Source organism: Pseudorasbora parva, chromosome 10 (genome assembly GCF_024679245.1).
Source record: "Pseudorasbora parva isolate DD20220531a chromosome 10, ASM2467924v1, whole genome shotgun sequence".
Classification (NCBI taxonomy): domain Eukaryota; kingdom Metazoa; phylum Chordata; class Actinopteri; order Cypriniformes; family Gobionidae; genus Pseudorasbora; species Pseudorasbora parva.
In genome coordinates this window covers 36,117,388-36,405,745 of record NC_090181.1, presented here as the reverse complement: position 1 = coordinate 36,405,745, position 288,358 = coordinate 36,117,388, and the positions used below count along the sequence as shown (strand labels likewise).

At 40.0% G+C, this 288,358-nt stretch overlaps 1 protein-coding gene across 3 annotated transcripts; it reads right to left on the bottom strand.

Moving 5' to 3' along the window:
• Window positions 1-115,206: 115,206 nt before the first annotated feature.
• On the bottom strand, window positions 115,207-283,654 carry zmp:0000001267 (b(0,+)-type amino acid transporter 1). Of its 3 annotated transcripts, none has more exons than XM_067456014.1 (6): window positions 283,451-283,654; window positions 238,366-238,499; window positions 238,058-238,187; window positions 179,445-179,569; window positions 147,061-147,148; window positions 115,207-115,902 (listed from the first exon to the last, which is right to left on the bottom strand). In XM_067456014.1, the coding sequence occupies exons 1-6, from the start codon at window positions 283,496-283,498 to the stop codon at window positions 115,672-115,674; spliced, it is 756 nt and encodes a 251-aa protein (XP_067312115.1). In that variant the 5' UTR covers window positions 283,499-283,654; the 3' UTR covers window positions 115,207-115,671. The 3 variants fall into 3 exon arrangements, with proteins under 3 accessions (XP_067312115.1, XP_067312113.1, XP_067312114.1); XM_067456012.1 differs by lacking the exon at window positions 283,451-283,654 and adding an exon at window positions 281,791-282,656; XM_067456013.1 differs by lacking the exon at window positions 283,451-283,654 and adding an exon at window positions 238,691-239,449.
• Between the last annotated feature and the right edge of the window lie 4,704 nt (window positions 283,655-288,358).

The following is a 288,358-nucleotide window of genomic DNA, read 5'->3' as shown; positions in this document are numbered from 1 at the left end:
AGATTCCTTCTGATGCAGTGGTTCTAGGATGACCCTTTGAACTTATTTTTGGCCAAAGAGTCTTTGAACTTGAACCTTCTTGACAGACTTATGGCTTTCTGTTGTTTCTTCAGTAGATCAAGGATGAGATTTTTATGACAAAAAAAACAAAACATTCTGACCCTGGATCCCATGAACTTGAACTTTCTATGCATATAAATAGATTCCTTCTGATGCAGTGGTTCAAGGATGACCTTTTTAACTTATTTGTGGCCAAATAGTCTTTGAACTTGAACCTTCTTTACAGACTTATGACTTTCTGTTGTTTCTTCAGTAGATCAATGATGAGATTTTTTTGACAAAAAAATAAAAAATCTGACCCTGGATCCCATGACCTTCAACTTTCTATGCATATAGATAGATTCCTTCTGATGCAGTGGTTCAGAAATGACCTATTGAACTTATTTGTGGCCAAATAGTCTTTAACCTTGAACATTCCACGCAGACTTTATGAATACCTGTTGTTTCATCAGTAGGTCCAGGAAGACATTTTTTGGCAAAAAATAAATAAATAAAAAAAATCTGACGCTAGAATCCATGAACTTGAACTTTCTATACATATAAAAAGATTCCTTCTGATGTTTTATAAGCTCTTTAAGGATGACCCTTTGAACTAATTTTTGGCCAAAGAGTCTTTGAACTTGAACCTTCATTACAGACTTATGACTTCTTGTTGTTTCTTCAGTAGATCAAGGATGACATTTTTTTGAAAAAAAAAAAAAAAAAAATTCTGACCCTGGATCTCATGAACTTGAACTTTCTAAGCATATAAATAGATTCCTTCTGATGCAGTGGTTCAAGAATGACCCTTTGATCTTATTTTGGCCAAAAGAGTCTTTGATCTTAAATCTTCTTTACAGACTTATTACTTTCTGTGGTTTCTTCAGTATATCAAGGATGAGATTTTTTTGACAAAAAAATAAAATAAAAATCTGACCCTGGATCCCATGAACTTGAACTTTCTATGCAAATAAATAGATTCCTTCTGATGCAGTGGTTCAGGTATGACCTATTGAACCTATTTGTGGCCAAATAGTCTTTAACCTTGAACATTCCACGCAGACTTTATGAATACCTGTTGTTTCATCAGTAGGTCCAGGAAGACATTTTTTGGCAAAAAAAAATAAAAAAATTCTGACGCTAGATTCCATGAACTTGAACTTTTCATACATATAAAAAGATTCCTTCTGATGTTTTATAAGCTCTTTAAGGATGACCCTTTGAACTAATTTTTGGCCAAAGAGTCTTTGAACTTGAACCTTCATTACAGACTTATGACTTCCTGTTGTTTCTTCAGTAGATCAAGGATGACATTTTTTTGACAAAAAAAAAAAAAGATTCTGACCCTGGATCTCATGAACTTGAACTTTCTAAGCATATAAATAGATTCCTTCTGATGCAGTGGTTCAAGAATGACCCTTTGAACTTATTTTTGGCCAAAAGAGTCTTTGATCTTCAACCTTCTTTTCAGACTTATTACTTTCTGTGGTTTCTTCAGAATATCAAGGATGAGATTTTTTTGACAAAAAAATAAAATAAAATTCTGACCCTGGATCCCATGAACTTGAACTTTCTATGCATATAAATAGATTCCTTCTGATGCAGTGGTTCAGGTATGACCTATTGAACCTATTTGTGGCCAAATAGTCTTTAACCTTGAACATTCCACGCAGACTTTATGAATACCTGTTGTTTCATCAGTAGGTCCAGGAAGACATTTTTTGGCAAAAAAAAAAAAAAAAAAAAAATCTGACGCTAGATTCCATGAACTTGAACTTTATATACATATAAAAAGATTCCTTCTGATGTTTTATAAGCTCTTTAAGGATGACCCTTTGAACTAATTTTTGGCCAAAGAGTCGTTGAACTTGAACCTTCATTACAGACTTATGACTTCCTGTTGTTTCTTCAGTAGATCAAGGATGACATTTTTTTGACAAAAAAAATAAAAAAATCTGACCCTGGATCTCATGAACTTGATATTTCTATGCATATAAATAGATTCCTTCTGATGCAGTGGTTCAAGGATGACCCTTTGAACTTATTTTTGGCCAAAGAGTCTTTGAACTTGAACCTTCTTTACAGACTTATGACTTTCTGTTGCTTCTTCAGTAGATCAAGGATGAGATTTTTTTGACAAAAAAAAAAAAAGATTTTGACCCTGGATCCCATGAACTTGAACTTTCTATATATACCTTCTGATGTTTCATCCCAAGTTCAAATATGACTTTTGTAAAAATGTTCTGCCCCTGGATCCCATGAACTTGAACTTTCTATGCATACATATAGATTCCTTCTTCTGTTTCATCTTTTGTTCAAGTATGGCTTTTTGAATATATTTTTCGACAAAGAGTCTTTGAACTTTACATTTAAATTCACACGAATAGGCTTTCAGATGTTTTATCAGAAGTTCAAATATGACTTTTGAAAAAAAAATTCTGCTCATGGATTCCATGAACTTGAACTTTCTATGCATACATAAAGGCCTTCTCTTGTTTCATCTTTAGTTCAAGAATGGCTTTTTGTATATATTTTTGGACCAAGAGTCTTTGAACTTTACATTTTGTTTTATCAGAAGTTCAAATATGACTTTTGAAAAAAAATTCTGCTCATGGATTTCATGAAATTGAATTTTGTATACATATAAATAGATTCCTTCTGATGCTTTATCAGTGCTTTAAGGATGACCTTTTGATCTTATTCTTGGCCAAATAGTCTTTGAACTTGAACTTTCTATAGATATAAATAGATTCCTTCTAATGCCTCATCAGTGCTTTAAGGATGACCTTTTTAACTTATTTGTGGCCAAATAGTCTTTGAACTTGAATCTTCTATACAGACTTATGACTTTCAGTTGTTTCATCAGTAGAGCAAGGATGACATTTTTGACAAAAAAATTAATTTCTGACTCTGGATCCCATGAACATTAACTTTCTATGCATACGTATAGGTTCCTCCTTCTGCTTCATCTTTAGTTCAAGAATGGCTTTTTGAATATATTTTTGGACAATGAGTCTTTTAACTTTACATTTAAATTCACACGTATAGGCTTTCGGATGTATTATAAGAAGTTCAAATATGACTTTTGAAAAAAAAATCTGCTCATGGATTCCATGAACTTGAACTTTCTATACATTTAAATATATTCCTTCTGATGTTTCATCTTTTGTTCAAGTATGTCTTTTTGAATATATTTTTCGACAAAGAGTCTTTGAACTTTACATTTAAATTCACACGTAATTGACATAATTCACACGTAATTAAATTCACACGTTCTGATGTTTTATCAGAAGTTCAAATTTGACTTTTGAAAAAAGAATTCTACTCATGGATTCCATGAACTTGAACTTTCTATACATTTAAATAGATTCCTTCTGATGCTTCATCAGTGCTTTAAGGATGACCTTTTTAACTTATTTGTGGCCAAATAGTCTTTGAACTTGAATCTTCAATACAGACTTATGACTTTTAGTTGTTTCATCAGTAGAGCAAGGATGACATTATTGACAAAAAAAATAATTTCTGACTCTGGATCCCATGAACTTGAACTTTCCATGCATACGTATAGGTTCCTTCTTCTGCTTCATCTTTAGTTCAAGAATGGCTTTTTGACAAAGAGTCTTTGAACTTTACTTTTAAATTCACACGTAATTGACATAATTCACACGTAATTAAATTCACACGTTCTGATGTTTTATCAGAAGTTCAAATTTGACTTTTGAAAAAAGAATTCTACTCATGGATTCCATGAACTTGAACTTTCTATACATTTAAATAGATTCCTTCTGATGTTTTATTAGTCTTTAAGGATGACTTTTTGAATTTATTTGTGGCCAAAGAGTCTTTGAACTTGAATCTTCTATACAGACTTATGACTTTCAGTTGTTTCATCAGTAGATCAAGGATGACATTTTTTGACAAAAAATAAAAAAAAATTCTGATGCTAGATTCCATGAACTTGAACTTTCTATACATATAAAAAGATTCCTTCTGATGTTTTATTAGCTCTTCAAGGATGACCCTTTGAACTTATTTTTGGCCAAAGAGTCTTTGAACTAGAACCTTCTTTACAGACTTATGACTTTCTGTTGTTTCTTCAGTAGATCATGGATGAGATTTTTTTGACAAAAAAAAAAAAAGATTTTGACCCTGGATCCCATGAACTTGAACTTTCTATGCATATAAATTAGATTCCTTCTGATGCAGTGGTTCAGGGATGACCTATTGAATGAATTTGTGGCCAAATAGTCTTTGAACTTGAACATTCCACACAGACTTTATGACTACCTTTTGTTTCATCAGTAGGTCAAGGAAGACATTTTTTGGCAAGAAAAAAAAAATCTGACTCTAGATTCCATGAACTTGAACTCTCTTTATATATATAAATAGATTCCTTCTGATGTTTTATTCGCTCTTTAACGATGACACTTTGAACTTATTTTTGGCCAAAGAGTCTTTGAACTTCAACCTTCTTTACAGACTTATGACTTTCTGTTGTTTCTTCAGTAGATCAAGGATGAGATTTTTTTTGACAAAAAAATAAAATAAAAATCTGACCTTGGATCCCATGAACTTGAACTTGAACTTTCTATATATATATATAAATAGATTCCTTCTGATGTTTTATTCGCTCTTTAAAGATGACCCTTTGAACTTATTTTTGGCCAAAGAGTCTTTGAAATTGAACCTTCTTTACAGACTTATGACTTTCTGTTGTATTTTCAGTAGATCAAGGATGAGATTTTTTTGACAAAAAAAAGAAAAGATTTTGACCCTGGATCCCATGAACTTGAACTTTCTATGCATATAAATAGATTCCTTCTAATGCAGTGGTTCAAGGATGACCCTTTGAACTTATTTTTGGCCAAAAGAGTCTTTGAACTTCAACCTTCTTTACAGACTTATGACTTTTTGTTGTTTCTTCAGTAGATCAAGGATGAGATTTTTATGACAAAAAAAAAAAAACATTCTGACCCTGGATCCCATGAACTTGAACTTTCTATGCATATAAATAGATTCCTTCTGATGCAGTGGTTCAAGGATGACCTTTTTAACTTATCTGTGGCCAAATAGTCTTTGAACTTGAACCTTCTTTACAGACATATGACTTTCTGTTGTTTCTTCAGTAGATCAATGATGAGATTTTTTTGACAAAAAAATAAAAAATCTGACCCTGGATCCCATGAACTTCAACTTTCTATGCATATAGATAGATTCCTTCTGATGCAGTGGTTCAGAAATGACCTATTGAACTTATTTGTGGCCAAATAGTCTTTAACCTTGAACATTCCACGCAGACTTTATGAATACCTGTTGTTTCATCAGTAGGTCCAGGAAGACATTTTTTGGCTAAAAAAAATAAAAAAAATAAAAATCTGACGCTAGAATCCATGAACTTGAACTTTCTATACATATAAAAAGATTCCTTCTGATGTTTTATAAGCTCTTTAAGGATGACCCTTTGAACAAATTTTTGGCCAAAGAGTCTTTGAACTTGAACCTTCATTACAGACTTATGACTTCCTGTTGTTTTTTCAGTAGATCAAGGATGACATTTTTTTGACAAAAAAAAAAAAAAATCTAACCCTGGATCTCATGAACTTGAACTTTCTATGCATATAAATAGATTCCTTCTGATGCAGTGGTTCAAGGATGACCCTTTGAACTTATTTTTGGCCAAAAGAGTCTTTGATCTTCAACCTTCTTTACAGACTTATTACTTTCTGTGGTTTCTTCAATATATCAAGGATGAGATTTTATTGACAAAAAAATAAAATAAAAATCTGACCCTGGATCCCATGAACTTGAACTTTCTATGCATATAAATAGATTCCTTCTGATGCAGTGGTTCAGATATGACCTATTGAACCTATTTGTGGCCAAATAGTCTTTGAACTTGAACATTCTACACAGACTTTATGACTACCTGTTGTTTCATCAGTAGGTCAAGGAAGACATTTTTTGGCAAAAAAAAAAAAAAATTCTGACGCTAGATTTCATGAACTTGAACATTCTATACATATAAATAGATTCCTTCTGATGTTTTATTCGCTGTTTAAGGATGACCCTTTGAACTTATTTTTGGCCAAAGAGTCTTTGAACTTGAACCTTATTTACAGACTTATGACTTTCTGTTGTTTCTTCAGTAGATCAAGGATGAGATTTTTTTTGACCAAAAAATAAAATAAAAATCTGACCGTGGATCCCATGAACTTGAACTTTCTAATTATATAAAAAGATTCCTTCTGATGCAGTGGTTCAAGGATGCCCTTTTGAACTTATTTGTGACCAAATAGTCTTTGAACTTGAACATTCCACACAGACTTTATGACTACCTGTTGTTTCATCAGTAGGTCAAGGAAGACATTTTTTGGCAAGAAAAAAAAAATCTGACTCTAGATTCCATGAACTTTCTATATATATATAAATAGATTCCTTCTGATGTTTTATTCGCTCTTTAAGGATGACCCTTTGAACTTATTTTTGGCCAAAGAGTCTTTGAACTTGAACCTTCTTTACAGACTTATTACTTACTGTTGTTTCTTCAGTAGATCAAGGATGAGATTTTTTTGACAAAAAAAAGAAAAGATTTTGACCCTGGATCCCATGAACTTGAAATTTCTATGCATATAAATAGATTCCTTCTGATGCAGTGGTTCAAGGATGACCCTTTGAACTTATTTTTGGCCAAAGAGTATTTGAACTTGAACCTTCTTTACAGACTTATGACTTTCTGTTGTTTCTTCAGTAGATCAAGGATGAGATTTTTTTTTGAAAAAAAAAAAAAAAAAGATTTTGTCCCTGGATCCCATGAACTTGAACTTTCTATGCATATAAATAGATTCCTTCTGATGCAGTGGTTCAAGGATGACCCTTTGAACTTATTTTTGGCCAAAAGAGTCTTTGAACTTCAACCTTCTTTACAGACTTATTACTTTCTGTTGTTTCTTCAGTAGATCAAGGAAGAGATTTTTTTGACAAAAAAAAGATTCTGACCCTGGATCCCATGAACTTGAACTTTCTATGCATATAAATAGATTCCTTCTGATGCAGGGGTTCAGGCATGACCTATTGAACCTATTTGTGGCCAAATAGTCTTTGAATTTGAACATTCTACACAGACTTTATGACTACCTGTTTTTTCATCAGTAGGTCAAGGTAGACATTTTTTGGCAAAAAAAAAAAAAAAAATTCTGACGCTAGATATCATGAACTTGAACATTCTATACATATAAATAGATTCCTTCTGATGTTTTATTCGCTGTTTAAGGATGACCCTTTGAACTTATTTTTGGCCAAAGAGTCTTTGAACTTGAACCTTCTTTACAGACTTGTGACTTTCTGTTGTTTCTTCAGTAGATCAAGGATGAAATTTTTTTTGACAAAAAAATAAAATAAAAATCTGACCTTGGATCCCATGAACTTGAACTTTCTATGCATATAAAAAGATTCCTTCTGATGCAGTGGTTCAGGGATGACCTATTGAACCTATTTGTGGCCAAATAGTCTTTGAACTTGAACATTCTATACAGACTTTATGACTACCTGTTGCTTCATCAGTAGCACAAGGAAGACATTTTTTGACAAAAAAAATAATAATAATAATCTGACGCTAGATTCCATGATCTTGAACTTTATATACATATAAATAGATTCCTTCTGATGTTTTATTAGCTCTTTAAGGATGACCCTTTGAACTTATTTTTTGCCAAAGAGTCATTGAACTCGAATCTTCTATACAGACTTATGACTTTTTGTTGTTTCTTCAGTAGATCAAGGATGAGATTTTTATGACAAAAAAAAAAAACATTCTGACCCTGGATCCCATGAACTTGAACTTTCTATGCATATAAATAGATTCCTTCTGATGCAGTGGTTCAAGGATGATCTTTTTAACTTATTTGTGGCCAAATAGTCTTTGAACTTGAACCTTCTTTACAGACTTATGACTTTCTGTTGTTTCTTCAGTAGATCAATGATGAGATTTTTTTGACAAAAAAATAAAAAATCTGACCCTGGATCCCATGAACTTCAACTTTCTATGCATATAGATAGATTCCTTCTGATGCAGTGGTTCAGAAATGACCTATTGAACTTATTTGTGGCCAAATAGTCTTTAACCTTGAACATTCCACGCAGACTTTATGAATACCTGTTGTTTCATCAGTAGGTCCAGGAAGACATTTTTTGGCTAAAAAAAATTTAAAAAATAAAAATCTGACGCTAGAATCCATGAACTTGAACTTTCTATACATATAAAAAGATTCCTTCTGATGTTTTATAAGCTCTTTAAGGATGACCCTTTGAACAAATTTTTGGCCAAAGAGTCTTTGAACTTGAACCTTCATTACAGACTTATGACTTCCTGTTGTTTCTTCAGTAGATCAAGGATGACATTTTTTTGACAAAAAAAAAAAAAAAAATCTGACCCTGGATCTCATGAACTTGAACTTTCTATGCATATAAATAGATTCCTTCTGATGCAGTGGTTCAAGGATGACCCTTTGAACTTATTTTTGGCCAAAAGAGTCTTTGATCTTGAACCTTCTTTACAGACTTATGACTTTCTGTTGCTTCTTCAGTAGATCAAGGATGAGATTTTTTTGACAAAAAAAAAAAAAGATTTTGACCCTGGATCCCATGAACTTGAACTTTCTATATATACCTTCTGATGTTTCATCCCAAGTTCAAATATGACTTTTGTAAAAATGTTCTGCCCCTGGATCCCATGAACTTGAACTTTCTATGCATACATATAGATTCCTTCTTCTGTTTCATCTTTTGTTCAAGTATGGCTTTTTGAATATATTTTTCGACAAAGAGTCTTTGAACTTTACATTTAAATTCACACGAATAGGCTTTCAGATGTTTTATCAGAAGTTCAAATATGACTTTTGAAAAAAAAATTCTGCTCATGGATTCCATGAACTTGAACTTTCTATGCATACATAAAGGCCTTCTCTTGTTTCATCTTTAGTTCAAGAATGGCTTTTTGGATATATTTTTGGACCAAGAGTCTTTGAACTTTACATTTTGTTTTATCAGAAGTTCAAATATGACTTTTGAAAAAAAATTCTGCTCATGGATTTCATGAAATTGAATTTTGTATACATATAAATAGATTCCTTCTGATGCTTTATCAGTGCTTTAAGGATGACCTTTTGATCTTATTCTTGGCCAAATAGTCTTTGAACTTGAACTTTCTATAGATATAAATAGATTCCTTCTAATGCCTCATCAGTGCTTTAAGGATGACCTTTTTAACTTATTTGTGGCCAAATAGTCTTTGAACTTGAATCTTCTATACAGACTTATGACTTTCAGTTGTTTCATCAGTAGAGCAAGGATGACATTTTTGACAAAAAAATTAATTTCTGACTCTGGATCCCATGAACATTAACTTTCTATGCATACGTATAGGTTCCTCCTTCTGCTTCATCTTTAGTTCAAGAATGGCTTTTTGAATATATTTTTGGACAATGAGTCTTTTAACTTTACATTTAAATTCACACGTATAGGCTTTCGGATGTATTATAAGAAGTTCAAATATGACTTTTGAAAAAAAAATCTGCTCATGGATTCCATGAACTTGAACTTTCTATACATTTAAATATATTCCTTCTGATGTTTCATCTTTTGTTCAAGTATGTCTTTTTGAATATATTTTTCGACAAAGAGTCTTTGAACTTTACATTTAAATTCACACGTAATTGACATAATTCACACGTAATTAAATTCACACGTTCTGATGTTTTATCAGAAGTTCAAATTTGACTTTTGAAAAAAGAATTCTACTCATGGATTCCATGAACTTGAACTTTCTATACATTTAAATAGATTCCTTCTGATGCTTCATCAGTGCTTTAAGGATGACCTTTTTAACTTATTTGTGGCCAAATAGTCTTTGAACTTGAATCTTCAATACAGACTTATGACTTTTAGTTGTTTCATCAGTAGAGCAAGGATGACATTATTGACAAAAAAAATAATTTCTGACTCTGGATCCCATGAACTTGAACTTTCTATGCATACGTATAGGTTCCTTCTTCTGCTTCATCTTTAGTTCAAGAATGGCTTTTTGACAAAGAGTCTTTGAACTTTACATTTAAATTCACACGTAATTGACATAATTCACACGTAATTAAATTCACACGTTCTGATGTTTTATCAGAAGTTCAAATTTGACTTTTGAAAAAAGAATTCTACTCATGGATTCCATGAACTTGAACTTTCTATACATTTAAATAGATTCCTTCTGATGTTTTATTAGTCTTTAAGGATGACTTTTTGAATTTATTTGTGGCCAAAGAGTCTTTGAACTTGAATCTTCTATACAGACTTATGACTTTCAGTTGTTTCATCAGTAGATCAAGGATGACATTTTTTGACAAAAAATAAAAAAAAATTCTGATGCTAGATTCCATGAACTTGAACTTTCTATACATATAAAAAGATTCCTTCTGATGTTTTATTAGCTCTTCAAGGATGACCCTTTGAACTTATTTTTGGCCAAAGAGTCTTTGAACTAGAACCTTCTTTACAGACTTATGACTTTCTGTTGTTTCTTCAGTAGATCATGGATGAGATTTTTTTGACAAAAAAAAGAAAAAGATTTTGACCCTGGATCCCATGAACTTGAACTTTCTATGCATATAAATTAGATTCCTTCTGATGCAGTGGTTCAGGGATGACCTATTGAATGAATTTGTGGCCAAATAGTCTTTGAACTCTAACATTCCACACAGACTTTATGACTACCTTTTGTTTCATCAGTAGGTCAAGGAAGACATTTTTTGGCAAGAAAAAAAAAATCTGACTCTAGATTCCATGAACTTGAACTCTCTTTATATATATAAATAGATTCCTTCTGATGTTTTATTCGCTCTTTAACGATGACACTTTGAACTTATTTTTGGCCAAAGAGTCTTTGAACTTCAACCTTCTTTACAGACTTATGACTTTCTGTTGTTTCTTCAGTAGATCAAGGATGAGATTTTTTTTGACAAAAAAATAAAATAAAAATCTGACCTTGGATCCCATGAACTTGAACTTGAACTTATTCTGTATATATATATAAATAGATTCCTTCTGATGTTTTATTCGCTCTTTAAAGATGACCCTTTGAACTTATTTTTGGCCAAAGAGTCTTTGAAATTGAACCTTCTTTACAGACTTATGACTTTCTGTTGTATTTTCAGTAGATCAAGGATGAGATTTTTTTGACAAAAAAAAGAAAAGATTTTGACCCTGGATCCCATGAACTTGAACTTTCTATGCATATAAATAGATTCCTTCTAATGCAGTGGTTCAAGGATGACCCTTTGAACTTATTTTTGGCCAAAAGAGTCTTTGAACTTCAACCTTCTTTACAGACTTATGACTTTCTGTTGTTTCTTCAGTAGATTAAGGATGAGATTTTTTTGACAAAAAAAAGATTCTGACCCTGGATCCCATGAACTTGAACTTTCTATGCATATAAATAGATTCCTTCTGATGCAGTGGTTAAGGCATGACTTATTGAACCTATTTGTGGCCAAATAGTCTTTGAACTTGAACATTCTACACAGACTTTATGACTACCTGTTGTTTCATCAGTAGGTCAAGGAAGACAATTTTTGGCAAGAAAAAAAAAATCTGACTCTAGATTCCATGAACTTGAACTTTCTATATATATATAAATAGATTCCTTCTGATGTTTTATTCGCTCTTTAAAGATGACCCTTTGAACTTATTTTTGGCCAAAGAGTCTTTGAACTTGAACCTTCTTTACAGACTTATTACTTTCTGTGGTTTCTTCAGTATATCAAGGATGAGATTTTTTGGCAAAAAAAAAAAAGGATTCTGAGCCTGGATCCCATGATCTTGAACTTTATATACATATAAATAGATTCCTTCTGCTGCAGTGGTTCAAGGATGCCCTTTTGAACTTATTTGTGACAAAATAGTCTTTGAGCTTGAACCTTCTTTACAGACATATGACTTTCTGTTGTTTCTTCAGTATATCAAGGATGAGATTTTTTTGACAAAAAAAAAAGATTCTGACCCTGGATCCCATGAACTTGAACTTTCTATGCATATAAATAGATTCCTTCTGATGTTTTATTAGCTGTTCAAGGATGACCCTTTGAACTTATTTTTGGCCAAAGAGTCTTTGAACTTGAACCTTCATTACAGACTTATGACTTTCTGTTGTTTCTTCAGTAGATCAAGGATGAGATTTTTTTGACAAAAACAAAAAAAAAATCTGACCCTGGATCTCATGAACTTGAACTTTCTATGCATATAAATAGATTCCTTCTGATGCAGTGGTTCAAGGATGACCTGTTGAACTTATTTGTGGCCAAATAGTCTTTGAAATTGAACATTCTATACAGACTTTATTACTACATGTTGTATCATCAGTAGGTCAACTAAGACATTTTTTGACAAAAAAATATTCTGACCCTGGATCCCATGAACTTGAACTTTCTATGCATATAAATAGATTAATTCTGATGCAGTGGTTCAAGGATGACCTTTTGAACCTATTTGTGGCCAAATAGTCTTTGAACTTGAACATTCTATACAGCCTTTATGACTACATGTTGCTTCATCAGTAGCTCAAGGAAGACATTTTTTGGCAAAAAAATAAATAATAATAATCTGACGCAAGATTCCATGATCTTGAACTTTATATACATATAAATATTTCCTTCTCATGTTTTATTAGCTCTTTAAGGATGACCCTTTGAACTTATTTTTGGCCAAAGAGTCATTGATCTTGAACCTTCTATACAGACTTATGACTTTTTGTTGTTTCTTCAGTAGATCAAGGATGAGATTTTTATGACAAAAAATAAATAATATTCTGACCCTGGATCCCATGAACTTGAACTTTCTATGCATATAAATAGATTCCTTCTGATGCAGTGGGTCAAGGATGACCTTTTTAACTTATTTGTGGCCAAATAGTCTTTGAACTTGAACCTTCTTTACAGACTTATGACTTTCTGTTGTTTCTTTAGTAGATCAAGGAAGACATTTTTTGGCAAGAAAAAAAAAATATGACTCTAGATTCCATGAACTTGAACTTTCTATATATATATATATATATATATATATATATATATATATATATATATATATATATATATATATATATATATATATATATATATATATATATATATATAAATAGATTCCTTCTGATGTTTTATTCGCTCTTTAAAGATGACCCTTTGAACTTATTTTTGGCCAAAGAGTCTTTGAACTTGAACCTTCTTTACAGACTTTTGAGTTTCTGTTGTTTTTTCAGTAGATCAAGGATGAGATTTTTTTGACAAAAAAAAAAGAAAAGATTTTGACCCTGGATCCCATGAACTTGAACTTTCTATGCATATAAATAGATTCCTTCTAATGCAGTGGTTTTAAGGATGACCCTTTGAACTTATTTTTGGCCAAAGAGTCTTTGAACTTGAACCTTCTTTACAGACTTATGACTTTCTGTTGTTTTTTCAGTAGATCAAGGATGAGATTTTTTTGACAAAAAAGATCCCATGAACTTGAACTTTCTATGCATATAAAAAGATTCCTTCTGATGTTTTATTAGCTCTTCAAGGATGACCCTTTGAACTTATTTTTGGCCAAAGAGTCTTTGAACTTGAACCTTCTTTACAGACTTATGACTTTCTGTTGTTTCTTCAGTAGATCAAGGATGAGATTTTTTTGACAAAAAAAAAAAAAAAGATTTTGACCCTGGATCCCATGAACTTGAACTTTCTATGCATATAAATAGATTCCTTCTGATGCAGTGGTTCAGGGATGACCTATTGAATGAATTTGTGGCCAAATAGTCTTTGAACTTGAACATTCTACACAGACTTTATGACTACCTTTTGTTTCATCAGTAGGTCAAGGAAGACATTTTTTGGCAAGAAAAAAAAAATCTGACGCTAGATTCCATGAACTTGAACTTTCTTTATACATATAAATAGATTCCTTCTGATGTTTTATTCGCTGTTTAAGGATGACCCTTTGAACTTATTTTTGGCCAAAGAGTCTTTGAACTTGAACCTTCTTTACAGACTTGTGACTTTCTGTTGTTTCTTCAGTAGATCAAGGATGAGATTTTTTTTGACAAAAAAATAAAATAAAAATCTGACCTTGGATCCCATGAACTTGAACTTTCTATGCATATAAAAAGATTCCTTCTGATGCAGTGGTTCAGGGATGACCTATTGAACCTATTTGTGGCCAAATAGTCTTTGAACTTGAACATTCTATACAGACTTTATGACTACCTGTTGCTTCATCAGTAGCACAAGGAAGACATTTTTTGACAAAAAAAATAATAATAATAATCTGACGCTAGATTCCATGATCTTGAACTTTATATACATATAAATAGATTCCTTCTGATGTTTTATTAGCTCTTTAAGGATGACCCTTTGAACTTATTTTTTGCCAAAGAGTCATTGAACTCGAATCTTCTATACAGACTTATGACTTTTTGTTGTTTCTTCAGTAGATCAAGGATGAGATTTTTATGACAAAAAAAAAAAAAAACATTCTGACCCTGGATCCCATGAACTTGAACTTTCTATGCATATAAATAGATTCCTTCTGATGCAGTGGTTCAAGGATGATCTTTTTAACTTATTTGTGGCCAAATAGTCTTTGAACTTGAACCTTCTTTACAGACTTATGACTTTCTGTTGTTTCTTCAGTAGATCAATGATGAGATTTTTTTGACAAAAAAATAAAAAATCTGACCCTGGATCCCATGAACTTCAACTTTCTATGCATATAGATAGATTCCTTCTGATGCAGTGGTTCAGAAATGACCTATTGAACTTATTTGTGGCCAAATAGTCTTTAACCTTGAACATTCCACGCAGACTTTATGAATACCTGTTGTTTCATCAGTAGGTCCAGGAAGACATTTTTTGGCTAAAAAAAATAAAAAAAATAAAAATCTGACGCTAGAATCCATGAACTTGAACTTTCTATACATATAAAAAGATTCCTTCTGATGTTTTATAAGCTCTTTAAGGATGACCCTTTGAACAAATTTTTGGCCAAAGAGTCTTTGAACTTGAACCTTCATTACAGACTTATGACTTCCTGTTGTTTCTTCAGTAGATCAAGGATGAGATTTTTATGACAAAAATAAATAATATTCTGACCCTGGATCCCATGAACTTGAAATTTCTATGCATATAAATATATTCCTTCTGATGCAGTGGTTCAAGGATGACCCTTTGAACTTATTTTTGGCCAAAAGAGTCTTTGATCTTGAACCTTCTTTACAGACTTATGACTTTCTGTTGCTTCTTCAGTAGATCAAGGATGAGATTTTTATGACTAAAAAAAAAAAAAAAAAAAAGATTTTGACCCTGGATCCCATGAACTTGAACTTTCTATATATACCTTCTGATGTTTCATCCCAAGTTCAAATATGACTTTTGTAAAAATGTTCTGCCCCTGGATCCCATGAACTTGAACTTTCTATGCATACATATAGATTCCTTCTTCTGTTTCATCTTTTGTTCAAGTATGGCTTTTTGAATATATTTTTCGACAAAGAGTCTTTGAACTTTACATTTAAATTCACACGAATAGGCTTTCAGATGTTTTATCAGAAGTTCAAATATGACTTTTGAAAAAAAAATTCTGCTCATGGATTCCATGAACTTGAACTTTCTATGCATACATAAAGGCCTTCTCTTGTTTCATCTTTAGTTCAAGAATGGCTTTTTGGATATATTTTTGGACCAAGAGTCTTTGAACTTTACATTTTGTTTTATCAGAAGTTCAAATATGACTTTTGAAAAAAAATTCTGCTCATGGATTTCATGAAATTGAATTTTGTATACATATAAATAGATTCCTTCTGATGCTTTATCAGTGCTTTAAGGATGACCTTTTGATCTTATTCTTGGCCAAATAGTCTTTGAACTTGAACTTTCTATAGATATAAATAGATTCCTTCTAATGCCTCATCAGTGCTTTAAGGATGACCTTTTTAACTTATTTGTGGCCAAATAGTCTTTGAACTTGAATCTTCTATACAGACTTATGACTTTCAGTTGTTTCATCAGTAGAGCAAGGATGACATTTTTGACAAAAAAATTAATTTCTGACTCTGGATCCCATGAACATTAACTTTCTATGCATACGTATAGGTTCCTCCTTCTGCTTCATCTTTAGTTCAAGAATGGCTTTTTGAATATATTTTTGGACAATGAGTCTTTTAACTTTACATTTAAATTCACACGTATAGGCTTTCGGATGTATTATAAGAAGTTCAAATATGACTTTTGAAAAAAAAATCTGCTCATGGATTCCATGAACTTGAACTTTCTATACATTTAAATATATTCCTTCTGATGTTTCATCTTTTGTTCAAGTATGTCTTTTTGAATATATTTTTCGACAAAGAGTCTTTGAACTTTACATTTAAATTCACACGTAATTGACATAATTCACACGTAATTAAATTCACACGTTCTGATGTTTTATCAGAAGTTCAAATTTGACTTTTGAAAAAAGAATTCTACTCATGGATTCCATGAACTTGAACTTTCTATACATTTAAATAGATTCCTTCTGATGCTTCATCAGTGCTTTAAGGATGACCTTTTTAACTTATTTGTGGCCAAATAGTCTTTGAACTTGAATCTTCAATACAGACTTATGACTTTTAGTTGTTTCATCAGTAGAGCAAGGATGACATTATTGACAAAAAAAATAATTTCTGACTCTGGATCCCATGAACTTGAACTTTCTATGCATACGTATAGGTTCCTTCTTCTGCTTCATCTTTAGTTCAAGAATGGCTTTTTGACAAAGAGTCTTTGAACTTTACATTTAAATTCACACGTAATTGACATAATTCACACGTAATTAAATTCACACGTTCTGATGTTTTATCAGAAGTTCAAATTTGACTTTTGAAAAAAGAATTCTACTCATGGATTCCATGAACTTGAACTTTCTATACATTTAAATAGATTCCTTCTGATGTTTTATTAGTCTTTAAGGATGACTTTTTGAATTTATTTGTGGCCAAAGAGTCTTTGAACTTGAATCTTCTATACAGACTTATGACTTTCAGTTGTTTCATCAGTAGATCAAGGATGACATTTTTTGACAAAAAATAAAAAAAAATTCTGATGCTAGATTCCATGAACTTGAACTTTCTATACATATAAAAAGATTCCTTCTGATGTTTTATTAGCTCTTCAAGGATGACCCTTTGAACTTATTTTTGGCCAAAGAGTCTTTGAACTAGAACCTTCTTTACAGACTTATGACTTTCTGTTGTTTCTTCAGTAGATCATGGATGAGATTTTTTTGACAAAAAAAAAAAAAGATTTTGACCCTGGATCCCATGAACTTGAACTTTCTATGCATATAAATTAGATTCCTTCTGATGCAGTGGTTCAGGGATGACCTATTGAATGAATTTGTGGCCAAATAGTCTTTGAACTTGAACATTCCACACAGACTTTATGACTACCTTTTGTTTCATCAGTAGGTCAAGGAAGACATTTTTTGGCAAGAAAAAAAAAATCTGACTCTAGATTCCATGAACTTGAACTCTCTTTATATATATAAATAGATTCCTTCTGATGTTTTATTCGCTCTTTAACGATGACACTTTGAACTTATTTTTGGCCAAAGAGTCTTTGAACTTCAACCTTCTTTACAGACTTATGACTTTCTGTTGTTTCTTCAGTAGATCAAGGATGAGATTTTTTTTGACAAAAAAATAAAATAAAAATCTGACCTTGGATCCCATGAACTTGAACTTGAACTTTCTATATATATATATATATATATAAATAGATTCCTTCTGATGTTTTATTCGCTCTTTAAAGATGACCCTTTGAACTTATTTTTGGCCAAAGAGTCTTTGAAATTGAACCTTCTTTACAGACTTATGACTTTCTGTTGTATTTTCAGTAGATCAAGGATGAGATTTTTTTGACAAAAAAAAGAAAAGATTTTGACCCTGGATCCCATGAACTTGATTTTTCTATGCATATAAATAGATTCCTTCTAATGCAGTGGTTCAAGGATGACCCTTTGAACTTATTTTTGGCCAAAAGAGTCTTTGAACTTCAACCTTCTTTACAGACTTATGACTTTCTGTTGTTTCTTCAGTAGATTAAGGATGAGATTTTTTTGACAAAAAAAAGATTCTGACCCTGGATCCCATGAACTTGAACTTTCTATGCATATAAATAGATTCCTTCTGATGCAGTGGTTAAGGCATGACTTATTGAACCTATTTGTGGCCAAATAGTCTTTGAACTTGAACATTCTACACAGACTTTATGACTACCTGTTGTTTCATCAGTAGGTCAAGGAAGACAATTTTTGGCAAGAAAAAAAAAATCTGACTCTAGATTCCATGAACTTGAACTTTCTATATATATATAAATAGATTCCTTCTGATGTTTTATTCGCTCTTTAAAGATGACCCTTTGAACTTATTTTTGGCCAAAGAGTCTTTGAACTTGAACCTTCTTTACAGACTTATTACTTTCTGTGGTTTCTTCAGTATATCAAGGATGAGATTTTTTGGCAAAAAAAAAAAGGATTCTGAGCCTGGATCCCATGATCTTGAACTTTATATACATATAAATAGATTCCTTCTGCTGCAGTGGTTCAAGGATGCCCTTTTGAACTTATTTGTGACAAAATAGTCTTTGAGCTTGAACCTTCTTTACAGACATATGACTTTCTGTTGTTTCTTCAGTATATCAAGGATGAGATTTTTTTGACAAAAAAAAAAGATTCTGACCCTGGATCCCATGAACTTGAACTTTCTATGCATATAAATAGATTCCTTCTGATGTTTTATTAGCTGTTCAAGGATGACCCTTTGAACTTATTTTTGGCCAAAGAGTCTTTGAACTTGAACCTTCATTACAGACTTATGACTTTCTGTTGTTTCTTCAGTAGATCAAGGATGAGATTTTTTTGACAAAAAAAAAAAAAAAAAATCTGACCCTGGATCTCATGAACTTGAACTTTCTATGCATATAAATAGATTCCTTCTGATGCAGTGGTTCAAGGATGACCTTTTGAACTTATTTTTGGCCAAATAGTCTTTGAGCTTGAACCTTCTTTACTGACGTATGACTTTCTGTTGTTTCTTCAGTATATCAGGGATGAGATTTCTTGGCAAAAAAAAAGAAAAGATTCTGACCCTGGATCCCATGAACTTGAACTTTCTATGCATATAAATAGAGTCCTTCTGATGCAGGGGTTTAAGCATGACCTATTGAACCTATTTGTGGCCAAATAGTCTTTAAACTTGAACATTCTACACAGACTTTATGACTACCTGTTGTTTCATCAGTAATTCAAAGTAGACATTTTTTGGCAAGAAAAAAAAATCTGACTCTAGATTCCATGAACTTGAACTTTCTATGCACATAAATAGATTCCTTCTGATGCAGTGGTTCAAGGATGACATTTTGAACTTATTTGTGGCCAAATAGTCTTTGAGCTTGAACCTTCTTTACAGACGTATGACTTTCTGTTGTTTCTTCAGTATATCAAGGATGAGATTTTTTGACAAAAAAAAAAAAAGATTCTGACCCTGGATCCCATGAACTTGAACTTTCTATGCATATAAATAGATTCCTTCTTCCTTCTAGATTCGCTCTTTAAAGATGACCCTTTGAACTTATTTTTGGCCAAAGAGTCTTTGAACTTGAACCTTCTTTACAGACTTATGAGTTTCTGTTGTTTTTTCAGTAGATCAAGGATGAGATTTTTTTGACAAAAAAAAAGAAAAGATTTTGACCCTGGATCCCATGAACTTGAACTTTCTATGCATATAAATAGATTCCTTCTAATGCAGTGGTTCAAGGATGACCCTTTGAACTTATTTTTGGCCAAAGAGTCTTTGAACTTGAACCTTCTTTACAGACTTATGACATTCTGTTGTTTTTTCAGTAGATCAAGGATGAGATTTTTTTTGACAAAAAAATAAAATAAAAATCTGACCCTGGATCCCATGAACTTGAACTTTCTATGCATATAAAAAGATTCCTTCTGATGCAGTGGTTCAGGGATGACCTATTGAACCTATTTGTGGCCAAATAGTCTTTGAACTTGAACATTCTATACAGACTTTATGACTACCTGTTGCTTCATCAGTAGCTCAAGGAAGACATTTTTTGGCAAAAAAAATAAAAAAAATAATAATCTGACGCAAGATTCCATGATCTTGAACTTTATATACATATAAATATTTCCTTCTGATGTTTTATTAGCTCTTTAAGGATGAACCTTTGAACTTATTTTTGGCCAAAGAGTCATTGATCTTGAACCTTCTATACAGACTTATGACTTTTTGTTGTTTCTTCAGTAGATCAAGGATGAGATTTGTATGACAAAAAATAAATAATATTCTGACCCTGGATCCCATGAACTTGAACTTTCTATGCATATAAATAGATTCCTTCTGATGCAGTGGGTCAAGGATGACCTTTTTAACTTATTTGTGGCCAAATAGTCTTTGAACTTGAACCTTCTTTACAGACTTATGACTTTCTGTTGTTTCTTCAGTAGATCAATGATGAGATTTTTTGACAAAAAAATAAAAAATCTGACCCTGCATCCCATGAACTTCAACTTTCTATGCATATAGATAGATTCCTTCTGATGCAGTGGTTCAGAAATGACCTATTGAACTTATTTGTGGCCAAGTAGTCTTTAACCTTGAACATTCCACGCAGACTTTATGAATACCTGTTGTTTCATCAGTAGGTCCAGGAAGACATTTTTTGGCAAAAAAAAAATTAAAAAAAATCTGACGCTAGATTCCATGAACTTGAACTTTCTATACATATAAAAAGATTCCTTCTGATGTTTTATTAGCTCTTCAAGGATGACCCTTTGAACTTATTTTTGGCCAAAGAGTCTTTGAACTTGAACCTTCATTACAGACTTGAACCTTCTTTACAGACTTATGACTTTCTGTTGTTTTTTCAGTAAATCAAGGATGAGATTTTTTTTGACAAAAAAATAAAATAAAAATCTGACCCTGGATCCCATGAACTCGAACTTTCTATGCATATAAAAAGATTCCTTCTGATGCAGTGGTTCAGGGATGACCTATTGAACCTATTTGTGGCCAAATAGTCTTTGAACTTGAACATTCTATACAGACTTTATGACTACCTGTTGCTTCATCAGTAGCTCAAGGAAGACATTTTTTGGCAAAAAAAAATAATAATAATAATCTGACGCAAGATTCCATGATCTTGAACTTTATATACATATAAATATTTCCTTCTGATGTTTTATTAGCTCTTTAAGGATGACCCTTTGAACTTATTTTTGGCCAAAGAGTCATTGATCTTGAACCTTCTATACAGACTTATGACTTTTTGTTGTTTCTTCAGTAGATCAAGGATGAGATTTTTATGACAAAAATAAATAATATTCTTACCCTGGATCCCATGAACTTGAACTTTCTATGCATATAAATAGATTCCTTCTGATGCAGTGGGTCAAGGATGACCTTTTTAACTTATTTGTGGCCAAATAGTCTTTGAACTTGAACCTTCTTTTCAGACTTATGACTTTCTGTTGTTTCTTCAGTAGATCAATGATGAGATTTTTTGACAAAAAAATAAAAAATCTGACCCTGCATCCCATGAACTTCAACTTTCTATGCATATAGATAGATTCCTTCTGATGCAGTGGTTCAGAAATGACCTATTGAACTTATTTGTGGCCAAGTAGTCTTTAACCTTGAACATTCCACGCAGACTTTATGAATACCTGTTGTTTCATCAGTAGGTCCAGGAAGACATTTTTTGGCAAAAAAAAAAAAAAAAGAAAAAAAAAAATATGACTCTAGATTCCATGAACTTGAACTTTCTATATATATATATATATATATAAATAGATTCCTTCTGATGTTTTATTCGCTCTTTAAAGATGACCCTTTGAACTTATTTTTGGCCAAAGAGTCTTTGAACTTGAACCTTCTTTACAGACTTATGAGTTTCTGTTGTTTTTTCAGTAGATCAAGGATGAGATTTTTTTGACAAAAAAAAAAGAAAAGATTTTGACCCTGGATCCCATGAACTTGAACTTTCTATGCATATAAATAAATTCCTTCTAATGCAGTGGTTCAAGGATGACCCTTTGAACTTATTTTTGGCCAAAGAGTCTTTGAACTTGAACCTTCTTTACAGACTTATGACTTTCTGTTGTTTTTTCAGTAGATCAAGGATGAGATTTTTTTTGACAAAAAAATAAAATAAAAATCTGACCCTGGATCCCATGAACTCGAACTTTCTATGCATATAAAAAGATTCCTTCTGATGCAGTGGTTCAGGGATGACCTATTGAACCTATTTGTGGCCAAATAGTCTTTGAACTTGAACATTCCATACAGACTTTATGACTACCTGTTGCTTCATCAGTAGCTCAAGGAAGACATTTTTTGGCAAAAAAAAATAAAATAATAATCTGACGCAAGATTCCATGATCTTGAACTTTATATACATATAAATATTTCCTTCTCATGTTTTATTAGCTCTTTAAGGATGACCCTTTGAACTTATTTTTGGCCAAAGAGTCATTGATCTTGAACCTTCTATACAGACTTATGACTTTTTGTTGTTTCTTCAGTAGATCAAGGATGAGATTTTTATGACAAAAAATAAATAATATTCTGACCCTGGATCCCATGAACTTGAACTTTCTATGCATATAAATAGATTCCTTCTGATGCAGTGGGTCAAGGATGACCTTTTTAACTTATTTGTGGCCAAATAGTCTTTGAACTTGAACCTTCTTTACAGACTTATGACTTTCTGTTGTTTCTTCAGTAGATCAATGATGAGATTTTTTGACAAAAAAATAAAAAATCTGACCCTGCATCCCATGAACTTCAACTTTCTATGCATATAGATAGATTCCTTCTGATGCAGTGGTTCAGAAATGACCTATTGAACTTATTTGTGGCCAAGTAGTCTTTAACCTTGAACATTCCACGCAGACTTTATGAATACCTGTTGTTTCATCAGTAGGTCCAGGAAGACATTTTTTGGCAAAAAAAAAAAAAAAAAAAAAAAAAAAAAAAATCTGACGCTAGATTCCATGAACTTGAACTTTCTATACATATAAAAAGATTCCTTCTGATGTTTTATTAGCTCTTCAAGGATGACCCTTTGAACTTATTTTTGGCCAAAGAGTCTTTGAACTTGAACCATCATTACAGACTTATGACTTTCTGTTGTTTCTTCAGTAGATCAAGGATGAGATTTTTTTGACAAAAAAAAAAAAATCTGACCCTGGATCTCATGAACTTGAACTTTCTATGCATATAAATAGATTCCTTCTTATGCAGTGGTTCAAGGATGACCTGTTGAACTTATTTGTGGCCAAATAGTCTTTGAAATTGAACATTCTGTACAGACTTTATTACTACATGTTGTATCATCAGTAGGTCAAGGAAGACATTTTTTGACAAAAAAATATTCTGACCCTGGATCCCATGAACTTGAACTTTCTATGCATATAAATAGATTAATTCTGATGCAGTGGTTCAAGGATGACCTTTTGAACCTATTTGTGGCCAAATAGTCTTTGAACTTGAACATTCTATACAGCCTTTATGACTACATGTTGTATCATCATTAGGTCAAGGAAGACATTTCTTGACAAAAAAAAATTCTGACCCTAGATTCCATGAACTTGAACTTTCTATATATATCTATAAATAGATTCCTTTTGATGTTTTATTAGTTCTTTAAGGATGACCCTTTGAACTCATTTTTGTCCAAAGAGTCTTTTATGTTGTTTCTTCAGTATATCAAGGACGAGATTTTTTAGACAAAAAAAAAGATTCTGACCCTGGATCGCATGAACTTGAACTTTCTATGCATATAAATAGATTCCTTCTGATGCAGTGGTTCAAGGATAACATTTTGAACTTATTTGTGGCCAAATAGTCTTTGAGCTTGAACCTTCTTTACAGACGTATGACTTTCTGTTGTTTCATCAGTAGGTCAAGGAAGACATTTTTTGGCAAGAAAAAAAAAATCTGACTCTAGATTCCATGAACTTGAACTTTCTATATATATATATATATATATATATATATATATATATATATATATATATATATATATATATATATATATAAATAGATTCCTTCTGATGTTTTATTCGCTCTTTAAAGATGACCCTTTGAACTTATTTTTGGCCAAAGAGTCTTTGAACTTGAACCTTCTTTACAGACTTATGAGTTTCTGTTGTTTTTTCAGTAGATCAAGGATGAGATTTTTTTGACAAAAAAAAAAGAAAAGATTTTGACCCTGGATCCCATGAACTTGAACTTTCTATGCATATAAATAGATTCCTTCTAATGCAGTGGTTCAAGGATGACCCTTTGAACTTATTTTTGGCCAAAGAGTCTTTGAACTTGAACCTTCTTTACAGACTTATGACTTTCTGTTGTTTTTTCAGTAGATCAAGGATGAGATTTTTTTTGACAAAAAAATTAAATAAAAATCTGACCCTGGATCCCATGAACTTGAACTTTCTATGCATATAAATAGATTCCTTCTGATGCAATGGTTCAAGGATGACCTTTTTAACTTATTTTTGGCCAAAGAGTCTTTGAACTTGAACCATCATTACAGACTTATGACTTTCTGTTATTTCTTCAGTAGATCAAGGATGAGATTTTTTTGACAAAAAAAAAAAAAAATCTGACCCTTGATCTCATGAACTTGAACTTTCTATGCATATAAATAGATTCCTTCTGATGCAGTGGTTCAAGGATGACCTGTTGAACTTATTTGTGGCCAAATAGTCTTTGAAATTGAACATTCTATACAGACTTTATTACTACATGTTGTATCATCAGTAGGTCAAGGAAGACATTTTTTGACAAAAAAATATTCTGACCCTGGATCCCATGAACTTGAACTTTCTATGCATATAAATAGATTAATTCTGATGCAGTGGTTCAAGGATGACCTTTTGAACCTATTTGTGGCCAAATAGTCTTTGAACTTGAACATTCTATACAGCCTTTATGACTACATGTTGTATCATCATTAGGTCAAGGAAGACATTTCTTGACAAAAAAAATTCTGACCCTAGATTCCATGAACTTGAACTTTCTATATATATCTATAAATAGATTCCTTTTGATGTTTTATTAGTTCTTTAAGGATGACCCTTTGAACTCATTTTTGTCCAAAGAGTCTTTTATGTTGTTTCTTCAGTATATCAAGGACGAGATTTTTTAGACAAAAAAAAAAAGATTCTGACCCTGGATCGCATGAACTTGAACTTTCTATGCATATAAATAGATTCCTTCTGATGCAGTGGTTCAAGGATAACATTTTGAACTTATTTGTGGCCAAATAGTCTTTGAGCTTGAACCTTCTTTACAGACGTATGACTTTCTGTTGTTTCATCAGTAGGTCAAGGAAGACATTTTTTGGCAAGAAAAAAAAAATCTGACTCTAGATTCCATGAACTTGAACTTTCTATATATATATATATATATATATATATATATATATATATATATATATATATATATATATATATATATATATATATATAAATAGATTCCTTCTGATGTTTTATTCGCTCTTTAAAGATGACCCTTTGAACTTATTTTTGGCCAAAGAGTCTTTGAACTTGAACCTTCTTTACAGACTTATGAGTTTCTGTTGTTTTTTCAGTAGATCAAGGATGAGATTTTTTTGACAAAAAAAAAAGAAAAAATTTTGACCCTAGATCCCATGAACTTGAACTTTCTATGCATATAAATAGATTCCTTCTAATGCAGTGGTTCAAGGATGACCCTTTGAACTTATTTGTGGCCAAATAGTCTTAGAACTTGAACATTCTATACAGACTTATGACTTTCTGTTGTTTCTTCAGTAGATCAAGGATGAGATTTTTTTTGACAAAAAAATAAAATAAAAATCTGACCCTGGATCCCATGAACTTGAACTTTCTATGCATATAAAAAGATTCCTTCTGATGCAGTGGTTCAGGGATGACCTATTGAACCTATTTGTGGGCAAATAGTCTTGAACTTGAACATTCTATACAAACTTTATGACTACCTGTTGCTTCATCAGTAGCTCAAGGAAGACATTTTTTGTCAAAAAAAATAAAATAATAATCTGACGCAAGATTCCATGATCTTGAACTTTAATTACAAATAAATATTTCCTTCTGATGTTTTTTTTAGCTCTTTAAGGATGACCCTTTGAACTTATTTTTGGCCAAAGAGTCATTGATCTTGAACCTTCTATACAGACTTATGACTTTTTGTTGTTTCTTCAGTAGATCAAGGACGAGATTTTTTAGACAAAAAAAAAAAAGATTCTGACCCTGGATCGCATGAACTTGAACTTTCTATGCATATAAATAGATTCCTTCTCATGCAGTGATTCAAGGATGAACTTTTGAACTTATTTGTGGCCAAATAGTCTTAGAACTTGAACATTCTATACAGACTTATGACTTTCTGTTGTTTCTTCAGTAGATCAAGGATGAGATTTTTTTGACAAAAAAATAAAATAAAAATCTGACCCTGGATCCCATGAACTTGAACTTTCTATGCATATAAAAAGATTCCTTCTGATGCAGTGGTTCAGGGATGACCTATTGAACCTATTTGTGGGCAAATAGTCTTGAACTTGAACATTCTATACAGACTTTATGACTACCTGTTGCTTCATCAGTAGCTCAAGGAAGACATTTTTTGGCAAAAAAAATAAAATAATAATCTGACGCAAGATTCCATGATCTTGAACTTTAATTACATATAAATATTTCCTTCTGATGTTTTTTTAGCTCTTTAAGGATGACCCTTTGAACTTATTTTTGGCCAAAGAGTCATTGATCTTGAACCTTCTATACAGACTTATGACTTTTTGTTGTTTCTTCAGTAGATCAAGGACGAGATTTTTTAGACAAAAAAAAAAAAGATTCTGACCCTGGATCGCATGAACTTGAACTTTCTATGCATATAAATAGATTCCTTCTAATGCAGTGGTTCAAGGATGACCCTTTGAACTTATTTTTGGCCAAAGAGTCTTTGAACTTGAACCTTCTTTACAGACTTATGACTTTCTGTTGTTTTTTCAGTAGATCAAGGATGAGATTTTTTTTGACAAAAAAATAAAATAAAAATCTGACCCTGGATCCCATGAACTTGAACTTTCTATGCATATAAAAAGATTCCTTCTGATGCAGTGGTTCAGGGATGACCTATTGAACCTATTTGTGGGCAAATAGTCTTGAACTTGAACATTCTATACAGACTTTATGACTACCTGTTGCTTCATCAGTAGCTCAAGGAAGACATTTTTTGGCAAAAAAAATAAAATAATAATCTGACGCAAGATTCCATGATCTTGAACTTTAATTACATATAAATATTTCCTTCTGATGTTTTTTTAGCTCTTTAAGGATGACCCTTTGAACTTATTTTTGGCCAAAGAGTCATTGATCTTGAACCTTCTATACAGACTTATGACTTTTTGTTGTTTCTTCAGTAGATCAAGGACGAGATTTTTTAGACAAAAAAAAAAAAGATTCTGACCCTGGATCGCATGAACTTGAACTTTCTATGCATATAAATAGATTCCTTCTAATGCAGTGGTTCAAGGATGACCCTTTGAACTTATTTTTGGCCAAAGAGTCTTTGAACTTGAACCTTCTTTACAGACTTATGACTTTCTGTTGTTTTTTCAGTAGATCAAGGATGAGATTTTTTTTGACAAAAAAATAAAATAAAAATCTGACCCTGGATCCCATGAACTTGAACTTTCTATGCATATAAAAAGATTCCTTCTGATGCAGTGGTTCAGGGATGACCTATTGAACCTATTTGTGGCCAAATAGTCTTTGAACTTGAACATTCTATGCAGACTTTATGACTACCTGTTGCTTTATCAGTAGCTCAAGGAAGACATTTTTTGGCAAAAAAAATAAAATAATAATCTGACGCAAGATTCCATGATCTTGAACTTTATATACATATAAATATTTCCTTCTGATGTTTTATTAGCTCTTTAAGGATGACCCTTTGAACTTATTTTTGGCCAAAGAGTCATTGATCTTGAACCTTCTATACAGACTTATGACTTTTTGTTGTTTCTTCAGTAGATCAAGGATGAGATTTTTATGACAAAAAATAAATAATATTCTGACCCTGGATCCCATGAACTTGAACTTTCTATGCATATAAATAGATTCCTTCTGATGCAGTGGGTCAAGGATGACCTTTTTAACTTATTTGTGGCCAAATAGTCTTTGAACTGTAACCTTCTTTACAGACTTATGACTTTCTGTTGTTTCTTCAGTAGATCAATGATGAGATTTTTTGACAAAAAAATAAAAAATCTGACCCTGCATCCCATGAACTTCAACTTTCTATGCATATAGATAGATTCCTTCTGATGCAGTGGTTCAGAAATGACCTATTGAACTTATTTGTGGCCAAGTAGTCTTTAACCTTGAACATTCCACGCAGACTTTATGAATACCTGTTGTTTCATCAGTAGGTCCAGGAAGACATTTTTTGGCAAAAAAAAAAAAAAAAAAAAAAAAAAAAAAAAATCTGACGCTAGATTCCATGAACTTGAACTTTCTATACATATAAAAAGATTCCTTCTGATGTTTTATTAGCTCTTCAAGGATGACCCTTTGAACTTATTTTTGGCCAAAGAGTCTTTGAACTTGAACCTTCATTACAGACTTATGACTTTCTGTTGTTTCTTCAGTAGATCAAGGATGAGATTTTTTTGACAAAAAAAAAAAAAAAAAATCTGACCCTGGATCTCATGAACTTGAACTTTCTATGCATATAAATAGATTCCTTCTGATGCAGTGGTTCAAGGATGACCTTTTGAACTTATTTTTGGCCAAATATTCTTTGAACTTGAACCTTCTTTACTGACGTATGACTTTCTGTTGTTTCTTCAGTATATCAAGGATGAGATTTCTTGGCAAAAAAAAAAAAAAAGATTCTGACCCTGGATCCCATGAACTTGAACTTTCTATGCATATAAATAGATTAATTCTGATGCAGTGGTTCAAGGATGACCTGTTGAACTAATTTGTGGCCAAATAGTCTTTGAAATTGAACATTCTATACAGACTTTATTACTACATGTTGTATCATCAGTAGGTCAAGGAAGACATTTTTTGACAAAAAAATATTCTGACCCTGGATCCCATGAACTTGAACTTTCTATGCATATAAATAGATTAATTCTGATGCAGTGGTTCAAGGATGACCTTTTGAACCTATTTGTGGCCAAATAGTCTTTGAACTTGAACATTCTATACAGCCTTTATGACTACATGTTGTATCATCATTAGGTCAAGGAAGACATTTCTTGACAAAAAAAAATTCTGACCCTAGATTCCATGAACTTGAACTTTCTATATATATCTATAAATAGATTCCTTTTGATGTTTTATTAGTTCTTTAAGGATGACCCTTTGAACTCATTTTTGTCCAAAGAGTCTTTTATGTTGTTTCTTCAGTATATCAAGGACGAGATTTTTTAGACAAAAAAAAAAAGATTCTGACCCTGGATCGCATGAACTTGAACTTTCTATGCATATAAATAGATTCCTTCTGATGCAGTGGTTCAAGGATAACATTTTGAACTTATTTGTGGCCAAATAGTCTTTGAGCTTGAACCTTCTTTACAGACGTATGACTTTCTGTTGTTTCATCAGTAGGTCAAGGAAGACATTTTTTGGCAAGAAAAAAAAAATCTGACTCTAGATTCCATGAACTTGAACTTTCTATATATATATATATATATATATATATATATATATATATATATATATATATATATATATATATATATATATATATATATATATATATATATATATATATATATATATATATATATATATATATATATATATATATATATATATATATATATATATATATATATATATATATATATATATATTCCTTCTGATGTTTTATTCGCTCTTTAAAGATGACCCTTTGAACTTATTTTTGGCCAAAGAGTCTTTGAACTTGAACCTTCTTTACAGACTTATGAGTTTCTGTTGTTTTTTCAGTAGATCAAGGATGAGATTTTTTTGACAAAAAAAAAAAGAAAAGATTTTGACCCTGGATCCCATGAACTTGAACTTTCTATGCATATAAATAGATTCCTTCTAATGCAGTGGTTCAAGGATGACCCTTTGAACTTATTTGTGGCCAAATAGTCTTAGAACTTGAACATTCTATACAGACTTATGACTTTCTGTTGTTTCTTCAGTAGATCAAGGATGAGATTTTTTTTGACAAAAAAATAAAATAAAAATCTGACCCTGGATCCCATGAACTTGAACTTTCTATGCATATAAAAAGATTCCTTCTGATGCAGTGGTTCAGGGATGACCTATTGAACCTATTTGTGGGCAAATAGTCTTGAACTTGAACATTCTATACAGACTTTATGACTACCTGTTGCTTCATCAGTAGCTCAAGGAAGACATTTTTTGGCAAAAAAAATAAAATAATAATCTGACGCAAGATTCCATGATCTTGAACTTTAATTACATATAAATATTTCCTTCTGATGTTTTTTTTAGCTCTTTAAGGATGACCCTTTGAACTTATTTTTGGCCAAAGAGTCATTGATCTTGAACCTTCTATACAGACTTATGACTTTTTGTTGTTTCTTCAGTAGATCAAGGACGAGATTTTTTAGACAAAAAAAAAAAAAGATTCTGACCCTGGATCGCATGAACTTGAACTTTCTATGCATATAAATAGATTCCTTCTCATGCAGTGATTCAAGGATGACCTTTTGAACTTATTTGTGGCCAAATAGTCTTAGAACTTGAACATTCTATACAGACTTATGACTTTCTGTTGTTTCTTCAGTAGATCAAGGATGAGATTTTTTTTGACAAAAAAATAAAATAAAAATCTGACCCTGGATCCCATGAACTTGAACTTTCTATGCATATAAAAAGATTCCTTCTGATGCAGTGGTTCAGGGATGACCTATTGAACCTCTTTGTGGGCAAATAGTCTTGAACTTGAACATTCTATACAGACTTTATGACTACCTGTTGCTTCATCAGTAGCTCAAGGAAGACATTTTTTGGCAAAAAAAATAAAATAATAATCTGACGCAAGATTCCATGATCTTGAACTTTAATTACATATAAATATTTCCTTCTGATGTTTTTTTAGCTCTTTAAGGATGACCATTTGAACTTATTTTTGGCCAAAGAGTCATTGATCTTGAACCTTCTATAAAGACTTATGACTTTTTGTTGTTTCTTCAGTAGATCAAGGATGAGATTTTTATGACAAAAAAAAAAAAAAAATCTGACCCTGGATCCCATGAACTTGAACTTTCTATGCATATAAATAGATTCCTTCTGATGCAGTGGTTCAGAAATGACCTATTGAACTTATTTGTGGCCAAATAGTCTTTGAACTTGAACATTCTATACAGACTTTATGACTACCTGTTGCTTCATCAGTAGCTCAAGGAAGACATTTTTTGGCAAAAATAAAATAAAATAATAATCTGACGCAAGATTCCATGAACTTGAACTTTCTATCTATATAAAAAGATTCCTTCTGATGCAGTGGTTCAGGGATGACCTATTGAACCTATTTGTGGCCAAATAGTCTTTGAACTTGAACATTCTATACAGACTTTATGACTACCTGTTGCTTCATCAGTAGCTCAAGGAAGACATTTTTTGGCAAAAATAAAATAAAATAATAATCTGACGCAAGATTCCATGATCTTGAACTTTATATACATATAAATATTTCCTTCTGATGTTTTATTAGCTCTTTAAGTATGACCCTTTGAACTTATTTTTGGCCAAAGAGACATTGATCTTGAACCTTCTGTACAGACTTATTACTTTTTGTTGTTTCTTCAGTAGATCAAGGCTGAGATTTTTAAGACAAAAAAAAAAAAAAAATATTCTGACCCTGGATCCCATGAACTTGAACTTTCTATGCATATAAATAGATTCATTCTGATGCAGTGGTTCAAGGATGACCTTTTGAACTTATTTGTGGCCAAATAGTCTTTGAACTTGAACATTCTATACAGATTTTATGACTACATGTTGTATCCATCAGTAGGTCAAGGAAGACATTTTTTGACAAAAAAAAATTTCTGACCCTGGATCCCATGAACTTGAACTTTCTATGCATATAAATAGATTCATTTTGATGCAGTGGTTCAAGGATGACCTTTTGAACTTATTTGTGGCCAAATAGTCTTTGAACTTGAACATTCTATACAGACTTTATGACTACATGTTGTATCATCATTAGGTCAAGGAAGACATTTCTTGACAAAAAAAAATTCTGACCCTAGATTCCATGAACTTGAACTTTCTATATATATCTATAAATAGATTCCTTTTGATGTTTTATTAGTTCTTTAAGGATGACCCTTTGAACTCATTTTTGGCCAAAGAGTCTTTGAACTTGAACCTTCTTTACAGACGTATGACTTTATGTTGTTTCTTCAGTTTCTCAAGGATGAGATTATTTTTGACAAAAAATATATATATATATTCTGACCCTGGTTCCCATGAACTTGAACTTTCTATGCATATAAATAGATTCTACTGAAGAAACAACAGAAGTTGTTTAGAAGTCTTTAAAGAAGGTTCAAGTTCAAAGACTCTTTGGCCAAAAATAAGTTTAAAAGGTCCTTCTTGAACCACTGCATCAGAAGGAATCTATTTATATGTATAGAAAGTTCAAGTTCATGGAACTTAGGGTCATAATTTTTTCCTTTACCTACTGATTAAACAACAGAAAGACAAAAGTTTGTAAAGAAGGTTCAATTTCAAAGACTATTTGGCCACGTTTCATTACACCCTGAATTCTCATATGCAATACAATGCAAAAGCACTATCGATGCACAGCAAGTTTTTGCATGCCATGCAATGCAAAAGCATTAATCTCCTCAGTGCACAAGTTTTTTCGTATGCAATGCAATGTAAAAGCGCATATCTTCAATGCATGACGAGTTCAATGCAATGCAAAAGCACTAATTTCTTCATTGCACAAGTTTTTTCGAATGCAATGCAAACGAACTAATCTCTTTAACGCACGTCAGATCGTATATGCAATGTAATGCAATGTAAAGTTTTTTGTATTGCATGCATGCAAAGAAATCAAGCCGCAAGTTTTTTCTTATGCAATGAACTGCTGCTGAAATATCAGAAGAAGTCTGTGAGACAATACATTAGCTAGAAAATGTTCCATATTTAACTATTGGATATATTTATTGAACCTTCTGTGGAATAGGAATTAGTCAGAATCCACATCAATGCATTTCAAATCCTGTAGGTCAAATGTGGGTTCTGTTAAAGTCAATGCATATAATTAACGCGTTGTACATTGAAGAGATTAGGGCTTTTGCATTTCATCGCTTTGCATCGCATACGAAAAAAATGTGTGCACTGAAGAATTTTGCATGCATTGTATAATAAACCCTTTGTGCATTGAAGAAATCAGAGCATTTGCATTGCACTGAAATAAGAACTCGTTGGGCATTGAAGAAATAAGTACTTTTTCATTGTGTGGCATGAAATAACTCGTTGTGCACTGAATATATTTTGCATTGCAGTGCACAAAGAACTCGTTGCACAATGAATATATTAGCGCTTTTGCATTGATTTGCATCGCATAGGAAAAATTTCGTGCAATGACGCGATTAGTGCTTTTGCATTGCATACGAAAACACTTGTGCAATGAAGAGATTAGTGTTTTGCATTGCATACAAAAACACTTGTGCAATGAAGAGATTAGTGTTTTGCATGGCATTGCTTACAAAAACTTGCTGTGCATCGATGAGATAGTGTTTTGCATTGCATTGCATAAAATAACTCGTTGCGCATTGAAGATATTAGCGCTTTTGCATTGCATACGAAAAAACTCGTGCATTGAAGGGTTGGATGCATGAATACAAAAACCCTTTGTGCATTGACAAAATGAGTGCTTTTGCATTGCAAGAAATAACTCGTGCATTGAAGATAGCTTTTGTTACATTGCATTGCATACGAAAAAACTTGCGGCTTGAAGTCTTTTGCATGCATGCAATACAAAACACTTTACATTGCATTACATTGCATATAAGATCCACTGTGCATTAAAGAGATTAGTTCGTTTGCATTGCATACGAAAAAACTTGTTGCAATGAAAAAATGAGTGCTTTTGAATTGCATTGCATGCGAAAAAACTTGTGCTCTGGGGAGTTTAGTGCTTTTGCATTGCATTGAACTCGTCATAAATTGAAGATATTAGCACTTTTGCATTGCACTGCATACGAAAATACTTGTGCACTGGGGAGATTAGTGCTTTTGCATTGCATTAAACTCGTCACGCAATGAAGATATGCGCTTTTGAATTGCATTGCATGCGAAAAAACTTGTGCACTGGGGAGATAAGTGCATTGCTAGAACACGTTATGCATTGAAGATATAAGTGCTTTTGCATTGCATACGAAAAAACTTGTGCAATAAGGAGATTAGCGTTTTGCATTGCATTGCTTACAACAACTTGCTGTGCATCGATGAGATAGTGTTTTGCATTGCATTGCATAAAATAACTCGTTGCGCATTGAAGATATTAGCGCTTTTGCATTGCATACGAAAAAACTCGTGCATTGAAGGGTTGGATGCATGAATACAAAAACCCTTTGTGCATTGACAAAATGAGTGCTTTTGCATTGCAAGAAATAACTCGTGCATTGAAGATAGCTTTTGTTACATTGCATTGCATACGAAAAAACTTGCGGCTTGAAGTCTTTTGCATGCATGCAATACAAAACACTTTACATTGCATTACATTGCATATAAGATCCACTGTGCATTAAAGAGATTAGTTCGTTTGCATTGCATACGCAAAAACTTGTTGCAATGAAAAAATGAGTGCTTTTGAATTGCATTGCATGCGAAAAAACTTGTGCTCTGGGGAGTTTAGTGCTTTTGCATTGCATTGAACTCGTCATAAATTGAAGATATTAGCACTTTTGCATTGCACTGCATACGAAAATACTTGTGCACTGGGGAGATTAGTGCTTTTGCATTGCATTAAACTCGTCACGCAATGAAGATATGCGCTTTTGAATTGCATTGCATGCGAAAAAACTTGTGCACTGGGGAGATAAGTGCATTGCTAGAACACGTTATGCATTGAAGATATAAGTGCTTTTGCATTGCATACGAAAAAACTTGTGCAATAAGGAGATTAGCGTTTTGCATTGCATTGCTTACAACAACTTGCTGTGCATCGATGAGATAGTGCTTTTGCATTGCATTGCATAAAATAACTCGTTGCGCATTGAAGATATTTGCGCTTTTGCACTGCATACGAAAAAACTCGTCCATTGAAGACTTGGATGCATGACTACAAAAACCCTTTGTGCATTGACAAAATGAGTGCATTTGCATTGCATTGCATCCAAAAACTTGCTGTGCATCGAAGAGATAGTACTTTTGCATTGCATTACGTTGCATAAAATAACTCGTTGTGCATTTGAAGATAGCTTTTGCATTGCATTGCATTGAACTCGTCGTGCATTGAAGATAGCTTTTGCATTGCATTGCATTGCATAAGACAAAAACTTGCGGCTTGATTTCTTTGCATGCATGCAATACAAAAAACTTTACATTGCATTGCATTGCATATAAGATCTGACGTGCGTTAAAGAGATTAGTTCGTTTGCATTGCATTCGAAAAAACTTGTGCAATGAAGAAATTAGTGCTTTTGCATTGCATTGAACTCGTCATGCATTGAAGATATGCGCTTTTGCATTGCATTGCATAAGAAAAAACTTGTGCACTGAGGAGATTAATGCTTTTGCATTGCATGGCATGCAAAAACTTGCTGTGCATCGGATAGATAGTGCTTTTGCATTGTATTGCATATGAGAATTCAGGGTGTAATGAAAAGATTAGTGCTTTTGCATTGCATTGCATTTAACTCGTCGTGCATTGAAGATAGCTTTTGCATTGCATTGCATACGAAAAAACTTGCGGCTTGAAGTCTTTTGCATGCATGCAATACAAAAAACTGTACATTGCATTACATTGCATAAAGATCTGACGTGCATTAAAGAGATTAGTTCATTTGCATTGCATTCGAAAAAACTTGTGCAATGAGAAATTAGTGCTTTTGCAATTGCATTGAACTCGTCATGCATTGACGATATGCGCGTTTGCATTGCATACGAAAATACTTGTGCAATGGGGAGTTTAGTGCTTTTGCATTGCATTGAACTCTTCATGCATTGAAGATATTAGCACTTTTGCGATGCATTGCATACAAAAACCCTTTGTGCATTGAAAAATTAGTGCTTTTGCATTGCTGGCAAAAAAATTGTGCACTGGGGAGATTAGTTATTTTGTATTGCATTGAACTCGTTATGCATTGAAGATATTAGCGCTTTTGCATTGCATTGCATGCGAAAAAAACTTGTGCACTGGGGAATTGCGTTGAACTCATCATGCATTGGATATTAGCGCTTTTGCATTGCATACGAAAAATCTTGTGACTAGAGAGAGTAGTGCTTTTGCGTTGCATACGAAAAAACTTGTGTACTGAGGAGATTGATGCTTTTGCATTATATTGCATGCGAAAAAACTTGTGCACTGGGGAGATTAGTGCTTTTGCATTGCATTTAACTTGTCATGCATTGAAGATAGCGCTTTTGCATTGCATTGCATACGAAAAAACTTGTGCACTGAGGAGATTAACTACATTGCATGCAAAAACTTGCTGTGCATCGAAGAGATAGTGCTTTTGCATTGCATTGCAAATAAGAATTTGCTGTGCAATGAAACGATTAGTGCATTTTCATTGCTTTGCAATGCAAATCTCGTGCAATGACGCGGTTAATGTTTTAACATTGCATTGCATACGTAAAAACTTGTGCAATGAGAATAAAGCTTTTGCATTGCATTGAACTCGTCATGCATTGAAGATATTAGCGCTTTTGCATTGCATTGCATTGCATTGCATATAAGATCTTACTGTGCATTAAAGAGATTTTTTTTTGCATTGGATTGCGCATAAGAAATCGTTGCGCAATGAAAATATTAGCGCTTTAGATGCAGAATTTGTGCATTGAAGATGGTTATAGCGCTTTTTTCATATCATAATTATCTGTGCAATGACGAGTTTAGTGCTTTTGCATTGCATTGCATTTTAAGACTCTTTTACATTGAAGATGTCTTCAGTGGGTTTTCAAAAGTAGGTTTTACAAGAACTCGTGCTGCATTAAATTAGATAAGGGAACTCAGATGATTTAGATAACTTAAATGATAAATGGAGTTTTCCCATCCCTGAGACCCTGCTGACCGTCCAAGATCAAACAAGAATGGGTGTGCCCAGAGAGAATTGCCATAAGAATTCTTTTAAATTTTACAAACAGATTTTGATCTGTTTGTAATGTATTTTTAAAAATGAATGTAGTCAATATTTGACCTATTAAACACATTTCTGGAAAAATGAATCCTATAAATATTAAACTTTTTATATATACAGTACAAAGTTCAAATATGACTTTTTGAACAAAGAAAAAAAAAAATCTTACCATGGAATCAATGAGTTTGACCAATCTATACAAATTAAAAGAATCATATACTGATCAGTACTTCAAGGAAGACCTGTGGAACTTATTTTTGGCCAACGAGTGTTTGAACTTTATATGTAAATACAGACTTAAAGACTTTTTTCAAACTTTGAAGTGGAACTTTCTTATGCATACGATAGATTCCTTCTATTAGCTGTTTCATCTTTACTTCAAGTATGAATTTTTGAATATATTTTTGGGCAAAGATTTTTTGGATAATACATTTAAATTCAAATTCACATGTATAAAATTTCAGAAGTTCAAATATAACTTTTTGAACATTTTATTCTGTCCCTAGATTCCATGAACTTGAACTTTCTATACATATAAATAGATTCCTCTGATGTATTATTAGTGCTTCACGGATAAACTTGTGATTTTATTCTTGGCCAAATAGTCTTTGAACTTGAACTTTCTATATATACTAATATATTCCTTTTGATGATTCATCCCAAGTTCAAAAATGGCTTTTGGAAAAAAATTCTGTCCCTGGATTCCATGAAATTGAATTTTCTATACATATAAATAGATTCCTTCTGATGCTTTATCGGTGCTTTAAGGAGGACCTTTTGATCTTATTCCTGGCAAAATAGTCTTTGAACTTGAACTTTCTATATATACCTTCTGATGTTTCATCCCAAGTTCAAATATGAATGTTCTGCCCCTGGATCCCATGAACTTGAACTTTCTATGCATACATATAGATTCCTTCTTCTGTTTCATCTTGCAGGAAAGGCATGGAAAGGGTTCAGGCATGACCTATTGAACCTATTTGAGGCCAAATAGTCTTTGAACTTGAACATTCTACACAGACTTTATAACTACCTGTTGTTTCATCAGTAGGTCAAGGCAGACCTTTTTTGGCAAAAAAAAAAAAAAAAAAAATTCTGATGCTAGATTTCATGAACTTGAACTTTCTATACATATAAATAGATTCCTTCTAATGTTTTATTAGCTCTTCAAGGATGACCCTTTGAACTTATTTTTGGCCAAAGAGTCTTTGAACTTGAACCTTCTTTACAGATTTATGACTTTCTGTTGTTTCTTCAGTAGATCAAGGATGAGATTTTTTTGACAAAAAAAAGAAAAGATTTTGACCTTGGATCCCATAAACTTGAACTTTCTATGCACATAAATAGATTCCTTCTGATGCAGTGGTTCAAGAAGGACCTTTTGAACTTATTTGTGGTCAAATAGTCGTTGAGCTTGAACCTTCTTTACAGACTTATGACTTTCTGTTGTTTCTTCAGTATATCAAGGATGAGATTTTTTGACAAAAAAAAAGATCTGACCCTGGATCTCATGAACCTGAACTTTCTATGCATATAAATAGATTCCTTCTGATGCAGTGTTTCAAGCATGACCTTTTGAACTTATTTGTGGCCAAATAGTCTTTGAGCTTGAATCTTCTTTACAAGACGTATGACTTTCTGTTGTTTCTTCAGTATATCAAGGATGAGATTTTTTTGACAAAAAAAAAAAAAAAGATTTTGACCCTGGATCCCATAAACTTGAACTTTCTATGCACATAAATAGATTCCTTCTGATGCAGTGGTTCAAGAATGACCTTTTGAACTTATTTGTGGTCAAATAGTCGTTGAGCTTGAACCTTCTTTACAGACTTATGACTTTCTGTTGTTTCTTCAGTATATCAAGGATGAGATTTTTTGACAAAAAAAAAGATCTGACCCTGGATCTCATGAACCTGAACTTTCTATGCATATAAATAGATTCCTTCTGATGCAGTGTTTCAAGCATGACCTTTTGAACTTATTTGTGGCCAAATAGTCTTTGAGCTTGAATCTTCTTTACAAGACGTATGACTTTCTGTTGTTTCTTCAGTATATCAAGGATGAGATTTTTTTGACAAAAAAAAAAAAAAAGATTTTGACCCTGGATCCCATGAACTTGAACTTTCTATGCATATAAATAGATTCCTTCTGATGCAGTGGTTCAAGGATGACCTATTGAATGAATTTCTGGCCAAATAGTTTTTAAACTTGAACATTCCACACGGTCTTTATGACTACCTGTTGTTTCATCAGTAGGTCAAGGAAGACATTTTTTGGCAAGAAAAAAAAAATCTGACTCTAGATTCCATGAACTTGAACTTTCTATAAATATATAAATAGATTCCTTCTTATGTTTTATTAGCTCTTAAAGGATGACCCTTTGAACTTATTTTTGGCCAAAGAGTCTTTGAACTTTAACCTTCTTTACAGACTTATAACTTTCTGTTGTTTCTTCAGTAGATCAAGGATGAGATTTTTTTGACAAAAAAAAAAGAAAAGATTTTGACCCTGGATCCCATGAACTTGAACTTTCTATGCATATAAATAGATTCCTTCTGATGCAGTTATTCAGGCATGACCTATTGAACCTATTTGTGGCCAAATAGTCTTTGAACTTGAACTTTCTATATATATAGATAAATAAAAAAATGTTTTATTAGCTCTTCAAGGATGACCCTTTGAACTTATTTTTGGCCAAAGAGTCTTTGAACTTCAACCGTCTTTACAGACTTATGACTTAAAAAAAAAAAGATTCTGAGCCTGGATCCCATGATCTTGAATTTTGTATACATATAAATAGATTCCTTCTGATGCAGTGGCTCAAGGATGCCCTTTTGAACTTATTTGTGACCAAATAGTCTTTGAACTTGAACATTCCACACAGACTTTATGACTACCTGTTGTTTCATCAGTAGGTCAAGGAAGACATTTTTTGGCAAGAAAAAAAAAATCTGACTCTAGATTCCATGAACTTGAACTTTCTATATATATAAATAGATTCCTTCTGATGTTTTATTTGCTCTTTAAGGATGACCCTTTGAACTTATTTTTGGCCAAAGAGTCTTTGAACTTGAAAATTCTTTACAGACTTATGACTTTCTGTTGTTTCTTCAGTAGATCAAGGATGAGATTTTTTTTGACAAAAAAAAAAGATATTGACCCTGGATCCCATGAACTTGAACTTTCTATGCATATAAATAGATTCCTTCTGATGCAGGGGTTCAAAGATGACCCTTTGAACTTATTTGTGGCCAAATAGTCTTTGAGCTTGAACCTTCTTTACAAGACGTATGACTTTCTCTGGTTTCTTCAGTATATCAAGGATGAGATTTTTTGGCAAAAAAAAAAAAAAAAAAAAAGATTCTGAGCCTGGATCCCATGATCTTGAATTTTATATACATATAAACAGATTCCTTCTGATGCAGTGGCTCAAGGATGCCCTTTTGAACTTATTTGTGACCAAATAGTCTTTGAACTTGAACATTCCACACAGACTTTATGACTACCTGTTGTTTCATCAGTAGGTCAAGGAAGACATTTTTTGGCAAGAAAAAAAAAATCTGACTCTAGATTCCATGAACTTGAACTTTCTATATATATATATATATATATATATATATATATATATATATATATATATATATATATATATATATATATATATATATATATATATATATATATATATATATATATATATATATATATAGATTCCTTCTGATGTTTTATTCGCTCTTTACGGATGACCCTTTGAACTTATTTTTGGCCAAAGAGTCTTTGAACTTGAACCTTCTTTACAGACTTATGACTTTCTGTTGTTTCTTCAGTAGATCAAGGATGAGATTTTTTTGACAAAAAAAAGAGAAAAGATTTTGACCCTGGATCCCATGAACTTGAACTTTCTAAGCATATATATAGATTCCTTCTGATGCAGTGGTTCAAGGATGACCCTTTGAACTTATTTTTGGCCAAAAGAGTCTTTGAACTTCAACCTTCTTTACAGACTTATGACTTTCTGTTGTTTCTTCAGTAGATCAAGGATGAGTTTTTTTAACAAAAAAATAAATAAAGATTTTGACCCTGGATCCCATGAACTTGAACTTTCTATGCATATAAATAGATTCCTTCTAATGCAGTGGTTCAAGGATGACCCTTTGAACTTATTTTTGGCCAAAAGAGTCTTTGAACTTCAACCTTCTTTACAGACTTATGACTTTCTGTTGTTTCTTCAGTAGATCAAGGATGAGATTTTTTTGACAAAAAAAAAGATTCTGACCCTGGATCCCATGAACTTGAACTTTCTATGCATATAAATAGATTCCTTCTGATACAGTGGTTCAAAGATGACCCTTTGAACTTATTTGTGGCCAAATAGTCTTTGAGCTTGAACCTTCTTTACAAGACGTATGACTTTCTCTGGTTTCTTCAGTATATCAAGGATGAGATTTTTTGGCAAAAAAAAAAAAAAAAAGATTCTGAGCCTGGATCCCATGATCTTGAATTTTATATATATATAAATAGATTCCTTCTGATGCAGTGGCTCAAGGATGCCCTTTTGAACTTATTTGTGACCAAATAGTCTTTGAACTTGAACATTCCACACAGACTTTATGACTACCTGTTGTTTCATCAGTAGGTCAAGGAAGACATTTTTTGGCAAGAAAAAAAAATCTGACTCTAGATTCCATGAACTTGAACTTTCTATATATATATAAATAGATTCCTTCTGATGTTTTATTCGCTCTTTACGGATGACCCTTTGAACTTATTTTTGGCCAAAGAGTCTTTGAACTTGAACCTTCTTTACAGACTTATGACTTTCTGTTGTTTCTTCAGTAGATCAAGGATGAGATTTTTTTGACAAAAAAAAAGAAAAGAAAAGATTTTGACCCTGGATCCCATGAACTTGAACTTTCTATGCATATAAATAGATTCCTTCTAATGCAGTGGTTCAAGGATGACCCTTTGAACTTATTTTTGGCCAAAAGAGTCTTTGAACTTCAACCTTCTTTACAGACTTAGGACTTTCTGTTGTTTCTTCAGTAGATCAAGGATGAGATTTTTTTTGACAAAAAAAAGATTCTGACCCTGGATCACATGAACTTGAACTTTCTATGCATATAAATAGATTCCTTCTAATGCAGTGGTTCAGGAATGACCTATTGAACCTATTTGTGGCCAAATAGTCTTTGAACTTGAACATTCAACACAGACTTTATGACTACCTGTTGTTTCATCAGTAGGTCAAGGTAGACATTTTTTGGCAAAAAAACCAAAAGCAATTCTGACTCTAGATTCCATGAACTTGAACTTTCTATATATAAAAAGATTCTTTCTGATGTTTTATTAGCTCTTCAAGGATGACCCTTTGAACTTATTTTTGGCCAAAGAGTCTTTGAACTTCAACCGTCTTTACAGACTTATGACTTAAAAAAAAAAAGATTCTGAGCCTGGATCCCATGATCTTGAATTTTGTATACATATAAATAGATTCCTTCTGATGCAGTGGCTCAAGGATGCCCTTTTGAACTTATTTGTGACCAAATAGTCTTTGAACTTGAACATTCCACACAGACTTTATGACTACCTGTTGTTTCATCAGTAGGTCAAGGAAGACATTTTTTGGCAAGAAAAAAAAAATCTGACTCTAGATTCCATGAACTTGAACTTTCTATATATATAAATAGATTCCTTCTGATGTTTTATTTGCTCTTTAAGGATGACCCTTTGAACTTATTTTTGGCCAAAGAGTCTTTGAACTTGAAAATTCTTTACAGACTTATGACTTTCTGTTGTTTCTTCAGTAGATCAAGGATGAGATTTTTTTTGACAAAAAAAAAAGATATTGACCCTGGATCCCATGAACTTGAACTTTCTATGCATATAAATAGATTCCTTCTGATGCAGGGGTTCAAAGATGACCCTTTGAACTTATTTGTGGCCAAATAGTCTTTGAGCTTGAACCTTCTTTACAAGACGTATGACTTTCTCTGGTTTCTTCAGTATATCAAGGATGAGATTTTTTGGCAAAAAAAAAAAAAAAAAAAAGATTCTGAGCCTGGATCCCATGATCTTGAATTTTATATACATATAAACAGATTCCTTCTGATGCAGTGGCTCAAGGATGCCCTTTTGAACTTATTTGTGACCAAATAGTCTTTGAACTTGAACATTCCACACAGACTTTATGACTACCTGTTGTTTCATCAGTAGGTCAAGGAAGACATTTTTTGGCAAGAAAAAAAAAATCTGACTCTAGATTCCATGAACTTGAACTTTCTATACATATATATAGATTCCTTCTGATGTTTTATTCGCTCTTTACGGATGACCCTTTGAACTTATTTTTGGCCAAAGAGTCTTTGAACTTGAACCTTCTTTACAGACTTATGACTTTCTGTTGTTTCTTCAGTAGATCAAGGATGAGATTTTTTTGACAAAAAAAAGAGAAAAGATTTTGACCCTGGATCCCATGAACTTGAACTTTCTAAGCATATATATAGATTCCTTCTGATGCAGTGGTTCAAGGATGACCCTTTGAACTTATTTTTGGCCAAAAGAGTCTTTGAACTTCAACCTTCTTTACAGACTTATGACTTTCTGTTGTTTCTTCAGTAGATCAAGGATGAGTTTTTTTAACAAAAAAATAAATAAAGATTTTGACCCTGGATCCCATGAACTTGAACTTTCTATGCATATAAATAGATTCCTTCTAATGCAGTGGTTCAAGGATGACCCTTTGAACTTATTTTTGGCCAAAAGAGTCTTTGAACTTCAACCTTCTTTACAGACTTATGACTTTCTGTTGTTTCTTCAGTAGATCAAGGATGAGATTTTTTTGACAAAAAAAAAGATTCTGACCCTGGATCCCATGAACTTGAACTTTCTATGCATATAAATAGATTCCTTCTGATACAGTGGTTCAAAGATGACCCTTTGAACTTATTTGTGGCCAAATAGTCTTTGAGCTTGAACCTTCTTTACAAGACGTATGACTTTCTCTGGTTTCTTCAGTATATCAAGGATGAGATTTTTTGGCAAAAAAAAAAAAAAAAAGATTCTGAGCCTGGATCCCATGATCTTGAATTTTATATATATATAAATAGATTCCTTCTGATGCAGTGGCTCAAGGATGCCCTTTTGAACTTATTTGTGACCAAATAGTCTTTGAACTTGAACATTCCACACAGACTTTATGACTACCTGTTGTTTCATCAGTAGGTCAAGGAAGACATTTTTTGGCAAGAAAAAAAAATCTGACTCTAGATTCCATGAACTTGAACTTTCTATATATATATAAATAGATTCCTTCTGATGTTTTATTCGCTCTTTACGGATGACCCTTTGAACTTATTTTTGGCCAAAGAGTCTTTGAACTTGAACCTTCTTTACAGACTTATGACTTTCTGTTGTTTCTTCAGTAGATCAAGGATGAGATTTTTTTGACAAAAAAAAAGAAAAGAAAAGATTTTGACCCTGGATCCCATGAACTTGAACTTTCTATGCATATAAATAGATTCCTTCTAATGCAGTGGTTCAAGGATGACCCTTTGAACTTATTTTTGGCCAAAAGAGTCTTTGAACTTCAACCTTCTTTACAGACTTAGGACTTTCTGTTGTTTCTTCAGTAGATCAAGGATGAGATTTTTTTTGACAAAAAAAAGATTCTGACCCTGGATCACATGAACTTGAACTTTCTATGCATATAAATAGATTCCTTCTAATGCAGTGGTTCAGGAATGACCTATTGAACCTATTTGTGGCCAAATAGTCTTTGAACTTGAACATTCAACACAGACTTTATGACTACCTGTTGTTTCATCAGTAGGTCAAGGTAGACATTTTTTGGCAAAAAAACCAAAAGCAATTCTGACTCTAGATTCCATGAACTTGAACTTTCTATATATAAATAGATTCTTTCTGATGTTTTATTAGCTCTTCAAGGATGACCCTTTGAACTTATTTTTGGCCAAAGAGTCTTTGAACTTCAACCGTCTTTACAGACTTATGACTTAAAAAAAAAAAGATTCTGAGCCTGGATCCCATGATCTTGAATTTTGTATACATATAAATAGATTCCTTCTGATGCAGTGGCTCAAGGATGCCCTTTTGAACTTATTTGTGACCAAATAGTCTTTGAACTTGAACATTCCACACAGACTTTATGACTACCTGTTGTTTCATCAGTAGGTCAAGGAAGACATTTTTTGGCAAGAAAAAAAAAATCTGACTCTAGATTCCATGAACTTGAACTTTCTATATATATAAATAGATTCCTTCTGATGTTTTATTTGCTCTTTAAGGATGACCCTTTGAACTTATTTTTGGCCAAAGAGTCTTTGAACTTGAAAATTCTTTACAGACTTATGACTTTCTGTTGTTTCTTCAGTAGATCAAGGATGAGATTTTTTTTGACAAAAAAAAAAGATATTGACCCTGGATCCCATGAACTTGAACTTTCTATGCATATAAATAGATTCCTTCTGATGCAGGGGTTCAAAGATGACCCTTTGAACTTATTTGTGGCCAAATAGTCTTTGAGCTTGAACCTTCTTTACAAGACGTATGACTTTCTCTGGTTTCTTCAGTATATCAAGGATGAGATTTTTTGGCAAAAAAAAAAAAAAAAAAAAGATTCTGAGCCTGGATCCCATGATCTTGAATTTTATATACATATAAACAGATTCCTTCTGATGCAGTGGCTCAAGGATGCCCTTTTGAACTTATTTGTGACCAAATAGTCTTTGAACTTGAACATTCCACACAGACTTTATGACTACCTGTTGTTTCATCAGTAGGTCAAGGAAGACATTTTTTGGCAAGAAAAAAAAAATCTGACTCTAGATTCCATGAACTTGAACTTTCTATACATATATATAGATTCCTTCTGATGTTTTATTCGCTCTTTACGGATGACCCTTTGAACTTATTTTTGGCCAAAGAGTCTTTGAACTTGAACCTTCTTTACAGACTTATGACTTTCTGTTGTTTCTTCAGTAGATCAAGGATGAGATTTTTTTGACAAAAAAAAGAGAAAAGATTTTGACCCTGGATCCCATGAACTTGAACTTTCTAAGCATATATATAGATTCCTTCTGATGCAGTGGTTCAAGGATGACCCTTTGAACGTATTTTTGGCCAAAAGTGTCTTTGAACTTCAACCTTCTTTACAGACTTATGACTTTCTGTTGTTTCTTCAGTAGATCAAGGATGAGTTTTTTTAACAAAAAAATAAATAAAGATTTTGACCCTGGATCCCATGAACTTGAACTTTCTATGCATATAAATAGATTCCTTCTAATGCAGTGGTTCAAGGATGACCCTTTGAACTTATTTTTGGCCAAAAGAGTCTTTGAACTTCAACCTTCTTTACAGACTTATGACTTTCTGTTGTTTCTTCAGTAGATCAAGGATGAGATTTTTTTGACAAAAAAAAAGATTCTGACCCTGGATCCCATGAACTTGAACTTTCTATGCATATAAATAGATTCCTTCTGATACAGTGGTTCAAAGATGACCCTTTGAACTTATTTGTGGCCAAATAGTCTTTGAGCTTGAACCTTCTTTACAAGACGTATGACTTTCTCTGGTTTCTTCAGTATATCAAGGATGAGATTTTTTGGCAAAAAAAAAAAAAAAAAGATTCTGAGCCTGGATCCCATGATCTTGAATTTTATATATATATAAATAGATTCCTTCTGATGCAGTGGCTCAAGGATGCCCTTTTGAACTTATTTGTGACCAAATAGTCTTTGAACTTGAACATTCCACACAGACTTTATGACTACCTGTTGTTTCATCAGTAGGTCAAGGAAGACATTTTTTGGCAAGAAAAAAAAATCTGACTCTAGATTCCATGAACTTGAACTTTCTATATATATATAAATAGATTCCTTCTGATGTTTTATTCGCTCTTTACGGATGACCCTTTGAACTTATTTTTGGCCAAAGAGTCTTTGAACTTGAACCTTCTTTACAGACTTATGACTTTCTGTTGTTTCTTCAGTAGATCAAGGATGAGATTTTTTTGACAAAAAAAAAGAAAAGAAAAGATTTTGACCCTGGATCCCATGAACTTGAACTTTCTATGCATATAAATAGATTCCTTCTAATGCAGTGGTTCAAGGATGACCCTTTGAACTTATTTTTGGCCAAAAGAGTCTTTGAACTTCAACCTTCTTTACAGACTTAGGACTTTCTGTTGTTTCTTCAGTAGATCAAGGATGAGATTTTTTTTGACAAAAAAAAGATTCTGACCCTGGATCACATGAACTTGAACTTTCTATGCATATAAATAGATTCCTTCTAATGCAGTGGTTCAGGAATGACCTATTGAACCTATTTGTGGCCAAATAGTCTTTGAACTTGAACATTCAACACAGACTTTATGACTACCTGTTGTTTCATCAGTAGGTCAAGGTAGACATTTTTTGGCAAAAAAACCAAAAGCAATTCTGACTCTAGATTCCATGAACTTGAACTTTCTATATATAAATAGATTCTTTCTGATGTTTTATTAGCTCTTCAAGGATGACCCTTTGAACTTATTTTTGGCCAAAGAGTCTTTAAACTTGAACCTTCTTTACAGACTTATGACTTTCTGTTGTTTCTTCAGTAGATCAAGGATGAGATTTTTTTGACAAAAAAAAGAAAAGATTTTGACCCTGGATCCCATGAACTTGAACTTTCTATGCAAATAAATAGATTCCTTCTGATGCAGTTATTTAGGCATGACCTATTGAACCTATTTGTGGCCAAATAGTCTTTGAACTTGAACATTCTACACAGACTTTATGACTACCTGTTGTTTCATCAGTAGGTCAAGGTAGACATTTTTTGGCAAAAACAAAACAAAAAAATTCTGATGCTAGATTTCATGAACTTGAACTTTCTATACATATAAATAGATTCCTTCTGATGCAGTGATTCAAGGATGACCTTTTGAACTTATTTGTGGCCAAATAGTGAGCTTGAGCTTTAACCTTCTTTACAGACGTATGACTTTCTGTTGTATCTTCAGTATATCAAGGATGAGATTTTTTGACAAAAAAAAAAAAAGATTCTGACCCTGGATCCCATGAACTTGAACTTTCGATGCATATAAAAAGATTCCTTGTGATGCAGTGGTTCAGGGATGACCTATTGAATGAATTTCTGTCCAAATAGTCTTTGAACTTGAACATTCCACACAGTCTTTATGACTACCTGTTGTTTCATCAGTAGGTCAAGGAAGACATGTTTTGGCAAGAAAAAAAAATCTGACTCTAGATTCCATGAACTTGAACTTTCTATAAATATATAAATACATTCCTTCTTATGTTTTATTAGCTCTTAAAGGATCACGCTTTGAACTTATTTTTGGCCAAAGAGCCTTTGAACTTGAACCTTCTTTACAGACTTATGACTTTCTGTTGTTTCTTCAGTAGATCAAGGATGAGATTTTTTGACAAAAAAAAAGAAAAGATTTTGACCCTGGATCCCATGAACTTGAACTTTCTAAGCATATAAATAGATTCCTTCTGATGCAGTGGTTCAAGGATGACCCTTTGAACTTATTTTTGGCCAAAAGAGTCTTTGAACTTCAACCTTCTTTACAGACTTATGACTTTCTGTTGTTTCTTCAGTAGATCAAGGATGAGTTTTTTTAACAAAAAAAAAAAAAGATTTTGACCCTGGATCCCATGAACTTGAACTTTCTATGCATATAAATAGATTCCTTCTAATGCAGTGGTTCAAGGATGACCCTTTGAACTTATTTTTGGCCAAAAGAGTCTTTGAACTTCAACCTTCTTTACAGACTTAGGACTTTCTGTTGTTTCTTCAGTAGATCAAGGATGAGATTTTTTTGACAAAAAAAAGATTCTGACCCTGGATCACATGAACTTGAACTTTCTATGCATATAAATAGATTCCTTCTGATGCAGTGGTTCAGGAATGACCTTTTGAATCTATTTGTGGCCAAATAGTCTTTGAACCTGAACATTCTACACAGACTTTATGACTACCTGTTGTTTCATCAGTAGGTCAAGGTAGACATTTTTTGGCAACAAAAAAAAAAAAAAAAAAACATTTCTGACTCTAGATTCCATGAAATTGAACTTTCTATATATAAATAGATTCTTTCTGATGTTTTATTAGCTCTTCAAGGATGACCCTTTGAACTTATTTTTGGCCAAAGAGTCTTTGAACTTGAACCTTCTTTACAGACTTATGACTTTCTGTTGTTTCTTCAGTAGATCAAGGATGAGATTTTTTTGACAAAAAAAAGAAAAGTTTTTGACCCTGGATCCCATGAACTTGAACTTTCTATGCATATAAATAGATTCCTTCTGATGCAGTTATTCAGGCATGACCTATTGAACCTATTTGTTGCCAAATAGTCTTTGAACTTGAACATTCTACACAGACTTTATGACTACCTGTTGTTTCATCAGTAGGTCAAGGTAGACATTTTTTGGCAAAAACAAAACAAAAAAATTCTGATGCTAGATTTCATGAACTTGAACTTTCTATACATATAAATAGATTCCTTCTGATGCAGTGATTCAAGGATGACCTTTTGAACTTATTTGTGGCCAAATAGTGAGCTTGAGCTTGAACCTTCTTTACAGACGTATGACTTTCTGTTGTATCTTCAGTATATCAAGGATGAGATTTTTTGACAAAAAAAAAAAAAAGATTCTGACCCTGGATCCCATGAACTTGAACTTTCGATGCATGTAAAAAGATTCCTTCTGATGCAGTGGTTCAGGGATGACCTATTGAATGAATTTCTGTCCAAATAGTCTTTGAACTTGAACATTCCACACAGTCTTTATGACTACCTGTTGTTTCATCAGTAGGTCAAGGAAGACATTTTTTGGCAAGAAAAAAAACCTGACTCTAGATTCCATGAACTTGAACTTTCTATAAATATATAAATAGATTCCTTCTTATGTTTTATTAGCTCTTAAAGGATCACGCTTTGAACTTATTTTTGGCCAAAGAGCCTTTGAACTTGAACCTTCTTTACAGACTTATGACTTTCTGTTGTTTCTTCAGTAGATCAAGGATGAGATTTTTTTGACAAAAAAAAAAAGAAAAGATTTTGACCCTGGATCCCATGAACTTGAACTTTCGAAGCATATAAATAGATTCCTTCTGATGCAGTGGTTCAAGGATGACCCTTTGAACTTATTTGGCCAAAAGAGTCTTTGAACTTCAACCTTCTTTACAGACTTATGACTTTCTGTTGTTTCTTCAGTAGATCAAGGATGAGTTTTTTAAACAAAACAAAAAAAAAGATTTTGACCCTGGATCCCATGAACTTGAACTTTCTATGCATATAAATAGATTCCTTCTAATGCAGTGGTTCAAGGATGACCCTTTGAACTTATTTTTGGCCAAAAGAGTCTTTGAACTTCAACCTTCTTTACAGACTTATGACTTTCTGTTGTTTCTTCAGTAGATCAAGAATGAGATTTTTTTGACAAAAAAAAGATTCTGATCCTGGATCCCATGAATTTGAACTTTCTATGCATATGAATACATTCCTTCTGATGCAGTGGTTCAGGCATGACCTATTGAACCTATTTGTGGCCAAATAGTCTTTGAACTTGAACATTCTACACAGACTTTATGACTACCTGTTGTTTCATCAGTAGGTCAAGGTAGACATTTTTTGGCAAAAAAAAAAATTATGACTCTAGATTCCATGAACTTGAACTTTCTCTCTCTATATATAAATAGATTCCTTCTGATGTTTTATTAGCTCTTCAAGGATGACCCTTTGAACTTATTTTTGGCCAAAGAGTCTTTGAACTTGAACCTTCTTTACAGACTTATGACTTTCTGTTGTTTCTTCAGTAGATCAAGGATGAGATTTTTTTGACAAAAAAAAGAAAAGTTTTTGACCCTGGATCCCATGAACTTGAACTTTCTATGCATATAAATAGATTCCTTCTGATGCAGTTATTCAGGCATGACCTATTGAACCTATTTGTTGCCAAATAGTCTTTGAACTTGAACATTCTACACAGACTTTATGACTACCTGTTGTTTCATCAGTAGGTCAAGGTAGACATTTTTTGGCAAAAACAAACCAAAAAAATCTGATGCTAGATTTCATGAACTTGAACTTTCTATACATATAAATAGATTCCTTCTGATGCAGTGATTCAAGGATGACCTTTTGAACTTATTTGTGGCCAAATAGTGAGCTTGAGCTTGAACCTTCTTTACAGACGTATGACTTTCTGTTGTATCTTCAGTATATCAAGGATGAGATTTTTTGACAAAAAAAAAAAAAAGATTCTGACCCTGGATCCCATGAACTTGAACTTTCGATGCATGTAAAAAGATTCCTTCTGATGCAGTGGTTCAGGGATGACCTATTGAATGAATTTCTGTCCAAATAGTCTTTGAACTTGAACATTCCACACAGTCTTTATGACTACCTGTTGTTTCATCAGTAGGTCAAGGAAGACATTTTTTGGCAAGAAAAAAAACCTGACTCTAGATTCCATGAACTTGAACTTTCTATAAATATATAAATAGATTCCTTCTTATGTTTTATTAGCTCTTAAAGGATCACGCTTTGAACTTATTTTTGGCCAAAGAGCCTTTGAACTTGAACCTTCTTTACAGACTTATGACTTTCTGTTGTTTCTTCAGTAGATCAAGGATGAGATTTTTTTGACAAAAAAAAAAAGAAAAGATTTTGACCCTGGATCCCATGAACTTGAACTTTCGAAGCATATAAATAGATTCCTTCTGATGCAGTGGTTCAAGGATGACCCTTTGAACTTATTTGGCCAAAAGAGTCTTTGAACTTCAACCTTCTTTACAGACTTATGACTTTCTGTTGTTTCTTCAGTAGATCAAGGATGAGTTTTTTAAACAAAACAAAAAAAAAGATTTTGACCCTGGATCCCATGAACTTGAACTTTCTATGCATATAAATAGATTCCTTCTAATGCAGTGGTTCAAGGATGACCCTTTGAACTTATTTTTGGCCAAAAGAGTCTTTGAACTTCAACCTTCTTTACAGACTTATGACTTTCTGTTGTTTCTTCAGTAGATCAAGAATGAGATTTTTTTGACAAAAAAAAGATTCTGACCCTGGATCCCATGAACTTGAACTTTCTATGCATATGAATACATTCCTTCTGATGCAGTGGTTCAGGCATGACCTATTGAACCTATTTGTGGCCAAATAGTCTTTGAACTTGAACATTCTACACAGACTTTATGACTACCTGTTGTTTCATCAGTAGGTCAAGGTAGACATTTTTTGGCAAAAAAAAAAAATTATGACTCTAGATTCCATGAACTTGAACTTTCTCTCTCTATATATAAATAGATTCCTTCTGATGTTTTATTAGCTCTTCAAGGATGACCCTTTGAACTTATTTTTGGCCAAAGAGTATTTGAACTTGAACCTTCTTTACAGACTTATGATTTTCTGTTGTTTCTTCAGTAGATCAAGGATGAGAATTCTTTGACAAAAAAAAAAAAAAAAAGATTTTGACCCTGGATCCCATGAACTTGAACTTTCTATGCATATAAATAGATTCCTTCTGATGCAGGGGTTCAGGCATGACCTATTGATCCTATTTGTGGCCAAATAGTCTTTGAACTTGAACATTCTACACAGACTTTATGACAACCTGTTGTTTCATCAGTAGGTCAAGGGTGACATTTTTTGGCCAAAAAAAAAAAAATCTGACGCTAGATTTCATGAACTTGAACTTTCTATACATATAAATATATTCCTTCTGATGCAGTGGTTCAAGGATGACCTTTTGAACTTATTTGTGGCCAAATAGTCTTTGAGCTTGAACCTTCTTTACAGACGTATGACTCTCTCTTGTTTCTTCAGTATATCAAGGATGAGATTTTTTGACAAACCAAAAAAAGATTTTGACCCTTGATCCCATGAACTTGAACTTTCTATGCATATAAATAGATTCCTTCTGATGCAGTGGTTCAAGGATGACCCTTTGAACTTATTTTTGGCCAAAAGAGTCTTTGAACTTCAACCTTCTTTACAGACTTAAGACTTTCTGTTCTTTCTTCAGTAGATCAAGGATGAGTTTTTTAAACAAAAAAAAAAAAAAAGATTTTGACCCTGGATCCCATGAACTTGAACTTTCTATGCATATAAATAGATTCCTTCTAATGCAGTGGTTCAAGGATGACCCTTTGAACTTATTTTTGGCCAAAGAGTCTTTGAACGTCAACCTTCTTTACAGACTTATTACTTTCTGTTGTTTCTTCAGTGGATCAAGGATGAGATTTTTTTGACAAAAAAAAGATTCTGACCCTGGATCCCATGAACTGAACTTTCTATGCATATGAATACATTCCTTCTGATGCAGTGGTTCAGGCATGACCTATTGAACCTATTTGTGGCCAAATAGTCTTTGAACTTGAACATTCTACACAGACTTTATGACTACCTGTTGTTTCATCAGTAGGTCAAGGTAGACATTTTTTGGCAAAAAAAAAAAATTCTGACTCTAGATTCCATGAACTTGAACATTCTATATATATATAAATAAAAAAATGTTTTATTAGCTCTTCAAGGATGACCCTTTGAACTTATTTTTGGCCAAAGAGTCTTTGAACTTCAACCTTCTTTACAGACTTATGACTTTCTGTTGTTTCTTCAGTAGATCAAGGATGAGATTTTTTTTGACAAAAAAGAAAAGAAAAAGATTTTGACCCTGGATCCCATGAACTTGAACTTTCTATGCATATAAATAGATTCCTTCTGATGCAGTGGTTCAAGGATGCCCTTTTGAACTTATTTGTGGCCAAATAGTCTTTGAACTTGAACATTCTACACAGACTTTATGACAACCTGTTGTTTCATCAGTAGGTCAAGGTAGACATTTTTTGGCCAAAAAAAAAAAAAAAATCTGACGCTAGATTTCATGAACTTGAACTTTCTATACATATAAATATATTCCTTCTGATGCAGTGGTTCAAGGATGACCTTTTGAACTTATTTGTGGCCAAATAGTCTTTGAGCTTGAACCTTCTTTACAGACGTATGACTCTCTCTTGTTTCTTCAGTATATCAAGGATGAGATTTTTTGACAAACCAAAAAAATATTTTGACCCTTGATCCCATGAACTTGAACTTTCTATGCATATAAATAGATTCCTTCTGATGCAGTGGTTCAAGGATGACCCTTTGAACTTATTTTTGGCCAAAAGAGTCTTTGAACTTCAACCTTCTTTACAGACTTAAGACTTTCTGTTCTTTCTTCAGTAGATCAAGGATGAGATTTTTTTAACAAAAAAAAGATTTTGACCCTGGATCCCATGAACTTGAACTTTCTATGCATATAAATAGATTCCTTCTAATGCAGTGGTTCAAGGATGACCCTTTGAACTTATTTTTGGCCAAAGAGTCTTTGAACTTCAACCTTCTTTACAGACTTATTACTTTCTGTTGTTTCTTCAGTAGATCAAGGATGAGATTTTTTTGACAAAAAAAAAGATTCTGACCCTGGATCCCATGAAATTGAACTTTCTATGCATATAAATAGATTCCTTCTGATGCAGTGGTTCAGGCATGACCTATTGAACCTATTTGTGGCCAAATAGTCTGAACTTGAACATTCTACACAGACTTTATGACTACCTGTTGTTTCATCAGTAGGTCAAGGTAGACATTTTTTGGCAAAAAAAAAAAAATTCTGACTCTAGATTCCATGAACTTGAACATTCTATATATATATAAATAAAAAAATGTTTTATTAGCTCTTCAAGGATGACCCTTTGAACTTATTTTTGGCCAAAGAGTCTTTGAACTTCAACCTTCTTTACAGACTTATGACTTTCTGTTGTTTCTTCAGTAGATCAAGGATGAGATTTTTTTTGACAAAAAAGAAAAGAAAAAGATTTTGACCCTGGATCCCATGAACTTGAACTTTCTATGCATATAAATAGATTCCTTCCGATGCAGGGGTTCAGGCATGACCTATTGAACCTATTTGTGGCCAAATAGTCTTTGAGCTTGAACGTTCTTTACAGACGTATGACTTTCTGTTGTTTCTTCAGTATATCAAGGATGAGATTTTTTGACAAAAAAAAAAAAAAAAATTCTGACCCTGGATCCCATGAACTTGAACTTTCTATGCATATAAATAGATTCCTTCTGATGCAGTGGTTCAAGGATGCCCTTTTGAACTTATTTGTGACCAAATAGTCTTTGAACTTGAACATTCCACACAAACTTTATGACTACCTGTTGTTTCATCAGTAGGTCAAGGAAGACATTTTTTGGCAAGAAAAAAAAAATCTGACTCTAGATTCCATGAACTTGAACTTTCTATATATATATAAATAGATTCCTTCTGATGTTTTATTCGCTCTTTAAAGGATGACCCTTTGAACTTATTTTTGGCCAAAGAATCTTTGAACTTGAACCTTCTTTACAGACTTATGACTACCTGTTGTTTCTTCAGTAGATCAAGGATGAGATTTTTTTGACAAAAAAAAAGAAAAGATTTTGACCCTGGATCCCATGAACTTGAACTTTCTATGCATATAAATAGATTCCTTCTAATGCAGTGGTTCAAGGATGACCCTTTGAACTTATTTTTGGCCAAAAGAGTCTTTGAACTTCAACCTTCTTTACAGACTTAGGACTTTCTGTTGTTTCTTCAGTAGATCAAGGATGAGATTATTTTGACAAAAAAAAGATTCTGACCCTGGATCACATGAACTTGAACTTTCTATGCATATAAATAGATTCCTTCTGATGCAGTGGTTCAGGAATGACCTATTGAACCTATTTGTGGCCAAATAGTCTTTGAACTTGAACATTCTACACAGACTTTATGACTACATGTTGTTTCATCAGCAGGTCAAGGTAGACATTTTTTGGCAAAAAAAAAAAAAAAAACAATTCTGACTCTAGATTCCATGAACTTGAACTTTCTATATATAAATAGATTCTTTCTGATGTTTTATTAGCTCTTCAAGGATGACCCTTTGAACTTTTTTTTGGCCAAAGAGTCTTTGAACTTGAACCTTCTTTACAGACTTATGACTTTCTGTTGTTTCTTCAGTAGATCAAGGATGAGATTTTTTTGACAAAAAAAGAGAAAAGATTTTGACCCTGGATCCCATGAACTTGAACTTTCTATGCATATAAATAGATTCCTTCTGATGCAGTTATTCAGGCATGACCTATTGAACCTATTTGTGGCCAAATAGTCTTTGAACTTGAACATTCTACACAGACTTTATTACTACCTGTTGTTTCATCAGTAGGTCAAGGTGGACATTTTTTGGCAAAAACAAAACAAAAAAATTCTGATGCTAGATTTCATGAACTTGAACTTTCTATACATATAAATAGATTCCTTCTGATGCAGTGATTCAAGGATGACCTTTTGAACTTATTTGTGGCCAAATAGTGAGCTTGAGCTTGAACCTTCTTTACAGACGTATGACTTTCTGTTGTATCTTCAGTATATCAAGGATGAGATTTTTTGACAAAAAATAAAGAAAAAGATTCTGACCCTGGATCCCATGAACTTGAACTTTCAATGCATATAAAAAGATTCCTTCTGATGCAGTGGTTCAGGGATGACCTATTGAATGAATTTCTGTCCAAATAGTCTTTGAACTTGAACATTCCACACAGTCTTTATGACTACCTGTTGTTTCATCAGTAGGTCAAGGAAGACATTTTTTGGCAAGAAAAAAAAATCTGACTCTAGATTCCATGAACTTGAACTTTCTATAAATATATAAATAGATTCCTTCTTATGTTTTATTAGCTCTTAAAGGATCACGCTTTGAACTTATTTTTGGCCAAAGAGCCTTTGAACTTGAACCTTCTTTACAGACTTATGACTTTCTGTTGTTTCTTCAGTAGATCAAGGATGAGATTTTTTTGACAAAAAAAAAAGAAAAGATTTTGACCCTGGATCCCATGAACTTGAACTTTCTAAGCATATAAATAGATTCCTTCTGATGCAGTGGTTCAAGGATGACCCTTTGAACTTATTTTTGGCCAAAAGAGTCTTTGAACTTCAACCTTCTTTACAGACTTATGACTTTCTGTTGTTTCTTCAGTAGATCAAGGATGAGTTTTTTAAACAAAAAAAAAAAAAAAAGATTTTGACCCTGGATCCCATGAACTTGAACTTTCTATGCATATAAATAGATTCCTTCTAATGCAGTGGTTCAGGCATGACCTATTGAACCTATTTGTGGCCAAATAGTCTTTGAACTTGAACAATCTACACAGACTTTATGACAGCCTGTTGTTTCATCAGTAGGTCAAGGTAGACATTTTTTGGCCAAAAAAAAAAAAAAAAAATCTGACGCTAGATTTCATGAACTTGAACTTTCTATACATATAAATAGATTCATTCTGATGCAGTGGTTCAAGGATGACCTTTTGAACTTATTTGTGGCCAAATAGTCTTTGAGCTTGAACCTTCTTTACAGACGTATGACTCTCTCTTGTTTCTTCAGTATATCAAGGATGAGATTTTTTGACAAACCAAAAAAAGATTTTGACCCTTGATCCCATGAACTTGAACTTTCTATGCATATAAATAGATTCCTTCTGATGCAGTGGTTCAAGGATGACCCTTTGAACTTATTTTTGGCCAAAAGAGTCTTTGAACTTCAACCTTCTTTACAGACTTATGACTTTCTGTTCTTTCTTCAGTAGATCAAGGATGAGATTTTTTTGACAAAAAAAAGATTTTGACCCTGGATCCCATGAACTTGAACTTTCTACGCATATAAATAGATTCCATTTAATGCAGTGGTTCAAGGATGACCATTTGAACTTATTTTTGGCCAAAGAGTCTTTGAACTTCAACCTTCTTTGCAGACTTATGACTTTCTGTTGTTTCTTCAGTAGATCAAGGATTGGATTTTTTTGACAAAAAAAAAGAAAAGATTTTGACCCTGGATCCCATGAACTTGAACTTTCTATGCATATAAATAGATTCCTTCTGATGCAGTTATTCAGGCATGACCTATTGAACCTATTTGTGGCCAAATAGTCTTTGAACTTGAACATTCTACACAGACTTTATGACTACCTGTTGCTTCATCAGAAGGTCAAGGTAGACATTTTTTGACAAAAAAAAAAAAAAAAAGATTCTGACCCCGGATCCCATGAACTTGAACTTTCTATCCATATAAATAGATTCCTTCTGATGCAGTGGTTCAAGGATGACCCTTTGAACTTATTTGTGGCCAAATAGTCTTTGAGCTTGAACCTTCTTTACAAGACGTATGACTTTCTGTGGTTTCTTCAGTATATCAAGGATGAGATTTTTTGGCAAAAAAAAAAAAAAAAGATTCTGAGCCTGGATCCCATGATCTTGAATTTTATATACATATAAATAGATTCCTTCTGATGCAGTGGCTCAAGGATGCCCTTTTGAACTTATTTGTGACCAAATAGTCTTTAAACTTGAACATTCCACACAGACTTTATGACTGCCTATTGTTTCATCAGTAGGTCAAGGAAGACATTTTCTGGCAAGAAAAAAAAAATCTGACTCTAGATTCCATGAACTTGAACTTTCTATATATATAAATAGATTCCTTCTGATGTTTTATTTGCTCTTTAAGGATGACCCTTTGAACTTATTTTTGGCCAAAGAGTCTTTGAACTTGAACCTTCTTTACAGACTTATGACTTTCTGTTGTTTCTTCAGTAAATCAAGGATGAGATTTTTTTGACAAAAAGAAAAGAAAAGATTTTGACCCTGGATCCCATGAACTTGAACTTTCTATGCATATAAATAGATTCCTTCTGAAGCAGGGGTTCAGGCATGACCTATTGAACCTATTTGTGGCCAAATAGTCTTTGAACTTGAACATTCTACACAGACTTTATGACAACCTGTTGTTTCATCAGTAGGTCAAGGTAGACATTTTTTGGCCAAAAAAAAAAAAAAAAAAAAATCTGACGCTAGATTTCATGAACTTGAACTTTCTATGCATATAAATAGATTCCTTCTAATGCAGTGGTTCAAGGATGACCCTTTGAATTTATTTTTGGCCAAAGAGTCTTTGAAATTCAACCTTCTTTACAGACTTATTACTTTCTGTTGTTTCTTCAGTAGATCAAGGTTGAGATTTTTTTGACAAAAAAAAAAAAAGATTCTGACCCTGGATCCCATGAACTTGAACTTTCTATGCATATAAATAGATTCCTTCTGATGCAGTGGTTCAGGCATGACCTATTGAACCTATTTGTGGCCAAATAGTCTTTGAACTTGAACATTCTACACAGACTTTATGACTACCTGTTGTTTCATCAGTAGGTCAAGGTAGACATTTTTTGGCAAAAAAAAAAAAAAATTCTGACTCTAGATTCCATGAACTTGAACTTTCTATATATATATAAATAAAAAAATGTTTTATTAGCTCTTCAAGGATGACCCTTTGAACTTATTTTTGGCCAAAGAGTCTTTGAACTTCAACCTTCTTTACAGACTTATGACTTTCTGTTGTTTCTTCGGTAGATCAAGGATGAGATTTTTTTTGACAAAAAAAAGAAAGAAAAAGATTTTGACCCTGGATCCCATGAACTTGAACTTTCTATGCATATAAATAGATTCCTTCTGATGCAGGGGTTCAGGCATGACCTAATGTGGCCAAATAGTCTTTGAGCTTGAACGTTCTTTACAGACGTATGACTTTCTGTTGTTTCTTCAGTATATCAAGGATGAGATTTTTTGACAAAAAAAAAAAAAAGATTCTGACCCTGGATCCCATGAACTTGAACTTTCTATGCATATAAATAGATTCCTTCTGATGCAGTGGTTCAAGGATACCCTTTTGAACTTATTTGTGACCAAATAGTCTTTGAACTTGAACATTCCACGCAAACTTTATGACTATCTGTTGTTTCAACAGTAGGTCAAGGAAGACATTTTTTGGCAAGAAAAAAAAAAAATCTGACCCTAGATTCCATGAACTTGAACTTTCTATATATATATATATAAATAGATTCCTTATGATGTTTTATTCGCTCTTTAAGGATGACCCTTTGAACTTATTTTTAGCCAAAGAATCTTTGACCTTGAACCTTCTTTACAGACTTATGACTACCTGTTGTTTCTTCAGTAGATCAAGGATGAGATTTTTTTGACAAAAAAAAAGAAAAGATTTTGACCCTGGATCCCATGAACTTGAACTTTCTATGCATATAAATAGATTCCTTCTAATGCAGTGGTTCAAGGATGACCCTTTGAACTTATTTTTGGCCAAAGAGTCTTTGAACTTGAACCTTCTTTACAGACTTATGACTTTCTGTTGTTTCTTCAGTAGATCAAGGATTGGATTTTTTTGACAAAAAAAAGAAAAGATTTTGACCCTGGATCCCATGAACTTGAACTTTCTATGCATATAAATAGATTCCTTCTGATGCAGGGGTTCAGGCATGACCTATTGAACCTATTTGTGGCCAAATAGTCTTTGAACTTGAACATTCTACACAGACTTTATGACAACCTGTTGTTTCATCAGTAGGTCAAGGTAGACATTTTTTGGCCAAAAAAAAAAAATAAAAAAAAAATCTGACGCTATATTTCATGAACTTGAACTTTCTATGCATATACATAGATTCCTTCTGATGCAGTGGTTCAGGCATGACCTATTGAACCTATTTGTGGCCAAATAGTCTTTGAACTTGAACATTCAATACAGACTTTATGACTACCTGTTGTTTCATCAGTAGGTCAAGGTAGACATTTTTTGGCAAAAAAAAAAAAAAAAATTCTGACTCTAGATTCCATGAACTTGAACTTTCTATATATATATATATATATATATATATATATATATATATATATAAATAAAAAATGTTTTATTAGCTCTTCAAGGATGACCCTTTGAACTTATTTTTGGCCAAAGAGTCTTTGAACTTCAACCTTCTTTACAGACTTATGACTTTCTGTTGTTTCTTCAGTAGATCAAGGATGAGATTTTTTTTGACAAAAAAAAAAAAGAAAAAGATTTTGACCCTGGATCCCATGAACTTGAACTTTCTATGCATATAAATAGATTCCTTCTGATGCAGGGGTTCAGGCATGACCTATTGAACCTATTTGTGGCCAAATAGTCTTTGAGCTTGAACGTTCTTTACAGACGTATTACTTTCTGTTGTTTCTTCAGTATATCAAGGATGAGATTTTTTGACAAAAAAAAGAAAAAAGATTCTGACCCTGGATCCCATGAACTTGAACTTTCTATGCATATAAATAGATTCCTTCTGATGCAGTGGTTCAAGGATTCCCTTTTGAACTTATTTGTGACCAAATAGTCTTTGAACTTGAACATTCCACACAAACTTTATGACTACCTGTTGTTTCATCAGTAGGTCAAGGAAGACATTTTTTGGCAAGAAAAAAAAAATCTGACTCTAGATTCCATGAACTTGAACTTTCTATATATATATATATATATATATATATATATATATATATATATATATATATATATATATATATATATATATATATAAATAGATTCCTTCTGATGTTTTATTCGCTCTTTAAGGATGACCCTTTGAACTTATTTTTAGCCAAAGAATCATTGAACTTGAACCTTCTTTACAGACTTATGACTACCTGTTGTTTCTTCAGTAGATCACGGATGATATTTTTTTGACAAAAAAAAGAGAAAAGATTTTGACCCTGGATCACATGAACTTGAACTTTCTATGCATATAAATAGATTCCTTCTAATGCAGTGGTTCAAGGATGACCCTTTGAACTTATTTTTGGCCAAATAGTCTTTGAACTTGAACCTTCTTTACAGACTTATGACTTTCTGTTGTTTCTTCAGTAGATCAAGGATTGGATTTTTTGACAAAAAAAAAAAAAGATTTTGACCCTGGATCCCATGAACTTGAACTTTCTATGCATATAAATAGATTCCTTCTGATGCAGTTATTCAGGCATGACCTATTGAACCTATTTTTGGCCAAATAGTCTTTGAGCTTGAACCTTCTTTACAAGACGTATGACTTTCTGTGGTTTCTTCAGTATATCAAGGATGAGATTTTTTGGCAAAAAAAAAAGAAGATTCTGAGCCTGGATCCCATGATCTTGAATTTTATATACATATAAATAGATTCCTTCTGATGCAGTGGCTCAAGGATGCCCTTTTGAACTTATTTGTGACCAAATAGTCTTTGAACTTGAACATTCCACACAGACTTTATGACTACCTGTTGTTTCATCAGTAGGTCAAGGAAGACATTTTTTGGCAAGAAAAAAAAAATCTCTAGATTTTTGATTTAAGATTTTGACCCTGGATCCCATGAACTTGAACTTTCTATGCATATAAATAGATTCCTTCTGATGCAGTTATTCAGGCATGACCTATTGAACCTATTTGTGGCCAAATAGTCTTTGAACTTGAACATTCTATACAGACTTTATGACTACTTGTTGTTTCATCAGTAGGTCAAGGAAGACATTTTTTGACAAAATAAAAGATTCTGACCCTGGATCCCATGAACTTGAACTTTCTATGCATATAAATAGAATCTGATGCATTGTTTCAAGGATGACCTTTTGAACTAATTTGCGACTATATGACCCCCTGCGACAGACTATACGACCCCCTGTTGTTTCATCAGTAATTCAAGGAAATTATTTTTTTTGTCAAAAAAAGTCATCCTTGGTCTACTGATGAAACAACAGAATGTCATAAGTCTGTAGAGAAGATTCAAGTTCAAAGACTCTTTGGCCACAAATAAGCTCAAAAGGGCATCCTTAAAGAACTAATAAAACATCAGAAGGAATCTATTTATATGTATAGAAAGTTCAAGTTCATGGACTCTAGGGGCAGATATTTTTTTTCAAAAAGTCATATTTGAATTTCTGATAAAAATCGCAAAGCCTATACATGTAAATTTAAATTTAAAGTTCAAAGACTCTTTGTCAAAAAATATATTCAAAAAGCCATTCTTGAACTAAAGATGAAACAGAAGAAGGAATCTATATGTATAAATAGAAAGTTCAAGTTCATGGGATCCGGAGTCAGAAATTATTTTTTTTATCAAAAAATTTCATCCTTGCTCAACTGATGAAACAACTGAAAGTCATAAGATTGTACAGAAGATTCAAGTTCAAAGACTATTTGGCCACAATTAAGTTAAAAAGATCATCTTTAAAGCACTGATAAAGCATCAGAAGGAATCTGGTATAGAAAATTCAATTTCATGGAATCCAGGGACAGAATTTTTTTTCCAAAAGTCATATTTGAACTTGGGATGAAACATCAAAGGAATATATTAGTATATATATAAAGTTCAAGTTCAAAGATTATTTGGCCACAAATAAGTTCAAAAGCTCATCCTTGAAGAACTAATAAAACAGCAGAAGGAATATATTAATATGAATGGAACATTCAAGTTGATGGGATTCAGGGTAAGGATCTTTTTTATGGTCAAGAAATCTCATTCTTAATCTACTGAAGAAAACAACAGAAAGTCAAAAGTCTGTAAAGAAGGTTCAAGTTCAAAGACTGCTTTGGCCACAAATAAGTTCAAAAGGTCATCCTTGAAGAACTAATAAAACATCAGAAGGAATATATTAATATGAATGGAACGTTCAAGTTGATGGGATTCAGGGTAAGAATCTTTTTTATGGTCAAAAAATCTCATTCTTAATCTACTGAAGAAAACAACAGAAAGTCAAAAGTCTGTAAAGAATGTTCAAGTTCAAAGACTGCTTTGGCCACAAATGAGTTCAAAAGGTCATCCTTGAACCACTGATCAGAATCTGTTTATATGCATAGAAAGTTCAACTTCATGGGAGCCAGGATCAGAATCTTTTTTTTTTTTTTTTTTGTTAAAAAAACGCATTCTTTATCTACTGAAGAAACAACAGAAAGACATAAGTCTGTAAAGAAGGTTCAATTTCAAAGACTCTTTGGCCAGAATAAAGTTTTTGTTGGCCTTTATTTCAAAATTTAATTCTTGAACTGCTGCTGAAATATCAGAAGAAGTCTGTGAGTCCCAACTGTAACTGTCTAAACATTCATACATTCAGATAAATCATTAGCTAGAAAAAGTTCCATATTTAACTATTGGATTGAACCTTCTGTGGAATAGGAATTAGTCAGAATCCACATCAATGCACTTCAGATCCTGTAGGTTGAATGTGGAGTCCTGTTAAAGGCAATGCATATAATTAACGCGTTTTACATTGAAGAGATTAGGGCTTTTGCATTTCATCGCGTTGCATCGCATACGAAAAAAACTCGTGCACTGAAGAATTTTGCATGCATATAATAAACCCTTTGTGCATGGAAGACTCAGAGCATTTGCATTGCTCTGAAATAAGAACTCGTTGGGCATTGAAGAAATAAGTACTTTTTCCTTGTATGGCATGAAATAACTCGTTGTGCACGGAATATATTTTGCATTGCATTGCACAAAGAACTCGTTGCACAATGAATATATTAGCGCTTTTGCATTGATTTGCATCGCATCGGAAAAATTTCGTGCAATGACGCGATTAGTGCTTTTGCATTGCATACGAAAACACTTGTGCAATGAGGAGATTAGTGTTTTGCATGGTATTGCATCCAAAAACTTGTTGTGCATCGAAGAGATAGTTCTTTTGCATTGCGTTGCATGAAATAACTCGTTGTGCATTGAAGATAGCTTTTGCATTGCATTGCATTGCATACGAAAAAACTTGCGGCTTGAAGTCTTTTGCATGCATGCAATACAAAACACTTTACATTGCATTACATTGCATATAAGATCTCAATGTGCATTAAAGAGCATACGAAAAAAGTTGTTGCAATGAATAAATGAGTGTTTTTGAATTGCATTGCATGCGAAAAACTTGTGCACTGGGGAAATTAGTGCTTTTGCATTGCATTGAACTCATTATACATTGAAGATATTAGCACTTTTGCATTGCACTGCATACGAAAAAACTTGTGCACTGGAGAGATTAGTGCTTTCGCATTACATTAAACTCGTCATGCATTGAAGATATAAGCGCTTTTGCATTGCATTGCATACGAAAAAACTTGTGCAATGAGGAGATTAGCGTTTTGCATTGCATTGCTTACAACACCTTGCTGTGCATCGATGAGATATGCTTTTGCATTGCATTGCATAAAATAACTCGTTGCGCATTGAAGATATTAGCGCTTTTGCACTGCATACGAAAAAACTCGTGCATTGAAGACTTGGATGCATGAATACAAAAACCCTTTGTTCCAAAAACCAAAAACTTTCTGTGCATCGAAGAGATCGTTCTTTTGCATTGCATTGCATTGCATGAAATTACTCGTTGTGCATGAAGATAGCTTTTACATTGCATTGAACTCGTCGTGCATTGAAGATAGCTTTTGCATTGCATTGCATACGAAAAAAACTTGCGGCTTGAAGTCTTTTGCATGCATGCAATACACAAAACTTTAGATTCATGCGAAAAAAACTTGTGCACTGAGAAGATTAATGCTTTTACATTACATGGCATGCAAAAACTTGCTGTGCATCGAATAGATAGTGCTTTTGCATTGTATTGCATATGAGAATTCAGGGTGTAATGAAAAGATTAGTGTTTTTGCATTGCATACGAAAAAACTCGTGCATTGAAGACTTGCATTCATGCATACAAAAACCCTTTGTGCATTGAAAAATTAGTGCTTTTGCATTGCATTGCATCCTAAAACTGACTGTGCGTGGAAGAGCTAGTACTTTTGCATTGCGTTGCATATAAGAATTCGCTGTTCTATTAAATATTAGTTGCATAAACTTTACATTGCATTACAATTGCATATAATATCTTACGTGCATTAAAAACATTAGTTCGTTTGCATTGCATTCGAAAAAACTTGAGCAATGAAGAAATTAGTGCTTATGCTTTGCATTGAACTCGTCATGCATTGAGATATGTGCTTTTGCATTGCATACGAAAATACTTGTGCACTGGGAGATTAGTGCTTTTGCATTGCATTGAACTCGTCATGCATTGAAGATATTAGCGTTTTTGCGATGCATTGCATACGAAAAAACTTGTGCAGTGGGAGATTAGTGCTTTGAATTGCAATACTTGTGCACTGGGGAGTTAGTGCTTTTGCATTGCTAGAACTCGTTATGCATTGAAGATATAAGCCCTTTTTCATTGCATTACATACGAAAAAACTTGTGCAATAAGGAGATTAGCGTTTTGCATTGCATTGGTTACAACAACTTGCTGTGCATCGATGAGATAGTGCTTTTACATTGCGTTGCATGAAATAACTCGTTGTGCATGAAGCTTTTGCATTGCATTGAACTCGTCGTGCATTGAAGATAGCTTTTGCATTGCATTGCACTGCATACGAAAAAACTAGTGCATTGAAGACTTGGATGCATGAATACAAAAACACTTTGTGCATTGACAAAATGAGTGCTTTTGCATTGCATCCAAAAACTTGCTGTGCATCGAAGAGATAGTTCTTTTGCATTGCGTTGCATGAAATAACTCGTTGTGCATGAAGATAGCTTTTGCATTGCATTGCATTGCATACGAAAAAACTTGCGGCTTGAAGTATTTTGCATGCATGCAAAACAAAAAACTTTACATTGCATTACAATTGCATATAAGATCTTACGTGCAATAAATATGTTAGTTCGTTTGCATTGCATTCGAAAAAACTTGTGCAATGAAGAAATTAGTGCTTTTGCATTGCATTGAACTCGTCATGCATTGAAGATATGCGCTTTTGCATTGCATTGCATACGAAAATACTTGTGCACTGGGGAGATTAGTGCTTTTGCATTGCATTGAACTCATCATGCATTTAAGATATTAGCGCTTTTGCGATGCATTGCATACGAAAAAACTTGTGCAGTGGGAGATTAGTGCTTTGCATTGCATACGAAAAAACTTGTGCACTTGAGGAGATAATTACATGGCATGCAAAAACTTGCTGTGCATCGAATAGATAGTGCGTTTGCATTGCATTGCATATGAGAATTCAGGGTTTACTGAAAAGATTAGTGCTTTTGCGTTGTATTGCATAGAACTCGTCGTGCATTGAAGATAGCTTTTGCATTGCATTGCATTGCATACGAAAAAACTTGCGGCTTGAAAGTCTTTTGCATGCATGCAATACAAAAAGCTTTACTTTGCATTACAATTGCATATAAGATCTTACGTGCATTAAAGAGATTAGTTCGTTTGCATTGCATTCGAAAAAACTTGTGCAATGAAGAAATTAGTGCTTTTGCATTGCATTGAACTCGTCATGCATTGAAGATATGCGCTTTTGCATTGCATTGCATACGAAAATACTTGTGCACTGGGTACAGTGCTTTTGCATTGTATTGAACTCGTCATGCAGTTAAGATATTAGCGCTTTTGCGATGCATTGCATACGAAAAAACTTGTGCAGTGGTAGATTAGTGCTTTGCATTGCATACGAAAAAACTTTTGCACTGAGGAGATTTATTACATGGCATGCAAAAACTTGCTGTGCATCGAATAGATAGTGCTTTTGCATTGCATTGCATTGAATTCGTCGTGCATTGAAGATAGCTTTTTCGTATGCAATGCAATTGAATTGCATTGCATACGAAAAAACTTGTGGCTTGAAGTCTTTTGCATGCATGCAATACAAAAAACTTTACTTTACTTTTACATTGCATTACATTGCATATAAGATCGACTGTGCAGAGATTAGTTCGTTTGCATTGCATTCGAAAAAACTTGCGCAATGAAGAAATTAGTGCACTGGGGACAGTAGTTAATTAAAAAGACTCATATACTGATCAGTACTTCAAGGAAGACCTGTGGAACTTATTTTTGGCCAACGAGTGTTTGAAATTTATATGTAAATACAGACTTAAAGACTTTCTTCAAACTTTGAAGTGGAACTTTCCTAGAAGTGTCCTACTTACCCTAGAAGATTCCTTCTATTAGCTGTTTCATCTTTACTTCAAGTATGAATTTTTGAATATATTTTTGGGCAAAGATTTTTTGTATATTAAATTTAAATTCAAATTCACATGTATAGAATTTCAGAAGTTCAAATATAACTTTTTGAACATTTTATTCTGTCCCTAGATTCCATGAACTTGAACTTTCTATACATATAAATAGATTCCTTCTGATGCTTTATCAGTGCTTTAAAGATGACCTTTTGATCTTATTCTGGGCCAAATAGTCTTTGAACTTGAACTTTCTATATATACTAATATATTCCTTCTGATGTTTCATCCCAAGTTCAAATAAAACTTTTGTAAAAATGTTCTGCCCCTGGATCCCATGAACTTGAACTTTCTATGCATACATATAGATTCCTTCTTCTGTTTCATCTTTTTTTCAAGAATGGCTTTTTGAATATATTTTTGGACAAAGAGTCTTTGAACTTAAATTTAAATTCACACGTATAGGCTTTCAGATGTTTCATCCCAAGTTCAAATATGACTTTTGGAAAAAATATTCTGTCCCTGGATTCCATGAAATTGAATTTTCTATACATATAAATAGATTCCTTCTGATGCTTTATCAGTGTTTTAAGGAGGAGCTTTTAATCTTATTCTTGGCCAAATAGTCTTTGAACTTGAACTTTCTATATATACTAATACATTCCTTCTGATGTTTGATCCCAAGTTCAAATATGACTTTTGTAAAAATGTTCTGCCCCTGGATCCCATGAATTTGAACTTTCTATGCATACATATAGATTGCTTCTTCTGTTTCATCTTTTATTCAAGAATGGCTCTTTGAATATATTTTTGGACAAAGTGTCTTTGAACTTTACATTTAAATTCACACATATAGGCTTTCAGATGTTTTATGAGAAGTTCAAATTTGACTTTTGAAAAAAGAATTCTGCTCATGGATTCCATGAACTTGAACTTTCTATACATTTAAATAGATTCCTTTTGATGTTTTATTAGTCTTTAAGGATGACCTATTGAACTTATTTGTGGCTAAAGAGTCTTTGAACTTGAATCTTCTATACAGACTTATGACTTTCAGTTGTTTCATCAGTAGAGCAAGGATGACATTTTTTGACAAAAAAAATAATTTCTGTCTCCGGATACCATGAACTTGAACTTTCTATGCATGCAGAAAGATTCCTTCTTTTGTTTCATCTTTAGTTCAAGAATGGCTTTTTGAATATATTTTTGGACAAAGAGTCTTTGAACTTTACATTTAAATTCACACGTATAGGCTTTCAGATGTTTTATCAGAAGTTCAAATATAATTTGTTGAAAAAAAATTTCTGCCCCTAGATTCCATGAGCTTGAACTTTCTATACATATAAATAGATTCCTTCTGATGTTTTATTAGTTCTTCAAGGATGAACTTTTGATTTTATTCTTGGCCAAATAGTCTTTGAACTTAAACTTTCTATATATACTAATATATTCCTTTTGATGTTTCATCCCAAGTTCAAATATGACTTTTGGAAAAAAAATCTGTCCCTGGATCCCATGAAATTGAATTTTCTATACATATAAATAGATTCCTTCTGACGCTTTATCAGTGTTTTAAGGAGGACCTTTTAATCTTATTCTTGGCCAAATAATCTTTGAACTTGAACTTTCTATATATACTAATATATTCCTTCTGATGTTTCATCCCAAGTTCAAATATGACTTTTGTAAAAATGTTCTGCCCCTGGATCCGATGAACTTGAACTTTCTATGCATACATATAGATTCCTTCTTCTGTTTCATCTTTTGTTCAAGAGTGGCTTTTTGAATATATTTTTGGACAAAGAGTCTTTGAACTTTACATTTAAATTCACACGTATAGGCTTTCAGATGTTTTATGAGAAGTTCAAATTTGACTTTTGAAAAAAGAATTCTGCTCATGGATTCCATGAACTTGAACTTTCTATACATTTAAATAGATTCCTTCTGATGTTTTATTAGTCTTTAAGGATGACCTATTGAACTTATTTGTGGCTAAAGAGTCTTTGAACTTGAATCTTCTATACAGACTTATGACTTTCAGTTGTTTCATCAGTAGAGCAAGGATGACATTTTTTGACAAAAAAAAAAAAAAAATCTGTCTCCGGATACCATGAACTTGAACTTTCTATGCATACATAAAGATTCCTTCTTTTGTTTCATCTTTAGTTCAAGAATGGCTTTTTGAATATATTTTTGGACAAAGAGTCTTTGAACTTTACATTTAAATTCACAGGTATAGGCTTTCAGATGTTTTATCAGAAGTTCAAATATAATTTTTTGAAAAAAAAATTCTGCCCCTGATTCCATGAGCTTGAACTTTCTATACATATAAATAGATTCCTTCTGATGTTTTATTAGTTCTTCAAGGATGAACTTTTGATTTTATTCTTGGCCAAATAGTATTTGAACTTGAACTTTCTATATATACTAATATATTCATTTTGATGTTTCATGCCAAGTTCAAATATGACTTTTGGAAAAAAATTCTGTCCCTGGATTCCATGAAATTGAATTTTCTATACATATAAATAGATTCCTTCTGATGCTTTATCAGTGCTTTAAGGATTGACTTTTTGATCTTATTCTTGGCCAAATAGTCTTTGAACTTGAACTTTCTATATATACTAATATATCCCTTCTGATGTACATTTAAATAGATTCCTTCTGATGTTTTATTAGTCTTTAAGGATGACCTATTGAACTTATTTGTGGCCAAAGAGTCTTTGAACTTGAATCTTCTATACAGACTTATGACTTTTAGTGGTCTCATCAGTAGATCAAGGATGACATTTTTTGACAAAAAAAAAAAAATATTCTGACCCTGGATCCCATGAACTTGAACTTTCTATGGATATAAATAGATTCCTTCTGATGCAGTGGTTCAGGCATGACCTATTGAACCTATTTGTGGCCAAATAGTCTTTGAACTTGAACATTCTACACAGACTTTATGACTACCTGTTGTTTCATCAGAAGGTCAAGGTAGACATTTTTTGGCAAAAAACCCCCAAAAATTCTGACGCTAGATTTCATGACCTTGAACTTTCTATACATATAAATAGATTCTTCCTGATGTTTTATTAGCTCTTCAAGGATGACCCTTTTAACTTATTTTTGGCAAAAGAGTCTTTGAACTTGAACCCTTTCTACAGACTTTCTGTTGTTTCTTCAGTAGATCAAGGATGAGATTTTTTTGACAAAAAAAAAAAAAGATTCTGACCTTGGATCCCATGAACTTGAACTTTCTATGCACATAAATACATTCCTTCTGATGCAGTGGTTCAAGGATGACCTTTTGAACTTATTTGTGGCCAAATAGTCTTTGAGCTTGAACCTTCTTTACAGACATATGGCTTTCTGTTGTTTCTTCAGTATATCAAGGATGATTTTTTGACAAAAAAAAAAAAAAAAAGATTCTGACCCTGGATCCCATGAACTTGAACTTTCTATGCATATAAATAGATTCCTTCTGATGCAGTGGTTCAGGGATGACCTGTTGAATGAATTTGTGGCCAAATAGTCTTTGAACTTGAACATTCTATACAGATTTTATGAATACCTGTTGTTTCATTAGTAGGTCAAGAATGCCATTTTTTTTACGAAAAAAAAAAGATTCTGACCCTGAATCCCATGAACTTGAACGTTCTATGCATTTAAAAAGATTCCTTCTGATGCAGTGGTTCAAAGTTAACATTTTGAACTTATTTTTGGCCAAATAGTCTTTGAACTTGAACATTCTATACAGACTTAGACTACAGACTAAACTTGAACTTTCTATTCATATAAATAGATTCCTTCTGATGCAGTGGTTCAAGAAGGACCTTTAAAACTTATTTTTGGCCAATGAGTCTTTGAACTTGAACCTTCTTTACAGACTTATGACTTTCTGTTGTTTTCTTCACTAGATTAAGAATGAGATTTTTTGACCATAAAAAAGATTATTACCCTGAATCCCATGAACTTGAACGTTCCATTCATATAAATATATTCCTTCTGATGTTTTATTAGTTTTTCAAGGATGACCTTTTGAACTTATTTGTGGCCAAATAGTCTTTGAACTTGAACATTCTATACAGACTTTATGACTACCTTTTGTTTCATCATTAGTTCAAGGAAGACATTTTTTGACAAAAAATAAAAGAAATTCTGACCCTAAGTTCCATGAACTTGAATTATCTATACATATAAATAGATTTCTTCTGATGTTTTATTAGTACTTCAAGGATGACCCTTTGAACTTATTTTTGACCAAAGAGTCTTTGAACTTGAACCTTCTTTACAGACTTATGTCTTTCTGTTGTTTCTTCAGTAGATCAAGGATGAGATATTTTGCAAAAAAAAAAAAAAAAAAAAAGATTCTGACCCTGGATCCCATGAACTTGACCTTTCTATGCATATAAACAGATTCTGATGCAGTGGTTCAAGGATGACCTTTTGAACTCATTTGTGGCCAAAACAGTCTTTGAACTTGAACCTTCTTTACAGACTTATGACTTTCTGTTGTTTTCTTCAGTAGATCAAGAATGCGATTTTTTGACCAAAAAAAAGAGTCTGACCCTGAATCCCATGAACTTGAACGTTCTATGAATACAAATAGATTCCTTCTGATGCAGTGGTTCAAAGATTACCTTTTGAACTTAGTTGTGGCCAAATAGTCTTTAAAGTTGAACATTTTATATAGGCTTTATGACTACCTGTTGATTCATCATTAGATCAAGGAAGACATTTTTTGACAAAAAAATAAAAGATTCTGACCCTGGATTCCATGTACTTGAAATTTCTATACATATAAATAGATTCCTTCTGATGTTTTATTAGCTCTTCAAGGATGACCCTTTGAACTTATTTTTTGGCCAAAGAGTCTTTGAACTTGAACTTTCTTTACAGACTTATGACTTTCTGTTGTTTCTTCAGTAGATCAAGGATTAGATTTTTTTGATAAAAAAAAAAAAAATTCTGACCCTGGATCTCATGAACTTGAACTTTCTATGCATATAAATAGATTCCTTCTGATGCAGTGGTCCAAGGATGACCTTTTGAACTTATTTGTTGCCAAATAGTCTTTGAACTGGAACATTCTACACAGACTTTATGACTACCTGTTGTTTCATCAGTAGGTCAAGGAAGACATTTTTTGGCAAAAAAACAAAACAAAAATCTGACCCTAGATTCAATGATCTTGAACTTTGTATACCTATAAATAGATTCCTACTGATGTTTTATTAGTTCTTCAAGGATGACCCTTTGAACTTATTTTTGGCCAGAGTTTTTGATCTTGAACCTTCTTTAAAGACTTATGACTTTCTGTTGTTTCTTCAGTAGATCAAGGATGAGATTTTTTTGACAAAAAAAAAAAGACTTCTGATCCTGGATCCCATGAACTTGAACTTTCTATGCACATAAATAGATTCCTTCTGATGCAGTGGTTCAAGGATGACATTTTGAACTTATCTGTGGCCAAATAGTCTTTGAGCTTGAACCTTCTTTACAGACGTTTGACTTTCTGTTGTTTCTTCAGTATATCAGGGATGAGATTTTTTGACAAAAAAAGATTCTCACCCTGGATCCCATGAACTTGAACTTTCTATGCATATAAATAGATTCATTCTGATGCAGTGGTTCAGGAATGACCTTTTGAACATATTTGTGGCCAAATAGTCTTTGACCTTGATCATTCTATACACACTTTATGAATACCCGTTGTTTCATCAGTAGGACAAGTTTGTCCATTTTTTGACAAAAAAATAAAAAACTTCTAACCTTAGATTCCATGAACTTGAACTTTCTATACATATAAATAGATTCCTTCTGATGTTTATTAGTTCTTCAAGGATGACCCTTTGAACTTATTTTTGGCCAGAGTCTTTGGACTTGAACCTTCTTTACAGATTTATGACTTTCTGTTGTTTCTTTAGTAGATCAAGGATGAGATTTTTTTGACCAAAAAAAGATTCTGACCCTGGATCCCATGAACTTGAACTTTCTATACATATAAATAGATTCCTTCTGAGGGGGTGGTTCAAGGATGACCTTTTGAACTTATTTGTGGCCAAATACTCTTTGACCTTGAACATTCTTTACAGACTTTATGACTACCTATTGTTTCATGGGTAGGTCAAGGAAGACATTTTTTTGAAAAAAATAAAATAAAAATTATTACGCTAGATTCCATGAACTTGAACTTTCTATACATATAAATCGATTCCTTCTGATGTTTTATAGCTCTTCAAGGATGACCCTTTGAACTTATTTTTGGCCAACGAGTCTTTGAACTTGAACCTTCTTTACGACTTGAATCTTCTTTATGACTTTCTGTTGTTTCAGTAGATCAAGAATCAGATTTTTTTGACAAAAAAAAAATTCTGACCCTGGATCTCATGAACTTGAACTTTCTATGCATATAAATAGATTCCTTCTGATGCAGTGGTTCAAGGATGACCTTTTGAACTTTTTTGTGGCCAAATAGTCTTTGACCTCGAACCTTCTTTACAGATGTATGACTTTCTGTTGTTTCTTCAGTATATCAAGGATGAGATTTTTTTGACAAAAAAATAATAATAATCTGACGCTAGATTCCATGAACTTTAAGTTTCTATACATATAAATAGATTCCTTCTGATGTTTTATTAGCTCTTCAAGGATGACCCTTTGAACTTATTTTTGACCAAAGAGTCTTTGAACTTGAACCTTCTATACAGACTTATGACTTTCTGTTGTTTCTTCAGTAGATCAAGGATGGGATTTTTTTTTACAAAAAAAATAAAATAATGATTCTGACCCTGGATCCCATGAACTTTAACTTTCTATGCATATAAATAGATTCCTTCTGATGCAGTGGTTCAAGGATGGCCTTTTTAACTAATTTTTGTCCAAAGAGTCTTTGAACTTGAACTTTCTTTACAGACTTATGACTTTCTGTTGTTTCTTCAGTAGATCAAGGATTAGATTTTTTTTTCGAAAAAAAAAAAAAAAATCTGACCCTGGATCTCATGAACTTGAACTTTCTATGCATATAAATAGATTCCTTCTGATGCAGTGGTTCAAGGATGACCTTTTGAACTTTTTTGTGGCCAAATAGTCTTTGACCTTGAACCTTCTTTACAGATGTATGACTTTCTGTTGTTTCTTCAGTATATCAAGGATGAGATTTTTTTGACAAAAAAATAATAATAATCTGACGCTAGATTCCATGAACTTCAAGTTTCTATACATATAAATATATTCCTTCTGATGTTTTATTAGTTTTTCAAGGATGACCTTTTGAACTTATTTGTGGCCAAATAGTCTTTGAACTTGAACATTCTATACAGACTTTATGACTACCTTTTGTTTCATCATTAGTTCAAGGAAGACATTTTTTGACAAAAAATAAAAGAAATTCTGACCCTAAGTTCCATGAACTTGAATTATCTATACATATAAATAGATTTCTTCTGATGTTTTATTAGTACTTCAAGGATGACCCTTTGAACTTATTTTTGACCAAAGAGTCTTTGAACTTGAACCTTCTTTACAGACTTATGTCTTTCTGTTGTTTCTTCAGTAGATCAAGGATGAGATATTTTGCAAAAAAAAAAAAAAAAAAAAAGATTCTGACCCTGGATCCCATGAACTTGACCTTTCTATGCATATAAACAGATTCTGATGCAGTGGTTCAAGGATGACCTTTTGAACTCATTTGTGGCCAAAACAGTCTTTGAACTTGAACCTTCTTTACAGACTTATGACTTTCTGTTGTTTTCTTCAGTAGATCAAGAATGCGATTTTTTGACCAAAAAAAAGAGTCTGACCCTGAATCCCATGAACTTGAACGTTCTATGAATACAAATAGATTCCTTCTGATGCAGTGGTTCAAAGATTACCTTTTGAACTTAGTTGTGGCCAAATAGTCTTTAAAGTTGAACATTTTATATAGGCTTTATGACTACCTGTTGATTCATCATTAGATCAAGGAAGACATTTTTTGACAAAAAAATAAAAGATTCTGACCCTGGATTCCATGTACTTGAAATTTCTATACATATAAATAGATTCCTTCTGATGTTTTATTAGCTCTTCAAGGATGACCCTTTGAACTTATTTTTTGGCCAAAGAGTCTTTGAACTTGAACTTTCTTTACAGACTTATGACTTTCTGTTGTTTCTTCAGTAGATCAAGGATTAGATTTTTTTGATAAAAAAAAAAAAAATTCTGACCCTGGATCTCATGAACTTGAACTTTCTATGCATATAAATAGATTCCTTCTGATGCAGTGGTCCAAGGATGACCTTTTGAACTTATTTGTTGCCAAATAGTCTTTGAACTGGAACATTCTACACAGACTTTATGACTACCTGTTGTTTCATCAGTAGGTCAAGGAAGACATTTTTTGGCAAAAAAACAAAACAAAAATCTGACCCTAGATTCAATGATCTTGAACTTTGTATACCTATAAATAGATTCCTACTGATGTTTTATTAGTTCTTCAAGGATGACCCTTTGAACTTATTTTTGGCCAGAGTTTTTGATCTTGAACCTTCTTTAAAGACTTATGACTTTCTGTTGTTTCTTCAGTAGATCAAGGATGAGATTTTTTTGACAAAAAAAAAAAGACTTCTGATCCTGGATCCCATGAACTTGAACTTTCTATGCACATAAATAGATTCCTTCTGATGCAGTGGTTCAAGGATGACATTTTGAACTTATCTGTGGCCAAATAGTCTTTGAGCTTGAACCTTCTTTACAGACGTTTGACTTTCTGTTGTTTCTTCAGTATATCAGGGATGAGATTTTTTGACAAAAAAAGATTCTCACCCTGGATCCCATGAACTTGAACTTTCTATGCATATAAATAGATTCATTCTGATGCAGTGGTTCAGGAATGACCTTTTGAACATATTTGTGGCCAAATAGTCTTTGACCTTGATCATTCTATACACACTTTATGAATACCCGTTGTTTCATCAGTAGGACAAGTTTGTCCATTTTTTGACAAAAAAATAAAAAACTTCTAACCTTAGATTCCATGAACTTGAACTTTCTATACATATAAATAGATTCCTTCTGATGTTTATTAGTTCTTCAAGGATGACCCTTTGAACTTATTTTTGGCCAGAGTCTTTGGACTTGAACCTTCTTTACAGATTTATGACTTTCTGTTGTTTCTTTAGTAGATCAAGGATGAGATTTTTTTGACCAAAAAAAGATTCTGACCCTGGATCCCATGAACTTGAACTTTCTATACATATAAATAGATTCCTTCTGAGGGGGTGGTTCAAGGATGACCTTTTGAACTTATTTGTGGCCAAATACTCTTTGACCTTGAACATTCTTTACAGACTTTATGACTACCTATTGTTTCATGGGTAGGTCAAGGAAGACATTTTTTTGAAAAAAATAAAATAAAAATTCTTACGCTAGATTCCATGAACTTGAACTTTCTATACATATAAATCGATTCCTTCTGATGTTTTATAGCTCTTCAAGGATGACCCTTTGAACTTATTTTTGGCCAACGAGTCTTTGAACTTGAACCTTCTTTACGACTTGAATCTTCTTTATGACTTTCTGTTGTTTCAGTAGATCAAGAATCAGATTTTTTTGACAAAAAAAAAATTCTGACCCTGGATCTCATGAACTTGAACTTTCTATGCATATAAATAGATTCCTTCTGATGCAGTGGTTCAAGGATGACCTTTTGAACTTTTTTGTGGCCAAATAGTCTTTGACCTCGAACCTTCTTTACAGATGTATGACTTTCTGTTGTTTCTTCAGTATATCAAGGATGAGATTTTTTTGACAAAAAAATAATAATAATCTGACGCTAGATTCCATGAACTTTAAGTTTCTATACATATAAATAGATTCCTTCTGATGTTTTATTAGCTCTTCAAGGATGACCCTTTGAACTTATTTTTGACCAAAGAGTCTTTGAACTTGAACCTTCTATACAGACTTATGACTTTCTGTTGTTTCTTCAGTAGATCAAGGATGGGATTTTTTTTTACAAAAAAAATAAAATAATGATTCTGACCCTGGATCCCATGAACTTTAACTTTCTATGCATATAAATAGATTCCTTCTGATGCAGTGGTTCAAGGATGGCCTTTTTAACTAATTTTTGTCCAAAGAGTCTTTGAACTTGAACTTTCTTTACAGACTTATGACTTTCTGTTGTTTCTTCAGTAGATCAAGGATTAGATTTTTTTTTCGAAAAAAAAAAAAAAAATCTGACCCTGGATCTCATGAACTTGAACTTTCTATGCATATAAATAGATTCCTTCTGATGCAGTGGTTCAAGGATGACCTTTTGAACTTTTTTGTGGCCAAATAGTCTTTGACCTTGAACCTTCTTTACAGATGTATGACTTTCTGTTGTTTCTTCAGTATATCAAGGATGAGATTTTTTTGACAAAAAAATAATAATAATCTGACGCTAGATTCCATGAACTTCAAGTTTCTATACATATAAATAGATTCCTTCTGATGTTTTATTAGCTCTTCAAGGATGACCCTTTGAACTTATTTTTGACCAAAGAGTCTTTGAACTTGAACTTTCTATACAGACTTATGACTTTCTGTTGTTTCTTCAATAGATCAAGGATGGGATTTTTTTTACAAAAAAAATAAAATAATGATTCTGACCCTGGATCCCATGAACTTGAACTTTCTATGCATATAAATAGATTCCTTCTGATGCAGTGGTTCAAGGATGACCGTTTTAACTAATTTTTGTCCAAAGAGTCTTTGAACTTGAACTTTCTTTACAGACTTAAGACTTTCTGTTGTTTCTTCAGTAGATCAAGGATTAGATTTTTTTTCCGAAAAAAAACAAACAAAAAATCTGACCCTGGATCTCATGAACTTGAACTTTCTATGCATATAAATAGATTCCTTCTGATGCAGTGGTTCACGGATGACCTTTTGAATTTATTTGCTGCCAAATAGTCTTTGAACTTGAACATTCTACACAGACTTTATGACTACCTGTTGTTTCATCAATAGGTCAAGAAAGACATTTTTTGGCAAAAAACAAAACAAAAATCTGACCCTAGATTCAATGATCTTGAACTTTGTATACCTATAAATAGATTCCTTCTGATGTTTTATTAGTTCTTCAAGGATGACCATTTTAACTTATTTTTGGCCAGAGTCTTTGAACTTGAACAGTCTTTATAGAAATATGACTTTCTGTCGTTTCTTCAGTAGATCAAGGATGAGATTTTTATACAAAAACGTTTCTGACCCTGGATCCCATGAACTTGAACTTTCTATGCATATAAATAGATTGCTTCTGATGTTTTAGTAGTTCTTCAAGGATGACCCTTTGAACTTATTTGTGGCCAGAGACTCTTTGAACTTTAACCTTCTTTACAGACTTATGACTTTCTGTTTTTTCACCAGTAGATCAAGGATGATATGTTTTGTCCAAAGAATCTTTTTTTTTTTTTGGTCAAAAAATCTCATCCTTGATATACTGAAGAAACAACAGAATTTGAACTTTCTATGCATACCAACAGATTCCTTCTTCTGTTTCATCTTTAGTTCAAGTACGACTTTTTAAATATATTTTTGGACAAAGAGTCTATGATCTTTAAAATTAAATTCACGCTTATAGGCTTTCTGATTTTTTATCAGAAGTTCAAATATGACTTTTTGAACAATTTTTTCTGCCCCTGTATTCCATGAACTTGAACTTTCTACACATATAATAGATTCCTTCTGACACAGTGGTTCAAGCAGGAACATTTGAACTTATTTGTGGCCAAATATTGTTTGATCTTGAACCTTCTATACAGAGTTATGAGTTTCTATTTTTTTCATCAGCAGTTCAATGATGACATTTAAAAAAAAAAAAAAAAAAAAAAAAACTGACCCTGGATCCTAGGAACTGGAATTTTCTATGCATACTACTAGATTCCTTCCATTAGGTGTTTCATCTTTACTTAAAGAATGACTTTTTGAATATATTTTTGGGCAAATAGTCTTTGTATTTTAAATTTAAATTCAAATGTAGAGTCTTTCTGATGGTTTATCAACAGTTCAAATTTGAGTTTTTGAACATTTTGTTCTGCCCCTGCATTCCATGAACTTGAACTTTCTATACATATAAATAGATTCCCTCTGATATTTCATTAATAATTCAAGGATTACTTTTGATCTTATTCTTGGCCAAAGAGTATTCTGAACTTTCTATATATGCTACTATATTCCTTCTGATGTTTCATCACAAGTTCAAATATGACTTTTTGAAATAATGTTCTGCCCCTGGATTCCATGAACTTGAATATTCTATACATATAAATAGATTCTTTCTGATGCTTCATCAGTGGTTCAAGGATGACCCTTTGAACTTATTTGTGGCCAGAGACTCTTTGAACTTTAACCTTATTTACATACTTATGACTTTCTGTTTTTTCATCAGTAGATCAAGGATGACATTTTTTGACAAAAAAAGATTCTGACCCTGGATCCCAAGAACTTGAGCTTTCTATTCATATAAATAGTTTCCTTCTGATGCAGTGGTTCAAGGACCACATTTGAACTTATTTGTAGCCAAACAGTCTTTGAACTTGAACCTTCTATACAGACTTTCTCTTGTTTCATCAGTAGTTCAAGAATTACATTTTTCGAGAAAAGAAATTCTGACCCTAGATCCTATAACTGGAACCTTCTATAACGTTAGTGTGTTAGTTCATACTAACAGATTTCTTCTGCTGTTTCATCATTAGTTCAAGTATGACTTTTTGAATATATTTTTGGACAAAGAGTCTTTTAACTTTAATTTTAAATTCATACGTATAGGCTTTCAAAAGTTTTATCAGAAGTTCAAATATGACTTTTTGGAAGAAAAAAAATTCTGCTCCTGGATACCATGAACTTGAACTTTCTATACATAAAAATGTATTCCTTCTGATGTTTTATTAGTTCTTCAAGTTCTTCAACACTCCCTGTTGTTTCATCATTAGTTCAAGGATGACATTTTTTGACAAAAGAATTAAAATAAATTCCGAATGCATACTAATATATTTCTTCTGCTGTTTCATCTTTAGTTTAATCATGAATAATGTTGAAGAAATACTTTTTGGCCAAGAATTAGATCAAAAGGTCATCATTGAAGAACTAATAAAACATCAGAAATAATCTATTTTTGTATAGAAAGTTCAAGTTCATGGAATCTATGGGCAGAAAAAAATGTTCAAAAAGTCATATTTGAACTTCTGATAAAAAAAATGTATACGTTTAAATTTAAATTTAATGTTCAAATTTACGTTTAAATTTAAATTTAAAGCTCTTTGTCCAAAAATATATTCAAAAAGCCATACTTGAACTAAAGATGAAACAGACGATGGAATCTATATGATTGCATAGAAAGTTCAAGTTCATGGGATCCGGAGTCATAAATTATGAAGATTATAAATTATTTTTAAAAAAAAATTTGTCAAAAAATGTCATCCTTGCTCTACTGCTGAAACAACAGAGAGTCATAAGTCTGTATAGAAGATTCAAGTTCAAAGACTCTTTGGCCACAAATAAGTTCAAAAGGTCATCCTTAAAGAACTAATAAAACAACAGAAGGAATCTATTTAAATGTATTGAAAGTTCAAGTTTATGGAATCCATGTGCAGATTTTTTTTTTTCAAAAGTCATATTTGAACTTCTGATAAAACATCCGAAAGACTATACGTGTGAATTTTAATGTAAAGTTCAAAGACTCTTTCCAAAAATATATTCAAAAAGTCATACTTGAACTAAAGATGAAACCGCAGCAGAATTCTATTAGTAGCATAGATGTTCCAGTTATAGGATCCAGGGTCAGACATTTTTTTGGGTCAAATTTGTCATCCTTGAACTACTGACGAAACAACCGAAGACATAAGTCTTGTATTGAAGGTTTAAGTTCAAAGACTATTTGGCCACAAATAAGTTAAAAAGGTCATCCTTGAACCAGTGCATCAGAAGGAATCTATATATGTATAGAAAGTTCAAGTTATATGTATAGAAAGTTAAATTTCATGGAATCTAGGGGCGAACATTATTTCAAAAAGTCATATTTGCCTTCAGTGCACGAATTCTATGCAATGCTAAAGCGCAAATATATTCATTGCGCAACGAGTTCTTTTATGTGCAATTCAATGCAAAATATCTTCAATGCACAACTCTTTAACAATGCACTTATTTTTTTCAATGCGCAACGAGTTCTTTATGCAATGCAATGCAAAAGCACTAATCTCTTTCTGCACAACGCGTTCTTTATGCAAAGGAATGCAAAAAGCACAATTTATTCAAAGCACAAATAGTTTTTGTATGAATGAAAAACGAGTTTTTCGTTATGCAATGCAATACAACGCAATGAAAAAGCACAAATTTCTTCTTTGCACAGTGAATTCTTATATGCAATGCAATATAATGGAAAATCACTTATTTCTTCAATGCGTAGAGTTCTTATATGCAATCCAATGCAAAAGCACTAATCTTTTTAATGCACAACGAGTTCTTTATGCACAGTGAGATCTTATATGCAATGTAATGCAATGTAAAGTTTTTTGTATGCAATGTAATGCCAAAGCGCTAATATCTTCAATGCACGACGAGTTCTATGCAATGCAAAATCACTCTCTTCGATGCACAGTTAATTTGCAAAAGCACTAATTATTTAATTGCACAGCGAATTATTTTATGCAATGCAATGCAAAAGCACTATCTCTTCGATGCACAAGTTTTTTCATATGCAATGCAAAAGCGCTAATATCTTCAATACATCACGAGAAAAATGCAATGCAAAAGCACTAATCTCTGCAGTGCACACATTTTTTTCCTATGCAATGCAAACGAACTAATCTTTTTAAGGCACAGTGAGATCTTATATGCAATGTTATGCAATGTAAAGTTTTTTGTATGCATCCATTAAAAGACTTCAAGCCGCAAGTTTTTTCGTATTCAATGGAATGCAAAAGCGCTAAAATCTTCAATGCACGACGAGTTCTATGCAATGCAAAAGCACTCTCTTCGATGCAGTTTATTCGTATGCAATACAAAGCACTAATTATTTAATTGCACAGCGAATTATTTTATGCAATGCAATGCAAAAGCGCTATCTTCAATGCACATCGAGTTATTTTATGCAATGCAAAGCACTGTCTCTTCGATGCACAGCAAGTTTTTGTATGCAATGCAAAAGCCCCATCTCTTCGAAGCACAACAAGTTTTTGTATGCAATGTAATGCAGAAGCACTAATCTCCCCAGTGCACAAGTTTTTTCGTATGCAATGCAAAAGCGCTAATCTCTGAAGTGCACACATTTTATCGTATGCAATGCAATGCAAAAGCTCTATTATTTTCAATGCATGACGAGTTCATTGCAATGAAAAAGCACTAATCTCCCCAGTGCACAAGTTTTTTCGTATGCAATGCAATGCAAAAGCACTAATCTCCTCAGAGCACAAGTTTTTTTTCGTATGCAATGCAATGCAAAAGCACTAATCTCCCAATTGCACAAGTTTTTTTCGTATGCAATGCAATGCAAAAGCGCTAATATCTTCAATGCATGACGAGTTCAATGCAATGCAAAAGCACTAATCTATGCAATGCAAAGAAAAGCACTAATCTCCTCAGTGCACAAGTTTTTTTGTATGCAATGCAATGCAACGCACTAATCTCCCCAGTGCACGTTTTTTCGTATTCAATGCAAAAGCGCTAATATCTTCAATGCATGACGAGTTCAATGCAATGCAAAAGCACTAATGTGCACAATTTTTTTCGTATGCAATGCAATGCAAAAGCGCTAATATGTTCAATGCATGACGAGTTCAATGCAATGCAAAAGCACTAATCTCCCCAGTGCACAAGTTTTTTTCGTATGCAATGCAAATGCGCTAATATCTTTATGCATGAGGAGTTCAATGCAATGCAAAAGCACTAATGTTCCCAGTGCACAAGTTTTTTCGTATGCAAAAGCACTAATCTCCTCAGTGCACAAGTTTTTTTGTATGCAATGCAATGCAAAAAAACTAATCTCCCGAGTGCACGTTTTTTCGTATGCAATGCAAAAGCGCTAATATCTTCAATGCATGACGAGTTCAATGCAATGCAAAGCACTAATCTCTCCAGTGCACTTTTTTTTTTGTATGCAATGCAATGCAAAAGCGCTAATATCTGTAATGCATGACGAGTTCAATGCAATGCAAAAGCACTAATCTCCTCAGTGCACAAGTTTTTTTGTATGCAATGCAATGCAAAAGCACTAATCTCCCCAGTGCACGTTTTTTCGTGTGCAATGCAAAAGCTAATATCTTCAATGCATGACGAGTTCAATGCAATGCAATGCAAAAGCACTAATCTCTCCAGTGCACATTTTTTTTCGTATGCAATGCAATGCAAAGCGCTAATATCTTTAATGCATGACGAGTTCAATGCAATGCAAAAGCACTAATCTCCTCAGTGCACAAGTTTTTTTGTATGCAATGCAATGCAAAAGCACTAATCTCCCCAGTGCACGTTTTTTCGTGTGCAATGCAAAAGCTAATATCTTCAATGCATGACGAGTTCAATGCAATGCAATGCAAAAGCACTAATCTCCTCAGTGCACAAGTTTTTTGTATGCAATGCAATGCAAAAGCACTAATCTCCCTAGTGCACAAGTTTTTTCGTATGCAATGCAAAAGCGCTAATATCTTCAATGCATGACGAGTTCAATGCAATGCAAAAGCCCTAACTCTTCAATGTACAACGAGTTAAACATATGCATTGCCTTTAACAGGAGACCTACAGGATTGAAGTGCATTGAAGTGGATTCTGACTAAATCCTATTTCACAGAAGGTCCAAGAAATATATTCAGTAGTTAAATATGGAACATTTTCTAGCTAATGTATGATCTGAATGTATGAATGTTTAGACAGTTACAGTTGGGACTCACAAGACGTCTTCTGATATTTCAGCTCAAGTTCAGTTCAAGAATGAAATTTTGAAATTACAGGCCAACAAAAACTTTGAACATTAAATTTGTATACAGAATTTATTTCCATTTATGAACTTTGGATGTTTCATCAGTAGGTCAAGAAATAATTTTTGAATATGTTTATGCCAAATAGTTTTTGAACTTTAAATGTATAAACAGACTCATAGACTCCATAGAGTCTTTGAACTTTAACCTTCTTTAAAGACTTTATGACTAACTGTTGTTTCATCAGTAGATCAAGGATGAGATTTTTTAACAAAAAAAAAAAAAAAAAAAAAAAAGATTCTAACCCTGGATCCCATGAACTTTACATTTTCTATGCATATAAATTGATTCCATCTAATGCAGTGGTTCAAGGATGACCTTTTGAACTTATTTGTGGCCAAATAGTCTTTGAATTTGATAATTCTATACAGACTTTATGACTACCGGTTGTTTCATCAGTAGGTCAAGGAAGACATTTTTTGACAAAAAATAAAAAAATTCTGACCCTAGATTCCATGAACTTGAACTTTCTATACATATAAATAGATAGCTTCTGATGTTTTATTAGTTCTTCAAGGATGAACCTTTGAAGTTATTTTTGGCCAAAGAGTCTTTGAGCTTGATCCTTCATTACAGACGGATGACTACCTGTTGTTTTTTCAGTAGATCAAGGATAAGATTTTTTAACAAAAAAAAAAAAAAAAAAAATTCTGACGCTGGATCCCATGAACTTGAACTTTCTATGCATATAAATAGATTCCTCTGATGCAGTGGTTCAAGGATGGCATTTTGAAATTATTTGTGGCCAAATAGTCTTTGAATTTGATAATTCTATACAGACTTTATGACTACCGGTTGTTTCATCAGTAGGTCAAGGAAGACATTTTTTGACAAAAAAAAAAAAAAAAATTCTGACCCTAGATTCCATGAACTTGAACTTTCTATACATATAAATAGATTCCTTGTGATGTATTATTAGTTCTTCAAGGATGACCCTTTTGAACTTATTTTGGACCAAATAGTCTTTGAACTTGAGCATTCTATACAGACGTATGTCTTTCTGTTGTTTCTTCAGGAGATCAAGGATGAGATTTCTTGACAAAAAAAAGAAAAAAAAAGATTCTGACTCTGGATCCCATGAACTTGAACTTTCTACACATATAAATAGATTCCTTCTGATGTTTTATTAGTTCTTCATGGATGACCCTTTGAACGTATTTTTTGCGAGAGTCTTTGAACTTGAATCTACTTTACAGACTTATGACTTTCTGTTGTTTCTTCAGTAGATCAAGGATGAGATTTTTTGACAAAAAAAGATTCTGACCCTGGATCCCATGAACTTGAACTTTCTATACATATAAATAGATTCCTTCTGATGTTTTATTAGTTCTTTAAGGATGACCCTCTGAACTTATTTTTGGCCAAATAGTCCCTGAACTTGAACCTTTTATTTACAGACGTATGACTTTCTCTTGTTTTCAAGGATGAGATTTTTTGACAAAAAAAAAAAGAAGAAAAGATTCTGATCCTGGATCCCATGAACTTGAACTTGCTATGCTTATAAATAGATTCCTCTGATGCAGTGGTTCAAGGATGACCTTTTGAACTTATTTGTGGCCAAATAGTCTTTGAACTTAAACATTCTATACAGACTTTATGACTACCTTTTGTTTAATAAGTAGGTCAAGGAAGACATTTTTTGACAAAAAAATAAAACAATTCTTACCCAAGATTCCATGATCTTAAGCTTTCTATACATATAAATAGATTACTTCTGATGTTTTATTAGTTCTTCAAGGATGACCCTTTGAACTTAATTTTGGCGAGAGTCTTTGAACTTGAACCTACTTTACAGACTTATGACTTTCTGTTGTTTCTTCAGTAGATCAAGGATGAGATTTTTTGACAAAAAAAAGATTCTGACCCTGGATCCCATGAACTTGAACTTTCTATACATATAAATAGATTCTGCTGATGCGGTGGTTCAAGGATTACCTTTTGAAATTATTTGTGGCCAAATAGTCTTTGAACTTGAACATTCTATACAGACTTTATGACTACCTGTTGTTTCATCAGTAGGTCAAGGAAGACTTTCTTTGACAGAAAAAATTCTGACACTAGATTCCATGAACTTGAACTTTCTATACATATAAATAGATTCCTTCTGATGTTTTATTAGTTCTTCAAGGCTGACCCTTTGAATTTATTTTTGGCCAAAGAGTCTTTGAACTTGAACCTTCTTTACAGACGTATGACTTTCTGTTGCTTCTTCAGTAGATCAAGGATGAGATTTTTTGACCCCCCCAAAAAAAAGATTCTGACCCTGGATCCCATGAATTTGAACTTTCTATGCATATACATAGATTCCTCTTATGCAGTGGTTCAAGGATGCCATTTTGAAATTATTTGTCGCCAAATAGTCTTTGAACTTGAAAATTCTATACAGACTTTAATACTACCTGTTGTTTATCAGTAGGTCAAGGAAGACATTTTTTGATAAAAAAATAAACAAATTCTGAAACTAGATACGAGGCTCCAGCTCCTTATTCACCGAACTATCCGTTCCACCTTAAAATGTCTTTTAACCCCTCCCTCTCAGAGCTTTGGTCGTATTTTTAAAGGAATAGTTGTGCGGTTGTAATTTAGAAGGCAGTTAACATTAAACTAATGACATATAGCACTGTAAAAAAAAAAAAAAAAAGATTGTTTGTTTCATTGTATATAAATAAAGTTAATTCTCTAACGAAATCCTGCATTATACAGTTTTTTATGTGTTATTGTTGAAATGTCATACCCAGAACATGCCACGTTATGTGCCGACAAAGCATAATTGGAGGTGGCATTATTTTATTATTTCAAACGTTCTAAAAAAAACGAGCACTTTGAGGCATAGATAAGTTCATTCTCTATCGAAATCCTGCTTTACAATATTTTCTGATGTGTCATTGTTGAAATATCATACAGAACATGCCTTCTCATGCAACTGAATGTGCCGACAAAGCATTCTGGAGGTGGCATTATTTTATTATTTCAAAAGTTCTCAAAAAAACGAGCACGTAGACGGATAGATAAGTTCATTCTCTTACGAAATTCCTCATTACAACATTTTCTGATGTGTAGTTGTTGGTATATCACACCCAGAACATGCCTTCCCATGCAACTGTGTGTGCCGACAAAGCATTCTGGAGGTGGCATTATTTTATTATTTCAAATGTTCTCAAAAAAACGAGCACATAGAGGGATAGATAAGTTAATTCTCTAACGAAATCCCTCATTACAACATTTTCTGATGTGTAAGAATTGAATCAAATTCAAGCAGAAAGATGTTTCACCACTGACTGGATTATCCCGTTATTTGTAGGTAAGTAGAATATGATGATAAATTAGGCATATTCTATATTCTATGTATTCTATATGTTAGGCATCAACCCGCCATTAATGACAAGTCATTATAATTAGTGCCATAGATTCGTTGTCTGGATCCCTCTTCCGCTGGGAGAAATATCTTCGTAAATGATCAGGGCTGCATTTCCCGATAACGTTGTCTCTTAGCGCTCTACGAAGACTCTAAAGGTTTAACTTAACTGAAGGTATACCATTTCTAGGTGTGTTCCCCGAACTATACCTTAGGAGGTCGCTTAAGGTATACCTTCTTAAGTGCGACGTAAGCGGGTGCTGTTCGTGGCGGTGGTGCTGAATTGGCTTCTATCGATGGCTCAAGAATCGATTATTTACTCTATTCAGGGGCTGTTTCACTGCGTTATGCGAAACAAATTATGTTCTTTATAAAAGAAACACTTCAGAAATAGTTGAACTTTCATTTATCATACAAAATTGCACCTAAATTTTACATAATTCTGAAATGAGTGCACGAACAGCAATCTCATGCTCAACCGCACCATCAGCATCACGCGTCATTTAAATTATTACAATATATTTTCCACAGTGTCTTGATTTAATCCACAACCAGGGATGATTGACCATGCAGCAGCTGCATCACATTATTGTGTAAAAAACTAATTTATATTATTAGATGGCCAACTCAATAAAAACGCAACACGCAAAACATATAATCAGCTGCTATGGCGGAGAAAAAAGAAAGAAAGAGAGGAGCCGCCAGCAGCTGATTTTAGTAGCTGAGCTCCGTCCAGTTTGTCTCGACAAAGCTGGTCCAACAAGATCTAAAAGCTGCTTAATTTGCTGTCGTGGTAGGCGAATTTTTTTTTTATAGCAGCCTTCTGACATGGTAGCCAGGGACTAAAGTTTTCACGTATGAAATAGTGCACATACACTAAATGGCTCCGCGGATGGCGCCGTCTTTGATTTAGCACAATTCTATTCACTGCCTCGCTGCCAAAGTTTGACTAAACTCCCCTCCACAATCATTCCCTTTAAATAGGCTCCTAAGCTTTTCCTGTCTAATGGTTTGCCAGCTGATGTACCTTTGGATAATATCATTAAAAAGCTAACAACCATTGGTGTTTGTAATGAAATTTTATGACAAGGAAATTTATGAAATTTCTTATGACAATTTTAATCCTTGCATTAAAAAACAAAAAACAAAAAACAAAACAAAAAAAATATTCAACTAGCCTAATTGAACACTGGGTGTATATTACATCTTCGGAATTATATTCGGATAGACTGACATATAAAGAAGCTTTTTTCACAGTGGTGGCCACTAGTGGAATGAACTTTTAATAGTGATAAGGTATAGCTAAGAGTGGTCCAGACCAACCTTACGAAAGTATGACTTAAAGAAGGTATTCTTAACTAAGTTCGTTTCCAGGGCTGCATTTCCCGAAACCTTCTTAACACTACGTCATTCTTAAGTTATACCTTAAGGTATCCCTTAACGTTAATATGTGTTTCCCGAAACGAACTTAGTTAAGAATACCTTCTGTAAGTCATACTTTCGTAAGGTTGGTCTGGACCACTCTTAGCTATACCTTATCACTATTGACAGTTCATTCCACTAGTGGCCACCACTGTGTAAAAAGCTTCTTTATATGTCAGTCTATACGAAATATAATTCCGAAGTTGTAATATGAGCCCGATCTCACGAAAATGCGTATACATAGTACGAGTTTGCAATCTCGTGGAATGTATACGCCAAAATGAGTTTTGGCATGCATATGGTACACGGTTTTTCGTGTGCATATGATACGCACTTTATGGCGTATTATACATACGAACCCCCCACCCCACCACCCTAAACCTACCCAAGAGTGTGCATAAGCATGCCATAAAGTGTGTATCATATGCACGCAAAAAACTGCATAGCATTTGCACGCCAAAACTCATTTAGGCGTATGCATTCCATGAGATTTCACACTCTTACTATTTATACGCATGACCATGAGATCGTGTTGTGTAATATACACCCAGTGTTCAATTAGGCTAGTTGAATTGTGTTTTTGTTTTTTTATGCAAGGATTAAAATTGTCATTACAAACACTAATGGTTGTTAGCTTTTTAATGATATTCAAAGGTACATCAGCTGGCAAACCATTAGACAGGAAAAGCTTGCCTATTTAAAGGGAATGATTGTGGAGGGGAGTTTAGTCAAACTTTGGCAGCGAGGCAGCGAATAGAATTGTGCTAAATAAAAGATGTTTAGTATATGTTCACTATATTTCATACGTGAAAACTTTCGTCCCCTTGCTACCATGTCAGAAGCTGCTGTTAAAAATAAATGTTGCCTACCGCAACAGCAAATTCAGCAGCTTTTAGATCTTGTTGGACCAACTTTGTCGAAACTAACTGGACGGAGCTACCCCCTCAGCCCTGAAATCAGCTGCTGGCGGCACTCCTCTTTCTTTCTTTTTTCTAGTAGCAGCTGATTATATGTTTTGCGTGTTGTGTTTTTATTGACTAGGCCATCTAATTATATAAATTAGTTATTTACTCAATAATGTGATGCAGATGCTGCGTGGGCAATCATCCCTGGTTATGGAGTAAATCAAGACACTATGGAAAATATATTGTAATAATTTAAATGACGCGTGATGCTCATGATGCGGTTGAGCATGAGATTGCTGGTTCGTGCACTCATTTCAGAATTATGTCAAATTTAGGTGCAATTTTGTATGATAAATGAAAGTTCAACTATTTCTGAAGTGCTTCTTTTATAAAGAACATGATTTTTTCGCATAATGCAGTAAAACAGCCTCTGCATGGAGTAAATAATCGATTCTTGAGCTATCAATATAAGCCAATTCAGCACCGCCGCCACGGACAGCACCCGCTAATGTCGCACTTAAGAAGGTTTACCTTAAGCAACCTACTAAGGTATAGTTCGGGGAACACACCTAGAAATGGTATACCTTCAGTTAAGTTATACCTCAAGAGTCTTCGTAGCGCGCTAAGAGACAACGTTATCGGGAAATGCAGCCCAGGGCCGGGTTTCCCAATAACGATGTATCTTAGCTATAAAGAGCTCGGTCTACGAGCGAAGTTAAGATCACTCGCAGCAATTCCACGTGTGTTTCCCAAAAATGTACTTAACATGAACGCGTGAGAACGCGCTCTAAGTGCTACTTAAGAGTCGCTGTCCATTTGCGAAGTGCTGAAATATAACCTTATATGGAATCGATTCCTCTGAACGGTTCACCTAATAATTATAAGCAACTTTTATATATATTATAAAAAAGACGAAATCAATATCCTTCTAGAGGAGGTGGAGCGGGAAAATATGGCTGGTTTTATCTCTATTTTTCCCAGTTTTTGAAGTATATTTTCTACATTACTTATTTTATTATTTTTTCTTCTTTTCTGTCATTTAATTCAGATGTGTATTTGTATTTTTTGTTTTGTTTTTTAATAATAATAATAATAATAATAATAGATTTTATTTATAATGCACTTTTCATTCCGAAGAATCTCAAAGTGCAACAAAGGGGGGAAAAAATAACAACAAAAAATGAATAACAAGTAAAAATATAGAATACTACAAACAATCCACCAACACAGAAAACAGAACAGAAACAGAGCTGATGGTGAACAGAAACAGAGCTGATGGTGAACAGAAAACAGCTGATGGTGGAAGTCTCTGTTAGCTCCGCAGCACGCTGTGGTTCACTCCATGTTTCAGATTTCTCCCAGCGGCAGTGTCCCGATGACAACGCCGAGGAAGGACAGCTGAAGACCAGATGATGGGTCTTCATGACGATTCAAACGATGGGGATCGCCGCAGCACCATGCAGGAGGCAGAACATTTTTCCGGGCACTTCTGTGGACACACCGAGGGTCGGCGCAGAAGTCCAAGCCGCTCCACGGCCGCAATGCAGGACGGAACAGCGGCGCAGCCGAGAAGCGGAACATCCCAACATCATGCCAGACGCTGATGACGATGGCCCGGATGACGCTAACCCGGTGCAAACTTCAGCCACCATGCAGCTTAAGCCCAAGGGAGACCACCAGTGAGCAGCCGCGGCGAGAAACATCAAATGTCCTCCAAACCAGAACCAACCGCAGCAATTCAAACGTAAACATTAGAGAAGCGGTGGAAAACGGCGAAACGACGAACAACGTCCTCTCAGTGGCTGCCAGCAATCAGCAACAGTCCCAATTGTAGCTCTGACTGTTAGACTAGTCACAAACATAAGGAAATAAAATAAAATAAATTCTAAATCTAATAGTACATTAACATGATTTTACCTTCCTTCATAAAAAAAAAAGAAAAGAAAAGAAAAAAAAAATTATAGGCCTAGTATTATCATTGCACTTGAATAAAGTTAAAGGTGTAATCTGCCGGTTGTGCTGTAGGTGACCTCATAACTCTTTCTTTCTTTCTTCTTACGATACACTTAGAGCTTTACGATTACTCCAGAGCACTCGTAGATCTACGATCATTTTCAAGTGCTATTTAAGTTACGATGCTTTTGGGAAACGCAGCCCAGATGACTTCTGAACAACACATACAGTTGCATGGGAAGGCATGTTCTGGGTATGATATTTCAACAATTACACATCAGAAAATGTTGTAATGAGGGATTTCGTTAAAGAATGAACTTATCTATCCCTCTACGTGCTCGTTTTTTGAGAACTTTTGAAATAATAAAATAATGCCACCTAGGATGCTTTGTCGTCACATACAGTAGCATGGGAAGGCATGTTCTGGGTATGATATTTCAACAAAGACACATCAGAAAAAATTGTAAAGCAGGATTTCGTTAGAGAATTAACTTATCTATCCCTCTAAGTGTTCGTTTTTTTGAGAACCTTTGAAATAATAAAATAATGCCACCTCCAGTATGCTTTGTCGGCACATTCAGTTGCATGGGAAGGCATGTTCTGGGAATGATATTTCAACAATGACACATCAGAAAATGTTATAATTCAGGATTTAGTTAGAGAATGAACTTATCTATCCCTCTACGTGCTCGTTTTTTTGAGAACTTTTGAAATAACAAAATAATGCCACCTCCAGGATGCTTTGTCGTCACATTCAGTAGCATGGGAAGGCATGTTCTGGGTATGATATTTCAACAATGACACAAGAAAATATTGTAAAGCAGGATTTCGTTAGAGAATGAACTTATCGATCCCTCTACGTGCTCGTTTTATTTGAGAACTTGTGAAATAATAAAATAATAAAAAGCATCTAGGATGCTTTTTCGGCACATTGCCACCTCCAGGATGCTTTGTCGTCACATTCAGTAGCATGGAAGGCATGTTCTGGGTATGATATTTCAAAAATAACACAAGAAAATATTGTAAAGCAGGATTTCGTTAGAGAATGAACTTATCTATGCCTCTACGTGCTCGTTTTTTTTTTTTTTTTTTTTTTTTGAGAACTTGTGAAATAATAAAATAATGCCACCTCTAGGATGCTTTTTCGGCAGATACAGTTGCATGGGAAGGCATGTTCTGGGTATGATATTTGAACAATTACACATCAGAAAATGGTGTAGTGAGGGATTTGTTTAGAGAATGAACTTATCTATCCATCTACGTGCTCGTTTTTTTGAGAACCTTTGAAATAATAAAATAATGCCATCTCTAGAATACTTTGTCGGCACATACAGTTGCATGGGAAGGCGTGTTCTGGGTATGATATTTCAACAATTACACATCAGAAAATGTTGTAATGAGGGATTTCGTCAGAGAATGAACTTATCCATCGCTCAACGTGCTCGTTTTTTTGAGAACCTTTAAAATAATAAAATAATGCCACCTCCAGGATGCTTTGTCGGCACATTCAGTTGCATGGGAAGGCATGTTCTGGGAATATTTCAACAATGACAAATCAGAAAATGTTGTAATGCAGGATTTCATTAGAGAATGAACTTATATATCCCTCCACGTGCTCGTTTTTTTTTGAGAACTTTTGAAATAACAAAATAATGCCACCTCCAAAATGCTTTGTCGGCACATTCAGTTGCATGGGAAGGCATGTTCTGGGAATGATATTTCAGCAATGACAAATCAGAAATGTGTTAATGCAGGATTTCGTTAGAGAATGAACTTATCTATCCCTCTACGTGCTCGTTTTTTTTTTGAGAACTTTTGAAATACTAAAATAATGCCACCAGGATGCTTTGTCGGCACATATAGTTGCATGGGAAGGCGTGTTCTGGGTAAGATATTTCAACAATTACACATCAGAAAATGTTGTAATGAGGGATTTCGTATCGCTACGTGCTCGTTTTTTTGAGAACCTTTGAAATAATAAAATAATGCCACCTCCACGATGCTTTGTCGGCACATTCAGTTGCATGGGAAGGCATGTTCAGGGAATATTTCAACAATGACAAATCAGAAAATGTTGTAATGCAGGATTTCGTTAAAGAATGAACTTATCTATCCCTCTACGTGCTCGTTTTTTTGAGAACTTTTGAAATAATAAAATAATGCCACCTCCAGAATGCTTTGTCAGCACATACTGTTGCACGGGAAGGCGTGTTCTGGGTATGATATTTCAACAATTACACATCAGAAAATGTTGTAATGAGGGATTTCGTCAGAGAGTGAACTTATCTATCACTCTACGAGCTCGTTTTTTTGAGAACCTTTAAAATAATAAAATAATGCCACCTCCAGTACACTTTGTCGGCACATTCAGTTGCATGGGGAGGCATGTTCTGGGAATATTTCAACAATGACACATCAGAAAATGTTATAATTCAGGATTTAGTTAGAGAATGAACTTATCTATCCCTCTACGTGCTCGTTTTTTTTTTGAGAACTTTTGAAATAACAAAATAATGCCACCTCCAAAATGCTTTGTCGGCACATTCAGTCGCATGGGAAGGCATGTTCTGGGAATATTTCAGCAATGACAAATCAGAAATGTGTTAATGCAGGATTTCGTTAGAGAATGAACTTATCTATCCCTCTACGTGCTCGCTTTTTGAGAACCTTTGAAATAATAAAATAATGCCACCTTCAGGATGCTTTGTTCGCACATACGCATACAGATATGCATGGGAAGGCATGTATATATGACACGCGCTTGGGTAGGTTTAGGGTGGTGGGGTGGGGGGTTCATATGTAATGCCATAAAATGCGTATCATATGCACGCGAAAAACAGCGTGCCATAGACATGCCAAAATGAGTTTTGGCGTATACATTCCACGACATTGCACACTGTACTATTTATACGCATTTTTGTGAGAATACCCTGGATATTTCAACAAATACACATCAGAAAATGTTGTAATGAATTTCGTCAGAGAATGAACTTATCTATCCCTCTACGTGCTTGTTTTTTTGAGAACTTTTGAAATAATAAAATAATGCCACCTCCAGGTTGCTTTTTCGGCACATTGCCACCTCCAGGATGCTTCGTCGTCACATTCAGTAGCATGGGAAGGCATGTTCTGGGTATGATATCTCAACAATGACACAAGAAAATATTGTAAAGCAGGATTTCGTTAGAGAATGAACTTATCTATCCCTCTACGTGCTCGATTGTTTTCAGAACTTGTGAAATAATAAATTAATGCCACCTCTAAGATGCTTTTTCGGCACATACAGTTGCACGGGAAGGCATGTTCTGGGTATGATATTTGAACAATTACACATCAGAAAATGTTGTAGTGAGGGATTTGGACAGAGAATGAACTTATCTATCCCTCTACGTGCTCGTTTTTTTTGAGAACCTTTGAAATAATAAAAAAATTGCCACCTCTAGGATGCTTTTTCGGCACATACAGTTGCATGGGAAGACATGTTCTGGGAATGATATTTCAACAATGACACATCAGAAAATGTTGTAATGCAGGATTTCGTTAGAGAATGAACTTATCTATCCCTCTTAGTGCTCGTTTTTTTTTTTTTTTTTTTTGAGAACTTTTGAAATAATTAAATAATGCCACCTCCAGGATGCTTTGTCGCCACATACAGTTGCATGGGAAGCATGGGCGTAGTTTACGCGGGGGACGTGTCCCCCTCACTTTTAATAAAATGTATTTTCGTCCCCCGCACTTTTACTGGGTCTCAACAATCCTGGTCGACCCGCTCCGAGCGGGATTCGAACCGGCGTTACCCTGTGCGGGGGCGGACAAGTTAACAGGGACGCTAAAGACAGCCTTCTCTAATCTCGGTTGATAGCGCGTTTCTTGAGGTGCAAGTGTATTTACATAGAAACCAATGTGAATACATCAAGATTTAAATTCAGAGACAAAAAATAATCTATGCATGACCTGTCATTTTTTCCGAATCTCAATATGAGGAGGGCGCTCTCTCACAGAAAGTAGAAGTAATACCCTGTCACGCTGCAGCTGAGCTGAAGGAAAACAATCGTTATGAGTGATGAAACGTGACGACGACAATCAGACGATTGCGACAATATATGCTTTATGTGTTTTTCAAGTCATCTCAATGTAGGCTATTTATTGACAATAAAGTAGGCTATCATGAATAATGCAGCTTTTAATGTTTATTATCTTCTGCTCACCAAGGCTGCATTTATGTAATCAAAAATGGTTAAAACAGTAATATTTTGAAATATTATTACAAATTAAAACAGCTTTTTTCCTATGTGAATATATAGTAATTTATTCCTGTGATCAAAGCTGAATTTATCATCATTACTCCAGTCTTCAGTGTCACATAATCCTTTAGGGTAGACCGAGTACAGTTGGTACAGGGGTACATTTGAGACACCTCAAATAACTTGCGTGCGCAACAAGTCTGATCTGTCATATTTGCTTCGCACATGCGTATTAGCGTCCTCTTTGATCGTGGGAAATTTGAAGTCCGTGCGCTTCTCCAGTCCGAAGATATCTGTGAAAGTTTTTTTTCTAAGGTAAGTTTTTCATTTCACCACATCCCTTCCACATTGAATAGCTTCTCATCCTTACATGACTGTTAAAGTTAACTTACATTTTCGTAAATCTTAATCTGTGCTCTGAAAACTGGCATATTGCATGACTGTGTGTCATGCAAGGCCATCGTAAAATCAGGAGAAATGCGCGCGGTGGTCAGCGGGGTACAGTTGAGACGCAGCGTATCAATTGTACCCGCACTAGAATCCTATAATTTGCGGCACATGCAGTTTAGTTGCACGATGTAAGATCGCATTCATAATAGTCATATTTAGACAATGTACAAAGCAAATTAAAACAGATTTTGATGTTTGTGATATTTGAACTGTGTAGTCCTAATTGACATATTTTCTGACATGAAGGACATAAGGATATAAGGGCATGTTGTAAGATATGCAAGGTGGTAAATGGGTACAGTTGATACACTGCAAAAAAATGCTTTTCTTATTATTTTTGTCTTGTTTCAAGTCCAAACATAAAAAGATAAAAATAATATTAATAATTAAAGTAAGAAGTAAAAAGTAAAAATCATTGTCTTTTTTGTTATTTATTTATTTTATTAGTTTTTGCTTAAAATAAGCAAAATAATCTGCCAATTATCTTAATTATTTTTTTCCAAAAACAAGACAATTTGTACTTGTCTAGTAAATATTTCTTGATTTAAGAACTGCTATATTTTTGGACTAGAAACAAGACAAAATATATCTGTAGAGTTTTGTTTATGTGTGTGCTATGCCTGTTGCAGGATGCCCCGCTTCAGAGTTAGGAGTACGGATAGGGGAGTTGCTGCAGATCTTTTAGAGAGGGCCTCAAAAAGTGTCGAGGAAGGGAGGTCAATTAGGAGTGCAGCACAGGAGTTAAGCATTCCTGTTGCTTCCCTGGCCCGATATGTGAAGAAAAGAAGAGATCTTATTGAGCAGGGCTCAAGTTTGATGCCCTCAGTCGGGTTTAAGGGCTGCAATGCAGTTTTTACTGCTGATCAAGAAATCAAACTAGTTTCTTACGTGAGGAAAGCAGCAGCTTTATACTTTGGGCTCCCCCCAAAAGAGGTAGGAATACACTGGAGAGTAAAAGTTAAACCATCAATAGGAAAAGTTCAGGTTAAGCACAATGTTAATACTGAAATGAGCCAGCAAGACACATAACATACACATACAAAGACACAAAGAGAAATTATGCATTTAAATGCACTGTTAAATAAACTATTACTGTCTTAAACTTCTAGGTCAAATATGAAATTATTAAATCATAAAATGAAACTACTTTAATTATACTAGTGCAACTGCATTTTTCATTTATTTTTTATTGTTTCAGATACGCAAATTGGCTTTTGAATTAGCCAGTTTTTATGGGTTGTCCTTTCCAGCAATGTGGGCTAAAAATGGCATGGCAAGTGAGAGCTGGTTCTCAAATTTCATGAGAAGGCACCAACACCTTTCCATTAGGAGGCCTCAGGCCACAAGTTTAAGCAGGGCCACCAGTTTCAATCCCACAAATGTGGCAACATTCTTCGATAAGCTAGCCACAGTTCTGTCGAGGGATGGATTCACAGCCAAAGACATTTGGAATATGGATGAGACCGGCCTAACAACAGTCCAGAATCCTGCACGAATTGTTGCAACTAAGGGAGAGAGAAGAGTTGGGAGTGTAACATCTGCAGAGAGGGGGGTCCTTGTTACCATGGCCTTGGCAGGAAATGCCCTGGGTAACATAACCCCCCCCCATTTCGTATTTCCAAGGAAAAAGTATCTCCCACATTTCATCAGAGGTGGTCCAGAGGGCTCAATTGGCACAGCCAATGGTAGTGGCTGGATGCAGGAGCAGGACTTTGTTGTCTTCCTCCAGCATTTTGTTCAGTATACCAGGGCAACAGAAGACAACAAAGTTTTGCTCCTGTTGGACAACCACTCCTCTCACGTATCAATTGCAGCTGTCAATTTCTGTCGAGCAAATGGCGTGGTTCTATTGTCTTTCCCTCCACACTGCACCCACCAACTGCAACCACTGGATAGAACTGTTTATGGGCCACTAAAGAAACACCTAAACAGTGAGATGGACAAGTGGCACCGGAGGCATCCTGGAACAACAATCACCATCTATGACCTACCAGAGATGGTCGAAAAAATCTTGCTCCTGGCAGCATCACCTCAGAATGTCAAGAAAGGATTTCAGTGCACTGGGATCTGGCCATACAACAAGAACATCTTCAGTGAAGTCAACTTTCTCCCAGCATCAGTGACTGACAGACCCCCTCCGGTTCCATCTCTCCCTGGGCCATCCACTGCTGCACCTCCATCTCTCCCTGGGCCATCCACTGCTGCACCTCCATCTCTCCCTGGGCCATCCACTGCTGCACCTCCATCTCTCCCTGGGCCATCCACTGCTGCACCTCCATCTCTCCCTGGGCCATCCACTGCTGCACCTCCATCTCTCCCTGGGCCATCCACTGCTGCACCTCCATCTCTCCCTGGGCCATCCACTGCTGCACCTCCATCTCTCCCTGGGCCATCCACTGCTGCACCTCCATCTCTCCCTGGGCCATCCACTGCTGCACCTCCATCTCTCCCTGGGCCATCCACTGCTACACAGTATCCTGTCCCATCCCTGGATATTCCTATGCCAATAGTGACCCTTAACTCAGAGGGTTTAGAGGAATTTACTCTCACTTTAGTTTCTCTTTCTTTACAAGAGGAGGAAATCACCACTGAAGTAAGATAAATTAATTAATTTAACTTCTAGTTTATGCCAAACAAATTTAGAAAATAAAATATTCATACATGTATGTCTGTTTGATGTTCAGCAGGAGCAAGTTCCAGAATTCTTGCCTGAGACTGTAAGGCCATTCCCCAAAGCTGGTCCCCGAAAGGCCAGTGGCCAACGGCGGAGGACAAGGGCCAGTGACATACTCACTGACACACCCATAAAGAATCTCCTTGAAGAGGAAAAAAAAAAGTGTGCCCAAGCAGTCAAAAGAAAAATTGTATTGCAACAAAAAGAGGGTGGGAAAAAGCAAAAAAAGCAAAACACAGAGGACACTCAATGTCTTGTCTGTGGGGAATGGTTTTCCAAATCCCGGCCAGGGGAGCATTGGATATCTTGCTCCATCTGTGGCATGTGGTCGCATGTTGAATGCATTGATGACAGCCAACATTACATTTGCCCCCACTGTAAGTGACAGGTGACCATGAGTGATTGCATAGCCTAGGTGACTGAAATACCTTTGTTTTGGTTTTGGTTTTGGTTTATTGGGCTATCTTTATTATGTTTTATTTATTATGTTTATTGTTATTATGTTTAATATGTTATTGTTTGCATTTGATTGTTTGCAATTGTTCAATGTGTTTTACTGTCACTCAAACAAACTGTTAGCCTGCTATTAAATGCTAAACTGAAATTAAATATTGTTGAACACTATTGTTAAATACTGTTCAATGTTTTACTAATTAACTACTTTTAACTAAACAAATAATGAAATAAAATACTGAATGGAAATAAAAACTGTTGAATTCTCATTTTTAAAGGTATTTTACAAATTCAATGAATTGGTTAGGCAGTTTTACTGCATTACGGATGGGTGTCTCAACTGTACTCGGGTACTGTTTCAACTGTACCCGACATGGGTACAGTTGGAACGAAAAAGCTGCTTGTGTTTATGAGCTAATTGTGGGAAATATGACCTACTTATGGATATTAATAATTATTAATATTTAAGTAGACAATTAAAGGAATGTCATATGAAGAAATCACTTCTTTTCAGCCCTTAGTTTTGGTGTGGTAACTGAAAAAGCAAAAAGTGTACCAACTGTACTCGGTCTACTACTAATCACTCTCAGATGAGGATATCATAATCAAGAAACAATTTTGATTATTATCTGTGTTGAAAACAGTTGTGCTGCTTAAAAATGTTGTGGAAACCATAATAGCCTGCATGTTATTTTTCAGGATGCTTTAATGAACAGAAAGTTCAATGGACAGCATTTATTTGCATTTATTAAATAAATTATTATCTAATTTGTAATTTTAAAAAATATCACTTGTGATCAATTTAATGCATGTCTGATCAATAAAAGTATTAATTTCTCTCTCTTTTTTTAATTTGACCACAAATGTTTAGATGGTTTCCACAAAAATTAAGCATCACCATGAGCAGCACAACTGATAATAATCATAACTGTGTGGATCATCAAATCCTCATCTGAGAATGATTAGTGAAGGATCATGTAACATTGAAGACTTGAGTAATGAGGATAAATTCAGCTTTGATCACAGGAATAAATCACACTTTACTATATATTCACATAGAGAACAGCATAGTTTACATCAGAATACATATTTTTTTACATTGCATAAAATCTGTGGAGTCTTAATGCAGAAGTGTTTGTAGTATATAAACCAATCATAAAATTGGCATAAAAAATAGGAGAATAGGAGAATAATATTTTAGATATTAATTATTGGTTATTGTTCAGCAGTGTATTTGATATCTTGCCCAATTAAAAGCAAGAGATGCGATAAATTATATTGGTCCAAAAAAAATAATGGTATTACGACATTTCTGTCCCCCTCACTTCTGAAAAGATGGCTACGCCCCTGATGGGAAGGCATGTTCTGGGTATGATATTTCAACAATGACACATCAGAAAATGTTGTAGTCCAGGATTTCGTTAGAGAATGAACTTATCTATCCCTCTACGTGCTATTTTTTTGAGAACTTTTGAAATAATAAAATAATGCCACCTCCAGGATGCTTTGTCGGCACATTCAGTTGCATGGGAAGGCATGTTCTGGGAATGATATTTCAACAATGACACATCAGAAAATGTTATAATTCAGGATTTAGTTAGAGAATGAACTTATCTATCCCTCTACGTGCTCGTTTTTTTTTTTGAGAACTTTTGAAATAACAAAATAATGCCACCTCCAGAATGCTTTGTCGGCACATTCAGTTGCATGGGAAGGCATGTTCTGGGAATGATATTTCAACAATGACACATCAGAAAATGTTGTAATGCAGGATTTCGTTAGAGAATGAACTTATATATCCCTCTACGTGCTCGTTTTTTTGAGAACGTTTGAAATAATAAAATAATGCCACCTCCAATTATGCTTTGTCGGCACATAACGTGGCATGTTCTGGGTATGACATTTCAACAATAACACATAAACAAATGTATAATGCAGGATTTCGTTAGAGAATGAACTTTATTTATATACAATGAATTGTCAGAATGAAGTAATTAATATCTTCTAATAAAGAACAAAAATGACATAACATTGCCACACACAAAAAAGCTTGGAGAACTGAAACAAACAATCTTTTTTTTTTTTTTTACAGGACTATATGTCTTTAGTTTAATGTAAACTGCCTTCTGAATTACAACCGCACAACTATTCCTTTAAAAATGCGACCAAAAGCCCTGAGAGGGAGGGGTTAACAGACAGCCGATATTTTAAGGTGGAAAGGGTTCGGTGAATAAGGAGCTGGCGAAAAAGGAGCTGGAGTCAGCCTCGTGGAGACCCCAGAGGTAGTGGTATCCCTGGATGCGGAAAAGGCATTTGACAGAGTGGAGTGGATCTACATATTTACAGTATTGAAATGTTTTGGTTTTGGCCCAAAATTTATATCCTGGGTCAAATTGTTGTATTCTAATCCTAAAGTATCCGTTATAACAAACAAAATACGGTCACAATTTTTTCCAATATTGAGGGGCACAAGACAGGGTTGCCCATTAAGCCCTCTTCTTTTTGCATTAGCGATTGAACCACTTTCCATTATGCTTAAATCCTTGCAGTCTATACAGGGCATTGATCGAATGGGCATGGAACACAGGGTTTCTTTATATGCGGATGACCTGTTGTCATACATTTAAAATCCAGCTATCTGTGGCTACCAGCAGCTACCAGCAATTTGAAGCTATCTGAGTTTGGAAGTTTTTCGGGATACAATCTAAACGTTTCTAAAAGTGAATGTTTACCTATTAATGCTCGTGCTTTACAAATTAATGCAGCGTCCATCCCATTTCACATTTCTCAATCTGGTTTTAAGTATTTGGGAATCCATATTACCCGTACCTTCACAGGTTTATAAGCAAATAACTTTTTACCATTTATAAGCAAAATTAAGTCTGAGGTTCAAAGATGGGATGCATTACACCTATCTAGCAGGTACTGGGCCGCAAATTTTCAAAAAATTATTTTCTGGTACACCTCTCCAGAGGTTGATTGGTGTAAGGTGGAGGCAAATACCTGTATCTCTACATCACTTTCTGGTCTAATAACAATGAAGCTACCTCTTTCTAACACTAAATACTCTTCAAGCCCAGTTGTATGTTCAACGCTCAAAATATGGTCACAGTTTAGACAAAGACATAAACTCAACTTTTGTATGCTAAGTCCAATTTGTAATAATCACTTGTTTCTTGCTGGAAAAATAGATTTCACGTATGCAAATTGGCAGAGGATAGGTTTGGCCAAGTGTAGTGATTTTTATATAAATAACAATCTTTAAAAAAAGATTGTTTCAACAATCTCTCAGAGAAATTCCAACTGTCACAATCTAACCTATTTCGGTATTTCCAAGTCCGACATTTTATTCAATCTCAGAGCTCAGCTTTCCCTGACTTGCCACCTACCTCACTACTAGAGACAATCTTAGAATCTCCTATTGTTCTTAAAGGTCAAATTGCATTAATATATACGATAGTGATGTCCCCAAATAACGGTTTAATTTACAGAATTGGAGACGATTGGACATAGGAGGTGAAATACCTGACGAAATTCGGGATGAGGCTCTGATTAGAGTAAATAAGTAAACCTCTTGTGCACACCTCAGTCTTATACAATTCAAAGTCCTCCATCGTGCCTACTACACAAAACATAGACTTTCCATAATCTACCCCAATGTAGATGACTTATGTGATCGATGCAAAGGTGGCAAGGCAGATATTTTTCATACGTTTTGGGCTTGTCCAAAGCTGAATGAGTATTGGACATATATATCAAAACACTAAATGAGGCCTTTAACTTGGATATAAAACCTAGTGTTGAATTAGATATTTTTGGAGTACCAGAACATAGAGAAACATCAACAAATAAAGTTAAAAATGTTATTGCTTTTGCCACCTTACTAGCTAGGAGAATATTATTAGGCTGCATTTACACTACAGGTCTTGATGCACAATTCGGATTTTGTGACTATATCCGATTTTTTTGACGACCCGCTTACATCATCTTTTCAAAACCGACCCGTATCCGATATTTGCATTTACACTGTACACTGGCAAAACAGCCCAAGACGTTCTTAACCGGTGAAAGGAAGTAATACAGCGCAATATGCGATGGACGCAGACAAAATGATTGCACAATGTTTTGCTGTCTGCACTGTTCCACACGGTTCCACACATCTTTAAAGGTCGGCAAAACATTTCTCTCTTAAGGCGGAGAAAAAGAGGAGTGCCCTTAACGGAGTTGCCAGGTTTTCGTAACAAAACCCGCCCAATTGCAACTCAAAACTGTGTTAAAGTAGCCCAATTCCGCATGAAAACCGCAGACTGGGCAACACTGGCAGTTTGTGTCCATCTGAGTTGCCATCATTCACCTCCATCCCTTTTTCAATGACGTACGACTCGCATTTACTGGGGAATATCCGATTTGATCGCTTACATGGCAGACGCTATAATGCACGCATCCAAATCATATCGGATTTATTACCATATATGAGTGAGGCCTGAATCCGATCTGAGGATATCGGAATTCATGCGTTTTTTTTACTGCTTACAAGTTCACATGTCATATCCGATCTGTGCCACATGAGAGGGAAAAAATCGGAAATTGGGTCACTTGAACCATGCAGTGTAAATGGGGCCTTAGAGTGGAAGTCAACAAACCCACCTAAAGCCTCAATGTGGATATGTGACCTGATGTCATATTTAAAATGTCAACAATTAAAATTGTTGTGGATGGCAGTGGTTCATGTAGGTTGTCTACAAACCGTAAGGTTGGTGGTTCAATCCCCGGTTCCACCTGACCAAGTGTCGAGGTGTCCATGAGCAAGACACCTAACCCCAGTTGCTCCCGATGAGCTGGATGGCGCCTTGCATGGCAGACACCGCCGTCGGTGTATTAATGAGTATATGAATGGGTGAATGTGAGGCAATATGTAAAGTACTTTGGATGGCCATAGGGTCTGTTGAAAGCGCTATATAAATGCAGTCCATTTGCCAAAATTAGAGAAAATTAAATACCTAATGAAAGGATCGGTCCAAAACTTTTATAACATTTGGCAACCCATGATTACATATTTTGAGAAGATGAAAACTCTCCCACTTAATTGATTATTGTAGCTGATCTTGTGAAAACTGATTAGTTCAGACTTATTGTCTTTTTGTTTTATAATTATGTAAAGACCACAAATATGTCAGAGATTTTTATGTAATTGTAATTTTTTTATTTTTTTTATTTTTTTTTATTATTATATAATTTGTTTTAAATTATTATTATCATTCCTCTGATGTTTGCTAATTATAACTGAATACATAATTTTTCTTTTTTGTAATTGTTGTTTTAATATTTTGTTTATGTTAAGTACTTTGGCGGGAAGGGCTACTGTGGGGGAAAAGCAAAGAAAAATGTACAACTGTAAATGTACAATACATTCTATTAATGCTTTGAAAGATTTACAAATAAAATATAAAAAAAACATTATTTTAAATTATGTGGGGTTTCTCATCCGGGATGTCTCCTCTCGATGCGTCCTCGATAAAAGGGGCAGATCAAGGACACATCCAGGGATTTTAACTGTAGCCTGCTTGGCTAGATGTGAACTTTGAAATGGAACAGTACTTGGGCAGCAACTGATGACGTTTTACAAGTCCACGAGAACACAAGTACAGACAAGTACGCATATTGGCTGAGTCCAAAAACCTAGGCTGCTGACTCATCAGACAATGACTTGTAAAGCAGCGTTTTGTGCATGAAGGCAGCTCATGAAACTAATTTCAGGACAGACTTCTATGGCAGTGTAACAGTTTAATGAGGTACAGAAAAATAGAGAGAGCTTTGGTGAGAACAAACATATTTAATTACTCAGTAGTGATTTCTCTCTCTCTCTCTCTCTCTCTCTCTCTCTCTCTCTCTCTCTCTCTCTATATATATATATATATATATAGATCAGATGAAGGTATCTCAGGAGATAGGAAGTGAAGCAAACATTAGATTCGGACGCAGCTTGATGACTTCCTGCCTTCAAATGTGTCCTCCGAAGGTAGCATTTTCCAGGTTTCGGACGCAGCCATTGAGAAACGCCCATTGTCTGATGAGGCAGCGAGGCAACGAGTCAGCTGCCTAGGTTTTCAGACACAGCCCCTGAGTGAATGGATGAGGAGTGTTATATGCATAGATATCCATAATAAAGGCTAGATGTCTGGTGCGCGCTGTTGGCCAATGGAGGTCGCCGTCCGCAACTTGCGGACATCTTGTCACAGGCAGCTCGCAAGTTAGCCGTGATACACAAGCTGCACGATTAAGTCGTTTATCGAAACGAAAAGCTGCAATTTCAACGTGTTAAAGCATCCAGCATCCAGAAAAAAAGCATCCAGATTTGTAGCCATGTTAATAACGTTTGTAAGAAACCAAACCATTTGTAAATCCGTCAAGATTTCAGCGAGATAAGAGTATTTATGTTCGTACAAATCACTCATCTTACATCAGGTTCCACAGAGCCCAACAGAAACCTTGCCTGTGACAAGATGGCCGCCGGTGATGACGATGGTGACTCCGTCGTAAGATATCTAGTCCTTATTATGGATATATCTATGGTTATATGTGTTACTTGTGATTGTGCACAAGTGAATGGAATACCGGTGATTCGGGATGAGTGGGAGTGGCCAGAGTGTCTGTGTCAGAGGGTGATGGCTGTGCAGTTGTGACAGTCTGATCATTGTTTGGAATAAGCACTGCATATTAATTTCTGGGCACTGAAGATCAATTTTAATGAATAACCCTTGATATTCTGAAACACATAATGCTTTTTGAATGATAGTTTCAGTATTTACAATATTAGTACAAATTTAAAATGTAAGTTTATTCTAAAATAATATTTTTAAGACATCTGTGGTTGGTTGAAAAACCTGGTAATAATTTATTTAAGTCAGTTACATGAAACAGTAATTTAATTTCAATTGGAAAAGTAAGATTGATTGCCCTTTGGTTAACTACTACATAGTTGCATAGTAACTTAGGAACTTCTTTGACAAAGTTTATGCAGCTGAAACCAGAAGACAAAGCTTATACCTAAATGAGATATATAAGAGATAATAAGACCTTAGTATCCTGAGCTTAGGGAAATCTCTCAGAGCCATAGCTATGTGGACAGCACATCAACAATGAGGCACAGCAGCACCCCAGACTGCATGAGTTCAAGTCCCAACGTCTCGGTTACGTATGTAACCCTCGTTCCCTGAAGGAGGGAACGGAGACGTACGTCAGAACTGAACCGACGAATGGGATCTTACTTTAGAGACCAATCCTACTTCGAGCATCTAACAACGAGCCAATGAAATTTGGCATGCGATCACGCATTCCACGCTCCGCCCCGCAGCGCGGGTATAAATAGGAAGTGGAATGGTAGATCAGCGCTTTTCCTACTGAGGAGCCGAAAGGTGACCGGACTCCCAGCGGAAGCACAGCATCTGGCGACGGGACGTACGTCTCCGTTCCCTCCTTCAGGGAACGAGGGTTACATACGTAACCGAGACGTTCCCTTTCAGTCGGTCACGTTCGACGTACGTCAGAACTGAACCGACGAATGGGATCCCTATGGAAAACGCCAGGATGCTGGCCCTTCCAGCGTCCTGCTTGAGCGCACTGCACCGTCTAGTATGGTACGGAAGTCAGGGCTCCAAGCAGGGAGTACAGTCACTGCTGTTTCTGCAAGACCCACTCAGAATGACTATTGGATAACGCTGGGAAAGCGTGCCTACCTCGTACTTGAGAGAGAGGGTACGCTGCGGGGCCACGTCCTTCAGGGAAGGAGAGGTGGCAGAATACACATAAGGACTAACCTGGCAGGGTAGTGCAACATATGGCAGTCTCTGGGGTGGTTCCAGCCTGATTGAAGGGGGGAAAGAACACGCCCAGAGACGACAGAGCGGGCTCTGTCGAGGGAAAGACACGGGGCTAGCCCGAAGGGTAGCTGATACCGTGGAAGAATACACATATGGGGTTGCCGTGAGGGAACCGCTACATATGGAACCCAGCCTACAGCCACGTTCACAAGCATACGGGTGCAGGCCTGGCGTCAGACGGTCCGCAACGTCTGACACCGGAGGGGTGACGGAGGAGCTCGACAGGGTTAGCCGGTTTCCCGGGGAACACAACTGGAGACAATAGACGCACGTATCCGGCCCAGAGGGCGGGAGTGGCGTTTCGCAAGCCGACACTTAGAACGGGCACTTAGCGCTCCTGGCCACTGGGGGCGAGGATGCGGGAAGATACCGGCTCTACACGTAAGCTATAGAATCTAGCAAACGTGTTAGGTGTCGCCCAGCCCGCAGCTCTACATATGTCTGTCAGCGAGGCGCCTTGCGCCAGCGCCCAGGAAGAAGCAACACTCCGAGTGGAGTGAGCTCTTACACCGAACGGGCAAGGCACGTCTTGGGACTGGTAGGCCAAGACTATAGCATCCACTATCCAGTGGGCTAACCTCTGCTTGGAGACAGCCTTTCCCTTCTGCTGGCCTCCGTAACAGACGAAGAGTTGCTCTGAGGTCCGAAGGCTTTGGGTCCGGTCAACGTAAGCGCGAAGAGCGCGGACCGGACACAGCAAAGCCAGGGCTGGGTCTGCCTCCTCCGAAGGCAGCGCTTGCAGGTTCACCACCTGATCCCGGAAGGGAGTGGTAGGAACCTTGGGCACATATCCGGGCCGGGGTCTCAGGACGACGTGAGAGTTACCTGGCCCGAACTCTAGGCACGATTCGTTGACCGAAAGTGCATGCAGGTCCCCTACCCTCTTGATCGAGGCCAATGCCGTCAGGAGCACTGTCTTCATTGACAAGATCTTAAGCTCACAAGACGCCAAAGGCTCGAAGGGAGGGCTCTGAAGTGCTCTGAGCACTAGAGCTAAGTCCCAAGAGGGTATCGAGGATGGACGAGGAGGATTTAATCTCCTCGCACCTCTGAGGAACCTGACGATTAGGTCGTGCTTCCCCACGGACTTACCTTCTACTACATCATGGTACGCTGCTATTGCTGCAGCATATACCTTGAGGGTGGAGGGAGACAGCCTTCTCTCCAACCCATCTTGCAGGAAGGAAAGCACGACACTGATCGAACACCTTCGGGGGTCTTCCCGGCGGGAAGCGCACCACTCAACGAACAGGTTCCACTTCAGAGCATAGAGGCGCCTCGTAGAGGGGGCTCTAGCTGAAGCGATGGTATCTACGACAGCTTGTGGTAGTCCATCTAGAACCTCCGCGTCCCGTCCAGGGACCAGACATGAAGATTCCAGAGGTCTGGACGCGGGTGCCATAGCGTGCCCCGTCCCTGAGAAAGAAGGTCCTTCCTCAGGGGAATCGGCCAAGGAGGGGCTGTCGCGAGGAGTGTGAGTTCTGGGAACCAGGTCCGGTTGGGCCAATACGGCGCAACTAACAAGACCTGCTCCTCGTCCTCCCTGACCTTGCACAGAGTCTGTGCAAGAAGGCTCACTGGGGGAAACGCATACTTGCGTAGGTCCCGGGGCCAGCTGTGCGCCAGTGCATCTGTGCCGAGGGTACCCCCGGTCAGGGAATAGTACCACTGGCAATGGGTCGAGTCCGGAGAGGCAAACAGGTCGACCTGTGCGGCTCCGAACTGGTCCCATATCAGCTGGACCGCCTGGGGGTGGAGTCGCCACTCTCCCGGAGGTGTCGGCTGACGAGAGAGCTCGTCGGCTGTCTGGTTCAGCACACCAGGGACATGAATGGCCCGAAGCGACCTCAGCTGCTTCTGACTCCACAGGAGGAGGTGGCGGGCGAGTTGGAGCAGACGACGGGAGCGTAGACCACCCTGACGGTTGATGTACGCAACGGCCGTGGTGCTGTCCGTACGGACCAGTACATGCTTGCCACGCAGCGGCCCCTTGAGGCGGCGGAGTGCCAGATGTACTGCCAGTAACTCGAGGCAATTGATATGCCAATGCAATTGCGGCCCCGTCCACAGACCAGCAACTGCATGCCCGTTGTACGTGGCCCCCCAGCCCGTGGTGGAGGCATCCGTGAATAGCACAGCATGCCTGGACACTTGTTCTAGGGGCACCCCGGCCCGGAGAAACGAAGTGCTGGACCACGGGCTGAAGGTTTGGCGGCAGTAAGGAGTCACTGGGACCCGGTACTGACCGCTCTGCCACGCCCACCTCGGGACTCGGCCATTGAGCCAGCGTTGAAGCGGTCTCATATGAAGCAATCCGAGCGGCGTGACCGCGGCTGCAGATGCCATATGCCCCAGGAGCCTCTGAAAGAATTTCAGTGGGACCGCTGTCCTGCTCTTGAACATATTCAAGCAGTTCAACACCGACTGGACTCGCTCCTCGGTGAGGCGCGCCGTCCGGTTGACCGAGTCCAGCTCCATACCGAGATAAGAGATCCTCTGTGTGGGACAGAGTTTGCTCTTCTCTCGGTTGACCCGAAGGCCCAACTGGCTGAGGTGACTGAGCACCAGGTCCCTGTGTTCGCACAACTGGTCCTTCGACTGGGCTAGGATCAGCCAATCGTCGAGGTAGTTGAGAATCCGAACGCCGCGTTCTCTGAGTGGAACAATGGCTGCCTCCGCGACCTTCGTAAAGACGCGGGGCGACAGGGACAGCCCGAAGGGCAGGACCTTGTACTGATATGCTTTCCCCTCGAACGCAAAGCGTAGGAACGGTCTGTGTCGAGGGAGAATAGACACATGGAAGTACGCGTCCTTCAGGTCGATCGCTGCAAACCAATCCTGGGGACGGATGCATTGGAAAATGCGTTTCTGCGTCAACATCCTGAACGGGAGCTTGTGCAGGGCCCGATTCAGAACTCGCAGGTCCAGGATTGGCCGTAACCCACCCCCTTTCTTGGGCACAATGAAGTAGGGGCTGTAAAACCCCGTCTTCATATCGGCTGGAGGAACCGGCTCGATCGCGTCCTTCGCCAGTAGGACCTCGATCTCTGACCGCAAGACTTGAGCATCGCTGCTTCGCACGGAGGTGAAGAGGATGCCCTTGTACTTGGGTGGCCGGCGTGCGAACTGAATCGCGTAGCCGAGTCTGATAGTACGGATGAGCCAGCGAGACGGCCTGGGGAGACCTAGCCAGGCCCCCAGAGACCGTACAAGCGGGACCAACGGCACCACAGACGTGCCCGGGGTGGGGCAGCGAAGCGGAGTACTCTGGCCCGACTCGGGAGGCCCGGAGGCGGCCCGCAGTGTTGCCTGAGCACTCCTGGTTTGGACAGAGAGTGGGTGAGAAGGCCCGGGGGCGTCCTCGGAGCCCACTCTGCTGTCCACTGCCCGGAGGCAGGGAAGTGAAGCACTCAGCCCCGACCCGGAAGGCCCGTGGGCGGCCCGGAGTGTTGACTGAGTGCTCACAAGAGAGGCAGTGTGTGGGTGAGAAGGCCCGGGGGCGTCCTCGAGGCCCACACAGCTGCCCCCTGGCGACGGGAGGGTAGGAAAGGAGTGACAAGGCCCGTGGGCGTCGCACACTGCCAACCTGACCCTCTTGGGGCCCAGAGAGAGAGGAAACTGCTCTTTTTGTGAAAATGTGGGTACCGCTGGACTCCGGAGAGCCAGCGGCAGAGATGTTGTGACCAGTGAAGTCCCCCCGGTCCTCCTCCGGGGGGGTGGGAGGGATGCGGACATCATCTCCCTCAGAGCAGCTCCTCTTCTCCCTGGGCTGCCCGTCTCAGGGCCGCTTCCCCTTGCGCTTGCCGGCAGGCTTGGCGGGCCCTTGGACGGGTTGGGCGGCCCCCTTGCGTCCGGCGCCCTGCTTCGCGGGTGGAGGCTGCTGCTTGGGCTTAGCAGGGGCGGAGGCGGACGCTGGAGGACGCCCTCGGCGACGAGCAGACTGGGGGGCTGCCCCGGGCGGCTGGGTGGAGGCAGCAGCGGGCCGCCGGGGCAGGATGTTTTTGATGGCCTCCGTCTGCTTCTTGGCCACCGAGAACTGCTGGGCAAAGTCCTCGATGGCGTCGCCGAAGAGGCCGGCCTGACAGACAGGGGCGTTTAGAAACCGAACCTTGTCCGAGTCCCGCATGTCTGTCAGGTTCAGCCACAGGTGGCGTTCCTGGACCACCAAGGTGGACATCGCCCGACCCAGGGAGCGGGCCGTGACTTTCGTCGCCCGGAGGGCGAGGTCCGTCGCGGCTCGCAGTTCCTGCATAACTGCCTGGTCGGAACCACCCTCGTGCAGTTCCATGAGCGCTTTGGCCTGGTGGACCTGCAGGAGCGCCATGGCATGCAAAGCTGATGCAGCTTCTCCGCAGGCTGTGTAAGCCTTGCCCGTCAAGCCGGACGAGAACTTACACGCCCGGGAGGGGAGACGCGGGGCCTGCCTCCAGTCCGCAGCGGTCTTAGGACACAGGTGCATCGCAACCGACCGCTCGACTGGAGGGATCCCCTCGTAACCCTTAGCTGCACCACCATCGAGAGTGGTGAGGATGGAGGAGTCAGTCGATCGCTGGCGTACGCTATACGGCGCTACCCAGGACTTCGTGAGCTCCTGATGCACTTCCGGGAAGAAAGGCACCGGGGCGGGACGCTGAGAACCAGCGCGACCCGTCCCGAGAAACCAATCATCCAGCCGCGAAGGTTCGGGACGTGGTGGAGGGTTCCACTCAAGCCCGACACTTGCGGCGGCCCGGGCAAGCATAGCCGTAAGTTCCGGGTCAGACTCGGGCAACGCTGTCACACCCGAAGGGGGCAACGCAGCCGAGTCTTCATCCTCGGAACCCATTAGCTCATCCCCCGATGCAGCAACCGACATCTGGTCCTCCGCCGGAGCCCCAAAAGAGACGACTGGCGCTCCGCGTGGGAGGTCAGCGCGCCCTTCCGGAAGCTCCACCGGTACAGTGGAGGGGGGAGGGGCCCGAGGAGCCGTGAGACCCGTCGGGTTTACCCTGACCGACACCCTCAGGTCCCCACCAAGGTCATCAGCCAAAGTAGTAGCCCTCTGCTTTGCAGCTGGAGGACCACTAGATCGGGGGATGGACGATGGTGTTCCACCTCTTCTGAGGTACTGGAGACGGGACCGCAACACTGCAATGGACATATTCCCGCAATGGGAACATGTCTCATCCACGAACGCAGCCTCAGCGTGCTGTGCGCCCAGACACGAGAGACAACGAACGTGTCCGTCAAGCGGAGACAGAAATCGACCGCATCCAGAAACACACGGCTTGAATGACATCTTGAAAAAGACGCAGGGTCAAACCGTGTTGCTCTTTTGTGAAAAGGAAGTTGCTCTTTTAGTGCTGAAGCACTCAGGGAGATGACCGCGGCTCCACGCAGTTCGATAGTGCAAGCCTGCGTGAGCTCTCAGTGATGTGTATGTGTGAGCGCCCAGCGAACCAACTGTAATGTGTGTGTGTAAGGAAACGCTCAGCGAACCAACAGCTCTTTGCACACTCTATCACTGAAGTGACGGTCTCTCGCTGACGCGCCGTATCACCCGCACTGGCAAACTCTTTCACAGGAAGGTTTTGACTCGTAGTCAGAAAGCTCTTCGTAGAAACAGCAATGAAGACTGTTCGGCTCCGAAGTAGAAAGCGCTGATCTACCATTCCACTTCCTATTTATACCCGCGCTGCGGGGCGGAGCGTGGAATGCGTGATCGCATGCCAAATTTCATTGGCTCGTTGTTAGATGCTCGAAGTAGGATTGGTCTCTAAAGTAAGATCCCATTCGTCGGTTCAGTTCTGACGTACGTCGAACGTGACCGACTGAAAGGGAACTAAAGGTATACTTTCTTGCTCCTGTTCCCTTCTCTCCTCTCCCATTGTTTCCGGTCGCTTATCGTATGGTCCTGTCCATTAAAGGTGAAAAAAACCCAATGTCACAAAAAACAAAAAAACAAACAGCAAGACAATAAAAAGAACGCCCATGTTTCTCATTTTGCACTCCTTTTTCTCAGATATTTCTCATGTCTCAGTCGTGTCTACTCTTATTGCCCCCTAATAGATTTTAGAAGAAACATCTGAGACACAGCTGATACTACAACAAGAGCTAAATAAGAATCTCAATTAAGTTTCAGATATTTCTCATGTCTCAGTTGTGTCTACTCTTTTTTCTCTTATGGATTTTAGGAGAAACATGGGAAGACAAAGCTGACACCTAATTAAGACAACAAAGAGATTTTCCAAGCTTCTCTCATCACAATTTTAGTTTTGACTCTCTTAGACATATCTCATTTGTGTCTATATTTGTTTCTCCTAAGGAATTTTAGGAGAAACATCTGAAAAACAACTTAGACCTGAGCTAAGAAAAAGCAACCAATGAGCAAACAGTTTTTCCTCTGAGTTGGTGTTGTGTATGAGTAAAACAAAGACAGCCAACATCACAAGGGTACACAGAAATGTGTTAACAGTGAGTACAGCATTTATTTGAGTTTATTGGAAAGTTGTTAAGAATTATTAATGGGTTTACAAACAACATACCAAGTTATACAATTCCAACCAAGGAAGTACTACAAAAAACAACAACAACAACAAAAAAAACATTCATTATATGAATAGCAATGGAAATCATGAATGAAGGCTGTCACACTAATGAGCCTTTTAGTTTTTTTAATATTAAAATCTGTGTAAATGTTCAATTGATAACGTAAGAAAAAAGCACTGATATTCCGCTATATTTATGTCTACTTTATGCCATTATTAGCAGGTAAGCAGGTGGTTAAATGTGGATAACTTCAATGCTGATTAAATGAGTCCCTTTGTTTACACAAATGCGACTGGTGACACTTTTCAATAAGGTCCTATTTGTTTTTACATTTCAAATTGTGAGAGCCTATAACATATGAATTTGACAGTCCTGTTCCTTTAGCATTACAGGTTTTTTGCAGTTGGTGCCACCTCTAGGAAAAGTTGAAGGAAGATTGTGAGTTTATTTAACAATCCTGGGAACAGCTTGAAGTGAATGAAAGGGATATAAATCACAGAGCTGCTCAGTATAAAGAGGATCACATAGAGGTACTCGATCTGTGGGTCATCAAGGATAGGAGCCAGCACCAGGAACACTGCGACCAGCAACACCAGAATGGGAATAATTATGGGAACCTTGGAAGGGTATACATAAAAGACATTTGTTGAGTGTTAACTTGTTTTTCTTTCAAGGTTCAGATTGCCCACTTGATTTTTTTTTTTAGTTCTGTCATGACAACTGTCATAAAGATAATTGATCTTGGTAAGTAATATGCGAGTGTTAATGTATTTGGCATGGTAATTGATATGACAATGTTAATGTATTTGGTCTTGGTGGAATAGATCTGCTACTCTGCTGGTGAAATGCTGCTGCTGTTGATTATTTATGTTGTTGTAGACTGCTACTGCTGCTGCTGATCTGGACCACATGTTGCATGTAATGACGGCTCACTTCATGGGTGGCTAGATCTGGGCCACAAGCATGCCATAACAATGCCACATGTCACCCTAGAGCAAAGAATCTGAGCCACACAATCTGTGTAATTAAATATTAAGAATAACTGAAGGAAAGAAGAGAAAAAAAAGAGATGAGCTGAAGGACAATTACAACTGACTTAAAAAGAAGACATTAAATCTCTGAAGATCTCAGCAGATTAGGATTAAATGTCTACACAGTGACATTTCAGTGTGTAGACATTAAATGTCTACAGCCTGAAAACCCTAATAAGTTTATTTAATTTAATCTATTTGAGAAAACTTGTTCCCTCAATTCAATTGAGTAATGGAGTCTTCCAAAACTTGTATATTTAAGTTCACTTAACTTGGTGCTCACGTTCACTGTACTTAAATTGTTAAGTTCACCAAACTGGGTACACCTAAAGTTCAGTTCACCATGCTGGGTACAACCAATCAAAACTTCCCCATTAATCCCAACATGCTGTCAGGCCTGGTAACAATCGTAACATTGACTTCAAACAGGACGGGTACAGAGACAGGTGAACTGACGACGACGGACAAAGACAGTGAGAACTAAATACACAGAATGTTGAGAACATAACGAGGGGGACAGGTGATACAGATGAACTAATTAACATAACAGGGCTAAACAAAACTAATGAGGGATGACGGTGGCAGCAGACAGACAGACAGACAGACATGTGGACAGTACACCCCCTCCGAAAAGGCACGTCCTCGCACCGTAACGGGAAACTCTGAGGAGGGAGGGTGGAGGCTCCGGAGGAGGGCACAGACACAGGACCTGTGAACAGACAGACATGTGACAGAATACAACAAAGAAACAGAGTCCAGGGAGAAGTGGGAGGTGGGAGGAGCCATGGGATGGCCTCGAGCAGAGACATCACGATGAGGATCCAGGTCCCAGCCAGGAGGATGCTCCAAGGCAGCGTTGCAGGAGGGAGGAGCCAAGGTGGAGTGACGTCCGACATCACCTTGGGGACGACTGAGGGCAATGACGACGAGGATGAAGCCCACCGCGTAGACGGAAGGCCGATGGGGTAGAGCGAGACTAAAGACCTCGGCAGCCACGACGGAGTCTCCATGACGACCCCCTGAGGTGGAAGCAGGGATCCGGAGGCCAGAGGTGGAGCGGGAGCGACCAAGGGCGGAGGTGATGGCTGAGAGAAGGCGGAGCTTGCAGAGGCTGAAGGGGTGGAGTGCCGGAGAGCAGCGAACGGCTCGCAAGTCCGTGGGGGAGGCATGGCGACGTCTGACCCAGGTGGAGCCGACGTACCGAGGGAGCCCTGCAATGCCGAATGGCCGATGGTCCTTGCTGGAGCCGAAGGAGGAAGGAGTGAGGACATAGGAGCTGGCATGATGAGTCGAGGTGGAGCGGAACCCCCAGAGGCTGGAGGCGGAGCCACGGGCTTCAACCTTCCAGGGATCGGTGACTACCAGCAGATCCGAGGGTTGACCGCGCCACTAAGAGGAGGCAGAGGTGAAGGTGAGGGACTGATGGGAGGAGATGATGGCTGGTCTGTAGGAGTGGTAGAAGACTGAGGAGGAGATTGAAGATAACAGATGGTGGTCAAAGGACTATGGCAGTAGCTGGCAGTTTGGAGAGGTGGTGGGAGAGAGAGGATGGGTGGGGATAAAAAGACTGATGAAGAAGGTTTGGCTGTGATGAGAGGGCATGGGAAATTGTTCTCTCCACATTACAGTAAACTGTCCAAGCTGATCCAGCGGTACTCACTCAGTGGCGGGAGGGTGGGTGGGGCTTGTCTCCATTCCATCGAACTCCACGAGGACTCCCTCAGCGATGGAAGGGTCAGTAGGCTCGCACACCTGGTCAGACGCGTTCCCCTCAGGCATCGCTTCCGAGGTCTTCTCTCCGTCTGCGGTGGGCACGTCCTGCCATTCCTCATCGCGAGGTGGTACTGGGCTGGGTCCTGGATCAGGAGTGGGGATGGCGGCATCCACGATGGTGACCGGTGAGTTGCAGGATGCCAGCACCCACTCCACATACGATGAGAAGCTCCCTCAAGGACCCTCCCCGGACAGCTGTGATCGTGTGGCGGTGTTGAGTCCCACTAACAGGAACGCGCACAGGTAGTAGTCCGGGAAGGTGGTCGGATGGGCGAGATCCATGAAGAGTTCCAAATGTCTCTCGAGGGAGCTTTCTCCCTGCTCAAGGCACATTAGCTCAACCGCAGGAAGGGTCATGGTGCACACAGGGAAAAAAATGGAAAATAAATCACTGAACACGAAAAAGATAAATAAACTCCTACAAATGTATAACTTGGTTTACTTTAGTTGGTTTGTTTGGTCCGTCATTCTGTCAGGCCCCAGTGGTGATGATGCATGAAGAAGAAGAAGATGAATAATGACAAGGAAGATGACTTTAGCAAATAACACTTTAATGGAACTTCACCACTGGTAACATTGACTTCAAACAGGACGGTTACAGAAGCAGGTGTACTGACGACGGCGGACAAAGACAGAGTGAAAACAGAGGAACTAAATACACAGACTGATGAGAATATAACGAGGGGGACAGGTGATACGGATGAACAAATTAACATAACAGGGCTAAACTAATGAGTGACTACGGTGGCAGTAGACAAACAAACATGTGACATGCATTGCTGCACGAATAAATTATGCATCTAAATTAAGACTAATTTTCTTTGATTCTTACTATTTGCTTTTACTTTTGCTGTTTTGTTCTGATGTTTTTGTAGCTTGTTTTGTGTTCAGAGTTGATCTGTTTATCTGAATATTTTTTTTTATTGTCACCATTGTAGAGATTCACAATGGGGATTCTTGATGTCTGTGTGTCTAATTAATGCCGTCGATTTAAACATTTTGTGCGCATAAAAAATAAATTGGCTTTTAATATTTCAAAACTATTAATAAGCGCTTCAACAACCAGAGCAATGCACTCTACATGAGATCAGGGATTCTGCCAATACATGATGATGTTATCATCATCAATGAATAGTAAACAACATCACTTGATTATATTTTCTCTTATGGCGACGGTGTGGGGTGTGTTGATCGTTAGTGAAGGCCCTGACTGAAACCCCAGGGTACGCTACTAATACTTAAGGTATTAATATGTTATTTATATGCTCTCTTAAAGTACTGATATGTACTTTTTAAGAAGGCGAGTAAGGTACAAAGATGTACCTTTTCACTTTTGTACCTTTGGGTACCACCCCAGTGACAGCACTGTACCTTTTTTTCTGAGAGTGTACCAGGCATTTTGTGTTTCACGGAAGAGAAAAAGTCATAGTAGCTACAGGTTTGGAATGTATGGAAGCCCATTTCTGCCACTAAATAAAAACAAAAAAAAAAGTAATTGAGACTTTTTATCTCAGAATTCTGACTTTTTTTCTCACAATTGCGAGATATAAAGTCACAATTCTGACTTTTTTTCTCACGATTGCGAGTTATAAAGTCAGAATTCTGAGATATAAAGTCGCAATTGCGTGACATAGTCAGAATTCTGAGATATAAAGTCGCAATTGCGAGTTATAAAGTCAGAATTCTGAGATATAAAGACGCGATTGCGAGTTATAAAGTAATTGATCTGCCGCGTCCCGACATGAGTTGTGTCGTGAACACATTATAATAAGTATTTTAACTGTAGTTTTAGCTGATAATGATGGAATGATTGTCTTATTACCTGAAGCCTAGTTCACACTGCCCGATTTTTGCCCCGATTTTGAGTTGCCGACAGGTTTTGTGAAATCGCAGACAAATGCCCGAGATCACAGGCAAATCGGCGCTCGTGCACGCGAGTGACAATCACGCAGTGTGAATAATCAAAGACGCAATCAGAGAGAATCGCCGACGAGTCGCCGACGCCGGTGAGATATTTGGCATGCTAAATATCTGGACCTGTCGGCGATTCAATCTCCTGCTGTGTGAACAGCGTTCTGACTGAAAATTATATCGGCGTTGACCGACAGCCAATGAAAGAGTGAGATACAGGGCAGCAGGACGTTCAGAGAGGAGTTATAGAGCAGAATATCAGTATTTTAATAGATATATTTACAATTCTATCAAACAGAAACAAAGCCCAAACATTTGCACATCCAGCCACAGCAGTAGCACATTACAAAATTGTTTATTTACCTCAAACTGTCTTTGCAGAACACAATCCTTGCCTTCTTGCTCTTGCTGTGCATCAGTTTTTCTTCCTCCAGAGAGTTGAACTTAGTCTTCTGTGACTGGTCCAAAAGTGATTTAACTACCCCGCAGTAACGTGCTAAGGGTTACAATTTGCTCTGGCATTTGTTTTAAATCATTTTGTTTCGTTATTATTGCTTGTTGTCATCTGGTGACACGCAGAATGTGGCGGTTGGTCTGTGTTGTATTTGTCCCGCCCCTCCCTCACTGTGATTGGAGAGCTGGGTGAGGAGTGACAGTAATGAGCGCTGCGTTTTACTCAAAGTTAAACATTCTTCAACTCTCGGCGACCAGTAAAAAACGCTGAGCGCTCAGCGCGTGAGCGTGAAATACTCGCTCAGCACCTTGGTGCGCTCCAGGCATTCTAAAAACGCGGCGCTCTCATTGAAAACAATTGAAAACGCCAGCCAGTATTCTCTGTCCGCGGCGTTTCTGGAGTTTTCAAAGCTGCCATGTGCCGTGTTAATGTCCTTCCACCTCGCGGGCATGCGTGAATTCAATGACGCGGCAAATTAAAATTCAATGTAGGCCTATTATTAAATAGATCCTCTGAGTTACGGATCAATCTTTAGAAATTAATATGAAAATCGATTCAGAATTGGTGAATCGATTTTTTCAACACAGCCCTAGTCATGACTCATCACATGTCTCGAGGAGATTAAGGCAAGGTTGGGAACTAACTTCCTCCAGTTGAACACCAGTAAAACTGAGGCACTATTGGTTGGCACCCCTCACCAGATCCACTCCTCTCCCTTATCCCAGCTCATCTTTGATGCCAGGTCATCACTTTTTCCTTCTCAGTCACAAATCTAGGTGTTCGATTTAACCCACAGCTGACCTTCAATAACCACATTAACCACTTTCTCCTCCTCAGACACAAACCTAGGGGTTCAATTTAACCCACAGCTGACCTTCAATAACCACATTAAGCACATTTATAAAACTTCCTTCAAACACCACCTTCGAAACATCTCCAAACTCCATCCACTTTTAACCTTCCTAGATGGAGAGAAACTTGTTCATGCCTTTGTCTCCACCAGGCTGGACTACTGCAATGGACTCTTCTGTGGGATTTCTGGTAGAAATATCCAGAGGCTTCAATACATCCAGAACAGTGCTGCCAGAGTCCTTATGAGAGTCTGTAAATACGATCACATAACTTCCATCCTACACTCATTTTGTATTGTTTCATCCCGGATTGACTACAAAATCCTCCTGCTCACACATAAATGCATCACTGGACATGCACCACCATATCTACAGGAACTTATCACTTTGAAATCCTCTACACTCAGATCTTCGGGCCAACTGCTTCTTCAGGTCCCCATCACCAGGCTTCGTACCATGGGAGATCGAGCTTTCTCAAAGACTTTGGAACCACCTTCCCAGTGAGCTGAGAGCAGTACAGAGCCTGGCCCTGGACCCTCGAGCGGCAGTGGCTCAGTGGTTCATGTAGGTTGTCTACAAACCGAAAGGTTGGTGGTTCAATCCCCGGTTCCACCTGACCAAGTGTCGAAGTGTCCATGAGCAAGACACCTAACCCCAGCTGCTCCCGACGAGCTGGATGGCGCCTTACATGGCTGACATCGCCGTCGGTGTATGAATGGGTGAATGTGAGGCAAAAATGTAAAGCGCTTTGCATAAAAGCGCTATATAAATGCAGTCCATTTACCATTACCATTACCATTTACCCTTTAAAGCTGAACTGAAGACTTTTATGTTCAGAAAAGCTTTTATGTGTTGCTTGTTTGTATTATTCTATATTTTTACTTTTTATAATTTTTTGTTATTTTTCCCTTTGTCCATTGTTGCACTTTGAGATTCTTCGGAATGAAAAGTGCATTATAAATAAAATTATCTCGGTTACGTTTGCAACCCTCATCCCCTGAAGGAGGGAACGGAGAAGTACGTTGGAACTGACCGACAAATTGGGATCGGACTTCAGATCAATCTTACTTCGAGTGTGTAAAAAGTGAGCCAGTGGAATTTGGCATGTGATCCACGCATTCCACGCTCCCCCCACCGGATGGTTGTACGGATGATTAAGTACAGAGAGATAAACCGGTGCAAGGTTGTGTAAAGATTTCAAGACGAAGAGAAGAATTTTGAAATCTATTCTCTGCCGGACTGGTAACCAATGTAAAGATCTGAGGATGGGAGAGATATGATCATATTTGCGACAATTATGGATGAGCCTGACCGCCGCATTTTGGACTAATTGAAGACTGGAGATTTGAGAATCTGATATACCGCAATATAGTGAGTTGCGATAATCCAGTCGACACGTGATGAAAGCATTAACCGCCATTTCCAAAGTTATAGGAGTGAGAAAGCCTTTGATTTTAGATAGCAAGCGAAGTTGGTAGAAACCAGATGAGGCTACAGATGAGATGTGTTTATCAAACTTTAGGTCGTGCTTTCCTACGGACTAACTTTCAACTGCGTGGTGAAACACCGCTACGTACACTTTGAGGGTGGAAGGAGACAGCCTTCGCTCCAACCTATCTTGCAGGAAGGAAAGCACAACACCAATCGAACACCTTTGGGGGTCTTCCCATCGGGAAGAGCATGACTCAACAAACAGGTTCCGCTTCAAAGCATAGAGGCGCCTCGTAGATGGGGCTCTAGCTGAAGAGATGGTGTCTACCACTGCCTGTGGTAGCCCACCTAGAACCTCTGCATCCCGTCCAGGGACCAGACATGGAGTTTCCAGAGGTCTGGACACGGGTGCCATAGAGTGCCCCGTCCCTGAGAAAGAAGGTCCTTCCTCAGGGGAATCGGCCAAGGAGGGGCAGTCGCGAGGAGAGTTGGTTCTGAGAACCAGGTCCGGTTGGGCCAGTAGGGCGCAACTAACAAGACCTGCTCCTCGTCCTCCCTGACCTTTCACAGGGTCTATGCAAGAAGGCTCACTGGGGGAAAGCATACTTGTGTAGGTCTCGGGGCCAGCTGTGCACCAGTGCATCTGTGCTGAGGGTACCCCCGGTCAGGCAATAGTACCACTGGCAATGGGTTAAGTCCGGAGAGGCAAACAGGTCTACCTGTGGACCACCTGGGGGTGGAGTCGCCACTCTCCTGGAGGTGTCGGCTGCCGAGAGAGATTGTCGGCTGTCCGGTTGAGCGCACTTGGGATGTGAATGGCCCGAAGCGACCTCAGCTGCTTCTGACTCCACAGGAGGAGGTGACGACGAGTTGGAACATGCAACGGCAGTGTAGACCACCCTGATGGTAGATGTACGCAACAGCCGTTGTGCTGTCCGTACGGACCAGTACATGCTTGCCATGTAGCTGCCCCTTGAGGTGGCACAGTGCCAAGTAAACTGCCAACAACTCAAGGCAATATATATGCCAATCCAATTGAGGCCCCGTCCACAGACCTGCAACTGCCTGCCCGTTGTACGTGGCCCCCCCAGCCCGTGGTAGAGGCATCCGTGAACGGCACAGCATGCCAGGCCACTTGTTCTAAGGACACCCCGACCCGGAGAAACAAAGCGTCGGACCACGGTCTGAAGGTTTGGCAGCAGTAAGTCACTGAGTCACTGGGACCCGGTACTGAGCGCTCTGCCATGCTCACCTCGGGACTCTACCATGTAGCCAGCTAGGGAACGGTCTGTGTCGAGGTAGGATAGAGAAATGGATGTATGTGTCCTTCAGGTCGATTGCTGCGAACCAATCTTGGGGACGGATGCATTCGAAAATGTGTTTCTGCGTTAACATCCGAAACGGGAGCTTGTGCAGGGCCCGATTCAGGACGCGCAGGTCCAAGATTGGTCATAACCCACCCCCCTTTTTGGGTACAAGGAAGTAGGGGCTGTAGAACCCTGTCTTCATATCGGCTGGAGGAACCGGCCCGACCGCGTCCTTCGCCAGTAGGACCTCGATCTCTGACCGCAAGACATGAGCATCATATCATGTGCACTGCTTCGCACAAAAAGGATGAAGAGGATGAGGAAGAGGATGCCCTAGTACTTGGGTGGCCGGTGAGCGAACTGAATTGCGTAACTGAGTCTGATGGTACTAAAGAGCCAGCGGTCTGGGAATCCGTAGCCAGGCCCCCAGAGACCGAGCAAGCGGGACCAACGGCAACACAGACGTAACCGGGGTGGGGCAGTGAGGTGGAGTGCTCTGGCCCGACTTGGGAGGCCCGGAGGCGGCCCGGAGTGTTGCGCGAGCACTCCTGGTATGGGCAGAGTGTGGGTGAGAAGGCCTGGAGGCATCCTCAAAGCCCACTGCCCGGAGGCAGGGAGGTGGAGCACTCAGACCCGACTCGGGAGGCCCGGGGGGGGGGGGGGGGGGGTGTTGTCTGAGTACTCCAGGCTGGGGCAGAGTGTGGGTGAGAAGGCCCGGAGGTGTCGCAAACTGCCAACCTGGCCCTCTTGGGGCCCAGAGAGAGAGGAAACTGCTCTTTTTGTGAAAATGTGGGTACCGCTGAACTCGTTGTTGTACTAGATATTGGAGATGTTGTTGTACCAGTCGGGACTAGTGGGGGAGGGATGCGGACATCATCTCCCTCAGAGCAGCTCTTTTTCGCCCTGGGCTTTTCTTTCCCTTGTGCTTGCCGGCGCGAGGGCGAGGTCCGTCACTGCATACAGTTAGTTCCTGCATAACGCTCTGGTCGGAGGTACCGTCGTGCAATTCCATGAGCGATTTGGCCTGGTAGACCTGTAGGAGCGCCATTGCATGCAGTGATGATGCGGCTTCTCCGCAGGCTGTGTAAGCCTTGCCCGTTAAACCGGATGAGAACTTACACGCCTGGGAGGGGAGATGTGGGGTCCACTGCCAGTCCGCAGCAGTCTTAGGATACAGGTGCATCGCCACCGACTGCTCGACCGGGGGGATACCCTCGTACCCTCCAATACCTCATGAGAGAAGTGATCGCTTCGTGTGTCAAACGTGACCGACTGAAAGGAAACTATTATTATTATTATTATTATTATTATTATTATTATTATTATTACTGCTGCTGTTACACTTTTTGCGGGACCCAATCACAGACTGGCTTATCCACCTGGCACGCTATTGGTGCGTTTAACAGATAGAGAAACAATGCCTATTGATCATACCTGTTGTGATCTGATTGGTTGAAGGTCTAACCAATTGCATTTAGAGACAGTAGACTTCCCAGACCAGTGTTCAATTTTAAATTGAGCTTGATCTGGTGATAGCCAGACAAACATGAGGCACAAGTTAAGTTTAGTCTTAAACATATTTTAATATATGTTTACATATGTTACATTACATATGTCAAAAACATGTATAAAAGCCATCATTTCAAGAAAATACACCAGGAATACTGTCTCGGGGAATAATTAACTCAAAAGGGATTCAATATTCATGAATTTATGAATATAATTTGCTAGTCGTTCATTACGTTATTTAAATTTTCCGATAAGGAAAATGTTTAATTAAATACAAGTAACCTTTACGGAATTGCTTGAAATTATCTTACTAAGTTTGTCCTGCAAATTAGTTATAGACTTTCAAATCAATTCTCAATAAGGGATTACTGCTTTACGAGCGCATAAGAAACATTAACTTTACTGATCAGGACAAATTAATATCAAACGAAAAGAATATGGTACATAAACGAAGAGAATAAAAGGGAACAAAACGTTTTTTGGGGTGGCTTTTAATCATACATTCCTCTGATACTAGTGGAACCTCTATGTGTGTGTGTGTGTGTGTGTGTGTGTGTGAGGTGTTTGTGAGGTGTCAGATATTGTGCAGGGCCATTTGGGGGGCAATAAAAGTCACTACGGAGCCTGCTTGTTATCTCCCAAGGGAGATCAAAGAGTGGTCTTTCAGACAGGTTTTTCCACATGACCAGAGCACGTAGGCATCGCCGCGTGACTTTGATTGTGCAGAGCGGGTTTCCCCTCGGGGAGAACCCTTTTGTTCTGAGCCACAACTGTAGCGGCCTCATGTTCAGCAGGCCAAAAGGTATCATGTTGGATGCTGCTGCCATGAGACCTAACAGTTTCTGGAACTGCTTCACAGTGACGGCCCGGTCTAGCTTCGGTTCTTTGACTGCTGCCAGGATCGATGCTATGCGTGTTGGCGATAATTGCGCCCGCATAATTACCGAATCCCAGTTCACGCCTAAAAAAGTGGTTCTCTGAGCCGGAGAAAGCACACTCTTCTTGGCGTTCAGCCTCAACCCCAGTTTCGACATGTGTGCGAGAACAGCATCTCGATCGGTATGAGCTAGGATCAACCAGTCGTCAATGTAATTTAGTATGCGGATGCCCTGCAGACGCAACGGCGCCAGAGCTGCATCCACACACTTGGTGAATGTGCTGGGTGACAGTGCTAGACCGAAGGGAAGTACTCGATATTGGTATGCCTCTCCCCCGAAGGCAAACCTCAGAAACTTCCTGTGATGTGGAAGGATGGAGGGTAACACTTTACTTGAAGGGGTGTGCATAAGACTAACATGACACCTTCATAATCATGACATGACACGTGTCATGAATATGAAGGAGTTTTTATGCATGTTTATGACAACTGTCATTAAGTGTCATTCGCTTAATTATGTCATTTTTAATGCAATGATGACATTTCGAAATTGTCTTTGTTATGACAACTTGACATAAACCAATACATCATAACATGTCAGTGTCTTTGTCATGACAACTTGACATTACCAAGACAACATAACCTGTCATAAACATGACATAACAGATTATCAAATTTAAGAAATGTACTTAGCTTATAGGGTTAACCTTAAACTGTCATGTGGTTGGTTTTGATGTTGACTGAGGCTATTATAATGTCATACATTTTTTTCAGTGGCACAAGTTTAATTTGTCATTAAAATGTAATTAGGTGTTGATACGCTGTCAAATTATTTTTTAATAACAGCATCATTAATATTTTTCAGTTCACAATGTTTTATTTTATGTTTTAAGTTTCCTCCACCAGCTTCAACAGAAGGTTAGATAATAGACAATTTCAAATGTCTTAAAAATATGAAAAGGAGTTCGAAATAAAATCAATCATTTAATTTTTAAGACCTGCCCTCTCACAGAACTGACTCTTAAAAACACAAGGCTTAAATTTATACACAGGTGACCAGCACCAATTAACGCAAAAAGGGGAATATATATATATATATATATATATATATATATATATATATATATATATATATATATATATATATATATATATCATATACACACATAAACAAACACAGAAAAATAACACTTTGTCAAATGACTTCACTTTATAAATTATCTTCCGATGTATAAAAATAAGAGGAATAGTCTTTAGAGCCCCACCCCGGGCTGAATGGTTGCGACTAGATCCTAGGCCGGAACATTATATATAGGGCCAACGTTTCCGCCCGAACCACTTTTGACGGTGCACCAGCACAAGAGACTCCGCCATGACAAACAGACAAACAAAAAAAAATGGTAAGAATAAACTCAAACTATTCGTTAAAGAGTGAGCGAAAGTTTAAATAAAGTATATTAAACCTAAAAAAGCGTTGTTGTGAATTGTTTTTACTTACTGCAAACTAAATTGACATTAAACACCTAAACAAACTAACCTGACTGAGGCTCTGCCAACAACTGTTACAGCGTACACATAACCAGTGGTGCCACCATAGACATCATCATATAGGTGTATATGTCTATGGCACTCTATCATTTTGAGTTATATTAATAGTTTTTAATGACTCTGTACGATTTCCTCTATGATGCCATATTTCAGGTCAAGCTAAATATTCATGACACTGTTATAAAATAATTTGACTGAGTATTGACACTTAATGACATGTTAATGACAAATTCAACTTGTACCACTGTAGTAACTAATGTAATGTAAACCCAAAAAGCGAAGTAGTTTCTTAAATTTGATAATTAATCTGCTATGCCATTTCATGTCTGTTTATGACAGGTAATGTCAAGTTGTCATGACAAAGACACTGACAGGTTATGATGTATTGGTTTATGTCAAGTTGTCATAACAAAGACAACTCTGCAATGTCATCATTGCATTAAAAATGACATAATTAAGCGAATGACACTTAATGACAGTTGTCATAAACATGTATAAAAACTTGTTCATATTCATGACACGTGTCATGTCATGATTATGAAGGTGTCATGACAGTCTTATGCACACCCCTTCAAGTAAAGTGTTACCGGATGGGGACATGAAAATACGCATCTTTGAGGTCTATGGTGACAAAGCAATCCTCCGATTTGATCTGCGATACAATCTGTCTGAGTGTGAGCATCTTGAACTTGAGCTTGGCCACTGAGCGATTTAATAGACGCAGATCTAATATCGGGCGCAAGCCCCCATCCTTCTTCGGCACAATGAAGTAACGGCTGTAAAACCCAGACTCCCTGTCAGGAGGAGGAACCCTCTCTATAGCCCCCTTTCGCAGGAGTGTCTCTACTTCCTGTGCCATTACCAGAGCCTGCTCCGGGCCCACCTCTGTGGGTAGGACACCGCTGAAAGGAGGTGGTCGCCTCTTGAATTGAATGGCGTACCCCCTTTCGACTATCTGCAGGACCCAACGAGATATATTCGACAGACGTTTCCACTCGTCTAGAAAATCTACTAAGGGAACCAGCCTCTCGAGGCTGGCCTCTGGTGTACTTCGAACAGCAAGCACAGCGCCCTGAAGCGGCGAACCGGCAGGGAACAACTGACTTGACTGCTCGGGAGCCCCCCGAGGGGGGAGCGGACCACCCTCGGGTGGCCCGCGGAGACCGACTGCGCCCCGGCATTGCGGCGGGGTTGGCAGCACGGCCCCCAGAGGGGGGAACTACCCTCAGCGTCGCTTTGACGAGGCCTTCTTGGAGATCAGGACTGTCCTCAGATCAGCCCTGCCCCTCGAAGACCTCGCCTGAGAGCGCCGTCCCTCGTCCCCGCGCTGAGGGGGAGTTCGGGTGGCGACGCTCTGCTTTTGTTGAGCCTTGTTGAGCTCGTACTCGGCTTGGGCTGCTTGTCTGCAGCAGCCCCAGGGACCTGGACCCGGAGAGGGAGAAACTGCTTCAGCGCCGCTGCCTGTTTCTTTGACTCCTGGAACCTCTCGGTGACAGTATGGACTGCGTCACCGAAGAGGCCCCCAGGAGACAGCGGCGCATCTAGCAAGAAGCTTTTCTCCCTCTCCTTTATTTCAGTGGGGTTCAACCACAAATGCCTCTCCGTGGCCACCAAGGCTACCATAGAGCAGCCAACACATCTGGCCGTCTCCTTGGTGGCCCGGAGAGCGAGATCGGCTGACTGGCGAAGCTCGTTTATTAAATCACCCCCCACTTCATCAATCAACTTTATTTATATAGCGCTTTTACAATCACGATTGTGTCAAAGCAGCTTCACAGTGTCAAACAGGATAATATTGCGACAAAATTAGATTTGGCTGTACAGTCGTACTGGAGAAAACAGTGATGTTATCAGCTTATTTTAATTTATCATATAGCGACAATGTTGGCAGATCAGTATTATAGTTTATAGAATTAAATAAGACCTAATTCATATATTTTATTTGTATAATAAGTTGAATAACTTTAATCATATTTTTAGTGTCCCCAACTGAGCAAGCCAAGCCAAAGGCAACTCATCGCGGCCGTCTAGGTCCCTGAGCAGGTCGGCTTGATATGCCTGCATAATTGCCATTGTGTGCAGGCATGCAGCAACCTGACCTGCTGCCGAGTACGCTTTGCCCACCAATGCTGACGTTGTTTTTAGAGGTTTGGTGGGCAAAGTCGGGGCCTTCAGGGACGATGCCGAGGAAGGCGAGAGATGGCTCGCGAGCGTCTCTTCAACCTTTAGCATCGCCCCATAGCCATATTGTTTCAGCCCTACGATATTGCTGTAGACCGAAGTCTGAGGGCTGAAAACTCTATATGACGCCGGTCTCCTCCACGATCTCGCCACCTCGGTGTGCAAGTCGTGGAAGAACGGCAGGCCCCGGCGTTGAGGCTCTGAAGCGCGAGATGGCAGGAATCTCTCATCTAGCTTGCTAGTTCTTTTCTTTCCTGCCTCAGATCTTTCAGTGGGCCAGTCAATATTTAATCTGGCCACTGCTCGCGTCAGAACCTCAACCAGCTCCTCGCTAGCAGGGGACTGAAGTGGCGAATCTTCAGTCGCGATGGTCTCAACGTCCACCTCCTCAGAGCTGGATAGTTGGAGCACCGGCGACTCTCTCGGGGGGGAAGAAACCGCAATGCGTGCTTCCAAGCCCCGAGAAGAGCCGCTGGACGGTGTAGGGGAGGGCAGAGATAAGGCAGCGCCCGTCTCAAACCCCTCTGCAAGGTCCAATTGTGAACCCCACAACTGAAGCCTCCGCTCTGCCTCGGCAGCAGCGGGACCTGAGCCGCGGGGAACACGAGCCGAGGCACCCTCCTCGAAGAGTGCCCGGCGAGAGCGCAGCGTTCTCAGAGGAAGCTGTTCACAATGCTCGCAAGCAGCCCCCTCGAGGGCTGCCTGGGCATGCTGCACTCCCAAGCAGGCAACACAAAGAGCGTGTGTATCCCCACCCGTGATGTAGCGTGGGCAGGGATGAACACACCTCTTGAACTGCTTTTCACTTGCCATTTTTCAATCTATTTTTTTCTCTTTTTTGTTAATATATATATGAAATATTTAACAAAGGGTGGACAGATCTACTGACAGACAAAAACACCAAATAGACAGACAGGTTCACACAGATCGCTTACTGAAGGCACAGAAGCTAGTTCCTGTTTGTTTTCACGGACGCTTTATAGCTTCCAGTCGATGACGTCATCACGCCGACGATCGATCGATCTTCCGATGGAATGGTTCTACACGCGCTTCACGACGCATTAACGCAGAGGCGTTCTCACAGCGTTTCGACGCAGCTCGAGTTCCCCGAAAGGGAACTGACCATCATTGAAATCCTGCAACCAAAGGAAATTGAACCATACTGACTGACACTGACAAATCTACTGTCATTGAAATCTTATAAAAGAACAAAACCAACCGTAATTGAGATCTCGTCTTGGAAACAAAGCCGACCACTACTAAAACTTTGTAATGAAACGAAACAGACTTTCATTGAGAGCTCGTAACCAAACAAAACCGACCATCATTGAAATGTTATAATGGAAAAAAACGATTGTCATTCAGATCTTGTAACGGAACAAAGCCAATCGTCGTTAAAATCTCGTAACAGAACAAAGCTGACCATCTCAAACTAAAATGAAACCGACTGTCATGGAGATCTTATAACTGAACAAAACTGACCTTCATTGAAATCCTGCAACCAAATGAAATTAAACAATACTGACTGAGACTGACAAACTACTGTTCTTATAAATCTTATAAAAGAACAAAATCAAACGTAATTGAAATCTTGTAATGGAACAAAGCCGACAATTATTTAAATCTTGTAATAAAATGTAACCTCAGAATTAAACAAAACTGATCTTCATTGAAATGTTATTTTTTTTAAAAACTGAATGGCCTATAACAAACCAAAATCACATTTTTTACAATTAATGTCATTGAAATATTGCAATGAAATGACTCATTGAAATCTCGTAACCAAAACCAACTGTCTTTGAAATCTTATACTGTAAAGAAACTAACTGTCATTGAAAATTTGTAACCAAACAAAAATGTCCATCATTGAAATCTTAAAACTGAACGAAACTGACCATCATTGAAATCTTGCAACCAAACTAAACCGATGGACATTGCAATCTCAAAATTGAACAATACCTATTGACACTGACAAACCTACTGTCATTGAAATCTTATAAAAGAACAAAACCATCTTAAAATCTTGTAATGAAATGAAACTTTTCATTGAGATCTTGTAATAGAATAAAACTGACTGTCATTGAACTATCGCTAGGTAACAAAACCAATTGTCATTGAGATCTCGTAACCAAACAAAACTGACCATCATTGAAATGTTATAATGGAACAAAACCAATCGCCATTGAGATCTCATACTGTTATGAAATTGACCATCATTGAAAATTCATAACTTAACAAAAAAATGTCCATCATTGAAATCTCATAACCGAACAAAACTGACCGTCAATGAAATCTCGCAACCAAACTAAACTGACTGACATTGAAATCTCAAAATTGAACAATACCGAACAATTCGAAATTTTAACAATACACTGACAAAATCAACCATAATTAAGATCTCTTAACTAAACAATACCTACATCATTGAAATATCATTGGGTAACAAAACCGAATGGCCTTCGACAAAACACAATGCTGATCGTCATTGAAATCCCGTAACAGAATAAAGCCGACCATTATTAAAATCTCATAATGAAATAAAAACAACTGTCATTGAGATCTAAGAAGCAAACAAAGCCAGTTATAATTGAAATCAAATAACTGAATAAAAACAACAATCTATGAAATCTAAGAAACTGACTGTCAATGAAAACTCATAAACAAACAAAATGTTCATCAACGAAATCTCGCAAACAAACAAACCCAACCATCAGTGAAATTTCAAAGACGGTTGTTTTTGTTCAAGGACATTCAGTTTTGTTGCCTAATGATATTTCAAAAACGGTCAGTTTTGTTGAGATTTCAAAGAAGGTTGGTTGTATTCTGTTATGCGGGTATAGTGAAAGTATAGAAAGTATAGTTTCAAAATTATTTCAGAAACCTATTTCATGGTTTGCGTTCTTCAGCCACTAGGTGCTGTTGCCGTGCGGGTGGGCATCCGGAAAGCAATTTTTTTTTTGTGTGTGTGTGTGTGTGTGTGTGTGTTTAACAGTACAAGTACAGAGCCAATGAAATGTAGTTAGCATCCAACCAGAAGTGCAAATACAGTTTATATCAAAGTAAATATACATGGAATAAACACACACACACACACACACACACACACACACACACACACACACACACACACACACACACACACACACACACACATATATATATATAAAAAAACACATATATACATACACACCATTTTACATTGTGCAAGTGTGAGATGTAAAAAAAAAAAAAAGAGACGAGCTCCCAATGCAGATCACTGTAAATATATGTAAAGTGCAGATCAATAAGTACAACATAATACTAAATGTGCTGTAATCATGACATTGAGATACCATATATCCACCACACACATACACGGACATATACACAAATATGCACATACATACACACATGTACGATCTATGTGTTTGGGGCCATGAAAGTGCAACTGGCGAAGTGTTTTGAGGTAGAAGTGTGCAAAAGAAAAACAAAAATAACAAAAACAAAAACATCCATCTAGGATGTATTGTTCAGCATCTAATATTGGAGTTCAGTAGACTGACAGCTGAGGGAAAGAAACTGTTCTTGAGTCTGCTGGTGCGACAGCGAAGACTCCTATAAAGTCTCCCAGATGGGAGGGAAGTAAACAGTCCATGATTTGGGTGGGAGGAGTCTTTGAGAATACTTCTCACTCTTTTTAGGCAGCGTCTGTGGTAAATGTCTTCGACAGTGGGTAGCCGAACACCAGTGATGAATTGGGCAGTTTTTACCACTCGCTGGAGGGCTTTCTTGCCTGAAACAGTGCTGTTGCCATACCACACTGTGATGCAGTTTGTGAGAATGCTTTCAATAGTGCAGCGGTAAAAGTTCAGCAGGATGTGAGGAGACAGATGAGCTTCCCTTAGTTTCCTAAGGAAGTAGAGGCATTGCCGTGCCTTCTTGACCAGTATGGATGTGTTGAGTGTCCAGGAAAGATCCTCAGAGAGATGGACACCGAGGAACTTGAAACTGGTCACGCGTTCCATCTCAGCTCCATCAATGTAGATGGGGTTGTGCGCATGGTCCTTCCTGGTTCACCGGTAATCCACAATTAGTTCTTTGGTCTTCGGGGTGTTGAGTGTGAGGTTATTATTGGCACACCACATTGCCAGATGTTGAACCTCATCCCTATAGGCCCTCTCATCATCATCACCAATCAGGCCAACCACCGTGGTGTCATCTGCAAACTTGATTATGGAGTTTGGGCCATACAAAGGTGTGCAGTCGTGGGTAAAGAGGGAGTAGAGGATTGGGCTCAGCACACAGCCCTGTGGCACACCAGTGTTTAAGGTAAGGATGGAGGAGGTTTGATCACTGATCCTAACAGACTGTGGTCTGTTGGTAAGAAAATCCAAGGTCCAGTTGCAGAGGGAGGGGCTGATGCCAAGATCACTGAGCTTGGAGATCAGTTTGGATGGCATCACAGTATTGAAAGCAGAACTGAAATCAATAAATAGCATCCTGACATATGCGTTGGAACTGTCCAAGTGAGTCAGGGCAAAGTGGAGAGCTGAGGCAATGGCATCCTCAGTTGACCTATTGGGTTTGTAGGCAAACTGATATGTGTCCAGTGTTGGAGGCAAGCATGTTTTCAGGTGGGAAAGGACCAGCCGCTCGAAACACTTTGCAATTATGGGAGTAAGAGCAACAGGGTGGAAGTCATTGAGGGCCACTGCAGCAGCATTCTTTGGTACTGGTACAATGGTGGCTGTTTTGAAACAGGTGGGTACAATGGCCTGAGCCAAGGAAAGATTGAAAATGTTTGTGAAGACCTCAGCTAGCTGATCTGCACATGCCCTAAGCACCCGCCCAGGGATGCCATCAGGCCCGGCAGCTTTATGCACGTTTACCTTACTTAAGGTTGAACATACATCGCTGATGGAAAAAGTGAGCGGTAGGTCTTCAGAGGTGAGCACAGCTTTAACAGATGGTACTGTGTTTCCGTGTTCAAAGCGCGCATACAAATTTTTCAGTGCATCTGGTAGTGTGGCATTACTGGTTGAAGGGGTGCTGTTTGCTGGTTTATAATTTGTAATGGCATGAATGCCTGCCCACATGTGTCGGGGGTCATTGTTTTTAAACCTATCCTCAATACTCAGTTTGTAGTTGTATTTTGCTGCTTGAATGCCCCTCTTCAGATTGGCCCTGGATAGACTGTATGCTTGCCGATTTGCAGATCTGAAAGCAGCATCGTTAGCCTTCAGCAGGAGTCTGACTTCCTTGTTCATCCAGGGTTTCTGATTTTAACTAGTTTGTGGGTTGTTACACCATCAATACATCTGTTGATATGTTGCAGAACTGAACTAGTGTATGTATTAATGTCCGTGTGGGAGTCTAGTATGGCCCGAGAAGCAAATGCATTCCAGTCTGTGTTCTGAAACTCACGCTGTAATGAAAAATCAGCTCCTTCCAGCCAAATTTTTACAGACTTTCTTGATGGTTTCACACGTTTGATGATGGGGGTATATTTGGGTAACAGAAAAATGGAAATATGATCAGATTGTCCAACATGGGGAAGAGGAATTGCTTTATAAGCATTAGAAATGTTTGTGTAAACATGATCAAGAGTGCGGTCTGTGCAGCTGTGGTGTGGCAGGTAGCGTGGCAAGGGACCGCGAAAACGGGCCAGTGATGAGTGTTAACGAGTGCCAGCTGCATGACACACCGGTCTGGTCTCGCGGCCATGTGACGGGAGCATAAAAGGAGGATGCAAGGGCTGCGGAAGACAAGAGAGGGCCAGGCCTGGAGTTTATGTTGAGTTTTGTTTACGTGTTATTATGTGTTTGTGGGCAGTCGTCCGTGAGGGGCTGCCCACGTTTTATTTTGTGGGTATTTGTGGGCAGTCGTCCGTGAGGGGCTGCCCGCGGTTTTACTTTCGTTTTGTTTATTTATGTTGAATTAAAGTTTTGAAACGTTCGCCAGTTCCCGCCTCCTTCCTTCCCATCTAAGATTCGTTACACTGGTGCCAAAACCCGGGCGGAAGGAGGGACATGCTGTCGAAGAGCCCTCGCTGCTGAGGGGGATCGCGGTGCTGAGGAGGTCGGGCAGCGCGGATGAATGAGGACCGCGAGGGCTGCCCGAGGCGATGGTGCTGGAGCGAGGAAGGTGGGAGAGAGACCTCGCTGCAGTGCCCCTGGGTCGCGGTGGGGTGGCTGCCTTCCGAGAGGGAGCGGAGGAGTCGCCGCGCTTGCCATGAGCCGGAGCCTGCTGCCGGGTCCCTCAGAAGGATGAGTCACCGCTGGCCGCCAGGGGGCGGAGGAGGATCAAGCTGTCCACCAGGCATCCAGTGCCATCGCACAGCATCGCGAGGAAGAGCCTCTCGGCGGGCGGAGGGCCGAACGGCAGTGTGTCTGGGAACCGGACCAGATTTTTTTTTCTTTCTTTCATTTTTCCCTCTCTCCCCTCTCTTGTTCGCTAGCTCTTCGTGCTCCCGTCTACATTTCTCTCGGCTCTGTCCTTACCCCCAGGTGCCGCGGCCGCCGTGATCCCCCCCCATCCCCCAATGAGTGTTAACGAGTGCCAGCTGCATGACACACTGGTCTCTTCTCACGGCCATGTGACGGGAGCATAAAAGGAGGAGCAAAGGCTGCGGAAGACGAGAGAGGACCAGGCCTGGAGTTTATGTTGAGTTTTGTTTTACGTGTTATTATGTTCCCGCCTCTTTCCTTCCCATCTAAGATCGTTACAGCGGCAAAAAACGTTTTAATAAAATTTAGGCAGAGCTGTTCTCTGATTGGCATGATTAAAATCACCAGCAATGATAAAAACTCCATCTGGATGAGTTGTTTGCAGGTTACTGACAGCAGAAGAGAGTTCTTTCATAGCTAATTTAGCATTAGCATCCGGAGGTACAGTATTGTTCAAAATAATAGCAGTACAATGTGACTAACCAGAATAATCAAGGTTTTTCGTATATTTTTTTATTGCTACGTGGCAAACAAGTTACCAGTAGGTTCAGTAGATTCTCAGAAAACAAATGAGACCCAGCATTCATGATATGCACGCTCTTAAGGCTGTGCAATTGGGCAATTAGTTGAATTAGTTGAAAGGGGTGTGTTCAAAAAAATAGCAGTGTGGCATTCAATCACTGAGGTCATCAATTTTGTGAAGAAACAGGTGTGAATCAGGTGGCCCCTATTTAAGGATGAAGCCAATACTTGTTGAACATGCATTTGAAAGCTGAGGAAAATGGGTCGTTCAAGACATTGTTCAGAAGAACAGCGTACTTTGATTAAAAAGTTGATTAGAGAGGGGAAAACCTATAAAGAGGTGCAAAAAATTATAGGCTGTTCAGCTAAAATGATCTCCAATGCCTTAAAATGGAGAGCAAAACCAGAGAGACGGGGAAGAAAACGGAAGACAACCATCAAAATGGATAAAAGAATAACCAGAATGGCAAAGGCTCAGCCAATGATCACCTCCAGGATGATCAAAGACAGTCTGGAGTTACCTGTAAGTACTGTGACAGTTAGAAGACGTCTGTGTGAAGCTAATCTATTTTCAAGAATCCCCCGCAAAGTCCCTCTGTTAAAAAAAAGGCATGTGCAGAAGAGGTTACAATTTGCCAAAGAACACATCAACTGGCCTAAAGAGAAATGGAGGAACATTTTGTGGACTGATGAGAGTAAAATTCTTTTTGGGTCCAAGGGCCACAGGCAGTTTGTGAGACGACCCCCAAACTCTGAATTCAAGCCACAGTACACAGTGAAGACAGTGAAGCATGGAGGTGCAAGCATCATGATATGGGCATGTTTCTCCTACTATGGTGTTGGGCCTATTTATCGCATACCAGGTATCATGGATCAGTTTGCATATGTTAAAATACTTGAAGAGGTCATGTTGCCCTATGCTGAAGAGGACATGCCCTTGAAATGGTTGTTTCAACAAGACAATGACCCAAAACACACTAGTAAACGGGCAAAGTCTTGGTTCCAAACCAACAAAATTAATGTTATGGAGTGGCCAGCCCAATCTCCAGACCTTAATCCAATTGAGAACTTGTGGGGTGATATCAAAAATGCTGTTTCTGAAGCAAAACCAAGAAATGTGAATGAATTGTGGAATGTTGTTAAAGAATCATTGAGTGGAATAACAGCTGAGAGGTGCCACAAGTTGGTTGACTCCATGCCACACAGATGTCAAGCAGTTTTAAAAAACTGTGGTCATACAACTAAATATAGTATAGTTTAAATATATAGTTTAGTGATTCACAGGATTGCTAAATCCCAGAAAAAAAATGTTTGTACAAAATAGTTTTGAGTTTGTACAGTCAAAGGTAGACACTGCTATTTTTTTGAACACACCCCTTTCAAGTAATTGCCCAATTGCACAGCCTTAAGAGCGTGCATATCATGAATGCTGGGTCTTGTTTGTTTTCTGACAATCTACTGAACCTACTGGTAACTTGTTTGCCACGTAGCAATAAAAAATATACTAAAAACCTTGATTATTCTGGTTAGTCACATTGTACTGCTATTATTTTGAACAATACTGTACATACACTGCAGCGATTATGGCTGATGAAAATTCACGGGGCAGGTAAAAGGGTCTACATTAAATAAAGATGTATTCAATGTCAGCAGAACAGTGGGATCTAGTAATAACAGCATTGGTGCACCAATATCTGTTTACGTAGATACAAACACCCCCACCTTTGCTTTTACCGGAGCCCACAGCTGTTCTGTCAGCTCTGTAAACAATGCGCCCTTCTAGCTTAATCACAATAGTTGGAATAGTGCTGTTGAGCCAAGTTTCCATGAAAACGATAACGCTGCTGTCCATGAACCTTCGTTGAGTGATCCGGAGTCGTAGTTCATCAATCTTGTTTGCTAGAGATCGTAGATTAGCAAGAAAGATGCTTGGTAGCACTGGGCGATGCGGGTTAAGCTTTAGCTTAGCTCAACCTGTATAGTAAAAAGCACTATATAAATGAAGATTGACCTCCAAATTTCCCAGATCTCAATCTAACCGAGCATCTGTAGGATGTGCAGAACAAACAAGTCTGATCCATGGATGCCCACCTTGCAAGTTATAGGACTTAAAGGATCTGATGCTAGCATCTTGGTGCCAGATACCACAGCACACCTTGGGGACAGGGCTGCTTTGACAGTAAAAGGGGGACCAATATTAGAAAGGTGGTCATAATGTTATGCCTGATCAGTGTATTTACTCACACACACACACACACACACACACACACACACACACAGAGATAATAAGTTTGGCTAACCAAAATAAGCCTGACTTGATATTCTATATTGGTTTATGGAACAGACTTATAGGATGCACAACATAGTAATCTTTCAAAAAGAACACAACAAATAATAAAAGTTATAAAGTGGATTCTCATTATTTACTCTTAGCATCACATACTCTTCTATTCAGGAAAAATGTAAGAATTTTCTACAAAAGTTACAAAAGGTTTTAAAGTTATAATAGTTTAAAAGCATTTGTATAAATAAGAGTGATCATGTAATGTAAGACTAATGTAAGACTAATCTCAACAATGGTGACATACTTAATGCTGCAATACATGCAAGCTACTCTGACTTAGAGGTACCGCGCCAGTGAAGGCCACTTTTACCTTTAAAAGGTAAAATTGTGTACTTTAAAAAAAAAAAAAATTAAAGTACACTGGAGCCTTAATGTTATGCATGGTCTGAACATCTCTGAAGTAAGCCAAACCTGAAACATTACCTGCTCTGGAGTTGCTAAAGCTTCTTACTGAAAATAACTTTAGTTTTTGGATCCAAAAATTGAGATTACCTGCTTACTTACCCGTACACATTCCAAATCACAGAACCTGCTTTGTGGGTTACCCCTCAGATCTATTCCACCAGGACTATTAATCATATTGCTATTTATTTATGCTTTTCACCCTGTATATGCTACCACTGGGAGATGTCATTAGGAAGCATGGCGTTAGTTTTCATTGTTATGCTGACGATACTCAGCTCTATATTTCCTCACGCCGTGATGAAACTTACCAATTCACATTTTTATATCAGCTATGCACATAACAGAATGCATAGCTGATATAAAAAATTGGAGAAATAGTAATTTCCTGCAACTTAATTCAGATAAAACTGAATTTTTAATTATTGGACAGAAAAGCTCCACAAGTAGTAACCTAGAATACTGTCTAACACTTGATGACTGCTCTGTCAAGCCCTCATCGTCAGTCAGGAACCTGGGTGTCCTCTTTAGTACCAATCTTCATTTGAAAGCCACGTTTCTAGCATCTGTAAAAACTGCATTCTACCATCTTAAAAATATATCTAAATTACGCCACATGCTTTCAATGCAAAATGCTGAACAGATAGTACATGCGTTCATGAGCTCAAGGCTAGATTATTGTAATGCTCTACTGGGTGGTTGCCCTGCTCGCTTAATAAACAAACTCCAAATAGTTTGTTACGATTTCCAATCGTAAACCGCAACAAACAAAGGGAGACGCCACACAACCGCTGTATAAAGAATAATGTTTAATACACTAAAGTAATATTAAAATAAAATGTTGAATATTCAGTGTACATGTTAGTCAGTATGTAAGCGTGCAAGTGCAAGTATGAAATGCATGTAATCAATCCAACCAAATAACAAACAGGTGATGCGGATCGACACGGGGAAGATGAATCAACGTGAACTCCGATGCGGCTGTGGTCTCCCTCCAACTCCAACATAACATCAGATCTCAGGCACTCTCATGACGAACAAACGACGGACAAATCACTCCTGCATTCAATGCCAGGCCCAGCGTGCTCTTCACTCCTGCTCGGTTTGATCCAGTCCCTCTTAAAGGGACATGATTAGGTTCAGGTGCGAAACCACGCCTTCCCTCAGGCAATCACCTGTAACTCAGGATTAAACAAACTGACGGAACCGTCACACACCCCCGTTTAAAAAAATCCGCCATCACCAGATAAAGATCATAACTTTAAACAATAAGTATAAACAAAACAACAAATACTTCCGTTTTAAATATAACCTCCAAATCCAGTATGGTAGTGTTTTCCTCAGTCACTTCCATTCTTCCACTCTGCTCTCGTTACCCCCAGCAATCCGGATCCTGGAAGCAAATTTAAGGCAGCAAAGACAGCACAGCAAAAAGAAAAAAAAACGAACAACTCAAACACTACAACATACTATTCAATCTCATCAGGAACACGAGATAACGCATCTGCCACTATGTTCTCAGAGCCCCTAATGTGTTTGACAGTTAAACAGTAAGGCTGTAAAAAGAGAATCCAGCGCATTAACCGCTGACTTGGCGACTGTAAGGAGTGCAAAAACGTAAGAGGGTTATGATCGGAATAAACCTCCACAGGTAATCCTCCACCCACATACACGTCAAAGTGCTGAAGAGCCCAAATTAAAGATAATGCCTCTTTCTCAATCACAGAGTAGTTTCTTTGATAAGTATTAAACTTACGAGAAAAGAAACTCACAGGATGTTCAAGTCCAGTCTCACCAGTTTGTAATAGAACCGCCCCAGCACCAATCTGGGTAGCATCGACCTGTATCTTAAATTGTCTATCCAGCCTCGGAGCAGCTAAAACAGGAGCAGAAGTTAGCAGTTGAAAAGTTGAAAAGTTGAAAAGTTTGGGCAAAAACCCCGATAGTACCCCACCATCCCCAAGAATCGCATCAGCTCTTTCTTGGTTGATGGAGGAGGAAAATTCTGAATAGCTAAAACTTTAGCGTGAATTGGGCGCACCACACCGTGTCCCACTTCCTTCCCCAAATATCTCACAGTAGCCTTGGCAAACTCACACTTTGCCAGGTTAACTGTAAGACATGCCTCAGCCAGACGTGTCAACAAAGCATGAAGACGTACCATATGTTGTTCCCATGTATCACTAAAAATGATAACATCATCCAAATACACCGCGCACCCTTCCAGACCAAATGTCACCTTATTCATTAATCTCTGAAAGGTTGCGGGTGCATTTCGCAAACCGAAACTCATCACAGAGTATGAATATAACCCTGATGGTGTAATGAATGAAGTTACTTCTCGAGCTCTAGGAGTTAAAGGCACTTGCCAATATCCTTTCAAAAGGTCCAGTTTGCTCACAAAATTTGCACTACCCACCTGGTCCACACAATCCTCCATTCGAGGAAGGGGAAATGCATCAGATTTAGTAATAGCATTCAACTTACGGTAATCCGTACAAAACCTATAAGTAGAATCCGACTTCCTCACCAGCAGACATGGTGAAGCCTAACTGGAGCATGAAGGACTAGCAATTTCATTTTCAAGCATATACTGAACCTCAGAGTCCATCACTCTACGCTTGCTGACAGGAACTCTGTAAAAACGCTGATGAATGGGACCTGCATCTCCCACATCTACGTCATGCTGGATCAGGTGCGTGCGAGTTGGCACATCTGCAAACAAACTGGGAAAATCAAAAATCAGCCTTTTCAATTCTGACCTCTGTACCTCTGACAAATGTGAAAACAAAACCTCCACATTCTGAAGAGTCTCCGAATTCTTTAATCGGGGAAGCAAAACACAATCTTCAGGGACAATCACATCATCCCCTCCTTCTACAGAAAATGGTGGAGAATCATCAAGAGCAACAACGGCAGAGGCAACAGGTTTAACCAGCTGAGTTTCAGACTTACGAGAGTGGTAAGGCTTAAGCAAATTTACATGAAAACACTGTTTAGCTTTTCGACGATCTGGAGCCTCAATTTGATAGTTTTGATCAGTCATCTTACGAAGAACAGTGTATGGACCAGTAAATCGTGCACAAAAAGGAGATCCAGGCGAAGGAAACATAACCAACACCTGATCACCTGGTGTAAACTCTCGACATTCTGCATGTTTATCAAAGTGCTTCTTCATTTTACTCTGAGCACCAATAAGATTTCTCTGAGCACCTATTCCCGCCAAAAACAAGCGCCTACGGAAACCGTTCACATATTCTGACAGTTTTTCCGGAGGATCCTTTTCCCCTAATTCCTCCCGCAAAACAGAAAGAGGACCACGTACACTATGACCGAAAACCAGATCGTTTGGGCTAAAACCCAAACTCTCCTGCTGTGCTTCTCTAGCTGCAAGCAACAACCACGGTAACCCTTCCTCCCAGTCGCGATTCAACTCCACACAGTAAGCACGTAACAGCGCCTTTAATGTTTGGTGAAACCGTTCGAGCGCCCCCTGACTTTGCGCATGATAAGCACTTGATTGATTGTGTTTTACCTTAAGCACTCTCAAAATCTCAGCAAACATACGTGATGTGAAGTTGGTACCTTTATCACTCTGAATGGTTTTAGGTATCCCAAAAATAGAAATAAATTGGGTTAACGCTTTTACAACTACTTTAGTGGTAATCTTTCGAATTGGATAGGCTGCTGGGTACCGAGTTGCCTGACACATCACCGTAAGTAAATACGTGTTACCTGATTTAGACGTCGGTAACGGTCCAACACAGTCAATTATCAGATGTTCAAAAGGTTTGTTTGTAACAGTTATAGGACACAAAGGCACTGGTTTCAAAGATTGGTTTGGCTTGCCGGTTAGCTGACATGTATGGCACGTTTTAATGAAAGCTGAAATATCTTTCTTTAAGCAAGGCCAATAAAACTGTCGCAAAACTCGGTCATAAGTTTTATTCACTCCTAAATGACCTACAACCTCACCATGTGCACTTTGCATTACCACCTCTCGAAATGGTTTTGGCACCACAACTTGAATCACAGCTTCCTCCATCAAACTTCTCTTATAAGGCACAAATTTCCTCAAGAGAACCTCATCTTGAATGAAATACCCACCGACAGCATCTCCTACCTCCTGGGATGAGATCACAACATCAAATAACTGCTGTAACCCAGGATCATTCTGTTGTGCTATCACCAACTCCCTATGAGAAATTGGAGAAAGAGCTGATAAACCAGGCACAACACATTTTTTCACTTCCCTTTCCAACTCTAACAGCATTTGGCCATTTACCTTCCTCAGCTATAGTCTCGAATAAAGAAAAAAAAACATCAGGGTCATGTTCGTTGAATTTAGGGAGCAATCTCAAATTACCAGCTAAATCAAAACCACTATGTAATTTATCACCACTCTCATGGGATAATCTACCCTCCTTTGCCAATTTCAGACGCTCCGTCTGCAACTCAAACTCTCGTTCGGATTTCTCAGCCTCTAGTTTCTCACGTGCAAAGTCAATCTCACGTAGCTTGAGCGAATTATCAACTTTTAATTTTTCAATCTCAAACTCATACTGTTTGGTTTCCTTTACCAACTCTTTATCGTGAATTTGTTGCATTTGCAAAATCTCTTTTCTTTGCTCAAACGACAATCCGGAAAAAATATCAAGCGAACTTTTTACACCCTCATGCTTGCTCGGTGCGGAAATGGTCAACAAATTGTTTTCACTTAGCCAGTTTCTCACAATAGAACGAAGTTCGTTTTTCTTTATTCGTTTATCCACATTACCAATCTTAAAGTGCTCAACTAGTTCCCACAACTGTTGTTTCATCAACAAATTTAACCCATCTTCTGACGGCACTTTAACAAACTCCTCAACGGATGCCATATTAAATGTATTAGTTACTCTAATTTTAAGGAAAAGTACATTTATAAACCTATCGAAGCTACAGACAAAAACCCATTCACTCTTTCCCCATCTACACTTCCTATCAATTCACTAAACTATCCTTTACCTAGTCTTCATGCAGCTTTCAAGAGTAAAGCGTCATTAAACACCAAAATACCGATAGTTTTGAAATTGAGCAAAGCAGCCCAACTCGCAACCACGGCGGTGTGCTTCACCCAAAAGCCTGCACAAAAATAAGAAAGGCAAAATAACAAATCAACGCAAATCGTTGCTCAACCCTAATGGGAAAAGAGGAATAAGCTCTATCTGCAACTTAATAAAAAGAAAATGCACTTACCTCAAACTGACGACTACCTTCAATCTTGCGGGACATTCACAACGTACGTTCACACATTAGTTCACATATATAGCTCCAAAATATGTGAAAAAACAAGGATTCAATTATTAGTCACACTTGCATCCAACAAAGCAGCACTAATAACCAAAAAAAATGAGCTTCCACATTCAAACTACTTTCTTTAGGAACGAGCCCCCATTTGTTACGATTTCCAATCGTAAACCGCAACAAACAAAGGGAGACGCCACACAACCGCTGTATAAAGAATAATGTTTAATACACTAAAGTAATATTAACATAAAATGTTGAATATTCAGTGTACATGTTAGTCAGTATGTAAGCGTGCAAGTGCAAGTATGAAATGCATGTAATCAATCCAACCAAATAACAAACAGGTGATGCGGATCGACACGGGGAAGATGAATCAACGTGAACTCCGATGCGGCTGTGGTCTCCCTCCAACTCCAACATAACATCAGATCTCAGGCACTCTCATGACGAACAAACGACGGACAAATCACTCCTGCATTCAATGCCAGGCCCAACGTGCTCTTCACTCCTGCTCGGTTTGATCCAGTCCCTCTTAAAGGGACATGATTAGGTTCAGGTGCGAAACCACGCCTTCCCTCAGGCAATCACCTGTAACTCAGGATTAAACAAACTGACGGAACCGTCACAAGTCCAAAATGCAGCAGCTTGAGTTCTTACTAGAAGGAAGTACAATCATATTAGTCCAGTTCTGTCAACACTGCACTGGCTCTCTATTGAACATCGCATACATTTAAATTTTTTGCTTATTACTTAAGTACTTAAGCGAGCTCTTAACACATTATACTCCATCACGTCTATTACGGTCTCAAAACTCTGGCCAGTTTAAAATACCTAGAATATCTAAATCAACTGCATGCGGTCGATCCTTTTCCTATTTAGCTCCCAAATTCTGGAACAGTCTTCCTAGCATTGTTCAGGAGGCAGACACACTCTGTCAGTTTAAATCAAGACTAAAATCGCATATCTTTACTATGGCATACACATAGAATTTTTTTTAACTTTCATTATTCAAATCAATTGACTGATTGTTAGGCTGCATTAACTAGGTCAGCCGGAACCGGGAACACTTCCCATAATCACCTGATGTACTCGTTACATCATAAAGAGAGTGGCATCCACGCTAATGTTGGTCTCTCTGTTTGTCCCGAGGTTTACTGCAGTCTGCCGGATCCAGGCCGTGTCCGGAACGGATGGTGGACCTGCGTCTGGACATGATCAGCTCATCCTGGAGTGTCTGCTGAGTCCATGTCACTTGGTGTCTCCTCTGAATTTGTCTCACCGGCACGTCATCCTCAATAAACCCGTTTCCGGCGCAATAACTCCGATCTTTCAAGTATTCATATTCTTGCGTAATAGACGCACCATCCTAAAAGAACCCGTCTCTTGCGTGATACCCAAAATTTTGAATATTCCTACCTAATATGATTTATGACTTGCAGGGTTGGCAGAATAATAATTATACACTGTTTAATATTAGGCCAGAGGAGAACTGGCACCCCGACTGAGTGTGGTTTCTCCCAAGGTTTATTTTTCTCCATCATGCCCTGATGGAGTTTTGGTTCCTTACCACTGTCGCCTTTGGCTTGGCTTGCTCAGTTGGGGACACTAAAATTAAGATCTGTATTCAACTAAATATACAAATTAAATTGATTAATTAGGTTATATTTAATTCTATAAACTAGCCAAATCAAACTAGCCAAATCAAATTTTGTTGCAACATTGTCCTGTTTAACACTGTGAAGCTGCTTTGAAACAATCATCATTGTAAAAGCGCTATATAAATAAAGTTGATTGATTGATTGATGTACAAAACAAATACATTGTCATACCCATGCTAAACACTAAGAAAGTTGTCATGACAGAATTATGTCATGTCATGTTGCTTAAACAGGGAATAAATGGATCATGAATAGGTGTTCTCACCGTAATTTTCCGTGGAAGTTCAGGTTTCTTGATTTTTAAATATAGGAGGCCTGATATTGTCATCCCATAGAAGATCCATGCAGTAAAGCTAGAAAAAAATGGATTAATGTTATAGAAACACTTTTGGACATTTTATTTTATTTTTAGCCAGAGACCTCTAGTACCAAACCCAGGAAGGAAAGGACTTCTCATTGGTCCACATGCTGCCCTTTACCCATCTACAGACTAAGATTTTGATCTGTTACTCCCATAAAAATTCCTTAGGACCTCTGGATGCCGTGAGAGAAAATGATAGGGCACCATGTGTCAAAATTTGATTGATTGATGACTTTCATAAACATTTGTCTGAGAGCTTTCTGTCTCTCCATTGATAATGTATGTACGGTATATTGTCCATGTGCAGATAGACCAGAAAATTAATAAAAACATCATCAAAGTAGTCCATGTGACATGGGTGGGTTAGTTTGAATTTTTTGGAGAATCAAACATACATTTTGACACAAAAATAACAAAAACGTCTCGGTTACGTATTTAACCCTCGTTCCCTGAAGGAGGGGACGGAGACGTACATCAGAACTAGACCGACAAATGAGGATCACTTCTGGGAGCCCCTATCAGCTTTGAGATTTAGAAAACGGGTCAATGAACATTGGCGTGCGTGCTTTGCATATTGCACCCCGCCCCGCTGCGATCACCACGCACCATTGTCGAACTGCAGTAATGGTACAGCAACCGTGGCGACGGGATGTACGTCTCTGTTCCCTCCTTCAGGGAACGAGGGTTACATACGAAACCGTGACGTTCCCTTACAGACGATCACGTTCGACGTACGTCAGAACTAGACTGACGAATGGGGATCCCTATGGAAAACACCACAGGAGTCTCTCGGACCCCGTCTCAGCGGGTGGGGAATTTCCTGCAGGGAAAACCATACTGCTATCCCACAAGACCCAAACAGTGGACTATTGGATAACGCTGGGAAAGCGTGCCCTTGGAGGCCACTGCGGAAGCCACACTCCCTCGAAGGAGATAAAAATAGATGGCCTAGATGGGCGGGTGACAGTCACCGCACTGAGACACAGAGCAGGCTCTGCCAAGGGAAAGACACTGGCTCGCTATAGGGAGCCGTACCGTGGAGAATACACATATGGGACCACCGTGGGGGTCACTACATATGGAACCCAGCCTAACACAAGTTCCACACTGCATACGAGTGTTAGACCTGGCATCAGACGCTCCGCCACGTCTGACTGCCGAGGGTTGCGGAGGACTCGACAGGGTTCGCCATATTGGGAAACTCGACTGGAACATATAAGCGCACATATCCGTTCCATGGGGAAGGGAGTGGCGCAGCAAGCCGACACTAGAACGGGCACTTCGGTGCCACCGACTTCGGTGCCACCGACACGGAGTGAGTACACAGGAAGATACCGGTTCTACACGTAGGCTATAAAATCTAGCGAACGTGTTGGGTGTCGCCCAGCCCGCAGCTCTACAAATATCTGTCAGCGAGGCACCACGAGCCAGCGCCCAGGAAGAGGCTACACCCCTGGTGGAGTGGGCCCTAATCCCGAGCGGGCAGGTCACGTCTTGGGACTCATACACCCTATCATACACACTATCCAGTGGGCCATCCTCTGCTTGGAGACAGCCTTTCCCTTCTGCTGTCTTCCGTAACAGACGAAGAGCTGCTCTGAGGTCTTAAAGCTTTGGGTTCTGTCCACATATGTCCAAAGAGCTCGGACAGGACAGAGAAAAGCCAGGGCTGGGTCTGCCTCCTCCGAAGGCAGCACTTGCAGGCTCACCACCTGGTCCCGGAAGGGAGTGGTAGGAACCTTGGGCATGTATCTGGGCAGGGGTCTCAGGACAACGTGAGAGTAGTCTGGCCCAAATTCCAGGCCAGATTCGTCGACCGAAAATGCCTGCAGGTCCCCTACCCTCTTGATAGAGGCCAATGCAACCAGGAGTACTGTCTTCAGAGACAGAATTTTTAACTCCACTGACTGCAAAGGCTCAAAGGGAGGTCTCTGAAGTGTACCAGAGATAGGTCCCAAGAGGGTATAGAAGGGGGGCGAGGCAGATTTAATCTCCTCGCGCCCCTCAGGAACCTGATGATCAGGTCATGCTTCCCCAAAGACTTACCTTCTACTAGTTTGTGATGTGCAGCGATAGCGGCCACATACACCTTGAGGGTGGAGGGAGACAGCCTTCTCTCCAACCCATCTTGTAGGAAGGAAAGCATGGCCCTGACTGAACATCTTTGGGGGTCTTCTCGAAGAGGTGGATGAACAGATTCCACTTCAACGCATAGAGGTGCCTCGTAGAGGGAGCTCTAGCGGAAGCGACGGTGTCTGCCACAGCCTGTGGCAGGCCACCTAGAACCTCCGCGTCCCATTCCGGGACCACGGGTGCCAGAGGGTGCCCCGTCTCTGAGTCAGGAGGTCCTTCCTCAGAGGAATGGGCCAAGGAGGTGCTGTCGCAAAGAGCACTAGTTCCCGGAACCACGTCAACGGGACCTGCTCCTCGTCCTCCCTGACCATGCACAGTGTCTGTGCAAGAAGGCTCACTGGGGAAAACGCATGTTAGTGTAGGCCCCGGGGCCAGCTGTGTGCCAGCACCTCTGTGCCGAGGGTCCCCTCAGTCAGGGAGTAAAACCACTGGCAATGGGCCGTGTCCGGGGCGGCAAACAGGTCTACCTGTGCGGTCCCGAAATGATCCCAAATCAGCTGGACCACCTGGGGATGGAGTCTCCACTCTCCCGGAAGCACTGGCTGCCGTGAGGGCTCGTCGGCCGCACGCTTGAGCCGGCCCGGAATGTGAGTGGCACAAAGTGACCTCAGATACTTAAGGCTCCATAACAGGAGGTGGCGGGCGAGTTGAGACATGCGACGGGAGCGTAGACCACCCTGTCTGTTGATGTACGCTACAACTGCCGTGCTGTCCGTACGGACCATAACGTGCTTGCCCTAGAGCGGCATCCTGATGCAGCTCAGGGTGAGATGAACTGCTGACAACTCTAGGCAGATGATGTGCCATTGCAGTTGAGGCCCTGTCTGCAGACCTGCAACCGCAAGCCCGTTGTACGTGGCACCCCAGCCGATGGATGAGGCATCCGTGGAGACAATCGGATGCATGGAACCCTTTTCTAGGGGCACCCCCGCCCGTAGAACCACAGGGTCCGACCATGGGCTGAAGGTTTAGCGCCATCTCGGTGTAACTAAAACACGGAGGGATCCGCTGTGCCACGCCCATCTCGGGACTCGGCCGTGTAGCCAGCGTTGAAGCGATCTGATATGAAGCACCCTGAGCCTGCCGCTCTGGGTGCCATATGCCCCAGGAGCCTCTGAAATTGTTTCAGTGGGACCGCCGTTCTGCATTTGAATGAATTCAAGCAGTTCAACACCGACTGGACGCGCTCCATACCGGGAAAAGGAAACTTCTGCGTCGGGCAGGGTTTGCTCTTCTCCCAGTTGACCCCCACTGGCTGAGGTGTTCGAGCACCAAAAGCCCGAAGGGTGGGACCTCGTACTAATATGCTCGTTCGCCGAACACAAAGCATGGAAACGGTCTGTGTTGCGGAAGAACCAAGACATGAAATTACGCGTCCTTCAGGTCGATCGCTGCAGGCCAATCTCGGGGACGGATGCGTCAGAGCCTGAGACGGGACCAGTTCAAGAACCGCAGATCCAAGATCGGCCATAACCCGCCGCTTTTCTTGGGTACAATGAAGTACAGGCTGAAAAAGCTGGTCTTCATATCAGCTGGAGGGACCGGCTCGGTCGCGTCCTTCGCCAGTAGGACTGCATTCCCTGCCTAAAGCACTGGGGCGAACTTCCTCAACACTGAGGTGAAGAGAGCGCCCCTGGGCTTGGGGGGACACCGGGCGAACTGAATCGCACACCTGAGTCTGATGGTGCGGAAGAATACGCGGGACGGGCTGGGGAGCGCTAGCCAGGCTTCCAGTGACTGTCCCGGCGGGACCGACGGCACCACATGTACCCGCAGCAGGGCAGCGTGGCGGCTTGCAGGGACCCGACCCGGACGGCGCGAGGACGGCCCGTGGTGGGGTCTGCGTGCGCATGGCAACACCTACCTGCTTCCGCTGAGGGGGCGCGGAACAGGGGGGAGGCCACGTGGGGGTGTCCCGAGCACACCCTGCTGGCGATTGAAGAGGCGCCTGACGGCGGCAAGGCATGGAAGCGTCACACACCGCCAGCCGCGCTCCCTAGGAACCCAGAGATTTTGGAAACTGCTCTTTCTGTGAAGTTTTGGGTACCACTGGTCGTGGCCAGTGGCAGGACAGATGTTATAGTCACAGGAAAGCTCCCCGGCCCTCCTCCGGGGGGAGGAAGTGGTGCTGCTGCCACTTCCTGTTGAGCAGGATCCTCCATCTCTGGGTGGCCCGTCTCAGGGTCTCTTACGACGGCGCTTGCCACCTGGCTTGGCAGCGGCCTGAGCGGGCTGGACGACCTTCCCGCGGCCGGCTCCACCTCTACGCCCAGGTGGAGGCTGCTGCTGGGCAGCGGGAGCGGGGTTGGCGGCGGGCGGACACCCTTGGCGAGGAGCAGGCGGAGGTGCTGCCGCCGGCAGCGGGGTGGAGGCAACAGCGGACCGCTGGGGCAGGATGTGCCGGATGGCCTCCGTCTGCTTCTGGGCAGCTGAGAACTGCTGGGCAAAGCTCTCGACCGCGTCGCCGAACAACCCAGCCGAAGTCAGATGCTTCATCAACACCGTTCGGCGCCGAAGTGAATGATGGTGCGTGGTGATCACTTCCGCTTTATACCCGCGCAGTGTGGCGGGGTGCGATATGCAAAGCACGCACGCCAATGTTCATTGGCCCGTTTTCTAAATCTCGAAGCTGATAGGGGCTCCCAGAATGATCCCCATTCGTCGGTCTAGTTCTGACGTACGTCGAACATGACCGACTGAAAGGGAACTACTATTCAGCATTGTCTTCTTTTACGGGTCTGTTGTCAATCCGTGTTCGCGACTTCGCAGTGACGCTGCTGGCATAAGGCGCTGCTGACATGTTATCTTGTGCGCCCGTGTATTCGGGTTCAAATAAATATGGCTGAGCAAAAAATGCAAGTCTTCCTCTGTGTCAAAATCCTTAGACATGTGTGCAAAGGTTGTTTTGTTTACAGCTTGCATCTCCCTCAGACTATAAAAAAAAGCTTGGGCGCATCAGATAACAGGTCAGCAGCGCCACTGTGAAGTTGCGAATGTAGATTGAAAACAGACCCGGAAGAGAATGTATAGTTGTAGAAAGTCGCAGTTTTTGTGCATGTAAAGCCACCCCCTTTCTCTGCCCCCTAATACACCCCTCAGAGCAGAAAAATGCATCAGTTTAGAGTCCAATAATGGTTAATAACAGTTAATAACATGTAAAACATTATGACATTTAGGTTCTTTTCAGGGATCTGAGTGCGGTTTGCGTGATTTTTGTCCCACATGTGAACACTCCAAACAATCTCAGACCCTTTTAAAGTAAACCAAGCTGAGACCATCTTGGGAGGTGGTCTGGGCATGGTCTCATCTTATTGTATGGTTCGCTAAAAACACGCAATCTGAACACAAACCGCTCTGGGCTTACTTGATTTTTCTGTTTGCGAATTCTAATATAGATTGGTCATCAGATGCCTCCATACAAATCGCCTGTTCATTATGGCTGCTTCTTCTGACAAATCTCTACAAATTATTCGTTCACAACATACAATTGTTTATTACAATTTCAACCGCTTCCGAACTGAGACTAAGTGTACTAAACGGAATCTTTAGCGTCTTATTGAATTTATTTTAAAGTGTCAAAAACACAAGTTTCACATAAACAGGTGGTTTTGTCATAAGTGAATGTAAACATCTGCATTACTAGCCTAATATATGTCATACAGTGAAGAATATGCAGTTTAATTTTTTGCATGCATAAAATTTACAAATTTATCACAATCCTACTAAAGTGGACCAAAAAAAAGGATCTGAGTCCTCTTTCAGGCACAGAGAACTGGGTCCTTTTTCGCTTGGTTCACCTCTTGGACCACTTAAAGGAGTCTGGGTTTGGTTCTTTTAAAGAAGACCTAACACTCTTAGAAATTATACTTATTTTGTTTTAACGTGTTGTTTAGGTCATAGTAGTTCATTTAGTTATTTATTTGCTCTTAGCTCTTTCAAGTCTAATTGTTTCAAATCACACACACAAAAGTGGCATCCCAGATAGCAAAAAATATCCGCAGGGCTTCTTTTTGCTGCCGGCCCTAAGCTGTCGGCTATAGGTGCATCCCGCTGGCGGTGATTAAATGTTTGCCGCCAAAAACTCCCATTTCTTGCGAGATGACACTTCATTCTCTCTGGCGGTTGCCTCAGCCTAATGGACCAAGGCCGGCTGGTGGCAAGCCGCTTTGAAATACAAGGATTTTTACTCTCAAAATCTACCAGCCATGTTGGCTATGTTTGGCATGTTGGGAGTTAGAGTGGAACTGACAGCATTTTAAATTTTCACATTTGAAGAGATTATACAATCATAATAGCCTTTATGTAAATTATATTGTTTATTTATTATTTATTTATTTTTTATTTGCTCCGAAAACCTTTAGGGTTTATAACAGAATTTTGACTCTTGATTCCATGATTAGGTTTAGAAATGAGATTTACATTTGTATTTTATTTGCATGTTGAGTGTGTTTAAACAGGGTGGGTCAATTTGATCCATAGCAGATGTTTTTTTCTTCTTTTTTTTTTTAGCATAATAGGAGGATTAAGAAACTTTTAAAGTTAATTTGAGGATATTGAACTTTTTTAAAATTGTATTATTGCTCTTTTTCTATTTCTTTTTGGACTTACTTTAAAATATGCATGGCAAAAATTTAAACAGTACTCTTAACTTAAAACTTCATGACAGTTTTCAAAACCCATATTTTTCTGAAAAAAATATTATTAATTATTTAATTATTTAGGAAAAATTCTAAATTCTTAAGACAAGAATAACTCAAAAGAAGCCCTCATATATTACCTTTTATAAAGCTGATTTTTACGATATACTTTGAAATCCTGTCAAGCATGAGGTCGCAAAACAAAAAGCTTAAAAAAATAATAGGAACCTCAAAGTGTCACAGACACGCCAGGCTCCCACGCTACCCACTCACAGCGCACACCCTCTCCTGAGTTCTGATCACGCATACTTGCTACTCATCATCACCCCAATCACCACCAGCACAAAAGACACACACACACTCTCAGTCACTGTCGGGTCTCATCTAGAGAAGGTACTAATGCTCTCTGTTTTACCTCAGGACTCCCATGAAGTTATCTATTGATCGCCAACGTCTTTTGTCAAGTCTCACTGTGTTTTTAGTAGTGATGGCGAAATGAAGCTTTCTGAACCAGTGAAGCTTTCAGCACAGTTATATCGGAAAAAGGTTCATTACTCGAAGCTTTTCAAGTCAGAGCTCAACAAGGACTTCTGCTGATGAAAGTGAGGGAAAGCGCTGTGTCGCAAAATGTTTTGCAACCGACGTATTATCTAGAAGCAAAAAATGAATTAATGGATTGATTAATAAATTAATGAATTAATCAATATATTATATATGACATTATATGACACAATCTGTTTCATTGCATACTCCTAGTAACATAAACTAATAAAAATATAATTTTGTATTGTGAATGTGAAATTTTTTCCTGTTTGTAAACAAATAAAACTCAAGAATAAAGGAAGTATGCTAAATAAATGCATGCACACAAGGAAAAACACACACACACAATTTCACATGATTATAGAAGGATAGGCCTATACTTGTCTCTAATGTATGAAGTCATAGGCTAGTGCGGATTAAATAAATAAATAAATAAATAAATAAATAAATAAATAAATAAATAAATATAGGCGGCAGAACAAAAGCCAAATAAATGATCAACCTTATTGGGCGAAATCAAATGAAAGTGTTCCCACATTTCAGAACACCCTCTCTTTGCAGCAGGTTCCATAACAAACTCGAGCAATACAAAAAACCTGCTCAATGCAACGCAATACACCTCAACAACCCACAAGGGCACGCCCTGTGTCGTGTATTTTTAAACCTTTCTGAATCAGTCACGTGGGTGTTTGTGAAACGAAGCTTCGGACGTCATTGGCCACGTGGTTTTGATAGAACGAATCAAGCATTGATACAAAGCTTCACAGAAAATAGTTTCATTTTTTTGACACACGCTTCGGAGCTTTGGTGTCACTGTTAACATCACTAGTTTCTAGTCCAGTGTGTGTGTGTCCAGCAAACTCTCTAGCGTACTCTCCATTGATTCTCTCCAGCGAACTCTCCAGCGATTATCATTCCCTCACGAAGACATCCCTCTCACCTGCTCACCTGCACTTCACCCCATTATACTCTCTGGTGCTCAATAAACTCTGAATGTGACTGCCTTAATATTATAAAGAATTTTCTATCTTGGAATTTTTATTGTTATTACTTATTTCATATACATGTTCATTTTATATTATATTTGTTGTTATTATCAATCTTTGTTCTACATATTCGCATCTGTACCATAATGCTTTATTATTGTTATTTTTCTATCATATTTTTTGTATTGTACTTTTCTATAATTGCACTAAATACAAATAAAATAAAAACAAACTGAGAAGTATCTTCACCGGTCTATAGAGGGCAGTACCTAAAAAAAGACAAACCGAAAGTGACCATGTGTGAGTTCACACGAAGCAGATTTACCAACATAGTTCACACCGCACAGTGTTAGCTAACACATGCTGTTTTGCCTTTCTTACACACTTCAAGCATGTTCTACATGTTAAAATGTATCTAGCTACTGTAGGTAAGTTAGACAAAGATTTACATCTAGAAAGACTACGTCTAACTTTTGGTGTTTTCTTACAAAAGAAAACACCAAAACTTTGTTCAGTTTAGCGATGAGGAGGATCTGCCATTTGCACAGGTTCAGAAAGTGTGGCTCAGCGAGGGGATGTGCTATTGGCCCCCATTTAACCTCCGCAAAAAAGAAAAGGACAACAATCTAGCCATCCGCTGCTCGCCTCCACACAGCACCTGGGAGAAACATAATTTTCAAGTTCATGAAGGGAGCAGGTAAATGGGTCTGATTTGTGCATTTGTTTTTCCTGCATTTAATCTGTTTCATTTCTTTGTCTGTTTATGGTGGATAACTGACTCTTTCATTCATTATTCCCTGCTCTAGAATCTTGGAAAGAGGCAATGATCATTTGGTGCGCTTCCAAACAGGTTTCATCATTGAAACGATGGACGATGACAAGAAGGGAAAGAGAATATCAAATTCCAAGTACAGGCCCAAGGCTTCTTCTGATGAAGTTGAAGAGGAGTCTAATCTTCCAGATATGTGATACATTTGAAATCAATTACATTTAATGTGTATATTTGTCACAGACACGCCAGGCTCCCATGTCACCGAATCACAGTGCACGCTCTCACCTGAGTATTAACCACACACACCTGGCAGTTCATCACCACCACAATCACCAGGAGCACAAAAGGCACACACATCCACGCAGTCACTGTCCGGTCTCATTAAGAGAAAGGTACTAACCTCTTCTGCTTACCTTAAGGACTCCCTTGATGTTACCTACTCGCCTCCAACGTCTATTACTCAGTCTCCAGCGATATCCCGCGTCCAGCGTGTGTGTGTTCCGTGTTCTCCAGCGTTCCTCTCCAGCGATCCCTCCGACGATTCCCCAGTGCACCCTGAGCAAGAATAAGACCGAACTATCACCAGTCCACCTGCACCCCGTCTAGTTTCACTCTTACTGGTTGTTCAATAAACCTGCATACTCACCATCTTGTGTCTGTAGACTCTGTACCCGTAAAAGAAAACCGGACCACAACCGTGAGCACCAGTATGAGGCACCCGGATCCCTTTCAAGAATGGGTGGAAGCTGTTTGCCGCGCTTTACCATCCAGATCACCATCACCTCCGCCGGCGAACACTTCCGCATTCACCAGCACCTCTTCCTCATCACCCCTGTTTGCTAGTCCCATGGCCAAGCCAGCACCCTTCTCTGGATCAGCGGAGGATTCCAATGGATTCCTCTTGCAGTGCTCGCTGGTCCTGGAGATGCAACCGCACCTATATCCAACCGATCGTTCCTGTGGGGCGTTCATCGTATCACAACTGAACGGCAAAGCCTTGCGGTGGGCCGAAACCCTGAATGCCCAAGATAATTCCATCGTGCAATCACTATCCAGTTTCACCACTCATTTCAAGGAAGTCTTTGGAAAGCCCACATGGGATGCTTCAGTGGGTGAGCAATTATATAATTTAAAGCAAAATAATATGTCTGTAAATGAGTATGCCTTGCAGATTCGGACCTTGGCAGCCGTCAGCGGATGGAACGAGCAATTCCTTCTGACTACCTATCGGCAAGGATTCGCTGCGTACGAGGATTCCATCGGGCTAGAACGCTTCATCCAGCTATCCATCCGCTTCGCCAGTCGTATGCAGGCGTGTCTCGAAGAACACCAATCTCTGAGCCTGCCATCTCTCCGTCGACCAGAATCCGTCAGCCCTCCAGAAAAAGTATCCGAACCCATGCAACTAGAAAACACCAGACTAAGCCCAGCGGAACGGAGAAGATGGTTGGCCAATGGGCTATGTTTGTATTGTGGAGCTTCGGATCACTACATAGCCAAGTGCCTTACACGTCCTCCTCGTCCTTTGGTGAGTGTGATCTATCCTGCTACTTAGAAGAGTCGACCATTGACACTGTTGTGAACCTCATTACCGCTGATGTTTCCTTGCCAGTCTCCGCTCTCCTTGACTCCAGTTCCGTTGGGAACTTCATCTCAGGCGCCCTCTGCCGTCAGCTCCACCTCACAACGACTCGCACTCCGATCGTCTTTCAAGTTGAATCCATAACAGGCAAGCCGTCAAGCCGGCGGCAGGTCAGTCTCCTTACCAGCCCCCTTCAGATCCAAACTGGTATTCTTCATGTGGAAAACATACACCTACTGGTTCTGGAGGACTCCACCGCTGATCCTAGGGCGTCCATTGTTAGAGCAGCACAACCCTGTCATCTCCTGGAAGTCCGGTGAGGTCCTCAAGTGAGGAGAGAGCTGTTTGTCTGCACTGCCTGTTCCTTCCACGTCTCGTTCCAGGAGTATTCCCTTCTGTGCAACATATATTGAGAGTCCCATCGAGCAGCGATCTGTCAATATTCCACCCTGCCATGCCAACTTCAGTGACGTTTTTGTCCTCACGGCTTCCAAGCTGCCTCCCCATCGGCCATGGGACTGTGCCATTGATCTGCTTCCGGGTGAGCCAGTGCCCAGGGGAAAAATCTATCCCCTCTCCCTGCCGGAGGAGAAGACCATGAAAGAATACATCCAGGAGGCACTCGATCAGGGCTATATTCGACCATCCACGTTCCCTGCTGCATCCAGCTTCTTCTTCGTGGCCAAGAAGGACGGAGGCTTGCAGCCCTGCATCGACTACCGGGCCCTCAATAAGATCACAGTTAAATTCCGATATCCCCTTCCTCTTGTCCCAATTGCACTCGAACATCTCCGTGGTGCCACCGTCTTCACCAAGTTGGACCTCAAGTTGCACATATAACCTCATCCGGATAAGTGAGGAGGACGAGTGGAAGACCGCTTTTGTGACCCCCTACTGGCCACTATGAATATTTGGTGATGCCCTATGACCTAGCGAACGCCCCCTCCCTCCGTATTCCAGGACTTCATCCACGAAGTTCTCCGGGAGTTTCTCCACAAGTCAGTCCTGGTATACATCGATGACATCCTGATCTACTCCCGGAGCCTGGCCGACCATCACTGTCACGTTGCCGAGGTCCTGCAACGCCTGAGGGAGTTCCAGTTGTATCTCAAGGCAGAGAAAGGCTCCTTCCACCAGCCCTCAGTGCAGTTCCTTGGATATTACATCAACAGCAGTGGCATCCGGATGGACGAGGGGAAGGTGGACGCCATCAGGACCTGGCCAACCCCTTCCACCATCAAAGAACTCCAGGGCTTCCTAGGTTTTGCAAATTTCTACTGAAGATTCATCCAGAATTACAGTGTCATTTCCAGTCCCCTCACTCATCTCCTGCGCAGTAAGCCCAAGTCTCTGTCCTGGAATCCAGTGGCCACGAAGGCCTTCAAAGACCTAAAGGAAGCCTTCCCCGCCGTTCCCCTCCTAGTCCATCCCGATCCCGCCAAACCCTTCATCGTGGAAGTTGACGCATCCACCACCGGAGTTGGAGCGGTGTTGTCTCAACAGCAGGGGACGCCCAGCAAACTCCATCCATATGCCTTCTTCTCCCGGAAGTTCAGCCCGGCGGAGGTCAACTATGACATCGGGAACAGGGAGCTACTTGCCATCAAGCTTACCCTGGAAGAGTGGAGGCATTGGCTGGAGGGATCCCAACATCTATTCCTGGACTTACTGATCACAAGAACCTTGAGTATTTGAGAGATGCCAAGCGACTCAATCCCCGCCAAGCTCGTTGGGCCCTCTTCTTCACCAGGTTCAACTTTTCCATCTTCTATTGACCCGGTTCAAAGAATGTGAAGGCGGATGCCCTCTCGCACCTTTTCCCCTCCGAGGAACAGCCTGAGCAGTCTGAACCCATTCTGCCAGACAAGATCTTCATGAGTCCCATCACCTGGTCCGAGGAAACCCTGCCCCTTCTCCAATGCCTCCGCCAATACCCCGCCGGGCTGCCCACCAGGACTCCAGTACATCCCACGAACACGGCACACATGTAGAAGATTTTTATTATTGAATTTAATGTAAAATAAACTGTATATAAGACACCATTAGATATCAGATCAGGTTATCTGCATCAGGTTGTGTTTGCCCTGTATTGCCCTGTGAACGTGCTTCAAAATGACATGTAGAAGATGCATGATCGACAGAAAAAGATCTTGGAATGTGGTGACATGTGAGCCAGGAAACCAACTGGAAAACTAGCTGAAGGTTGTTACCATTTTGGGAAAGCAGCTATGTATAAATGCTAGGTAAACAAAAGAACTGGAGTGGTCTCTTGCAGGAGAGAATCGGCTTTGTTAATGTGAATAAAGTCTTTCTGAAATCAAATGATCTTTGGGAAATGATTTTTGCAAAAAGAATGAGAAACGCACGCGCCTTTAAAAAGTGGGATTAAGTTTAAATTAAATAACTTAAATTTTCTGTAACGTTACCTCATACAAAACTATATCACCAGAGAGGACTGCGACTGCAGCACATCGTCACTCGGACTACTATTGGTACCGCTTTTGACATTTTCACAATAAAGAAATGATTGTGATTACACTTTTGTTAGTTATGTTTTTCTTTATATATTTTCATTTTTTTTTAATGGTTATGTGTAGGTTTAGAGGTTTGAGTGAGATTAGTGGCTCAAAATATAATTGTAATGCTATATTGCCCATTAACCCATTAAGTTGTATTGTCATTTTTAGTCTCTGTAAAATTGTTATGTTTGTGTTTAGGGAAGTAACATGTAACTTATCTATAAAATGGTTAAAGGAAAATTTTAAATTTTTATATGATATAAAATATATTTTATGTTTTTTGAGGTAAAAACACCTTTGTTTAAATGTTGCCAATACGTTCATGTTGTACCTTTCACTATTTATCCAAATAGACAAAAAATATGTTTTGTGTCTGTAGAAGCTGCTTATTAACTTATATAAATTATTACCATAATTGAGGATAAAATTTTCACTTTAGAATAGAGGGTCAAATTGCCTTTATTAGTACTGTATTAATGGTAGTTAGGCTTAATTATTGACTTATTCTGGTCAATAAACTTAAATATCATTCAATAAGTGCTATAATTAATGAGGATAAAACTTTCACTTTAGAATAGAGGGTCAAATTTCATTTATTAGTACTGTATTAATGGTAGTTAGGCTTAATTATTTAACTATTAACTATTTGGTAATTCTTCATTAATTATGAATGGGTTTCTTATGTTTTCACTTTAGAATACTGTTCCAGGTTCTAAGTAATTCCTTGAGAACTATTTGGTAATTCTTCATTAATTATGAATGGGTTTCTTATGTTTTCACTTTAGAATACTGTTCCAGGTTCTAAGTAATTCCTTGAGAACTATTTGGTAATTCTTCATTAATTATGAATGGGTTTCTTATGTTTTCACTTTAGAATACTGTTCCAGGTTCTAAGTAATTCCTTAATAACTATTTGGTAATTCTTCATTAATTATGAATGGGTTCCTTATGTTTTCACTTTAGCATACTGTTCCAACTCCTTGAGAACTATTCGGTAATTCTTTTTTAATGACTCATAGGTTCCCTGTATTCTCATTTTCCCCTCAGTCATTGCCTTAAATACAGAAATCATTTGGTATCACATAAACATAAAATGCCTGAGCTATGTTGGCAAGGCACTTAGATTGGGGATGGGGTTCCGTCCTGAACTTCTGGTTGCAGACAATACTTACATAAAAAAAAAAAAAAATCATCAACATCCTCATTGATGTAGTATTAATATTGTACCGCAAGAGCACATCAAGTTTACAAGCAACGAATCTCTGCTTACAAGTGGAATCTCAATCCATTCTCTCGCACAAAACTGGACTCACAGAAATTGCGTGTGCGCTCACATTTTGTGCACTCTGCATGTGCAGTGCACTCATGAATCTCTGTGTACTCTTTCACTAGAATTGTTTTCTCTGATTTAATGCTGCAAGAACTGCAACATTATAGCGTGGGGACACACACAGACAGAAACATTATTCGGCACATTTGCGAGTGAATGAATGAATATTTACATAAAGTACACATAACAGTAGTACATTTATCTAACAACATTAGTACTAAAGAAGAAGAAAGGGCCTCGATGTGATACTGTGCATCACTGTTAATTAGTAGTTACTTAATAGTTATTCCTTGTGAAGCTGAATTAGTAGTTACTTAATAGTAGTTCTTAAGGAGGCATGAGTGAATTGAATAGTTAATGATTAACTAATTAATACTTAACACAATTAAAAAATGCTATTACATATTGATTAGTTAACACGCATTCCTTAGTAGTTAATATTAGTGCCTTGAGTGTTAATGAAAAATTATTCATTAGTACTGCAGTAACTCTTTATTAGTTATGCATTAAGTAAGAAACAGTATTCTAAAGTGTTACTGAATTTTTGTGTAATCTATCTTGTTGAAGAAGTGTATCTGTGTATTGTCTGACTGTGTCTGCAGGTAAAAATAGTGACCTCCTCCCTGGTCACTTGAGAACAGCGAATGAGAGAATGAGCCCTAAATGTGAGGTATTAAAAATAAATAAAGGAAATTAGAATATTGTTTTAAATATTAGTTCTGCAGAATACTGTAATATATATATAAATAATAAAATATATTTATATTTATTTGATAAATGTGATGATTTATTTTAATAGATGAATAAATGATAAGATTGCACGTGCTTAAAGTATTATATATTATATATGAAGACGTCTAAAAATGTCTATCTCTTTATCCTTGGGGGACAGTATGAGAAAGTAGCTAGTCCAATGCAGAGATTTATGCTTGTGTTAAAATAACTTGTGCATTGAGCTGAGTGAGAGCGAGATTGGGTGACCAAGTTTAAAGACAAGTTTCAACATTTATAGATCATTTGCAACAATCATAGGACCTTAGTGAATGGGACTTGTTGATTCAAATAAAAAAAAAAAAAAAATAAAGAATTCCTGTTTGTTGAGAAAAGTTTTATTTACCATTACCAGATTATTTTTACCCCAGCATGTGAATATAGAATAATGAAAAAGTAGTTAGTTGTATTACACTCAGTATCAGTAAGATAGATTATTGTCTTTCTTTTCTTTTCTGCTACTGCAACGAAGAATTTGCTTTTCTAAAAATAGAATGAAGGAACTGCTGTAGTCAATCAGTGACAGTTAACTAGTGAAGAAGATGGTTAGAGAATGGAATTTGGAAAAAGAGCTGAGTGCTCAGATACAATTGGAATTAGAAGATATATAAGTTCAATTTGATTCATGCAGATTTCTGAGTGTTCAAATTTCAGATGGCTTCAATGACAGTACCTTGACCAATGAAAGCAACAAGTGGGGAAAGGTGAAGACTTCTCCCCTCCTGAAAGGAGATGACACTTTCCAAAAGGTCAGCATGGAGAAAGTCTGATTTATTGCAGGGAAAGGTGAAACTTTCACTTGAGGTTTTCCTGAGAACAGAGACAATATCCTGAGATGCAAAACTCTGACAAGATCAGTCAAAAGCTAAAATGGAGAAGAGGCTGAGAAACGACAGAGCCTAAGTTCCACTCAACAACACCAGGACTTCGCAACAGGCCTTTGAGTGACATCCGGCTGATGACACATGCAGAGCAACAGCCAAGCAGCTTCAAAAGACTGATGATCTATACAGAAGGACTGACATCAAATTCCTGATGGGCGGCACAGGTGCGGCATCTACAATGATCAAACTAGAGTCTGCTTCAAATTTAATTCACTGGTCTCATAGCAGTTCTTTGTATTCTCTGCTAAACTAACCTTCTCTGCAGTATAGGCATCAGTCCATATGCCTATGTCTGAAGGGAAAAAAAAGAGAAAAGAAAACAGACAAATTATGTGGTTCCGCAGCGGCCCCCCCATTTGGGCACACTTTCCCAGTGTTATCCAATAGTCACTGAGCGGGTCATGCAGAACAGCAGTGATGGACTTCTCTGTGTGAGCCCTGTCTCATCAGGTAAGAGAGTTCAGGAGGCTGGAGAGACAGGGCACTGGAAGGGGGCACAGGCCATGGCGCTTTGGTATGGATTCCTATTTGTCGGTACGCCGACGTGGCGTCGAGAGTGACCGACTGAATGGGAACGTCTCGGTTACGTATGTAACCCTCGTTCCCTGAAGGAGGGAACGGAGACGCCACGTGAACGGAAACGCCACATTGGGGTGCCAATTCACCTACTCGGCTCCTCAGCAAAAGACTAATTTGATGCAAGCACCTGTGCCCCATTTTTACCCCCGCTGCGTGGCATGAGCTGCTGGTGCAATCATTGCATGCCAATGTGCATTGGCTCGTTTAGTTACACTCGAAGTAGATTGGCTCTCGCTAGTGAGATTCCTATTCGTCGGTACTCCAACGTGGCGTCTCCATTCCCTCCTTCAGGGTTACATACGTAACCGAGACGTTTGGTGCTCTGTGGCGCGGCAGGGTTTTGAACAAATTCCTGAGTCTCCGAATGCCGAATGCCGCCGCCGGTGTGTGTACACTCATTGAAAATAATGTGCTTTGAAGACGTGGCACGGCTCTGAGCTTCGTGCGACCCTCTTCTCTGCATTTAACTTAAAATACAGATAGGCTACAAAATAAACTATGTTGTTGAAATATTGTAAAGTGGTCATATGAACTAGGCTACGAGAATGACCATTTAAAAACAATATGCAAAATCAAAATCTTAAATCTCCGTAATGGATTGAGAAAAGTGCGTGCAAACTATTGGAAGCATGGATGAGTAATTAGTTGGGTCACAAAAATAATAAAATTATAGTTTTTAAGTTTAAAAAAATTATGTAAAGAAACATACTGTAGGCCAATGTTTCTCAAGCAGTCAATTTCGGATCAATTTATAGGGGGTCGCAATACTTTCTATGCATTCTCCTATTTTCGAATTTCATATGTTGAAACAATATTGCCGTAACTTTCTAAAGCTAATTCTAAACTGTCCAATCACAATACCGTATCACTGCCGCGAACTCTCTTTACGCAAGCGTTTTACCCCGTTGCTTGGTAACGAAAGCGTGCTCGAGATGCCAGAATTCCTTCTGGATTCAAACCAGACACGAATATCCAGTTTTTTTCCCTCAAGTGTGCAACCAAGCAGTGAGTCATTAGTTGGGTTAGAAAAATAATGAAATTATAGTTTTTTCAAGTAGAAAATAATATTTATGTAAAGAGATGCATTAAAAAAAGTGCTTAAAAGTCTACAACTATTCTTAAGTGGAAGGAAGCTTTTTCCCTCACGTGCAACAATAAAGCACCGATCGAGTCCGTTGGGTTAGAGGCTAAAATAAACTTACGTGCAACCGTAACCTATAAAGAAATTAGGAATAAACATTTTACATTTTTCAAACTGACTCAATTGTGGTTACCGACCGTAATTCTGACCCAAATTTCTTTGTCGCCTTTCTGGCTGTTGTTGGTAATTTTTTTTTCAAATGTAAAAAAAAAAAAAAAAAAAAATCTATGATATTTGTCCACTGGAACGATCGCTTTAAATTTAAAACAGCTAAATTTAAGTGGAAGGAAGCTTTTTCCCTCACGTGCAACAATAAAGCACCGATCGAGTCCGTTGGGTTAGAGTCTAAAATAAACTTACGTGCAACCGTAACCTATAAAGAAATTAGGAATTTTAGAAAATTAGTCGCCTTTCTGGCTGTTGTTGGTAAAAAAAAATTCAAATGTAAAAAAAAAAAAAAAAAAATCTATGATATTTGTCCACTGGAACGATCGCTTTAAATTTAAAACAGCTTATTTAAAGCAATTATTTTTCAAACAAATGGAATTAGAAATACAGGCCTGCCCCTAATAAAAGCCTGCTTCAAATAAAAGCCGGTTCCCATTTGCAGTTCAGGTAAATTAAGGCCCCGGTCTTTATTTGAGGAATTACGGTATGTTTTGTGTCGGTTGAAGCTGCTTTTTAACTTATATAACACATTACTGCCATAATTGAGGATACAACTTTCACTTTAGAATAGAGGGTCAAATTGCCGTTATTAGTACTGTATTAATGGTAGTTGGGCTTAATTATTGACTTATTCTGGTCAATAAACTTAAATATCACTCAATAAGTGCCATAATTAATAAGGATAAAACTTTCACTTTAGAATAGGGGGTCAAATTGCCTTTATTAGTACTGTTTTAATGGTAGTTAGGCTTAATTATTGGCTTATTGTGGCGAGTAAACTCGAATATCACTCAATAAGTGCCATAATTGATATGGATAAAACTTTCACTTTAGAATAGGGGGTCAAATTTGCTTTATTACACTATTTTAGCCATTTATAATGGCAAAATCAGCAGTAATTAAACATAACTACTAGCTTACTGTTCAGTTAACTTAACAGCATGGCACACAAATTAGGCTTATTAAGGTGTAAATAATGGCTAATATGCCCTTTCGATTATGTTAAGTTAATCATTAATTACTATTGTGTCCATGCTTAAGTAGTGCATAATTGTGAACAAGCAAATCATTAATAACTAGTTTAACTAATGCATAATTTTAACCCTTAAACTTTAAAATTAATAATTAATTACTAGTGTGTTCATGCTTAACTAATGCTTAATTGTGAGCAAGTTAATCATTAATAAATGTTTAACTAGTGCATTATTCTGGACCCTTAAAATAAAATTTTACCAAATAGATTGTTATTTTTCCTGATAGTACCCCTTTATTCCCCGAATATTACATATTGTTCCCTTATACCTACAAGTACTTACTGTATAGTTACACTATAATTACCAAAATTTATGCTGTAAATTCACTGCAAATTATGCAGTACTTTCCTGGCCGTAATCTAAACCGTTACCCTTTAAACCATCAATGGAGGATCCAAACATAGAATGTTCAGATGCTTATTTCCAAGAGGAAGAGTCAAAGCTTGATAAAGCTGTTAAACCTCCAATGTCTTCTGTAGACCAGCAATCTACCCAGCTTCAAGGGTTACAAAATCTAAGAGAGAAAGAAAAGAAAGAATTCTCCATGCGTATTGCTCAACAAGAAGAACGCCTGCGTGCAGAGTTTAAATTACAACTTCAGCATGCAGAATTTAAAATGGATGTAAGCTGAATGGACTGAAAAGCTTACTGAAACTCAAAGATGCTGAGATGGAGGAAAAATGTTTAAAGGCTGAGTTAACGACATAAAAAAAAAACCTTTTCAACTCCTGTCTCAGGTAACCCATCCCTCAACTTTCGTTCCCCGCGCTCAGGAATGAACGAGAATTCTTTATGCCAGCTACTAGAGCCGTCAAGGCAACAATATCAGTCGCACATTAATTCCATGCATCTACCACCTTTTGACATCATCAAGTTTGATGGAGAACCTTTAAAGTATTGGCAGTTCATTAGTTTGTTCACCTCTGTGATTGATAAAGAGACAGTGCCAGATCAAGATAAACTTAATCAACTGCATCAGTACACTGTTGGCCAAGCAAGAGATGCCATCTCACATTGCTTGTACAATCCCAACTCTAGCCTGGGCTATGTGGAAGCCATGGCTATTCTAAAGAGACGTTTTGGCAATCCGTATGCAATATCACAAGCATGGGTTGACAAGGTACTTAACTACAAAGACATTAAAGACAACAAGTAGCTGCAAAGCTTTGCAGACATTCTGTGCAGCTGCCGAGACACTTTAAAGGCAATGAAGTGTGAGTAAGAGCTGAATGGTGGATGCACTTTGCTAGAAATTGTCGAAAAACTACCTGAAAGAAAAGCATAAAGAAAAGATACCATAAAGAAAAGATGGCTTACAATAAACTATGAGATCATCTAGACATTTGCCAAAGTTGGATGACATAGTCTTGTTGAATCAGAAGCTGCTAAGAGAGCCGATCCTATCTTTGGGATTCTTCTTAGCCCTGCCAGTCGAATTTCTCTAGGAAGTTCTTAATCAAGTCCCAAGTCAAGTTTCAATAAGAAAAAGCAGACATTTGCAACAGTGTCAGTTACTAATGAATCCACAACATCAGTAACACCAAAGACAACAAGAAAGTGTCCAAAGTGCACTGACGGACACTTTCTAAACCAGTGTCAAGCCTTCAGGGCTCTGTTTGTCAAGAGCGGTTGGCCTTTGTTCAACAAAAGCAACTCTGCCTCAACTGTTTCATGAAAGGCCATTGCAGTACAGCTTGTACTTGCAACTGGGTATGCAAGGTGCCTGGATGTGGAGAAAAACACAACAGTTGGCTGCACTCGGCTATTCTAACAATGACGACAGTCCCATCTTGCCAGTAGTGGTTTCAGACAGACACAATCTATTCTCCATGAATGTCTTTGCTTTGCTTGACAGCGGTTCTAATGGGACATATGCTTCTATGAAGCTAGTTCACACTCTTAAATTGGAGCCACACAAAATTAACCTTAAATTGAACACCACGGAGACAAAAGATCTCAATGTAGTCACCTTAGCAGTGGATCTACAAGTTCAAGATGCTTATCAAAGGAACTCATACCTGATGAAGGGAGTGCTTTGTTGGGATCATCTGAACATATGTCTGGACAACCTAGTCACACAGCATGAAGTGTTCCAGTGGCCACACCTTACAATTAATTACAGATGAAATAAGCTTACCTGATGTTGATCTGGCTGATGAGGTTCACTTGCTGATAGGTCTAGACCAACCTGACATACTTGCTCCTCGTGAGACATGCTGTGGTGAGTCAGGCGAACCTAACGCAATTCTAACTGGTCTGAGGGTAGAAATTCCAGTGGACCAGTAGCTGATGGTTAAACATCTATCACCTGCAATTTCATTCAAGCTGACCGCTCTTTACAACAACTGTTGAAAGATTTTGGAATTGTGCAGCACGGTATCAAAGTACTTCGTTGAATGATCACATTCACCAAGGCTCAGACATTACCAATAAGCTACTAGGAGTTCTTCTCAAGTTTAGGCAAGAACCTGTTGCTCTGAATGCAGACTTTGAGAGCAAGTTTTTTCAAGTCCGCGTGCCATCTGATGAAAGAGATGTGCTTCGTTTACTGTGGTGGGAAGATAAAGGCCCGGACAAACCACCTAAGCATTATAGCATGACAGCTCACCTTTTCGGAGGTGTTTGGAGTCCTAGTACTGCCAATTTTGCCTTGCAATGAGTAGCTGAAGACAACCACGGAAACTTCTCGGACAACACTGTGGAAACAGTGAAGTGAAATTTCTACGTGGACGATTGTCTCAAGTCGGTACCAACAGAGGAGGTCACCATTAAACTTGCTTCCGAACTCTGGGAACTGCTCACCTGTGGAAGCTTTAGATTGACCAAGTGGTTAAGCAATTCAAAGGAAGTGATGTCAATACCAGCTGAGGATTGGTGGATTTGCCAAATTGGGAAGTGACAAGCAAGGGTTTAACCATCTACGCCACTGTCCAACGGTACATCCTCATCCCATTCGACTTTCAAGCGGCACAACTCTTGAACGATTGCTTTTGCTTTGAGCAGAAATGGGCTTGCAAATCCTAAAGAATCATAGATGGAACTGGTTGTGCTCAAAACTCCTCTCTTTGTTGCAGGCTTGTCCACTTTCTTGATCTCGAATGTGAAGCAATCTCTTTCCATATCCCAGAGGACAATGACTTTCATTACATGAGGTAAACCTTGACCAAGATTTGCCAAGTGAACGAACACTGGGTGTCCTCTGGGATATGGAAAGAGATTGGGACCCGCGTCCTGCCACGCTCCCAATGTCAATATTTCTCCAAATATGAGCATTTTTGAACTAAGAGCTAAACTGAAAACTGTTCTTTGCGATCTGTGTGAACACAAATGAACCAGTGCGTCTGCGAGAGAGAATTACTGTGCGTGTGATAATCTATTTAAAATATAATTTATAACGGATCGATTATAATGCACTCCTGACATAAATTAAAGCAATTAATGTCACTGCAACCCAGTTTTATCATAAACAGTGTTCACATATCAAAGCTGGAGTCTTTAATCTTTCTGATGATACTGAGTTTGTCCAGATAAAGTTATAATGTGTTATATATAATGTGATGTTTTAACGAGCAGTGAATGTTGAACAATAGTAATCTGAGCCCTATACAATCTTTGAAAGGCATGGGGTTAAATGACTTGCCTCTTTTGTCTGCACTGACTATTCCAAGATGTCTTAAACCAACATCCAGTAGTTGATAGTCAGCGACCCAGCTCCATGACTTCTCCAATGCTTCGGAACTGGCTTCTGGTGATTCAAAAATACATGAGGGTTCAGAACCATGTCAGTGGAGACAAATTGATTCTGGTTCCAACCCAGCAGATGATGTCTCTCTGGAATGACTATAGGAGAGATCTTGTCAAGTGAACGATGGGTATCTATCTGGTCCACACTTTCTTCAACTTGATGAGGAACATTGTCAGCGACCCAGCTCCATCACTTCTCCGATGCTTCGGAACTGGCTTCTGGTGCGGTTTCATACATCAGGATTGATGACACCTGCAAGCTGGTGATGTCAAAGGCCAGACTTGCACCAATCAAGTCAATTAGCATACCACAACTAGAGCTACTTGCAGCAGTAGTTGCTACAGAGGATTTGGAAATTCCAATTGAAAGAACTTTCTTTTGGACAGACAGTACCATTGTACTTCATCAATAACTAGCATTGTTGCTTCAAGACGTTCGTCGCCAACCATGTTTCAAAAATGCATGAGGGTTCAGAACCATGTCAGTGGAGACACATTGATTCTGATTCCAACCCAGCAGATGATGTCTCTCTGGAATGACTATGGGAGAGATCTTGTCAAGTGAACGATGGGTATCTATCTGGTCCACACTTTCTTAAACTTGAGGAGGAACATTGGCCTGCTCAACCTATCATAAATTACTTGTCAGAGGAAGCAGAGATTAAACGAGCCAAAGATATGCAGTTAGCATAGAACCAAATCAAGTGATGAAAAATGCAATGGACAGACTACTGGAACGATACTCCAGTTGGCATTGATTGAAAATGGCTACTGCTATCCTGTTGCCTGTCAAGGCTTGGTTACGCAATCCGACATCTATCTGTTCATCTATCTGACCCCATCACTGTAAGTGAGCTCCAACAAGCAGAGTTAGCCATTCTCAATTACACACAAATTGCATCTTTCAGCCCTACTCAAGCCAAAACCACTTCCCTTCTCAAGCTTAAACCCTTTGAGGATGAAAACCAACTCCTTCATGTGGGAGGCAGACTAACAAATGCCCCATTCCCTTTGAGGGAAAACATTCAGTGATTCTACCTAATAATCATCACATTACTCATCTGATTATCAGTCACTACCATCTTTGTTTGGGCCATGCAGTTCCAGAGCGAGTACTTGTCAGCGTTTCTGGTTTCTGAAGGGACGTGCTATCATTAACCGAACTCTCAAGTCATGTCTACAGTGTCGCAAGTTAAGAGCTAAGCCGCAAACTCAGCAAATGGCAGACTTACCTGACTCTAGAGTGACACCAGGTGAGCTTCCATTCACTCGTGTGGGCATAGACTACTTCGGGCCATTCTTGGTTAAGAAGGCATGCAGTGAGCTTAAGAGGTATGGATGTTTGTTTACATGTCTCACTACGAGAGCTATTTACTTGGAAGTTGCGCACACTCGCCATACTGACTCTTTTATCAATGCCTTACAGCGATTTATCACTAGGAGAGGCTCACCCACAGAAATACGATCAGATAATGGGACTCATTTCATCTGTGGATTACGAGAGTTGAGGAAAGCCATCAGTGAATGGAATCAACAAAGAATTTCTGATAGAAATCTGTTCTGTTACAGAACAGTGTAAAATAGATCTTCAAACCACTCTTCCGTTCCGATTAGAACATCAAACAGGTTCTCCCCACTCAGTGACACACCCACTGAGGATCCTGTTGAAAGTGCCCTAGTTATTGGCGATTCTATTACATGGAAAATAGAGACACTTAGCCACCATAGTCACATGTTTACCGGGAGCCAGAGCGCATGACATCAAAGCAAATTTAAAAGTGCTGGCTAAAGCTAATCGTAAATTCTCTATGATTATTATTCACGTCGGCACTAATGATGTTCGACTTCGCCAGTCGGAGATCACCAAAATTAACATTAAAGAGGTGTGTAAACTGGCAAGTACGATGGCAAAGGCAGTCTGTTTCTCTGGTCCCCTCACTTTTAAAAGGAGTGATGAAATAGTTAGCAGATTATCATCACTCAATGGCTGGTTGTCTAAGTGGTGTCCGCAAAATAACATAGGGTTCATAGACAATTGGAAAATGCTGCTGAATTTGAATTTATTTATTTGATCAGGGACAATGCACAGAAAAAAACATTAGTCTAAAAAGAAGAGATGTCATGTGCCAGGTTATAGCAAAAAATGCTAATTTCCACCCGCAGTCCCTGGACAGGTAGATGTTATAAGCCCTACGTACAAGAGTTCATAAAACATATACAAAATAATACATAAAATCATTACTTCACTCACATCATAAAAACACACTCCACTTCAGGAAACACACTTCAGGTTTGCTTTAATAATAACCACTGTTTGGTCAGGCATCTAAATGTACTATAGTTTGTACATGAGATAATTTCATTTGGAAGAATATTCCAAAGGTTCGCTGCTTTATAAAAGAATGATTGTTGACCATATGTGGTTCTACGCTTTGGAACGCTGCACTCTCCTCTGACTGTCGACCGTGTGGCTCTAGAAATTCTCTCTGAATTTAATGTGACAAATTTTCTCAAAGGGGGAGCAGCGATGTTATGGATCATTTTAAATAAAGCAGAAATTTGATTATATTTAATAAGATTTTCAAAACTCAAAATATTATATTTACTTTGTACTTTACAGTGAGGGTACTGGCGAGGCTTTTTATCATGGATTTTTATGGCCCTTTTATACAATGATTCAAGTGATTTTAACGATGTTGTATTACTCAGAAGTCTAGTTTCAAATATAACTCCTTTGAAGTTTTGGTGCTTTATGTAACACTGTGTAGTATAAATGTTAAATCCCGTTTGACATTTGTGTTGGCTACTATACAGGCCACCAGGGCACAATACAGACTTTATCAAAGAATTTGCTGGTTTTCTATCAGAGTTAGTACTAGCTGCAGATAAAGTACTAATTGTTGGTGATTTTAATATCCATGTAGACAATGAAAAAGAAGCATTGGTATTGGCATTTAGAGACATTCTAAATTCTATTGGAGTTAGACAACACTTGTCAGGACCCACTCATTGCCGTAATCATAATTTAGACCTAATAATGTCACATGGAATAAATGTTGATACCGCTAAAATTCTGCAGCAGAGCGATGACATCTCAGATCCTTACCTAATACCATATACATGATTTAGCTAAGGCTGCAAAGCCATCCCCTTGCTTCAAATATGGCAGGACTATAACCACTGCAACTAAAGATTGCTTTGTACATTATCTTCCTCATCAGTTACATCTCCTCAGCATTACAGATAGCCAATAGAAACTTGGGCCCCACTTTATATTAGGTGGCCTTAAGTACTATGTACTTACATCAAAAAATAAGTACAATGTACTTACTGTGTTCAAATTGTATTGCAAAACACTTTTACTGATATTGAGGTGGATACGGGTAGGGTTAGGGACAGGTATGGTGGTGTGGGTTAGTTTAAGGGTAGGGTTAGGTGTAAGGGAAGTGCCAACTGTGTAATTACAAATGTAACTACAGAAATTCATTACATACGTAATTACATGCAGGTATTTTTAAAATGTAAGTGCTTTTACAATGTAAAAACATGTATGTACACAATAAGTGCATTTTATCAAATTATTAATTAAAATGTTAGTACATAGTAGTTAAGGCCACCTAATATAAAGTGGGTCCGAAACTTGATGTTGCAACAGAAACTATTGACTTTCTCTTTACTAGCACTTTAGACATAGTTGCTCCCCGGAGCTTAAAGAAAATTAAAGCAAATATCCCAATGCCGTGGTACAATGAGCACACACATGCCCTTAAAATAGCAGCCAGAAAAATGGAGCGCAGCTGGAAGAAAACAAAACTGGAGGTTTTTCGCAATTTGTGGAAAGAGAGCATGATTGCATACAGAAAGGCCATAAAAACTACTAGATCTGCTTATTTCTCAACTCCTTTAGAAGAAAACAAACACAACCAAGGTATTTATTCAATACAGTGGCTAAATTAACAAAAAATAAAGCTTCAACTGCAGACGTTTGTAAACAACACAGCAGTAATTACTTTATGAACTTCTTTACCAGTAAGATTGATAACATTAGGAATACAATTATAACTATGCAGCCATCTACTACAGTATCTCTTCAGACAGAGCATTGTAGTGTCACTGAGGAAAAATTCACTGCTATAGGAGGAGAAGAATTGGCTAAACTTGTTAAATCATCAAAATCAACAACATGTATGCTTGACCCTATACCAACTAGGCTACTAAAAGAGATACATCCAGAAGTCATAGATTTACATTTACATTTACATTTATGCATTTAGTAGACGCTTTTATCCAAAGCGACTTACAACTGAGGAGTACAGGAAGCGATCCGTCAAGAAGAGGCAAAGAAATGCAAAAAGTGCCCTAAATACCAAGATTTGTACACTACTCAGAGTAGCAAAAAACAGAAAAAGGGAAGAAGAAAAGAGAAATAGATGAGGAAGAGTTATTTTTATTTTTTTAAGGTAAGATTAAGTCCTCATGGAAGAGATGAGTTTTTACCTGTCTTTTGAATGAAGCGAGGGATTCTGTCGTGCGTATGGAGGACGGAAGATCGTTTCACCAACCAGGAACAATGAAAGAAAAAGTTCTGGAGAGGGATTTCATGCCTCTCTGTGACGGTACCACAAACCTTTGCTCATTAGCTGAGTGAAGGCTTCTGGTGGGGGTATAGACTCATAGGAGTGAGTCGAAGTATGCGGGTGCTGAGCTTGTGGAAGATCCATAAGCAAGACTCAGAGCTTTGAATTTGATCCGGGCAGCGAGTGGTAGCCAATGCAGAGAGATGAAAAGAGGTGTGACATGAGCCATTTTGGGCTCATTGAATACAAGACGTGCCGCAGCGTTCTGGATCATTTGCAGCAGTTTGATTGCACAAGATGGAAGTCCAGCCAGAAAGCGCATTGCAATAGTCAAGTAAAGAAATTACCAGGGCTTGGACAAGCTGTGTTGCATGCTCCGTAAGGAATGGTCTAATTTTCCTGATGTTGTGCAATGCAAACCTGCATGATCTGTCTTTGAGATGTGGTCTTTGAAGGACAGCTGGTCATCAAAGATTACTCAAAGATTTCTGACCGACCCTGAAAGTGTAATCAAAGATGAACCTAGCTGGATGGTAAAATCGAGTCCCTGTGATGCCCAGTGATGCGAGGGTGGAAAGAAGAATCTGATGATTTACAGTGTCAAAGGCAGCAGACAGATCAAGGAGGATGAGGACTGATGATTTGGATGCAGCTTTTGCCATCCGCAGGGCTTCAGTAACTGACAATAATGCAGTCTCAGTTGAGTGGCCCTTTTTGAAACCTGACTGGTTTACATCCCGTTGATTAGACTGTGAGAGGAAAGATGAGACCTGGTTGAAAACAACTCTTTCAAGTGATTTCGCTATGAATGGTAGGAGAGAAACAGGTCTGTAGTTCTCTACAAGTGATGTGTCTAATGTTGGTTTTTTAAGCAGTGGGGTTACTCGAGCCTGCTTGAATGCAGTAGGGAAGATGCCGTTGCAGAGAGATGTGTTGATAATAATTCATTACATTTATATAGCGCTTTTCTAGGCACTCAAAGCGCTTTACATAGAAGGGGGAAATCTCCTCAACCACCACCAATGTGCAGCATCCACTTGGATGATGCGACGGCAGCCATATTGCGCCAGAACGCCTACCACAAACCAGCTGATTGGTGGAGAGGAGACCGAATGATGAAGCCAATCAGGATATGGGGATTATTAGGAGGCCCATGATGGACAGGGGGCAGTGGGCAAATTTGGCCAGGATGCCGCGGTTACACCCCTACTCTTTTTCGAAGGACATCCTGGGATTTTTAATGAACACAGAGAGTCAGGACGTCGGTTTAACGTCTCATCTGAAGGACGGTGCTCATTGACAGTAGTGTCCCCATCACTATACTGGGGTATTAGGACCCAAACAGACCACAGGGTGAGGGCCCCCTGCTGGCCTCACTAACACCTCTACCAGCAGCAACCCCAGTTGGTCTCCCATCCAGGTACTGACCAGGCTCAGCCCTGCTTAGCTTCAGTGGGAAACCAGTCTTGGGCTGCAGGGTGATATGGCTGCTGGTTGATGATGTGTGTGAGTGCTGGTAAGAGTGTATGGGAGATGGCTCGTAGAAGATGTGAAGGGATGGGATCTAGAGGGCAGGTAGTGGGATGGCTGGAGAGGAGAAGTTTAGATACTTCATCCTCAGTGAGTGTAGAGAAGGAGGAGATAAAATGTTTGGCTGTGGATGTGGCTGATTTAAAATTGTGTGTGTGTGGAGGTGGGAACTGACTGCTGGTGATTGTGGTTTTATCTGTGAAAAAAATGGGCAAGATCGTCTGCAGATAGAGATGTGGTGGGAGGTGGTGAGAGCAGAGAGTTGAAACTTCTGAAAAGTGTGCGTGTGTCTGAGTTGCTGTTGATTTTGTTGTGGAAATATGACGATTTAACTGTATGGACATCATGTGAGAAGGAAATGAGCAGAGACTGATAATTACTCAGATTAGATGGGTCGTTTGATTTGCGCCATTTTCTCTCTGCTGCCCTAAATTTGGTTCGGTGTTCACGAAGAACCTCAGATAACCAAGGGTTCCTAGATCCTAGAAGATAAAGGGCAGATACTATCTAGACAAGAAGTTAAAGTGGAGTATAAATGTCTGTTGCAGTGTTGACATCCACAGAGGAGAATTGTGTGGGGGAACAGAAGAGAGGATGAAACAACGGAGGAGAGGTGAGGGGGAGAAAGGGAACGCAGGTTTCGTCTGAAACTAACTGGTAGAGGAAGTGTACAAGTAGTAAGATGTACATTAAATGTGATTAAGTAATGATCAGAGAAGTGTAAGGGCTTGACCAAAGTGTTTTCTATAGTTCAGTTGCTTATGTAGATGAGGTCAAGTTTGTTGCCAGATTTGTGGGTGTGTGAGGTAGTAAGGAATTTGAGATCAAATGAGGATAGAAGGGAGTGAAAATCTGTAGCATACAGTTTGTCCAGGTGGATGTTGAAATCACCAAGGATTACAAGTGGGCTGCCATCCTCAGGGAATGAGGAGCAGCACATCTAGTTCCTCAACAAAGGTGCCCAATTGACCTGAAGGGCGGTAAATGACGGTAAATGGATTTTAGCAGGAGCTGTAACTGTAATAGCATGGTATTCAAATGAGTTGTTATTTCATAGAGAGGTTGAGTATTACCAATTGTTTGTGATGAGAAAACCTGTGCCTCCATCTCTGCCAGTGTGGCGAGGGGTGTGTGAGAAAGAGAAATTATTAGAGAGAGCAGCAGGGGTTGCTGAGTCTTCTGGATGGATCCAGGTCTCAGTCAAGGCCAAGATATTCAGATTGGATTGAGTGTCAAAGGCTGGAGTAAAGTCAGCTTTATTCCTTTAGGAAGGAATAGGACGCAGATTTGAAGTGTTGCGCTGCCGTCTGTGTATGATAGTGGAGTGTGGGTTAGAGATTAGAGATTGGGTTAGAGAGTGGGTTTGTATTGAAAGCACATTGTGAGAAAAGAGAGAAGGAGAAAGAGGACAGAGAAATAAATACTTAAGTGCGTTCTCGGTGTTCGTTCTAACGGGGAGATGATCGTAGGTAGAGTCGAAAAAAGATATCTTTACACTTGTCGGTCTTCACACGAGGTGGCTGAACACAAGGGCTGAATGCTCCCGCCGACGCGGACACACTTATTAAACACACACTGATCACTACTTGAGTGAGAACAGCTGTGGGCACTTTTTTAATTATCCTAAAGATTAATCAGCGCAACAGGCTACCAATGACTCAAATCGAAACCAAACTATGACTCACTACCTGTGCTAAAAGCCACCAATTATTATTTGATAACAGCTGACAATTGCGTACAGCTCAAAGTGCCGGCGCTTCAAACTGCCCTGGTTAAAATGCAATTGCAAATAGCTCACGTACTAAAATTATGAATAGGAAAAATAAGTGCAGAATCGAAATGTATCTTCCTTCTAGTAATTACTACACTAAGCAGTACAGCAAATACAGAGTATTTCAAAAACACTTACTTGCGATTCGAGCTCCTTCACTGACCGACGTGCTTCTCCTGTATAGATCCTATATCAGAGGATCATAGCTTCTCTGTTTAATATTATTAATTCATCCTTGACATTAGGATATGTACCGAAAATTTTTAAGTTGGCTATAATTAAACCACTTTAAAAAAACACAACTTGATCCTAAAGAATTAGTCAATTACAGGCCAATCTCAAATCTACCGTTTCGATCAAAAATACTAGAAAAGGCTGTGTCCTCACAATTATGTTCCTTTTTAGAAAGAAATGGTATATGTGAGGATTTTCAGTCACGATTTAGACCGTATCATAGTACTGAGACTGCTCTAATTAGAGTTACAAATGATTTCCTCTTATCATCTGATCGTGGTTGTATCTCTCTATTAGTGTTACTCGATCTTAGCGCTGCATTCGATGCTATCAATCACAATATTATTTTGAATAGAATCGAAAATTATGTTGGCATTAGAGGAACTGCATTGGCATGGTTTAAATCGTACTTATCTGATCGTTATCAGTTTGTAGCAGTAAATGAAGAGATGTCACACCGATCACAAGTTCAGTATGAAGTACCGCAAGGCTCAGTGTTAGGACCGTTGCTTTTCACCCTGTATATGCTACCACTGGGAGATATCATTAGGAAGCATGCCGTTAGTTTTCATTGTTATGCTGACGATACTCAAAATAGCATTTCACTAAACAAAAATAATCAATTAAAATGGCTTACTTGCTTTGTTTTTTTAAATATTCATTTCAGAGTAATAAAACTTAATAGTTTTAGACAAAATTAAGAATGTTAACCTGATTTTAAATGGCATTGAATTTCCTTTACGTAAAAAAAAAAAAAAATATGTTTACCGAAATAAACAATGCTAATTAAATTCAACATAACCCAATTACGTGGAAACCTGTTGACATAAAAAAAGTAAATCCAACAGGATTAGTGAGGGTTAGTTCACACAAAAATGAAAATTCTGTCATCATTTACTCTCCCTCAAGTTGTTTCAAGCCTGCATGAATTTCTTTCTTCTGCTGAACACAAAGGATGTTCTGCTGAACATATTTTGATATTTTGAAGAATGTTTGTATATAAGCAGATTTTGAGCCCCATTGACTACCATAGTATTTTTTCCCCCACTATAGTAGTCAATGGGGCTCAAAATCTGATTATATACAAACATTCTTCCAAATATCTTCCTTTGTGTTCATCTGTAACCTGGGTAATATGGTGATATTTATTTGAATTGATTGTTGCTGGTTTTTATTGTTTTTAATCCTGTATATAATGTCTGTTTATTATGTCTTTGTTTTAAATATTTGATGCCACTAAGATATAAACAATTAAGATATATGTATGGTACCTGTGCAATCTAAATTTCCTAAGGGATGAATAAAACTTAGCTGAACTAATTCAGAAAGGTTATGCAAAATTAGGCACTATACCTGAAGAAGTTGACTATGGACTGGAAGTCTCCCGGAATGAGAACAATTAGAGAAATAATTGTGTTGAAAATGAGAGCTGGAGAGGGAGTACGTCTGTGCATGTGAGCCATGGCCAAGATGTCAGGCTGAAAGACAGGGAACAGAGCATTTTGATCATACAGTTCAATAACAGTGGTTAATTTAATGGAATATAATTCAACCAAAATTGAAAATTCTGACCCATCAACTGTTTGGTTATAGATATTCTTCAAAATATCTTCTTTTGTGTACATCAGAATAAAGAACTTCATACAGATTTGGAACAACTCGAAGGTGAGTAATTGTGGCAGAATTTCCATTTTTGAGTGAACTATCCCTTATATGTTTAGCATATGTGTTGTGCACAGACAAAAGCTTTTTCAGATGCAATAGTCCAAATAAATGTAAGTATATTTTGTATACAAATATTAAATATATTTAAATATGAATAGAAAATGAAAACTTTTTAACAGATAAAACTGGATCATCAGCAAAAGTCTAGATGCTGTGTTTTTGCTGATTTTCTTCTGCTTTGAAGTGGTGTTAGAGACCATAAATCAAATGCACTCTAAACTTGGTAGGATGGTGCCAAACATGCAGTACTAGTCACATGGAAATCAACCCTATGCTGATAATAAATGGATTTATACTGCTATAATGCTGATCTAAATTTACATTTTAAAGATTAACATTTAGATTTAAACGCATCCAGACAGAGCAAGCTAGCGTTTTGCATGAAATAAGGACATATATAACAAACACTCTTTTAAGACCCAGAAAATTTTAAAGATGTGTTCTCATTTCATGCAGCAGAAGTGGAAGAGATTCAGTCAAAACGCTGCATCTGTCATTGCATGAGAGAATTATATGAGCCGTAAATCTCCCACAGACACAGTGCATGCTTTATTTAACATCACAACTGACATAATTTCTAATACTTCGAGTGAGATACGGAAATTATTATTTTTGACGTCACTACAAGGAAATAAACCGGTTTATTAATAAAGTCATGTAAACACATGTTTACTTGCGTTGTCCGTTTTTTTACTGCTTTGCATACAAACGGGGTTATTTCAATAAGCTGATATTTGTGAGTAATCAGCTTACTGGTGTGCATGTAAACGTGCTCACTGAAGTAGTGTCAGAGTTAATAAGGCCCCATCCACACAAAGCCAGAGCTTTCCCAATCCGATCATTTTTTCCCCTTGTTTCAAGAAATATCTGCGTACCAGGCACATGCAGAGGGGGGAGCTTTGGGTGCTTTAACCCCTGCCCTTTTTCAAAATAAATCAGAAGTGTCCCTCTCAGACAAATGTCAATGATAATATTTGTGGTCAATAAAACAAAATAAATTTGACTTATAATAACATGACAATATGTACATTAGTAGAGAACAGCTCAAAAGTCGGTTAATTACTGTTTATTTTTTCATATCAGTTGGTTTGAGGCGTTGCCATAAAGCGTTGCCATGGGTTGCATGCGTTATACAGGCTGATATTCCACAGTCTGTTTGGAAACGGCTCTCGAGCGGCCCATATATGGTTCTTTCAGAGAGTGTCTGTGGCTTTTCTCATCAATAAACTAGTGTCTCAATTTAATTAAAAATCTCTATTATATATTTTTAAATATTACCTAATTCATAAATGCTCATTTGTCATGTCTATATGCCTAACGCATCGCTTACAGGATGTTAATTGACAAACAAAAAAGAACTGCACAAAACCATGATGGTTTTCTATTTTTAATATACTTTTAAATTATATTTTAAAGTATATTAACCCCTTAAGCCCTGAGGGTATTTTAAGAGTGATATTCACAACTTTAAAGACTCATATAGCAAGGAGAGTCAAATGGTAGGTATCGTTTGTTAGCAAACTTATGTTTTTAGAAAATCAAAATTTTAGTATATTTGGACAATCTAGAGCTGAGAAACTGCTTATAATTTTTTTTTTTAATATATTTTTAAAATATTTTACAAATATTTTTTATTTGATATGCAATAACTCAGGTAGGTTCGCCACGCACTGTTGTTTTTCACTAAGGAGCCGAACCTGTGGCTCAAACTGCAGTGATGGTACAGCAACTGTGGCGACGGGACGTACGTCTCTGTTCCCTCCTTCAGGGAACAAGGGTTACATACGTAACGAGACGTTCCCTTTCAGTCGGTTGCAAACCAAAAGCGGGTTGGCCACAACCAACAGCAGGCTTATACCATCCTGGCTGACTTTTTCCAGAACTCCTGGGAGTTGAGTGACATGGGGAAGATGTACAGACGCAGCCTCGGCCATGTCTGAACCAAACCCAGAGGTGCCCAGAGGAACCAAAGGGGGCAGTGCGTCGTGTGTTGAGACAGGGAGAGCAGTTTCCCCAGGGCCCACAGGAGGCAAGGCAAGGCAAGGCAAGGCAAGGCAAGGCAAGGCAAGGCAAGGCAAGGCAAGGCAAGGCAAGGCAAGTTTATTTATATAGCACATTTCATACACAATGGCAATTAAAAGTGCTTTACAGAGAAAGGAATTAAAATAGGGATAAAAATGCATAAGAAAAAGAATACAATGTAAAGAGAATTAAAAATAATAAAATGATGATAATCAAAGAAAAGAACAAAGGTAAATAAACTAAAACAGTTATAAAATGAATGAAAAAAAATGATGCATAGATGAGGTGCGATCAGTCGGACGTACAGTGGCACAGTACTCATTCAGTAAATGCGCAGCTAAACAGATGTGTTTTGAGTCTGGATTTGGATGTGGCTATTGTTGGAGCACATCTGATCTGTGCAGGAAGATGATTCCAACTGCGGCTGGCATAATAGCTAAAGGCAGACTCTCCTTGCTTTGAGTGAACTCTTGGTATTTCTAACTGAATTGATCCTGCTGATCTGAGTGATTAGTGAGTGATCCAGCTGATCTGTTGGGTTTGTATTTAATCAGCATATCTACAATGTATTGAGGTCCTAGGTCATTGATAGATGTATAAACAAGTAGTAGTACTTTAAAATCGATCCTAGATGTAACTGGAAGCCAGTGTAAAGACATGAGGACTGGTGTGATATGGTCACATTTTCTGATTTTGCTCAGAATCCTGTCAGCAGCGTTCTTTATGAGCTGCAGCTGTCTAATGGTCTTTTTGGGAAGGCCGGTGAGAAGGCCATTACAATAGTCCACCCTACTGGTGATGAAAGCATGAACCAGTTTCTCTAAGTCTTGCCTGGAAACAAAGCATCTAATTCTTGCAATATTTTTTCAGATGATAGAATGCTAATTTAGTTATTGCTTTGACATGACTACTGAAACTCAGGCATGACTCCAAAATCACTCTCATTTTTTGTTATCAGACCTTTAGCCTCATGATATGTGTTCACCTTGAGAATTTCATCTTTGTTTCCAAATGTAGTGATTTCAGTTTTGTCTTTGTCTAACTGAAGATAGTTTTAGCACATCCAGTTGTTAACTTTATCAATGTGGACGTGATGTGTCTCCTTGAAGGTGCTCCCCTGGAGCTTCCGACCAGGAGGAACCTTCTGTCTCATGGTGGGGGCACCATTTTTCACCCCCGAACAGAGATCTGGAACTTATGGGTCTAGATCGTAGACTGTAAAAAAATATGGACGACTCAACATCATCCGTTTCAGTGACAACTTCACTCAGAGAAGACGTCAATCTCAGCTGTCAATCATGACGTCCCCCCCCCACGTTTTTAAAGCATCAGATAACAAAAACTAAACTTATTTTAAAAACTAACACTTGAAATGAAATCATCATGATGATATCTGCCTTCAATGACATAAACTAACTTTGAGGAAAAAATATTTGAAGTGTAATTTTATTGTTTAGTTTGCCTCGAGTCCATTAGAAAACACAGAAGGGTGGCTTTACTGGGACCGGTCACCTGGGGCCAATCAAGGCATGAAAGCTTCAGTATCTTCAGTATTTTACCCCCATCCTAAATAAATCTGTCTCTTCCGTGATACCCTGAAATTTTGAATATTCCAATCTAATATGATTTCTGACCTGTGAGGTTGCCAGAATAATAATCTTACACGGTGTGTTAATAGGCCAGAGGAGAACTGGCACCCCGACTGAGTCTGGTTTCTCCCAAGGTTTATTTTTCTCCATCATGCCCCGATGGAGTTTTGGTTCCTTGCCACTGTCGCCTTTGGCTTGGCTTGCTCAGTTGGGGACACTAAAATTATGATTAAAGTTATTCAACTTATTATACAAATAAAATTTATGAATTAGGTTTTATTTAATTCTATAAACTATAATACTGATCTGCCAACATTGGTCGCTATATGATAAATTAAAATAAGCTGATAACATCCCTATTTTCTCCAGAACGACTGTACAGCCACATCTAATTTTGTTGCAATATTATCCTGTTTGACACTGTGAAGCTGCTTTGACACAATCGTGATTGTAAAAGCGCTATATAAATAAAGTTGATTGATATCTGAGAGGGATACTGCAGGCTTGGTCTGGACCCTGAGGGGGGCCAGCTCATTGAGTCCGGTCTCTCGACCGAGGTCGTGGAGACCATACTTCATTCCAGAGCTCCAGCTAAGAGCAAGCTTTGTGCTTCAGTGGAGAGTGTTCACATCCTGTTGTGATGAGCGTCAGTGGTATCCTGTTAACTGCCGTGTTGGTACAGTTCTTGAGTTCTTGCAGGACTGATTTTCAGCGGTAGCCTGACAATTCAGACCCACATCAAGATGTTCGGTTTGGAAACTCACCATTGACAGGGCTCAATCCGAGGGACGGGATAAACGGTTGTCTTTCAAACTCACTCTGCACGCGATTGGATAGCGCTACAACCAACCAGAGCATCATGACGCAGAGCTGATTAAACGCTGGTTAAACTTTCGCCGTATTCGGTCGGCAAAACTCTGAACACATCTTCCCTTTTTAAAACTGATCGACTTCAGTGCCATTCTTTGTTCTTTTCTCAAAGTCTTCCAGAGTCGCGGCCAAAGCTGAATCGAAAGACAGCTGTTTGCCAGATTCTGTGTTTACTAGTAGCACGCAAATGCAACTCTAACGACTCTATACACGATGTGATTGGCCTGACCAGAGTTTGGTTTTACAGCTCAGACGTATATGGAGAGTTGCTAGACAATACTTGCGGCAGATTAGCGGCTTCCACCGGTGTTCCTTTCTTTCCCCCAGCAGCTGCCATCTCTCCTCATCTGCGTTCTTAAATCCTGTCAGGTAACGACATCAACCTAGTCAAAATATTGTTATGCGCAGAAACTAAAGGCTGCAACATACTCCGGAAGAACAGAGAAAAAAGTTCTCGCTCCCAGGGCTGCAAGAACAAAATGATGTCATTTTGTTCTCGCAGCCCTGGTTTGAGAGTTCTCGCAGCTTGTTCTCGACACATCGCCTGAGCAGAACCTTTTCTTGTGGGTGTCCGAGAACTATTGTGTGATTGGACAGAGATTTAAAGTGGGCATGGTTAATGTGGAGAAATGCAGATGATCAGCACCTGCATTTCTTGTGAAGTATGAATGCACTGGCCAAAACGAACACTGTTCTTGTTCTTGCCACCTCGAGAAAATTAACAAATTTCTTTGTTCTTGCAGAGTATGTTCCAAGCTTAACCTAAGACGAATCGTGCACTGTGGTGAGGTATCAGTTATTCTCAATGACAGTGACCCAAGACTTACCAAAAGCTTAACAATGGCCAAATTTAATGTCGCTTTCGGGGTGTTCAGATATATCATCTGCGAAGTGTACCCAGACAGGATAAAGGAATAAGATACCTATCTAGCCATTATATCTGATCTCGCAATGTCTTACGGCGGCACACTATTTTATGAATACCACAAATCATTTTTATCTAAAGCAGTGATGTACATACAACGCTTTAATCAGCGATTGGACTGGTCTGTGGTTGATCTCGCTCTCATTAGCAGGAACTTTACAGGCCACCGAGCGCTGTCTTGCTCACTCTGCGGGTAATTTTCCCACACAACATCTCTTTGCCCTAAGACCGCTTCAACCCATGACACCTTCGTTTCTGTGCCAGAACAGGTGAGGCCTGAAAGACAAACTCCTCTTTGTTTTAATTTCAACGAAATTGTCTGTACTCATAATAATTTTAATTTTTTTCATGCTTGCAGCTATTGTGGGAACAGCCACCCAAAGTTTTTCTGCCCACGGCGAGCAAAATTTAAAAAAAAAGAAATAAAAACTCCCTTGAACACTAAAGCTTTGAACCGTGAGCTTTCAAAAGCTCTCACAAAGCATCCAAACCTTTGTTTCGTGCCATAACTTATTCTAGGGCTCATGCATGGGTTCTTAGCCGGTCTTTCCTACTTGCCTACATTTTCTTTCACCTGTCAAAACCTCCAGTCAACCATCAAAGACCCACAGGCCGTAGACAAGCTGATGGGGAAAGAGATAGGAAATTGATATATGATCGGACCCTTCGGTCAACCTCCCTTCAAACTGTTCCGTATTAACCCCTTAGGAGTTTCCATCAGGAAATATTCGGGGAAAAATATGTCTTATTACGGCCCGATCTGCTCCCCACTCCACCATAGGGGTTCCAAGTATTAACAGTCTTACTCCCTCTGAATTTTTTTTGCTGGCTTATTCCATAGTGGACAATTCCTCTAGCAGTAGAAAAAACAAAAGGTCCGTCTCGCGTTTTAGATTTTTTGGGGGATTCAGATAAAATGCAAGCATCCCTTCCGCTAGACAAACTAGAAAGGATCAGAGGTTTTATAAAATCTTCCCAGCCAACATGTGTATGTGGGGCCCACGTGGGTTAAACATGGACTACAGGGGTACAGAGTGGTCATGCATTTAAAATGGGCATCTTATCTGGGGCCCACTTGGGTGAACTGAGTAGGTCCCACATGGGCAACCAGCTAGTACATAGGTTGAAAATGGCTACTCAGTGGTCTAACTCATTCACAGTCAAGACAAGTGTAAACACAGTCAATTCCAAAGGCTGATTACATGGGTAGATGATACACAAATTCAAATAAATTTGTATTGTTATTTTGACATTTAAACACAATGTGACTTCAATCTAATCAAAGTCTTAAAATACCAGCACAATTGTAATTTTACCAAATATTCTGCCATATAGTGGTAGATAGCCATATAGTGGTAGATATAGTGCATCAAGAGCAGAGAAAAAGGCTAAAAAAAAAAAATTATTTTGTGATCACAGAACAACGCCAAACAGGGACCATTTTAGCTTTTATTCAAAAAGTGTGCACATTGAGTGAAATATTTCCATTCTTAAATGTTTAATTTTCCATAGATCTTTAATAAATGTTTATTTTGTTACATAACAACTAGTTTCCAATGAGCAGTGAGATCTGAGGAGCTTTATCCATCTCCTCACTCAGCAGCCTGTGCTTTTTTCCCTTAAGCCTAGTTCACACTGCCCGATTTTTGCCCCGATTTTGAGTCGTCGACAGGTTTTGTGAAATCGCCGACAAATGCATCATAGGCAAATCGGTGCTCATGCACGCCAGTGACAATCACACAGTGTGAATAATCAAAGATGCGATCAGAGAGAATTGCCGAAGAGTCGCTGACGCCAGTGAGATATTTGGCATGCTAAATATCTGGACCTGAAGGCGATTGAAACTCCTGCTGTGTGAACTGCGTTCTGACTGAAAATTACACCGACAGCCAATGAGAGAGTGAGATACAGGGCAGTAGGAGGTTCAGGGAGGAGTTATAGAGCAGAATATCAGTATTTTAATAGATATATTTACAATTATATCCAGACCTTCAAACTTGTCACTTTTCGGCGACAATCGCCGTTTTCTTGGTCAATTGGGTAATTTACGTGAATCACGTAGAGCCAAAGAGTTTTTTTTTGGGGGGGGGGGGTCTACTAGAATAGACATGCGAAACATTATTGGCTCATTCTTATAACTGACATTTTTCTGGGCCAATCGGAATCTTAGCTCACTTGCGTCAGAATCTTGAAGCACACAGCGTCAACTGAGCTCCACATTAAATGAGACGCCTGGTTACCACGCGTGTCCAAGGGGGTAATCTAGCACTCGGAAAGCATTCCACCCATAGGGCCGGCCATTGCTAACCAAGCCATCACCTGCTGTTAGCATCCTATTGACTCCCATTCATTTTTGAGTCACTTTGACAGTGAATAACTTTACATCTGAGGTGTTTAAAGACTCCATTTGTCCATTGTTTATTTATAAAGAAACACGACAATGCATAAAAGGCTCCATTACCTTGTATCTTACACTATTACCCCGTAAAAGCTTTTTTTGTAAAAATAGGCTAACGATTGCGCCATAACCAACGCGACTCTGTCGCACAGTTCAGAAATTACCGGATAGACAGGAGGAGATGCTCAGAAGCAATTGTTTACTGTCTATGAGATAGTAAACAGGGGGATGTGGAGACATAAAGTCTGATAAAGTCAAGGGGAAGCATGGGGAGAAGCCCATACTGAGCCAAAAGCAACGGGAGAAAATATTTAAACAACGTGAATCAGATTTCACTTTCCACAACTACTAGAAGACTTACAGCTGTCAGACAGGTTGCTCACATCACATCTACGAGGAAGTGAGTGCCTCTTATTGACCTCATTATCCGCCGTTGAAGTCAATGAGATCGATCTGTCCATTTCTTTTACTGTCTATGCACGAGTCTGACGGATAGAAGGAAGCAAGCTTAGTGTTCAATTCAATCATGGCCGCAGATTACGGGGGGACGTGTCCCCCGCACTTTTAATAAAGTGTATTTTCATCCCCCGCACTTTTACTGGGTCTCCCCGATCCTAGTTGACCCGCTCCAAGCGGGATTCGGACCGGCGTTACTTGTGCGAGGGCGGGCAAGTTAACAGGGACGCTAAAGACAGCTTTCTCTACCTCGGTTGATTGTGCGCTTCTTGAGGTCACGGGCAAGTGTATTTATACATAGAAACCAATGTGAATACATCAAGATTTAAATTCAGAGACAAAAATAATCTATGCATGACCTGTCATTTTATTCGTATCTAAATATGAGGAAGGCTCTCACAGAAAGTCCAAAAGTGTATTCGTAGAAACTTTGTCATGCTGGAGCTGCAGCTGAAACGATCGTTATGAGCTGAAACGTGACAACGACAATCAGACGATTGCGACAATATATGCTTTATGTGTGTTTTTCAAGCCATCTCAATGTAGGCTATTCATTGACAAAAAAGTAATGTCTATTGTAATAAAGTTCGTGGATGGAAGGATGGAGGCGGGAACCGGCGAACGTTCAATAACTTTAATATACCAATAAATAAACAAACCGAAAGTAAAACCGCGGGCAGCCCCTCACGGACGACTGCCCGCAAAACACATAACAAAACTCTACATAAATCCAGGCCTGGTCCTCTCTCGTCTTCCGCTGCCTTCGTTCCTCCTTTTATGCTCCCGTCCCTTGGCCGCGAGACGAGACCGGTGTGTCACGCAGCTGGTACTCATTACCACTTGTCACCGGCCGCTCTCGCGGTCCCTCGCCACACTGCTTGCCACACCACATCTATATAATATGAATAATGCAGTGCTAACGGACAGCTTTTAAATGTTTATCTTCTGCTCACCAAAGCTGCATTTATTTAATCAAAAATACATAAAAGAGTAATATTGTGAAATACCATTACACATTAAAACATCCTTTTTCTATGTGAATATAGTAAAGTGTAATTTATTTCTGTGATCAAAGCTGAATTTATCATAATTAATCCAGTCTTCATTGTCATGATCCTTCACTAATCATTCTCATATGAGAATTTTATAATCAAGAAACAATTTTGATTATTATCTGTGTTGAAAACCATGATACATTTTATTTTTCAGGATTCTTTGATGAGAAAGTTCAATGGACAGCATTTATTAAATAAATTCTTATCTTTTGTAATATTAAAAATATCTCTTGTGATCAATTTAATGTAGCCTATGTCTGATCAACAAAATTATTAATTTCTCTCTTTTTTAATTTTACCACAAATGTTTGAATGGTATGGTGGTTTCCGCAAAATGAAGCAGCACAATGAGCAGCAAAACTGTTTTCAACACTGATAATAATCATAAATGTTTGTTGAGCATTAAATCCTCATGAGAATGATTAGTGAAGGATCATGTGACACTGAAGACTGGAGAAATGATGATAAATTCAGCTTTGATCACAGAAATAAATGACACTACTATATATTCACGTAGCGAACAGATGATGTAGGCCTACATCAGAATAATATTATTATATATTTATATATATAGTTTAATAATAATAATATTTCAGCACGCATACAATTTGAAGTAAACTTTGTGCAGTTTATAATTTTTAATAACAATTCCAAGTTTCGCGCGAGAACTCCGGTCTGACGCATGTGTGATCTTGCGTTGTTTACTTCGCACGTGTAGTTGGGAAACGGAGTTTGCGCACGGGAGAGAGAGAGTTGTCGGCGATTCTTCATTCTTCAGTCATGCAGTGTGAACTCCTCTGTCATCAAACCATCGTGCAGTGTGAACACAGCAGTGACTGAATGATATCCCAGATAGTCATGCAGTGTGAAAAGAGCAGTGACCTGACGAGTTTGAAAATTGTGCAGACTGAACTAGGCTTTAGTGCTAATTCAAATAACAAATGCACAAAAGATATCCAATATAGTAACACTTTAGAGCAGTAGTTTTCAAACCTGTCCTGGAGACACACCAGCCCTGCACATTTTGTGTCTCCCTTATATTTATAACACCTGACTCAACTCATCAGCTCATTAGTAGAGACTGCAAGAACTAAATTGGTGTGTCTGATAAGGGAGACATACAAAATATGCAGAGCTGGGGTGCCTCCAGGACAGGTTTGAAAACCACTGTTTTGGAGTACTCTTCCCAAATAATATGTAATGTCTTTAGAAGGATTTGGAAATACTGAGTCCTTATTAGTAGGTTACACCAGGATCTTCACTTTATAATTAATTATATAATTTTGTGCGGCTCCCTCATCTATCACACCTGATTCAACTCATGAGATCATTAGTAGAGACTGCAAAACCTGAAATGGGAGTGTCAGATATAGGGAGACATACAAAATCTAAAGGGCTGTGGGTACTCCAAGACAGGTTTGAAATAGGGCTGGGTTTCGATTCAAATTTCAAGAATCGATTCAATTCCGATTCTCAAGACCTTGAATTGATTATCATTATTTAATTCGATCCGATCTGATCCGATCCGATCCGATCTTCGAGATTTAGATAAGTGTTTTTGAAGAAAGCATTTTTTTCCAGCTGTTACCTTAATTACAGGACTGTAGTTATGCAACATATTGATACTATTATTATAGACATTCAACTGCAAATTAAGGGAGTATTGATGGTTGTAAAGAACAATCCCCCCTTCCAGGCTGCTCTAGTCAGCGAACACGCACTGTGGAGCTGTGCTGTCGCGCGCCGTCATGACAACGCAGCCATTACAAACTTCCTTGGCAGTAAGAGCGCGGGGTCTGCAGTGAGATCGGCTGTGTTCTTCAGCACGGTGACGACGGTATGACGTTAGGCCGTGTGTCCACCAAAGCGTTTTTAGCCAGCTGAAAACGCTAGGCGCTCAGCTGAAAACTCCTCGCTGTGAGTGCTTGAGAGCATTTTGACAGGCAGCGTTTGTTCTCCTCAGTTGAGACTTGCTTGTTGTTATGATACGGAAAAAATCCGCTGAGGTCTTTCTAATTTCACAGGTAGTTTGTTCCTGTATTGATTCTATATATAATTGCAGATACAATGTGAAGTATTTGCTCTGGCATTTGTTTTAAATTATTTTTTTCTGTTATTATGGCTTGTTGTCATCTGATGACGACACGCAGAATGTGGCAGTTAGTCTGTGTTGTATTTGTCCTGCCCCTCCTCCACTGTGATTGGACGGCTGGGTGAAAAGTGACAGTGATGAGCGCTGCGTTTTACTCAAAGTTGAACATTCTTCAACTCTCGGCGACCAGTAAAAAGCGCTCAGCGCGTGAGCGTGAAATACTCTCTCAGCGCCTCGGTGCACTCCAGGCATTCTAAAAACGTGGCACTCTCATTGAAAACAATTGAAAACTCCAGCCAGTATTCTCTGTCCGCAGCGTTTCTGGAGTTTTCAAAGCTGCCATGTTCGTTGTGTTAATGTCCTTCCACCTCGCGCGCATGCGTGAATTCAATGACGCGGCAAATTAAAATTCAATGTAGGCCTATTATTAAATCGATCCTCTGAGTTACGGATTGATCTTTAGAAATTAATATGTATATCGATTCAGAATTGGTGAATCGATTTTTTTCAACACAGCCCTACCCATAACCATGCATTTTACAATATATCTGCTTGTGATTCTTATTAAGTGGGGGTCTTTTTTTTATTTGAAAAAAAAAATGACCCCACTTTAACTGAAATCTCTGAGATCCATAAAACTTCATTGTATTATGAAGTAGTAAATGTAGTAAGTCATTTTCAAATGGTTCCAAATGAACCTTGCATCATAAACTAAAGCATGGACTACTGGTTTCTGTTCATTGAATACCTTTAACATTTTAGTGTAGTTAGTGGATTACATGTAATTCTTATATTTAGGGGTTTACTATAAGATAACCCAAACAGAAAATACGGTAGCCCATATATATCTCTATACCTGTTGTGGCCCATAAGAGCACTACACAACACATATCTGAGTCTCGTCATCAAACCATATGGGCAGACCCATGTAGGCTCTAAATGGTTGCAACCTGGGTTACCCATATGGGCCTGGTATGAGTCCACCAAGAGACCAATCATCAACCCATCTGGGCTAGCCCATGTAGGCCCCAAAAAGGCGTGACCTGGGTTACCCATATGGGCCTAGTGTGAGCCCATCAAGAGACCCATCTTCAACCCATGTAGGCAAACCCATGAAGGCCCCAAATGGGTGCGAACTGGGTTACCCATATGGGCCTAGTATGAGCCCATCAAGATACCCATCTTCAACCCATCTGGGCTAACCCAATGTGGGGCCTCCATGGAAACTGAGGACAAAATTAGCTGGGTCCCATTTGGGTAGCCCAGGTGGGCCCCAGATATCAGCCCATGTGCAAACCTTTTGGGCCCCACATGGGTGTGTTGGCTGGGTTTTTCCCATTTACCCACCTTAACAAAGAGGGATATTCTTTCTCTGCTGGACCATCTTAATTTTGCTATGAGGATTATTCCCCAAGGTTGTTCCTTTATTTCCAGACTTCTGGATTTGTCTAAAACAGTCGAGAACATGCAAGACACGGTCACGGTAGACTAGATCTGCTGGCCGATTTAACATTCTGGGCACAACTTTGCGACAATTGGAATGGCATTTCTTTTTTCTATGAAGACGATATTAAAACCTCAGTTAAACTAGAATGGTTCACAGATGGTTCAAATGGTTCTCTGTCAGTCGGGTTAGGGGGGATATTCCACAAACAATGGTTTGCAGAAAGATGGCCAAAAGAACTTAATGAACTGGCTCCCTCAGTCCAATCTTCAGCACTTATGGAAGTATATCCTATCGTGATCGCTTGTTTATTATGGGGGGAGAAGTGGACTAAGAAGAATATCCTCGTTTTTGCGACAATGAAGCTACAGTGATCATTATTAACAAAGGTCGTTCCTTCGTGCCTTTTATTAAGCGTTTAATTCAACGACTAACCTGGATCTCCGTTATGAACAACTTTACAGTTAAGGCTACTCACATACCTGGGCTGGATAATAAAATAGCTGACTCTCTGTCCCGGTTTAATTTTCAGGAATTCAGACCCCTGTGTCCGGGAGCAGCTTCATCACCACTGGTCTGCTTGGTCTGGTTCAGTCAAACAGTCCTAAGCCCCGTTTCCACCAAAATTACCCGGAACAATTTGTACCAGGAACTTTTTTACAGGAACTTTTCTCCCCCCCAGACCTGCAGCTGTCTGCGTTTCGACCGCGATAAAGTTCCGAGAAGATTAGGCAAATTAGTCCGGTGATGTAGGACTGCACGCGACTGCTCCTCCAAGCCAGTGACGGACAAGGGCTGTCTCTTTTTATTCGATATTCGAATATGCATTCGAAGATGACGTGAAATATCCGTAATCGAACTATAAATAAACTATATGTTTTTAAAGTGCCATGTAGCGCAGTTTTTTTAACTGCCGGTGCGTTTACATGGAGCACTGTAATCAGTTTAAAAGTCCAATCTGAATGAAAATGCTCCATATAAACACCTTAATCGTAATAAAAATGCCCAAACTGAATGAAATTGTAATCGTTTTGAGATTGAGTGTGCGTCCTTATGTGATGTACACAGCGCGCACCTTCACCACTGAAGAGCACACGTCGCGCTCATGCACCAAGCATGACAAGAGAGGAAAACACGTTTTTCTGAGGAATAAACTTTTTATTTTATAAGAAGTTATGAAGATAATGTTGGCATAATGACACTGTCCCTACGCCTATGTAAGCAAACAATCATTAACTACTTCAACTGCGCCTGACATTAGAATTTATTTTTTCTGAGATGATTATTACACTTTACAACAAATGAATAGCTTTTATAAAACCGTATTAGTCCTGGTGGCCGTTGAAAGTTGCTATGGCATCCGTAAACACATTCCAGCTGCTGGAGATGACGGTAGATAATTGAATATATTCGAATGCATTGCTTGATATTTTAATTCCGTTCGAATTAGATTTTTTTCAAAAATGACAGCCCTAACGGACAGTAATCATTTTTGTGTGTACCGATTGAAAGATTTAGTTGACTGTTTACATGAGACGTTATCTAAACCGATCTGGTGTTTACATGTAATGACTTTCAATCGCAATCATTTTGTCACATAAGCAGTTTGTCTGCCACATCAAAAATGTCAACGCTGTTTTCTCCAGCAGCTGGAATGTGTTAACTGAAGCATAGCAACTCTTAACGGCCACCAGGACTAATACAGTATTATATTACAAGCTATTTATTTGTTTAAATAATCATCTGAGAGAAAAAAAATTCTTCTGTCAGGCGCAGTTAAAGTAAAAACTGCCTGGGGCAATATACGCTGTGTCATTACTCCAACATTATCTTCATAACTTACGAAATAAAAAGTTAACCCCTCAGAAAAATTAACTTTCCTCTCTTGTCAACATGAGCGCAGCGTGTAAGACTGATTATTACTGAACGCGAACCTCGCAAAAGACTTTTAAAAATGCCGAGTTGAAATAAAATGCTGCCTGAGCTCAACCAATCAGCATGTTCAGCGTCCAAGTCCCGCCCTCGAAAGTTCCTGAACTTTGAAAAAGTACTACCGTTTGGTGGCAAGCAGGGCCGTTTGGAGGGGGAAATATTTACCCGGAACTTCATTTAGACCCTGGTTCCTGCGGTCTAAACACACCGAGTACCACCCAAAGTTCCTGGTTCCTGGGTAAAGTTCCTGTGGTGGAAACGGGGCTCTAGACTGAACGGAACTTTAGGAAAATATATAAAATCAAACGCACTCTACATGAGATCAGGGCTAGCAAGGACGACACAAAAAACCTATAATTCGGCGTGGTTGTCTTTTTCAGATTTCTGCCAAGCTTATTTGGTGCCTAAACTCACAGCTAATATACCTATCTTTTGCGCTTTCATCACACTCTGCTTCGAAGACAGGAAGCTTCAGCCTTCCACCATCAAGATCATGATTTCAGGCATTCAATTCCACATTAGATGTTTAGATCCTTCATCACAAGCCTGCTACAAAATCCCTCCATAAGTCTTATTCTCAATGGGTTAAAAAAGGAAAGCCCTGCAGTTCCAGACAAATGACTACCACTGTCCCTCGTACAGGTGCACTTAATGGTAAAAAAATTAAGATCAGGCCTTTTCACCCCGCACACCAACTCCCTTCTAGAAGCAGCATTTCTCACTGCCTACTATGGATTCCTCAGAGGAGGAGAATTTACTACAAAAAACACAAAATTCGACCCCTCACTCGACCTTACAGTCGAAGACATATCAACTCATACCGATTACTTTTCTATCTATTTGAAACATTCTAAAACCAATAGAGATAATAACGGAACTACAATTCACATTTCTAGAACAAACCATGGGTATTGTCCCCTTGCAGCTATGAATAGGATTTTAAACGCACAAGGGAAAATTAATCCGTCAGAGCCCCTCTTTATTACAGAGAAAGGAGAAGCCATGTCCAAGCATTGGTTTGCTTCTCATCTCCGAGCAGTATGCCTCAATTGTGGCATGGACCCCGCACTTTATACTAGCCATTCATTTCGTATAGGCACAGCTACTACCCCGCAGCATCAATAGTTTCAATACCTATGCTTAAAGCAATGGGTCGGTGTTCATCATCAGCGTATGAGCGATACATCAGGCCTAAAACTCAAGACATCATTTCAGGCAAAAAAGCATTAAGCACCATATAAAAAAACTAAAAACAAACAAAAGGATGCTGTTTTCTCCCACTGGAGAGACAATCCCTTTGCTGCTATAATGCAATATAATGGGCCTGCTGTTCTTACCCTCAGTGAGGGATGAACACCCCTTGCTACTTATTCAGAAGAGGGGCCTGCTATTATCTCCCTCATCCAGAGGGGATTATACTCCTCTTCTAGCCATGAGTACAAAAATTCTATATTTAATTAACATTGTCGTTCTCTTTTGCAGGATGGAACATGGATATGGTTTGGGGGTTCTTCACTGGGCAAGTAATTCCTCTCATTATGTTGGTGGTCAATGCAAAGCTCTTGTATATGTTCTATTAATTATGGAGCAGGAACCCCATAAAGAAACCATACCGCCAAAGATAATTGTGTTCAATAAACTAAAGTATTGCCAAAGTGGTCCTGTCTGAAATCAAGCGCAGTGAAGATTAGTCAGGCCATGTAGGCATAATGCCGCCGGCAGTTGACTCTGTCAGCTGTCAAATCGCCCAATCACTACCCTTCTCCTATTAGACCGGGGACATATATGCGTGGCATTTCTGATCGGGAAGGATGCTTAAAGGTGCCCTAGAATGATTTGAAACAATATGTTAAATATTTCTCTGACATCTAGAGATATAGAGGGTATGTGGCTTATTTAAGGGCAAAATTTGTCCAGATACAGTTTTACAGGTCCATTTACAACCTTATCAATTGTCCCTATATGTAATGCTCTTTTTTTGCCTTATTTGGAAGGGTCATGAATATTAATGTTCTAATTAATGTAAAGCTCTGCTCTGATTGTCTTATTTCAGTAGCTCACAGTTCACAGCAGTTTAGCGAAGCGGATCGTGAGTCCTGGCCGTCCTGACAGAACACAGACCGACTGAATGATACTAAACAAAACATCTCAAATGGAGATTGATAAAATGCAGCCTACTTGTTTATTGGTGTTTTCTGATAATCCGAGTGCGAGAAAGGGCTTGCGTGGTTCCAGTTGCCAGATTTCAGTCAGTAAATCCCCCAAACAGAGTATTTTCTGTGAAAAGAACTTGTATACTATCCGGTGTTTTACCTAAACATGTCCAATCTGGCAACCATTTGCACGCGAGCTCTCTCTCTCTCTCTCTCTCGCATGGATGATCAGAAAACACCAATAAACAAGTAAGCTGCAAAGTGTCATCCAGTCTACATTTTAGTCTTGACTTTTTTCGTTAATGATATTGCATGTTTATATAACATTAGTCACAATGTAGGCTAACATTACACAGTGACTGTGATAATGTACTCTGAAAGCATGCAAAAAAATATTAGGCCTACTTCAGTTCTCAAAAATATAAATATATAACTTATATTTTTACAAAATGAATAGCCTTGTCAAATGACTGTCGTTTTAACTTATATGGGGGAAAAGGTGACGCTTGCTAGAAGGATCAAGTGAACGATCTGTAAGCAACGTATCTACGGTTGTATTTTGTAATACAAATTAATATTAACCTTTGTCATTAGACACACTATTTAGTTTTGTATGGTACTTGGAGTTTCCTATTGTTACTGTACTAGCATCTTACATTATTTAATGCTGTCTCTATAAGAAACTTTTAATTCAATCAGAAATTATTTAAACAGTCAGTAAGTGCATAGTCTACAGTTTAACGATCTATGGAGTAGGACGCAATTTTCGGAGCTCCTGCAGTTAGGTTTAAATTAAGCTCATTGTCACTTCCTCATGTTATTTTTCTTGGTGTGTGATCCAAGTCTGAGTAAAATGCCTGCTAAACCCAAATCTGGCAGTGCTCCTTCCACCGCGCTTCAGCAGCCTGCTGTGCACGTTTCATCCTCGCCTGGTAGTGATTCCTCCTCCCGTTGCGACGGTGCTGTAATGCCCACTGTCCCACCCGATTTCAGGGAGGAGCTCTCATCGCTTCGTAAAAAGATGGCAGCTATTTTCAAAATCCAAGCTTCTGGCTGCCCTAAGCGAACATTTTATCTCTATCAAGATGGAGTTACAGGCAGTTAAATCCGAATTGACCGGTTCTATCACAAACATTCAAGCTAAAGTGAGCGCCCTGGAGAGCACCATAGTTGAAATGGAATCTTCACTCTCCACCTGCAGTGATGACATTGTTTCGCTACAGTCTAAAGTGGAACATCTTTCTGCCGGACTGCTAAGAGTGGACAATAAATGTGAGGATCTTGAGGCCAGATCGCGTTGCAATAATATACGGATCATAGGGGTACATGATCTCGGCTGTCTCCACTCTGCTCAAAGAGGCCTTTCAGCTGGATAAAGAGCCCATTTTGGACCGCGCTCATCGCTACTTGCAGGCCAAACCCAAACCCGGGGAACACCCACGTCTCATAATCGCCCAACTGCACTATCATACAGACTGTGTGGACATTCTGCGGCGAGCTAGAGCCCAACAAAGAATTAAGATTGCCGATATGGTTTTACTTATCTTCCCTGACCATACCGCGAAGACTGCCCATGCCCGAGCCGCCTTCAATGACATTCGCTGCCAGCTCCGTGAGATAACGTTACCTGGGTTACGGTACGGCCTTCTGTTCCCGGTTTTGACTTTGTGTTATCTATGACGGTACCGAGAGAGAGTTCGGATCACCTGAGGACGCCAGAACATACATTAAGACTAGGGCTGTGAATCTTTGGGTAGGCAGCAAATCATTTCGATTCACAATTCATAGGTTTTCGATTCAATTCAAGAACGATTTTTGCCAATTCTGTAATGTTCCTTGATTTCACCACTAGAGGTCGTTATTTCTACCTAGGTTAATTCTCTTTGATTTAAATGATTGTAATGCTCTCACATGTGTTGAATCACACCTAATGAGAAACCTTATTTAAGAGAGGAACCTCACATCTAATGAGAAACCTCACACCCTTTTGTTCTTGTTCAGTTCTGATGTTAGCCTCACCATTGTCATGCCTAAGACTTTTAGTTTTTTTCTGCTTTCTGGTTTGTTTTTGGATGCTGAAGTGAAGAGGTAAAGATTAGACTCCGACTTTTTACTGTCTTTAATACCTCTGCATTTGGGGTCAACCTCCTTCTATGGTTAAGTGATTAGCACCACAGACACACACACTGGAGACCCCGGTTCGATCCCCAGTTGGATCGTAACAAATTCAGAATGAGACGTTTCGAGACAATTCATATTAAAATTCGATACGATTCGATTAAGCATTTTTTTATATGCATTCATAGGATTATTAAAATGCTTTCCCTAATGTGTCTTAGTCAGTGTGTGAATTACACAGCGGCCTTCAGAGGTCAGACAGTGGGCAAAAAACCCACTAACACTTTACAATAAGGTTAATTAGCTTATAATGTTCATGAACTAATAATGCACTGCACTTATAAATCATTTATTTATCTTTGTTATTTTACCTTAATTAAGAGATTTTTCCACTGTGGAAGTGTTACGGACAATTACGATCTGTTTACTTAACACACCAAGTTATCTGTTACAGCTCATATGTCCATGTGGGCCTTGTTCTTTATTGTTGTAAGTTGCAGGAGCCCGTTTTAAGCTGTTAACTTAACTGTTTCCATTAGGCAAAAGCCGGTAGCCTCGTCCTTAGGGAATTTACTCCTTTTGGAGTTAGCACTGGGATCTCCATCATTTGGGGATGGGGTCATTGTAAGTGCTTTGGAGAGGGTGGGAGGGGTGTGGCTATGGTTCGGCCTGTTTGGCCACCCAGTGTATGTGTGTGTGTGGTTGTTTATCGTTTTCCTTTTTTTTTCTTTTTTTTTCTTCTCTTCTCTCTCCCAGGGTGGTTTTCTATATTCAAACTCAGCTCTTAGTTAATAATCCATAAATGCCTACTAACACTGGTAATTCAGGACCCACTATTAGTGGTTCACACGTTAGGTTTTAATAACAATTTTTAATAACAATTCCAAGTCTCGCGCGAGAACTCCGGTCTGACGCACGTGTGATCTTACGTTTTTACTTGTCGCATCGCACGTGTAGTTTTTGGGAAACGTAGTTTGCGCACCGGAGAGAGAGAATTGATGGCAATTCTTCCACTTGTTCAGTCATGCAGTATGAAATCCTCTGTCGTCAAACTATTGTGCAGTGTGAACACAGCAGTGACTGAATGATACCCCAGATAGTCATGCAGTGTGAAAAGAGCAGTGACCCGACGAGTTTGAAAATCATGCAGTCTGAGCTAGGCTTAATGCAAGCCCGCCCCACAGCATGGGCATAAATGGCGTTGCATAGCAGTCACGCATTTATGTTACCTGCTGAGGAGCCGAGGCCTACCCAGGCCATCCCAGCGGCACAGTGGATGTGGCATGGGGACGTAACGTCTCCGTTCCCTTCCTTCAGGGAACGAGGGTTACATACGTAACCGAGATGTTCCCTTTCAGTCAGTACACTACAAGTTAAGTCAGTACTGATGAAATGGGGGTCCAGTCTAATCACGCCACAGCGCTGTCTTCCAGCATTCTTGGCTGACCTAAGCACCCTGCTTAGGGTGTTTAAGATGACGTGGAGCCGGCTCAGCTACCAAGGTACACTGGGAGGCATATCCCACTTGGAGAAATGCAATCACAGTGCCTACCCGTAGGGAGGACTTAGGAATAGACGTATGACCCACGTATAGGTTGCATATGGAGGAACCTGGAGTATCCAGCCGCAGGTGGAAAAGTTTTTCATCCCCAGGGGTGGCAAGGGTCTTGCCAAGAGAAGACATGTGCTCAAGGAGACTTACTGTGGAGAATACACATGACGGTTGGCCTGCGGGGAAACCGTGAATACCGGCACCTAGCCTGACAGGAGGGCTGGGACCATTCGGGCATACACTCTGGTGCCAGCATCAACAGTGCTGGAGGAACTCAGGGCCTTCGGAGAGGCTCCCCTGAGCAAACAAAGCGCACGTATCTGGTCCATTTAGGAGGGGAATGGCGCAGCAAGCGAAGACACCAGGTCTTGCAGGTTCACCACCTTGTCCCTGAAGGTAGTGGTAGGAACCTTGGGCAAATATCCAGGCCGGGTCTCAGGATAACATGAGAGTTAGCTGGCCCGAATTCCAGGCAAGCTTCGCCAACCGAAAATGCCTGAAGGTCCCCTACCCTCTTGATCGAAGCCAGAGCAACAAGGAGCGTTGTCTTCATACACAGGAACTTAAGCTCCACTGTCTGCAGAGGCTCGAAGGGAGCCATACGCAGGGTGGTTAGGACCACTGTGAGGTCCCAATAGGGTACCTGTAAGGGGCAAGGGCGTTGCATTAGGATCTTCTTGCCCCCCTGAGGAACCTGCGGATCAGGTCATGCTGTCCCACCGTTTTTGCGTCCAGCAGGTCATGGTGAGTAGCTATTGCCACCACGTAGACCTTGAGGGTGAAGGGAGACAGCCTTCTCTCCAACCCTTCCTGGAGGAAGGAGAGCATGGACCTGATTGAGCATTTGGTGGGATCTTCTCCTCGAGAAGCACACCAGGTGACGAAGAGTTTCCATTTCAAAGCGTAGGCCCATCTCGTGGACAAGGCTCTCACAGTGATGGTGGCAGTAGGCTACTCAAACCTGCCACGTCCCGTCCAGAAGCCACATGTGGAGGTTCCACAGGTCAGGAAGCTGGGGCCATACGGTGCCCCCTCTCTGAGAAAGGAGGTCCTTCTTCAGAGAAATGGGCCAGGGAGTTGCTGTCGCAAGGAGTATGAGTTCGGAGAACCAGATCCGGCCGGGCCAGTATGGGGCAACCATAAGGACCTGCTCCTCGTCCTCCCTGATCTTGCACAGGAGCTGTGCGAGAAGGCTCACTGGGGGAAACGCATATTTGCGTAGGCCCCGCTGCCAGCTGTGTGCTAGTGCATCCGTGCTGAGGGTTCCCTCGGTCAGGGAATAGTACCAGCGACAATGGGAGGAGTCGGAGGCTGAAACCGCGACAGCTTGTCGGCTGCACGGTTCAGTTCCCAGGGGACATAAATGGCACGAAGCGGCCTCAGATGCTTCTGACTCCATAACAAGAGGTGGCGGGCGAGTTGCAACATGCGGCGGGAGCGGAGACCACCTTGGCGGTTGATGTACGCTACTGTCACTGTGTTGTCTGACCTTGAGCAGGGCTCGGAAGCAGTGCAGGGCAAGACGTACGGCCAGCAACTCAAGGCAGTTGATATGCCACACACGCTGGGGCTCTTTTCAGGCCCCAGCGGCGGCATGACCATTGCACATGGCACCCCAGCCCATGGCAGAGGCATCCGAGGATACCACAACATGCCTGGAAACTCGTTCTAAGGGAATTCCCACCCTTAGAAACGGGAGGTTCCTCCACGGGGTGAAGGTTTGGCGGCAGGCCGAGGTCACATGGACCCATAATGTGCCGCGTTGCCATTCCCGCCTCGGGACTCGGTCACGAAGCCAGTGCTGAAGCAGTCTCATATGAAGCAACCGGAGCGCCGTTATTGCAGTTGCGGATCCCATATGCCCCAGGAGCCTCTGAAAAAGTTTCAGTGGGACCATGTTCCTGCATTTGATCTGGCGAAGGCAGGCAAGCAGAGACTGTGCATTTTCGCTCGTAAGCTGTGCGGACATGGTGCAGCTCATGCACAAAAGGAGGGTCAGCACTGCGCTCATGCATGTCTCTGAGCATCCTGGCCTGTTAAACCTGAAGGATGGCCAAAGCATGCAGGGCAGACGCGGCCCGGCCCGTGCCGCTCTATAGTAATATAGAGCTATAGCTCCACTAATGAGGACGAGAACTTACAGGCCTCGGATGGGTGCTTTGAGTCGCCACGCCACGCGGCGCTGCTCTGCATCACAACAGAAGCCTCCACAGGGGGAACCCCAGTGTACCCTGTAACCGCGCTGCTATCGAGCACCGTGAAGGCGGAAGCGGCCACCGAATGATCGCGGAAAGACAACAGGGACTTCCACGACCTCGAGACCTCTTCATGCACCTCCGGGAAAAAAGGCACTGACGACCGGCGGGCGCGCTCGGCGCGGGCTTCCCCCAGATACCAATCCACCAGCTTTGAGCACTCCGGACCCAGTGGAGGATTCCACTCGAGACCGAGGCTCTCGGCCACTCCATCAGACTCGGACAATGCAGACACTCGCGCGGGAGGCGGCATAGCCGAATCCTCTTCTCCTGGGGAATCTAGCCTGCCTTGTGATGTGGTGATCAACATGGCGTCATCCGTCGCTGCCCTGAATGAGACACCGGGCCCAGTCCAGGACCCACCAGTGCCTTCACCTGGAAGCACCACAGGCAGTGTTGCGGAGGGGGGTGCACCCCAAAGCATGTGCGGCGGGTTGTTCCACACCATTACCCTGAACACCAGCCAAAGTGCTGCCTCTCGCAGAGACATCAGATTGGGGTGTGGTAGAGGGGACTCTCCCTCCAGCATAGGAGGGAGAGCAAACATTCATATTTAGATAATGCATTTAGATAATGCATCTCGATCTCGCAGTGGGAACATGACACATCCATGAACGCCAGATCAGGCACTAAGCCCAAGCATACCAAGCAGCGCTTATGCCCGTCAAGCGGACTAACCTGCCGACCACACCCAGGAACGGAGCACGGGCGAAACATCTTTAAAAAGACGTGCCATGTGCAGCTCTTTTTGTGAGGAGTTTTACTCAAGCAGAGTGTTGAAGTGCCCAGGGAGAACACACACAGATCACTGCACAGCCCGACAGGAATGCGGAACCCGCTGGAATGCACCGTCACACCAACACTCTGGGGAGATATTCGTCTTGAACAAAAAGATTGCTAAGGTACTGCTAAGGATTGCTGACTGCTATGCAACGATGTTTATACCCACGCTGTGGGTGGGGGGGGGGGCCTTGCATTAGGCAAATTCTGCAGACCCATGACATTTTCATGTCATTGGATCGTTTTGATTGAGATTGAAGACAGCTGGCTTTCTAAGCGAAACCCCCATTTCGTCGGTACTGACGGAACTCGTAGTGTACGGACTGAAAGGGAACTAGAGTATAGCATCTCATTCCCTCTCAGGGAACTATAATTCCCTTTCAGTCAGTACACTACGAGTTCCGTCAGTACAGACGAAATGTTTCCATATATGAACACAAAGCACCAATTCAGCACCAGGGAATTTGTTTCTATACTGATTTCTTCTGTGCCCTGATTATCTGCTGATTATACAATAGCTGTCAAAAGTTTGGGAAGAAGTCTCTTATGCTGCATTAGCAAGGCTGCATTTATTTAATCGAAAAAACTAAAAACATTAAAAAACAGTCATATCAGTCCTTCCAGTTTTTCCAATTCGGCGATCGCTGAATACAACGCAAAAACAGCGGAAATTATGCATTTTTTTGTCATTTCACTGCAAAATAATCATTCTTTTTCTCCAATAATAATAATAATAATAATAAAATATTTAATTGAACTATCTCTAAACTATTTAAAGCTTTAAAGCATTGTTTTCATGAGGACTACAGACATTGTGGTGCTTAAAAAGTATTTGGTCTTTGTGAAAGCGAAAGTGAATCTTTCTTGCCTGCCAAAACAGATAAGTGCAAAGGATCGGGCGAATTGAATACTACTCTAGATGGATGAATGACCAAATAAAATGATGGAGGAACTCGGGGCCAGGGCCGGCCCTGACCAATTTGCTGACCTAGGCAAGATTTTACTTGGTGCCCCTTGTATCAAGGTTTTTATATGTTGGTTGTGTTTTTATAATTTTTAAAATAAAAATAAACAAAGACACACACACACACACACACACACACACACACACACACACACACACACACACACACACACACGTTTGTGGGGACTCTCCATAGATGTAATGGTTTTTATACTGTACAACCCGTATTTTCTATCCCCCTACACTGCCCCTAAACCTAAACCTACCCATCACAGGAAACATTCTGCATTCTCAAAAAAACATATCCTGTATAATATATAAGCATTTTGAAAAGTGGGGACCGGCTCACTTTTCAATGAGCCGGTTGAAAAGTGACTACTATCAGCTATTACTATCCTTTTGGGGACATTTGGTCCCCACAATATAAACAAGGACACACACACACACACACACACACACACACACACACACACACACACACACACACACACACACACACACACACACACACACACACACATATATATACAAAAATGTGTGTATACGTATTTCCTCCACTAAACTATGCATGCTCATGTTTTCACCATGAATTAAACTTTAAGAAATTTTTATATTTACTGTGCATTTTATTTAATTTTTTAGCTATTTTGGACAAACCTGTATATAAATATCAGAAATATTTCAGAAAATAAATTTTAAAAACGCCATATATCCCCTTACAATTGCACAACTGAGTAAAAACAGTTGTGCAATTGTTAAAGGGGGGGTGAAACACTCAGTTTCAGTCAGTGTCATGTCAATCTTGAGTACCTATAGAGTAGCATTGCATCCTGCATATCTCCGAAAAGTCTTTATTTTTTGAATAATTATATAAGAAAGATGCGCTGTTCCGAGTCTTTCCGAAAAAAGCCGAGCGGGTGGGGGCATGTCGTGTGAGCGGAGCTAAATAATGACGTGTACTCGCTGCTGCTATGTTGAGTCGAATGCGTCGTAAAGCTGTGTCAACAGCGGGAAAAAAACTTTATTCAAAATAAAAATATGGCTTTTAATCAGATACAGCCATACATCTATGATCCGGAATCAGACCCAGAGGCTGCAGTTGAACAGGAGCAGCAGCAAAAACGACTAGCGCAGGACGTCTGTATGTGGTACAAGTTATACACTAACTATATAATATGCTTAGCGGCTTGTGTTATTTACATATTTATACTTGAATTATATCGTCGTATTTTTGTCTTTGAAGGTGTACATGTGGGAAGTGCAGTTGTGCACGTGTGTTTGTGTGTTTACGCGTGGTTTGTGTAGACAGTAAGCGGACTAAAAAAAACACAGACATTTGAAGCAGTCTCACTCACCCTTCTAACGTTGGGACTGCTCCATCATTCAGCATTAGGCGATTGGGAAAATCCGGCGTTGAGCTGGGCCTTGTTTATGAAACAGTCGGCACCGAAATGCAGCGAACAGATATAAACATTCGCGCAACTCAGTTGCTGATCCGGAAAAGCAAATTACATCCACTGTTGCCTTAACGCGGGGGTTTTGGCGAATCTGTGCAGGACTGTCTTGGTCTGGCAACCAAAAACGCACTTTTTTGGTGACATTATGTGCACATCACCTGTCCAGCATCCTACAAGCCAGCGCTTTGATGGGCGTAGCCTGTTACTTTCGCTCTCTCCCTCTCTCTCTCTCACGCGCTTCCGGTAGAATTGTCCGTAAGGCCCATACAAGGAAATTCCGCCCCCATTAACGTCAAAGGGGACGCATGAGCTCAAAAAACTTGCCGAAACTTATGACTAACCGGAAGTAGTATTTTTGACAAAGAAATACTCCCATCAAACGTCCACCTTAACTTTTGAAACTTTGTCTATGTTTAGTATGGGATTCCAAGTCTTTAACAGTGTAAAAAGATCAGTATGCATGAAACAGCATTTCACCCCCCCTTTAAGCTATTAAAAAAAATTATGTTTATAAACAATTGACATGATTTTTTACAGATTCTGATCACCCAGAACAGTTGCTTACATAAAGTTTAAGATAAAAATAACTGGAATTAATTAGCAAACATTCATATTTAGATAATGCATTTAGATAAACTGTTCATTTATTTCATCACTTTACCTCTGTCTTTATCCCCTTTTTCCTTTCTATTCCTGTATCAGAGGGCTTCGGTCTTTTTGACACATTGGCCATCCGTCATAAATAATTAGGCAACTTTCCAACTTTCACTGGCGCGAGCAAACAAGCACATTCCTGTCTGTTAGATGCGCGAGAGGCGACGCAACAAAAAATTCCCAACGTTAAACTGATTGCGCATTCAATATCGGACACACTAAAGCACTCGCTGGGCAGGAGGAGATTGATGCGATGGTCTGGGAAGAGTCTGGGGATTTGTTTAAGTTTTTTTAAAGGTAGTATTTCGAATTAATATTAATAGAAAGTAGCAGTAATAAAACCGGAAAAAAATCACTAATTTTGGCGCCCCTATGGACGAGTGGCGCCCTAGCATTTGCCTATTCCGCCTGTGCCACGGGCCGGCCCTGCTCGGGGCCTCCGGAGAGGCTCACCTGAGCAAATATAAGCGCACGTATCGATTTAGGAGGGGAATGGCGCAGCAAGCGAAGACACCAGCGTGTATGATATGCCCGATAACACTAAAAAATAGTTAATAAAAGTGCTGTATACCACAAACTCAATTTGCTCCTGACACACAGACTGATGTCACACTAGCTGAGGATTCTGTGCGTCCTCAGCACTCGCGAGTTTACAGATCTGTTTTATATAGGCTTAATGTCCTAGAACAATCATAATCAAATACACCCACGATTATGCCTAAATGTCCATTTTGGTGGTGTCTTGAGTGAATAGGTTTGGGACGTGTGACAGTATTGGGTCCGGTATTACTGTAGACAGTAATATTTAAAGTGAAAGCAACTTAATATAGACCATAGGCTACCTATCAAATAACAACCAGTAGCCTGACTTAAACGTAAAAAAATAAATAAAATAAAAAACCACTTAAAGACACAGATACAAACTTTTTTATTATGTTGTAGGCCTATTTATTTGTCCTTGTATCATTTGTTTATTAGTTCTTATTTTATTACTGATTGTTTACTTGATTAATTAATTATTTGAGAACTTTTAGGCATTTGTTTATTGCTGTATTTACTTTTCCCAGATATAAAAATATAATTTATTGTGATGACAGCTTCTCAGTGTCACATGATCCTTCAGAAATAATTTTGGCAACGGCTACATTAATCCGGTGTAACTCCGGTGTTAAATATCCGATGTAAAATAATACATACTCACAGTACAAGCAGGCGTGGGTCGATAAACCAGGGCAAACAGGAATATCAGAGGCAGGGCATAAATCGTGGTCATAACAGGCAAATGGTCAGGGCAGGCAGCAAACAGGCAATAATCAGAGTCCATGCAAACAAAGATCAAGGGTAGGCAGAACAGGGTCGTAAGCAGTCATCCAAAGCAGAGTCAAACACAGGCAGGAATAAACACAGGGAATAACGCTCAGAAAAGTAGCCGGGGCAAACAAGACTTTGCAAAGAATGTGTGTGAGCAGAGTTTATGTAGGCATGATGATTAGGAACAGGTGTGCAGTAATCAGTCCAGAGTGAGGGTGTATGGGAAATTAAGTCTGATATAAGATTAGTACTTTGGGGAGTTCGACCTCTGGTGGCCGACGGTGGAATCTTCATCAGCATTTGTGACAGATGCAGTGGGGTAGATGCGGTAAGTGGCAGGTTATTCCAGACAGTATGCATCTGGGTTAATCTGTTTGTCCCATACCTGGGGCTGAGCTTTTTGCATGGGAGTTGTAGATGTAGGTTCCAGGTGGATTGTCCTGCTACACACCATACTACACACCATTGTCCTGGTGTGTAGTTTGGATCAGCCTATTGCTTGACCCTGTTTATGGCTCGTTGAAGGTGTACGTGAGTCTGGTTCTAGATAGTTTCGCTGCGCTGGAACCAATTGTTTACAGCGGGAACTTCAGATGGTTCCCCTGACCAGGGAAATAGTGGCGGCTGGAATCCTAGGATGCATTGGAAAGGTGTGAGTTTAATGGAAGGTTTAAGGATTGAGTTTTGTGCGTATTCTGCACAGGAAAGGAAAACGACTCCAGTCTGTCTGATTCTGCTGGCAGTACATGCGGAGGAACATGGAGATTTCTTGGTTTAGTCACTCGGTTTGTCCGTTGGACTGTGGGTGATTGCCGGAGGTGAGACTTATATTCACAAATAATATTCGAAAGAAAGTGGACCATACCCTTGATGTGAATTGAAATCCTCGATCTGACACAATGTCCTCCGGAAGTCCATAGTAACAGAATACGTAGTGGAGCAGATGTTCAGCGGTTTCAAAGGCTGTGGGAAGCTTCGGCAGAGGAAACAATCTGCATCCTTTAGAAAAACGGTCAAAAACAGATAATATGGTGGTGTTACCTTATGATATTGGTAGTTCTGTGACGAAGTCGATGGCAATGTGTGACCAAGGGCGTTGTGGAATGGGTAATGGTTGCAGTAGACCTGCTGGAAGTTGTCTCAGGGTCTTGGCTGTGGCACATGTGTGGCAAGAGTTGATGAATCCGATAACGTCATTCTGTAGTGTTTCCCACCAGAATCGATTTCTTATCAGTCGTGTTGTTGTTGTAATCCCTGGGTGACCGGAGCTCGTGGCCAAGTGAACCCAGCGCATGACCTTTTCCCTGAGTTCTGGTGAAATGAATGTTCGATCGTTGGGGCATTCTGCAGGAGGTGGATTCTGTGCATGTGCTTGCGTGATCTCGGACATAATATCCCACTGAACAGGGCCTAGGACTAAGGTGGAAGAGAGGATGGTCACTTGTTAAGTGTTTTGAGGGGTGTGATCAAATTGTCGGGATAGGGCATCTGCCTTGGTGTTCTTTGAACCTGGGATATATGTAATAGTAAAACTGAAACGAGTGAAGAAAAGTGCCCATCTGGCTTGCCTGGGATTCAATCGTTTAGCTGAATGTAGATACTCCAGTTTTCCGGTGATCGGTTAGTACTAAGAACGGATGTCTTTCTCCTTCCAGCCAATGTCGCCACTCCTCAAACGCAGCCTTCATATCCAGTAGCTCACGGTTTCCCACGTCATAATTCTGTTCGGTGGTTGAGAGTTTTCTGGAGAAGTAAGCACTTGGAAACATCTTAGGTGGGTTACCTTGTCGTTGGGAGAGAATGGCACCGATTCCGGTGTTGGAGGCATCTACTTCTACCACAAACAGCAAGTGTGGGACAGGATGGTGTAGAATGAGAGCGGTAGTGAAACGACTCTTTAATGTGTTGAATGCCTGGAGAGCATCTGTTGACCACTGTAATTTGTTGTTTCCTCCTCTGGTCAGTGCCGTGAGCGGTGCAGTGACTGAACTGAAATTCCTGATGAATCTTCTGTAGAAGTAGGCGAACCCCAGGGACCTTTGAAGCTCCTTCAGTGTAGCAGGTTGAGGCCAAACCAGGAATGCCTGAACCTTCTTCTCGTCCATCGCCACTCTTTCCGGACTGATGATGTACCCAAGAAACGATACCGATGACTGATGGAACTCACATTTCTCAGCCTTGGCATAGAGCTGATGATTAATCAGGTGCTGCAGTACCATGCGGACCTGTTGAACATATTCCTCCATGGTGTCTGAGTAGATCAGTATGTTATCGATGCACACCACCAAGCACTGATTGAGCATGTCTCTGAAGATGACGTTGATGAAGGATTGGAACACTCAAGGACTATTGGACAGCCCGAAGGGCATGACGAGGTTCTCATAGTGCCTGTTACTCTTGGAGAAGGCTGTCTTCCACTCGTCCCCCTCCCGGATGCGAATGAGATTGTAGGCGGAGCGGAGATCGAGCTTGGTGAAGAATCGGGCAGTTCTCAACTGTTCTAGAGCCGCTGGGACAAGAGGTAGTGGGTATCTGAATTTAACTGTAATATCATTAAGGCCACGATAGTCAATGCAAGGTCTCAGACCTCCATCCTTCTTTCCCATGAAGAAGAAGCCGGCTGCAGCCGGTGACGTGGATGGTCGAATGAAACCCTTCGCTAGCTCTTCCTTGATGTAGTCTTTCATGGCTTGATCCTCAGGCTCAGAAAGTGGGAAGATGCTTCCTCTAGGTGGCATAGTTCCTGGCAGGAGGTCTGTGGCACAGTCATTGTTGTGATGCAGTGGGAGTTGTGATGCTTTGGACTTACTGAAAGCCTCGATTAGATCGGCATACTCCAGTGGGACTCCTGGACTGGTGTTTATGGTGTTAATCAGGGCCGTGGTTTTGCTGGGTTGTGGTTGCGTTGAGCATAGACATTTGGCATGGCAGGTGACGCTCCAACGGGGGATCTGTTTTTCTTGCTAGGATATCTGCGGGTCGTGTTCTTGAAGTCATGGGAAGCCCAGAATAACCTGGTTATGTGGAGAATTAATGACAGAGACGGATGAGTTCGGAGTGAAGAGCGCCCATTTGGAGCTTGAGTTCGGTAGTGGTGTATTGCACATGGCAAGAACCCAGAGGGCGCCCATCTAGCACTGCCACTGCCAAGGGAGAGTTACAGGGGGTTAGAGGAATGCCATATTGCCATGCCAGCACTTCATCAATGAAATTGCCTGCGGCCCCAGAATTAACTAATGCTTTGGTGTGTATCATCTTAGTCTCGTATGTCAAGGTAATGGGTAGATCAAAACAGTTGTTCTGAGAGATGGCAGAAATCAGTAAACTCACCCTTCGGGCTTGTGTCTGTGGAGGTCGGCTCGGGCAGTCGGCTTTCAAGTGTCCATCGAGACCCCAATACAGACAGAGGTTATTCTTGACATGGTGATCCCGCTCCTCCGTGGATAGGTGAGAGTTTCTGACCGGCATGGTTTCTTTGTTATTGGTTGATGGACCATTAAATTGGGAATTTCCTGGACGTTGGCTGTTTTGGCGTGAACGAATGAGATTGTCGATGCGGATAGCCAGCTCGATGAACTGATCTAGGGTTTTATCTTCATCTCTGCAAGTGAGTTCTGACTGTAGTTCATTGTTAAATCCCTGGCGAAACAAAATTTTCAATGGGTCATCCACCCATATGGTTTGTGCTGCCAGTGTGCGGAAGTTGAGAGCGAATTCCACAGCTGTACTGTTCCCTTGACGTAATGCAAGCAATTGCTCCCCCACGCTCTGTCCTCCTTCAGAATGCTCGAAAACAGTGCGCAGTCGTTGAATGAAGTGTGAGTAAGTGACTTGTTCTAAGTCTTGATTATCCCAGACTGCCGTTGCCCACTCGAGTGCTTTGCCCGTGAGAAGTGAAAACATCAAGGAAATCTTGCCAGCATCAGCAGAGTAAAGAGAGGGCTGTTGGGTTACATTGAACATTGTACATTGCATGAGAAAGCCCTTACATTTCGATGGAGTGCCGTCAAACTTCACAGGAAACGCCAGGTGAGGGTTGCTTATTATCGTGTTCACAGGTGTTAGTGGTACTACCTGATTCGGGTTTTGGAGACCGCTGGGGTTTAATGAAGTTTCTGGACTGCCTTTACCAGTTCCTCCATCATGTTGGTCAAACAACTATGTTGCCGTTGGTAGATCACGAGTTGATTTGCTTGTGCTGTTAGCTCATGGGGAGAAGTGCATAGGAACCACTGAATCTTTAAATGGCGAAGTCTTCTGTAACAAAGACAGATTGGGATCCATGTGCAGTTTATTAAAATAATACAAACTCACAGTACAAGCAGGCGTGGGTCGATAAACCAGGGCAAACAGGAATATCAGAGGCAGGGCATCAATCATGGTAATAGCAAGCAAATGGTCAGGACAGGCAGCAAACAGGCAAGAATCAGAGTCCAAGCAAACAAAGATCAAGGGCAGGCAGAACAGGGTCCTAAGCAGTAATTCAAAGTCAAACACAGGCAGGAATAAATACAGGGAATAACGCTCAGAAATGTAGCCGGGGGAAAACAAGACTTCGCAAAGAATGTGTGTGAGCAGAGTTTATGTAGGCATGATGATTAAGAACAGGTGTGCAGTAATCAGTCCTGAGTGAGGGTGTATGGAAAATGAAGTCCGATATGAGGGTAGTACTCTGGGGAGTTCGACCTCTGGTGGTTGATGGTGAAATCTTCACCGGCGTTTGTGACATCCGGATAGATTTGAAAATGTTGTTTTTCAAAAACTTGAGTTTTCATTTTAAAACGCTGTCTATCCACGCTAATGTTTTCGAAAAGTTTCTCGAACATAAAATTCGAACATACTGAACATGTACATACTCATTTCACCCTGTGCTACAAGATACACCCATCGTGCTGAGCTTCGCATCCGGTGTGCGACCCCCTTTAGGCTGTAGCCTAACTACACTAACTAACTTACTATGCTCACTGTTCAGATGTGCAGTCACGCATGAAGTGAAAAAAGCAGAAAGCGGCGCACAAAAAAAGGCTGAATCCAAAACCCCTCTCTAAACCCACATAGGCCCACATAGAAATTGTTAACTGAATTAATATTTTTTAATTGGCTCAAACTTGACTTCAGTATTAAAATGTACATTTGCTCAATTATTTTTAAAGTTAATTGAATTAATAATTTTTAATTGGCTCAAACTTGACGTGCGTTTACTCAACCTGTTTTATAATTAATTAAACGAAAATGTTTTAATTAGGGGTTTCATTTTTAAATGATTTTAATCGTTACTAGGAAGTGCAGTGGAACTAAAATGCAAAAGTTATGCAATAAAATGCATAAAATGTTATAGTGAGGATAAAAAAATGAAAACCCATTGTATTATCTGCATTTATAACATTTGTCATACAAACAATACATTTTTATAACAACAATTAATTTTAAATTTCTTTATTTAAAAAAGGGGGGGGGGGGGTGAAACACTCAGTTTCAGTCAATCTCATGTCAATCTTGAGTACCTATAGTAGTACTACCTTGAGTAGTATTGCATCCTTCATATCTCCGAAAAGTCTTTAGTTTTACTATATTTATAAAAGAAAGATAGGCTGTACCGAGTCTTTCTGAAGAAAAAAACGAGCGGCTGGAGGCGTATCGTGTGGGCAGAGCTAAAGAATGACGAGCACACACAAAGCGGTGACGTCCTCAAGCGTGGAGAAGAAAACGCTACCCTAAATCAGATTCAACTACTACATATATGATCCAGGATCAGATCCGGAGGCTGAAATAAATTGAACAGGGGAAACAACAACAGCAGGACGTCCGTCTCTGTGGTATGTACTATATTTAGTGGCCTGTCAACATTTGTGTGTGTTTACTCGCAGTTTATGAGGACATGATTTGGTTTATGGACTATTGTATGAGACTAAACCTTAGCAGTAGCAAGCAAAGTGGTTTTGCACGTCAGACTTGTGTAACGTTATACATAGAACAACAATGGAGTAATCGTTAGCGCATTTGAATGACGAAGCACGCTTTGTGAGAATGCTAGGTTTATGTTTGGGTGGTTTTACAATAAACAAACTGACACCTATAGTGGTCAGCTAAACAAATGTATTTAAACACACACCATAGATCGCTGTCACGGGTTCAGGGTGTGTCATCGGCCCTCCTTTTGTCTGTGTTTTGTCCTGTTATTTTCAGCAGCTTGTGGCCAGGGCAATCAGCGCTGAGATTCAGTGCAGGTGTGTTCTTATCACGAGCTGAATTCACTCACCTGTCGCTTATTTCCTTCCTCCGTTATATTCCCAGCTGTGTCGTCCCCTGGTTGGGGGGTGATCCGCACTTTCGCGGATTTTTGAGGCTGTACCAAGATCCAACCTCCAGATGGCCATTCTTCCTCCCGGTCGGGTGGTAGCAATGGTCACCTGTGGGGTGGAGTCCAGAGTCCGTTCTGCCCTGCGCAACATCACTGTGCCCACGGGATGCCCAGAGAGTCTGTTATTCGTGCCCGAATCGGTCTGTACTAGCGTTCTCCAGTGGGGTCACTCATCCACGCTGGCTTGCCACCTAGGAGCAACTTGTACCTGTAGTTTAATCAAGCAACGGTTCTGGTGGCTTTCCGTGGTGCGGGACACTCGCCAGTTCGTGTTGGCATGTCCGGTTTGTGCTGCGGGTAAGGGCTCCAATCGACCCCTAGCAGGGTTACTCCAGCCGCTGCCTGTCCCTTCGAGACTCTTGTCACACATAGCGATGGACTTCGTCACAGGCCTACCTCCGTCTAGCGGCAACACGGTAGTCCTCACTGTTGTGGACAGGTTCTCGAAGGCGGCTCATTTTATTCCCCTCCCCAAATTGCCTTCAGCGAGGGAGACAGCGAGTATCGTCTTAGATCACGTTTTCTGTATTGATGGCCTCACGGTTAACGTGGTCTCAGACAGGGGTCCCCAATTTGTGTCAAAGTTTTGGGCAGAGTTCTGTCGACAGCTGGGGCGACTGCTAGTCTTTCCTCTGGGTATCACCCGCAGACAAACGGCCAGGCCGAGCGTGCTAACCAGGATCTGGAGAGAGTCTTGCGTTGTGTGGCATCTGCAGAACCGTCGTCTTGGAGTTCCAGATTAACTACGGTCGAGTACGCACATAACTCCCTTCCGGTCTCGTCTACGGGTTTCTCTCTCTTCCAGTGCTGTTTAGGCTACCAGCCACCTTTATTCCCCTCCCAGGAATCCGACGTCGTTGTTCCGTCCACACACTCGTTTATTCAGAGATGCCTCCATACGTGGAGGGTCGCCAGAGAAGCCCTTACTCGGACTGGTGACAGGAACAAGGCGTCGGCAGATCGTCACCGTACTAAGCACTTTACGTGTGTGGACAGAAAGTCTGGTTGTCTGCTCAGGACATTCCTCTCAGACTCCCCTCACGTAAACTGGGACCCAAATTTATTGGACCGTTTCCCATCACTAAGTTGCTCAGTCCGGTGTCGGTTCGACTCAAACTATTCCCCTAGTTTAAGAATATCCACCTGGTTTTGCATGTCTCTAAGATAAAGCCCGTCATGCATTCCCCCTTCAGCCCCAGACCTCTGTCCCTCCGCCTCCCAGACTCATCGAGGGGTCTCCCGCTTATACTGTAAGGCGGCTCCTTGATGTGAGATCTAGGGGTAGAGGCCATCAATGCCTGGTAGACTGGGAGGGCTATGGTCCGGAGGAGAGATGCTGGGTTCTGGCTCGCGACATTCTGGATCGCGCTATCATCGACCAATTCCATCGGCATCATGGCGAGTCCTCCGGGGACACCCTGAGGGGAGGGGTACTGTCACGGGTTCAGGGTGTGTCATCGGCCCTCCTGTTGTCTGTGTTTTGTCCTGTCATTTTCAGCAGCTCGTGGCCAGGGCAATCAGCGCTAAGATTCAGCGCAGGTGTGTTCTGATCACGAGCTGAATTCCCTCACCTGTCGCTTATTTCCTTCCTCCCTTATATTCCCAGCTGTGTCATCCCCTGGTTGTCAGTAGATTTGTGTTGTTGTCCTGTATGGTGGTATCTGTGTTTCGTGTCTTACCTGTTTTCCCGCTGTTGTGCTCAGGACGCCTAGATGAGGAGGTTTTCAGATGGCCGTGTGCCCGCCTTCCTCGGTCTCTTTCCGCGTCTTGTTCGGGCTGGCACCGGGGGTGTTTCCCGCAGCCTGTGTCCGCAGTTCGCTGTCAATCGCATGCTCCATTGATGAATTAACTAACGTTATACACAATCGTGTTGTTTACTGATGTTTACTTACGCGACAATAGCCTAGACATTTAACAGCATAGACATTTGAAGCCGTTTTACTCACCGCCTGCTTCTAAAGCACAACCGCGAACCTTTATCATCACCGCTCCATCAAAAACACACTTCTTTGGTAACTGTTGATTTCGTGAAGTCCTGTGACAGCAGTGACCGTGGAGATCCACTTTTGCGACGCGACTGAAGCGTGATGTTGTGCCGCTTCCCGTCATTTCTGTGTTCAAATGCAGTGCTGCCTTCCCGGAATGCTGTGCTGAAGCTTTGAAGTCGCTTGACATCACCCATAGGGATAAAGTGAAGCGCGGTGAGAAGAGCCCGTAGGGCCCATACAAGGACCTTCCGCTCTATCAACGTCAAGCAGACCCATACTCGAAAAAAAACTCTCCGAAACTTGTGAGAAACCGGAAGGAGTATTTTTAAAACAGAAATACTCCATCAAACGTCCAACTTAGTTTTTGAAACTTTGTCTATGTTTAGGATGGGAATCCAAGAATTTAACAGTTCTCTTAATTTTACGGGACAATTTCACAAGCTGGAACACGAAAAATCACGTTCAACACAACCACATAACCATAAATAGCGGCCTACATTAGACGTTTGACACGTTTCAGTAAATTTGCTCGTATACAAATCAACACCTTGGCCTATAGATAATGAGAGAAAGATGTTAGTTTCATATGAACATTAATTCGGTGACGACTCTGACTAGTGAACTTGACAGACATCACTTAAATAGCTAATCCCTATTTCCCTTGGATATATTTACTTCTAACTTACTTACTTCACTTCTGACGTTAAATATCCACACAAGCCTAATGTGTTCGACACATTTGTCTGCAATTTAATCATTACCACTTACCTGATGTGTGAACTGCACCCTCAAAATTGCTGGTGCTGCCTCCTGGTGAAACGAAACCTGCGAACTGCGCAATTCGTGAAGTCCTTTGATCTGTAACAATCCTTCCGCGAATACAGATCCTTCCGCGAAATCAAACGAGCAATACAGATCCTTCTGTATGATATTGGAGAAGTCAGACGAGCTCTTGTATGTATTCATTAAAATTAGGCAGATTAAATGCTAGCTACATATGTTCATGAATTATATATTTATATTAAATATGTAATAGAAGTGTTGTAGGATCCATCGTCTTATCATAATGCAGATATATACCATCATAAAAAAACATGGAAAATACATCTAATTTCACAAATGTTGTTCTGATATAGGCTATTACCAAATGTTTCTTACAGCCCATTTCAACAGCACAAACAAAAATCTATTTACCATAGTAAACTATTGTGTGTAAAATATTGTTATTGCCTTAATAGCCTACTTTTATAAAACATTGACTAGATTTGCATTTTTTAGTCAAGTCAGCATTTGCAATTCTAAAAGTTAACTGGATTTGAAAATATCAATTAATTTAATGTTTTTCAAATATATTTGTGCAGACTTAATATAATGTCTTCTTAACTAACCACAAGTAAGAAAATTAGCTCAACATTTATTTTTTTTGCTCTTGGATGATATTGCTAATGATTTTTTGACAGTGCAGTTTGAAGCACAGAGAGAGCAGCGTTGAAGATTATATACATTTAGTTAGGTAGAGACTATACATGTGAATGAACATAAATTGTTATGAGATTTTTGTTTTGTTTCGTTTTTTAACCGGGGGGTTGTGTTCATTGATTGTTGCTGTGTATCTCAGTTCAGCAGAAAAATCACTTTAGTTGCTAGTAATGTTGAAATTAAAGTACAGCTCTGAATTTTTTTTATTTTTTACATTAAGCTCTTAATTTTTTCCAGAGCTGTATTTTCAGTGCAGATTTAGAGATAAAGGCATTTTTTCATTCATCATATTTTTGTCAGACATGGTTACTGGTTGAATTTAGATATTTTGTACCAAAGCAACTTAAACAGAACAACCTCAAAATGAGATACATTTTGTGAAGGATTACCATAGACTGTAAAAAAATATGGACGTAGTGTCCGTGACGTCACCCATAGGATTCCGATAAGCCGTTCTGAAGCTTAAAGTAGAGATGAGCTGGGCGTTGCCATCTTGTGAGCGAGTCAACGTGTGTCGCTCCCGGATAACAGAAAATGGGCAAAAAGGCGGGATGTGCGCGGAGCTGAGGTGACGCAATAACTATAGACGACAGATAAATGGCTATCCACTTGTAACCACGCCCTTAATTATGCAGAACTTTAAGGCTTTATATAACGTAAACATAGGAGTTGTAAAAAAAGTTGTCATGAAGATCAAAATTAGCCTTATAAGCAAAAACCACAATTTGTACCAAGCTGTAAACATGTTTTTTCCTGCTTTAAAGTTGAGAATTTTAACATGGGGCTCAATGAGATTCTGCTCCCTTCTGGAGCCTGTCCCTAGTGGCCAGTTGAGGAATTGCAGTTTACATTACTTCCGTATTGGCTTCAAGAGAGATCCCGGGAGGTTGCCGCTTGAGGATTACCTATGTTTGCTTTAAAAATATGAAAATACATGTTTATCTGTATGAGAATATATTATATTTTACACTAATTTATTTAGTCTGTCAAAAAAACATCAATAGATGTTTTTAGGTATATTACTGTCCAGATCTCAGCTGGTGAGTCGAGTTCATTTACTGGACTCCAAGCTATTTTAGTTGAAGACCCCTGGTATATTGTGTGAGTTTTGATTTTTAAATACATTGTGGGAACTTTTTTGAGACACACACAGACATCAAGAATCAGCATATGAATCTCAAAAACATGTGGCCATTGTTGAGATTCACATGCTGATTCTTGATGTCTGTGTGTGGCAAACATTTTTTTACAGTGCAATGCTGCGGCGAAAAATACTGGAGAAATATCAGAAAGGAGTTTCTCAGAGAAATATTGCAAAGAGTTTGGAGTTATGATCCAGAGACTCTGGAACAATCTCTGTGCATAAGGGTCAAGGCTGGAAAACCATACTGGATGCCCTTCGATCTTCGGGCATCACATACAGGAATGCTACTATAATGGAATTCACAATATAGGCTCAGGAATAATTCCAGAAAACATTATCGGTGAACACAATCCAACATGCCATTCACTGCATTCCCTGCTAAAACTCTATAGGCCAAAAAAGAAGCCATATCTAAACATGATCCAGAAGTGCAGGGGTTTTCTCTGGGCCAAGGCTCATTTAAAATGGACTGTGGCAAAGTGAAAACTGGGTTACACTTTATTTTGATAGTCCACTTTAGACATTCTACTAACTATAAGTAACTTTGCAACTACATGTCAGCTTACTCTCATTAGAGTATTAGCATACTGTCAGTAGACTGGTAGGTTATGGTTAGGTGTTAGGGTTCGGGTTCGGGTTAGTAGAATAAGTTGAATTGTAGTTGCCAATTTACTTATAGTCAGTAGAATGTCTGTTGGGGGATAGACAAAATAAAGTTTTAGTAAATATTAATCATACAGTTTACAAATACTCTAATGACAGTTAGTTGACATGTAGTTGCAAAGTTACTTATAGTTAGTAGAATGTCTAAAGTGGACTATCAAAATAAAGTGTTACCGAAAACTGTTCTGTGGTCAGATAAATCCAAATTTGAAGTTATTTTTGGAAAACTGGGGCACCATGTCATCCGGACTCAAGAGGACAAGGACAACACAAGTTGTTATCAGCGCTCAGGTCAGAAGCCTGCATCCTTGATGGCATGGGGTTGCATGAGGGCGTGTGGCATGTGCAGCTTACACATCTGGAAAGGCATTATCAATGCTGAAAGGAATATCCAAGTTCTAGAACAACATATGCTCCCATTCAGACGTCATCCCTTTCAGGGAAGACCTTGCATTGTCCCAACATGACGATGCGAGATCCAACGTGATGATGCCAGATCACATACAGCATCAATTACAACATCATGGCTGCGTAGAAGAAGGAAACGGGTAACTGAAATGGGCAGCCTGCAGTCCAGATCTTTCATACATAGAAAACATTTGGCGCATCAAAAAGAGGAAGATGCGACAAAGACGACCTAAGACAGTTAAGCAACTAGAAGCCTGTATAGACAAGAATTGGATTCCTTAACATTCCTATTCCTAAACTTGAGCAACTTGTCTCTTTAGTCCTCAGACATTTCCAGACTGTTATAAAATGAAGAGGGGATGCCAAACAGTGGTAAACATGGCCTTGTTTACCACTGTTTGTGAAGTTTCAATTTTCAATAATGGTAAATATTGAAAATTGAAACTTCTACATCATTGCATTCAGTTTTTATTCACAATTCGTACAGTGTCCCAACTTTTTTGGAATCGGGTTTGTAATTAATAAATGCTTTGTTAATGGTAAGTCATGTTAATCAAGAGTCTACAAATGTTAGTAACACATCAGTAAATCATGAATAGAGTACACTTTACAATAAGGGTCAAAACATGTAAGTAATGATAATAAAGTGCGTATAAAAATGAACAACCTATCCGTTGATGTTCAGATGCTTTCAAATTTGTTCATCAACAGCCCAAAATCAATGGCTTTTTAAATAATGTTGTAATTTATATATGTGTGAGTTAAGATTAAATAATGCTCAACAAAAGTGTTGTTTATGGTTAGTTTATGTAAACTAATGTATTAACAAATTGTCCTGTTAATGTTAATAGATGCATTAATATATGTGTGTTAACATTAACAAAGATTAACTAATGCTTAACAGAGTTCATGGTTAGTTCACTAATGAATGTTAATGTTAACTAATGCATTATGCACTAATGCATAATGTTAACTAATCCATTAACTAATGTTAACTAATACAACCTTATTGTAAAGTGTTACCATTAGTTATTATACTTAAACAACAATTGGTGAAACTCACTCTGGGCCAGGTACCACTTGTTGAAGGGAAAGATGATGACATTGGCATATCATTAATCACAAACTGATACCAGTTCACTCCAGTGACAAAGTGTGAATGGCCACAGAATCAAGCTCAACAATCTGGTTTTGCCATGTGGTTTGAAGACAAGTTTACGGGTGGGATGTCACAGGTTTAACAGCTGTTCCAGTGCACTTACAGGGGTAGAAGGTTGGAAAAACACGAGTTACATGGGAAAAAACGTGTCCTGTTTTTTCATTCTCACTTTGCGTATCTTGTGTTACACTGCTATTCTGAACGCCTGTATACTGCTGTAACTGACCTTGGTTTTGTTCTTCTGCTCATTGTCCTGGATATCCATATTTGTGTTTTTAGACATCCATCTTTTGTATGTTTTGTCACATGCCTGCCCTGTCTTGTGTAGCACATGTGGGGCCTATACCACGAAGACGGTTTAGCTGGCTAGCCAGGTATGTTTAAGCACAGTTTGTTCCAATCCTGGGTTTTAGGTACCCTTAAAGTGATTTGGCTTTAAGCTGTGTTCATCGCTATAGTAATTGCGATCCACGGCTAACCTGCTCCAGAGCTAAGAGATAAGATAAGAGATCTCAAACTGAGATTGGACCAATAGAGCATTCTCTGCAGTCCGAGCGCGATGTACTGTAAGCTCAATCGCTCATGTCCGAGGTAATTCATTAACACCACTTACAGTACATGTGTTTTAATGAACTAAATACATTACAATCGGCTAAAACACTCTAAATAATGCTGGGTTGTTTTTTTAACCCAAAATGCTGGGTTAAGACTGTTGGGTAATTTTTTTTTGGTTTATTTGATCACATTTTAAACACCATTGGGTAGTTTCAAATTTCCAGTTGTTGGGTTAAACCTGCTGGGTCGCAATGCTTGGTTGATTCTACCCAGCGCTTGGTTGATTCACGTGCTTCCCTGCCTTGATGTTTAAATTCGCTCCCAAACTGTCATTTTGAAAGGACAATGCAAAAGGCAAAGCCATTGGTTGCAGATGTTTTAAGATAAGTTCATATAATGTTTTCATTAATAATAATTTAATTAGCATAATTATAGTTTTTTTCTTCTTCGCGGCAACAATTCTTAAGCTTACATGACGTTACGACAAAAGTTTTACCTCAGAATCCAATGCAATGTAATGTTACTGACATGATCCCCTTACGAAAATTAACCATGGTTTTATGTAGGGATGTCACAAGTACCGGAACTTCGGTACCAAGTGCATACTGAAATTTAAAAAATGTGACGATAGCCTATCTGTTTAGCATCAACACAAAAGTAGCCTATATTCGGTCCCGGAGGCTGCGTTCAGTCGCGTCACGTCAGTTATCTAAGCGCAGGGCTCCAAACTGTAGCCGAATATATACAAGTGTCTGTGAATATTAAATACTATTTAAATTTTACTCTTGCATGTTTGCATCTCTGTGTGAATGACGGGGGTGTAAGGCTGGAAAAACTAGCTGATGCTGAAATGTCTAATCGCTCTGAGAAAACAAAGGAAATTAGTATCTGAAGTCTGGGGTTAAACGGAATAATTATTCTTTAATATATACTTTCATTATTCAAATCAGTAAACTGATTGTTAGGCTGCATTAACTAGGTCAGCCGGAACCGGGAACACTTCCTATAACATCTGATGCACTCGTTACATCATAAAAAGAGTGGCATCCACACTAGTTTCTCTGTTTATCCGAGGTTTACTGCAGTCGGCCGGATCCAGGCCATGTCCGGATCGGATGGTGGACCTGCGTCTGGACATGACCAGCTCATCCTGGAGTGTCTGCTGAGTCCATGTCAATTGGTGTCTCCTCTGAATTTTCCTCACCGGGACGTCATCCTCAATAAACCCGTTTCCGGCGCAATAACTCCGATCTTTCAAGTATTCATATTCTTGTGCAATCAATGCGCCATCCTAAATGTTATCATAGCTATCAAAATCCAGTGTTCGGCACTTTGCGTACGTGAGTTTTTGTTGTAGATGTCTGTCTTTAAAAAAAAAAAAAAAAAAAAAAAAAATTATGTATTGTGCTAATTAATTGAGATTTCTTACAGCTCTTACAGGTTTTTGGCTGTGGCAAAGGGGGCGTGGTTCTGCGGGGTCTGCAGCCGGAGAGAGAGCTCAGAGCGGAGCGGCAGGTAAGTAGGTCAAGCACAGATGACGAACACCTGTTTCTGATTGCAGTAATTGGCAGGGAGAGAGCGCATTTAAGCCGCGACCGGGAATGAGCTGGGAGAGAGAGACAGACTGCTGACACACCCACCTGAGAGACTGACCCTGCGTCCCAATTCGCATACTATCCATCCTAAATAGTATTCGAAAATAGAATTAGTATGTCCCAAATCGTAGTATGTTGAAAAGAGTATTCCAAAGATTCCCGGATGGTTTACTATTTCCGGTCCGAATTCACAGTATGGATCGATGGGCACTCTAAAGGCTGATATTGCCCACAACCCATTGCGAGTTGGACGAGGATTCGATTAGAACTACAAACGCGGATAAAAAGCGTTAAAAAACTACAAACATGGCGGATGTGCGAGTTTGACGGTTAAGTAGAGAAGTTTAGATAAAGGGGTTTGAGTGACCAACTATCAATATTTAACCTGACAAAAATATATTTATTCAGTGTTGTCACATTATATTTCATCCGCAGCAGCATTGAGAACTTTTGAAATGACACGTTTGGCCATTAACTTTTAAATGCATCATTATATTTGAACTGTAAATACATGAGGAGAGTCTCTGCATTAAAGACCCACAAATGGCAGATCAACGAGCGGCTACATTTCTCTCCGATACGGTAGGAGATTAAACTGAATGTGAAGGATTTGAACTGTGACGAATCTGACGATGATTGACAGGGCAGATAAACGGTGACGGGATGCACGTAACTAAGCGACAGAGTCCGTTAAAGATGGCGAAGTAGTATGTCCCGAAGCTTGCATACTTTTCTGCTACACACTCAAAAGTATATACTTTTTCTTCACAAAAAGAGTACATACTTTTAGGACGTAGTATAAGTAGGCGAATTGGGACGCAGCATGAGTTTACCGGAAGCCGGAAAGGCCGCAACCCGGAAGTAAAACTGTTCCTGAGTGTTTATGAGAAAGATACACACTGGAGTGTGGACATTATATTTTGAGTAATAATTATAATAAAAGTTGTCAGCAGTCCTGCCGACCCCTGTCTTCTTCCTTCCAACACAACGAACTTTACTACACTGGTGCCAAAACCCGGGAAGGAAGAAGAGAGCCGCCGCCATGCAAACTCCGCCGAGGACGCCACTTGTGGACATTGCTCAATCGCTCGCGGGTCTTCACCAAGAACACCACCAGGACCTGCTGGCCGTGAGGGAGAAACAACAGAAAAGTTTCGAAGCTCTCCTCACGGCCCAGCATGAAGACCGCGAGCTGTTCCGGAGCTGGTTGGACCGGGAGGTTCGGGCCATTCCCCAGAGACAGACCATCGACTCGGCCGCCCCAATGACTTTAGCCAAGATGGGTCCGGAGGATGACCCTGAGGCATTCCTGGACCTCTTTGAGCGGGCGGCCGGGTATTGGGAATGGCCCAAAACAGACTGGCCAATGCGGCTGCTGCCTCTACTGTCCGGAGAGGCACAAGTAGCCGCCCACCAACTGCCAGTCCCGAATCTCCTGGTATACGACGACCTGAAGCGCGCGATCCTCCAGAGGGTCGGCCGGACTCCGGAACAACACCGGCAACGGTTCCGGACGCTAACCCTGGACGAGTTCGGTCGGCCCTTCGTCTTCGCGCACCAGCTCCGGGACTCCTGCCGCAAGTGGTTGATGGCGGCTGGGAGTGACGTCGAGGACATCATCGATCGTGTGGCACTGGAGCAGTTTGTGGCAAGGCTGCCGAGGAGGACTGCCCAATGGTTCCAGTGCCACCGCTCGGCGTCGCTAGACCAGGCCATCCAGCTGGCGGAGGACGAAATGGTGGCGTGCCGAGGGGTCGGCGAAACCCTACCATCAGCTTCTCTCTCTCTCTCTCTCTCTCTTCTTTTTCCCCCTCCTCTCTCTCTAAACCTGTCCCTCTACCCAGGTCACGCAGAACGCTGACGGCCCGGCCGGCTCCACGGTGGAGATCGGGAGCTCCAGTCGATCCAGCCGTCGGGTACCAGCCGTCAGCGAGAGGAAGGGGAGGAGCTCAGGATCCCGGTCTGCCGGCTTCCCGGCACCCGCTCTCTCCAAGCCAATTCATGACCCCACTGCCAGCCACTAGGGCCGCGGGGAAACCTGGGCCGGCGTGCTGGCGTTGCGGGGACCCCGGACAGTTTATTGATCAGTGTCCGGGGATGGAGGTGGGGACACTGGTCTGGATCCCCGACGCACCACACGCCGCCCCCGATCACGCTGGCCTGTACCAAATACCCGTGAGTATCAAGGGGGGTACTTATCAAGCTTTGGTGGATTCAGGTTGTAACCAGACCTCCATACACCAAAGCCTGATTCAATCCGGGGCATGGGATAAGCGCCGCATGGTTATGGTGAGGTGTGTGCACGGGGAGGTGAGAGAATACCCTTTAGTCCCGATGGATTTTCTATTCAGGGGTCAAAAACATAGAGTTGAGGTGGCCGTTAACCAGCACCTCCGGCATCCACTGATTTTGGGGACAAATTGGCCAGGTTTTAATAAATTATTGGGATGTTTGTGTGTGGATGCCTCTTGGGGAAAAAAAGAGAAAGGGAAGGTGGCGGTCGCGCAGGCGGGGGAGGTGGAACCGAGACCACTGGGCACTGATCCGGGGGAACCGAGCGCTCCGGAAACGCCAGTGTTTTCGGAACGCGATGACTTTCCCCTGGAACAGTCCCAGGATGAAACGCTCAAAAATGCGTTCAATCAGGTCTGTGCCATCGACGGCCATCCCCTCCGTCCTGATCAACCGCTCACCTTTCCTTATTTTACTCTGATAAAGGACAGGTTGTATCGGGTGACCCAAGATGCCCAGACAAAACAGACTACAACCCAGTTGTTAATTCCTAAAAGCCGTCGGGAAATGCTTTTCCAGGCGGCTCATCACAATCCGATGGCCGGGCATTTAGGGCAAACAGCGACACTAAACCGCCTCATGGCCCGATTCTTTTGGCCGGGCATTCACGAGAATGTCAGTTGGTAAACCCACCGGCCCAACCAAAAGCACCATTGTGCCCCCTCCCGTTGATGCAGGTCCCCTTCGAAAGAATTGGTATGGACCTCATCGGGCCATTAGAGCGGTCAGCCCGCGGACATCGCTTTGCATTAGTCCTAGTGGATTATGCAACACGATATCCCGAGGCAGTGCCACTGCGTAACATTTCGGCGAAAAGTGTTGCGAGTGCACTGTTCTCTCTAATCTCCCGGGTGGGAATCCCAAAAGAGATTCTCACCAATCAAGGCACGGCGTTCATGTCACGGACAATCCGCGAACTTTACGAATTATTGGGCATTAAATCTATTCGGACCAGCGTCTATCACCCACAAACAGACGGGCTGGTAGAAAGGTTTAATCGCACGTTGAAAACAATGATTCGTAAGTTTGTTCACGAAGACGCCAAAAATTGGGACAAATGGCTAGAACCTCTCTTGTTCGCTGTCCGCGAGGTCCCCCAAGCCTCCACGGGGTTTTCCCCCTTCGAGCTTCTCTATGGCCGCCAACCCCGAGGGGTTTTGGATGTCATTAGGGAAGCTTGGGAGGACGGACCATCCGCTAGTAAAAACGAAATTCAGTTTGTGTTAGACCTGAGAACAAAACTCCACACGCTGGGGCGGCTTTCAATGGAGAATTTGTTACAGGCTCAAGACAAACAAAGACAGCTGTACAACAAAGGGGCTAGATTACGACAATTTTCACCGGGAGAGAAAGTACTTCTATTACTCCCCACCTCGAGTTCCAAATTACTCGCCAAGTGGCAAGGACCGTTTGAGGTCACACGACGAGTAGGGGATCTGAACTATGAGGTAATTCGATCTGACAGGGACGGGGCACGTCAGATATACCACCTCAATTTATTAAAAAAATGGGTTGAGGCAGAGGCTGTGATGCTGGCGACGGTAGTGAGTGGAGAGGATGATCTCGGACCAGAGGCGGTTCAAAAGTCACAATCTCCTGCTCTGGTCCCGGGGGGAGATCACCTCTCGCCCTCCCAGCTCATAGACCTCAAACGGTTACAGGCGGATTTCGCCGACGTGTTCTCGCCCCTACCGGGTCGGACAGACCTCATACAACACCACGTTGAGACCGAGCCGGGCGTGGTTGTACGCAGCCGACCATATAGATTGCCTGAACACAAGAAAAAAGTGGTTCAGGCAGAATTAGAGGCAATGTTAGAGATGGGGGTTATAGAAGAATCCAACAGTGACTGGGCGAGCCCGATCGTTTTGGTTCCAAAACCTGACGGCTCGGTCCGTTTCTGCGTGGATTACAGAAAAGTCAACGCGGTGTCGAAATTTGATGCATATCCCATGCCACGGATTGACGAATTGCTTGATCGGCTAGGTACTGCTCGTTTTTATTCGACACTGGACTTGACAAAGGGTTACTGGCAGATCCCCTTGTCTCCAGTAACCAAAGAAAAAAACGCTTTTACCACGCCGTTTGGATTACACCAATTCGTTACGCTTCCTTTCGGGCTGTTCGGGGCACCCGCGACTTTTCAGCGTCTGATGGACCGAATTCTTCGGCCGCATGCTGCATATGCCACTGCCTATCTGGATGATATCATCATTTATAGTGGTGACTGGCAGCGTCATATGCAGCATTTGCGAGCAGTCCTCAGGTCGCTGAGAAGGGCGGGGCTCACGGCCAACCCGAAGAAGTGTGCAATTGGGCGGGTGGAAGTAAGATATCTGGGCTTCCACTTGGGTCATGGGCAGGTGCGTCCCCAAATTAATAAGACCGCAGCGGTTGCGGCCTGCCCAAGACCCAAGACCAAAAAGGAGGTTAGACAGTTCCTGGGGCTGGCGGGATATTATAGGAGGTTTGTACCTAATTATTCGGACCTCGCCAGCCCGCTGACTGATCTAACTAAAAAGGAAGAACCAGATACAGTTCGGTGGACGGAGCAGTGCCAGCAGGCTTTCACTCAGTTAAAGGCGGCTCTGTGTGGTGGGCCGCTCCTACAAGCTCCTAACTTTTCTCTCCCTTTTTCTCTGCAGACGGACGCCTCGGACAGGGGGCTGGGCGCGGTCCTGTCCCAGGAGGTGGAGGGGAGTGTTTGGCCATCAGGTGGGCCGTCCTCACCCTTCGCTATTACCTCCTGGGGCGGGAGTTCACCCTCTGTTCGGATCACGCGCCCTTGCAGTGGCTCCACCGCATGAAGGATACCAATGCCCGGATCACCCGTTGGTATCTAGCGTTACAGCCTTTTAAGTTCAAGGTGATCCACAGGCCGGGTGTTCAGATGGCTGCGGCTGACTTCCTCTCCCGTAGGCGGGGAGGGGGGTGGGGGTATGTGGCAAAGGGGGCGTGGTTCTGCGGGGTCTGCAGCGGGAGAGAGAGCTCAGAGCGGAGCGGCAGGTAAGTAGGTCAAGCACAGATGACGAACACCTGTTTCTGATTGCAGTAATTGGCAGGGAGAGAGCGCATTTAAGCCGCGACCGGGAATGAGCTGGGAGAGAGAGAGAGACTCCTGACACACCCACCTGAGAGACTGAGTTTACCGGAAGCCGGAAAGGCCGCAACCCGGAAGTAAAACTGTTCCTGAGTGTTTATGAGAAAGATACACACTGGAGTGTGGACATGTGTGGATGATGAAACGGCCTACAGAGAGGAGGTAAGCACCTTGACTAAATGGTGTCAGGAGAACCACCTCTCACTCAACACCGACAAGACCAAGGAGCTGGTGGTGGATTTCAGGAGACAGAGCCGAAAACACAGACCCATCACCATCGACAAGACACCTGTGGAGCGGGTAAGCAGCTTTAAGTTCCTCGGCGTTAACATCAGCGAGGATCTCACCTGGACTGCACACACTGAAGCAGTGCTCAAGAAGGCACATCAACGCCTCTTCTTCCTGAGACGGCTGAGGAAGTTTGGAATGAGCCCCAGCATCCTCAGATCGTTTTACACTTGCACTATAGAGAGCATCCTGACGGGCTGCATCACTGCCTGGTTCGGAAACAGCACCGCTGGCAACCGTAAAGCTCTGAAGAGGGTCGTGCGAACTGCCAGCCACATTGTTGGAGGTGAGCTTCCCTCCCTCCAGGACATCTACACCAGGCGGTGTGTAAGGAAAGCCCGGAGGATCATCAGTGACTCCAGCCACCCGTCCCATAGACTGCTCTCTCTGCTGCCCTCAGGTAGACGTCTTCGCAGCATCCGATCCCGCACTAGCAGGCTTAGGGACAGCTTTTTCCCACAGGCTATTAGATTACTTAACATTCAAAAATAATACACTCACCATACTCCCACAATAAGGCATACCACACACCGCACTTAACTTTAAGAGTCAACACTGCACTATATACACACACACTGCATTTAACATCTACCTGTTACATCAGGCACATCCATCACATTTCTTCCAGTTCATGTACAATCTGTGGCACTTCAGCATTTTTATTTTTATGTGTATATATATCAATAATGTAGTTTGTATATTCTGTGTAATTGCGTAAACAATGTATAGTGTAATGTGATGTTAACTGTGTGTATGTATATTGTGAGTATAATGTGTAGTGTAGCACTAACTGTAAGCATGCCAATGGTACACTGTGTGTACTGACTATGTATGTGCACATTGCACATTTTACCTGTTGAAGTTTGTATGGTTATATGTTAACTGTTTCTGCAAATTTCTGGAGCATGCTCCCAAGAATTTCACTTACCGAGGCACATGTGCTGTGGTAATGTGACAATAAAAAACTTGAACTTGAACTTGAACTTGACATTATATTTTGAGTAATAATTATAATAAAAGTTGTCAGCAGTCCTGCCGACCCATGTCTTCTTCCTTCCAACACAACGAACTTTACTACATTGGCCTTGTCTGTTCCGTTGCTTCTATTACTCTCCCCTTTTTTTGTAAGTCGCTTTGGATAAAAGCATCTGCTAAATGATTAAATGTAAATGTAAATGTAAATGAACCTGTCTCTTGCTTGATAACCAAAATTTTGAATATTCCTATCTAATATGATTTATGACTTGTAGGGTTGCCAGAATAATAATTATACACTGTTTAATAATACGCCAGAGGAGAACTGGCACCCGACTGAGTCTGGTTTCTCCCAAGGTTTATTTTTCTCCATCATTCCCTGATAGTGTTTTGGTTTCTTGTCACTGCCGCCTTTAGCTTGGCTTGCTCATTTGGGGACACTAACATTATGATCCAAGTTATTCAACTAAATTTACAAATTAAATGTATTAATTAGGTCATATTTAATTCTATAAACTATCCAATTTAAACTAGCCAAATAAAATGTTGTTGCAATATTGTCCTTTTTAGCACTGTGAAGCTGCTTTGAAACAATTGTCATTGTAAAAGCGCTATATAAATAAAGTTGATTGAGTGATTGATTGATTGATTATTTGTCCATACCTATGTTGATTGGAGTATTAAAACTTAATTTAAACTTAATTTAAGATACATTTACAACTGATAAAAAGGTCCGATTAAATTGTGATTAATCGTGAGCAATGTTGTGCAAGTTACTTCCAAACTGTAATATATTACAGATTGCTTATTACTGCTATTTAAAAGTAATTCTTTACATTACAATATTACTGTCTCAGAATTGTAATGTGTTACATTACTCCTGTATTACTTTTGAGTTAAGCGCCCAATGGCAGTGCCAATGCCATGGGCATGCGAGATTTGCATGCGTAACTCCGCCTACCCACATGGGTATATAAGGAAGTAACTGGCATGATCGCATTATGTTTCTGCTTCGGAGCCAAGAGCATATCTTCACTCCTGGAAGCCTGAATGCTGAAGTTCTCTCTTCAGTCTTCGAGACGAGCGATTCTCCATGGTGTTAGTGTAACGGTGCGTTCCAGCGATCTCACATTGCCTGCCGATCTGTGCAGTGATCTGCAACAGCTGTGCGCTTCGGCACTCTGCAGAGCTTTCACAAAAAGAGCTTGCGTGTGGCACGTCTTTTTCAAGACGGTTTGCCCGTGCACTTCCGGGTGCGATCGATATCTGTTGCTGTCTTTGGGGCCCATTTCACTGCCCGACGTATTTGGGCTTCAGCACGTTCGGACAGTGTTTGTGGATGTGCTGTGTTCCCTCTGCGGGAACATGACCATCGCGATACTGTGGTCGAGACTCAATGATCTCTACAAAGAGACAGAGTCCCCTCTGCCACACCCCGATCTACCATCTCCGAGAGAGGTGGTACTTTGGCTGGTGGCCCTGAGTGACCTGAGGGCAGTGCTGTGGTATTAAGAACCCCGGCGATCATTCCTCAGGCCACTCCCGCCCTCTCGCATATCGCTTCCAGCGAGTGTTGGACTGAAGTGGCGGGACCGTCTGCTGACACCCCTTTCGTTTCCTATCTTCACACTCCAGATAGCAGCGAGAGGTTGATTGCCGCATCTCAAGGTGGGTTAGAGTCCTTTGGGGATGACGATTCGGCTATGCTCCGCCTCCAGGTGTGTTAGCACTGTAGGATCTGACCTAGAGTTCACAGCCATGTTATCCTGGGCAGCCTCGGGCTGGTGTGGAACTCCACCCTGTCACGGGTGCTCGCGGTGTAGCGATTGGTTTTTGGGGGCGGCACGTGACAGCTGCGGGCACCGTCCCCAATGCCATTTCGCTCCTGAGATGCATGAGGAGCACACGGGGTCTGGGAGATCCCGTGTCTTCCCGTGACCATTCGGAGGCCTCCTCCGCCTTCTCTGCCCTCAAGGGGTCATGGCTTAAGGGTACACTGGGGTCCCCCCCCCTGAGTCAGACGCTCTGTTGCACACTACGGTGTCCAAGGAGTGCTTTGACCTGAGGCTATCCTAAGCACCCTCCCAAGCCTGTTGGCTTGTCTAAGCTGCCGCCCCGATGCGTATGCACGAGGACAGAGCCCATCCAGGGCTTACGAGCTGCGTGTCACCATTGATCCCGCCCCTCGGGTGGCGTAGGTGACCACATGCGCCCTGGGTCAGGAGATGTCCACAGCTGTGGTCCGGGAGAGACAATTGGTCTTACCTGGTCAATGTGGGAAGATAAAATAGAGCACGCCATTTTCAACTTGCCCATATCAGTTCGGCTGGCCTTTTCAGCAGCACAGTCGAGGACTGCGCCCAACAGTTCTTGGCCATCCCCAGAGGCAGACTGAGGCCATCAAACACGTACTGCCCCAGCGGCCCACTGCTGCACCCAAAGCGCCGCCGGCACAGTTGCCTCAGCCTCCTCGCCGCTGAGGGCGACCTCTTGTGGCCCCCCTGCTCCCGCGTGGCTGCAACAGCAGCCTTCACCCGTGCCGTGCTGCGGAGCGCGGCGCAGGAAGCCGCCCCAGTCCGCGCCAGCCCCGCAGCCCGCTAAACGCCAGGCTAAGTGGTGCTCCTGATGCGGACAGCTCAGGGATAGGCAGTTCTTTTCAGGGGACGGTGGCAGGACCCCTTCTTCCCGTGGTGGAGGGCCGGGGGAGAATCTTTTGTTCAGCTGCTAGCCCACGGGTCAGCAGCACCCTAATATAAAGAAAGAACTGATAAACCCATCCCTGAGCACCCATAGACCGGTGACGGCAGTGTGCGCCGCCCCCAGGCCATGCCACTCACGTCCCTCTCAGGCATAACCGGTGAGTTACGACCAATCCTGGACCTTCGTGTCGTGAACCCATCCCTTCACAGGCTTCCGTTCAGGATGTTGACTGCGAAACGTCTTTTCGAATGCGTTCGTCCATGCGATTGGTTTGCAGCGATCGACCTGAAGGACGCATACTTACATGTGTCCATCCTTCCTCGACACAGACCGTTATACTGGGCTACTCTCAAGAGCAGGTGTGTGAACACAGAGACCTGGTTCTCCACCAATTAGCCCGTCTGGGCCTTCGGGTCAACTGGGAGAAGAGCAAACTCTGCCCAGTGCAGAGGATCTCTTTTCTCGGTATGGAGATCGACTCAGTCGCAGGTGCGTGTGCAGCTTACCGGCGAGCGTGCACTGTCACTGCTGACTTGCCTCCATCAAATCGAGAGCAAGTGTGCAGTTCCACTGAAATATCTGGCATCTGCAGCCACAGTGACACTGCTCAGATTGCTTCATATGAGACCGCTTTAACACTGGCTTAGCGATCGAGTCCCGAGATGGGCATGGCAGTCTGGCACGCTCCGGGTCCCAGTGAGTCGGGCCTGCAGACAGACACTCACCCAGTGGTCGAATCTCAGCTTTCTACGGGCCGGTATACCCTTAGAACGAGTTTCCAGGCATGTTGTTGTGTCAACAGATGCTTCCACTATGGGTTGGGGTGCCATGTGCCATGTGCCATTGTAGCGTACCACAACCACCAGGGCGGTCTAGGGTAGGTCATTTTGGTCGCCCCATATTGGCATGGCCGGACCTGGTTCTCAGAACTGCTACTCCTTGCGACAGCCCCTCCCTGGCCGATTCCTCTGAGACAGGATCTCCTCTCTCAGGGAAGGGGCACCCGCATCCCGATCTTTGGAACCTCCATGTGTGGCTCCTGGATGGGACGCGGACCTCCGGTGGTGGCTACCATCACTTCCGCTAGAGCTGAGTCCACGAGACAGGCCTATGCATTGAAGTGGAACCTCTTCGTCAGCTGGTGTTCTTCTCGCCAAGAAGACCCCTGGAAATGCCTGATTGGGTCGGTGCTGTCATTTCTCCAAGAAGGGTTGGATCGAAAGCTGTCTCCTTCCACCCTTAAGGTTTACGTAGCCGCTATCGCTGCCTATCATGACATCTCTGATGGTAAGCCAGTAAGTAAGCACGACCTGATCATCAGATTCCTGAGGGGTGCGAGGAACTACATCCTCCTCTCGCTCCTCTTGTACCCTCTTGGAACCTCTCAGTAGTTTTAGATGCACTGCAGAGAGCCCCATTTGAGCCTTTGCAGTCAGTAGATGTTAAGTTCTTGTCTATGAAGACAGCGCTCCTGACCGCATTGGCCTCCATCAAGAGGGTAGGGGACCTGCAGGCATTTTCGGTTGACGAAGCGTGCCTGGAATTCGGGCTGGGTGACTCTCACGTGATCCTGAGACCTCGGCCTGGATATGTGCCCAAGGTTCCTACCACTCCGTTCAGAGATCAGGTGGTGAACCTGCAAGCGCTGCCTTTGGAGGAGGCAGACCCAGCCTTGGCACTGCTCTGTCCAGTACGCGCTCTCCATGCTTACGTAGACAGGACGCAGTGTTTCAGGACCACAGACCACCTCTTTGTCTGTAATGGAGGGAAGCTAAAAGGGAAGGCTCTCTCAAAGCAAAGGTTGTCCCACTGGATAGTGGACACCATTGTTTTGGCATACCAGCAGCAGGGGCGACCATGCCACCTTCAGGTTAGGGCACACTCTAAATCCACCTGCGGCTGGTACCCCAGTGATCTTACATATGCAGCCCTTAACGGGTCATATGTGTATTCCTAAGTCCTCCCTATGGATAGGCCTTTTGCCGCATATTTCCAACTGTAATATGCCTCTCTGTGTACCTTGGTAACTCCTGTGATAAGTGGGATGCTTTCTGCTGTAGTAGTCTTACGCCAGGGCACTCATGCTTACACAGGGTGTAAGCCAAGTGGCGTGCTTACATTGGGACCCCCATTCGTCAGTCACTGACGTTACTCAGAGTGACTGAACGTTCCCTTTCATTACCACGTAACGTCCATCTGCCACATCCGCTGTACCACTGGAAAGGCTGAGAGTTCAGTCTTAGCTCCTCAGCAGGTGACATAATGCAATCATGTCAGCTACTTCCTTATATACCCATGTGGGAAGGCGGAGTTACGCATGCATATCTCGCATGCCCATGGCATTGGCACTGCCATTGGGCGCTTTCTAAGATCTCAAAGTTGATTGGCTTCTAGGCGAAACCCCCATTCATTAGTCACTGACGTTACGTCTCCGTTCCCTCCTCAGGGAACGAGGGTTACATATGTAACCCAGACGTTCTTGTCCTTATCTCTGATAAACTAAGCAATGCGCATCCATCTCGGGAATGTACAGTAGGGATGTGACGGTGTAAATATTTTCCACCAGTTAATCAAAGTGTGATGTGACAACACCGGTAATAACGGTATCTGGGCTTTTAAATCACTAGTCATTCTAACCAAAAGGAACATGCACACCGCCGCTTTAATAACGGGAGTGGATGCAAAGCGAGTGCTTTCAATGAATTCCTATGAAAGTTATGCTTCCATATGAACTGAAAATGCGCCAGTGCGCGCACACCGTGAATGACAGTTCGTCAGTAAATGTGCGCTCTGTGCAGCCAAGTAGATTTTAGCTTCGTGTGACATGATGAGCTTGAAGCCCATTTGCCTGCGTTGGAGTAAATGGCATGACGTCATTAAGTTGCGCCCGTATTTAGGTTAGAGCGCACCTGTGGGGTTCTCGTCTGTTGTTAGCGTGCCTTTGTCTGGTGCTGCGTGGTGTGGTGGGGTGCTGCGACCATTTTGAGGTAAGTAGACCATGGTAAACAGAGATATCCAGCGTGTAGTAGTAGCAGCTGAATTGCTTATTGCTTTTATTTAGTGAGCAACGGTTTGATGTGGTAATTTAGCGTCCATCACAGACGTGGTTTTAGGACCTTCCCGTTTGTATCTGCCGGCTGCTGTGCGGGCGTTTGTGCCCTTCAAGTGCGGTTATAACAGGTTTTAATGGCTTGTCTTCGACATTTAGAGTATAACAACTGGTCGGGTAGTAACATTCTTGTATTATTTTGTAGTTGTGATGTATGAATAACTACTGTGAACAATTAAAGGGACCTCATCTTTCTGTGTACCGGATTCCGCAGCTTAGTGACGGTAGGTTCACGTTTACATTTTTCCCTGTTCAAAGGAATAACATGAATTGTCTTTTTAATCAATTGTGTGAATTTCAGGAGGATCGCAGTCAGTGCAGTGACGTCACCGCTGTTTTGTCATAGTTGTGTTGATACATGCTGCTCGAGTTGTATTTTCATCCTTATATCTTTTTTGTGGCTTGAGTGTTTTTGATTAAGATATTTGTTTGTGTTCATTATCCTTAATTATTCATTATTTCATTCTTTATAATTTTGTTTTGGATCACTTGTTTGAATCCTAACCTAATTATTGATTTGTGAACTCTGTATAATACACCTGTCTTTTTGTCCTTTTTCTGAGTTTTGATTTATTTTGTGTATTGTTTAATTGAAACTTTGTTTTGTATGCCCATATACAACTTCCTTTTTTGGTTTAATTGAAATTTGGTTGTTTATTATTTTTGTTTTGTGAGAAACCTCGGCCAGTAAGGTCTCCCTTACTAAGGGCTGGCGGTGGATGAACAATTGACCCTCACTTGCCTGTTCATGCAATTGCTTGCATTCTGTCATCACCCAAGTGTTGTTTATATATTTTAGTTTGGCTCAGCAGAGCGCGCCTCAGTTGTGCTATTCTTTGAAACGACAAAGCTTTTAAACCTTCTTTAGACACTTTTCCAGTGGCCAGCGCGAGCACAGAGGCTGAAATCATGCCTGCGGCACTTCTGTAAAATCCTCACTAAACACTGGACTATGTCACACAATATCCAAATGTACACCAGCAAGAGGGAGATGAATAAACTATACAAAAATATATCAGAAGCTGTCATTTAGTATTTAATGTCTAACCTGGACACCACACGCGGCTATTGAATGACCATGAACAGGTAATAACTTGCATTTTTCATTCGTTAATGTATCGCATTCCTCCCCTTTCTTTTTCCTTTTTTTTGCCACACCTGCCACATCAATCTCCCCCCACCCAGCAAGTGCTTTAGTGCGTCAGATATAAAACAATGAGTTTAAAGTTGGGAATTTGTTGTGTCACATCACCTCTCATGCATCTAATGTGGACAGGATTGCTTTCGTTTTTTAGGGTGCTTGGTCGCTTACGCCAGACAGTGAAAGTTGCCTGATTATTTATGACGGATTGCCGAATTCACAGTGTCAAAAAGACCTAAGCCGTCTCATGCAGGGAAGATAATGAATAAGGGGATAAAGACAGAGGTAAAGTTATGAATGAACGTTTTATCTAATTATAATATGAATGTTCGCTAATTCATTCCAGTTATTTTACCTTAAACTTTAGGCAAGCAGCTGTTCTGGGTAAAAAAATAAATTTATAAACACATTTAAAACACAAATTAATAATGATATTTATATACAGGTTTATCTAAAATAGCATTTTTTTGTAAAATACACATTAAATATAAACATTTCTCAGTTTAATTCATGGTGAAAACATGAATGTGCAGAGTTTAGTGGAAGATTGCTGCCATCTACTGAAAAACAAACACTAGCAATTTCTCAATTAACAAGTTTGTGCACGAATGTTATGCAATTACTCTTGCTACTTGTGTTTAGGCTGTAATGTTGTGTATGTATAGTTTAACTATCATCAGTCTTTAAAAATATATAAATACATACATTATAATATACTGGATTTAGGGTACATTTTTTAAAACAAAACCAACATATAAAACAACAACAGGCATTAAAATATTAAAACAGTGCCAGTGTTTCCACAATTTAGACTGATAACATGTAATGTTGGTGCTGAACCTTGATACAAGGGGCACCAGGTAAAATCTTGCCTAGGGCAACAAATTGGTCAGGGAAAAAGTTCAGCAAATGTCATTTGAGGTCAAAAAGACCCTGAATATTGTAAAATATACATGTTGTAATATATATATGTTGAGGGCCAAAAGCAGAAGAGTACCAAATTAAAAAGATGTGTATTCTTTTAAATGTGTATTAACAGTGTCCAAAGATCTGACAATTATTAATGAATTATGTATTTGATTTGAAAAGGCAATTAATCAATAATCCAAGCTTTTTTGTCTTACTTTTCCTGAAACCACCCTAATATTTTAGGTTATTGTAATATAAGAGAGTGTGAATTACAAATTCTGTATACACTCAAACAACTGATTTGACTCCCATACTGTTTTCAGTTATTTCCAAAACAATTTTTCTTACCATGTGTCCCTCTCTTGCTGCTACGTAACACACCCGTCCTCCACTGAAAAAAGATCCATTTAGAGAACCAAAGGCTGAGAGTGCTGCAGCAACGGACATCACCCAGCCCCACCCTCCTAATACTTTATTCCTTTCACAAGAAACAAACAAGTTTTTACACATCATATAACAAAAATCCTTGTGTCAACAAGAATATCAAGATCATATATAATACAATTTCACATTTTATGGGTTTAAGTACATCAAACTAAATCACATAATTATATCTTAACAGTGTTATATATTTATTATAGCACTCAGAACCTTACCCCCAAGTGACAGCTACTGCACTGGATGATACCATCTCTGTGGGTGTCATAACAACCAAATAACTGACATTGACTAGTAGGTACAGAACCGTTACCATGGGAATAGCAACCATTAGTGCCCTTGGCAGGTTCACCTGAAAGACAAAATCAGTTCATAAATGAGATTAATATATTAAAAAAGCATACGATGTTGTAGTTTTATGTGACATCCGCATTTATCACCATAATAATAAAATTATCTTGCTTGAATGTGTTACTTTACTTCATCTGGTATATCTATAATGTCAAAATCATTACACTGCAGAAGACATGAACTTAATCTCACCTCTGGTCTTTTCACCTCCTCAATGACATTGTTTAAGTTGTACCACCCAGAATATGACCACAGGCACTGATATAGTGCCAATCCAATGGTATTAATGCCAAGCTTTGTGTCTGCAAAGGCACTTTCTAGGTTGCAGAGGCTTCCATAGTTTCCCTGTACAAGTGCTGATATTCCTCCAATAACTATTATCATTAGACCTAAAAATTTGGCTACCATAAACACTACCTGAGTAGCCATAGTAAAACGTACATTTAGCATGTTGATAATTGCAACCACCAAGACACATGCTGCGGCAATAAACTTGACCACTAGTATAGGTGGTGTACAGCCTGGGTAAAATGGTGCCACAGCATACTTAGCAAAGCTCAGAGAACCAGCTATAATTCCAAATGGTTTAATCACAAACATGGTTGTAAAGGCTACAAAAAATGCAGGACAAGGTCCATACATTTGCAGGATATAGATATAGTTGCCCCCTGATTCTCTGATAATGGTGCCCATCTCAGCATACGAGAAAGCAGTACACATACATACTATACCACACACTGCCCAGACAACCAAGCTTGCCCCTGAACTCCCAACATACATCAGAACAAACTGTGGAGACATAAAAATTCCTGAACCTATCATGATGCCTGCAACCAAGGATACAGCACTGGTGAGCCCCAACTCCCGTCTCAGAGTCAGCTTTTCATTTTCAACATTTTTCATTTTGCTGAAATGTAAAAAGAAGGCTGTTGTGCCTCAGATCTTTGATTCTGAAGAGAATGAATGAAGAACAAAAAATGCTTCAACAAGATCTTGTTCAGTCTTTAACTTCTTCAAAGTTCTTGTTCAATATTAACTACACTGACAACTGAGGGCACACAGTTTATGGAATTGTACCAACAGGATGTACACTTTGTACACTTAGACACTTCAGACTACAAAACAAGACACCACATGTAACATATTTCTGTTGTAGGACAGTTTGTTCAACTGCTATGAAATAAATCATCAAGCAACAGATCTGTCTAATCATTTCTGCAAGATTGCATCACTGAAATAGGTGTTTCAGAAGTGATCTGAATAAGTATATAAATGCTACATAGAGCTATTTCATCAGTATTTATTTATTAATTATTATTAATTTACAATTTGCCATATTTGTCTGAAATAGGAAAATGTGTTCAAGAATGGCATTTTTTTATTTAAATCATTTAAAAAGTATATTTTGGCAACAGTTGAATAATATTCTGTGCATAACAAATGCATGGTTCATTCTATAAATGGGATTTCATATTATCAAAAAAGTACTTTTGCTTTCTCAAAAAAAAAGCACTCAAAAAATGCTTTCTCTATAAAATTACTATAGGTCTCTGTATAAATATTTATAATTATTTTGATATATTTAATCAGTGTAACATATCTATTAATTGTCAATTGTGATATCACAAGCAGAAGATTTTTTTCCTGACAAACTTGATTTTTAAGAATCATTTTGTAAAATGTGACATTCTCAACACAATTACTAAGGACATGATTCTTAAATATAAATCTGCCTATGATATAATATTAAAGATATATTCTGCTTTTTTATTACAATGACACCCAATTTATTTACATGTAAAGATCACTATGTCATCTTGCAAAAGAACAACTTGTAAAATACCTTTGGTTATAAATTCCTGTGGTTCCCAGTCCTTGCCCTGAGTACTCCAACACTGTTTGTTTTTGATGATTCTCTTATCTAACACACATATTTGAGATATTGGACTCCTACAAACAAGCTATTTATTTAAATAATATAGAAACATGTTTCCATCACTGAATAAAAAATAACAAATGTATTTTGTGTGTTATAGTCAGAATTGCAAAATATAAACTTGCAATTCTGAGTAAATAAGTCAATCTTTTCTTTCTCAGATTTGGACTTTATAACACAATACACACACATGCATGCACGCACCCCCCCACACACACACACACACTGAGTTACCATATTTTATGAGGACATTCCATAGATACCAGCAAACTGTATATTTTATCCCCTCTAAACCTACCAATTACAGAAAAATGAAGCTAGTGAAAGTTCTGCCAGGAAGACTCGATTGTTACGTCACTAATTATCTTCTCATCTATCCAATCATACTCTTTACCGTAGCATATAAAGGTTGTACTTACTCATGTCTGAGTTTGCAGATACTGCCACTTCAGCACCACCATCCTCCCCACCACCACGATGGGACCTTTCCTCCATCCCCCCCTACTCAACCAGCCGGGCTTTCATTTCATCCTCAACCCCACCAGATGGGATCTCCCCTCTATCCTGAAGACTTCAGGATGTCTTTCCCTCCATCTACCCCACCACCACCAGATGGCCCCCTTCCTTACTTTGCAGGGGTGAGCTGCGCCCCTACTCTCGTATTCAAGCAGGATACGCAGATTCCGTACCCTCTGAATGCGAATTACGAAGGGGGCCTACACCAAAGAACTTGGTTGCTTGCTGAGCTCCTAAATAAATGTTATTGTTACAGCATTAATTCTCCTGAGTCTTTCTGGCAGAACTTTCTGTATTTTTACATTTTCAATTATTCAACTATTTAGTGTGAGTTATAAGCTGATCATTTATGGGAACCAAAAAATGTGCCCATAAGGACAAGGATTTTGGATATGGCCATCCTTGTGGGGACATTTTGTCCTTATAACATAGGGTTTACTAGGACACACACATATACGCACTTTTTTAAAAACGTTTTAATTGAAACTTATTTCCTCATGGAGATACATGTCCCCATAAGGACAAGGATTTCATCTTAGAATTTTTTTTTGGCAGGGTGATGTACACTTATAACAATAAAGGTTCATTATTGATATTGATGGTTTCATGATGAACCTGTCAAATCCATAGAAAGTTTTGTGCGCAAAGCAAACCAACTCCACAAATGATAGGCAGGCAAGGGTTTGTATACCAAAAAAGTCCCAGAATAATCTAATTGAGTGAATAGGCCAGGGTAAACAGATGTGAGTAATACAAATATAATTTATAATTTTTATAGTATAAACAACAAAACGCACAATATAATGATTTTACTATGATAAAAGTTGTTATTTTATAAGAGAAGGCAGGAGTAGGGAATGTTGCGACAGGTAAAAGTAATTTACGGCATTACTAGCATTTACACCCACCCAGATTCAGCGGGCTCTGGTTATGGAGCAAGAAGTACAGACTCTTCTGCAAAAAGAGGCTATAGACAGGGTTCCTCCCCACAGCAGAGAGTCTGGATTTTACAGCCGGTACTTCATAGTTCCAAAGAAGGATGGAGGGCTGCGGCCTATTTTAGATCTGTGTCAGTTAAACAGGGCAGTAAAGAGATTAAAATTCAAAATGCTCATACTGAAACAGATTTTTTGTCAAATCACGTCTGAGGACTGGTGTGTTACAATAGACTTGAAAGATGCATACTTCCACGTCTCCATCCTTCCGCAGCACAGGAAATTCCTCAGGTTTGCTTTCGGGGACAAAGCTTACCAATATCGGGTGCTGCCTTTCGGCCTAGCTTTATCACCCCACACTATCACAAAGTGCATGGATGCAACCCTGGCTCCATTGTGACTCCAGGGCATCCGCATACTGAACTATATAGATGATTGGCTCATATTGGTGCAGTCGGAGCAGTTGGCGGTCCAGCATCGAGATGCTGTTCTCGACCATTTGAAAGTGTTTGGGCTAAGGCTAAATTTTAAGAAAAGTGTGTTGGTACCTCAACAGAGCACTACTTTTCTGGGGGTAGTTTGGGACACGAGACGAATGTTGGCTTAGCTATCTCCCGCCAGGATAAGAGCAATCCTGGAGGCTGTGAACAGGGTAAAGCTAGGTAAGTCACTCACTGTGAAACAGTTTCAGAGATATCTGGGGCTAATGGCAGCAGCGTCCAATGTGATACATTTTGGCCTGCTGTACATGAGACCATTGCAGTGGTGGCTCAGGACCAAGGGCTTTTCACCAAGGAGAAATCCTTTTCGCTTGATCAAGGTCACACGGCGATGCCTGCGTGCCTTGGTGATGTGGAAGGATCCTTGGTTCCTATCCCAAGGTCCAGTTCTAGACCGATGCCTCCCTAACTGGCCAGTGGAGCGGCCATCAGCTTTCGTGGCATATAAACCAGCTGGAGCTGATGTCCGTGTTCTAGGCACTCAGGCACTTTCTCCCAGACCTGAAGGGCCACCATGTGTTAATTCGGTCAGTCAACACGTCGGTGGTCTCCTATATAAATCGCCAGGGTGTAAGATCTCGCCATTTGTGGAATTTGGTGCATCAAAGGTTGATTTGGGCCTGGGGCAAATTGTTATCAGTCAGAGCAATATACAGTTCCTTCTCAAAAAAATAGCATATTGTGATAAAGTTCATTATTTTCCATAATGTAATGATAAAAATTAAACTTTCATATATTTTAGATTCATTGGACACCAACTGAAATATTTCAGGTCTTTTATTGTTTTAATACTGATGATTTTGGCATACAGCTCATGAAAACCCAAAAATCTAAAAAATCTAAAAAAAAATAGCATATTTTATCCGACCGATAAAAGAAAAGTGTTTTAATACAAAAAAAGTAAAAAAAGTCAACCTTCAAATAAATATGTTCAGTTATGCACTCAATACTTGGTCGGGAATCCTTTTGCAGAAATGATTGCTTCAATGCGGTGTGGCATGGAGGCAATCAGCCTGTGGCCCTGCTGAGGTGTTATGGAGGCAGGATTTTTCAATAGCAGCCTTAAGCTCATCCAGAGTGTTGGGTCTTGCGTCTCTCAACTTTCTCTAACAGATTCTCTATGGGATTCAGGTCAGGAGAGTTGGCAGGCCAATTGAGCACAGTAATACCATGGTCAGTAAACCATTTACCAGTGGCTTTGACACTGTGAGCAGGTGCCAGGTCGTGCTGAAAAACGAAATCTTCATCTCCATAAAGCTTTTCAGCAGATGGAAGCATGAAGTGCTCCAAAATCTCCTGATAGCTGGCTGCATTGACCCTGTCCTTGATAAAACACAGTGGACCAACACCAGCAGCTGACATGGCACCCCAGACCATCACTGACTGTAGGTACTTGACACTGGACTTCAGGCATTTTGGCATTTCCTTCTCCCCAGTCTTCCTCCAGACTCTGGCACCTTGATTTCTGAATGACATGCAAAATTTGCTTTCATCCAAAAAAAGTACTTTGGACCACTGAGAAACAGTCCAGTGCTGCTTCTCTGTAAGCCCAAAAGTGGCTTGACCTGGGGAATTCGGCACCTGTAGCCCATTTCCTGCACACGCCTGTACACAGTGGCTCTGGATGTTTCTACTCCAGACTCAGTCCACTGCTTCTGTAGGTCCCCCAAGGTCTGGAATCGGTCCTTCTCCACAATCTTCCTCAGGGTCCGGTCACCTCTTCTCGTTGTGCAGCGTTTTTGCCACACTTTTCCCATCCCACAGACTTCCCACTGAGGTGCCTTGATACAGCACTCTGGGAACAGCCTATTCATTCAGAAATGTCTTTCTGTGTCTTACCCTCTCGCTTGAGGGTGTCAATGATGGCCTTCTGGACAGGGTCGGGTCGGCAGTCTTACCCATGATTGCGGTTTTGAGTAATGAACCAGGCTGGGAGTTTTTAAAAGCCTCAGGAATCTTTTGCAGGTGTTTAGAGTTAATTCGTTGATTCAGATGATTAGGTTAATAGCTTGTTTAGAGAACCTTTTCATGATATGCTAATTTTTTGAGAATTTGGTGTTTTCATGAGCTGTATGCCACAATCATCATTATTAAAACAATAAAAGACCTGAAATATTTCAGTTGGTGTGCAATGAATCTAAAATACATGAAAGTTTAATTTTTATTATTAGATTATGAAAAATAATGAACTTTATCACAACATGCTAATTTTTTGAGAAGGACTTTTACATTCCGGGTTACCTGAACATGATGGCAGACTCCCTGTCGAGGCAGGGAGTGGTGCAGGGGGAATGGAGACTCCACCCCGAGGTTGTGGGGCTCCTCTGGGATCGCATTGGGTGAGCACAGGTGGATTTGTTGGCATCTCGCTGGGGCTGGATGCTATGGTACAGACGTGGCCAGGGCTACGTCTGTACACCTTTACCCCTCTGGCGCTCCTACCAGGAGTGCTAGAGAGAGTCTGCCGGGACGGGGCCCAGCTTTTGTTAATAGCCCCGTTCTGGCCGGGCCAAGTATGGCTGTCGGACATTGTGTCTCTCCTTGAATGTCCCCCGTGGGAAATCCCGGTCAGGAGGGACTTTCTCTCCCAGGGTCAGTTGTACACCCTCTTCTGGAATTATGGAAACTGTAGGCTTGGCCTCTGAGGGGGACCAGCTCTTTGAATCAGGTCTATCTACTGAGGTAATAGAAACCGTGTTGCACTCCAGAGCACCTTCTTCGAGGTGACTGTATGCCCTGAAATGGAGAGTTTTGGTCGCCTGATGCACAGGCCATTCTTTAAATCCAGTTCACTGCCCGGTTGGTTCAGTACTAGATTTTATGCAAGAAAAGTTCTCTTCAGGGTTATCCCCTTTCACTCTGAGGGTTTATGTAGTGGCAAAATCTGCTTACCACATGCCTATAGATAACGCATCGGTGGGGAGACACCCATGGGTAACCCGTTTCCTCCATGGGACACTGAGGCTGATGCCTGCAGCACGCTCAAGGGTGCCTACCTGGGACTTGGCCATAGTACTAGAAGGCCTAATGTTAGCCCCTTTTGAGCCTATTGAAGAGGTACCAGAGAAATTTCTCACATTAAAGACAATGTTTCTTGCCTATTTCGTCCTTAAAGAGAATAGGGGAATTGTAGACTCTTTCGGTACACATCGAGTCATAAGCGTTGCGCCTGCCACAACTTAGCGTCGCGCCTGCCTCGAGATCTCTCACTGTTTTACAGCTCCAGAACGATGCTAGGAGAGCAACACACTGCGATCATGAACTTATTTACCACTTATATATTTTATTCTGCTATTTTTGTTTGTAATAAGAGCTCGCTTCGCGTCATAAGTGGTGCGCCTGCCACAACTTAGCGCCGTGCCTGCCTCGAGATCTCTCACTGTTTTAGAGCCTACCCTGAAGAATGCAGGAGAGCAACATACTGCAATCATGGACTTATTGACCACTTATATATTTTATTCTGCTATTTTTGTTTGTAATAAGAGCACACGTCACCATCTGCGTCGCACCAGCCACAACTTGCAAATTCTAAATATTGTTGTATTTTCGATTAAAAATGCTGTCAATCTCACAGTCTTTCAGTGTATATTTAATAAAAAATAAATAAATAAATAAAATAAAAAAACATGATCTATGGCAGCTGTAAACAGTGAGAGATCTCGAGGCAGGCACAACGCTAAGTTGTGGCTGGCGCTACGCATATGGTGACGCACGCTCTTATTACACACAAAAATAACAGAATAAAATATATAAATGGTAAATAAGTCAATGATTGCAGTGTGTTGCTCTCCTGCATCATTTTAAAGCTGTAAAACAGTGAGAGATCTCGAGGCAGGCGCAACGCTAAGTTGTGGCTGGCGCGACGCATTACAAACAAAAATAGCAGAATAAAATATATAAGTTGTACAGTCCATGATCGCAGTTTGTTGCTATCCTGCATCGTTCTGGAGCTGTAAAACAGTGAGAGATTTCGTTGCTAAGTTGTGGCAGGCGCAGCGCTTATGATGCGACGCAAGCTCTTATTACAAACAAAAATAGTGGAATAAAATATTTAAAGGGGGGGTGAAACACTCAGTCAATCTCATGTCAATCTTGAGTACCTATAGAGCAGTATTGCATCCTTCATATCTCCGAAAAGTCTTTAGTTTTATTTTATTTATAAAAGAAATATAGGCTGCACCTATATTTTTTTCTTTCTGAAAAAAAAAAAAAACGAGCGCCTGGAGGCGTATAGTGTGGGCGGAGCTAAAGAATGACGAGCGCACACAAAGCGGTGACGTCCTCAAGCGTGGAGAAGAAAACGCTACCCAGATTCAACTTCAGATCCAGAATCAGATCCGGAGGCTGAAATAAATTGAACAGGAGGAGCAACAACAGCAGGATGTCCGTCTCTGTGGTATATACTGTATTTAGTGAGTGTGTTTACTTGCAGTTTATGAGGACATGATTTGGTTTATGGACTATTGTGTTCGACTAAACATTAGCAGTAGCGAGCAAAACAGTTTTGCATGTCAGACTAGTGTAACGTTATTCATAGAACAACAATGGAGTAACCGTTAGCACATTTGAATGACGAAGCATGCTTTGTGAGAACACTAGGTTTATGTTTGGGTGGTTTTACAATAAACAAACTGACACCTATATTGGTCAGCTAAACAAATGTATTTAAACACACACCATAGATCACATGCTCCATTGATAAATTAACAAACGTTATACACGATCGAGTTCTTTACTGATGTTTACTTACGCGGCGATAGCCAACAACATAGATATTTGAAGCAGTTTTACTAACCGCCTGTTTCCAAAGCACGACCGCGAACCTTTATCGCTGGGACTGCTCCGTCAAAAACACACTTCTTTGGTAACTGTTAATTTCGTGATGTCCTGTGAGAGCAGTGACCGTGGAGATCCACTTTTGCGACACGACCGAAGCATATGTTGTGACGCTTCCCGTCATTTCTGCGTTCAAATTGGTTCAAATGCAGCACTGCCTTCCCAGAAGGCTGTGCTGAAGCGTTGAAGTCGCTTGATGTCACCCATAGGAATAAAGTGGAGCGCGGCGCGACAGACGTGTTGCACGGAGTAGTGGATCTGCTGCACCTGAGAGCAGTGTTTATGGGCGGCGTGTATCTAGTCACGCGCGCGCACCCTTCCGGGAGAAGAGCCTGTACGGCCCATACAAGGACATTCCGCTCTATCGGCGTTAAGTGGGCCCATACTCAAAAAAACTCTACGAAACTTGTGAGAAACCGGAAGGAGTATTTTTGACACCCATCAAAAGTCCAACTTAGTTTTTGAAACTTTGTCTATGTTTAGGATGGGAATCCAAGTCTTTAACAGTGTAAAAAGCTCAGTATGCATGAAACAGCATTTTACCCCCCTTTTAAGCAGTGACGGGGTTTGTGGCGGCTACCTTCAATCTGGCAGGTTTTTGTGGCAGCTCCCACTGCCACGCAAAGATTTTACTCCCACTCCTCTTCTGAGTTTGTTTTCAAACCTCAAATAAAGATTCAAACGGTAATGAATCAGCGGATTGATTCATGACCGTTTGAATCTTTATTTGAGGTTTGAAAACAAACGCGGAAGAGAAGACAATGCTGAATAAAGTCGTAGTTTTTGTTATTTTTCGACCAAAATGTATTTTCAATGCTTCAAGAGATTCTAACTAACTAATTGATGTCACATATGAACTACTTTGATGATGTTTTTATTCCCTTTCTGGACATGGACAGTATAGTGTGCCTACACTTAGATATGCTGTCGGACTAAAAATATAATATCTTAAACTGTGTTCCAAAGATGAACAGAGGTCTTACGGGTGTAAAACAACACCCAAAAATAAATTTCATTTTCGGGTGAACTTAACAAAAATGTCAACAGTCATGGTTGATGTTTATTATAATCGGATACCGCAACAATTTAATTAAAAATAGTTTGTTCCCATATGAAAAAAACCTATATGGGTCATATATAGCAACCATATATGTTCCTTACTTAAATCAGTCAGAATTATCTTATATGTTTAATGTAAGTCCCATATATGTCATACACAAAAACCGTTTATGGCCCATTTCATACTAAAAAGCACACAGAAAACTTTTGGGTCATGTATGAATACTGCAAAAATCTTATATGAGTTTTACATGTAAACAGTATGCAATGGTATATGGTATTAGTAGAAAATTCCCTGATATTCAGATACAAATCATATAAAGTTCTTATACTGAATCATATGCTAGTCAAATTAAAGTCATATAGGATTTTTTTACATTTTGTGTCATTTGTTTATATGCTTTTTATACAGATTTCATATTTTTTTAATAGGGAAATGGTGTGTTAGCTCTTCAAGTTTATATAATATACATGTAAACTACATATAATAATCATACATGATTTCAGTCAATATTACAACATCTCTGCATATACTAACCATATATGATTTCAATCAATGACATACACAAATTGGTGATGGAAACACTTTTATTTCAACACAAAATGAAATTCTCAAATTATACTCCACATGAGTAATTTACAATTCCAACTTGATAGCAAACTGAACTTTGCTCAGGAAAAAAACTAAACCCAAAAAAACAACAACAAAATACATTGAACACAGTGTCATGGCCATCAATCAAAGATAATTAACGGATTAGTTCACCCCAAAATGAAAATTGACTGATAATTTACTCACCCCCATCTCATCCAAGATGTTCATGTCTTTATTTCTTCAGTGGAAAAGAAATTAAGTTTCTTGAAGAAAACATTCCAGGATTGTTCATCATATAATGCTTTTCAGTTGCAACCAAAATGTTGAAGGTCCAAATCAATGCAGTTTCAAAGGGCTTCATAGCCTCTGCGTGATCCCAGATGAGGAATAGGGTCTTATCTAGTCAAACAATCAGTCATTTAAAAAAATGAATATACATTTCAACCTTAATTGTTCAACTTGCTCAGCTCTGCGATGTGCCAAGGATGACGTAATCACGTGTAAATGGTCACATAGATGTAGGTCCCGCCCTCGTGTTTACAAAGCGCTCATGTGAAGACTAATACAAACGCCCTTTAGCAAAAACACTCAATTTTCAACTTCAAAATCATCCAATATCGTTGTTTTACTTTTTTTTGTAATTGTTAGAGGGCATTTGTATTAGTCTTCACATGAGCGCTTTGTAAACACGAAGGTGGAACTGCATTGATTTGGACCTTCAGTATTGTGGTTGAAACTGAAAACCATTATATGATGAAAAATTTATTTTTGACTGAAGAAACGCATCTTGGATGACATGGGGTTGAGTAAATTATCAGGACATTTAAAAAAATCATTTAATAAAGGCCTTCTGAAGAGAAGCTATGCATTTTTTATTTGAAAAATATCCATATTTTTGACTTTAGACTAAAATATCTATCTTCCGGCAGTCGACCGTGACCATCTACTTACACCAAAAGAGTGACCTCTGACCAGAAGCATGATGTATTGATGAATGCGGATATGCAGAGAATAGAGGAAAACAAAACACTGGTCACGAATTTGGATTTAAAGAGGATTCGATAAAAGAGAAGAGCTTGATTTTGTTGCTCAGAAAGACGTTGAAGCTTACGCTACTCCTACATCGCATCACTCAGGTCACTCTCTGGCCGCAAGTCGTCTGCCATGAGCTGGTTATTTTAGTCAATTAAGTTATAAATATGGATATCTATATCAGTATCTATATCAATTACTATATTAACTTATTTCACATAGTAATTATGGTACACATATTAAAGCTTTATTTGTTGTGTTCTGAAAATAAATGAACGTCTTATGTTTTTGGGTGAACTAAATGTTAAAAATTGACAAAGTTTAATAAATACTGTAATAATGTATTGCTCATTGTTAGTTCATGTTAGTTAACACATTACAATAAAGTCTCATTTGTTAACATTAGTTAAAGTCTTACAACTCACATTACATAAACTTCTTCAACACTTCCCATTCAGAACTGAACCACTCCTCATGGGATGAAACCTTCTGTGGCTGAACCTGTTCTTCTTGCATTGTCTTCAAATGTTTTCATAAAGATCTTTCTGTGGAAGAAAAAGAAAATCTTCTTGATCACCCATTTACATACATGAATATTAGAAACACGTTTCAATATAATGTTTTCCAGTATAACAATATATTCTTATACAGTAACTTTCTATTACGAAATTGTAATATTGTACATCATTTAGATTCATATATGTTGCAGTTACATGAATGCAAATTATAGAAGTTTATATTTTAGCTATATGTTAACTACATTAGAGCAATTTGCAAACTCAAGTTCACTAAAACATTAACTCTTTTAAAGTGAATTGGCACAAAATAGACTATAAATGATCACAAAAGGAACATACCGGTAAACAAATCACATAACATTTATTCTAACTTTTGCTTTTTGTCAGTGTCACACAGCTTTCACGGGGTCACACACAATCGTTGTATAACGTTATCAATGCAAACCATGAGCTTTAGGGTTTAATAAATACCAAATTACATAGTTAAACAAGAATAGTCGTTTTTTACATTTGATCATTTAGCAGACACTTTTTTTCAAAGGGACTAACAAATGAGCAGACCAATCATATAGTTTAATAACTTTAATACAAATATAAGCATTTTTCACTTGTCTTTGCACATTAAATACTTGTAATTTAATTTTTGCATGTGCGCAGCATAATTAGGCTTTACGTTACCTAACACTAAGGCTGTGGCACCGACATGATAACAGAAACGAACAATTTACAAATCTTTTAGCAAATCTTGCCATTAAATAAGTTAACATTTGCATTGAGAATGACATGACAAACACAAATCTTACCTGGAGCTCTACACTTCGCGGTCCCGCTGGGAGCATAGACCGTAAAAAATATGGACGAATCAACATCATCCGTTTCCGCTTGGCAGATTTGAAGCTTTCAGGCGGCCTGCACGGCGCGGACATCTTGGGGCCGAGTCTGCGCAGTGGAAGTACAGCTGCGATATCAAAAGCCCGCCCACACTCTCGCAGATGCAGAACAATTAATTATGTTGGTGTGAAATAAACAGTTATGGAAATGTAGAAATTAAAGCTAAAGCTCCAATCTGCTCCCAAAAGAGAAAAATCAATCTCCGAGAGAAGAGAAGCCGTCGATCTCCGCTGTCAATCATGACGTCACACCCCCCGTTTTTATAGCATCAAATAACTAACTAAAACTAAACTTATTTTAAAAACGAACACTTGAAATGAAATCATTGTGATGATAACTGCCTTAAATGACATAAACTAACTTTGAGGGAAAAATATTTGAAGTGTAATTTTATTATTTAGTTTGCCTCGCGTCCATTAGAAAACACAGAGGGGCGGCTATACTGGGACCCGTCACCGGGGGGGGCGATCGAGGCGCGAAAGCTTCAGTAAATGAGAGGGAGACTGCAGGCTTGGCTGGGAGGCAATCATATCATAGACTGAGACAATGAACCCGCGATTGATTTCCGCCTGGCCACGGCGCGTTGACGCATGCGCAGTTTGCGATGACCGAACCAAGGCTATTTTTGAGTGTTTAATTATTATTTTTTTTAAATATTGCTGATATTACTGTTAACAAATAGTTTGTATAGGTAGAACATTACGAACCAAATATATGGGAATAAACTGCAATTATATGCAAAATAGCCTATATTAAAGGAAATATAAAGGAATAAAGGAAACTAAAGCCTTTTTTAATATAGCTACTGCAATGTATGCATTGACTGTATTTATAAAATATGGCTATATTTTAACACATACAATATTTAGTAATTAAGATATAAATAGCATTACATGTCATATCCATTAAGTTGTATCCTTTATTGTGTAGCCTTAGTGTATATTGAATTTCCCATATTAATGTGAATGCATGTACACATATCTTTACTGAATGAGTTACAACAAATTTCTACTTCCCATCATGCTTTACTTCTGGTTTAAAGGAGGTTAAATGTTAAAATTAATTGTTATTTCATGTGTTTTTTCTCAATTTAATAGAGGGAGATAGGTTGAGATTGTGGATATAGTGAGGTTGACGTTTTGCCAAAAACCAATAAAACTGTTACTTTTATTAAAAATAATGTCAGTGCACTTTTCAGTACAGTTATAGCTCTTTGCTAAATATTTAGGAACATGCCGGTGTGCTTGAGTTGTGTTATTGTTAACTGTATGTGTGTGTGTGTGTGTATATATATATATATATATATATATAATCCTTTGTAATTGTTAACATTTTCATAAGTAACTGTAATATAATAGCACTTTTTTTTCTCAGTAACTGTAACGGATTACAGTTCCTTTTATTTTGTAATATTATATATATATATATATATATATATATATATATATATATATATATATATATATATATATATATATATATATATATATATATATATATAATTTTGTTCAATATATTTTGGGGTATATCATCACATGCACATCAAGTGCGTATATAAATCACGGAAATAAACTATTGTCATTGTTCACAAGAATTTGCTTTGCATAAATGTGCAAAATGCTCTCAAGCCTGTAGAACACACCACAGTGCCACATTCAGATTTTGAAACGTGAACGCTTACATTAAATAAAATCCTACCCTTTGAATTTTGCAGTTCTCTTTCAGTCGGTCACGTTCGACGTACGTCGGACTAGACCGAAGAATTGGAATCACTTCTGGGAACCCCTATCAGCTTCGAGATATAGAAAACGGGCCAATGAACATTGGCGTGCATGCTTTGCATATCGCACCCCGCCACGCTGCGCGGGTATAAAGCGGAAGCGAACACCACACACTGTTGTCATTCACTTCGGAGCCAAACGGCGTTGATGAAGCATCTAACTGCCTTCTATCTGCAAGAGAGAGAGAGAGAGAGAGAGAGAGAGAGAGAGAGAGAGAGAGAGAGAGAGAGAGAGAGAAAGCGTGTGCCGGAGAAAACTGCTGTTTTCACAGCGAACTGAGAAACTGAGCAAATTGCATTACACACACACACCACACATAGTTGTTTCGTTGGGCATGTTCTTTTTCTGGTGAAAGCAGAAACAGGCTGCACCACAAACCCTCTTATTTTGCCGCGGTCGATCCCTGCATGCTTCAGCACTGCATGTCTGCATGCTTCAGCACTGCATGTCTTTCCACCCGTGCGTTTCTGGATGCGGTTGTTCCCTGTCGCCTGCTGACGGTCACAGACGCTATGTCACGTGCCTGGGCTTAGAGCACGCTGAGGCGGCGTTTGTGGATAGCTCATTCTCACTGCGGGAACATGACTATCTCGGTGCTTAGGTCGAGACTCACCTACCTTCGGGAAGGCGGAGTCCCCCTACCCATAGCTCGATTTAGGTCTATTCCTGCCCAGCAGAAAAGACCTACTTTGACAGATGGCCAGGTTACCTGAGGATCACGGTTAGGGCAAACCCATCGAGTGAGCCTCCGCGGGACCCTAATCCCCCACATGCGTGGCCGACGGTGTCCTTTGGGACACCCGCGGACGAGCAGATGTCGATCGCTGCATCGTAGGGGGAGTTTCAGTCCTTTGGGGATGAAGATTTGGCTGTACTGCCTCCCTCTGGGAGAGTGGCAACGGTCGAGTCAGACCCGGAGTTGACCACTATGCTTTCTCGGGCTGCCGAAAAGCTCAGGCTTGAGTGGAACCCTCCACCAGTCCCGAACCTTCTAGGTTGGACGATTGGTTTCTCGGGGCGGGTCGCGCTGATTCTCAGCGTCCCGCCCCAGTGCCTCTCTTCCGGGAGGTACATGAGGAGCTGACTAGGTTGTGGAAAGCACCGTTTAGCGCCCGTGGGCGACCTAGTGGCTCCTCCCCCTCCACTACCCTTGACAGCGGGCAGGCCAGGGGGTATGAGGGTCTCCCGCCGGTGGAGCGGGCCATCGCGATGCAACCGTGTCCGACGTCTGCCTCTAGCTGGCGCGGGGACCCGAAGCTTTGGTCCAGGGCCTGTAGGTTCTCTTCAGGTCTGACCACGAAGGCCTATAGGTCCTGTGGCCAGGCTGCATCCGCCTTGCATGCCATACAGGCCAGGCGATGTCCACCTTGGGGGTCCAGGAGCGGCATCTCTGGCTCAACCTGGCCGATATGAGGGAGACCTGGTTCCTGGACTCCCCTATTTCGCCGGCTGGGTTGTTCGGCAATGTGGTCGAGAGCTTTGCCCAGCAGTTCTCAGCCGCCCAGAAGCAGACGGTGGCCATCCGGCACATTCTGCCCCGGCGGTCCGCTGCTGCCTCCACCTGGCTGCCGGTGGCAGCACCTCCGCCTGCTCGTCGCCGCCGCTCCCGCCGCAGCCCAGCAGCAGCCTCCACCCGGGTGTCCACGGCAACTGCGTGTGCGTCCATTGTGTTCACACTTCTCATTTGTGAAAGTATCCGTCTGTACCGTAGTAACTTATACAGAGGCGGCAAGATCACAAGAAAAGCATGATGTGTGTTATACACATCATCTTAAGACAGGAACTGTTGTAGTTCTCCCTGTTGCAAGTCTATCCAATGTACACTCTTTACGCTGTCCAGCTACTTATACAAACAAAACATCTCTAGTTAACTAGAAGAGCATCATTTAATTTGAGCATCATTAAACTTCTAACAAGTTTAACAAAGGACCATTAGGGATTATAAGCAAAGTTTGTGAATCTATGCCTTTATTCACGCGAACAATCTTGGCACTAACGCTAAAGTTTATATTGTGTGTAGATGCAAGAATTAAACATGAGATCTATATCAATAAAATGTATCCAACCCCATTTAATGTACAATGTACTGTCAATGCCATCTTTTCAACATTCATCATATTGCATTGGTTTTCTTTTCTTGTCATCAAACGCTCTAATCTGTTTATTTTTAAGTTACACTTAGATTTGTTTCATTGGTTGTATTACTTTATCACAATGGTAATCTTGGGCCTCCTTACTGCTGCTATCCATGCCATTCGTCGCCTTTTTGTCACCTCTGAAACATTGCTTAGTTATTATTTTTCCACGCTGAAAAACGATAAAAGGATATCCAGTTATCTACCCCCTTCTATCGTAAGAATGACTATTGCAGTTTATAACACAGCAGGTAGACGGCATCTTGAACACATGACAATGTGTGAGTGGACAGCGACAATGTTGGCAGATCAGTATTATAGTTCATAGAATTAAATATGACCTAATTAATTAATTTAATTTGTATATTTAGTTGAATAACTTGGATCATAATTTTAGTGTCCCCAACTGAGCAAGCCAAGCCAAAGGCAACTGTTTCAAGGAACCAAAACTCCATCAGGTGCATGATGGAGAAAAATAAACCTTGGGTGAAACCAGACTCAGTCTGGGTACCAGTTCTCCTCTGGCCTATTATCAAACAGTGTATAATTATTATTCTGGCAACTTTACAGGTCATAAATCATATTAGATATATACACCTTGTTGATTAGCTAAGTGCTCTCCACCTGTGTCAATTATGTGAAAGGCAAGCACTCCTCCCGAATCTTTGTTACAGTTTTTTTTTTTTTTTTTTTTTTTTTACAATCGCTGTGAAAATTTTGTCCATACTTTTAGCAAATTTCCTAAGCTCATTTAGCACACCATCTGTCTGTGTGGGCTATACAAATAACACATTTCTTGTTGCTTTGAGACAAAATGCATATAGTTAACACAAATTTAAAATGCTTAAACTTCTTTTACACACAAGCTCAACCAAGACCAAAACAATGTATTTTTATTGCCAAATTTACCAATGCTTTAACACTGTATGTCAGAACAGATCCCAGATAGCATTGTGACATTGATTCAATGTTGAAATTCCATCAGAATCATCATTTTGGTTGAGGTTGAAATTTCAGTGCTAAGAAATATTGGATCAATGTTGAAAATTCAATGCTAAAACCATACTGGACCAATGTTGAAAATTCACTGCTAAATAATATTGGATCAATGTTGATAATTCCATGCTTTTAAGTGTTGAAAAAACAAACATTGAATCAATGCTGATGTTTGGTCATCTTAATTCTCCACTGGTGAGGCTTACGGTCAATCTATCTGTCACATTATTCAACATGTTAAGGCAATTCCAAATATATTGGGTACATTTGTGTGAATGTGAGCACATTTATTATCCTCAAAGGATACGATGAGTAGCCTACACCAACGAGAGTGTGGATTAACAAAGAATACATAAATGTAAATTTTGTAATTGTAAGCCTTTCTTTAACCTTTTTCTGGAAGAGTTAAAATTGTATGCGTGTTTGATTTCTGATTCTTACAATAAGAAAGCTGTAAAAAACTATGAATCGGTTTAAAAGGTATATTATTTTCCTGCTTACTGGCATGTAATGTTGTCATTCTGTGTTTCATGTTATTATAATAAAAAATGTATTTTTTTTTAAAAAACCCAAAGAACTTCTACCATAAATTTAGTCTATCAGTTTTAAATAAATAAACATGTAGGCTTTTATTATCATTTAAATCATGTAGAATGTCCATGCATTTTATTATTTATGTAAAGAATACAGGGTTAATAAAGAATTTAGAATATGTGTCCCTACCTATCGAATGCGCCACAATCCAATCCAGTAGGTGGCGGTAATGCACCTTCAAGACAACCACCACTCAAAGCAAGTGCAGCTGAACACATGGCTGAACAGACTTCAAGCACGAGAAAGAGACACAGGACAACGACCGTGTTTTTTAGAGGTAAGTGGCCTACAAAAATATACTTATAAAATTCATCTCAATTTTAATTTAGTGTTTTTATTCATCTTTATGTTTTACAACTTGTGTGGTTCTCCTGAGCGAGTCAGAGTGAACTGCAATGTTAATAATAGTCACATAAACGCCCTCGTAAGTTATACAACCAACGGCCAGGATAATCTTAATACATTGAGTTTCAGTTTGTTTTTCACCAAACCATATCATATTTGTATTCATTTTTTCTTCTTAAGATTGGCATATACACTGTGAATTGCGTCCGAATTCTGACTCGTGCAACTCTTTTTTTTTTTTTTTTTTTTGTGCGTCGTTTTGTTGTGAGGTGTTCATCTATTTTATGAGATGATTTTAGTATTAAGATGATTAATCTGTTCGTGCAACGAGTAAAATGTGCATTTGTGGAAACGGTGCTGCACATGCATTCATTGACTTGTAAGTCGATCCTATTTGATTCATTTGAATTTTGAGACCATATAGGATCGACTCACAAGTCAATGAATGCATGTGCGGCGCAGATCCACAAACGTATCTTACTCGTTGCACGCACAGATGAATCATTTTGAATCATCCTATATTCGTCCAGTGTATAAACGAGAGGCGATCGGAAGGTTAGATGAATTTCTGGCTTGTCAGTAATTGTGTTCGCCACTCGTGAGAGTATCTCACAGCTGAAGCAGAGCTAGAACTGATTGACCTATTAGCGCGGTGAGGGGAAATACAAATAGCTTGTAGCTCTGCTTCAGCTCACAATTACATCATTACAGTTTAATCACTAATGCAGCAAAGAAAAAAAAAAGAAGAGAGTGAGATCTTTAAGTTCTGTAGGCAGCTATATCAAACTACAGAAATTTAGTAAACTGTTGTGCCGCCAGTTCATGTTTTAAATGGAAAAAAAATCTCTTCCAAACCACCATTTAGCCTATACAGCTCCTCTTTTATTTTCTTAATTTAGCTATTTGGTCATTCATTTACTTGTTTCATTTTCACACTTTATTTATGTAGGCCTACTATTAAATACAATAATATTATTAGATAAAACACCGGATATATTCAATTTGCTTTTTCATTCATTCATTGTGTGTCAGGCTATATTTGTAATGTATAATTAATCACATTTCCAAATATTTACTAACTTCTTGTTGTTTTAGATGCTGTGAATGCTGATAAAAAGGAGGCATCAGAGTTTATCTTTGCTGGGACGGTGCAAAACTGGCTCCATTACAACCTGAAAGGCTTGGGGACATTGCTCATGGTGGAAACCCCTGAGTTTGGAGTATTTTATTCTTTCTTCTACCTTCTTTCTTTCAGTAGTACTGTGTAATTTCTGTATTTATTGGCAAGTTTACATTTGTATTTACTTCCATTTTGCAGATGCAAGTTCCAGCCCTCTGCAATCCAGGTGTACGCAATATCTGCCATTGATAAATGCCACGGCTGAAAACGATCGTCATTACAATAACACGCCCCTATATATTCAAGTCTCCGCCTCCCCCACGCCCTCATTTTACGCCATGGACACACGGAAGACGGCAAAGAAGCGAAACTTCTCCGACGTGGAGATCGGGCGCGCTCAATCATCTCACTAGTCCACTAGTCAGGGCACTGATTAGGACATAAGTCAATGGGCTGACTCCCTGATCAGTGCCCTGACTAGTGAACTATTGAAATAATTGAGACGCGGCCATCGAGACCATCCCCAGGGAAGTTGAAAAAACCAAAATTGTTTTATTTGGGAGTTTAAAGAGTGGGATTAAATGCACCCACAAAAACAAAATATGGACCCAAATTACGAGTAGCCTACTGTTAATAATGTGGAGGTTGTGAAGCGCACTCCAGCAGTTTAAAGCTGTTTGGATTAGAAATTACCTATCACAATGCATTATTTTACAGCACGTTTTAAAACAATTAGCATTTAATTTTGTATCACGGCACATGTATTGGGGTGTACGATGATGTGATGTGGAGTAGCCTACCATTCATTCACATTAATAATTGCATGACAATTTGTAAGATTCTTTTTATTATTATTTTTTATTTTTTTTATTTATTATTAATGACGCTTATTGTTATTTAGAAGAAGAATGCCCTTATTATTATTATTATTATTATTATTATTATTATTATTATTATTATTATTATTATTTAAAAGAAGCTCACAAGCCCATTATGTAGAAATTAAAAACAAGGGCCGAGACGTCGCCCGGCATAGCGCAGCCGGGGCCCCACCCTGGAACCAGGCCCGGGGTTGGGGATCATATGCGAGCGCCTGGTGGCCGGGCCTTCCCCCATGGGGCCCGGCCGGGCTCAGACCGAAACCACCACTCCCCTGGCCTCAGACCCTGCCTCGACAGGGCATCTGCTCCCTGGTTTTTGTCCCCTGGGACATACATCGCTTTGAGAGATGACAGTTTCCCCTCAGACCCCCCTGATGATTCAGATACGAAACCACGGACATATTTTCGGACAGTATCAGGACATGGTGGCCTTGGAGGTCCGGGAGAAAGCTCCTCAGAGCTTTGTAAACCGCCAACATTTCTAGGCAATTGATGTGCCAAGAAAAATGCTAGCGCCCCCACAGACCTCTCGCAAATCGGCCTTCCATGACCGCCCCCCAGCCCGTGAGGGGGTCTGTTGAGAGGATCTTCCTGCAACATGACGCTCCCAACACTGGCCCTTAGGACAGGAACCCAGGATTTTTCCATATGGCGAGGGCACGAAAGGCATCTGCGGGTTACCCTGATCATACGAAAAGGATTTCCCCTCAGAGAATAACCCCCTGGTTCCCAGCACCCATTAGAGGGGTCTCATGTATAGCAGGCCGAACGGGACCACGTTGGACGTGCTGCCATAGGACCCAGCAGTCTCTGAAACTGCTTCACAGTGCGGCTGTGGCCTAGCTTTATAGCTGAGACTTCCGCCTGTATGGACTCGACACGAGTGGGGGACTTTCAGGCCCACATCATAGTTGAGTCCCATATGACTCCCAGAAACGTGGTCCTCTGGGAAGGCGTTAACACACTCTTCTTCGTGTTCAGTCTCAGCCCCAAGTACCTGAGATGGGACAGAATGACATCCCGATGTCGAACTGCTATCTCTCGCGACTGGGCCAAAATAAGCCAGTTGTCGATGTAATTGAGTACATGGATGCCCTGGAGCCTGATAGGGGCCAGCGCTGCATCCAGGCACTTGGTGAAAGTGCAAGGGGAATGAGCTAGGCCAAAAGGAAGAACCCGATACTGGTACGCGTCGCCCCCTGAAAGCAAACCTCATGAACCTCCTGTGGGCAGGGAGTATGGAGATGTGGAAATATGCGTCCTTCAGATCAATCGTGACGAACCAGTCCTCGAACTGGATCTGACTCACAATGGCTGGAATAGTGAGCATCTTGAACCTGAATCTCCTCAGAGACCGATTCAAGTACCTCAGATCTATTATCGGACGCAACCCCCCATCCTTCTTGGGAACAATGAAGTAACTGCTGTAAAAGCCTGATTCCCCATCTGGCAGAGGAATACGTTCTATGGCCTCCTTGACCAGCAGGGAGCGTACTTCTTGTTCCATAACCTGCCTCTGGGCCGGGGGGACCACAGTCCAGACCACACCATTTAACATCGGTGGTGGAACTGTGAACTGCAGTCTGTACTCCCTCAAATCGCCCTTCGGTTCAGAAGCCTTCTGGCTAGAATGCCGTCTCTGTTGCCAAGCTTCCTCGGGAAGGGCGCGGGAGACGACGCTCTCTTTTTGCTACTGCCGGTATGCAGCGCTGGTGGACGGCTGGGACTGCCCACTCGAGGCCTTCTTGACCGAGGACCCCGAGCGGATAGGGAGATATTGCCGAATGGCCGCCGACTGTTTCCTCACCTCCTGGAATCTCTCGACGACGGAATTTACAGCGCAGCCAGAGAGACCCGCAGGGGCTTTTGGGGAATCCAGAAGAAATTATTTCTCCTTATCCTTCATCCCTGATAGATTTAGCCAGAGGTGCCTCTCCACGCACACCAAACCAGCCATAGAGCGGCCGATGGCACAGGTCGTCTCTTTGGTGACGCGGAGAGACAAGTTGGTGGCTTTTCTAAGCTCTGTAATATCGTCCGGTGACGGTCCCACACCTTCATCGAGCCATTTTATAAGCCCTGCCCACCAGGGAAGAGGTATCCCTGCATGGCTTGGTGGGCAGGACCGGGGCTTTCAGGGACGATGCCGCTTCGGGAGACAAATAGCTCGCTAGTGCCTCCTCGATGCATGGCAACGCCCCATAGCCAGCCTCAGACGCACCGATGACACACCCGAAATCTAACACCAGGGGGTTCGATAGCCGTGCTGAGCATGGTTTTTCCCACGACTTACACAACTTATTGTGTAAGTCTGGGAAAAACAGCAAGCCCCGTCGTGGTGACTGAGCCCGCTTTTTGAAAAAGCGTCCATCCAGCTTGCTCACAGGCTGGACTTCAACTTTTTCCTGTGGCCATTCAATGCTTAACTTTGCCACAGCGTGGGTCAGCACATCCACCAGCTCTTCCTGAGCTGGAGAGTGAAGAGGTGAATCCACCTGCACTTCACCCGCCTCCAGGCTGAACTGATCTGACCCCTCAGAATCAGACAGCATCAGCACTGGGTTATCTGCCTTGCGGGAAGAAGCAGCATCGCGGGCTTCCGCACGAGGTGGGAGAGCCACTGAATCCTTGGACGAGGAGTGGGAAGATGCCTCAGCACGCCCGCCTCCCGTTGCGATATCCAATTGAGAGCCCCATGATCGCCGCCACCGCGCTGTCTCAACAGGCGTGGGACCCGATCCCTGGGGCTCGCAAACCTGGCCGGTCTCAGTGAACACAGCCAGCCACAGCACTTGGAGCGGCAGCTTCTCACATCCGCTACTGAGCGTGCTGCGCACCGAGACACTGCACACACAGCTGGTATGTGTCCGTGCCCATAATGAAACGCGGGCACGGGTGCACACACCATCAAACTGCTTGCTGGCCATGCTTAAACACTTTCTTTTTGATTTGGGACAGACAAACAATAAATAGATGAACAATATTCAACACAGAGCGCCTCCGCTGAAGAGCAAATGCTATCTTTACTATATGCTGGCGTCCTCTTATAGCTTCCGCATATGCCATCACAATATTACGTCATGACGTAGCACCAATCAGATTGGTGACAGATTCCATTCATGCTTCAGACGCCTTATGCTGGGGGCCAAGCCAAAACCCACCAAAACAAAAATGTGGAGAGGCTTCAAAAGACGCACAATCTATGATCAATAAAATATACTGTCTATTGTATTAGGGTCATTTCCAACACACCAACAGACCTGGTGTGTTGGAAAGAGTTTATGAAATTTGTTAAAAGTCTCAGTCTAGAAGGCACCAAATTCAAAAATAATTTCACATTTCTACTTCATTGATGACCCAGTTTAAATACCTGGGTCATCTTCCCAGCGCTGAAGTACCACTTTAAAGTGAAAGCAGTCGAATTAAGTTTTGCTGTCTCTCAGTTTCTCTTTGTCTTGTTGTTTGATTAACCTTAATTAAACTCTCAGCTCTTGAATGCCAAACTTTGGCAACTTTGTAAGGACTAACTGTTTTTGTTGTTATGTAATGACTAGCTTTTGCAACTTTTGTAAGGATTAATCTAATTTATTCAGGGAAGACCAATATTAATTTACATATGATTATTTATTAAATTTCTTTAGTATTTCTTACCTCAATACTAATGTTAGACCTACCTGAAAAAAAGTCTTTAAAAACATTTTTAAAAAAAAGATTTAGGTGAGATAATATATAACAAGGGTCATCTATGAGGGGGGAATCCCCCCATTTTCAGAAATAATAATTTCCCTGAATGAATGTCTGTAAAATTCCCTATAAATAATTCTATATGATAAAAAGAAGGCTTCAAATAGGTCGGTATCTGTGATCAGATCAGCAGATACTATACTTCCCGTGATCAGCGATCGGCTCCAAAAACCTGATCAGAGCACCCTTATTATTTAGGAAGGATCGCATTGATTGGCATACAGTAGCTTGCATTATTAGATTTTTTGGATCTGATGTAGTTGGTTCCTCAACTATATCAGATGTACATAATATTAACAGAAAAAAAAACTTGCAATAGTTTTGTCCTTTGTGACAGAAGCCAGTTTTGGTGTAACATGTAAAGTTTTACAAATAGCTGCCAATTATTAAATGTAATCAGTGTTTTAAGAGGCTACATCCCATTAAGCTGATCAGAGCATCTCTAGAAAATACCGAGCAGACTCCCCAGACCAATGTTCAATCTTAAATTGAGCTTGGTCTGGTGATAGCCAGACAAATTATAAACTAGAAAATCATTCAAAATCATAGAAAATCATCAAATTACCTTCTGTAAAGCCCATGTATAGAAAACACACACACACACACACATGCAATTTCAAGCATGCTAAGTCTCAAAAGCACCCAAAAAGATAATTAAACTTTGACACTTTGCCATAGCAACAGTATATCAAATATCAGGAATCCACTATATCGGTCATGTTTTCACATTATACTGATGAAGTTTGAAGTAAATCGGGTGAAAGTAAGACAATGATTCAAAACATTTTTAAAAAGTGACACACATCCTGCTGCCAGTTGGTGGCACCATAACTTTGACTGAATATTGGCATGTAGATGTCTTCAGGCCAGGACTCTTGTCAAACATGTGAAGTTTGAGGCAGATCGGACATTGTATGCCTGAGTTTAACAACCTTCTATGTCATGGCGAAACATTTGTGAGGCCGCCTCGGACCACACCCTTCAGGGAAAACTCCAGATTTTCACAATTTAACGCCACGAAGGCCTTTAGATTAGACTGTGCAAATATGAGGTTATGATTAAATCTCTAGGAGGAGTTTGTTAAAATACAACGTCTGGCAATGGCAAAAACTGCACCAATTTACCAAAGAAAATTCCACTTCCTGTTGGTTTTTCAGATTTGGCACCGCGGATCTTTTTTGTAGATATTGGGCTGTTGAATGCGTCTACTGAATTTTCATACTCGTACATGAAACGTAGTGCAAATGCCGCTTAATTTAAATTTTGTAGGTGGCGCTATCGAACCATTTTGCCACACCTAATTCTGAAACCCATATCAGATGTATATTTTTGCCACTTCTGATGCGTGTGCAAAGTTTCATGAGTTTTCATGTGTGTTTAGGCCCTCAAAAATGTAATTCATTTGGGAGAAGAAGAATGATGGACTGAGCAATTACAATAAGGTCCTCACACCTCAATCCCTAAATATTTGACTTCTTGTTGGTCCGAGCTAATGACTGTAAATTAGAAAGTTGTCCAGCTCAAAGAGAACAATATATATACAGAGTTTGGTGACTGAAGATAAAACTAACCCCCCCACATTTGACAAAAGATTGCATTACTTTTGTCAAAAGATGGCGCTACTGAGCTCCTCCACCATGCCCGTTTTTAATGGGTCCTGCACACTGTGCGATTTTTCAAAATCCTTTGCGAATGTCCCTTGTCAGACTGTACGAACATGATCCCCGTGTCACACTGTAAGATCTCAGTTGGCATTAATGTCAGACTGCACCTTATGGGTCCTGCACACTGTGCGATTTTCAAAATCCTTTGCGAATGTCCCTTGTCAGACTGTACGAACATGATCCCCGTGTCACACTGTAAGATCTCAGTTGTCATTAATGTCAGACTGCACGATAGTTTAGGCGCGCTAAAAACGGACGCGCGCAAGAAATCTCACCCGGAGCTTTATATCATCAATGAATGACGCGTTCGGTGACGGTGAGCTGCATTACACGCGGGACTGAAATGCTGGCTACAAATAAATCTCTAGCTCTCGTTTTGGTCATAGTTTGTCTTGAAAAACGGAGATATTTGACTGTCGTCGTAGGAGAAGTCACACTGCAGGATTCTGTGCCAAATCTTCTGACACTGCCAGAATTTCGTCTGTGGTAAAATTTGATCGCAGAGCTCATTAATCGGCGGCCGGTGAACATGTCAAACTAACGACCAAAGACGTCAGATTTTAGCCAAGGATCTGAGGAATCTTTTAGGATTTCCTAAATTTGTCTCAGACGGCCAAATCGTGGCCAAAATCGCACAGTGTGCACCCGGCTTTAGTGAAGGTGCGCTAAAAACGGACGCGCGCAAGAAATCTCACCCGGAGTTTTATATCATCAATGAATGAAGCGTTCAGTGACAATGAGCTGCATTAAACGCGGGACTGAAATGCTGGCTACAAATACATTTCTAGCTCTCGTTTTGGTCATTTGTCTTGAAAAACCGAGATATTTGACTATCGTCGTAGGAGAAGTCACACTGCAGGATTCTGTGCCAAATCTTCTGACACTGCCAGAATTTCGTCTGAGGTAAAATTTGATCGCAGAGCTCATTAATCGGCGGCCGGTGAACATGTCAAACTAACGACCAAAGACGTCAGATTTTAGCCTAGGATCTGAGGAATCTTTTAGGATTTCCTAAATTTGTCTCAGACGGCCAAATCGTGGCCAAAATCGCACAGTGTGCACCCGGCTTAAGTCTTTGCCCATATCTACTGCACAGCATGTCTGATGTGCAGTGTTGGGCAAGCTACTTGGAAAATGTAGTGAGCTAAGCTACCAGTTACTCTACAGTAAATTAAGCTTCACTAGACTGAAGCTACCCCCCTGGGAAATGTAGCAAGCTAAGCTACAGCAACTTAAAAAAAGGAGTTTACTACATCTAAGCTAATTTTTATTTATTTAATTTTATATTGAACCCACTTCATTCCAATCAATGCTATTTCAGTGATCAATAAAAGTCAAGCATATAGACACACATTTTTTGTAGTTATACAAAAACTGTCCGAAATCAATTCGGCAACAAAAACATGTGATCCATAATATTAACAAAACCAGGGGCCTATTGCACAAAACTAGGATAAGGGATTAAGCCGGGATATCTTGGGGATCTTGTCATTTTATGCAAAATTTAATAGAAAGCTGTCATGTAAACATACCCTGAAGGCAAACTCATACCAAGAACGATAACGATAATGAAAGATAACTGTATATTAGCGGATAAATTGAGCCAGGATCACCAAAATATCCCGGGTTAATCCCTTATCCTAGTATTGTGCAATAGGCCCCTGGTGTCGAGTGTGTGTGTGTGTGTGTGTGTGTGTGTGTGTGTGTGTGTGTGTGTGTGTGTGTGTGTGTGTGTGTGTGTGTTTGTATGTTCATCTGTATGTGTATGATATGCATACACAACTGTGTGTTTGCATTTATGCTTAATTTAGACTTGGGCACTTTTGCAGGACAAACTGTAAGTTAATTTACAACTCAACTTGTACAAAAAAAAGTCCAGTCCAGAAAGTAAAGTAGCAAAATAATTAAGACCTGCTCCAAACAGTACCAACATGGCAAAAAACAAAACAGCCTTGTGTGTGTGTGTGTGTGTGTGTGTGTGTGTGTGTGTGTGTGTGTGTGTGTGTGTGTGTGTGTGTGTGTCCCACACACATGAAACAAGTTTCATTCATTCATTTATATCAAGAGGTGGCCAGGCTAGACCCCGATACTTTTAACAAGAGGTGTTTATTCAAGAGACACAATAGATTTTAAAACTTTGCAGTTTCTCTTTTTTCACCACGCGGACGATGCGCGTTCAACAGCGACTTGAGCGCTAGGGGAAAAAAATGTCAACCAGATATTTAATCTGGTTAAAGATAAAGATCGGGAAAGATCGCCTATCCCGTCTTTACGCGCTCACTGCCAAATGAGTACTTTGAAAGGCTCGCGCGCCCATCTGTGCACCTCTGCGCAAGGCAGAAAGGAACGTAGAAATTGAAGTATATCCACGTTTTTATCAGTTGAGTTTCCAATTTGTGCTTGATCCTCAGAAATGCTTGGGAAAATATAACGTTAGCTTGTTGTGGACGCTACCGCACTACTTGATCAACAGAAGAGCTTCGCTACTGAAAAGCTATTTCATTGAGAAAACAGCGACGCTACCACCACGCTACTGAAAAATGTAGTTAAGCTAGTAGTTTCACTACTTGTAGCAACGCTACTGCCCAACACTGCTGATGTGTGTGTCAAGTTTCATGTAATTTGAAGCATTTTAAGAGTCTCAAAAGCAGCAAAAAAGAATGTTATAGATTGATGTGTTGCCGTGGCAACAGTACTTACAATTTTAAGAAGTGCTTACCAGCTTTATATCTGCTATGTTTTGACATTGTACCGATGAAGTTTGAAGTAAATCGGGTGAAAATAAGATGGTGATTTCAAAGCATTTTGAAAGTGACACACTTCCTGCTGCCAGTTGGTGGCGCTATAACTTTAACTCACAATAGTCACATCCATGTGATTGGGCTCTTACAACGAACACACAGCTGAAGTTTCATCCAAATCAGTCAATGTATGCAGAATTTATAACACACTTCCTGTTTCCCATTTCTCGCCATAAATTTGTCTCCTCGCCACGGCCAAGCCGTTTGAGATATGAAAAATCTGCCTGAAATTTAGCATCCTCAGTGTCTTGACTTCATTCTGACCGAGTTTGGTGCTGATCAGGTCAATCACCTAGGAGGAGTATGTTAAATTCCAGAGCATGCTTTTTCTGAACAACCCATAATAGCTCATATCCTGTTGGGCTGACGCATAACTTAAAGCATGAAAGTTGTTTGGCCCGATGAGATCTAAATGTGTACCGAGTTTCATACATCTACGTGCAAGTGTGTTTGATATATGGACCAAGTTTTCAGACCCCAATTTAGGGGGCGCTGTCGAGCCCCCCCTGCCATGCCCGGGTATCAGCTTTGGTCCGGCCGCAGATTTTGATGTGTGTGCAAAGTTTCAAGGGTTTTCGAGCATGATAAGGGCCCCGAAATTGCCCGAATAGTCGAAAAAACTAAATTGTCCAAAAACAGAACAATAGGGCTCTGCGCCCTTTCAGGGCTTGGGCCCTAAATATTGGGGGAATAAAGGGTTAACTATCAGGAAAATTAACAAATCATTAATACTGTAAGTATTTTTTTAATTAAGGGGTAATTATCTGTGTAGTTACAGGGCGGGCTGTAAATTAAAGTGGCTCTTGTTCCCCTCTTGATTTATGTAGTGACAGGTTATGTATGAATCAGCAGGCTGTAAATTAAAGTGGCTCTTGTTACCATCGTTTCATGTAGTTAGAGGGTAAGTACAATAAAAACACATAAACAATCTGATATCACTCATAACCATTTATTTAAAAAAATTAATATATATATATATATATATATATATTTTTTTTATTTTTATTTTTTTTAAACAGATTTACAACACATTCATTTCTCTTTTTCGGCTTCATCCTCCTCTTGTTCCTCTTCTTTTTCGTTCTTGCCACAGATGAATCTTAAGTAGGAATCTCACATGTCTGTAGCTAGTATTTTGTATTAATGTGCGTGCAGAAATGTCCTCACCGTTTACTCATCTTTTACCCTCATGCCATCCCAGATGTATATGACTTCATTTAAAATAAAGAATAAAGTTGTATACTTAAATAAATAATCTCTGCTAATGAAAACTCATTTGGGTTTCTAAGAGTTACAGAATCACACAGCTGTTTCACATACAGCAATAACTACAGTAATACATACGATCCCAATGGATGAAGCAATGTCTTCTGAAGTTAAACAATAAGTGTTTGTCAGAAAAATAACAATATTTTACATTTTTTTAAACTATAGACTATATAGTCTAGAGTTTAAAACATTTAAAATATTGTTATTTTTCTTACAAACACTTATCATTTAACTTCAGAACGACATTGATTCATCCATCTGGATCGTACCATCAGTGGGATCGCTTACGACCAGCAGTCATTTGCATGTGCATGCGAGGGTTAATGTCACGCTTGACGTATCTTGAAGCGGATATGCCATGCAGATGTCAGATGCTGTCGGTTTTTATTAAATTTTTTTAATGCTCATGTAACCCTTCTGTTCGGACTGGGACTTGAACCATTGTCCGCCTGCATGAGAGTCGGATGCTCTAACAAGGAGGCTAAAGGCTGCAACCTCTAGCGTCGGTCGCTAGAGCGTCCTTTGAGGTCAGAGGAGTGAGGTTAACTCGCACAGCAACTACTACTAAGCTGGCCTCTGTTACACTCACCCCCTAAACCTCACTCCCATCCGGGTCACGGCACCAACGTAATCCCTTCTGTTTAGACCGGGACTCGAACCCCGGTCCGCCGGCATGAGAGTCGGATGCTCTAACAAGGAGGCTAAAGGCTGCAACCTCAAGTCGGTCGCTTGAGCGTCTCTTGAGGTCAGAGGAGTGAGGTTTACTCGCACAGCAACTACTACTAGCTGTCCTCTGTTACACTCACAACAGTATGCAAACATTAACATAATATATGATAATAGCAATTAGAAACAAACAACACTAGAAGACAAGTGTTACAAAACAGAGAGGACACGGAGAACGGTGAAAACTGACAAAGAGTTTATTGAGATGAAACCAGGATGAGGTGATCAGAGGTGAGTGCAGGCAAGATGATTCCAGGCAGAATGACAATAGGGTAATACAATACGTCTTTGTTGTAGATGAATGGTAGGATGGCAGACTGACTGGAGTGATGGAGATGAGGAGCCAGGAGACAAGACGTGGAGACACTCGGGAGACAAGGAGACACAGGTAAGTTTTCAGGTGAGTTCGTGGTAGTGAGCATAGGCAGTAACGTTCGATGTACGTCGGACTTGACCGATGAATTGGGATCCCTATGGAAAACGCCACAGCTACTACCACTTCCAGCGCCCTGCGGGAGTCCCTCGGACCCCGTCTCAACGGGCGGGGAATTTCCTGCAGGGAAAGTCACAGTGCCATCGCACAATACCCAATCAGTGGACTATTGGATAACGCTGGGAAAGAGTGCCCATGGAGGCCGCTGCGGAACCCACACTCCCCCGAAGGGGATAACATGTGGAATTTACACGTATGGACTGGGCGTGGGCAGTACAACATACGGGAATCCCAGGGTTGGCCCCGGCCCTGTTGGGCAGGGGACAGTCATTGCACTGAGACGGCAGAGTGGGCTCTGCCAAGGGAAAGACACGGGCACGCTGTAGGGAGCCATACCGTGGAGAATACACATATGGGACCACCGTGGGGGTTACTACATATGGAACCCAGCCTAACACAAGGTCCACAATGCATACGAGTGTTAGACTTGGCGTCAGACTCTCTGCCATGTCTGACTGCCGCGGGTTGTGGAGGACTCGACAGGGTTCGCCATAGTGGGGAACTCGACTGGAGCATATGAGCGCACGTATCCGTTCCATGAGGAAGGGAATGGCGCAGCAAGCCGACACTAGAACGGGCCCTTTGGTGCCACCGACTATGAGAAGTGAGTGCATGGGAAGATACCGGTTCTACACATAGGCTATAAAATCTAGCGAATGTGTTGGGTGTCGCCCAGCCCGCAGCTCTACAAATATCTGTCAGCGAGGCACCACGAGCCAGCGCCTAGGAAGAGGCTACACCCCTGGTGGAGTGGGCCCTAATCCCGAGCAGGCAGGGCATGTCTTGGGACTCATACGCCAAGACAATGGCATCTACTATCCAGTGGGCCATCCTCTGCTTGGAGACAGCCTTTCCCTTCTGCTGTCCTCCGTAACAGACAAAGAGCTGCTCTGAGGTCCTAAAGCTTTGCGTTCTGTCCATATAAGTCCTCGGACATACAGAGAAAAGCCAGTGCTGGGTCTGCCTCCGAAGGCAGCGCTTGTAGGCTCACCACCTGGTCCCGGAAGGGAGTGGTGGGAACCTTGGGCACGTATCCGGGCCGGGGTCACAGGATTACGTGAGAGTAGTCCAGGCCCGAATTCCAGGCACAATTCATTGACCGAAAATGCCTGCAGGTCCCCTGCCCTCTTGATAGAGGCCAATGCCGTCAGGAGTACTGTCTTTAGAGACAGAATTTTAAACTCTACTGACTGCAAAGGCTCAAAGGGAGGTCTCTGAAGTGCACTGAGCACCAGAGACAGGTCCCAAGAAGGTATTGGGGGGGGGGGCGAGGCGGATTTAATCTCCTCGCGCCCCTCAGGAACCTGACGATCAAGTTGTGCTTCCCCAAAGACTTACCTTCAACTAGTTCGTGATGGGCCGCGATTGCGGCCACATACACCTTGAGGGTGGAGGGAGACAGCCTTCTCTCCAACCCGTCCTGTAGAAAGGAAAGCACAGCCCGACCGAACATCTTCGGGGGTCAAGAGCACCAGTTGATGAACAGGTTCCACTTCAACGTATAGAGGTGCCTCGTAGAGGGAGCTCTAGTGGAAGTGAGGGTGTCTACCACAGTCCATGGCAGGCCACCTAGAACCTCTGTGTCCTGTCCAGAGACCAGACATGGAGTTTCCAGAGGTCTGGATGAGGGTGCCAGAGGGAGCCCCGTCTCTGAGTCAGGAGGTCCTTCCTCAGAGGAATGGGCCAAGGAGGTGCTGTCGCAAGGAGCACTAGTTCCGAGAACCATGTCCTGTTGGGCCAGTATGGCGCCATCAACAGGACCTGCTCCTCGTCCTCCCTGACCTTGCACATTGTCTGTGCAAGAAGGCTCACTGGGGGAAACGCATATTTTCATAGGCCCCGGGGCCAGCTGTGTGCCAGCGCATCCGTGCCGAGGGTCCCCTCGGTCAGGGAACGAAACCACTGGCAATGGGCCGTGTCCGGGGCGGCAAACAGCTCTACCTGTGCAGCCCCGAAGCCATCCCAAAGCAGTTGGACTGCCTGGGGATGGAGTCTCCACTCTCCTGGAAGCACTGGCTGCCGTGAGGGCTCATCGGCCACAGGATTGAGCCGGCCCGGAATGTGAGTGGCACGAAGTGCCCTTAGATACTTCTGACTCCATAACAGGAGGTGGCAGGCGAGTTGTGACATGCGACGGGAGCATAGACCACCCTGTTTGTTGATGTACGCTACAACTGCAGTGCTGTCCGTACGGACCAGAATGTGCTTGCCTGGGAGCGGCGTCTTGACGCGGCTCAGGGTAAGACAAACTGCTAACAACTCTAGGCAGTTGATGTGCCATTGCAGTTGAGGCCCCGTCCACAGACCTGAAACTGCACGCCCGTTGTACGTGGCACCCCAGCCGGTGGGTGAGGCATCCGTGGAGACAATCGCATGCCTGGATACCTGTTCTAGGGGCGCCTCCGCCCATAGAAACACAGACCACGGGCTGAAGGTTTGGCGGCACCTTGGTGTAACTAAACCACGGAGGGCTCCGCTGTGCCACGCCCACCTCGGGACTCGGTCGTGTAGCCAGCGTTGAAGCGGTCTCATATGGAGCAGCCCGAGCGGCGTGACCGCCGTTACGGATGCCATATGCCCCAGGAGCCTCTGAAATTGTTTCAGTGGGACCGCCGTCCTGCGTTTGAACAAATTCAAGCAGTTCAACACTGCTGGATGCGCTCCTTGGTGAGACGCGCTGTCAGGGCAACCGAATCCAGCTCCATACTGTGAAAAGAGAACCTCTGCATCGGGCAGAGTCTGCTCTTCTGCCAGTTGACCTGAAGCCCCAACTGGCTGAGGTGCTCTAGCACCAGAAGCCCGAAAGGTGGGGCTTTGAACTGAAATTCTCGTGCGTCCAACACGGAGCGTAGAAACGGTCTGTGCCGCGGGAGAATCGAGTACGCTCCCTTCTGGTCGATCGCTGCAAACCAATCTTGGGGACGGATGCACCTAAGGATGCATTTCTGTGTTAACATTCCGAACGGCAGCCTGTGAAGGGACCAGTTCGAGAACCACAGATCCAAGATCGGCCGTAACCCGCCACTTTTCTTGGGTATAACGAAGTACAGGCTGTGACAGCCGGTCTTCATATGGGCTGGAGGGACCGGCCCGATCACGTCCTTCGCCAGTAGGACTGCGATCTCCGCCTGAAGCACCGGGGCACGCATCTTCAGCACGAAGGTGAAGTGAATGCCCCTGAGCTGGGGGGGGGGGGGGGGGGGGGGGGGGGTCCGTCGCCACCCGGAGTAGCTCCCGGAGGAGCTCTGGGCCAGGAATACCCTCGTGCATGTCCATGAGTGCCTGTGTTTGATGCACCTGAAGCAACGCCATGGCATGCAGGGCGGACACGGCCTGGCCACAGGACCTGTAGGCCTTCTCAGTCAGACCGGAAGAGACTCTACAGGCCCTGGACGGGAGCTTCGGGGGGCCGTTTTTTCGGAAATTTAAATTAGGACACTGAACTGTTTTGTAAGTACCTACATCCAGGTAACACATTTCTGCGACGAAGGCATAGCTAGCTAAACTGTATCCTATAGTAACTAATAGTACTCGCGATTGAGCAGCAAACTGATGCAAATGTGCTCTAGTTATGAGCCTCAGTGCGTCATCGACAGTTATAGCGGGGCCAGGATAAGAGGCTCCAGTGCGTCATCGAGCCAGCGTTTTAGCCCCGCCTAGAAAATCCGGAGCACAGCAATGGTGAAAAACTGTATAACGGTCTAACTCCACAATTTAGTACTTTACAGTTCACAGTCTTTGCAGTGTGTTTTAGCAATACATTTCTAACATTTATAATGTTTAGAATATTTTCATAGAATTGCCTTTACAGGGACTTTAAGTGCTATTGTTGATTGGCGTGCTGATGGAGTGCAGGTGCGTGTGATCAGTACTCTGGTGACTGTAAAGCCTAGTTCAGACTGCACGATTTTCAAACTCGTCGGGTCACTGCTCTTTTCACACTGCACGATGGTTTGACGATAGAGGGGTTCACACTGCATGACTAAACAAGAGGAAGAATCGCTGACAACTCTCGCGCTCTCCGGTGCGCAAACTACGCTTCCCAACTACACGTGCGATGTGACAAGTAAACAACGCAAGATCACACGTGCGACAGACCGGAGTTCTCGTGCGAGACATAGATTTGTTATTAAAAATGATAAACTGCACTAAGTTTGCTTCAAACTGTATATGCGCGGATTTATGGAGAAAAAGAAAAAAGATTATGGCGAAAGAATCTGATTTTCAGTCAGAACGCTGTTCACACACCAGGAGTTTGAATCGCCGACAGGTCCAGATATTTAGCATGCCAAATATCTCAGAAGCGTCGGCAACTCGTCTGCGATTCTCTCTGATCGCGTCTTTGATTATTCACACAGCGTGATTGTCACTCGATGCACAAGCACCAATTTGCCTATGATCTCTGCATTTGTCGGCGATTTCACAAAACCTGACTGTGACTCAAAATCGGGGCAAAAATCAGGCAGTGTGAACTAGGCTTAAGCGTGGTGTCTGGGAAAGGGTGGAGCCTGGCGTGCTTGTAACAACAAGACAGATCCATCAATGGAAATTACGAATAAGAGGAACAAGAAAATAAAAGAAAGACAAAAGGGACAAAACGTGTCTCTTTCTGTCAGGACGTTATCATTTGAAATTAAAAGTTTATTTAAAAAAAAAAATGAATAAGAAGTGTCATTGATCTATTCTGAATTTGAAGTCGTTTTTTCAAATAAATATTTCTGAGTGATATCAGATTGTGTATGGTTTTTATTGTACTTAACCTGTAACTACATGAAACAAGAGGGGATCAAGAGCCATTATAATGTACAGGCACGCAGAGTCGTACTTACCCTGTAACTACATGAAACAAGAGGGGAGCAAGAACAAACTTTAATTTATAGCCCGCAGATTCATACTTATCCTGTAACTACACAGATAATTAGGCTACCCCATAAATAATTTGTTAATTTCAAATAATAATTTGTTAATGTTCCCATATACCTACAAGTATTCTTAGGCTACTTAATAGTTACACTATAATTGCCCAACATTATGCTGTAAATTAACTTTTTCAGAGCTGAAAACTTCCTTGTTAGTCAAAGAAAAGCTTTTATAGACACCAGGCTCAGCAAACGGTCCTGTGCTTCCTACTGGCGTCAGTGGGCGATGAAACACCGCCTCTACAGAATCTACAGCGCGTCTAATCCAGTAGCCCTGCTAGCTATAGCCAACAACAATAAATATGCCAAGGAAGATTAAGATATTGCGCTATTCCTGGTTGTGGAAAAACACAGTCGCTGCATAAGCTTCCTTCTGATCCTAATATTAATGAGTGGTTGAACTATTTTTAATTAAGTTCCAGCTCACATGGGGAAGACATTCAATTCAGTTCACTGCGGGATTGTTTGTAAACAAATCTTCGGTCGATGCTGGATTGGGATCCGACAGGAATGGTGCAACACACCAGTATGTGAGTAAAGCGTGTTTTTATATGTAATACTACTGCATTGTTATAGATGCTTATGTGTACGTGTCTAACAGAGCATACATTTAGTACGCTGGACTCGTATGAGCCAGGGCTCGCAAAGCCCGGCATGACGATGAATCTCTTAGTATACCGTTCTTGTTCTGCTAATCTCTCTCTCAAGTTGATGTCTGAAGGGCGGCGCGCACGCCAAACGTGTATGTGTCTGCGTGGTTTGCGTTTATATCGTCCGATCTTGCGGGTTATGTGTAATGTAAAAATAGTTCAATCAATCGGAGGCCAATGAGAAATAAAACATTGTTTTTGTTTGATAAAGACATTTACGAGCCCTGTGATCGAGAGAATACCCCCCCCCCCCCCCCCCCCCCTTTTTTTTGTAAGTCACTTTGGATAAAAGTGTCTGCTAAATGATTAAATGTAAATGTAATGTAAATGTCACTGACAGGGGAACTTAAGCTTATTAAATATAAAAATCTTCTCCAATCCTAGCTGTGGGCGTTTACTTCCGAGTCTCCTGCACGCCCATCAAAACCCAGCATTTTGGAGAGAGCTTCAAAACCAGTGTAGAAAATAGCCTATTACTTATTACTATTAGATATGATGTTTTTGAATGTAAAAACCACACCAACATCATTAGTCACCGGGCCGTAATCTAAAGCGTTATCACATTTATTGATATAGAGGTTTAATTCTTGCATCTAAACACAATATAGCGTTGGTGTGAATAAAGGCATAGATTCGCAAACTTTGCCCGTAATGGTAACACTTTATAATAACGTTCAGTTGTTAGTCATTTATAAGTGGTCAGTTAATGATGAACTAATCATTTACAAAACATTCATAAATGATTATCAAGTGATATGCTAACATTTTACGAATGTTTTGGAAATTCCGTTACAAGTCATTTACAAGTGATTAGTAAATTATTAACTAATGATTTATGAAACATGACTACGCGTTCATAAATTATTAATGAGTCAATTGTTAACTGTTTTACTTATATTTAGTAGATTCAGTTTTAAGTAATTTACAATTAATTAGTTAATGATGAACTAATAATTTACAAAACATGACAATGCATTTAATAAATGTAACTTGTATGTTTTGTAGATTCAGTTATAAATTATTTACAAGTTATTAGATAATGATAAACTAATAATTTACAAATCATGATTATACATTCATAAATTATTAATATGCTAACGATTTACAAATCTGTCATAAGTTAGGCCTATCTTTAAAAAAAATAGCATTTCATAAAATAATCAAACAGATCCTTAGTAAATGGTGAGGTTACTAGTTAATATATTACTAATCACTGAAATGTCAAAATACCATTATCTCATTAAATTGTTAATCATGAACAAATGATAATCAAACCATTAGTAAATGATGAGTAGCCTATATAAGGCATTCCCAATGCATCAGATCAAGACGTATTTAGTTATTTGCATTTGTAGACATGATTTTATAAATATTAATAGGCTACTTTTATTGCAAAAAACTGACTAAAAACAGTATAAAACTATTATGTTGCATTCCAAGGTTTCTGAAGTCATACGCTATCTTTATGTGAAGAACAGAGTTGATCTTAATGTTTTAATCTTTGAAATGATGATACCTTTATGAACACATATTTATCATTCAAATAATAGAGGGAATGCATCGACATCACTTTCCCGCCGTAACACGCCCCCTCAGCCGGGGCTGAGTGGCAGAAGAGCTGCTGCATGACTGGAGTTAATGGAGGAAAACACGAGTAGAGCAAACAATCCTTACAACTTACCAAAGATTAAGTGATCCATGGATAATGATGTGCAGCCAGGAATCGTGTTTTCCTGACATTTTTACGAGCCTCAATTCGACAAGAATGTTTATAACTGTCATTCATCACATTTTTCAAGTGAATCCCGCATGTATATGTGGATGGGTCCGTGTTTTGAAGCGTGTAGTGGTGGTAATATACTTTATATTCACTAAAAGCTGTCACTCATTCAATAAACGCAATCTCACAAAGATCCGCAGTGATGTTGGTATACAATGAAGATATTTATATGTTTTATTTATATATATATATATATATATATATATATATATATATATATATATATATATATATATATATATATATATATATATATATATATATATATATATATATTTAAAACACACGGGTAGGTTTAGGAAAGGGATTGGTTATGTGACGAATTGGAGTTAAATGCTTACAGTAATTAGATGAATTACCTATTTACACATTTCTATTGCAACTGGTGAGGAATAGAAGAATTTAATTTTCACATTTAACGTTACATTTGTTGTAGAAATCAATGGACGCACTTGTAACGGGTGAAAAATATCTACAAATGATGTGTAAAACATTTAGAAGTGATGAATAGTCTACACTTTAGATTAGGGGATGCAGAAAGTTTTGTAAATGCTTTGTATACATGTACAGATCATTTGAAACGGGTGATAAAGATTTGTAAATTATTTATTCATGTGTTTACAACATCATCTCTAACAGGTGATGAACACTTTGTAGTGTGTACTTTAATGTAAATGCTGACTGGTGAGGGTATAGACAGCTGTCTTCTCTGACACGTGCACCTGATGCTTCACTGGAGGGTAAAAGCAGTTCATATTATCACTAGACCCCTCACAACACAAGTCTGCACCGTTAAGTGAAAGGATTTAACTTAATTTAGCACTGCAATCCCCTGACTTTGTCATTCTAAAATGGTTATTAATTTGACAACTAGTAATTTATCATTCTTTAAAAAATAGCTTTAGCATAAATGCATTTTGTGGGTTTTAACAGACTAGCTTAAAAATTTAATGATGTATCAAAAAATGTATATTCATTCTTTACTAATGGTTTGATCATCATTTGTTCATGATTAACAATTGTTTATTGAGATAATGGTACAACTGACATTTCAGTGATTAATAATATATTAACTAGTAACTTAATAACCATTTAAGGATCTGTTTGATTATTTTATGATATGCTATTTTTTTAAAGATAACTTACCACAGATTTGCAAATTGTTAGCATATTACACTTGATCATTTATGAATGTATAATCCTGATTTGTAAATGATTAGTTTAGCATTGTCTAATTACTTGTAAATAATTTATAACTGAATCTACAAAATATACAAAAAAATAACAATTTAGTAACATTTATGAAATGGATTGTCATGTTTTGTAAATCCTTAGTTCATCATTAACTAATCAATTGTAAATTACTTATAACTGAATCTACTAAATAGATGTAAAACAATTAACAAATCACTCATTAATCATTTATGAACGTGTAGTCATGTTTCATAAATCATTAGTTAATCATTTACTAATCGACTTGTAACGGAATTTACAAAACATTCATAAAATGTTAGCATATCACATTTGTGAATGATTAGTTCATCATTAACTAACCACTTAAATGACTTAGTTACAACTGAACGTTATTATAAAGTGTTACCAAAGTATCTGCAACGGCGTTAAGCGTTAGGCGCTCATCTGTGTGAAGACTACACAGTAAGCACGAGCCACAAGAGAAATCTGTGCCACTGATAACAGTCAGCGGCAACGAGTGCCAGATCGCCTCTTATTTAACAAACAAATTAAATTTTGCTCTTCTAGTTAACAAGAGATGTTTTGTTTGTATTAGTTAGGTTCATCCGTGCTACAAGATGTTTCAAAAAGGGGTGGTGACGTCCCATCCGCGAATTACGCCTACACTGTAAAAAAATATTTAAAAAATAAGTTACCTGGTTGCCTTAAAATTTTGAGTTATTTGAAATAAAAAATTTGAGTTAAAACAATGATTTTTTTGAGAATCGACAACCTTCATTAAAATATTCATTAAAAGTTAAAAGTTTTATTTGCGATGACTCAGCCAAATGGTGCAATTTTCATGATTTATCCAATTTATTTGTGTGATTCTGATACAATAATATTTTGAGTTTCTATTCATTAAACCAATTACCTTCATTGTATCAACTCAAATTTTTCATTTCAATAAACTCAAAATTTTAAGGCAACCAGGTTACTTACTTTTTTAAGTTAAACCAACATTTTTTTTACAGTGTATGCATATGTAAAAAAAAAAATTCTCCAAATATGCACAGTTTTTAATTACAAGCCCCAGTGAATCTAATTGAATTCAAATAACCTGCAGCAGCAGACGTGAGTGAATTCAGAATTCATTTGTGTAGTTAATCTATGATGGATTGGATTATGTGTCGAATTTTTGAGAGTGGCTGCAAAATCGCTGCAGTTGATTTGGCAAGTTGAGGCAGAATAAATGACAGAAAGCAGTATGGATAGATAAGAATATCAGTATTCTGGAAGCTTTTTATAAGGGTTGATATCTATTAATCGATTTAAACAAAAAATTTAAAAATGGAGGTGGATAAAAATTAAAAATGGAGGTTGTATAAATTTATACAATAGAGGTGGGCAGATCGATACTAATATCAATACCAACGTTGGTATCGGTATTGATCAATACCAACCTGAAAATATCGATACTTAAGTTTCAGTTTCTCTCGTTTTGCGACCTGGCCGTGTTTGTCAAAATGCTGCTGCTGTCAGAGCAGAGGAAGCTCTCAAGAGAGTGTGCTGCTCGTGCTCGAGTCGACACTGCTCTCCTCCCCCTCTCCTGTTTTGTACCATCACGTGACTCACCACTATAGCGCTACCACCAGCAGTCAGGCGCGCGCGCCGCTCAGCCACGCACTTTAATTTTCAGCATTATATCGTATTACAAGGAGAATTTGTTTTACATTTTTTATATTTATTGTGAAGCAAAACTTTGTGACTTTGTTTATTTAAGAAAAAAATCCTGAAAAGAAGTGCACTAAAAAGGAGAAACATTTTTTGTTAACATGCTACTTGAAAAGAGAATTTGTTTTTACATTTTTTATATTTGTGAAGTAATCATTTTGTAACTGTTTATTTAAATAAAGCAGAAGTAACCAAAAGTTGTTTCTGAACAAAAGCTTTTGTAGCACTGATTAACTTAAAATGCAAATCACAAAAACAAATTAAAAGTCATGAAAATTCATCTTGATTTAGGTTGAAGACACATCCACCTTAATTATTAAAAAAGTATCGGTATCGGCGATACTGGCCCTGTATTTACTTGGTATCGGATCGATACCAAATCTAGCGGTATCGCACACCTCTATCATACAATTTAAAATTTGACACAGATTTAACACTCACTGGTGTCTGAAAGTGAACACTGAGCTGAAAATGTATTTATATGTCTATAGTTAACTAACCCTGTAAATGTTCAAGTTAGCTGGTAGCCTGATATGATAACTTAAGAAATTAGTAGCGGTGTTGACTCTTTAATGATGGACCAGAGGAGGCCTGATCAAGCAACTGACGGTGAAATGTAATTGGCCCTGGCACACAATAGCACACTTGCTTTTTGGCCAGACAGTAGAAACACTCCTATTAAGGTCACAGGTCATCTCAACCAGTGACTTTAATATGATGATTATTCCTCTCTCACCAGAAGCTGCTGTAGAACCCTCTATTGGCAAACCAGCAAACTCAGAAAGTTTTTCCCCCACATTGTACATTGACACTGCAAGACTGGAATACTGTCAGAACACAACCACCTAGCGCCATACATTTTCAATTTGTGTATATAGTGCAGTGACAATAAAGTAATTTGTTTTGGGTTTCATTTGTCTAATTTTGAAGGTAGCAAAGTAAAGGTTGAAGTTGGTTCAAGTAAAGCAAAGTTGGTTGAGAACATGTTAGTTGAGAGTGTACAGAGCTGTAATATAGGAAAAAGGAACCTTGCTACATTGAAAAGGCTATACAGTATCAGTATACAGGCTATACTATCCTATTTTGGGCACATTATTCCTATACATCTTTTTTTGCATACAAATACACCCTGTTCCTGATATACATCCGCTGACTAAAGGCCTGTTCACACCGACATGAATTTGGTCTGATTTTCACATGCAATTTGTCTGTTCAGAGTCAGACAAATGTGAAAAATATCAGTCCCTCAATTCACAACACAAACATGAAGCTCAAGGAAGGGATTGAAAACAGCCACTCTACTCCTCTCAGTCCACTGCAGTATAAACGCACCATTAGAACCAGTCTCAAAAAAAGAAAATGATGTATGTGCAATTGTTCCTGTCACTTGTCATTAAACTCTTTTACAAATACTATCACATAAATGCACTTTCAGATCCATTGTAAATGACTCGACATCGAATTCTAGAAGATTCACATCAGGACACTGTAATCTTTGCCCTTGATTTGTAAAATGCACTGTATGTTTTGTTACAGATTTCAAATAAATAATTAAATATGAACAATTAATAATAATATAGATGTCTTTCGAATTGCACTTTGTGTGCAAAACTATCAAAGTTAGCTCCCTTTCTGTTGTCAGTATGGAAAACATTGAGGACATAATTACCTCAGAATGATTGATCTCTTCAGTAACATGGTTTAAAGTGTTCCAGCCATCATAGGACCACAAACCCTGGTAAAATGCTATTCCCAGGTGTCTGATGCTCAGCTTGGTCCCATCAAAGGAGTTTTGGAAGCTGTTGGAGATGTCACCTTGAATGAATAGCACAACTCCCCCAATCACAATTATTATAAGTGCCAGCAGCTTCATAGCCATGAATAACACTGTGACTGTGATTGAGGAGCGCACATTCAAGCAGTTCACAGCTGTCAATGCTATAATTCCGAAGGCTGCTAAATATTTCACTGCTCCATTTGGTGGTAGGCAATCATCATAGAAAGGTGCAAGGGCATTTTGGGCAAAGATAAGTGCCACTGCAATCATGCTAGTTGGTCTCATCACAATGTTATTGGTGAAAGCACATATAAAGGCCATGATATTGCCTGAAGTGCGCAAGATGTAAATATACTCTCCTCCAGACTCACGAATAACAGTTCCTAATTCAGCGTAGCACAAAGAAGCTAGCATGGCCAACAATCCACTGGCAGCCCATATTAACAGACTAGCACCTGGACTCCCAATATAAAGCAGAACATACTGAGGAGACATGAAGATTCCAGAACCAACCATAACCCCTGCAATGAGAGACACTCCACCCAGCAGCCCTACTTCAGTCTTCAGTTTCAGCTCGTCAGGTAACCTGTCCTTTTCAGCTGCCATAGTGGAAAAATGAAGGCTGTGACAGATCTCTTTGAGTTGATTTCAGGGTTGATTTCAAATGGACAGTATGAACAGGAACAAGTAACAAACGTAAAAATTTAAAGAGGTTTTTATCATTACTAGTTTGCGATCAGTATGGACTGCATTTGGACAGCAATAAGGTTTAGAACATGCTGGTCTCTGGCTATTCATTTATCTTTTCCTGACTAATATTTTATTCAAGTTCTTGAGGTTAATGTGTGATAGAGAATACAAGTTCATTATATACCACAATTGAGAGAAAGTTTGCAGTAGTCTTGGCACTATTTTCTAGCAGTAATATGTGTTCAAAAATTAGAAGGAATAAATAAAGAAATAATAATGGTAACACTTTACAATAAGGTTTTATTAGTTTGTATTATTTAACTACATTAGTAAACATGAACTAAAATAAACTGAATTTATACAGCATGTATTAATCATCGTTAATGTTAATTTAAATATTTACTAATACATCATTAAAATCAAAATTGTATTTATTAACATTAGTTAATGCAGGGTGAACTAACACCAACAATGAACAGCTGTATATATTTTTTTAAATTACGTACATTAACAAAGATGAATAAATACTGTAACAAATGTAATTGATATATCAAATACCAAACAATTTCTCCATGGTGACTTTGCAATTTGTTCACTTTGGTTCCTTCCCTGTTATCAAAATTACATACATAAGGTCAGTGAAATTGCATTTATCTAAATCAGTTATATTGTTTCTATATTTATTTTTCTACATCAATTAAACCCTTTTTCCCCTGATCGTTTGATCCACAATGCACATGTAGGTGGTTCACTTTAATTGTGGGGACATTTGGTACAATGTAAAAAAAAAAAAAAAAAAAGCACGCACGCACGCACACACACATACACACGCACAATAAAATTATATTAAATTTTAACTCACCTGAAGAAGCAGAGCTTTTGGGATGATCATCCTCATGGATTGCCACATTTCCCTGAAGAGTATCTGTGAGAGTCACGACACAAAATTCTCTTAAGGTACCTTGTGATGTGCATGTTGTGACAAGTGTCCCGAGCGCTCATCAAGCGTTGCCCTGGAAACGAGGCAGTCACACCTGCACCCGCTCATCACGGGTTGAGCCGTCACACCTGCAGATCATCAGCGGGCGGCTTTATAAACCCGCCCGCCGACAGGTGATGTCTCCAGAAGACTCGGTTAACTGGTGTCTCCGGTTCCCCCTCAGAGAGCAGCGTGTGACGGCCAGCCCTCACTCGGACAGTAAGAGCACGGACCCTTATCACCGCGAGCACAGAGGAAGAGCGGAAGAGAGAGAGAACCACGCCGTAGAGCACTCTACACGCCGCACTTACTTTCATTCAACCCTCTGACACCAATAAATCCACCCTTCGGGGATTTCACCTGCCATCCTGTGTCGTGTACTTCTTCACCCCGTCACAGTGTGTTAAAGGGAATATCTATTGTCTCACCTAAGAATACTGGGTTGGGCTGGCTTGAGTTTAAACAACTGTCATCAGGGCTTTCATTGTTATCATCCAAACGGTCACCTGAACAATGTGAATTAGAATGATCAAATTAGCTTAACCAGATTCAATTTAAGAGAAAAATGTTTCATACTCGCCAGATGTTTTGACACACAGAGCTTTCTGAATAAGTAGACTCTTGACTACTTTCAAGAAAAGACATAAGACATTCAAAATCTGAGAAATAGAATTAGAAAGCTGATTCTGCTAAGTTAAAACATAAACTTACCATGGTGTCTGGGAGTTTTGGTCAGCTGAACATTCTTTGTCTTCATACCAACTCGCTTCATTGCATTTCTTGACTTCTTTAAATGCACATCTGTTTATCACATTAAAATTAGTATGATCACCTAATCTTTTGTCATAACAAACCTTGTATACACAATGAATAAACAATGTATAGGCCTACACACCATTGTGTATACAAATTTTAGGAAGATATAGAAGTAAGTGGCTTTTAATACACGAATGCATGGCTTTTCTAACCGGGGTCAGGGGACCCACAACAGGCCTCCAGAGGGTTGTAAGGGTCTTCATAAAATTCATAAAAAAACATAAATATTAATATATTCAAACATTGTTATAGTCACATTTTTAAGTTCTTGATAGAGACATTTAAGTGTTTCTATTTGTTTTTCATCTGTAGTATGGGCTTGGTATTTCTTTGTAAAACTAAGCTAAAGGTTCATCATATATGGTGGGTTTTGGCAAAATAAAGTGTAAAAACCTCTGTATAGTAACACATTATACACACCATTAATACATTAATTTATCTTTTGTATATGTGTCGATATGTTTAAATCACCTGAGACATCAGAGCTTGTGGGCTTGGGATCATCCTCATCTTTTTTCCCACTTCTCTGAAGAGTATCTTTAAAAATAGATTATGCAGAAGAAAAATATTTTTTATTAATAAAAGTTTAGTTAAAAAGTTAAAACACTGTCACACTGAACTTGTACACATTGAACTGAATGAGCTGAATATTGACTAATGTTCAAAAGAAGAAAAAAATCAAACTAATAAAAAAATGGATTGAAAAAATAAATAAAAGTGCTTTAGCAAGTTCAAAGTTCTACATCAAAGTTAAAACAGGCTAACCATGGTATATAGGAGGTTTGGGCAGTGGGACATTTCTTGACTTCAGACCAGATTGATTCATTTCATTTCCTGACTGCTTCAAGTTCATATCATCTGTTTAGTACATTCAAATAAAAAATGATCACAGAGTTATGGCTAAATTGTTTTCTGCATACCAATCTGTGGCAAGGGGGGCGTGGTTCAGCGAGGTCTGCAGCGGGAGAGAGGGCCGCGGGACGAGCGGTAAGTGAGTGGGTTGGACGCAGATTAATAACACCTGTCTCTTGTTCTAGTAATGAGCGCGGAGACGGGATAAAACACCAGCGGAACCGGAGACCAGGGAGAGAGAGAGTCGGACTGTTGATGCGCCCCACTGAGATATCCGGAACCCGGAAGTGCGTGACCCGGAAGCGAAACTGAGCATATGAGAAACAGACACACGCTGAAGTGTGCACGTTGTGATTTGAGTTATTGAGAAAATAAAGAGCATCAACAGTCCTGCCGACCCCCATGTCCTCTTCCTTCCTCACTATATCGAACTTGCTACACTGGTGCCGAAACCCGGGAAGGAAGCAGGACAGAGCCGCCGCCATGACAACGCCCTCCGCCTCGCCATTTGCGGAAATCATCAACTCCCTCGCGGTCCTCCACCAGGAACATCATAAGGCATTGCTGGACCTTCGGACCGAACAGGAGCGCCGCTTCGAGGCAATCGTCCAAGGCCAGCAAGAGGACCGCGAGCGGTTCCGGAGCTGGATGGACCGGGAGGTTCGCGCCGAGGCCGCTGGGCGGGCCAGCGCACCGGTGCACGTGCCCCTACAGAAGATGGGGCCGGAAGACGACCCGGAGGCCTTCGTGGATCTGTTCCAGAAGGCCGCGGAGGCCTGCGGGTGGCCCCGGGCACAGTGGCCGGTGCGCCTCATCCCCCTTCTATCCGGCGAAGCCCAGGCGGCCGCGCAACATCTACCGGTCGCGAACCTCCTGGACTACGACGACCTGAAGAGGGCCATACTTCAGCGGGTCGGCCGGACCCCAGAACAACACCGCCAGCGTTTCCGCTCCCTGGAGTGGGGTGAGTCCGGTCGACCCTTCGCATTGGCCCAACAGCTCCGGGACGAGTGCCGCAGATGGCTGCTGGCCGGCGGCAGCGACGTGGACCATGTTGTCGATCTGGTGGTGCTGGAGCAGTTTATCACTCGGCTCCCCAGGAAGACCGCCGAGTGGGTCCAGTGCCACCGGCCCACGTCGCTGGAGACGGCCATCCACCTGGCGGAGGACCACCTGGTGGCGTGCCCGGGGGTCGGCGAACCCCCACTAACTTCTCCCTCTCTCTCTCCCCCCTCTCTTTCTCTCTCTCTCGACCTGTCCCTCTCCCCAGGTCCCGCCCTCCAGGCCCTCCTCGCGTCCCCCCCAGAGGCAGGGGTGGGATGGGCCTTGGACCGTCTGGGAGTTCGCGGGTCCCGCCCAGGGGGGCGGGGCCGCTGGGGCCTGGTGGTGACAATGGCTCTGGTTCCGCCCCCTTTCCGCGCTCATCCTCCAACCCACTCCCCGCCGCCGGGGCGGCGGGTAGGCCTGGGCTGGCCTGCTGGCGGTGCGGCGATCCGGATCATTTTGTGGACCGGAACAATGATGGACATCGGAACAATGATCCGGATCCCGGACGTCCAGCGGACCACCCCCGATCAAGCAGGAGAGTACCAAATTCCTGTAAGTATCAAGGGGGGTACATATCAGGCCTTGGTGGATTCAGGATGTAACCAAACCTCGATCCATCAAAGCCTGATGCAGCCTAGGGCATTGGATACAAGCCGCATGGTTAAGGTGCGGTGTGTGCACGGGGATGTGGTGGAATATCCGGTTGTCCCAGTCACGATACAGTTTAGGGGGAAAAAGCATAATGTTGAGGTGGCGGTTAGTCCCCACCTCCGGCATCCGCTAATTCTGGGGACGAATTGGCCCGCCTTTTCGGCGTTATTGGGGTCGTTATGCGCGGATGCCGCTTGGGGAAACAAGGCTAGGAACGGGGCGGTGCGAGTGCAGGTTGGCGAGACTGATACGGGACCCTTGGGAACAGCTTCAGAGGAACCGAGCGGGGTTGAGAGACTGATTCTCTCGGACCGCGATGACTTCCCTCTGGAGCAGTCCCAAGATGAGACTCTAAAACATGCTTTCCAACAGGTCCGCACTATCGACGGTCAGTCCCTCCAACCCGCATTGCCCGTCACGTATCCTTATTTTGCCATAATTAAGGATAGGTTGTATCGAGTGACCCAAGACGCTCAGACAAAAGTGGATACAACCCAGTTGTTAGTACCAAAGAGCCGCCGGGAAATGCTTTTCCAGGCGGCTCACTCTAACCCGATGGCGGGCCACCTGGGACAGGCGGCCACGCTGAATCGTTTAATGACCCGATTTTTTTGGCCAGGCATTCATGACAATGTGCGCAGGTGGTGCGCGTCTTGTCCTGAATGTCAGTTGGTGAACCCACTGGCCGCCCCAAAAGCGCCATTGCGCCCCCTACCATTAATGCAGGTCCCCTTCGAGAGAATTGCGATGGACCTCATCGGGCCATTAGAGCGATCCGCACGCGGACATCGTTTTGCGCTAGTTATCGTGGACTACGCAACACGATATCCGGAAGCAGTGGCTCTCCGCAACATCTCGGCGAAGAGTGTTGCGGACGCACTGTTTCGTTTAATCTCCCGGGTGGGGATTCCGAAAGAAATCCTCACTGATCAAGGCACGGCGTTTATGTCACGCACGTTAAGCGAATTGTACGGATTATTGGGCATTAAATCCATTCGAACCAGCGTCTATCACCCACAAACAGACGGCTTGGTCGAACGATTTAATCGCACTCTTAAATCCATGATCCGTAAATTCGTACAGGAAGACGCCAAAAATTGGGATCGGTGGTTAGAACCCCTCTTATTTGCTGTGCGCGAGGTCCCGCAAGCCTCCACGGGGTTTTCCCCCTTCGAGCTTCTCTACGGGCGACAGCCACGGGGGGTGCTGGACGTCCTACGAGAAACTTGGGAGGAGGGGCCTTCGTTGGCCAAAAACGAAATTCAGTACGTCATGGACTTGCGAACAAAACTCCACACATTGGGGCGGCTATCTAGGGAGAATTTGTTGCAGGCCCAGGACCGCCAGAGCCGGTCATATAACAGGGGTACTAAACTACGCAAATTCACACCGGGAGAAAAAGTGCTCGTTCTACTCCCAACGTCG

What these genes read in the sequence shown, in the direction of transcription:
- zmp:0000001267 (XM_067456012.1), bottom strand. Translation starts at nt 282,504, where the DNA reads ATGGCAGCTGAAAAGGACAGGTTACCTGACGAGCTGAAACTGAAGACT. An exon ending in AAGAGATCAATCATTCTGAG is followed by an intron (nt 238,500 to 281,790) that starts GTAATTATGTCC and finishes TTTGTCTTTCAG; the next exon opens with GTGAACCTGCCAAGGGCACT. An exon ending in GCAGTAGCTGTCACTTGGGG is followed by an intron (nt 238,188 to 238,365) that starts GTAAGGTTCTGA and finishes TTCTTGTGAAAG; the next exon opens with GAATAAAGTATTAGGAGGGT.